Raw genomic sequence first — 288,358 nt, 5'->3', positions numbered from 1 at the left:
AAGGGGGATCTGAGAGATATGGGTAAGTAGAAAAAGACCTTACAATTTGACCTCCCCCCACCTCCTTTTTATTTTTTATTTTTTTCCTGAGACAGAGTTTTGCTCTTGTTGTCCAGGCTGGAAAGCAATGACACCACCTTGGCTCATGCAACCTCCACCTTCCAGGTTCAAGCAATTCTCCTGCCTCAGCCTCCCAAGTAGCTGGGATTACAGGCGTATGCCACCACGACCGGCTAATTTTTTCTTTTTTTTGTATTTTTAGTAGAGACAGGGTTTCACCATGTTGATCAGGCTCGTCTCGAACTCCTGACCTCAAGTAATCCACCCGCCTTGGCCTCCCAAAGTGCTGGGATTACAGGCATGAGCCATTGCACACAGCCCAATTTGACCCGTATTAATTCTAGCCCTGCACATTAATTGATTTATTTGACAAACATTTACTAAGCACCCACTTTGTGATAGGCACTCGACCTGATCTCTGTCCAAAATATATATGAAAAGGCTGTCTTAAACTTGACTTTTTCCTTATGTTTTGTTTTCCAATAATAGTGGATAATTTCCTTTATTTTAAAAAATTAAAAAACAGATGTTAAAATTAAGCCAGCATCAGCAGAGGCTTAGAGCAGAATTCTGTCAGGGGTTGAGTAAGTGCCACCTCAGTATTCCCTGTTCCTCACCTCTCTTCTTTCCCTTTCCTTCTCCCACACTCCCGGCAACAGAAAATGACAGGGCCCCACTTTATCGAAAGCGAGTAAATCAGATTATAGCAAAAGGTTCAGATGTTGAGTTTTTAAATAAGGTAATAGCCCAATTTATTTTAAAGGTGCTTTGATGGCTATTGACTTGGCTATATTAGGTATAGTCTGCGGAGAGGATGCTTGGCAAAAGGCCCTTAAAACATCCCAAAACATTAGTTAAACAGAGTAGATGAATTCAAACAACATATTACAGAAAGCTTTGTCAGAACTTGAAAACAGAGAAAAGTGAAAATTGAGGGTGGGCTAATAACGACATCATGAACGGAAAATGTGTTAAGAAGAACAACTCATTTAGGAATAATGAAATAGATATTGTTTGGATTGGAAGTAAGAAACACTACAAAGAAAAAAACATACTGTTAATGTAGAAAACAAATGATTCTCTATTCTGGCCCCTCTTTGCACTGTCACTCAGATGGTGAAGGAATAGAATGTATGTTTCTGTATGCTATTACCTTTTTTATCACGAAGGTGTCTAATGTAAAATCAGGTCAGCAGGAAATGATTTCAGAAATATCCTAAAATGAAATGTTTAAAATGTGTAGAGGGAAAATAAGTACATTTCAAAGCAAAGACTTTTAAAGGGCAATGGTTTAAAAAAATATATAACCAACTTGAGAAAGTAATGGGTTGGCACAAATCCCTAGGCAATCCTGGAGCTATAACCAAAATAGGACTTCTAAACTAACCCTTGCTTTATCTTCCCACCCATGCTGAGATTTTCCTAATAAACGCTGTAATACTCAGATCTCTTCTTTAGTCTTTTACATCTTCATTGTTAGTATTTTTACAAGTTGTATTCATGGTTTACACTAATTCTTCAGTGTAAACTCCCTGAGAGCATGGGTAATATATTCACTTCTGCATCGCAACACTAGCGCAATGTTTAATACACAAATGGTCTCATTTATTCGATACCACTTAAATTCAATTTGTATGTCCTACTTCTGGAATTATATAAATTCTTCAAAGATCAGAGCCTGGTGCCTGGTATGAACCTTTGAGCACAATGAAATAATAATAACAGTGGTTATTTGCTTATTTTATCCACTTTACAATTAGGGAAGGACATATACTACTGCATTTAATCTTCAAAGCAATCCAGTAAGCCATGGTTTTATTTGCATTTATTGATAAGGAAACAAGCTAACATTTTGAGGAACCAGCTCAAGACAACTCAGCTGGTTAGTGCAACCTAGCACTCAGCTTTCTCTTGATACAGTTTTGTCTACTGCTGATCTGGTCCTTGTCCTCAAGAAAAATCACCCAGTTAACTTGGCCATCTCTATTTCCTTGCCTCCATCTCCTTCCTGAGCCAGTTGTGTTTCTACTAATATGATGAGATACTTGCACAGCAAAAGCAAGTCAGGAAAATGGCTCAGATGGGTGAAATTAACAAATTGTTGGTTACTGTTTCTAGAGTTCCAGACACTTCTCCTAGATACCTCAACCCCTTTGGAGCTTTTGTAAGCTTTTTACTATTGTCCACATCAACTATGACTAGATATGTGAAACACAAACAGATTTAAAATTATTTAGCAAAAAAAAAAAAAACAGTAAAACTTGAAACCTCTGTCATGTCTTTAATCAAGATCCCAAGATCTCTCTTTCCTATTTGCCTCCATCTGATTTCTCCCCAGGGCATTGTTGGGGGCTGAGCATTGAACTTTGTGTATCTTCTTTCTTTATCAAACGTATGTATACAATTTTTTCTCTCTATTTTTCTGTTTCCCATCTTCATACTATGACGGATCCTCCTTCTATCTTTTCTAACTCCCTTTCTGCTAAATTGTTGTCCTATTTAAATACCTTTTATTCCGCTATGTAGTTCCAAAAATAAGAAATTAGAACAATTATTTATGTAACCCTTGACTTAAAATGTTTCCTACTCCCATTCCATAGATTTTCATTTTCATCTAAAGATATCGAAATGTAATTGATATGTATATGAGCTGAATGACAGTAAATTAGATAGTGTGGTTCACGTCAGAATGCACAGTGGGAGTCACATCTTACAACTCTGACCTCAACACATAATCACTTAGCATGTAGCCAAAGAAACTTCTCACCCAACTGTGATTTCCTTCCTGTTTTCTCTGACTCTAGCCCCTTGGAGACATTTAGGAATGCTGGTTGTAATAGTGAAAGGCCAAATTACAACACAGGCAAATAACTTCTCTACTAAGATTTCTTATATCTCATTTGAACTTATTATGAAGAAAGCGTTGCTAAAATAACTAGGATTCAGGAATGTCATTTAAGCATGAAGCACTTGAGAATTTTGCAAGAATGTCATATATTTAACACATAATATTGTCATCTTTAAAAAGTAGAGTAGATAACTGTAGCTTTCAGCAGCTCTGAAGGTATCTAGGCGTTCCAGGGAGAGTACTTGAAGCTACCTAAGATTTCTCCAGACACATAGTAATTTGTCATTTCCACTTTTCCACTACTCTCTATATTTATAAAGTGAGTTTAAAGGTATTATACAGGAGCATTAAATTTACTATTTTAAAAATCTTTAATCAAAAGTCTACTTTTGTGGATAAAACTTTAGGAGAAATCACAACATGCCTAAGTTGAATGAAAAGGATCTCATTTTCCGTCAATCAAGTCTCAAAATATTTTGAGAACTAGAAAGGAAATAACCATTCTAAAAGTGAAACTAAGTTTAGCCAATATAATAGAGTGATTATTCCATTCATAAACCAAAGTAATAGATAACAGACAAAGTTAGACATTTTCCATTGCTCTCTTTTTCTCTTTACATATCCATTAGCTAAATAACTAAACGCCATTAAAAAAAAATGCTAACCTTTAGATATACCAATAATACTAATCTTGTTATTTATTATGGCCAGCAGGGAATTAAGAACAACATTCATTTGTGAATCCAGGGTTGTTCACTCATTAATTGTGTGACTTTGCACCTTCATTTCTATATTATTTGATAAAGTGACAAATCTGGAGATGATTATTTCTTTTCTCATCCCCGTATTCCAAAATTTTATGAATTGTCATCGAATTTTAATTCATGTCCTATTTATTGAATATTTCCCCTCCTCACATATTAATTTCTCAATTTGGAGAATAAAGAGGAAGTATCAACAAGAATTAGCAGCAGTATTATTATTATGGCATGGCACACAGGAATGCCTGAGTTTTGCCAGTCACCTAAATGCCAAGGAATTCTGAGGGATCCACATACACAAAGACAAATCAAAGCAACATTTTGAGCAGCAGATTCTCCACTGAAAGACTGAGTAAAAGCCTGAATTAATCTGAGCCCTAAGTGTAGTCTTTACTTTATCCAGAAAACTAGAAGCAGCACATTTGGGTTGAAAGGAATATGGGGAAGAAAGGGAAGGAAAGCATGCAAGCTAGGTAGGCCCTTAGACAAAAGTCTCTGAATACACTGATTCAAATCTCTCCCTCTATCTCTTCACCTTGAAAATGTACACCCAACCAATATATCAGTTTCTAAATGATAGTACAGCATATCCACCTTATAGACTTGTAGAATTTACTTTTTTGTTACTGATATTGTTGTTAAAACCATCCAGGTTCAACTATGGAGCTTTAAGCTTGAATTTACTACAGTGGAAGTAGAAGATAAGTCAATTTCCACATATCTTTCTCTGAATTACCTTCTTTTCCTCCCTCTATCTCTATCTTCCTCTAGATATTTGGTTTCTACCCCCAACTAATCGTGAACTACAACAATTGTCTTTGAGCCAATATCTGATACCTGATATTTGTTTGAGGGTCCAATGTCACTAACAAGTTTTTGTATGATGTATGGAAAAGAGAGCTGTTTCTTCTCATCTAGAACAATGTGGCTTCAATTCCTAGTCAAATTATTTGGTGCTTATATGAAATGTTACTTTCTCAAGGAGGATCTTATTAGCCTTTTGACTTGAATTAAATGGTCTGTGTTTTTACCTCCCTTTTATAACACTAATCACATAGCTACTTGTTTAAAGACTGCCTTTTCTGTTAGAATGTAAGCCTCATAAAGCAGGCAGATGGCCATAAGGCCATAGAGCACATCAGTGCTGGTTAGATAAAGGCTACGCTTTCTCCAGACAGATGCAACCCTGTGCCATAGTGCTCAGCTTATCAAGTGGAATGCTGCCTGCATTTCAGTTCCCACTCAAGTCCTTGGCAGTAAACATGCACAACCACACACAATGTCCAAAATGCAGAGATCACCTCTTTGTTTTTACCACTATAACCCCAGTATCTAACACCAAGTCTGACACCTGGAAGATGCTTAATAATTATTTATCAAACTGAATTTTGATACTTGAAAGGGAAGTAAAGACCCAATTATAAACAAAACCTTTCCAATCATTTGCCCAATTAATTATCCTACATGTTTTTCTTTCTATTCCCCCTAAAATGTATACATACACACACATATAATGTCTCTACACAAAATACAGATTATATTTTTCTAAGCCTGTGATCCAAAATTATTTGCCTAATTTGACCTCTAGAAAGTCCAATTACTATAACTTAGCTTTCTGTTTAAAGTTTCAGGGGTAAAGTGGAAGAAAATATGCAAGTTAACACGGTGTATTATTACAGGTCAGATTTTCTTCTCCTGTTAAATACTATCAATACATTTGTTGAACCTTTAGTCTCTATTTTTGTCTCTCTGTCTCAAACAGTTTGTAAAGGTCTCTTGCATTTCTTCAATAAAACAGGAGCTCTGTTTAATGGCAGAAATGTCATACTGTATCTTGGAATTCTTAAAGCAAACCATTTTACTACATTCAGAAAAAAAAAATTAATCCAATGTTTAAAAACAAAATAAAATTAATTCCCAAGAATCAGTTATCTCAAATGGAAAAAACTGCCTTAAAAAAATTAGTGGACTTGCTATGACTGGACGTGATCTAGCAGAAATGGATTAGTATTTGTCATGGATGTTGCAAAGAGATTTCTGCAGGAGAAAAGTTTGAGAAGGTCTATATTCTCAGCATTTCTAAGAATGCAGCTTCTGCTACAACAAAAAGCAACTACTATTCCCCCTGAATGCAAATATGCAAGCATTTTATAAGTTTATTAACCCTTACAGACAAAAGAATGTAACAAAATTTCTAGCAAGATAGTTTGTTGTGAATTTACTGTAATAGTTAGGAAAATTCTGAGACAAGTTTGATTTATTTTTGTATCCTGGGGCAGTAGTCACACACAGTTGTAACTACTGAACTTACAAACCTTCCAAAGTTCAGATTGTGTAATTATAGTCCCAACCTCCCATCTATCCAGTGTAGCAGCCATATGGAATTGTTATGTGTTGTGTGTTAGAACCAGAGTTTTGTGGATAAATGCCATCTCTGGTGCCAACTAGCTGTGCATGTCTTTGGGCAAGTCATTTAATTTCTCACTGCTTTGTCTCCTGATCTGAAAAATTGGGATAGAAGTAATACCAAAGTCACCTGGGCTATTGTGAGGAGTAAATGAGTAAATACATATAAAATGCTTAGAACACGTCCGACAAAGGTAAACATTCAATTCAATAAATGTTAACCCTATGGTTTTAGGCAATTTTCTTTTCTTTACTGTGACTTACTTTTCTCATTTATAAAGCAAAAATAACCCTACTACCTTAGAACATTGTAAAAATCATGGTAGAGATGCAAAAAATGCTTTGGAATATTTTAACTTCTATGCAAATACCAAAAGTGAATTAAACTAATATTATGAACTACTAAGAAAATTCTTTTCTTTCTTCCTTCAATTAAAAATACTTTTTAAACCTTCTTCTTCACTCCATAAGAGAAATGTTTCACTAAAAAGTGCTAGGAATTGTACATCAATGTAGATAATAGCTCTGGAAACAAAGGCATTCTTGCTGGCAAGCTTCTAGAGATGGGTTTTAACATTTTTCTGCATATAGAAGATTGGGGCTTTTTCAGTATCACAGAGTGAACTAAAAACACACGACACGAAAATAGAAAAGCATTCTCTCAGAAGTAGAAGAGGTCTCTCACTCCTGGGTCTCCTACTGTTTACTTCTGCAAGTATTCCCTAGTGCATCAATTCATAGAGCAATCTATCACAGGTGCAGGGAGCAGAATGACCTCCAACAAAGGGAGAAAGCAACATCTTCCCAAAAATGAGGAAGGGAAGCTAAAAGAGATTAGCAAAAGCCTTTATGAATTGCTCCCAAAGGTCTGCTTGACCTTTCACGTTCAAGCTGCTGTACAGCGTGTCCTATTTCAGCTTTTCATGAAATCTTTCAATTCCTCAAACTTGGTCAACTTAGAGCCAAAACTGAAAGATGAAAAGGCAAAGCCATGCACTTAGGTCAAGAAAAAGACTACCTAGATGCATGATGGATGAGTTTTAGTTCAAATAATTCACGTAAACAAAGTTGATGGGTAGGAAAACATGACGTGTCCACAGTATGATGACTCTAACAAAATAATATAAGCAAATATTTTTAAAATTAAGATTTCATTTTAAAATTTAAAAGTGGCATATGGTTGTCATAGAGAAGTTTTAAAATATTAAAAAATATATAAATATGTAAAGTGCAACAACCATCTACGTGGTAATAACTCGCAGATAACCCACATCAAATTAGACCTTAGATTCTAAGCTTCATGAAAGCAGGAATTGCCACATAAGGGTAAGCAAAAGAGACATGATCTCTGCCCTCAAGGAGTTTAGCAGGCACTCCTCCTTCAGGTCTTTACTGAAATGTCACCTTCTCGGCAGTCCCTGATCACCTTATTATAAATTTCCTTCCAATATTCCCTATTTAATTTTTCTCCATGCTATTGATCACCTTTGAATATAGTATATATATTTTTAATAATCATATTTATTATTTGTTCCATGTTATATTTTTATTTTATTGTCTCTTTCCTCTCACTCAAATGTTGATTTACGATGATATTCCCAGAGTTTAAACAGTGCCTGAAACATATAAGGCAACTAATATTTGTTGACTACATTAATGAATGAACAGGGACTGAATGAAAACATACTTCAGTGTAGTTTTTTTCTGAATAACTAACTATGTGCCCAATAAGAGAGGACTAGGTAAATAGTTTATGATACTTCCATAAAATGTTTTGAAAATACATATTTCTACATTTACTAGCATGTAAAACTTCTACCATAAGTCTGTTAGATTTTTGAAAACCACATTATGAAAACATATATGATATAACCTCATTTTCAATATACATATACACATATTTGTATGCTTATATTGATAAATAATCCCTGCTGTGTGCCTGGGATCATGTTACACATTGGGGACACATAGAAGGAAAAAGTGTACTCAGGAAACAGACGTATAAAAAAGATAGTGATGAGGCCGGGTGCGGTGGCTCACGCCAGTAGTCCCAGCACTTTGGGAGGCCGAGACAGGCAGATCACGAGGTCAGGAGATCGAGACCATCCTGCTAACACAGTGAAACCCCGTCTCTACTAAAAATACAAAAAAATAGCCGGGCGTGGTGGCAGGCGCCTGTAGTCCCAGGTACTCGGGAGGCTGAGGCAGGAGAATGGCGTGAACCCGGGAGGCAGAGCTTATAGTGAGCCGAGATCATGCCACTGCACTCCAGCCTGGGTGACAGAGCGAGACTCTGTCTCAAAAAAAAAAAAAAAAAAAAAAAAAGCTAGTGATGAAACAATGTGATAAGCACTGTAACTAATATACTTATGTGAATTACTTCTGCTTTGGGAGAGGTCTGGCTCCTTGAGAAAATGGGTAGGAAAAGGTGGGAACACTTACCTCATTAGAGAAAAGATGCTTTATACAAGCACACTGACTTTAATGGGAAGCTGCCAGAGAAAATGTTATCTTGCACATGATAATGCAACGTTCTACTTTCCATTCAAAAGCAAAGCATGATTTCTATATTATTCATGATCACAATGAGATCTTGCAAGTGAAATATTGACTATTATTGCTTTGATATCTTTAATCTAGCCCTGAATATGGATAGGAACAGAGTGAAAATTCAGTGAATTGCAAAAATGTATGTTTCTGCTTTCAGTTCACATTCCATTACAGGCATTACAGGATGCTATATCCGGTACAGTACTGAATCTCAAGGAGACTCGTCATTTTTTTTTTTTTTTTTTTTGCCTTTTTTTCCCCACTGTCCTTAATACACAAAAGAAAGTAGAGACTCCGAAACTCAATCTGACACGATCCACCCTGTTTGTCATCAGTACAATGTGTCATTTGCAAGTTCATCCAGTGTCTTCCATCTATTACAGGGTGTGGAGCAGCTAAGAATAGCTGCAGAACTTGACTCTAAGCTGCTTGCCGGGAAGCACTAAACTTACTGCATGACTCAGTGTGGGATGTAAATTCTTGTGAGAGCGCTGATAAAAAAGGAGTCTTTCAGCAAGAGAGCCTTTTTAATGGGTTGCTAAGAACTTTCACCACTTTGGTGTTTTTGTGAAAAAAAAGCAAACTTGTACATAGGCCACATTCCTGAGCCCCAGTGAGTGGCACATAGGTACGTTTCTCCCTTGTGGCTCAGATAGCAAATTTGGATGGTTTCCATTAAAGAAAATCTAAACTCTGAATTATGCTTTGCTCATAAACAGCACCATAGGCTTAGACAGTAGAGCCAAGGTTTAAACAGCCTGAGAGTACTTGTCCATGCTTCATTTCAAGTCATTCCTGTATTATTTATTATATTAGCCACTAGTGCACTTGTATCAGTCAGACTTCTCAGAATCTCCCACCTGGATGCAATTCTCAAATAGACACTTAAAAATCTGGAAATAAAATAAAAATTGTAACAAGGAAATTTTATTCAGCCAGGCACTGTGCTAAGCTCTTTACATGCATTTTCTAATTTAATTTGCACAACTCTACAAGGTATATTAGATTAATATGACTAAATTAAGCTCAGTTACTTGCCCACAGTCACAAAGCTAGTAATCATGATAGCATTCTGCAATTTGGCATTACTTTCTTTCATTTTAATTTCACAACCACCTGCTATGGTAAATCAAGAAATTAATATCATGTCACTTGAACTTTATAATGAGATTTTGTACAAGTCCCTGCCTATGTAAGTAAGACTATTAATTTAAACTTTATATTGCATTTTCCCAGAATGAGAATTAGGAGAAAAAAAGATAATTTCTCTAAACCGTGAAAGAAAAGACATCATAAATGCTATTCATTCTCATATGAAGTTTAAAGGTAGAAAAATATAAATATCATCTCTTTAACACCCCAAAATTATGGTTCTGAGCATATTCTTTTACCTTATGAAATAGCTGACATTTGACTGTTTTGAACCACAAAATGGGAATTCCACATGTTTCAACCCAGTAGAAAACATAGTGGTGCTTAAGGTATGGGTGTCAGAGCCAGGAAGACCTAGGTTCAAGTCCTGCTATTGCCATTTTCTAGTTCTGTGTTCCCGGCACACTATCACTGCTCTTAGTCTTAGGTCCTTTCATTATAAAATGGGGCTAATGTAAGTGCTCACTTTTGTGAGAAGATGATGCACAAAGCACTTAGCAGTCAACAGTGCTCTGAAATGACTACCATACTCGTAATTCATTTACTTTCAAACTGAGCCAACAATTTCCCCAATCCACATACCTCCCTTTTACAATACCTCAAAGTAGACCAGCATATTAATATGAGACCTCATTCACCACTATTCCTTTATCCTGTGAAATAAACCTCAGATTCACTTTAGAAACCAATAGAGATTCAGCTCTGCACTCTAATTTATTCCCTCATTCTAGAATTTTATATTTATAATTTGTCACAATGTTTTCTCATATTTCTGTCTTGGACTATCACTATCCCCTTTTCAGTAAGTAGTATAATTTTTTCCTTATAATTTCTCTCCAAAAAAACAGTGAAAGAAGAGCATTCTTGAATGTGTGCTAAAACTGATTATTATAACGCAGGGATTGTTAGGACACTATATAAACAATTGTGACAATGTGTGTCCATTTTTATGTGGATAATTATGAACTATTTCAGTTATTCTGTGTAAGAGAAAAATAGATCTCTATCTGTGTCTTTTCAAACTTCAGCTAAAAACAAAAATGCTAATTTTCTAAAATCAGTGTTATTAAACATAATCTAAACCTTTCCTTTCCTTACCAGAATGCAGAAACAATTCAGGCTTTCTCAGTAGATGGTTGAACAATGGATAGATGAACTTAAAAGTTTCCTTCTGCTCTAGGAGTGCCATGAATTTCATAGGAGTTTAATGTGCTTTCCTGATGCCATTGGTCGTGGTCCAATTTGTCATAGTTGCCCTATAGCCATCCAGGTAGATGTTCATCTGAGCCTAAGAGGATCATATATTTCTTCTCTGGGACCCAGTAATTGAGCAAAGGGCTACGCCTATGATCTAAACTAGGCAAGTCAGAGTTCTCACCCATAATTTTTCTAGCTTAACGCTGTTACCATTATCTTTTCTATCATAATCCATGAGCCTGACTAAGAGTGAGGCCAACACAGAGAAGTCAGAAGAAGAGAGAAAGCAGAGCAGCAGTAAGATGGAGAAAATCAGACACTGACGACATCATTTTAGCTTCTGAATTCAGCTCTGCCTGAAGTCCATATACCCTTGGTCTTCCGGTTATACCAACCAATAAATTCCCATTTTTAAAAGGCAATTTGAATTGTATTTGTTACCAGCAAACAACAAAAGGAAACATGGAAAATGCTTGCCATAATGCAGTCCATACTAAGGGTTCTAAACTTTATTTATATAGCCCAAAAACTGTGTTTTTAAAAATTATAAACTTTATGGTTAGATAGGACCATCAAGATCTTCCATCCCTGTTCCCTCATTTTCTAGAGAAACTGAGACCCAGAGAGGTTAAAGTGTTCCTCACTAGCAAATTGCTCTTTATTTGCACATCTGGGATCAGAATCCCAGATTTTCTTTTTCCTATGTGTCATAGTCCCCTAAAATTGTCTACAATATAGACACTATCAGGATTAACTAAGGTCTGGGAGGGACATTAAAAGTCTCAAACACAGGTAAAGAGGAAAAAATAGTCTCCTTTAGGCTGAGTTTGGGAGTTTTGTATGTTTAGGTTTTGGTACATTTTTCAGACAACGTTAAAGTAATAATCAGTAAATTTGAGTTTTCCATTGATGTTACAACTACCCATTCCCTGCCTTTGTATTGAAAGGAAAAATAAAAGAAAAAATTAATATTTGAAGTGGCATATTTAAATTAAAATTATTAAACAATTTAATTCAAAGAATGCATTGATTTCAAGCACTCAAAAAGTGCTCTACAATGTATTATAAACAAAACAAAGATGACTAAAACATACTTGCTGCAGGATAGTTCTTCAAATATTATATTTATACTAATACTTATATATTTATAATATACAAATATTTATACTAGTAGACTGCTCGAGGTCCAACAAGAAGGTTGAGAGTGGGGAGAAGGGAAAGTGGAGCAAGAAACACAAAAGAGATGGAAACAAATTCCTCCTGAAGGACTTGGGGAGACCTTGAAAAAGTGCCTTGAGCTAGTTTTATTGATGGGTTGGATTTCAAAAGCCTGCATTGGAAACGTCTGTAGGACAAAGACATTCCAGATGCAGTAAACAGCATGAGGACAGAAAGTTCAGAGTATGTTTTGTAAACACAGATGGACCTGTGAGTTCATGTGAAAGATAAGCGTATAAAAATAGTTAGTGTTAGGTGAAGAATATCAGGAGAATAACTTCCCGTCTTTAATAGGCTTTCAGAATTCTCAAAACCTTAGAGTGTAGGGGAATAATACCATGATGCCCACACAGCTTGCCAGAATACAAAAACTGCACTCATTTCTCTGTTTTAACCAACTGGGGCAAAACAACCTTCTCTTCCACGATTTTATGTTTCATCATTAAAAACATTGAATTTAGCTATAAAGATATGCAATCAAGCAATGATTATATTAGGAAAAATGGAAATCCAAAACAAAAATAGTCAAATTATAAACAATCTAAATGTCTAACAGCCGACTGTCAAATAATGATAATATCCAAACCATAGAATACCATCCAGACAGATTAACATTGTGAAGAATATTTAATGAGAACAATAATGTTCAAATATGCTGTGACACAAAAAAGAGTACTAAACACTATATGCAGAATGAATTCATTGTGTGCAAATGTGTATATCTGTACATGTACATGTATGTGTTTGTGTAAAGCAAGAAGATAACATACCAAGGCATTAGTCATGGTTATTGCCAGATGGTAAGGTAAAAAATATTACATGTGTTTCCATTTTCTTTCCATTGATAACTTGTGCTTTAAGCCTTTATTATAGAAATATGTATTACTTTTGTAAAGTAAAAATAATATGTATGTGTATATACTTACGTATGTACAAGGCTTAATCCTTTACATGAGGGGAAGTGAATTTAAGTAGACACTAGGGCTTCAGATGTTTACTTTAAAAGAAAATGAATAAATCAATGAATGGATGTTCTTTTTTTCTGTAACAAGAGCTCCCGTGTGAAAAATCCTCTCTACCCACTATGCAATGCAATCAAATCATGTAATCAAACTTAAATTTGTTGTTTAATTCTGAGACAATTACTAAACTGTCACCAACATTTCAACCAGAGTACACACAATGTTGCACTTTAGTATAATAAAGTTTTACATAAGGTATTTTTAGATAACCCAAAGAAAGGGATTAAACTCTTTAATTTCCTTTGGATATTACTTCACAGTGACATTCCAAAACTATTTAATGAGTACTTCATTGAAAACACAATTTACACTAGATTATCAATTATATGCAAGACGTAAATTATGGAAGAGCTCAATTTATATATTGTGAATAATGCTTTAAAGATAAGACTTAGAATTGGAGATTGGGGGTAAGTAGTGATGTTTAGCTGAGCATACAGAACCCGTCTTGTAGGGTAAGAAAGCATCTCTACATAATAAAGCTGTATCTTAATCGTGCCTGACCCTCTCACTACAAGTAAATAGGGTGTTTCCCAATTTGCTTCCTTTCACCCAGCATTTATCTTTTTGGGTGATGAAGGAGTACTACTGATTGTAAAGCAAGTACCATCAGCACCAACCTAGCATGTGTGTCAGTATTTCTGCAGCTTAATAACGAACCAGCAATAAGTGACACCAAGACTTCCTCACGACACTAGACCACTGACCCAGCAGAAGTGTGAGCATGCAGGTAGGTTCACATTTACAAAAAGATCATGCAGCTATGCTTCTTTTCTGCTCTTTATATAAAGCAGATGCTTTCAGCCTTCACTGTATGTTGGAAGGCCTGAGGAGTATTGTTTAAATATTGATAACAGGGCCCCACCCACAGACGTTAGCTTTCCACTGATCTTTTGTGGGCTTTAGGTATTTGCTGAAAATCCTCAGAGGATTCTAGTTCATTAGCCGAGGTTGAGAGCCCTGGTTCAGTGTTAGGTTTATGTATATCCACATTTAAGACATTAATGTCTTATCCTTTTGTTAAAACAAATTGTTTGTAATATTACTGCATAGACTTTCAAGGAAAGTCTAAAAGTAGCCAGATGACCCAGGACAATATCAGCATTTTATCTCAGGTGTGCCACCAACTCTATCTCTGACTTCTCAAGACCAACCTTGAGTACTGAGTCCTAATTTTGAGGAGTAGGTTGCAAACACCAAAAATTCAACTCTACTTAGAAATTTCAGCAAGGGGGATATGATCCAAAACTCAGCCAAAACAATACTCCTTCCCATTCTACACTTTCCATCACTAACACCTGTCACCAGTCTATTCCCAACCTCATACCCACAGATACTTCGCACATAATAATGTCACCAGAGGCTCAGGCCAGAGCCTTCATCTGTGCCCTGTGGAACCACTCTGCTCTCGAGGGGAAACATATTTAATCTACGCCTTGAACATTCATTTTAGCTCCTCCCCAATAACTGATGGCTGCCCCTTCCCTCAATGGCTTCCTTTCCCATAAACATCTTTCGAATAGAGTAGATCGAAGCCAGTTGCAGTTATGCTCCTTCATAAGCACATGCCCACTGGAAACTGGGTGCATGCCCAAGCACCCCTCAACCCCCGATACCGTTTACAATCATTGTTCTCTGCCATCTCTGAATAACCTCTGCTCTCTCAAAATGCACATTCACCCCAAGCACTGAATCTTCCCAGCCCTGTATCTGTCATTGCCTGGCTACAGGACCATCACCCATTTTCCATAATGATTTCAGCATCTTACTTCTCATGAGACTCATTCCTTTCTCTATCCCTTTAGTATGAATGCTGATAACCTTTCCAGAACGCTGGCCTTAAAGTAGAACCTGACCTTTTCAGCAAAAATGGCTTTTATTTCCATTGTACTTCAGCCACCTACTGGCAGACATCACCATCCCACTGGGAACAGCTCTTCTCTCAATGCCTAAATCTAGAAATACCTCTCCTACAGTACCACCTCCCTTCTCAGGACACTCTCATGGTCTTCTTTACTACAGGGCTAAGCTTCCTCAAAGAGGGGTCCTATGCACCACTCCCCCTCTCTCATCAACCACTTACTATATAATTCCTTGGAACGTGTATAGCTAATTAAACCAGCAGAGAAGTTAAGAGCACAGTCCTGAGTTTGTACCCTATATATAGTACGTTGTATGATCTTGGAAAAAATATTTCGTCTCTGTAGACTACTGGAAAGGAGAACAATGAAAATCTCTGCTTCATGGCCATTGCTGTAACGATTAAATGATCTAATGCAATCTATGTGCATAGCACAGTAACTGTCACATAGTAAACTCCTAACACATTCTAGCATCTTCTTGTTGAACAAATGTGTTCATTATTATCTGACTTCTACACCCACAGTCATTTGGAACTGCTTAGTTGAAGTTCAACAGTGACATCAAGTCAATAGGTCAGCAGGTCTCAATCCTCTTCTGTCCCCAAAGTTCCATTCTTCCTGGGTTCCGCTTGACTCTGCATTCTCCAACTTCCCTGCCTGCTTACTCTCTGCCATCATAGTTTTTTGCTTCAACCTTCAAATGTAGCCATTCTTTTTTAAAGGGGTACTTATTCTCTTTATTAGTTAAAATTATTAATTTTATGCACTTACTGTTCTAGCTCCAATTTTGCATTTCCAGTTCCCTGCTGGGAATAAATTAAACTGGCAGAAGCTCAGCCTAAGTGCCTGCAACAGAGTTTGTCCCATATCCATACAACTTGCTCCTCCACAACAAATGGGAGAATCATCCTCTTACCTCCAGGTTTGTATCACTCATCCCTCTGTCTTCCTCTCTCTCTTAGCAGCCAATCAAATGTCGAAACACACAAATTTTGTTTCTGTAACACTCATCTTTTTTCCATTCACTGAATATGTCTTTTGTTCAATTTCCCAGCACCCAACTCAAGCAAAGTTTCTGATCCATCTACCATGTAACTTTGATGCTGACCAAGAATTACAGCTTCAAAGAAATCATTCGAGGATCATTAATATCTTGGACATGAATAACTTTCATGTGAAAGGCTCTGCGGCTAATCTCAAGTGCACTGAACTCTGTTTCATTACTATATTTCCACACATTAGAGTTATCTGGGTTGTATAAGGTCAGATAATTTACTTTTTTGTTTTCAACCTAATATAAAGCACTTCCAAACTTTCTGCCATTTGCTATTACTTTTCTTCCTCAGTGAGTGCCAAATTAGCTCAATTTTAGTTAATTTGCAAGTTCTGACAATCAAGGCTATCCTCAGCAGCGAGCAGAAAAATTTCTGAATGACTAGATACAATTTCAAGGGACAAGAAATTTCTCTGTCCCTGGCTCGTTGGCAATGAGGTATCACAGCCAGAGTTTATTCTTCTGTGATCATGATAGTATTTGAAGAAATCAACAAAAGAATGTTAATTCTGACAGTTTATAATAGTGAAATAATTAACACAATCTTAATGTCAAATAATAGTGTATTATTTATATGATGTAGGGAACAGTTGTGCAATACAAAACCATGGAGATATTAAATATGGCTTATTAGCATGTTCAATGATAGAAAATACCATCATACATTGAGAAAAGGTACAGTTTGCAACTTGCACACAGGATAGTTCCATTTCTTTATATGAAGAATGTATATCAAGAGTACTAGAAGAAGTCTTAGAGAGATGAAATTGTGGGAATATTTTTCTTTTGTTTAACTATTTTCTATATATTCTATAATGATAATGTATTAAATTATAAAAAGAAAAAATGAGTTTTCTTATCATTAGAAATAACAGTCCAAAAAAAAAAAGTAATGTCCATCCCTTTAAGGATAGCCTTTATTGGTCAAATTTAAAATTAATATAAGTTAGGTTATTCAACATATATGGAAAGGGTATTTTAATGGACTCGGGGGAAAAGACATACATGTTTCTGAAGACACTGGAACTCAGGGAAATATAGCCACCAGTGGCTGGGCTGATCAATGGAGGGGAGAATGAAAATATTATCTTCCCCACGAATAATCTTACCTAGAGAGAGGCTGGTACCAACAACTAACCTTAAAGAAATGCAAAACTAGAGGTCTGTATTAGTCCATTCTCACACTGCTGTAAAAACCTCCTGAAACTGAAATTTATAAAGAAGATAAGTTTAACTGGTTCACAGTTCTCGTTCTTGCACTACTATAAATAACTACCTGAGACTGGGTAATTTATAAAGAAAAGATGTTTAATTGGCTCACAGTTCCACAGGTTGTACAGGAAACAGCTGGGGAGGCCTCAGGAAACTTACAGTCATGGCAGAAGGTGAAGAGGAAGGAGTTACGTTTTACATGGCCAGAGAAGAAGGAAGAGCGTAAAGTGGGAGGTGCTACACACTTTTGAACAACTAGATCTCGTGAGAACTCACTATTATGAGAACAGCAAGGGGAAAATCCACGGCCATGATCCAATCACCTCCCACCAGGTCCCTCTTCCAACGCTGGGGATTAAAATTCAACATGAGATTCAGGGGGAGACACAAATCCAAATCATATCAAGGTCTCTGCTGAATATGCTGTTATTCTCTTAACATTCATGACAAGTCTACCAGCATTATAAAAGTCATGACGATTCACAAGAAAATCAAATTTACATTTTTGCCACTACCATGTTCATTGAGAAGTGTAAAACTTTCAAAATTTGATCATGCATGGTGCATCACCATTCCTCATGAATTTCTTTTTTTGAAAAGGAGTCTCACTCTGTCGCCCAGGCTGGAGGGCAATGGCGGATCTCGGCTCACTGCAACCTCCACCTCCCGGGTTCAAGCGATTATCCTGCCTCAGCCTCCTGAGTAGCTGGGATTACAGGTGCCCACAACCATGCCCGGCTAATTTTTGTATTTTTAGTAGAGATAGGTTTCGTCATGTTGGCCAGGCTGTTCTCAAACCCCTGACCTCAAGTGAACTGCCCACCTTGACCTCCCAAAGTGCTGGGATTTCAGGCATGAGCTACCATGCTGGGCCCATTCCTCATGAATTTCTACTGAGGGAAGAGGTATCATACAACAATTTGAAGCCAAGTTTTAAATTACTATGATTAAAGTAAATATAACATTTTAAAATAAAAATCTAGAATTTTCCACATATCAAATATTAAACTTCAATATGAAATTTTACTCTGGTTCTGCCTATTGCAAATTGAAAGCAAACTGATATGCTTCATCAGTGCTAGAGAAAAACCTTTAGATAAAATTTTCAAGCAAGAGCTCTTAGTTCCCCCTGTCCTTTCCATTGATCAACCCTTACTATTTCTTTCCAATACATGTGGCATTAATTTCACTGACCTAACACCCACCTAAAGTCTTCATAGTGGAAGTAAATTAAGTAATGGTTTTACAGTAAACCTTAAGGTCCTGTTTTGAAATAAGGTGATGTTGAAGAAAAAAAAAAAAAGTCTACCACTGCTGGAATAGATTGCTTTCAAATATCTAAAAATCGGCAAAAGCAGCCATGTGTTTGACCTACCTATGTGTTTGAACAATAAACAAGGGCCTATTTGCTTGAAATATTTCCTAAACATTGCATTATTTCAAAAACAAAAAGACATAAACCTCAAGAGTATGTTTTATGTAGTATTGAGAGATCTTGGGCACAGACTGCTCCATTTGGGCCAGAGCAATCAGATTTATATAGGAAAAGAATGTGGTGCCACATCACACAAATAGCATCCAATCCATCATGCTTAGAGATGGCAACTCAAGGCACATCAGTGGAGGACAGCTGCTTGACATTCTGTTTCCATTCACTCTTAAAGAACTGTGGCAGCTTTTAAAATTGATTGTGGCTTTTAATTCTTGAACCAGAAACCAGAGACCATGGTAATTGGCACATTTCTCAATTTAAGGACTAAATACTTAGATGACCAGACTGTTTACTGTGTTTGCTATGAATCACTGAGTCTGCACCAGCAACAAAATGATAAGTGTTCTTTTTAAAAAGTCTGAGAAATTTGGGTTGTATTCTATTTGCAAAGGAATAAAGAAGCACTAAAGTCATCATTTCTGGTACACTTTAAGATAGAGTAGCAAACCACAGCTTCCTATAGATCTGACTCGTCTTGGTCCCACAGCCAACACCCCACTCCAGTCAACCTTCACCTCACACTTTTGAGCTGAGAAAACCTCTGTCTCACTCCCTGCTTTCTCCTCATTCTCATCCATTCCACACACTGTCACCAGGACACATATTTTCTATAATGCCTTTTCAGCATTTTGGTCACTTGACATTCCCTTAAATTAGTTAAGACAGTGGGCTTCCACTACTGGATCAAGATTTGTTTCCCCCATGTCACTCCCAAGTTCTTTCACATGCTAACTCCCGTCACTAATTGGCATCCTATTCCCTAATTATAAGAGAAGCCCCAGCCCATCTCTGTACCAGACATAATTCAGTGTTAATTCTGCGCAGGCTGATTCCCCTGGCTCAGTTAGCTTTACACAGAAGTGGGTAGAGAACATACTTGGCACAAAACATGAAAGTCATCAGGCTGTGGGTGGAGCAGCTTTCTTTAGAGAGGGTTGAGAGTGGCAAGAATGAAAACATGTAGGATAAATCCAAACACCAAGAGAAATCACATAGATGACATGCTGTGTTAGCTCCTTCATTTCAGCTCAGCCTTTCAAGATGGATCATTTCAATTCATTACATCTTAACTAGCCACAAGGGGAATAGGTAAGCAGTGCTCTTATTCATTTAAAACATCATTTTTACTTTAAAACAAATACAAACATATCATGGAATAAAGCACAGTATTCACACTCATTTGTTGATATAAAATGAAGACATTATCTAAGAAGTCCCAGATGGGAGAAGATGGCCTCAGGCTATACCCAAGTTCTTTGGGAGAACTTGTTCCCACTCTTCTGACTTAACTGCTAAAAGGGAGCAGCACTGGGTCTAAAGAAGGTTTGAGGATGTTTGTAGGAGTGTCATGAGGTGCTGCGGTGGCAGAAATCTCAAAGTGAATGAATAGTAAATCTCTGAGAGTCTTGAGACTTTTGCCTACAGTTTATCCTAAACAGACACAACTGTGTCCAAATCTTCCCAGATGTCACCTATCTCCCTTAATATTTTATGTTTCCTTTACTACTCATGGTTCCTTCCCTACCTCCCAAGTCAGCAAAAATTTCATTACTAAGTGAAGATGATGATAATGACGGTGGTTGCAGTAGTAATGAATAGATTCCTACATTTCCAAATTTCAAGACATTGTGATATACGTTATTTGACTTATGTTAGCTTTATTAAGGAGGAACTTTATTCCTAACTTACACATGTGGGAACTGAGGGAGAGATTAGGTATATTGTCCCTGGTGATGATAGTTTTATGACTCCAGATCTGCTGCCCTTTCACTCTGAGACTGACTTCAACTCCTCTGTCCTTTGTTTCCTCAACATGCTTAGTTCATGTCACAGAATACTGGTTTACAGATGTTTTCTAAATGTTCTTACGTAATTTCACATTTTATCCTAACTAGACTGTGACTTTCTGGTGATATACCTTCTGTTGTGATAGAATCATGACTTAAAAAAATATGTTTGGTACCCTAAAATCAGTTGCTAGGGAAACAAGCTGAAAACTCAGTTATAAATCTGTAAATATATCTATTAAAATCAAAGAAGAAAAAGGTGGAGGGAGAGAGAAGGAAGAGGAGAATGAGGAGGAGGAGAATGTAGAGCAGGAGAAGAAGAAAGCCGATAGGAACTGCTACATCCCTCTTCTACCTGCCCTAGTGAAAATTCCAAGAGATGCTTTAGGTAACAGGAGAACTTAGTCCAGACAACATTTATTACATCTAGAGAGAGTCTTGTCAGTTTTATTCACAGAAAGGCTACGAGTAAAAGCCAAAAATTGCATAGGCTGTTGGTAAAGAAGTTGAGTAAAACTCTTGGGGAACTGCTGGTTTCTGGATTAAGATTTATTCCTTTCTTATGTAGAAGAACCTGATATTGTTAAGGGATCCACCCTACCCTCACAAACCCTATATGAATTAGGAAAAATTGACCTGATCCCAGCAACAGGGAAAAATCCTAACTTCTAAGCTAGTGGTTCTCACTAAGTGGTACCATCCTCCTAGTGGAATGTGAACATATGTGAGAACATTTTTGGTTGTCATAATGAGCATTTGGTGCCTGAGGTCCAGGGAAACTAAATTAGCTACAAGGTATAGAACAGCCTATATAATCAGGAATTGTACCAGCCAAAATGCCAATTGTGGGCTGATGAAAAAAAACACTGGCCTAAACTAATCAACAGCAAAATACTTTGCCAATGACAAAAATCCTTGAATAGGTACTTAAGCAATGATATACAAATGAGAAGTCTGCACATGAAAAGATGCTCAACGTTATTGGCCACGAGGGATGTAAGTTCAAGCCATGATGAGATGCCAGCACGTGCCTATTAGAATAACTAAAATAAAAAATATTGAAAATATCAAGTGTGGGTAGAGATGTAGACCAACTGGAACTCACACACACTTTGCTGGTGGAAATACAAAATATTTTGGCCACCCTGGAGAAACAGTTGGCAGTTTTCTGTAAAGTTAATCATATACTTATATGACTCAGAAAGTCCTCTCCTAGTTATTTACCCTGGAAATGGAAGGCTTATGTTCACACAGAATCTATACCTACTAAACTATATAACAGCTTCATTTATTAACTGCCAAAAATCATGAACAATTTAAATGTTCTTCAGTGGGTGAATGTTTAAACAAACTGTGGAACATCGATACAATGCAATACTACTCAATAATACAGAAACAAAGTATTAGTCTATTGAGGCATGGAACAATATTTTTATAACATTCCCCAAAAGATATAGCTATAGTGTTGGAGAACAAATCAGTGGTTGCCAGGAGTTGGGGGTAGGGAAAGATATAACTAAAAAAGGGCAGTTTGAAATTTCATATTTTGTCTCCATGACAGATTTTTTGTTTTTAATTTCAGCTTTCATCGTAGCTTCAGGTGGTACATGTGCAGGTTTGTCACATGGGTACATTGTGTGATGCTGAGGTTTGGGGTATGATTGATCCCCTCACCCAGGTAGTGACCTTATTACCCAACAGGTAGTTTTTCAGCCCTTGACCTTCTTCCTGTCTTCCACCTCTAGTAGTCCCCACTGCTTATTATTCCTGTCTTTATGTCCATGTGTACCTGTTCTTTATTTCCCACTTATGAGTGAGAATATGCAGTATTTGGTTTTCTGTTTCTTCATTAATTCTGTTAGGATAATGGCCTCCAGCTCCATCCATGTTGCTGCAAAGGACATGATTTCTCTCTTTTTTATGGCTGCATAGTATTCCATGGCATATATGTACTACATTTGCTTTCTCTAATCCACCACTGATAGGCACCTAGGTTGATTTTATGTATTTGTTATTATGAAATAGTGCTGTGATGAATGTTTGAGTGCATATGTCTTTTTGGTAGAGCAATCTATTTTCCTTTGCGTATAAACCCAGTAATGGGATTGCTGGGTCAAAAGGTAGTTCTGTTTTAAGTTTGGAGAAATCTCCAAGCTGCTTTCCACAGTGGTTGAACTAATTTACATTCCCATCAACACTGTGTAAGTGTTCCCTTTTCTCTGTAGCCTTGCCAACATCTGTTATTTTTGACTTTTAATAATAGCCATTCTGAAGACTCTTGAGCAGTCACCATTTACTCTTACCTCAAAAAATGTCTATTCTTTCATTGTTTTATTTTCTTTTTCTATTTATTGTTAACTGACATTACCTTGTTTATTAATTTGTTGAATGGGTTATCATCAGTCCTCTCACCATCCACCACCTTAATGCTGGTCCCATGAAGACTGTGATCTACTGTATCCTCAGTACCTAAAATAATATCTGACACATGGTATATGCTCAAAGGATATTTTAATAGATTAATGAATTACTAATGAAGAAGGTAAATAGTCTGATGCACATTAAGTGCTCAAAAATGATGAGAGACAATATCTCAACCTCTATAATTCTACAATATTCAACACAAAACTATGACCTGTTAACAAGTACTTGTGCTCTTAAATCCTTTTTCAGGCCAAATGTATTGGGTTTGCATAGCCATAGTCACTGTCTACTGAGAAGACACTTTCTGATTTTTAAATTCTCTAGCTCTCTGTAGGTGGAGAATTCTGCAGTCATTATTTGGTGTTGATCTAAAATGTTTAACATTTTAGCGTGGCTGAACATTTCAGCCTGCAACTCAGTACAACACAGAAAACATGCAAAGAAATCAACATAGATGATGCTTGGTTTATATGTTACATTACCTCTGTTCTTTTCAACTTCATTTTACGGATTAAAAAAATCAAAAGACACTAAGTGACTTTAGGGAAAACTTAAACTTCACTGCTCTTAGTTTTCATATCTTGCTTGTTTAGGTCAGAGAATAAACCAACATTGTGCAGTTTTACACATGAGGCTAGCTCTCATGTGCTCATTTGAAACCAGATTCACAGATGAGCACCATATCAAAAATTTCTGATCTGTGTATTCATTCCATCTTTAAATCTGAGAGACACAATTGCCCACATTTGCACTATGCCAAAGATGCATGGTGTGTTCCATTTTGAAAGACAGGAGAGTTCTGGCTTTGAGATCAGGCTTGACCATTAATGCATTTCAGTAACATTCACCCATTTTAATCCAACATACTTATTTCTCTTCAGTTATTTTATTTGTGTTTGTTTTTAAATGGCAGCTCCCAGCGTGATTTTCAGAGAAGAATGATTTAAAGTTCATAAAATGTCATCACACATTTCCATTTTCTCTAGCAAATTACCCAGGAAACCAAGATGAAAGTCAAACTTAAATCACTTAAACTTTTTGTAAAACATGACCTAAAATTACTAGAAATCCCAATTTCCAAAGATCTTATATAGTTTTCTCACACCTTTCATTAGTGTAACTTTTATTGTTCAAAAATCCAAAGGATGGCAATCTTAAAAAGTTACTTAAATTGGTTATATAGATTTCTGTGGAGATTATGTGTCTCCCAGTTCAACCAGAGAAAAATTTATAAATAGTAAACTCTATGTCTATTAAATTATATGATGTCTTTGGCAAGTATGTGCTCAAAATCTTTGCTAGTTTTCAATCTAATTTCCTTATATGAAAAGTAAATGTGGTCACTTACACATGTGATAAAATAGAAAACAATTTTAATTTGAGTTATTTTATATAATAAAAACCGATTTGTTTGCTGGATAAGAAAGATTTCAAAAAGAAACAAAAGAAAATGATATATAATACATGCTAAGAAATTAGAGATTGGTAATGAAAACAAAAGTTCAGGAGACTTTTTAAGGACATCTGAAAGCAGAGAGCAAAATGTCAGAAAGAATGGTTTTCTAGACATTTGGACTTCAAGATATTTGGACTTCAAGGATCAGTAATTGTTTTTTAAGGAATCATCATATCTTCATAAATATAAAGAAAAAAACTTTAAAACCAAAAAAATGAGGAATGATATAATCTCAAAAGAACAGAGCTTTTAATAAATTGAATAAACATAAATTATTCTATTAAAGAAATTACAATTGTTCTTATTTTCCTCATTTACTCGAGTGAGTAAAACCTCGTCACAGACAAGCACTAATCCAAACCATTTTTGACATCAACCTCCTAGAGAACCTCAGGAATGAACAAGGTGCTTCTGAAATTTGCTTTCCCTGTCTTAAAAATCTCTTTTCAAGAAGTTTCAGGCCTTCTGATCAAACATAAGCAGAAACCTCACTGTGAAACTAATAACCTTAATTTATGCCAAAGTCATATCAAAGAACAACTATCTACTGATGGATTAGTTATCAGAGGGCATACGGAATAGTCTAGTGTGTCCCCTTACTCAGTATCTTTTTATGGGTACTCATACCACATGTTAGGACACTGAGGGCATTAAGGAGTGAGGTGAGGTGTGAACAAATATTTTCTGAACTGCATATATATTGATCTAGATGATTTTGTTATTTAATCTCATATTAAATCACAAAAATATCATCAGTAGATATTATTAACAATACCGAGATTACAATACACTAACAGATTTCAGGTTCACTGAGGAGAAATTGCCAAAGACAACCCCACAACTAGAGGGCATCAGAACTGGAATTAATTGTTTGAATCCAATATGATGCCTTAAGCACTCAGCACTGGTAACTTTGTTTTTACCATTACTCACAATCCTCTCCTGTGAGGACTCATCTATCTCTTTTCTAGAATAATCATTCTCCCCTCAAAGTGTAACCCTAGGCTGCTGACCTTTGCCATCTCAACAAATCTGATAAACTTCTGCAAATTTACAAACACCTCCCAAAGACTAGCAGACTACTCCTCTCCTTAGACATCACTTCACAACAGCAATGCCTTTACTGAAAACCATGATGGAGAACAGTGTTACTGTTTGGAGACATCTATTAAGCCTCTTTCACAGGCTTTAGAACTCGTTCTCTCTCCCTCTCTCTCTCTCTCTCTCTTTCTCTCTCTATCACACACACACACTAACACACATACACACTGACACACAAGCATCTACTCAGTTTTGGTGTCTTGTAAACATCCTTTGAGAAGCAATCCTATATATAGACCTATTTAATTGTGCTGGATTACAGTTAGTCCAGGAAAGCCACAGAAGATTAGCAAGAGTTCAGATACCAAATATGGGAATTGATGCATGCAGAGCTGCAGCTGTACAATGTACCCCTGTCTTCTTAGGGTTGTAGAGACACTGTGAGCATTGTCACCAATCCTTCACAGAGTTTACACAGAAGTATCCATCAAAGAAGATAAAATCAGCCCATGACATGTAAAAAAGCAATACAAATGGTTAGAGACCCCTTCTGACTGCCCAAACTCTCACTAGTCATAGTCCCATGTGTGGGCCAAGGACAAGATTCATAAATATCACAAACATCTACTGTATTTCTCAAAGGATAATACCGCAAGAATATTTTTAAGTCCTGGCATTATCCACAAGTTCCCAAGAAGGTATATGTGTTTCTCCCCTAATCCCAACACCCCAGTTATGAAGTATTAACTTCTACTTGGTAGTTACCCAGTAAAACATATCAGAGACCCTACTTCTGTCATTCCCCGTGCCACAGCCAGCCTGGAACCTTCCATATCTTGGCTACTGTGAATAATGTCACAATGAACATGGAGTGCAGATATCTCTTTGACCTACTGATTTCATTTCCTTTGGATATATACCCAGAAGTGGGATTGCTGGGTCATATAGTAGTTCTATTTTTGATTTTTTGAGGAACCTCCATCTTGTTTTACATATTGATTGTACCAATTCATATTCCCACCAGAAATGTACAAAAGTTTCCTTTTGCCACATTATCTCCAACATTTATTGTTGGTCTTTTTTTGATTTTCATTAACAGTCATTATTGCTGGTCTTTTTGGGAATAGCCATTCCAGAGCTATTGTGTGAAAGAAAAATAGTTTTCTGCTAAGTTGTCAATATATTTGGGTAAACTTATAACAGCAGCTTAGACGACTCTACAAATATAAGTCAATTAGCCCAATATTTTTCCCATTAATACACTGGTGACTGGGAGTTCACTCATGATTTGGCTCTCTGTTTGTCTGTTATTGGTGTGTAGGAATGCCTGTGATTTTTGCACATTGATTTTGTATCCTGAGACTTTGCTGAAGTTGCTTATCAGCTTGAGGAGATTAAAAAAAAAAAAAAAAACACTGGTGACTAATTAGAATCACAGGAAAATAAACTGTCAAGACTTTTGCAAATGTTATTTCTAATAATAACCCTTTGACATAGGTAGTATTATTATCTTCATTTCATAGATGAGGATTCTGGATCATAGACTTAAATATACAATGACAAGCAATAAAGCTTTAAAAATTAGGAGAATATCTTTAAGACCTAGGACTAAGTGAAGAGTTCTTACACTTGATACCAAAACCATGATCCATAAAAGAAAAAAATGGTAAATTGGACCTCAGCAAAATTAAAATCTTTGCTCTGCAAAATATTCTGTTAAGAGGATGAAAGACACGCCACTCCGGGGACTGTTGTAGGGTGGGGGGAGGGGGGAGGGACAGCATTAGGAGATATACCTAATGCTAAATGACGAGTTAATGGGTGTGGCAAAACAACATGGCACATGGATACATATGTAACAAACCTGCACATTGTGCACATATACCCAAAACCTAAAGTATAATAATAAAAAAAAGAAAAAAAAAGAAAATATTTGCGAACCACATATCCAACAAAGAACACGCATCTAAATATATTTTTTAAAAAACTTTCAAAACTTAACAAGAAGAAAACAAAAACCCCAATTAAAAACTAGGCAAAAGATCTGAACAGACACTTCACCAAAAAAGATATACATATGGCAAATAAGTACAGAAAAGATGTTCAACACCCTAACAATCAAGGGAATACAAATTAAAACCATGATAAGATACCACCACACACCTATTAAAATAGCTAAAAGAAAAAATAATAATACCAAATGCTGGTGAGGACATAGAGAAACTGTGACACTCATACATTGCTGATAGGAATGTAAAATGGTAGAGCTACTCTGAAAAATAATTTGACAATTCCCTTTAAAACTAAAAAAATGGACTTACCATATATCTCAGCAGTTACACTTTTAGCATTTATCCCAGAGAAATGAAAATCTATTTTTACACAGAAATATATACACAAATATTTGTACAAGCTTTATTTATAACAGCTAAACATTGGAAACCACACAAATATTCCTCCCTGGACGAATCATTAAACAAACTGTGATATAGCTATAGCTATACCACGGAATAATACTCAGAAGCAAAACGAAACTGTGGATCCTCACAACTTGGACTCACTTTAAGGAAGTGATGCTGAGTCAAAAAAAAAAGCCAAAAATGCTTGTATACAGTCAGGCATCGCTTAATGACAGAGATTCATTCTAAGAAATGAGTCCTTAGGCAATTTTGTCATTGTGTAAACATCATGGAGTAAACTTACACAAACTGAGATGGTATAATCTGCCACACCTAGCAGTAGGTTATGCTATATGGCCATATCTGGGCTATATGGTATAGACTATTGCTCCTAGGCTACAAACCTGTACAACATGTGACTGTCCTGAATACTATAGGCAATTGTAACACAATGGTATATATTTGTGTATCTAAACATAGAAAAGGTACAGTAAAAATATAGTATAAAAGATAAAAAATGGCACACCTGTATAGGGCATTTACCACGAATAGAGCTTACTGGACTGCAAGTTGCTCTGGGTGGGTCAGTGAGTGAGTGGAGAATGAGGATGAAGGCCTAGGACATTACTGTACACTACTGTAGACTTTATAAACACTGTGCACTTAAGCTACACTAAATACATAAAAATATTTTTTCTTCAATAATAAATTCATCTTAGCTTACTTTAATTTTTTTACTTTATGAACTTTTTACTTTTTTTAACTTTTTGACTTTTGTAATAACACTCAGCTTAAAACACAGATACATTGTACAGCTATACAAAAAATATTTTCTTCTTATCCTTATCCTTGGTCTATAAGCTTTTTTCTATTTTTATTTTTTTTAACTTTTTAAGTGCTTTTATTATAAATTAAGTGAAAAACACACACATTAGCTTAGGCCTACACAGGAAGAGCAGGATCATTAAGATGTCACTAGGCAACAGGAATTTTTCAGCTCCATTTTAATCTTATAAGACCACCATCATATATGCAGTTCATCGTTGACCAAAACATCATCATACAGCACATGACTGTACTGCAAAATTTCATGTATTTAATGTTAGTGAAATAATATAATTATACTTGCTGATGACATTGTTGATGAATATAGATAAAGAGCAGATTAGTGATTATCAGGGGTTTCATGTACCCTAGGTTTACACACTAACATAGAAATCTGAAAGAATTATTTAACATTAATTGAAGAAAAATTATGTTAGATATTTTCTTTTTGGTTTGTTTTTCATTTGCAATCAAGACAAGACAATAATAGTTGACCAATAAAGTAGGTCCCCAAAAGGTAGTCGAAATTTTGGCAAGGCAGCTTTTTATATGTGATATAAAAGTTATCACCTATCTAATTACATTTCTAGTGACATTTTAACATACAATCCAAATATATTTCCCTATGTAAAGAGAAATTGTTTTAACAAGTTGTTAAGTAACATTATTAACAAGATGTTAGGTAAATTTAGAAGAATGTTAAAGTACTATTACTTACTTAAAGTCTATAGTAGTAAGATTTTATTCCATTCCATGATGCCTAAACATTAGTCCAATTTTTCAAGAATGAAGAATAATAACGGCCTCATGAGGTAAATGTCATCTTTGATTATTTGTTGATTACACATTGGGGTAAATACAAAGTATGTGTTTCCTCTGAGGAGAATAGGGAATCATCATAAAGGGGTGATGGGGAGCTGAGGTTCTGGGCCTGTCATGAGAGGGATATAGGTAAGAGTTAGGAGAGTAGACCTGGACTCAGGCTGTCCTGAGGCCAACTCTTCCACTGGTTGCTATGTGTCCTGGGCCACTGACTTAAGACTTAGTTCCAGCCGGGCGCGGTGGCTCACACCTGTAATCCCAGCACTTTAGGAGACCAAGGCAGGTGGATTATGAGGCCAGGAGTTCGAGACCAGCCTGTCCAACATGGTGAAATCCTGTCTCTACTAAAAATACAAAAATTAGCCGTGCAAGGTGGCACACGCCTGTATTCCCAGCTACCCTGGAGGCTGAGGCAAGAGAATCACTGGAACCTGGGAGGCAGAGGTTGCAGTGAGCTGAGACCACGCCATTGCACTCCAACCTGGGCGACAGAGTGAGACTCCATCTCAAAAAACAAAACAAAAAAAAAATTATTTCCTCCAACTGCAAAATGGGAAAACAGCATCTACCTCCAAGATTTGTGGTGATGATTGCAAACGAAGTGCTTTACCTGTTTCTTAGAACACGGAACATGTTCTGCCTATTATCTATATCATGATTATCATCAGGCAAGGTTACTCAGTTTATCTTAAACTATCAATCAACAGGGATTTGGTTTTCAATTCTGATGTTACATTAAAAAATTTAATTAAAGATGTTTTGTAAAAGTAATGTCCTGAAATGTTTAGACTACTGGATCAAAACATCAATAGTTGTCCTATTATTAATGGTAAGACATCAATACAATCTGAGTAATAAGAAAAATGGCAGCATGCTTCCTCTTTTCAGAATGACAGACAGCTTATTCCTTCTCACAATTATTGATAGATACCAATCTAAAATTGTACCTACAACTTTAAACACATGGGAAACCAAAAAATGATCCCTCTTTGGGAGGCCAAGGTGGGTAAACCACTTGAGGCCAGGAGTTGAAGACCAGCTTGGCCAATATGGCAAAACTCTGTCTCTACTAAAAATACAAAAATTGTCCAGCCATGATGGTGCACACCTCTAGTCCCAGATACTCAGGGGGCTGAGGCAGAAGGATCTCTTAAACCCAAGAGGCAGGTGTTGCAGTGAGCCAAAATTGCACCACTGCACTCCAGCCTGGGCAACACAGTAAGACTCTGTCTCAAAAAATAAAATAAAATCCCTTTTACTTCTTGAGTATTATAAAAACAAACCCAAACTAAATGCACAAAAGTTGCAGATATTCAGAAGTACTCTGCCCTACCTCATCCATATTGTGTACGGTTGTTATTGCAGGCTGTGATAGAGGAGAAGCTATCCCTCAGCAGAGGATTTTGGTAGAATAAGAATAAAAATCTAAGCAAAATATAAATTCCTTCAAAATAAACATGAAAATTTTCAAAGGATAACCCAATTTTTATTGATTTCATAAGCATCTCTGAATCATAACTGCCAGTGGTAAAGAATTTCACGATATCTGAAAATATCTAATAGATACTAAAAACCATTTTTATATTACTTAATTTTCACAAGGGAATAGTAAATATAACCTCTCACTGGGTTTTACTGGGTTATTCTTGAGGTAAAAAATGAGGCCAAATTAATCATCAAACATAGTATGAAAAAAATAGAACTCTTCAGTTCCACTTTCACCTACTCTCAGAAAGTTCCACAGCCTCCATAATTCTGTCATTGCTCTGTGAACTAGCACTTTGGCTAAGTGACAGGAGACTGCCATTCTCCTCCTGTCACACTCTGGTGATGCTTTTCCAATGCCAAAATCTGCAATTCTGCCACCAATGCCATAGCTGCCTACCGATGGCCACACTATAGGGGGGTAAGCCGCCAGCAACAAGCATGCCGGCATTTAGTAGTTTTACTCAGCATGGCTGATGAGGTTAAGTTGGAGGTCAGTCAGAAGGTGGAGGCAGTAGGCTATGCTCAGGGTCTCTCATTCTCCATGAACAAAAACCGTATCTCATCTTCCCTCAGGACAAGCCCCTTCCTGAAAAGCTCTTCATTGTCTCTTGAAAACGGTCTGTGAAAGTGCCAAATCACCAGCTCTCCAGATGTGGCTGAATCTCAATGTGAATTTAATTTAGACTTAGCTCGGGATCCCCGTCATAACAAATCGGATTAAGTGCATGCACACGCATGTGCACACACACACTCAGAAATGTAAAACCCATCCTAGACAGTTCAAACAAGGTTTGAGTACCACTTTCCACGTATCAGGCTTACAAGGTGCCAAGAACATAGAGTTCCCAACCTTGAGGAGCCTGCAGTCTGCTGGTAGCCAAGGTGGTACAGGCAGAAGGATGTAAGCACTCAAGGCTTCCATAAATCTGCTCTTGGATAAGGAATAAGGCACCAAAATCAGATGGCCTTGCATTCCTCTCTGACACAATCTCATCAAGTCAGCAAGATAATAAAAACGTGAGGTTAGAGTACAATTTTTTTTACCAAAAAAAAAAATTACTCTGAGCTATTAGAAATCTTAGTAAAACTGAAAAATACAGTTTAACCCATAATATTGTTGCCTTTATTTGGGTTGTTAAGATTCTAGAGTTTGGCTAATAGGGCTGCACAAATATATTCACTGATTTACATGTTAATGTTCTGTCAACATGCATGATCTATAAAAGAAGCATTCCACTTTGCATAACATCTGTACTTTTGTGGAAAAAAGGAAAATACTCTCCACTATACCAAGGCCTTTACATTTCCTTGTATCACGTTTTCATAGATTAGTAACTAATTCCCCTACTGTGTCCACTATTTTTACTTTTATAAACAATATTGCAAGAAACACGATTAAACTAAATATTTGTATATTTCTTTGCTTCATATAAATGTCTAGAGTAAAATTATCTGTCCAGTAGGTAGGTAACTAATTAAGGTCTCAATACATATTATACTCCAGAAAAATGGTAGCAATTTATAGTCCTATCTGCAGATGAGACTGCATATTTTTCAGAAAAATTCTTAAGTAAAAAAATTAATTAATTATTGGAAGTGTCGCTTTCCTAGGAAAATATCTTACGTGCAAGGAATAAAAATGCCAGATGAAGGTAAGAGGCATATAGTATGATACCCTGAACAGAAAAACAAAATAGTTGCTGGGTTTAAAATGTATTGAATCAGATCGTGCTGTCAATCGTGTACTTATGTTCTTCTTTTGAACATTCTGTGCACGCATGCTTGTACCAGGACTCCTTCCCTAACCCTCCTTCTTCTTACCTATATTCTTCACCTCCTACAAATATCCCACCTTGACAAATCTAGCAGCTTTGGGGATTTTTAAATTAACTCTATGAAGCATGTATTAGGTATGGTCCTAATTATTTGTACTTCACAATTTAGCGTTTATTTTTATCTCTATGTAATACTTGCATTCTTGTAATATAATTATTCTCCACTGAGATTAGGCCATAACATCTTTCAGAATAGGCAGGATCTTTTAAACATTCTTGTTTTTGAAACTTTGTCACTTCACAGAACAAAAATACAATTAAAAGTTAATAGAATTTTCATGGCACACTTCCTAGTGGGAAAGTAAGCATTGTCTCTGGTCTGACAGTTGCTTGAAATCATATGTGGTTTTTTTCTGACGAAAACAATCCCCAATCACAAGTCCAGGGTTTCTCCAGACACAAGAAGTAACTTGTATACTACTGTGATTCTCATTTCTCTAATGGCTACCATACCACTTACTGAGTGCTTACTATGTGTAGGTGCTTTTCGAATATTTCCATTTTTAGTTCATCTGACAGCTCTGTGAGGCAAGTCATAGCCCATTTTACACATGAGAAAATGGTGGCTCATTTAGGTTAAGCACATAGGAGCCCAGATTTGATTCTTACCACCAAGTCCCAGCATTTAACCACCAAAATCACTATGGCAAATGATTTTCTTATGCTAAGAAAAAGAGTAAAGATTATAACCGTTATACAAGCTGAAATTTTCAAGCTTTTAGAAATGGCATAATTTTGGTTATATGATCAGAATTTCTGGCATGCCAAATAACGTAACTTATGCAATGATTTCACATAGTATATAGTATGATACCCTGAACAGAAAAAAAATAGTTGCTGGGTTTAAAATGTATTTGAATCTTTAGTCTTGGTCCATTTTTGCTGCTATAACAAAATATCTGAGACTGGATAATTTATAAAGAACAGAAATATACTCCGGGAAGTCCAAGACCAGGGTGCCAGCAGGTTCTGTGTCTGATAAAGGGTCATTTCTCATTGATGGTGTCTTCTAGGCATCCTCATATGGTGGAAGGGACAGAAGACAAAAAAGGGAGGAACACTGTGTCCTCACATGGCAGAAGGGCAGAAGAGAATGAACTCATTCCCTCAAGCCCTGTTAGAATGGCACTACTCTCACCCACTAGGACTCCAACCTCATGGCTTCATCACCTCTTAAAAGCCCCACCTCTTAATACTATCAGTTGATTATTAAATTCCAACATCTGAATGTTGGAGGACACATCCAGACCATAGCATCTCTCAAAAAAAATAAAGATTTTCCACAGCACCCATCATTTATTGAAACGATTTTCCAACACAAATAGAGCACTGACAGCAAGCTTTTAATATAAATTGAGGGGCTTCTGGGTCAAGATCACTAATGGAACACACATGTTTATTTCATATTCTTCTCTGGACACTATTAAAATGAGAGTAAAGGAATTTTAAACCATAAACCCACGAAAATAAGAGATCTGGCAGAGAGAAAAATCAGTATGAAAAAGCACATTGTAAATTTCTGGAAGATGAAAAGGAGATAGAGGTAGACGGCCAGATGAAGATGAGCTGCCAAGAAGAGACCTTGGTATAAATGACTTTGCAAACCCTGGAGGGTGCCAGAGTCAAGGAAGACAAATTCCACAAAGGCATGAGTGTAAAGAAGGGCTGAAAAGAAGGAGATTCATTGAAAGCCTCTAAAACCAGCTCTTTCTTTTCCTTCCCCACCCCATGCAAAGATGGACCAGCAGGCAGGAGGTCTACAAGCTGCAGGCAAAGGATTGTTGGGCTGAATGAATGAGTAAGCAGAAGCAAGTGGCACAACAAAACATGCCAGAATTCCAAGACTGAAAGCTGAGTTCAAGTGGAAAAACAAAATACAGATGAAAAAAGGTTTTATTTCCCATATATTTCCTTCACATTCTAAATTAATGCCCCACTCTCTGTGATAAGCGTATTAATTCATGCTAACGTTTTCTTCCTTCAGCCTCCCACTATGACATGATATCCCCAGAGAAATTATAACAGGTTCAGGAAAGCAATCCTATGAGCTCTCTCAACTGCTCCTAAGACGAATGTCATCAAGTTAGTATTTAAAATCACGAGGTGGTCTCTAAATTGCTACTCTCTGACAGCTATGAGGGTACTAGGCCTATTTTGAATACCAAGCTGGGGGTGGAGGGGGGTGTCTTCCCAGAAGCTACCCATGCAAGAAAATACCCATTAACTGAGAAGAAAATTAATAAAAAGACCCTTGAGAAATTTTTAAGTTATAAATAATAACAAAAGACCAGCAATTGAACTACAAACATCCTCTAACCATTTTTTTAAAAACCATCTTATTTTCATGAAGGTCATGTAGCAAAATAAAGCGAATGATTCTCTAATGTAATTCCATCACTAATACCGCAGTCTATTTGTCATTCCCTTAGGGGAGCTGTACTTGGGACAGAACAACTAGATATATAATTGTAATTCTCACAATGAGAACCTAGAAAATATTTTGCCGCACGTACAGTATGCTATAAATGTCACTGTGAAAGCACAGCTCGGTTAAAGCCTGCAATCCATCTATCTCCTTTCTGTTATTCGCCATCACACAGAGCTATATCAAAAGATCCATTCAAACAGTGAGTCTCAGGCTTACATTATCAGCAGACACTGCTTTAATTAGCAGTGGTTTTCAAAGGGCTGGATGGCTTCGAGAACTTGATTTGAACCATACAGTAGAAATCTGGATCCTTATCAGTTTCACTTCTCAACTCTCAGCTCCCCTCCCTGGGTTCCAATAGATACAGCCCTCATTTTTCTTAATGTAATAAAGAAAATGAAAATGGTGGCTAGAGTTTGGCAATACTTGTGCGTCCACTTTTTCCTCAACCACCAGTGATGCGGAGGGGCTAAAATTAAGGTTGCAGAGGGACTAAGATATCTGTGTCAGGTACGTTGCAGGGAGTGGTAAGAATGACAGAAAGAGAATGAATAAGAGAAACCATTTTTAAAATAACATTTAACACACAGATTTTATGTATGTGTGTGTGTGTGTGTTGTGTGTGTGTGTGTGTGTGTTAATTTTTATTCCAAATGAAAACATAGCATCCACTTTATTTTAGGTTAAGTGTGAGAAAATATAATGCTTTATTTTGGGTATTTCAATACAAACATTAAGGCACTTATATGCTACTTTTTTCATCTATTTCACAATATTTACCCATGATCCAATTCCTGAATCTTTGTTATTTCTCAGTGAAAACATAAAAACTATGCAACTTAATTGATCAGTACTGAACCGTGAATTTTCTATTCTAAAAGGAAGGTTTCATCTAATAACAAGGACTTCTATTTTACATTTGATCAGTGATAATATAAAAATAGAAACTATTTCAAGATTCCTAATGTTTGAATAAATAGGCATCATTTGGTATGGAAAGAATTTAATAAATCCACAGCTAGAGAGCACTTTCGATAGATGTATAAAATGCTGACGAGCATAGCAATATTTTCAAATCCAATCCAATCTTTCACTTTGTAGATAAAGAAGCCAAAGATTAAGTGATTTGTCAAAGGCCATACAAGCACAACTTTAACTGTATTACCTACCAGTCTCCTGGAATCAGATCTAACATGCTCCTCACCATGCTAGTTGGCACTTAGGGAGAGATAGAAAACCTCTTTGGAATAAGAATCCTTGTCACCATCAACACACACACACACACACACACACACTGAAGACAAAGGTTCTTCATTTAGATTTTCGTAGGTATGTCAATTAAACACCTGTACACACTCGCTTTTTCATTTTTCCAGTCTCTCCTCATTTTGCCATTATGCACATTAGGACTTTAATTCTCACTGCTTAGCAATTTCTCAACGATCCTCATGGTCCACCACTATCGTAGCATATTTCCTTTCCTCTGTCTTTTTAAAATTTCATGCTATATATTCTTCTGCAATTTTTAAATTTTTGTTATTGGCTCAAAGGAGAAGAGGCCAGAAAGAAGTTAAGATGGAATTATTTCTTATTCAAAAGAGATTTAAGTTTTTCAACTACTTAGTTTTTCACTTTGGTCTGCCAAATGATCAGGATTCATGGTTACTATTTACTACTATACTTCACCTGGGGTAAGACCAGAACTTTTTAATTACTCATAATGCTTAAGGGTTGTCTCAGTTATTTGGAGAACATTATCTTAATCATCAAATCTCTCATATCTGGTGCAGAGAGATCAATCATATAATCTTCTTATTGACATCTCAGAAATGTCTTACCTCCCTAAGAAAGGGAAAAATTAATTAATTTTACGAAAAATTCAGGAGTGAAACAGTGTTCAGAAACTCAGAATCCTGGTTCTGAATTCCCTCCAATTGCCTTCCAGTTGAGGGATGCTTACTGAGAAACTTAACATGAAATTTTGGTCTCTACCGCCCGTCTGTTTTATGAAAATAATTATTTCCACAGGGTATTTTAGATGTCAACTCTGGATGCCATCTCTGGAGAAAAGTGGATGATAAATTTAAAATATACCAATGATGAATGGGCCATCGTGGGCGATGTGCCAAGTGGAGACGTAGAATGCACAGTAGGCAACACAAATACCTTAAGGAGGGCAGCTGCAGCCTTAAACATGCTGAAGTGCCTACCATGGCCCATGACAATGTCACCGATAAAATCAAACATGAGCCAGCAGCTTAGGGGAGTTAAGGTATGGGGGCAAAGCAACTCACATCCTCTACCGTGAAAATTGTCCCTCAGACGAAATGGACATCTAAGGCAACTTTATCAGTTGAATCCAAAACACAGCAAGAGTCACTGCTACTCTATGAGTAACAGAGACATGGAAGGAGGTTTCCAAAATAAATGATGTAATGCCAAAAAAATAAAATATCATTGTTTGCATGTTTTATCTTTCTTTCCTTCATTTAGGTCATCACCAAAATTAGTTTATTAAGAATGAATGCAACCAATTGCAGTATAAAGATATGTACATCCAGTACCTTACCGCCAGAGATTTCCTACTTATTAAATTTAATTTGCATTTATTACTTATTTTATTATGTGAAGTTGCCTTGTAAGGAATAACATATAGATCAGAAGCAACATTCAAGCCATACTGAAAGTAATATCTACATAACACATCAGAAACATTGGCAGAATAGATGACTTGTTTTTGGGCATGTCAGGGCCTTCTAAGTGAGTGCCTGTTACCAATGACTCTAGTTAGACACAATTAGAAAGAGAAATAAATATGTAAGTAGATATTATGGCAGAATAAAACATGTTACAGGCCAGGCGCGGTGGCTCACGCCTGTAATTCTAGCACTTTGGGAGGCTGAGGCGGGCAGAGTGCCTGAGCCCAGGAGTTCGAGACTAGCCTGGGCAACACAGTGAAACCCTGTCTCTACTAAAATACAAAAAAAAATTAGCTGGACGTGGCAGCATGTGCCTGTGGTCCCAGCTACTCAGGAGACTGAGGCAGGATAATTGCTTGAACCCGGGAGGCAGAGGTTGCAGTGAGCCAAGATCGCGCCACTACACTCCAGCCTGGGAGACAGCGTGAGACTCCGTCTCCAAAAATAATAATAATAACAATAATAATAATCATGTTACCATGTTACAGCATAAAATGCTTTACAATCATTCCCACTGTTAAGACATTCTGAAGAATAATTATGGACTTGCTACCACAGGCCCATGTGAGAAACTGAGGTGTCAATGGTTTGTACACTTAGAATGTTTCTGAGTGGCTAAAACCTATCATTATTATATCATAATGTACTTAAAAATAATCAAAGCATAATAATTGCCTTGAGGGCTAGGACTTTCTTTATCATGTATGTTCCCACTGCAGCCCTTAGTACTTTGTCTTACTCAAAATAGGTGTCTAGGGATGTACACTGATTTGAAAGTCTGTTTTGTTTTTTCTGAGTACATTGCCATCCAATAGGCACTAGGTTGCATCTCTGAAGACGCTCATCAACAACACTCAAACCTGTCATCAGGTAATGATATGAGGAATTAGAACCAAGCACGAATCTCATGTTTTTTGTTTGTTAACAGATTTCCTCTTAGAAAGTAATTAATTTTATTTGTATTAATGAAGCTATGAATTAATAAATAATTTAGTCTGGGCATGGTGGCTCACGCCTGTAATCCCAACACTTTGGGAGGCTAAAGTGGGCGAATTACCTGAGGTCAGGAGTTCGAAACTAGCCTGACCAATATGGTGAAACCCCATCTCTACTAAAAATACAAAATTAGCTGGGCGTGGTGGCGCATGCCTGTAATCCCAGCTGCTCGGAAGGCTGAAGCAGCAGAATCGCTTGAACCCAGGAGGCGCAGGTTGCAGTGAGCCGAGATCGCACCATTGCAGTCCAGCGTGGGCAACAAGAGTGAAACTCAAATTCAAAATAAATAAATTATTTAATTAACCTTATTTAAAGAGCTATCCTTCACTGAATTATCGCAGAATTCTAAAATTCTTTGTAGTTTTACATTGTAACAACAGTTTTGTTTTTTTTTTTCATTTCTTTTCTCGTTTGCCATATTTAAAAATAAGTGGTATGGGCCAGGCACAGTGGCTCTCGCCTGTAATCCTAGCACTTTGGGAGGCCAAGGCGGGTGGATCACCTGAGGTCAGGAATTTGAGACCAGCTTGGCTAACATGGAGAAACCCAGTCTCTACTAAAAATACAAAAATTAGCCAGGCGTGGTGGTGCACACCTGTAGTCCCAGCTGCTCAGGAGGCTGAGGCAGGAGAATCACCTGAACTCAGGAGGCAGAAGTTGCAGTGAGCCGAGATTGCGCCACTGCACTCCAGCCTGGGTGACAAGAGTGAAACTCAGTCTCAAAAAATAAATTAATTAATTAAATAAAAAATAAATAAGTGGTATGAACTCTTTTTTCTGAAATCAAGAATGTTATTATGAGATCATAAGTAAATTTACATATCATTGGATAAATCTTTAGCTCTCAAATTCAAAATAAATCAAATTTTTAAATATAAAAAGTAAAATTTAAATTATTTAAAATATAATTGTTCAGCTCCTTATATTAGATATATCCTGTTAAAGAAAACTAATGTCAGATGACCTGTTTTCTTTCTCAATCTCAAAGAGTTGCTTTTTTACTCAAGGTAGCAATATTTATGACATTTAGAAATTGACCACTGTGTTGATTTGATTGTACCAAGTCTCTACATAAAATAAGTTGAATCATATACCCTTCTTGTTATCATTATTATTAATTTTTTTTTTCTTTTTGAGACAGATTCTGGCTGTGTCGCCCAGGCTGGAGTGCAGTGGCGTGAGCTCACTGCAAGCTCTGCCTCCCGGGTTCACGCCATTCTCCTGCCTCAGCCTCCCGAGCAGCTGGGACTACAGGTGCCTTCCACCACGCCTGGCTAATTTTTTGTATTTTTAGTAGAGATGGGGTTTCACCGTGTTAGCCAGGATAGTCTCGATCTCCTGACCTCGTTATCTGCCCACCTCGGCCTCCCAAAGTGCTGGGATTACAGGCATGAGCCACTGCGCCCGGCCATTATCATTATTTTTGTAATATTATTGAACATTCATTATTTGAGAAGATAAACTTGTCTCGAGACATATTATGTTAATACAATAGAAATTATTAAATTTATGCATGAGATCTGTTTGTTCCTATAATCTCTTAAAGAAACCATTATTTATCAGAATGCCCTGAGGTACATGATCATTTTTACTACAGTAATATATGATTTTTTTCCTTCTCATTATGAAATTTCAGTAGAAGGTAAATATAAGTAAAATTCTTTATTGACGCATTTATAGTCTAAAAGACATTTGGAAAATAGTCAAGATTTGTTGTCTTATTTTTACTTATTTATTAAACATAATACATAGAAACTAGTACCTATTTCTGAAAACTATTCCAGAAGTAACTTCATGTTATAGATACAAATATACCCAGCTTGAATGTATCGCTTTGTCTATCATTATCCCAAAAATGCAACTCAAAAATAAAATCAGACTACAAATTCATATGCTAACACGTCATTTCCTAAGGTATGTTGCAGAGAACACTACTAGTTCCTCAGAATATTCACTGTTATTGCACACACATTAAAATGTATTACATTGGTAGGTGAGTTTAGGAAACACTGGATTAACCTCCAGAGTGCCTCACGGTCTTTAGTATGTTAAAATACAAATATGAGTCTCCAAGGGGAAATGTGTTGTATAGTGCATTTCCTGCTCAGTGTTTTCTGAATATTCTTGAACACAAACCAGAACCACATTTTGTGAAGCACTTTGGAAAATCAGAATTCCCAGGAACAGAGTTTAGAAAATACATGATAGGAAAAACAAAAGATCCATTCAGCCTCAACAGCAATTATGGTAGAACTAACCAAATTGAAACATATTGTTACAAAATACTTTCGTCCCTTCTTCCACCTCTCTACCACTTCCCACAAAAATTAGCTTTATTGTCATCTGATTTAGCAAAATCAATGACTAAGATATTCCACATGACTTAATAGATGGTTTTCAAAGGGTTGGAAATGTCCTTCTAAGTCCATGTTAATTGATTTTTCTTCTCATGTTTGAAATACTGGAATAACATCAACCAAATTATGAGAAATTTCACTTGGCATTGGTAGATTTAAGAAATTTTGAAGAATTTGATATCTTTATTTCTGATTATGTATTGATTAATAGATGTAAAAGAGGCACCTTGAATTGGTTAAGTACCTAGCAATCTTTTAATCAGCAAACAGCAATAAACTCAGGGCAAAAATCAGTACTTAAAAGTAGCAATTCACTCACCTAGGGTAAGATAAGATTTATATTGGATGTGTAGCAAAGAATCTTGTTTTACTTGTGTCTTGTCTTTGTCTTATTTTGTCTGTTTTATCTTTGTGTGGAATAAACTGATGAATTTTTAAATTCTGCAGACTGGTGACTTTCTTACTTATTTACTATAGATCTTACCTTAGAAATTTTTTCAAATAAACCCAATAATGCATATTGCTTAAGTGTGTGACACATACTATAACACTGTTCATAATAAAGATCCTTATGAGAGATACAGCTTTAATTTTAAACAAACGTATAACACAATATTATAATGTACACGTATTTAAATATTTTAATGGAAAAAAAATTTCTTCTTTTAAAAACCAGACTTTTATGAACTTTACTATTTATAATAAATTGAGTAAATTTCAGAAAATAGTGAACTCCACAAAAATACGTTTTTCAACTGTCTTCAGCAACCTAGCCAGTCATACTGTGTTATATTGGTATTAACATGAAACATAATGCTTGATGAACTGAAGTTTTTGGATATTCATTCACATAAACAGCCAAAATAACTTTTATTGGAAACCCTCAAAGATATAGATTTTCCAACTCTCTTAAATAGGAAATACTAAGCATAGGCGAAACTTTTCTTGATAACAGTGTCATCAGAACTCCTGTATCTGAAAGGTGCCAGGTTCCTTAGCTCTATTTGCTTGTACACTTAATTACTGCAGACACTGGGCTTTCATGTATTCCCACCACCCCCAGAACACCTCTCTTCTCAGTACAGGTGAATGTTCTTATGCCTCCGACGTGCCGCCATATTTCCTTGCAATCTTTGGAAGTCAGTCTGAGGCTAGCCCTAGGCCTCTGCTACAGAGTAATGTTCATGAGTTTTGTGACAGCTATGTCCTCTAAGGAAAGGTTTTTGCTCACTTCTAGATTTATAGCTGTATTCGAGATAGGGTCAGGCATGCACAATGTCTGACTTTCCAGAAAGTGAAATGCTAATACATCGAATCACTTCAAATAAGAAGAGTCCATCTTCACTTTGTGCACTTGCCCCATGTCCTCTATGTTTACCTGCAAAACTTCCTGTAAAAGACTGCCAGGAAGCTCAGGGTCAAATTTCACACTAATTCATAGCAATTCATTTATTCATGTATTTAGTTACTCCCTATCTGGTTCCATAAAGGTTTTATGATCACTAGGCCTTTATGCTTACCATATCTGGGTTCTCTTTTTACTTTTAAATGCATTTTAACTTTTTTCTTTCCATATTAGTAAACTTTAGGCATGTGCTTTTTAAGTGAATCAGGCCAAAAACAGTTTAAAAATGCTTAGGCTAGGGACTTCACATACATTATAGTTTTTATTCTTCACAAAAGCCTTCAGATTAGTTATTACTGTTCTTTATCTTACACATGAATTAACTGAGACTCAGAAAGATTAAACAAAACCCATGGTCTTATATTCGGTAGTTGTGGGCAAGAATTTTCACCAAGCACTTTCTGATTCAAAATCCCTGGTTAGCTCCACAAGGACAGATGGCCTTTCCAAATAGCCACAAACCAAAATACTCTGTGGCCATTACATGTCTGGACAATCACCTAGGGCAGAGGTCCAAAGTGGGTACTGAAAATGATGACCTGATTCCTTTAAGAAAAGGTTGTGTATTTTAGTCAATATATTACTTTAAGACCTTGAGATTCTAATACACTTCAGCAGTTTTCAACGCAGTATGGTTCTTTTTTCCATTTTTCTAGTTTTAATATCTTGAATAGTCCATAAACCTCAACTTCATACATCTAGAACAATGTATTCCCGTGAATTTGGTCTTATTATGGGCTATATTATCTTACTTTTTGTTATTTATGCTGATATTAAAATTAGTTATGACCTGTTTCAATGTTAACTCTGTAGCCACAGTAAATTTACAAACAAAATTAACGATCTATGCTCATCAGATGAGCCATGGACAGCACATTTAACTCAAGGTTATAGTCTATTTTGTATTTGAGCAAATATAAGTGACCATTATTAATCACTGACATTTAATTGCTTAGTATCGAGGCAAAATTACTTTTAAAACTTCTATGGCAAAAAACTTTATCCTTATACCAGAAGTTCATTAAACTTAATAAAACATTAATATATTCTATAATACTTATTTTTCTTGGCACATATTCCTGGTATCTCTGAGAGAAAATGGACTTTGAACACTTGCTAAGCTTCACATACATAAATAAAACAATCTTGCAGTGCTGAGGCAATCACAATGAGAGTTCAAAATAAATGGATTCCAGTTTTTAAAATGAAGGTAAACCACATCATTTAACTAAATCAAATTTGCCCTCATTTGTGTAATGGTATTTTATATATAACTTTATTACATTATTTTCAGGAAAGCCCATGGAACTCATTAATTTTAAAGTTATTGACCAGCAAAACATGGAAACAGAGGCCAGCTAGCACAACTTTTCCAATCTATGACAGTTGCTCTACTACCCTGTCAATTTCATTATAAATCTGTGTGTGCTAAATCTCATGTCTTACCGTCGGTTTCTCCTCTAAATTCTTGTTTAATAAGCTTCCTTTTTCATGCTTTTCAAGTTCCATATTGAAAGAGAATGAGAAGGAGAGAAAGACTGAGAGACACAGAGGTTCAGATTCTGTCTAGAAAATGATTCGACGTGCTTACATGTTAGGTATTGCAGGACATTCCAAGTTGTAAGAGCCTAGGACACTATCAGAGAGCCCTAGCGATAATTTCTGGTTAGCTAGTGTTTCCATTTATAGATGTTCAAACCCTATAAACAGAGCACTGAAGAGAAGTCAGGCAGCTGGCCTTAGATAATGATAAATGTCCCTAGATATAAAAGCAAACTCTTCAGCAGAATGTTCCAACAGGTTAGTCTCCCTGAACCAATACAGATGTTATGTGACAAAAATCCACGATCAAAGAATTCATTAATAGCTGTTGCAACAGAATAAAATATACTCTAGAATATAGACCTAATAAATCAGTTAAAAAGAACAAATGTGATAGTCAGATAGCAAATAAAATCAGCAGATCTAGCGCTTCCAAACTCCGATTTGCATCCTAGTAGTATAGATATGTATGTATTACTTTGTAGATTTTTTAAAATGTTGCTTAAAGAGGAAGAGCAAAAGTATAACAAATTAAAACTATAAAGACATGCAAACACATATTCAAGGGGTGTTGTCAACTTTCTTCCATGGAGAGTTGACAACATGATGTTTAAAAATACCATGAAATAAAAGTGTTTTCCTTCACAAAAACGGATTTTGTTCTTCATTATCCTGGCTTTTTCACTGGGAGCAAAGTCATGATATAGAAGATAAATCTCATTTTTTCAGTGGAACAAGTACTTTCAGATTTCTTTAGAAAATGTTACATGCCTTAAAGAAAATTAATTGGGCAACTTAATGGTAAATAGTTTTCCCTGTGTTTTGCAGCAAAACAAAATATGTGGATGGTAATAGAAGAATATAAACAGATTTCAGAGTAAACTAAGACTGCTCCCTACGGTGATTTAATACCTCAGCCTGTTTAAAACATCCTTTTAACACCTGTTTTTTGGTTTTGGTTTTGTTTTGTTTTGTTTACTTTAACTCAAATTCCCTATCAGCTTTTCCTTCATAAGAAAACATTTCAGAAAATGTGTTGTGAAGCTCTGTCCTTTCGAACGATTGCAGTCAATCCTCTGTTGTCAGGCAGGGTTGCTCCAGAATTTATTCTGCATCATGATGGAAGGGTTGAAGGCTTCAGAAGTGAAACACGGAGTAGGCAATAAACCTATCCTTCAGGATGATAAATTCAGAAACACCATATTAGATTCATGGGCAAAAGGGGCTTCCCCTTTTGACTCAAATGTAAATTCCAGAAAGGAAATTATTTATGCTGGTTATTGTCCTAACAAGTTGGAAAACAAAAATCTTAAAGATTGATTAACATGCAAGATTGGTATGTGTCAAAAGCAAGGCAATTGTTAAAATCTGAAGTGAACGAACTTCCTAAACTTCTCTAGAAAAAAAAAAAGAATCATGCTGTGGCTGCCAAAGGAAACTCAATTCATGCTCAGCATGTGAGTTTAATGCCTGAAGACTAAATCTAGGATCCGGTTAGGAGGAAAAGGAATGGTGTGTGTGATGCAGAGTTGGTTGGCAGATGAGAATATGGTAGTGATTTGGAAGAGACATGGGAGGCATGAAAAGTTTTAGTTACACAAACATGTGCTGAGTGCCTATAATAGATAGATTATCCTAGGGGCAGGTAGTTTTTTTTTAAATAAAATAATTGAAAATAACAATACAATTTACAAATACAATCCCTGGATTTTGGCCGTCAACAAACTCACAACCGAGGTGCGACTGGGTAGTAGTAGGATAATAACCCTCATATAGCACAGTTCCTTGGCATACTCACAGTGTGCTAGGTACCGCTTTAAGGCTTTCCAAATGTTATTTCAATTCCCTTTTAAAATCACTCTAGAGGGTAAATATTATTATCTTCCCCATTGTTATGGGCTAAATTTGTGCCTCCAAAATTCATATGTTGAAGTTCTCATCCTCCAATACCCTGGAATGTGACTGCATATAAAGAATGTTCTTGAAAGAGGTAATTAAGGTTAAATGAAGGCATTAAGATGGGCCTAATCCATTATGAGTGGTTCCTTCTAAGAAGAAATTAGAACACAGGCACTCACAGAGGGAAGGCCCTGTGAAGACTCACTGAGAAGATGGCCATCTATAAGTCAAAGAGAGCAGCCTTAGAAGAAACCAACCCTGGTGCTGCAGGGTAAGCTACCGTGAGAAGAGTTTGGTGGGAGATCTCACACCATCTTGCTGGCACAGCCTACCAAAAAGCAAGAAGACAGAACCTAAGCTGACTATGAATCTGTGAACAAATGCATGGATGGCACTTGTAAAATATCTGAAGAAAATGATCCCAACATCCCCTCTGTCACATTGATATCATCAATTGTTTGATTTTATGGACGATCTGGCAGACCTCAGCTGCCTGGTTTAGCGAGCTAATACCCAGACATGCCAGCCTTACAACAAAGATAGGATTAAAGAGAAGTTCTATATGCTCCTGAGTCGCAGGCCCAACAGACCAGGATGTAATTGAGTTGGGAGCACTAGGGGAATGAGGGCGGGCTACACAGGTGCGTACAAAGAACAAGCTGTAATGGAAGTTTAGGATCACAGTGTTCCTGTTTCCATTTTGTTACAGTCTAGCTAGGATTGAATGTATTAGATAAATGTGAGGGTCTTGTTCAACCTGAAGCTTCTGTTGTCCCCCTTTTTTACTTTTACTCTTTACTTAAACATTTTTTGTGATAATTTAGATGGAAGTTGTTCTTGGTCAGTTAACGTTGGCCCCAATCCTTCAAACTGTCCATAACATTTGCTGTACTAACTAGTCTTCACAACGAAGTTAGAGGCGGGAAATTTTTTTTAATAAAAAATAAATTTACAAATATTTATAAAAGGAAGGAACCAACTGTGCTGACACTTTGATTTCAGTCATCAATCCTCCAGAACTTTGAGGAAACAAACCTTTGTTGTTTAAACCACCCAGTCTGTGGTATTTGGTAGGACAGCCAAATCAAACTAATATACCCATTTCAGAGTTGAAAAAGCAAGACACAGTTACACAACTAATAAGCAGCCGTCGAGGACCCTCGCCTAAGCTCCTCTCCAGCCACTATGCACTTTAGCTTCTCCTCTGAACAAATCACTTCATTACAGGTGTAACGGGAGACTGGGTAAATAGCACCAGCACTGGGTGGTGAATGCTCTTCCTTCCATGCCTTTTCAGAGATATGTTTGAATATATTTTAGATACGATTGAGGTACGGAAGCTTTCTTTAGATGAAATTATGCCCAGGCAAAAGCTAGCTCTCATCTACTTGCTGGTCAAACGGAAAAGAGATTGAGCCACTCTGGTCTCCTTTCCATTTGTCAGTCACAACAAACATGTTCCTTCCTTGGGAGCTGTCTTCCTGGAGTGCTGTCCCCCCAGATAGTCACGTGGCTCCCTTCTCACTTCATCCAGGCCTTCCCTATCACAAACAGCAAACCCATCACTCTTTGTTCACTCACTTGCTGTTTTCTTCTTCATAGCTCTTATCATCTTTGGTATTAAATTATGTCACATTATATGTTAAGTTTATCCAGATGAACTTCTTTGTAGTTTGCCTCTCCTGCTAGAGTATAAGCATGAAACTGTGCTTTATTCATCATATTATTCAGGCACGTACAATGTAGTGTGGGCTAAATAAATACCTGTGAAAAAACGAGGGCAAGAGGAAAAGGAAGGAAAGAAAAAATCAAAGAAGGAAAAGAGAATGAGAGGGAGGGCAGGGAAGAAAATGGATCCAATGAATGAGACTTGAGACACTTCATACATAATCGTTTATATAGGAAACAGAGGAATAGAATTATATTAATCCAACACAAATCATACTACAATGAATACCATATTGATTGTTCAAGACACAGATCCTACTCACATAACTATTAAAGGAGAAAGAAATGGATTTAGGAAGCAGGGACAAATGAATTTGTTTGCAGATTCTGCTACTCTCTAGTTGGCTAATTTTGAGCAAACTACTTACTTAATAATCGGAGTCTCAGTTCCCTGTCCCCTAAATAGAGGGATGATACGAACCACATGTGTTGTTACAAAAATTAAATGTGGTAAATTTTGTGTGTAAGGAACCTAACAGAATATCTGGCAACAAGCGGGTTCTCAGTAAAAGCATGTGACATTATTTCCCTGGTCGACATGACATTTATGTAGGAAAAAGGTGACTTCAAAGATACTATTCAAACCATAATACATGTGGCAAAAAAAATAACTAGACCAGGGATCCCCAACCCCTGGGCCATGAACGAGTACTCTGTGGCCTGTTAGGAAGTGGGCTGCACAGCAGGAGGTGAGTGGCAGCTGAGCGAGCATTACCACCTGAGCTCCACCACCCGTCAGATCAGCGGCAGCATTAGCTTCTCATCAGAGCGTGGATCTTACTGTGAACTGTGCATGTAAGGAATCCAGGTTTCATGCTCCTTATGAGAATCGAATGAATGCCTGATGATCTGAGATGGCACAGTTTCATCCCGAAACCATCCCCCACCCGTAGCCCCATCTGTGGAAAAATTGTCTTCTGGGAAACCAAAAAGGTTGGAAACCACTGAAATAGAAAATAAGAGCAAATATTTGCAAGTTATTTGTCTGATAAAAGATTTGTATCCAGGATACATAAAGAGCTCTTGCAACTCAACAATAAAAAGACAAATAACCTAATGTAAAAAAAATGGACAAAGGATTTGAATAGACATTTCTCCAAAGAAAACAAACGGCCAACAAGCACGTGGAAAGACGTTCAACATCATAGTGATTACGAAGCACAGAACGAAACCAGGAGATAACACTTCACACCTATTAGGATGGCTAAAATAAAACACAAACAATAACAAGCATTGGCAACGATGTGAGGAAATTGAAACCCTCTTATATTACTCCTGAAATTATAAAGGGGCACAGCCACTTTAGACAACAGTGTGGCAATTCCTCAAAATGCTATACATAGAATTACAATGTTACACCGAAATTCCACTGTTAGGTATATACACAAGAGAAGTGACAACATGTGTACACACAAAACTTCTACATATTCATGACAGCATTATTTGTAATTGTCAAAAAGTGGAAAAAACACAAATATCTATCAGTATATGGATGGTAAAACAGATGTGGTATATCCATACAGGGAAAATTATTCAGCAATAAAAAGGAATTAAGTATTAATACATGCAAGAACATGGATGAACCTTGAAAATATAATAAGTGAAAGAAGCCAGTCGCGAAAGACCACCTATTACATGATTTATTTACATAAAATGTCCAGAATAGGCAAATTCATGGAATGAGAAAGATCATTTGTGGTTTCCAGTGGCAGGAGGGAAGGCAGAACAGGGAGTGACTGCTAACAGGAACAGAGTTACTCTTTTGGATGATGAAAACATTATGAAATTAGACATTGATTATGATTTTGTACAACTTTGAAAATATACTAAAAATCACCAAAGTGTATGTACAGTGTAAAAGGATAAATTTTATAGCACATAAATTATATATATTTATATAAATTATAGATATAATTTATATAAATTATACATTAAGAAGGCTATTTTTTTTTAAAAAAAATTGGCAAAGGAAGATTTTTAATTCCTTTTTAAGCTGGAAATTTATTATTTTTCCCAGGAATCTACTACACACATAGGGTCCCTCCAAACAGGAAATTAAAATGTAAACTGCAGTAACCAAGCAAGAATTCCATTCAAAATGGAAACAAATGACCGCTGGCACATAATATTTGGTTCAAGATATTGCCACTTCACTTCATTCCTTTGCATTCAATACAGCTGCTTCCCAAATAAGTGCCTGATGAATTTGTGCCTGTATTGAAAAACTGGGGGAAAGTGGAACTTGCAGCAATTAAAATTGTGTGTTCATCTACTGGATCAGAGATCCAAATATAAATTAACTTTAATTATGGTGATTTCCCCTCACCTGCCATTTAAAAAACTTCCTTCTCCACAAAAAAAGCACAGATAGATGCTCTACTGCTGAAACCTCACAAGGCAGACAAGGCATGAATGAAAACAAATGCTGTTTTCTTTTGAAAGAATGACAATCTGCCAAACATGGCATAGACGACCCAGAATCTTCCCCATTACAGGCTCCAAGGATAAATATCTTTTTACTAAGACAGGGGTCCTCTTCTGGGACAATTGATGCTTTTATACAGGTTTCTTATCATTCCGCATAGCCCATCCAGAACATGAGTCCGTTATTCCCCCCTTGATAAATTCAGAAGCCCATGTAACCTCCACACCCATTTAGTGACGGACCAGGATACTATACTCAGCACATGCTTCAGGTACCCAAGAGCCTAATCCAAATGTAGCTCAGACCCAGCATTGAGCACTGATCTCAAACAGTTAACTTCTGATCTGTTGGTGTTGCTCTTAGTTCAGAGCTTTGTCTTTAGAAAGCTGTGTTCCAATTGGTGGTCACAGCATTAGGGATGGAGGCGGGTGTAGGCAAGCGAGAGAATGGTTCCCAGCCCTTTCTGGTTGTCTCAGCATCGTTACCTGAATCTATTTATCAGCTTTGGCAGCTGCAAACTCTTAAGGAGCAGCTGTCAACTCTTCTACAGGAAGACTTTTAACCTCCCATCACCACCCTTTTTAAGGCATCCGTCATGGCTTCTGTAGGCAAGCGGTACTGAGTTCTAAAAGTTGTGGTGGGTACTCAGAGCTTGTGAAAAGGTAATGTCTATAGAGGAATTTCTTAAAGTTGAATTCGTCACTACATAACAAATATTGTTTGTAAGTTGAAGCTGCCAAGCAGATAAAAAACCCAACCCCAAAATATCAGTAGATGATAATTACGATAATGACAGCTTAACAAACTTGTACCTTTGTAATTATTATTCTTCAGTGAAACAGAAACTATTTCTACTGGAATGTAACTTTTTTAACCTTCTGATACTGGTTTTCCCCTTATTTTGGTTCTGGGCCATATTTTTTGAATGACTATAAAAAAGACATTTTAGTCCATCTAAGGGAGAAAACACGTTCTTTCTAAAATTACTTCTGAGGTAGAGCGTTTTTTGAAGCATTAGAAAATATTCAAATCAAGTGAGAACTGTAAGAACTTTGAAAAGTGTTTTTTTAATTTGTGCACCATCTTAAAAAAAATGCAATTCCTTTATTGGAAACTTACTGAAAAGTAAAATGTGAGGTTTTAAAAAACTACTGCTATTAACATTGATGACAATTTCTACATAACAATAGTAATTCGGATATAAAACTAAATTCATACCTTCAGAGTTTATAAAACAAACTGGCTAGAATCAGTTGAGAATCAAGTCCAGCATGTTCCATTTTCTCAGCTACTATGTAACAGCACGTTTTCAAGGGGCTTTCAATATGTTTTCTCTTGTGCATGGTTACATCCACAGAGGTACTTGGTTGAACAGGTTTTGCTCTTGCATTTGCAGTCAATATATTTCAAGGCCCTTTCAACGGTTGATACACTTCCTAGTAGTTCCTAGTAGCCACTTTCTGTCTGTCTGTCTCTGTCTCTCTCTCTCTCTCTCACACACACACACCGTTGCCATTTCAGGAGTAAAGACAACAAACCAAGGTGAACGACAAGATTTTAGGGAAAGGGATTCAGAAGCAGAATTACAATATGTGTTTCTAACTTTAGAAAGGAGTTCCGGATTTAAGTTTTTCTGCGTCTTTATGACTTAATCAATACAACCAGATTCAACACCTAGCTCACCCCTCCCCTAAACCCAGCAGCTTAACTGTCATGGTTGTGTTGACATGATAAATCATTTTGCCCCCAAAGTAACAGCTCGGTGCCCTTTGAGACAGTGTGCCCAAAATGTACTTTCAGTTTTATCAGTTGAAATTGTAACATGTTCCAAAGCAATCTGCACTTATACAGAAAGAATGCCTACCTTTCTACTGACTTGGAAGCAGTCTGCAGGACAGTAATCCGTCAGGGAGGTCAACGGCCACATTCCCAGAACAGCTGACCCTGTCAGTCTTCGGAAAATACTGTTTACTCTGTAACTAATACTGGATACCAGGCACAAGAGGCAGAAACCAAATTTTAAAAAAAGAGTTAGGCATAAACCTCATTCCCACTGGGACCACTTCACAAGAACCGTAGTTGCTAAGTTCCCCCCAAAATATTTCCTTATAAGAATGTCTTAGCAATAGTGCGAATTTTGAGTCAAGTGTTGAAAGTTTTGCAACATATCCGACCATCTAATTTTTAGTGTACTGATGAAAATTCTTTAAGCTTCCCTAAGGACATAAGTGGTAACAGAGTAAAATGTTACTGAAAATTGAATTTCTCTTCTATTTATGTTGACTGGATTTTTTAAATAAAATTGAAAGTCCTTCTGAAGTGAAATGTCTATTACACCAGAGAAGGAAAGTCGGAATTATGCAATAGATGTCCATGACAAGGCTGAACAAACTCCACAGTCAGGCAGGACAATTGCCCTGCTTCCCAGCCACCAAAAAATGTCCAGAGAGGGCAGATTTCTACTGAACCTTCCTCAGTTCCCACAAATTTTCTTCGCTAATTACTCTCAACAGAAGTGAGTCTGTGTTACCCCAAAGGCCACTACTTCGATGCCTAGCCTCTGTGCAAAGGAATCCAACTTTGGGCTATGGCCCTTGTGGAAGTCCCATTTAAAGCATGGCCAGGGAAGAGACTCAGAATTTGAAAAGCAAATTATTGCTCATTTACTTGATTATTTGTGGAAAATATATCATCTCAGATTAGCTTTGTCATCCCACCCGGTAAATTATCCCACCTGACTTCTATAGTGTATTTTTAAAAGAAGGAAGATATCACAATGATTTATTTGCCTTTTGGGATTATTCACATTGTAACTCAGGGTTCTAGTAACTTGTAACTGTGGCACACTGAGTTTCTGCTGTTTCAAAAGGTTCCAGGAAGAAGCCCAGCTATAGCAAAACAAAAACCAGGTAAAACCAGAGGTGCCTGAGTTGGAGATGAAGTTTGGTGAACTCTCCTTGTTACCATACTAAAAACCCCACCTATGGAGGAGCTTATTCACCATTTTCTACACCTGCAATGTATGAAGAAGCATGATCAAGACTGTGCCTGCACTGCCTTGACCCCGCCTTTCATACAATGACTCAGCCAACCAGCATAATGAAAGCCCTGCTCTCACCTTCCTTCAGAAAGACACACTGCTTTGGGAACTATCCCCAGCGTTCTCCTTACTTGTTGCAAGTAACAAAAATCCCCTTGTTAAATCCTCCCTGGTTGTGGTCATTGGGTTAACACCTGCCAAGTGACTGAAACCATCCATTGTGTGGGTCACACCACTAGTCTCTTTCATGATTTCCACTAGTTGAGTTGATTGATGTTGGTGATTTCTAAATGAATGCTTATGTAAAAAACAATGTATTTTAGGACATTATTTGATTATTTTCTATCCAGTTCAATAATTTGATAATCATGGGTCGAGTATGTGAACATCCCTGTGTGGACACTGACAGCTTTCAGGAGTTGAACACACAGTCTACTGTCAAGAGTTCAGTTAGAAATGAACAGAATCGTATACACCACAGCAGGCTGAATGTGCTAAGTGCTAAGTTAGGAATATAAATGATGTGCTTTAAGAGCCAAAGAAAGAAAAGACGATTCTGTCTGGGGACATTGTTCATGATTTCACAGAGATGATAGATTTGAGCTGGGCTATCCTAATCCTTGCTGCTAAAAGTGATCTTTGGACATCAACATTTACATCATGTGAGAGCATGTTAAAAATTAAAAATGTGAATCCCACCCCAGACATAGAGAGAAAGAATCTGCACTTTAATAAGGTCTACAGGCTAATCATATGGGCATTCAAGTTTCAGAAGCACTGATTTAACTACTTTTAGAATGGCTAGAGATACAGAAAGAAGGACATGTCAGGTGTACACAAAAATAATGAAAGCCAGTAGAAATAGAGGATTAATAGAGTACCTACGGAGGATTTATGTCTGTCACCTAATACTAATGGGAAAAAAACACCACAACCACTTATTATGACCCAGTGACTCTGCTAAATGATTGCTTATGCTATCTCATTTTGTGCTCTCAACAATCCCTTGAGCTAGCTGCATCATTTCACAGATGAGAAAGCCGACACTAACAAGGGTTAAGTAATTTTCCAAGTCTACATAGAGAGAAAAGAGTAGAGCCAGGATTCAAAACTAATATTTGCTTCCAAACTAGACCTCTCAGCCGCTACCTACTCTAAGCCTTGGATTTTCTCCCCCAGAAACAAATCCCAGTCCTTATCAACACTCCCCTAGAGAACAACAGGAGGGCCTGAAGCCCACAGGTAGAGCATCCCAGGCAGCCCACACTCTATTCCTCCTTCCATCCTTCTTTCTTTCTGAAACTCCTACACCTGATGGAATAAGAAGGGAAGACTGACAATACTGTTTTGGTGACTAAGGTAATTATTTTTTCATTAAAAATAGAACTTTTGGGAGACTCTCTCTTGGGCAACCCTCTTTCTCAGCATGAGGCAGCTTCCTCTCTCTCTTCTTTTTTTTTTTGTGTGTGTGTATTAAACTTTCTGCTCCTAAACCCACCCCCAATAAAATAAAATAAAATAAACATTTTATTTTATTGCCAACTAAATTTATATATACCACAGAAATTTTGGAAAACACAAAGAGGTACAAACAGAAAAATTTAAATTATCTGTAAAACCACAACTCAAATATACCACAGTTAACATTAAGATATATTTCCGGCCGGGCGTGGTGGCTCACGCCTGTAATGCCAGCACTTTGGGAGGCCGAGGCAGGCGGATCATGAGGTCAGGAGATCAAGACCCTCCTGGCCAACATGGTGAAACCCTATTTCTACTAAAAATACAAAAATTAGCTGGGCCTGGTGGTGTGCGCCTGTAGTCCCAGCTACTCAGAAGGCTGAGGCGGGAGAATCGCTTGAACCCGTGAGGCAGAGGTTGCAGTGAGCCAAGATCACGCCACTGCACTCCAGCCTGGTGACAGGGCAAGACTCCATTTCAAAAAAAAAAAAAAAGATATATTTCCTTCCAGGCTTTTTCATATATTTTAATATTTGATATAATTATAGTGTACTGTCCATCCTGTTCACATTATGAACAATTTCTTTAGTTATTAATGCTTTTATTCATGAGTATTCCTAATGGTTAGATGGTGGCAATATAATTTTTGTCTGGCCTCGCCAAGAGTCAGGGAACAGAGGCTAGACAATGGGACAAGTGCAGAGAACAGGCTGGACATAACCCACCTTAATGATTGGTTCTTCCCTTCATCATTTTAAAATTGATATTGGTCACATTAAGTTTGTTTACAATAACAAATAACTGCATATTATAGGCAAATAAAATTATCAAATTTCCCAAAAGTAAGAGAAATGAAATCAGTGAAGCACTGTAATTCTATGTCCATGAATAATCTATGCTTCTTACTTGCTATAAATGGTGTGTCAGCAGGAGCTCTTGATAAAATATCTATTGTTTTTTAAAGTACATCAATCATTATGTACACTATAATATTCTAGTAGTAATACATGCTCACTGGAGATATTTCCAAAAACACCCAAAAGTAAAGCCATCTTATATAGTAATACTTGATTGCAGGAACAGAAACTGACTTGAGAATAAATAATAATAATACTGTATATTATAAGGCACAAGAATATCTCATGGTACTCAGCCAGGCTTCATGAAGGCTACACCCAGAAACTGGAAAGTCATCATCAACCAGTTCCTCTGTTAGATCTCATGAACTCTTATCTTTTTCTTTCTTTGTATATCTGCTTTTGTCTTATTTTCCTGAAAATTTGCTTTCTTTGTGCAAGTAGGAGAAGATGCCTGCACCTCCAGTCCAAAATGCTCATGTCTCTCAATCCAAGGCATGCATACAAACTGACTTGTTTTCTCCGAATTTCCAAGTCTAAATTCCCAGAAGAAAAGATCCAATTTGCCCAGCATGAGTCAGGTGTCCATCATGATCCAATCTGCAATGGGTAGTGGGAGGTTAGAAGGGGCAGTGGGTGAGGAAGGGAGGATAAGACCGAGCAGAGTCACATATTCTCAACACAAAGGAGTTGAGGAGCCATCATTAAAAGGGTCTACTAAAAACTGGGAAAACAAAAACAAACCAAAAATTCAACTAACAAATGTTAATATTTTCCTGGATTTTATCCCAATCTGTTTTCTATTCTTACATTTAATAATAATTCCTTCTAGGCTTTTCTAGATATAGGATATTTTAGTTGTGATAATGATGTATAAACTTTATACCTTGATATAAGAATTCTTCATATTACTGTAAAGTCTTGAAAAATATTTTAAATCAGCAAACCACCAATTAGTCAATGTGCAATATTTTGCTAACCATTCCCATGTCATTGGAAACTCAAATTATTTCCCATGATTTCAAATAAATCTGAGATCACCAGCTTTGTGTGCAGAAAGCTATTTTTCTATTTTGAGTTACTTCATTAAAACTGACTTCCAGATGCTGAATTTTACCAGAATAAAGATAATGAAAATTGTCCAAGTTCTTGATAGATACTGCTAAATTTCTTTCCGAAAGCGTTGCATGAAGTGTCTTTCACATATCCTCATCAGCATAAGACACTATTGTATTTAAAAATTTGCCATAGTTAACAATAATTTATTGTTGAAATAACTGAAAGAGTAGAATTGGAATGTTCTTAACACAAAGAAATAATAAATGTTTAAGGTGCTGGATATTGCAATTACCCTGATTTGATCATTACACATTGTATGCTTGTATCAAAATATCACATGTACCCCATAAATAATAAATATGTGCAACTATTATGTATCCATAAAAATTAGAGATCATCTTTTAAATTGCTATACTGGAAATTCGAGATAGAAGTAACATTTACTGGCTTTTTTCTTTTGAGACAGAGTCTCACTCTGTCACCAGGCTGGAGTGCAATGGTGCAATCTTGGCTCACTGCAACCTCTGCCTCCTGGGCTTAAGCAATTCTCATTCCTCAGCCTCCTGAGTAGCTGGGATTACAAGTGTGTGCCCCCACACCTGGCTAATTTTTGTACTTTTAGTAGAGATGGGGTTTCGCCATATTTGCCAGGCTGGTCTCGAACTTCTGGCCTCAGTGATCCACCAGCCTCAGCCTCCTAAAGTGCTAGGATTACAGGCACGAGCCACGGTGCCAGACTTCAACGGCATTGTTAAAGCAACATGAGTATAAACACGGTTTCTTCTATGTAACTGTTGAGGCTTAATCACCACACATTGGCCAATTATCATTAAACCTCCTTTAGCAGCCAGGACTAAACACACCATTCTTCCTTGGTACCACCCTTCATTCATCCGACAAACATTAGTTGACCACCTGTTAGCTGCCAAGCACTGTTTGAAACTTAGAAATATATAGATATGTGGTCCCTCTTCCTAAAGGTACTGTTACATGAAGGATGGCAGCCCTCATGGGAGTGGACACAATAGAGAAGAATCACTGCATCCCACTCAGGCCTTCCCTGCATAGCCCTGGAACTCCCTCAGTGATACACACCCAACAGGTCCTCAGGTCAGCTCTGGTCCTTCAGAAAGTTCCAAGGAATGAGGGAGGGTAGCACTCTGAGCACATTTCAACCACAAATCCCAGGCTTACCTAGCACTTCGCTTTTCCTGCTTAAATGAAAAAAGAATGCCTAAAAATGCATTATAAGAATGGATGAGGCTGGGCGCAGTGGCTCATGCTTGTAATCCCAGCACTTTGGGAGACAGAGGCAGAGGTGGGCAGATCAGTTGAGGTCAGGAGTTCAAGACCACTGACCAACATGGTGAAACCCCGCCTCTACTAAAAATACAAAATAATAGCCCGGTGTTTGTGGCAGGCACCTGTGATCCCAGCTACTTGGGAGGCTGAGGCAGGAGACTCGCTTGAACTCGGGAGGCAGAGGTTGCAGTGAACCAAGATCATGCCACTGCACTCCAGCCCAGGCGACAGAGTGAGACTTTGTCTCAAAAAAAAAAAAAAAAAAAAAAAAATGGATGAGATGTTCCTTTGGAATTTATTCAAACATATCAAAGTTTTTTAAACCCAACTATAACATCTGGAGCAGACAAAATCTGCACTCAGTAGTAGATTCTCATGATGTCTCTCTCTCTCACCCTCCCTCCCTCTCACTGACTACAGTTTATTAATATAAATGTTGCTCCCAATTTGAGAAGTTCATTGAGGCATAATTTAGAATTAATAAGCTCAGGCAATAGTATACAATTAATGTACTTCCCAAGTTAGGCAGGAGTTTAATGTCACCTCATAAAACCAAGTCTTTGTGATTATCGAAGTACCAGCTGTGAACTGATCAGGAACACAAAAGGAATTTTGTTAATTATCATTACCCAGAGGAAAATAATTAGTTTCTTTGCAGGGAGAATAAAAACAAATGTTGCTATTTTCATTTTAATTTCAACCACCGAGGTTGATAAAACTCAGAATTGGTCTACCAGTTTTGGTTGTCCTATTTCTAAATATTACAAACTCATTAATGCATTAGCAGATTGCATGTTAATCTTCATGTCCATAAATTAATTGGAACACTAGTCACTGGATAATTGGCACATTGTTTTTAAGGGGCATAAAATAACCGCCAAACCCCAACGTAAAAAGGGCGACTGAAACACCTCTGGGGAGAATGATGTAATCTAGCTTTCTTAAGACTTCAAAGCTTCATCAAAGTCTTCTTTAACCCATTATCCTTTCCTTTAAGCATGGCAAAGTGACTTTCCTTCTCCCCCACACCTTGCAGATAAATCTTAAAATCATCAGATCAGAGTAACAGGGAGTATTTATTGGCCTAACTGAAGAACTTGGGTCCAATTGCAGCCTTCTCTTCTCTAGAGCCATCAGGCATGAGGACCCACTGTCCACTTGGGTTAGGAACCACACTGTTCACAGGGAATGCTACGTTTTGTTTGGAACAGAGTGTGGTATTTCTGAAATATTGAAGATAGCGCTAGGCCATTTGGGTAGCTCAAAAATGCAATAAGGGCTGGGTACAGTGGCTCACACCCTTAATCTCAGCACTTTGGGAGGCTGAGGCAGGAGGATCTCTTGAGCTCAGGAGTTCAAGATGAGCCTGGGCAACATAGCAAGACCCTGTCTCTACAAAAAAAAAAATAATAATTAAAAAATTAAAAAAAAAAAAAAACTAGCCAGGCATGATGGCGTGCATCTACAGTCCTGGCTACTTGGGAGGTGGAAGTAAGAAGATCCCCTGAGCCCAAGGTGTCAGGGCTGCAGTGAGCTATAGACTGCACCACTGCAATCCAGCCTATGTGACACAGTGAGACTCTGTCTCTAAAACAGAAAAACAAACAAGCTAGAAGATGTTGAATGATTTATTATTTTTAAATTTTTGGAGCTTTTAGGAAGCCTACAGATGACAAAGTGCAAGCAGACACAAGCATTAAAAAACAAGAATGTCAGGAATTCTGACCCCAGGGGCAGATAAGCAGTCACATCCTTTGCCCTAGGATGTAGAACTCAAGCCTAAACCTACAAATCTCGATTTTACAAATCCATCTCATGTCATTTTCATGCCATTAATTAAAGACATTTATGTGTCACTAAACGTCTTTCAACAGATCAACTTTGCCGCATAGGTCCAAGTAAGAGCTTGGAAGAGAAAAGAGTTTGAGTCCAACGTCTATATTTACGGCTTTTGGCATTTACTTACATTCTTTGGGCCTCAGTTTCCTATCAGAAAAATGCAGATAAGAATAGCAACTTTGCCACAGTACTGTTTGAGGGATGAAGTGCAAAAAATGATCACTATACATCAGTATTCTCTTTGTGGAAACTGCTATTCCTCTAATTACTCTATGTTATCAGCAGATGAACAAACCTGAACAACAAACCAATAGTCAAGTGTCCATGGAGAGAAATTATTGTTGCAATTGAGTGAAACAAGTTAGTGGTGTGATATATGCAATGACTTGCATCGTTGCCATTGTGCTGCATACTAATTAGTTATAAATAATAAGCCATAGATATAAATGTCTATAATTAGTATTGCTTTGACAGGAAAGTTCAATTTTTCATTTTTCTCTTCTCATTTTGTCCATTCTCCATATCTGTAATCAGCATCAATATCAGCAATTTTTCAAAGTACAGCTTCACTATTATCACTCACAGGAACAATCACCCACATTAAAAGATAGAGCCCCTTGCCCTTGAACCAAGATGTTCTTACTTCAATGCTAGGTGTTTCAATTCATGGTTCAACCAGGACCTTCTCCACTGGGGTTTGCAGTACTAGAGGTAGTAAAACATCTGGACCATGAGGTCACTTCTTCTCCTTGGAAGGCAATGGAGGACTGCTCACGGCATAAAGAAAAAGAGGAAGCAAGTCAATATCTGTGGAGGCACTCCCAGGTATTTGGCACTGCTAGATGCTTTTCAATTTTGTATCTATATCTCCTACCACCCTCATAAGGTAACTATGACATTATCTGCCTCTTACATGTGAGCAAGTTACACCTAACAAATGTCAAATAACTTATCTAAGCGCCCAGCTAGAAAGGGCAACACAAGAGTTTGAATTGAGATCTGCTCCACATAAAATCCTAGCCTGCTATATTAGCAAATGAGTCAGAGCAAAAGCTTTGAACTCAAAAGTATGTGGGGGTGTGGCCCAGGAGGGCAGAACCCAGGGAGACAGAGCTCTGAAACCTAGGAAGTGAGAGTTTTGAAAGAGATGAAGATGATCAAGGAAAGGGGAGAGGGGAATTAAGTCAGTTCATGATCACTTTCACTGTAAAAGTTTTGCTCTGGGAAAGGCAATGGGTGAGTTCAAGGGTGTATCAGCTGGGCTTTGGTAGTGGAAGCAGAGTTGCTATGAGCATTACGGTAAATCCATAAAGGGTTTACCATAGGAATTAGAGTTTACAGAATTGTGGGAAGATCAAGGAAAGGAAAGTTCTGGGACAGGGAGTTGGAGGATGGGACAGTCAGGAAGCACTGACTCAGGTTGGCAAGATAATGCTTTCAGAGAGACTTGAGAAGCCACGCACAGCCCATCTATGAAGCAGGGCTGTGAGTAGGAGCTCAGGGAGACCTCAGGAGAGCTTCTGCCTTTGGCAGCTACTGCCTCTGTGGGTCTGGAATCAAGCATCTGGTGGTGGGCCTGGGGCCACAGTGGTCAGCAGGTCCTGTACTCTGGATGATGAGAGGACCACCACGTGGAGAACAGTGAGGATAAACTGGGACCCACCATGTACCTCTGCATCTATTCATCTTTGTATCTGGTGTGCTTCCAATAGTGTATTTCCACTAAAGTTCCTCTCCTGACTAATGGTACAGGAAACTCCACAGGAAGGGGATTCTCCTAGTGTACTTCCAAGCTTAATCAAGCTCTCAATAGGCACAATTTAAGACAAAGAGTGATGCAGGAAAATCCCTTAGGAAGCTATGTTATAGAAGTCCATGCACGATGTGACTAGTAGAGAGAGAAAAAATGATTTAAGAAACAGGAAAAAAAATGCAAGTGGACTTGGCAATGCACTAAACAAGTATAAAGGATTTATTTTTAGGGTTAACACTAGCTAAAATTAGAAACATCACAATTGATAGATAAATTATAATTGGCAACAATGATTTACACAAGCATACTAATAGTCCAATTCTAGCATTATCAAGGGATTTTAAACCTACATTGGGGAAACTTTTGCCTCTTGCAGCACATTGAACAGAAAAATCCATTATTAAACTCTTTTAAAATTTCATATATGAAAATATTTTTACATATGAAATGCTATCAAAACTTTATAAAAATAAGAAAATTTATTAGAGGTGATACATGATTTTACTCACCTACGACAGGTTTTCTTGTGTGTGTACAAAAATTATGCCAGATTTTTAGCAGTGAAGATTCTTCTTGTGTTTGAAAGATTGAAGACCTTTGACTCCAACAGCCAAAAGAGTAAGACGTGCTTGGAATGCTTGCCTTCCAGAATATTTGAAGCAATTAAGCAATCTTGCTCCTATTTCCTCTAACTACTGAAAAATCAAATATCATAAGAATCCCTGTTGACCCCCAAATCCACCGAACCCAACTTATTGAGGCTCCCTAGCTGACCCACAAAGTAAATAAGCCTTAAAGGATACAAAAGGAAAGGGTCTTCTCTAGCTTTCTTAGGAAACAGAAAAACCAACAGCTTTTCAGGTAAACCCCATGTGAGCATCAAAATCTCTCTCTTCTAAGTGACACCACAGGCATAATGTAAGGATCATTGGATTGAGAGTTTAGATATCCAATGTTTCTTGTTTTGTCTCTGATACTAATTAGTTACTTTGTCTCACTGAGAATCTACTTTTTGTCATTGAAATGAGTGAACTAGGCCATATAATCTTTATCTTTTTTCTTTTTGTTATGTAAATCTTTTTTTTTTTGAGACAGAGTCTCGCTTCATCGCCAGGCTGGAGTGCAGTGGCGTGCTCTCAGCTCACTGCAACCTCCGCCTCCCGGGTTCAAGCAATTCTCCTACCTCAACCTCCCTAGTAGCTGGGATTACAGGCACCCGCTACCACACCCAGCTAATTATTTTTGTATTTTTAGTAGAAACGGGGTTTTGCCACTAAATCTAATAGTGACCATACAGTAATAGGCTCAATAAATCCCATTCACTCTCTGAGCAAAACATAATGCAGAAAGTTCTTGAAATCTTTGTCTACTGCTAGTCTGTCTACCAGCCACATCCCTTGAAGTCTCCATATGGAATCATATTTTGGTTTAAAGTTGGACAGTTTCCTTTAGCCAGTATTAATTTCTGGTCAGACATTTTATCAAGATCCCAAGACGCCTAACCATAAGCAACATTTCCTTTCATCCGTGGGTCCTCAGTAGTTACCTACTTTTCTTTCGGAAACACACCCTGTTTCACTTGAGTGCCAGTAATAACCTTCTCAGATAGATACTGGGGGTGACATTATAGACATTTTCTAATGGAATTTTCTGAGGGCCAAGGAAATTAAACGGTCAACCAATGCCATTTAGATGTTTGTTAGTATCAAGTCATCACGCCTCCAGACTCATAATCTTATGTTCCTTTTCTTATAATTTGCTGAAGGGATTTTTAGATTATAATGTCTGTCAGGGGCAACCATTTTGGGAGTTACAAACATTGTATAAGATAATTAGAAACAAGATTCATAATACAGAGGTGTTTCATTTGTTTCATTTCTGTTCTCTGAAGCAAGCTATTGGCCAGTGTGAACCCACTGACCACATGGTCAGCTTGCATAAACGAAAACAGAATTATGTCACTACACCTTGTCCAGAACTGCTATTGTGCAAGTTAACTAAATTTATGTAGTTCTATGTCCTACACAGATGCAGGACTTCTCTTCTCGGTCACTTTGCAAGCCGGGGACCCCCAGCTGGCAACTCCTGCCCAGGCCTCACTCTGCCACACTGGCATACCCCAGCTTGCCTGTGTCATAGCTTGTACCCCTGTTTGGTGATTCCTGAGCTCTTCTACTGCACCCAAGAAGAATGAGGATACACTGGACATTGAAGGGTGAGGAGGGCAGAGAATATTTTTATTGAGCAATGGAACAGCTCTCAGTGGAACGGGGAAGCAGTGGGTGATTACCTAATCCAAAGGCGGGAAAGTCTCCCATGTGGCTGGGTCTCAGGCTTTAAACCTTCCGCTTGAAGGTGGGGTTTCACCTGGTACCCGCTCCTATCTGCTTAGGCATTTGGCTGCCTCCTGTCTCTATCAGCACTAGAGACAGCAAATATAAGTGTCTTCACCAGCCAACCAAGCACTTTTAATTAGTTAGGTGAACACGTTGTAAAACAACAGGAAATGAAGACTGTAGTGAACCAGGTACTATCTACACTTACTCAGCTCCAGCTGACAGTTGCCATATGGGAATGCAGGCCCAGGACTTCCAGATCTTCTCATTTTCCCAGAAAAACTAGTTGCATCTGTGAAATCTCTTGATTGTGAAATGTTGGAAATTGATTCGATTTTTTATTCTGTACAGGTTAAAAAAAGAAAAAAAAAAAAAAAATATCCCACTATCCATGCCCGTAGGTCAGAGTAGGCCAGCAGATCACCAATCTACAGCTTCTACTAAATACTACTGTTAATACAAGAAAAATATTTGACTTATTGCTTTACAAGTTGCATAACAGTGGAACCAAAACTAAGTTCTAAGGAATTAGCATCAGGTAAAAGTAGAAGGCTATAGCGCAATTATCATGGATAGGATGAAGACCAAAGTCCTGGGTAAAGTATTTGCCTAAATTTCCACCCTTCATGCCTATGATCCAGCCATATGCAATCACTTGTTCTTGAGTAAACCATACACTCTGTCACTTCCAGGCCTTTGCACATGCAGGTCCTCGTGTCTAGATGACCTCCATAGCTTCTTCTTGCTTTTATCAATCACCTTGTCTTCATGCTCCAGATCACAGGTAAAATCTCATCTGTTCCAGCTAACAGAGAGCAGCTCCACACCCTATCTGATGCTTCTGCAGTGCTAAGCTCCATGCTTTGTGATTCACACAGTACTATTCTTGTCTGTTTTCTTGTATTTCTTCCTGATGAATCCAGAAGCGACTTAAAGGCAAAATCCCTGTTTTATTAGCATTTGTAGTCTCAACTTCTAAAACACTGTATGGAACATAGTTAGTGAACAATATTTCTTAAATGAATATATGTGAAATAATGTAATAAAGATATATTTTCATAACCTTTCAGATAATCAATTTGAAAGGTAAAAATATTATTTCAAGTAGAAAATGAGTAGCATTTCTATTTTCAGGTTACAGAACTTCCTGAGAATCCTTTATATTTAAAATTATAAGCAAAAGGCAGGTCCTTTCCATTTCTTCCTGACTTAAAAGTAGATATGACGGCTGGATTGATGGCAGCCATGTTCTAATCACAAGAAAAAGGCTTAAAGAATTAACAGAGATGTCAGATCTGACATAGTTAAGTCATTGAGCCAACTCCACCACCCAATAATGTCTGGGATTCGTTTTCGAGAAAAATTAACTTTTTTTTTTTTAATTCTAAGCTAAGATACTTTAAAGAGAGGCAGTATCCACTCAAGGAAAAAGCATCATTCTAGGAGGAAAGATTCATTCTGGTAAAGGGAAATAAAAAATAATTATACCATATGTGAACTAATGAAGCTTCTTAGAAGAAAAGGCTGCCTTACATGAATTAAATTATTATTACTTACTATCTCTTCCAAACAAATGCACATACATACAAAGTTACTCACTAAATTGAAAGCATACTTTATTTCTGCAGAAAATAAGTAGCATTTTGAAACCAGGGTATTTGTACCTAAAGCAAAGAATGGGTTATACAGCACACAAAACAAGAAGGGAAAAATCTATACAATTACATTAACCATTTTTTTCCAGTGGAACATAATGAATGTAAACACGTCCTTGGTTTCTTTCACACCATTCCCTGTGAAGTTTTTAAAAATACACTTAAAGTGAACATTAGGACATTTTTAATATGCCAATGACTTCATTTTATTAATACTGTTTCCAAGTTATACAATCCCTAACTCAAGTTTCAGTTAGTATTTGCAAACGAAAGACAACCTAAATGGAGTTGCATTTTCTTTCTTCTTTTGAAAACAACTTTGTTGAACTGTTAAACCGACTAAGGCACTGGTTTCTATTATTTTTCAATAATAGAAAAATATAAATGGCAAAAATATTAAAGTGTCTTCCTAGCAGAGTCCACAGGGTGAGTAAAAAACATTATCCAAAGAGTCTGAATAAGGGAGGACGTCGCCACTGGCTCCATCTTCTGTCTCAGAGTCACCTCAGTCTTGAGATACTGGGTCAGTATCCTCAGAAGTCGAAGGACGTGTCAGGATAATCCGAGGTACCTTTGAGATGATCAGAGGTTGTTGACAAATGAGATGGAGGGGTTTTTAAAAGTAAGGAGGCGAGTGGAAAAATAAGCCAAATGTCAGGAATTGCCATAGAATATGAGTAATCAAGTCAATGTACTTACAGACAAAGCTGTGATAAAAGCATGAATAAAACAACGTGGGAAATGTTTTAAGCAGCAGAATGAAAAAAACGGATGCAATGAATCCAATTAGGGCTAGTAAGCCAATAAAACAGTGTTAAACACTTTAAGAGTGTCAGTCTAACTTTGATATTTTGTTACCAATATATGACATGTGCATAATCTGTGCATCAGATGATAATAAGTGCTGGGGTTCACCTGCAATTAAAAGGCCTCGTAACAATTTGCATCGATTTTGGTACACTCTACAGGGGTCTCAAAGTACTCAATTCCAAAACACTTTTTTCTTTCAAACTATAATCTTTAACAGCTACTAAAGCAAAATGATTTAATCAGAATCCCAAATGCTAACAAATGAGTGCATTATTTGCAAGCATCATTTAGTAAGGCAGATTTCACCAAAGTGAAATCCTCATTAGTTTTGTATTATGAAATACAGACAAGAACCAGAAAAGGCCAAAGGACAGATATTCAAATCTTTGCTAAAAAGCCTCTTCAAGTTTAGCTATTCTATGGCTGCTATATACTGCTGGGACTCACTGTAAAGAAGAAAAAATCCCCATCCAGAACGCCAGATTAACGTAACATTTTAAAACTGCAAAGAGTGGGAAAATAAGGTCACATTGGGAATGCAGTCCCAGCACATTGAGCTTTTACTATCTCGTAGTAAAATGTGCATATGTATGCTCTGTGTGCCTGGCATTTTATTCATAAAAAAACATGCATAACAGAGATGGGAACCACAATGGACTCTAATCTATGCTATAAAGGAATAAACAGATGAAAACCAATCTGGACGAGAAAATTCAGTGAGTCAGGCTCAGAAAATGAAAGCAAGTGTGTCTTATATTTTCTAACACACAATATGGCCAAATATTTATAGTCAAAGCTTGGTAGAGAGCTCTAGCAATTATTGCTTCCATCCATTTAGGTCTCTGGTTTTGAAAGAACACTTTAGGATTACTAATTTTCCAGATAGTAGGAGGCAGCGTAGGAGACAATGTTTTCATCAGAAAATGTGTACTATTAAACTATAAGAAATGTACTTATTTAATCTCTCATTTCTAACTTCAGAAAATCAGAGCAGCCTTCCTAATACTGTGGGTTAAATGAGGCTTTATCACAAACGTAAGTCATTTGGAGTCCATAGTTCCTTTGAGTGATATGTATAACTAAAAAGACCTGAGAATCACAGACCTAAATCTCATGTCCAGATAATTGAGAATAAAATCTAAAAAATTGAGTTGCTAAATGTAGATTTACTTCCAAAAGCCTTAGTGATAAACTTCTAGCTTTTTAAATATGTTTTGTGTATACTAGAAAGCCTACATTTCCTTTCGTCATCATCAAAACAATTTGACTATTCTCTTTCCCGCGTGTTGCTACACTGTGAATGAGTGTGGGCCGTCCCTTTTCTCTAAGACCATGCTTTTCAAAAAGTGATCCAAAGACCCCTTATACCGTCTTCGCTGTGCTACTAGTTAAGCAGCTAAAATACGAAGGCCACACTCCACACTTCTAAATAAAAATGTTTAATGATAGAGCTCAGGAATCTGCATTTTTAACAAAGTTTGAGAACTGGTGCTAGGGAATGTGACCACTCTACTATTTTAGTTGTGACACTTAATTCAGATACTCCCATTAGGAGAATATCAAAATCTTTAGATAATATTAATTTCAAAATTTCTCCTTTCTGAGGGTCCACTGACTTAATTCCGAGGGCTTACTTAATTCATCTTTTTATTGTTATATATATTGCCTTAAAAAGGATAGGTCCTAATTATATACAGAATTCAATATATGAAGCTGGGTGTGATGGCTCACACCTGTAATCCTAGCACTTTGGGAGGTTAAGGCGGGCAGATCTCTTGAGGTCAGGAGTTTGAAACCAGCCTGGCCAACATGATGAAACCCCATATCTACTAAAAATACAAAAAAAAAAAAAAATTAGCCAGGCGTGGTGGCGGGCACCTGTAATCCCAGCTACTTGGGAGGGTAAGGCATGAGAACTGCTTGAACCTGGGAGGTGGAGGTGGCAGTGAGCCAAGATCACACTATTGCACTCCAGCCTGGGCAACAAGAGCGAGACTCCATCTAAAAAAAAAAAAAAAATTCAATATATGATAAAGTTCATATCACAAATCACTAAAGCAAAGATTGTCTTTTTATAAGTCATGCTGGACAACTGATTAGCCATTTGGAAGAAGATAAAATTAGATCAATTCTTCACACTATATACAAGAATAAATTCAAAATCAATCAAAGTGTAAAAAATAAAACTATACAAGTACTAGGGGAAAAAGATGGGTGAATTCCTCTATAAGAAAAGCCTTTCTGTGACTAAAAATTCAGGTATAATTGAAGAAACGAGTAATAAACTTAACTAAATGAAAATTAAAATTCTACAAAGAAAAGAATATAAGCAAAGTCAAATAACAAAGTACAAGCCAGGATAAAATATTTGCAATATAAGCAATATTGAATATCTCATAGATAATGGATGAATACTCCTAATATAAAAACAAACTTTTACAAATTAAAGGAGAAAAACATCCTATAGACATATGGGCAAAAAATATAAGTAGACAACGCACAAAAAGGTATTTTAAATGGTCCTTAAGCATTTGAAAAGATGTTCAACTTCACTAATAATAGTAGACACAAATTAAACTACAATGAGATACCACTTCTCACCCACCCCATTGGGAAAAATTCAAAAGCGTCACAACACAGTTCATTGCTGAGGCTGTGAGGAAACAGGCACTTTCATACATTGCTGTTGGGGATCCAAAATGATACAAACTCCATAGAAGAGGATTGGACAATAGCAACCAAATTTACATATGCATTTGTCCATAAACCCAACAATCTCACTTCTAGGAATTTATTCTAAAGATAGTCTTACAACTACAAAAATACATATCCAGAAGTTTATTCATTGGGCAGTAGTTTGTAACTGCAAATATTAGAAACTGCCTATAAATTTAATCATAGGACATTGTTGAATAAACTCTTGTACAAACATACAATGGATACTATGTTATGGTAAACAAGAATGAGAAGGCTCTCTATGGACTGAGGGGGAATGATGGTCAAAAGATCTTGTAAACTGAAAAATCAAAGCACCAGAGACTGTATGTAATACCACTATCTTTGTTTAGGAAAGATGGAAAAATAAGAAAACATACATATATCTTATATTTACCAAAAATTCACCAGAATGAAAAGCCAGAAACAATTATTAATATGCTGGTTACCTACAAAGAGTGAAGGTGACGAGAGTGCCAGGGCTGTAGAAGGGAGGCACACTTTTCTGAGTATATCTTTCTGTAAGTTTTGACTTTTGCAAGCATGTTAATGCTCGACATATTCAAAACAATTAAATCAACAAGGATAGGAAAGGGAGAAACTGAAACAGTGAACCCAATTGTATTTCAAATGAATACTATAATTACAATGGAGGGCAAAAAATAACTAATTTGAGAAACTTATAACAGTTTTGACTGTACATCCTACAGCCCTCAGCCTTGGGCAGGGTAGGGAGATGGAAAAACTGGAAACTAGAGATGCTGAACTCTTTTGAGTAGCTTTGCATTTTTGTAGATATGGGTGAAGTCATTCTGAAACTACTTTAGGTGTATTATGAGATTGAGCAAATGAGTAAATCTATTGATTTTAGAAGCCAAGACCCTCACTGTGAAAGAAGGTACATGCAAATATGGAATGGGGGAAGGCAAAAAAGATGAATTGAAATTGGAGGTATTGGTGTGCATTTATGATATCTAAAATATGCACAGGTATGTGTATAAACATGTATATGTGCATATAATGTGCATGTATGTGCATTTATATGTATGTATGTAAGAGTGTGTATATGCATGCATATATCTCCTAGCTCTGTTCACTTAAAAAGGTGCAGAAGCAGAGATATTCCAGGAGCAAATAGCACAGCTAGTGCATGGATTTTTATCTCTAACACAATTCCCCACCAAAAGGAAAAAGGGGTTCTTAGAGAAGTGGCTGAAAGCAGGGCTGGGGAAGTGTGATGAGCCTGAAACATTTTGTTATACGAGAGATAAGGACGTGCTCCAAAGAATAATGGACATATGGCACAGGCATACCTAGCCAGCTTGAAAGGACCCCAAGTGGCCAAATCTGGGATAATCCAAGCACCAAGCTAAATAAGGATAATATATACCACTTGGGGGAACGTGGGGTGGGGAAACAGAAATCCATGAGTTCATACAGATAATACACACTGCCACGGTGTGAATATATGTATTCCCCCAAAATTTATGTGTTGAAACCTAACCTCTAGAGTAATGGTATTAAGAGGTGAGATCTTTGGGAGGTGCTTAGGAATTAATGTCCTTACAAACAGGGCCTGAGGGAGTTTGTTCACTCTTTCCACCATGTGAGGACAGAGAGAAAGCACCATGTATAAAGAAAGGGCCCTTACAAGACACCAAATCTGCTGGTGCCTTGAACTTGAACTTCCCAGTCTCCAGAACCATGAGTAATAAATTTCTACTATATATAGACTACCCAGTATAAGCTATTTTCTTATAAGTTATTTTGTTATAGACAAACTTAGACACATTCATCCATACATGATGAAAAGGCAGGGTCCTTGGTTACAGTAGAATGTCATATGCTGACTGGTTAATATGGAGGGAGTGCTGAAGTGATCCTCATCATTTTGTTACCATCACAGCAAAGACTGGTTCAGGTAAGAATCCCAATAGATGCTAAATCTGAAGGGAAATTGCAGTGAGGAGCAGGATATTTGTGTGGTGTTCAAGTGTCTCTCCTCAAACTCATTATTTTGCAAGGGAGAAAATAGTAACTATTTACGGCTGGAGAAATAGGACAACACTCCTGCCGTGTGAGGAAAACTGGTGTCACCAGGGAGGGGCAGATCGACATCGTGTGCCTCCAGATGGGGCTGCCTGAGAAGCACACAATATCACATATGCAATATCCTGGCCAGGAATGCAGAACTTAAATCTAATCATGAGGAAACATCAGACAAATTCAAAATACAGACTCCTGTTTATAAAAAGCAGGGGGACTCTGTCTTCAAATCTGTCACTGTCACAAAAGGCAAAAAAAAAATATTAAAAAGCCTGTGGCAATGTTTCAGAGATTAAAGAAACATGACAACTAAGTGCAGTATCTGTCCCTAGACCGGATCCAGTACTGGTGGAAAAAGAAGCTATAACAAACATTGGGCCAATGAGACAATTGAAATACAAATTAAAGTATTAATGTCATATTTACTGAAATTGAGGGCTTCTCTGTGGTTATTTATGAGAATATAACTATATACAAAAAATACTAAACTATTTAGGGATAAAAGACCATGCTATGTAAAACTTATTCTCAAATTCTTTAGTAAAAACGAAATATTTTATGGTATATACACATTATTTTACATGTATGTATATATCTGTGTGCAGACATACATTATGCACATATACATGCATATGTGGAGACAGAAAGAAACAGAACAGAGAGTGCACAAATGATTAGGCAAATTGACTAAAATGTTGACAATAGAAGCTGGGTAAAGGGTTAACCGATGTTCTTTCTACTATTCCTATTCAAGTAACTTCTATACGTTTGCAATTATTTCCAAATAAAAGTCAAAAATATACATAGGCCTTTGTATTAGTTCGTTTTCACACTGCTATAAAGAATACCTGAGACTGTGTAATTTATAAACTGACTCACAGTTCTGCATGGCTGGGGAGGCCTCAGGAAACTTACAGTCATGGCAGAAGGCAAAGGGGAAGCAAGCAACTTCTTCACAAGATGACAGGAAAGAGATAAGAGCAGGGGCAACCACCACTTATAAAACCATCAGATCTCATGAGAACTCACTATCATGAGAACAGCATAGGGGAAACCGCCCCCATGATCCAATCACCCCCCACCTGGTCCCTCCCTTGACACATGGGGATTACAATTTGAGATGAGATTTGGGGTGGGGACACAGAGCCAGACCATATCAGCCTTCAAGAAATGTTTGATGTCTTACCAGTAAATTTCACGATGTATAAAGCATAAAGAAAATAAAAAACAGTGTATGGCAAAATACGTATTTATGCATTTTAAATGTTCATCTCTCAGTTGGCTCATCTAAAGGTAGATAGAATAAACAGAAGGAAGAGATTTGAATATGTAATTGGATTAGAAGATAAAGGTCAGACTATCAGGAGTAGTAAAATCAAAGTTAATGGAAAGCATTGTCCTACCAACCTATAGGGAGGAAAAGAAACAGTACTTATGTCTCAGAAGCATTCATTCAACTCCAGAGGACCAAGTGCACCAGTAAGAGTCACCTTTTCAAAGCATTACATTCATACATTCAGTTTTTTTTCTTACATTTCAAATTGTTGACAAGTAAAACCCAAGATAATGTTGCACCTTTGAGCCCTCGGATAATCTCTTTTTTAATGTCAGTATTTTACTTCTATGAAGAGAGTCACAAATATCTGATAAACACATTCTAAAGTAGATCATAAATATAGATAGCACTGGGGTCTCTACAATTTCTTAATGACTCCTCTGGACATCAGTGTGATACATCAAGAGAAAAATTCAGAGACTAAATTCAAGTTTTATGACAAAATGAGAACATTCTCAATGGGAATTTAAAACTGAACATTGATACTCAAAGCATAAATAAATGAAAAACGATCAGAAGAAAATCTCCAAACTGCCTTCGTTATCCCCAGGTGACCTGGTAAGAACACTTTTTCTGAGATTTGGTAATTGCTAAAAAATTGTATCTTTTTCTCCCTACCCTACCATCTTTTAGAAAGGATAAGTCTGAACAATAACATGTATCTTATATAAAATGCTAGGAGTTAAATATTGATTAAGTCCAATTAAGACCTCTTAAAAAACCACCAATACTTTGAAGTGACCACGACTATAAGAAGTCTTTCTTTTTCTGGTACATATTAAAAAACAAAAACAAACAAAAAAGGAACTAAAAAGGAACATTCACACAAACAGGTAAATGAAACCCAGAAGAAACAGGATGAAAGAATGACCAGCAGAGATGAAAGCTAACAGCAGCATAAAAAAGAAAACCCTTTAAAAGGTCAGAGAGTGAAATGAAAAAAGGAAAAAAAAGTGTTAGTTCAAGACAGGCCAGCTGGAAGCAAATGTTTTTGGATTTTTATACTACAGACTTACAATACAGCCCAGCCAATGCATGATGGAAGCCACTAATTTTAAAGCCAATGTATTTTGTTTAGGAGATGCTGTGAGAACCCAATGTCCAACAAAGGAAATATTTGCATTGCCAATTTGAGTATACCTAAAGTGACATCACCTAGTTTAAACCTCCCATTGTGAGGTTAAAGAAATTGACTAGGCCGGGCGCAGTGGCTCAAGCCTGTAATCCCAGCACTTTGGGAGGCCGAGGCGGGCGGATCACGAGGTCAGGAGATCGAGACCATCCTGGCTAACACGGTGAAACCCTGTCTCTACTAAAAATACAAAAAATTAGCCGGGCGTGTTGGCGGGCGCCTGTAGTCCCAGCTACTCGGGAGGCTGAGGCAGGAGAATGGCGTGAACCCGGGAGGCGGAGCTTGCAGTGAGCCGAGATCGCGCCACTGCACTCCAGCCTGGGGGACAAAGAAAGACTCCGTCTCAAAAAAAAAAAAAAAAAAAAAAAAAAAAAAAGAAATTGACTAGAAATGTATCTGAATTAAAAATGGAGAGTTCTGAGAATACCCCATCAGTGGCATTGTGAGAAAATATTATTGACTGTTTTGAATCATCACCGAGGGAAAGGATATTTTCATTTTGTAAGAAGTTTGTAATTTTTTTTACTATGAGATGAAATCTAAGAACTGTATTAGGAGCACGCAAAATAGCTTTCACAACTTACTGAGTAAAACCTAAACAATATTTTTATGACAAAAGTATATCTATATATTACTAATAGGATTGGTTAAACCTAAAAATGAAGACCAACTCTTTTTCATAATGTTTTCTTATTTTTTTAAGGTGTCTACTTTTGCAAAATTTTCAGAATTCATATATTTGGTTTTTCACCATTCTCCAATACTGAAAACTGACTCACATTTCAATCTTTTTAAATGTAACTTTCTTTCTGCTAGAAGATGGTCCTAACAAGAATGCTTCTTGAAATACAGACAAGAACAAGATGTTATCTTAGCTCTAACACTCACGCAAAATCCAGCCCCTGTGAGATCCAGGATATCATCCCTTGGTCTCATATTAAAAAACAGTTCTAAATCTGACTTGGCCTGAATCGTTGCTTTGTGTGTCTGTATCTTTTAAATTACAAACTTTCCAGATTTTATGTAACCCAATGTGTTGCATATGAATATCACTTTCTATTACATCTAGCATGTGTTCAACCTCAGTACTCAAACTAAATTTACCACCACCATAGATCAGTCACTCATTAACTCTGCTCAATACCTCTGCAGCACCTTCAAGGAGAGATCACTTATTCCTTCAGATTTTTTTTTCCCTGATCCAATTCATTAGATTCCATACTACCTACAACCTATCCAATTAGGTAATTAAAAGGTGAAGTCCAGGTACAGGTCTGGAAACATTTCTGAGGCAACAGAGTAGAGGCTGATACCTTAGGGATGAGTACCCTACACTCTCTTCTCCACTCTATCCATCCCTCTCCTGCTCCCCCACAACACCACCCCTCATACCCCATGCAAGAAGTCCCAAGAGAGGAAGCCTTGACCACACCCACAACAAGGGCAAGGCAACGTTTTGGTATTTTGAGACTAGCTAGGAAGGTTGATGGAACCGCAAAACATAATTAGACACATGGGAAAACATTCAGGGCAATTATTAATTAATCAGGAACTGAGTGTGAAAACCTTCAAAACATGAGTTTTTGGAGCCTCATAAATCAAGAAATCAGGAACCTTTTCTGCCCATTGTAAAAAGTGGTTAAGTGGGCTATGTTATGAGTCAACTTACTATATAACTAACTACTTTTATAGTATTAATACTAGATTTTTCTTTCCTGAGACTAAAAAAACTTGTAAATGTAATCTTTTCCTCTCTTATATAAAAATTATTGAAAAGGTAAGTTATCTGAAAAGGCTTTTAGGCATTTACTTTATGGGGCCAATTATTTCTTTTTTTCTACTCTTTTCCAAGCAGAAAAGATTGATTGTTGCAGTTTCCTAAAAGCAGATACTAAGATAGATTTTGGATCAACACCTGTGAATGGTAGGAAACAAAGATGGATTCGGCAAAGGAAAAAGAAGGATTGCCATGCAGGCCCAACAAGCCTGAACCAACCCAACTGGGAGCTCAGAAGTGTAGGATGCAACAGAGATGGCCCCTTTAGGCAGAAGTGGCTGGGCCGCTATCCCTCTCTCCATCTCAGTCAATGGAGGTGGGCTGCTCGGGCTGAGGGCGAAAGGACAGGCGTCTCTCTGCAGCTGAGGCAGACACAGAAGGCTATGAAGACTATTGGCTGCCTGATGCCTGCACCCCCTCTGCCCCCCAACAGCTGGCCAGCAAGCCCATCCTTGAAGCAGAATCCAGCAACACACCTTCGTGTCTACAGCAGTGGTATTAACCGACTAGACTAGGGTGCTACTTAGTTGCCTCTCTTAAAACCACTTGCAGGCTCTGATTTATAGAGACATGTCTTTTAAAAAAAACATTTAACATTTGTAAACCAATTTTTAAAACCCAGGGAAAGTAATTCGTGGGGAGGCCTGCCTTGAGCTTGTCCGCATGTTTGTTAAGCCTAGTTTCGTCAGCCGAGGTTGGCAAGCATTTACTCTGGAAAAACTACCATCACATCTGTTCCTTACCCTGAAGCTCTGCAGCTTGCTCGGGTGTGGTGATCCCCATAGCAAATGGCAAAAATCATCTGGAGGAGTGTCCATCTTTAAACATCTTCAAGAACTACAGAAACACAAACCAGAGTGATTTCTGGCTTGCTTGTCAGCCCCTGCGCACAGACCAACGTGGACAAGTGCTTTCCGGTTGATTATGTAAACAAGCTCCATAGGCCCCTCTCAAACACCGCTGCCACTGCTGCCTAAGGAGAAACAACACTGCGAGGCAACGTGCATAACAACCCCTCCTCAATCAAGCTGTCCCTAGGAGTTTCTTTCTCTGGCATAATCATCGTTCTCATCCAGCTACGGCAGGCACTTTGCTACGTTGCCATGGGGATTACACTGAAGATAATCACTTGTGAACATTTGCAGATCCTGACAGCCCACTGGGCCTGATGTTGCTTTGCCCCCTCAATCTGAACATGCTCATTGAAGACTCAGCCACTTGGCTCTTGATTTTAGTCCTAATGCTGACCCTCTTCCTCACAGCTGTGAGTCTTTGAACAAATCTTTTCTGAACCTGTTTCCTCAGCTGAAAACGGGGTGGGAGAATGTGTGGTTGGTACAGATGATGACTAACTCCAAAATTAATTCCAGGTGCTACAATACTGCTGCACTCATCCAAAGGGACACTTCTCTATCAGGACTCAATTACCATGCAATTAAAAAAATTTCAAAGTACCTATTAAATGATGCCCAGATGCCCAGCAATAATAAAATTATATCCCAATCCACTAGCTGGGTTTTTAACAAGAGAATAATCAGTATACAACTCAGGTTGTGGGGTGATATGAGGTTGAGATAGCCTACTTACTTTTTAAATCAACCCAGAGTTTGCTTAAAACAAACAAGAACTTAGGTTATTTGAAAGTTCATTCAAAACAGCAAACTCTGATGAAGAAAAACCACAATGAAACTGTTCTCAGCTCTTCTACTGAGGTGAGACTGACACCTGCTGGCCTCCTTCTCCTGTGCAGACACCCTTTGGAAAGAATATACTTTTGCAAGATTCTAATCCTATTTATGCAAATGTATCTAGAATTACAGTTATTAGAAAAGAAATGCATGAGCGCATTTATACGGGAGAGGTACTAAGAGCAAGATACAATAATATTTCAGTTATATGTTTGGAGACTAGGAGGAAGGCAATGTGATGTGGTGCTACAGAGCAGATGCTCTGGTCTCTAGCTGGCTGCAGGTTCAAATCCCAGTTCTACAACTCTCATTTGGGGATTAGGATTGAGGAAATCACAGGTCAACAATAAATACCTTTCTCTTTCTCTCTGTCTCTTAATCTCTTTCTCTCTCTCACACACACACACAATGATTCAAAGATTCCTTAAGAAATTTGTTTCAAATTTTCACCATCATTTATAAAGCTCTTTAATCTGTTAGTGATAATTATGTGTTTATAGAAATCAAGGTGACAGACAATATAAGAGAAAATGAAAGAGAGAAACCAAAAATAAAGAAAATAAAGGGAGAGAGAAAAAGATGAAGATAGAGTCAGAGGTAGACAAGGAAAAAGAGGCAAAATGTGAAGTGGCAGATCCAGGCATAAAGAAACAAATGCCTCAGAAGACAGAGACAGAGACAGACAAATCTTGAGTAAGGAAGCAACATAGAAGATCGTTCACTTCCCCCAAACTAAAACTACTTGATAAAGTAGAGGAAAAATGATCCAAGAGCATTTGTTTGTCGGCTGACATATTTCACTTAGCTGGCTGGTCTCCTAAGCTGCCAGTTTTCTCCTTGTGACTCTGTGGTAATAAAGATCATGCACAGTTCCTATGGTTCCTCCACGAGGCAGCAGAACATTCTCTGTAATATTCTCTGTAATGAAGAGCACATTTCTGAGGCAACACTAAGAAGTCAAGAGTTTCATTTAAAAGGGGGCTTCTTAAAGTAAGAAGTCCCTTTGGACATGTGCAGCAGTATCATAGCACCTGGAATTTTGGAGTTAGCACTGAACACTCATTTTCTTCTCATCTGTTTCATAGCACTGGGGTGATTATACTTGGGGAAGCAGGAGGGGTGCGATGTAAATGCAGCCAAGGCATGTATATGGCATCTAGGTGGCTCCACCTTAAATGAACCCCAGGATGGCAATAGAGGAAGCGTGGCATATTCAGCAGAAATTAAAAATGAACCAGAATTAATCTAGATATGCTGAAAACTAGAATGATATATGCTTCCTCTGCTATAATTTTTCTGCTTCTTGTTTGGAGTAGAAGTCAGATTTATCCTCTCTGAATCTCTGATTCATTATCCATAATATGCGGACACCAACAACCTACCCTATTTACCCTGAAGGATTATGAACATCAAATGAAATAATGTCTGTGAAAATACTGTAAAATTTTCCAGGACCGGAAAATTGTGGGTTCATAAAAAAAAATTCTTTCTGGATAGGTGGCAGAGTAAACAGCCTTGGAGAACAGAAAGATGTTAAGCAAAAGCCATCTCCAGGCAGAAAAACCATTCCCAACAGGACCATGCCCTCCCACTAGGCATTTGGCCAAAAACTCTCAGAAGCCATGGTACGGAGGCTTAGGCACAGGGTTAGCCAATGGGAATATTAGGCACACAAAAGTTCCGTCTCTGCCTCTCAGAGTTGATTTAAACAGATGTTCTGTCCATTCTTCATTTGAACAAGCTGTTATCAAGTTGGTTTCAAATTACCAGGGAAGAAAATCTGAATATACCCTTCCATCCCTCGAATTGCAGATTAGAAGTGGCTATACAGGCGCTGCTGGAGAAGGACCAAATGAAACTTCCCCTATGAGTAGGTTCCAACCTTGGTCTTAGTTGTCACTCACCAACCCTTGGTTTTGTGTGTGTGACTCACAGAATGAGGATCCTGGGCAGGGTGCATTTTTCCCAGGTCCCAGGCACCCCTGGCTCTCAAGTGAACATTTGATTCCACAGAGTCAGACAACGATCACACAGAGGAAATGAATCACAGTGATGTCATCACTTACATGCTTTTCCAGTTATTTGGGATAATTATACTCTGACACATGATTGAGTGAGTTCTTTAAAATTTAGAACTTTGAAAACAACATAGAATTAACTATTAATATTATCTAGAAACAACCTCCTAATTGTGCCTAAAAAGCAAGTAGTTGGACAAAAAGACTCAGAAAAGTTCCTTCCAGAATGGTAATATTGGTTTGTTTTTATTTCTCTAATTACATGAAAGGTGGATCTAATTATGATTTTGTGACCTTGATAGAGAAGTTCAAATAGCACATACCCCCAGAGTAGGCAAAAAGAAACGATCATAACTGCAATTTATATTTTTTTACCTAATATTTTTGACAATTATAATGTTGTGTGTATTTATGAAGTGCATAATGCCAAAATGCACTTAAACAATTTAAATATTTACATGATACATAAATGAAAATTTTCATTAATATCAGTGCCCTATCCCCAAAAAACTTTGCAGAACATGGAAATACAATGACGTGTAATATTCTGCCATGTAAAAAAAAGTCACATGTTGCCTGGTAGTTTGGTTGATACTAAAGGCTCGGTTCTGTCCCAAGCTAACATGTGTCATAGGCTAATATTAAAATCCTTGAACTTTTATCCTAAGTGCAACCAGTAAAATAGTGAAAATCCATTAATGTAATCAGTTACAACTGATACAGTCTGGATGTTAGTCCCTCCAAATTTCATTGAAATGTGGCCCCCAATGTTGGAGGTGGGCCTGGTGGGAAGTGTTTGGGTCATGAGGGTGGAGCCCTCAGGAATTCCCTGTGAAACTGAGTGACTTCTTGATCTATTAGTTCATGTGAGAGCTGGTTGTTTAAAGAGTCTGGTGCTTCCCTCCCCTCTCTCTTGCTTCCTTTTTCAACATGTGACATACCTGCCTTCGCTTCACCTTCCACCATGACTGGAAGCTTCCAGGGGCCTCCGCAGAAGCCAAGCAGTTGCTGGTGCCGTGCTTACATAGCCTGCAGAACTGTGAGCCAAACAAGCCTCTTTTCTTTTTAAATTACCCAGCCTCAGGTATTCATGTATAGCAAGGCAAAACAGACTAATACAACAACTAAAAGCAGAACTAACAGAGACTGGTCTAGTAGCATTACAGATATCATTGTATAACACACTTATAACCTACACACAAAGCCATGAAAATACTGATGTCAATCATAGGTATTATCTTTATATTTCTCAATAGAAGTGTGTCATAACATTGTAGCCAAGTAAAGCTAACTGGGAATTGAGTTTTTCTTCAATCCAAAGACTGGGAAATTAAACTTGATCTTCAAAATGGCAGTTAAGGGCATAAGAAGCTAACATGGCAACCACGTCCTTGTCAAAAAAGTGCATACCTTTATATTGACCTCATCTGACAAATGTCAGGAATTGCAGGCAGAAAAGATGGTACAACACTGGCTTAAATATAGCATCAAGGAGCCATCTATGCCTGTTATATGTGTAACTTACTGTGATTACGTGATTCACTTTCCAGAATGAGGCACACTTCGAAGCTGACTCATCGGCAAAATCAGGTGAGCCAGGTTCTAAGATAGTGCTTTCCTAGGAGGCAAAAATTAATTTATCAAGTTCCTCTTATTTTATTATGTCTGGCCTTGAACTTTAAATAAATAGAAATGATCTACATGGTCTTCCATTCACCTCATTCTGACAGAATCCAACCCCCTAAGCTGTGGAGATGTTGACTTCCTCCTGATTCAATGAATAAAATTGGGATGACAGAATCCCTTGGGCCTGATTTTCTCTGTAAGTGCTGCTAAAGAGGGCCGTAAATTCCACTCCTCAGCTACTGCCAAGGACCAAAGCAAACAGAAAACGCACTCCAGAGGTCAATTGCAAGAGGTTTTCAAAATTGTTCCTTTATTAATACACAACTGATTGATACAAGGACATGGACAATAAGTTATTGCTACTTATCAACCTAATGGCCTAACACTCTTACTTACCCTGGTTTGTGATTGGCAGAAAAGTAGATCCTTTATTGGCCTCAGTGAGTCCTCAGCTTGCTTTCTTCCCTACATTCTGCCCCTCGCTTTGATAAACCATGTCTACTCATTACTTTGGTAATCATTACGATACTCATGTAACCAGTTTTTGTTTATCTGGCTTTCCTTAATGTTCTCTTTTTATGGATGAATTGATTGATGTGTTGATTTTAATGGGGAGACTTAGTGTTATGCTTGTATCCAGATGAATTCAGACTAATGAGTAAGCTAGTTACATGAGTATCATAATGATTACCAAGGTCAATAGCTCCCAATCCAGCATCCTTATCGATACCACACTGTACATGTCTTACGAAAAGGATTTAAAATATCATACAGATGTAATTGCCAGGAATTACTGTAGATCAGTGGTCCCCAACCTTTTTGCCACCAGGAACCAGTTTCATGGAAGACCATTTTTCCATTGACCAGGGGTGGCGGTTGGGAGTTGGTTTCAGGAATAAACTGTTCCACCTCAGACCACCAGGCATTAAGACATTAGATTCTCATAAGGCCCATGCAAACTAGATCCCTCGCATGCACATTTCACAATAGGGTTTGGGCTCCTGTGAGAATCTAATACCACAGCTGATTTGACAGAAGGCAGAGCTCGGGTGGTAATGCTTGCTCACCCACCGCTCACCTCCTGCTGCGCAGCGTGGTTCCTAACAGGCCACAGACCACTACCAGTCCGAGGCCCAGGGGCTGGGGACCCCTGCTCTAGATGATGCCTGCTGGAGTCTCTACCTATCCCATAATCCTTATTCTCTGAAATCTGGGTTTCATGTTTATACTTTTGTCATCCAGACTCTGCCTCCGCCACAGCTGACTGGACAAGCAGGGATCACCTGACCAGGGGATGGCCTGACCAGGGGGAATCATCTGGCCAGTGAAGATCACCTAACTAACAAGGATCACCTGTTCTCTGAAATCCAAAAGTTACAAGCATATGAAAAATGCCTAACAACCCTAATCATCAGATAAATGCAAGTTAAAACCACAATGACATATTATCTTATACCAGTCAGAATAGCCATTATTAAAAAGTAAAAAATAATGGATGTTGATGAGGATAGGGATAAAAAAGAATGTTTATACACTGTTGGCGGGAATGTAAATTAGTACAACCTCTATGGAAAACAGTATGGAGCTTTCTCAAAGAGCTAAAAATAGAACTACCATTCAACCCAGCAATCCCACTACTGGGATTTACTGATATCTACCCAAAATAAAGAAATCATATAAAAAAAAAGACACCTGCACTCATAGTTTAATCACAGCACTATTCACAATAGCAAAGTTATGGAATCAACCTAAGTATCCATCAATGGATAAACGGATAAAGAAAACATGGTATATATACAGCATGGAATACTAGGCAGCCATAAAAAAGAATGAAATCATGTCTTTTGCAACAACACGGAGAAACTGGAGGCCGTTATCTTAAGTAAAACAACTCAGAAACAGAAAGTAAAATACAGCGTGTTCTCACTTATAAGTGGAAGCTAAACAATGTGTACACAGGAACATAGAGTGTGGAGTAATAGACGTTAAAGACTCAAAAGGGTTGGTTGGTGGGAGGGGGTAAGGAATGAGAAATTACTTAGTGGATATAATGCATGTTATTCAGGTGATATTTATACTAAACGCCCAAACTTCACCACTATGCAATATATCCATGTAATCAAACTGCACTTGTACTTCTTAAAATTTATGCAAATAAAAAACCAAAAAAAAATCAAGAAAAAAACTTTATACAGAGATAGTTCTGTAAAATCAGAGAAAACTGCAATTGTATTCCTCTGATAAAGTCAGAACGTTTTCCTCATTGTTTTGAGATTTTTAGGGTTTCAAAAAATTCAATTCCAAATAAATACATAAATACATTAATAAAACAAAAGGAAAATTAGCAGTCAAAGAAAAATTCAGTTCTACGTATTTATTTGATATGGGCACCATTGGCATTCATACCCATTCTTTTGTTTGTTTGCTTTGGTTGTTAATGCTTTTTAAAGTTAACATTTTTGATTTTTAAACAACAAAATATATAACAGAAAAGAAATTTAGACTTGGTCTGCTATTTTCTTCCATTTATAATTCTGATATATTACACCAAATCTGGTTTAAAACTGAAAAATATACAGATCTCCAAGCAAAAAAAGTCTTAACTTTTTCTGGTTTCAGTGCTTTAAATGGTTTGACATGTAACTGTGATCCATATTTGAATAGGCATGTGTAGTAAAAAAAAGGTTTTGTTTTATATTTTTTGTTGTTACTTTTATCTTTATAAAGATGAAAAAATATATTAAATTATATAACAATTGTAAAATAAACCAGTGTTCTCCAAGGGCAGATGCACACACCTCAGGGATATGCAGCCCCCAAAAAAGATTCATTGTAGTGCAGGAAAGAAATATTAGAACTTCAGTCTATCACAGCCTTTTATATTTCAATTTTTCTATAGGTGTGTCTTATAATTGCCAGAATATATTAGTGCAATATTAGGTATATAATTTATTTTTTAATTAGACATACACATATTGGGTTTGCAAGCCCAAAAATGATCAGAGTGCCCTTTTGAAAAGTTTAGGAACCACTGATGGTCAAGAGAGTGCCACTTTTTCGTGCCAGCCTTTTTCAATCCTAGAACACAGCACCATCTGGTGGTACCCTGAGATAATGCATGCAGGATATTTGAGTAGTTTTTATAAGAAAAATATTGTTGTCATTCAGATAACAAGACAAACCAATAATAACCATTCTAAATCAGTAATACACCATTTTAACTAAATCATGGGCAACTGTGAAAATAGTATTTCTGTTGTTTCCTACTACTGCTTTCTAGGCTCTTAGGCCGACTTCTCTCTCTTCTTGCCTTGCCTTCCTATACAATTTATCTAGGAAAATCCTATTCTGTCTTTAAAACTTATCTCACAGTCCACCACTTTGCCCCTTTTCCTGAGCACACCAGCTCATTAGCTGCACCCTTCTCCATACTTCATAGGTACCCCCCTTAAACCACTTGTCCCATTGACTTACAATGATGTGCTTACATGACATTCTTTCTATTAAATTCTAACGAAGCACTGTCTAGTAAAAAGATAATATGACCCACAAATGCAAGTCACCACATAACTTTCAATTTTCTAGTAGCCACACCTAAAAAAAAAGAAACAGATAAGATTTATCTTAATATATTGTATATAATCTTAATTTTATATTGTGTATTATCTTAATAGATTGTATATAATATACACACATACATATATAAGACTTATCTTAATATATTGTATATAATCTAATATATCTAAAACATCATTTTAATATATAATGTATAAAATATTAATAATGAAACCGTTTACTTTTTTGTATGAGGTCTTCACAATTCAAAGTGGGTTTTATATCTATAGCACATCTTAACTGGGACTTGCCACATTTCCAGTGCACAATGGCTATGTGTGTCTAGTGGTCGCTGAATTGGACAGTGCAGTTCTAAAGGCAAGGTCTAGTATCTTCTTGCACTTAGTGAATGTTCAATAAATGCTTAAAAAATAACTTTAAGTTCACAATTCCACCAGCTGTTCCCGGGAAAATCTATCCTCTCTCTATCATGCATTAAGTCTCTACAAATAAATACCATATAAGAAGCTACAAGCAGCCAGGCATGGTGGCTCACACCTGTAATCCCAGATACTCAGGAGGCTGAGGCATGAGAATCGCTCGAACCTGGAGGCAGAGGTTGCAGTGAACCGAGATGGCCCACTGCTCTCCAGCCTGGGTGACAGAGCAAGACTCTGAATAAAAAAAAAAAAAAAAAAAAAAAAAACAGAAAAGAAAAGAAGAATCTACAATCAAGTCAAGTCTCTCCTTAAGAGGAAAATAAGAATCTATGGTAAATCATATCAATTACCTAGTTTTGTTTCAACAATTCCTTTTAGAGATAAATTTTACACTCATGTATTTCAATGTATTTAAATAATAGTCTTAAAATTAGCAATTGTCAGACTCTTAATTATGCAACTGGATGTCTCCTTATAATACTTGACACCTTTTGAATCACTTTTTAAACATCCCGCCCTACCAGCACAGTGAGCAAAGACTATTCTGTTTTGCTCATTGTTCACATTTAGCGCCTATCTCCATGGCTGGCATTTCGTAAGTAATGCATAGTAAGGATTCTAAGAACGTATTTGTTCATTTGAACAATTTGAGGGCTCAGATTAATATATGCTCAATTTTATGTATTTTTTCAACTCATTCCAAAAACATGGAGTTCAGAACTACATGATGAGTATTTGAGGCAGAGAGGGTTATGAAATATGGCTCCTGCGTTCAAACAGCCCCAGTCTAATACACAAGACTCAAAGTTTAATACTAGCTCAAGACTCTCCTTCCCCAAGAAGCTCTTCCCAGAGCACCCCTACATCCTGTGTCCATGATGAAGACTGGGCCTTACATATGCTGCTAGCATTTCTGTCTACCACACCCAGGGAAGCAGGTAGGCCAGGTGTTTTTCCCCTTCTTATAGATTTCAACAGGTTAACCAACTCAGGGTCAGCATCTTAATAAATAACTAAACCAGTAGGAGAAGAAAAAACTTCTGATTCTTAGAGCATATTTTCACTATTGTGGTTTTATGCCCAAAGTTTGAGGATACATTTTCCAAGTCAGTTAATCTTTAGTATATTATTGCCTATTTATAATTAACTTCTGCTTTTTTTTTTTTTTAATTGAGACGGAGTCTCACCCTGTTGCCCAGGCTGGAGTGTAATGGCACAATCTCAGCTCAGTGCAACCTCCACCTCCCAGGTTCAAGTGATCCTCCTGCCTCAGCCCCGCTAGTAGCTGGGATTACAGGCACGCACCACCATGCCCAGCTAATTTTTGTATTTTTAGTAGAGACAGGGTTTCGCCATGTTGGCCAGGCTGGTGACCTGACCTCGTGATCTGCCCGCCTCGGCCTCCCAAGGTGCTGGGATTACAGGCGTGAGCCACCGTGCCTGGTGTTTACTTTGTATCTTTTATGGTTAGTACATGGGGATAGAAGTAAGGCCATCCTCCTTTAGAACTCTAAGTATTAAATCTATGACCTCAACACAGAATAAGTAAGATTGGCAATCGGCAGAAATCATCTAGACACAGTGGTCAGGGCCAACATGTGTCGATGTGCAGGCTGGGCAGTGTGCAGCCTTACACAGCCCCAGTCAGGTACACAACCTACAGACCACAACTGGCAGCCTTGGGAGTGATTTTCTCTCAGGTCAGGGAAGGAAGACAAAACCCAGAAATCAAATCTAGGCTCTACCGAGTATAAACAAAGGCTGAATATTATCAAGACTGCTGAGATGTCTGAAAGAAGAATGTGTGCCTGAAGGAGATGGGCCTCAGCTCCAATCCTGCCTTCACAACTAGAAGGTAAATGCCTTTTTTACCAAGACCAGGCTCACATTCTTTTGATCCCCTGTATTTTGCCCAATAGGCTCTGCAGTTCATGACCTGCAATCAATGTTCAATGATTTATTTTCTCTACTGCTGCTTTGCAAGAGGCAAATTTTATTTGGGCTAATAATAATCACAAAATAAATACAAGAATCCCCTTTCACTTATAAAGTACTGGAAAAACACCAGAAAACTGCTATTAAAACACCAAGTTGGCATGGGGTCGGAGCTCCATGTCCACATTTTAAACGTGAATGACTCTTAAGAAAGACAGTTTTACCCAGTTTGCATGGCCTGATAAGTAATTTAAAGTAATCTGAAACGCTTCTGAGGAAATTTCCTTCTAAAGAGAGAAAAAAAAACAAAAGTTACAAGTTATGACACAGCTTTAAGTAACCGTGTAATACAATTCAGAGTGTTAAAAGACATATCTTCTCCACCATACCTCTGGCTGTTTGCCTCTTCCTGGTATGGCAGGCATTTTTGTTGAATTTTCCTTGAACAGCCTGTCAGTGAGAACCCAACGAGAATACAGGAAAATTTTATCAAACCTTTCCTCCAACTCATACTTGGCTTCAGAAGGAAAAAAAAAAAACCACAGTGGGAAAGAGTAATTGCATTTTCAATCATGGTTATTCAGCTGCAACTTCTAGAGTCAAGGCTAGTTAATTCTTATTTGCTGACATACAGGTCTTAACCAAGTTCACATTTCACCCACTCCAAAAAAAAAAAAAAAAGGCAAGAACTGTGTGGGCTTATTAAGCCCTCATTACTTTTCAGACATGACACAGTGTAATTTGTGAAATGATCTAACTTCACTGAACCCAAGAGGTGAGGCCAGGACATTGGCTCACCACTTGATTTTTACCTTTCTTTTCATCATGACTTAGTCAAATCTGATTCTGAGACTATCTTTTCAAATCATAAAAATTAGCTGTATTGGCCAGGCGCGGTGGCTCATGCCTGTAATCCCAGAACTTCGGGAAGCCAAGGCGGGCGGACCACGAGGTCAGGAGATCAAGACCATGCTGGCTAACTCAGTGAAACCCCATCTCTACTAAAAATACAAAAAAATAGCCAGGCGTGGTGGCGGGCACCTGCAGTCCCAGCTACTCAGGAGGCTGAGGCAGGAGAATGGTGTGAACCCGGAAGGTGGAGCTTGCAGTGAGCCGAGATCGCGCCACTGCACTCCAGCCTGGGTGACAAAGCGAGACTCCATCTCAAAAAAAAAAAAAAAGTTAGCTATATCATCTCAGGAAAGAAAAAAAAGGTTCCATAATCCATTCAAATCAAACACACATTCAGTGCTTATTTAAGCATATAGCTCTCTGCTCAGCCTTTTAGAGAATGCATATAAGATATAGTTCCTGCCTTCAAGGGGCATTCATTTTCTTTAGGAAGGCAACACACATAAAAATGGGCACGCACAAACAGAGTGAAATAACAATCGAAGGCAGTGTAGACTGAGAGGCAGTATGGGTGGAAAAGAGGGCAGATTCTGGACCAGATTGTTTTGATTCAAATCCTAGTTCTACCATCCTATGACCTTCAGTCAGTTACTTAACCTGTCTGTACCTCTGTTCTCAACTGCAAAATGGATGTAATAATTATACTTACTTCATCTGATTGACTGAGATTAAATGAACTAAGAGAGACTTAGAACAATGCCTGGCACATAGTAGTTACTCAGAGAATAGTGTTATTATTCTATGACTAAGAGCCAATTCATGGAACAAGTGCTTTATAAGCTCAAATGAGAAACAAATAGCTGTGGGTTAGTTGATCAGAAAAGGTTATTCAGAGGAAATACAATCTTAGCATCTAGAATAGGAATTGAAGAAGAGAGCCTTATTCAATATAATCTCCCATGAAGGAGAGAATAAGCCAGGAGAATTCAAAAACCAGAAGCAGGCCATCCTAGTTACAGAGATTTTTTTCATTGAAAAATAGAAGAAGATGAGGTTGAAGGATGGATGGCCAATCCATTGCAGAAGAGCTGGTCACTGGGTCAAAGATTGTGGATTTTACCCTTTGGGCAATAGGAAGCCCCCAAGGGTTCCTGGACAGGTTAATTACAGAGTAAGAGTAGTATTTTTACAAGGTTAATTCTGCGGCACTTGGAAGTGCGGTGTGGAGGGGAAGAGAGACTCAAGGTAGGGAGGCCATTCATGAAACAATCACAATGATCCAGGTGTGAGGGGATCAATAAAAAACACAAAAGAATCAGCACAGATGCTATTATGAAAGAACAATCAAGGGGCCTCAGTAGATCAGATCAGAGATGAGAGACAGAGCTGGAAGACCACATGAGTGATGAGAATAAATCTCATCAGAGATTTTGGTCTCTTTTCCTACCACAATGGCAGTGACATAAACACAAATAGTTAAGTCAGGAGACCTGAACTCGTTTGGAGCATGCTGGAGGAAACCAGAATTCCATTCTTGAAATAAAGACTTTGGGGAAACAGAAAAACATCCAAAAAGAAATCTCAAAAGGACAGATGGAAATAAATTATTGCAGAAGAGAAATTTGGGCTTCAAAAATATGTTGAGGATCCTCAGCTCATGGAAGCCAGAAGAGTAGATGAACTCACAGAGTGGGATCCATAGATACAGATGTTCCTCAACTTACAGTGCGGCTATGTCCTGATAAGTCTATCCTAAGTGGAAAATATCATAAGTCAAAAATGCACTGAATGCACCTAACCTACCTAACATCATAGCTTAGCCTGACCTACCTTAAGCATGCTCAGAGTGCTTACATTAGCCTACAGTTGGGCAAAATCATCTAACACAAATCCTATTTTATAATAAAGTGTTGAATATCTCATGTAATTTTTTGAATACTGAAAGTGGAAAATGGAATTACGGTTTACCCTCATCATCAGCTGGTTGACTGGGAATGGCAGCTCCCTTCTGCTGCCCAGCATTGTGTAAAAGTATCCTTCCACCTATCACAAGCCCAGGAAGAAATCAAAAATCAAAATTTTAAGTGTCATTTCTATTGAATGTATATCACTTTCACACCATCATGAAGTTGAAAAATCATGAGTCAAACCACCAAATGTTGGGGACCATCTGTACCAAGAAAGACATAGTAAAAAAAAAAAAGTCACAAGTTCAAGGAAGGGGTTTGGGCCTTTTTTCCTACCACAATGGTAATGATGGAGAACTATGCAAAGTGATCGATATGGTTAGGTTCTGTCTCCCCACCCAAATCTCATCTTCAATTGTAATCCCCATAATTCCCACGTGTCAAGGGCAGGATCTGGGGGGAGGTGATTGGATCATGGGGGCAGTTTCCCCCATACTGTTCATGTGATAGTGAGCTCTCACAAGATCTGATGGTTTTATAAGTGTTTCACAGTTTCTCCTACGTGCGCATTCTCTCTCACCAGTCATCATGTAAGACGTGACTCTTCCCCGTCCGCCACGATTGTAAGTTTCCTGAGGCCTTCCCAGCCGTGCAGAACTGTGAGTCAATTAAACCTTTTTCCTTTATTAATTACCCAGTCTCAAGTATTTCCTTATAGCAATGTGAGAATAGACTAATACAGTGATGAGGGATAACAATTAATGCTGATGTTTTGGTCTAAATCAATAAACAAATGTGTGGAAGGAAAGACTCTGAACTGGAAGTCAGGAGGGCAAGGAGTTCTGTAAAATAACAGGTATGTAATGAACACAGAGGGGCCCTTCCAACTATAAAATTCTACATGATTCCTGTCATTTCTAGGTATATTATTATGAATAACTTTAATTATTCCTTTTGGATTATTTTTCTTTTCTAATAATCCCTAATAAGAATGTTTAACTTTTTAAAATAATGAGAAAAAGCATTCTAAAAGCTTATAAGACATCTGTTTATAGGAATAAGAGTTTAACAACTTTCAAAGAAAATGTAGACACTATAGTTTATATAAATATTTATAGAAATAGGTACACTCTATAAGGAATTTACATACATAATTTATACAGCTAGTCTACCTAGACTATAGACTATAGTCTATATAGCATTTAAAAAAATAAAATACATAACAATCATTTTTTTCTATTTTTAATACATGATATGCTTAAGGCAACAAATTACTTCTTTTTTTTTTTTTTTTTTTAAAAGGCCTAGGTCCTTTCCATAAATCTAAAAGTAGTCAGACATTTCATTTATTTAGTCAGTTAGTCAGTGAATACTGAACGCATTGATAAGAAAAAATTAAAAAGATTTCCTCTCTCTGCACAGAGTAATGGTAATGTTTTTTCCTCCTTGACCTCTTCTCCTTCGTTCCCCCCTGTCTAATATAGCTTGGTTGTGTATAATTGACTTCTTTTTTTTTTTTTTGAAAGAGTCTCACTCTGTTGCCTAGGCTGGAGTGCAGTGGCATGATCTCAGCTCTCTGCAACCCCCACCTCCTGGGTTCAAGCAATTCTCATGCCTCAGCCTCTCGAGTAGCTGGGACTACAGACATGTGCCACCATGCCTGGGTAATTTTTGTATTTTTAGTAGAGAAGGGGTTTTGCCATGTTGGCCAAGCTGGTCTTGAACTCCTGGCCTCAAGTGACCTGCCCACCTCAGCCTCCCAAAGTGCTGAGATTACAGGTGTAAGCCACCACGCCTGGCCAGTATAATTGACTTCCACTAACCACTCATGACTGAGGGAGGAATATTACAACATAGAAAGCATAAAGCAGAGTGTCACACATCACCATCTTAAGACCTCTTTAACCATCCCTACCTCTAGGAAATTCTCACCAGCTCTCTTCCTCCTCAGACCCTAGCCTCCTGCTATGTTGCAGAGCTCCTCTCCTCTCTTCCAGAATCTTCCCCTGTACCTGCTTTTCCCAGGGACATGATCTGTCTTTCTGTCTCTTCCACCTGCCAATAAAACAATTCAGAAGTCCTTTTCTTTCATTATGCCCACGATACTGTGCCGTTTAGTTCTCCAGCTCCTTCCCAGACATGGATTAACTTGCATACTCTACATCTAAAGTCCTCACATTTGAGCACGTATTAGCATCATGGGAAGGGTTGTTAAAACCAATACTGTAAGGCCTCATCCCCAGAGAATTTGCATTTGTAATGGATTCTCTGGAGCTGCTGATGCTGCTGGTGATCTCTCACACTCTGAGAGCCACTGCATATGAAAGGTCATTTAACAAGTTTTCCTAGCAGTAGAATCACCTACATACTCCTGGCCTCATCATTAGCCATACAAAAGGAAAATTGGAGCTTTCAAATGAAAGTCTTTCTCTATCTCAGACCTGGGTAAGACAATCCCCCCTTGTAACATTTTCTGAAAGTGGAAGCCATTCTTAAACGTTCTGCCCTCTGCCCAGAGCATTCCTGTAATGAGGATTAATTTCATTAACCTTCACCTTCCTTCTTCCTCTTGTGTTCCACATCTACGCAAGCTGATAAGAAAGCTTGGCGGCTCCTTGCTTTGGCATTGGTGGGAGATTCGAACCATGCAATCCTCTTTGCAAGTGAACCCTCATCTGGGCTAGCATCCCCTAACAGCAATAAACACCCATTCCAGTCTCCTTTCCTAGCTCTTTCAAGCCATTTAGGATCTGCTTGAGAGGCCTGCCCTACTCTTCCTAGAGACCTCAACTCTGTAAGTAATAAACCTTTCCATAGCTTTTTCTTGCGTGTGTGGCATCATCAGTCTCAACATCTGAACCAAACTTTGGATTGGAATCCCTCCTGCTTTTACAGGGTGATCATAACAATTCTCCCAGAGCTCAGAGGTCCCCCCTCCCTTCTCTTTACATTGAAAGAACCTAAGAAAACTCATCCTATGCAATTACATGGGTAGAATTAAGTAAAAGTTTACATATCAAATTTGAGGACACTTCCCCTCCCCATTACTGAAAATTGAGTACAAACATACCAGGAAGAAGATTAGAGAGTCTAGAATTCTATACCTATGCTATTGAATAAATGTCAGAGTAAAAATATTTTCTAATAATGTAAGGTGATCTGAATCTGGAAATTTATACTAGCCCAAGAAGAAAGTCCTAAGTATACTGATATAAAAAGATGGCCTTATACTGATATAAAAATATGGTCATGACAGCCAGTCCCATTCACAGGCATGAACCTTCCCCAATCAGCTTTTTTAATGTCCCATTTAAAAATGACTAAACAGGTAATGATCACCAGGCATGTAAGGAAAGCACCTCATATGAAATACAGAAATCAAAGCAACTAACAGAAAAAAAAAAAAAATAAAGCAACTTACAGGAGATAGATGCAATACAGAAAGAAAAAAAGTCTTCCAAAAAGTCCCTAATATTCTGAAAGAAATAAGAGAATGTATTACATCCATGAAGTAAGAATAAGACACAAAAATATATGCAGAGGCTAAAAAAGAGTTCTGAGAAATCAAAACTATGATAGCACAAATGTAAAACTCAGTAGAAGGAAGAAGAAACATTCCAGAAAGTAATATCTTCCAGAAAGTAAAAGACAAAAGGATAGAAAATGGAATTTAATAAAAAATAGAAAATTAGGAAAGTCCAGTAGGTCAAAGATCCAAATAACAGAAAATCCAGAAACAGAGCACAGAGAAAAAAGAGAGTAAATAGTTAAGAAAGTAATACAAAATAAGTTTCCCATAACTGAAGGAAATTAGTTTTCACATTGAAAGGGATACAAAGTTCTAATATAATGAACGAATAGAGATCTCAATGAAGGCATGTCATTGTGAAATTTCCGAACAACAATAAAGCAGAGAAGAGCCTAAAAACACTAATGTTTTGTTCTTTTTGATGAAGAGTCAGAACAGTATTGCATCATTCAACAACACTAGAAGCTAGAACCCAAAATTATAAGGGGAAAAGATTTACCATCTAGAATTCTGTATCTAAACTATTGAAAAAATGTCCAAATAAAATAAATATATATATTTTTTTCTTTTTCTTTTTTTTTTTTTTTTTGAGACGGGGTCTCGCCCTGTCACCCAGGCTGGAGTGCAGTGGCGCGATCTCGGCTCACTGCAAGCTCCACCTCCTGGGTTCACGCCATTCTCCTGCCTCAGCCTCCCAGGTAGCTGGGACTACAGGCGCCTGCCACCACGCCCGGTTAATTTTTTGTATATTTAGTAGAGACGGGGTTTCACCGTGTTAGCCAGGATGGTCTTGATCTCCTGACTTCATGATCTGCCCGCCTTGGCCTCCCAAAGTGCTGGGATTACAGGCATGAGCCACCATGCCCAGCCAAAAATATTTTCTGATAATGTAAGATCTGAAAAAAATCTTTTTTTGAATACATCTTTCTCAGAAAACTACCAAAGAACATGTTCAACCAAAACAAAGGAGTAAACTAAGAAACAGGAAAACAAGGAAACCAAAAACAGGCAATCCAACATAATAGAGAAGTTTAAAAAATCTGTAGGGAGATGGGGGGAATTCTCAAGAACATAACTCTGGACCAAGTCTTGAGAGTAACTAGGAGAGTTTAGAACAAGTTGGAAGGCCCCAGGAGGAATTTTTTCAAGAAGATGACTAGACAAAATTTAATGTGGCTGATTAAATTTGGACAACTGACAGAATTTAGGATTGAATTAGGGGTAAGCATAGGAAACAACTAAGTAAACAATGAGTATTAACTCCAAGGAAAATAAAGTATTTTACAAGAAAGAAAGAGTAATCATAGCATACCAGTTGGCTTATCTGTAAATAGCATTTTTATAGTCAAAATAACATTGAATATTGATCTAACCAAAATTGTGCTCTGCTTCATTGGGAGAGCAGGAGAGGAATGGAAGTAAACGTGTATGATAGGTCCAAAGAGAAGCTATGATGCAAAGGATATCAAGCAATACATTATGACTAAAACTACAAAAGTGTAGTAATAATAAAGTTGTAACAAAAGAAGTAACAATATAAATCTGCTATATAGAGATGTGGAGAACATGTATTTTTAAGAACAGCTCTATTAGTTGAAAATGCTGTAGAGGAGTAGAAATTTGGGAGAATGGATAGGGATATCAGTGAGTTGCTGTTTTTTGTTAAAATCCCTGTAGAGGGATTTCTCATTTCTTAACCTATGTGCATGTGTAGTTTTAAATAGTTTAAATATAAAGTACTTATTCTCTTTAAAAATAATTTATCCAATAAAAAGATTACTGAATTAATTTTCTTACTCCTACCACAAATAATTTAAAGTGACATATCAAAAATATAGTATATAAACAAAAAAGTAAGCACAAATATAGAAGGAAATCAAGAGAAAGGAGGAAGAATACAAGTTTCTTAAAGAATTCCAAATTGGCCGGGCGCGGTGGCTCACGCTTGTAATCCCAGCACTTCGGGAGGCTGAGGCGGGTGGATCACAAGGTCAGGAGATTGAGACCACGGTAAAACCCCGTCTCTACTAAAAATACAAAAAATTAGCCGGGTGTGGAGGCGGGCGCCTGTAGTCCCAGCTACTCGGAGAGGCTGAGGCAGGAGAATGGCGTGAACCCGGGAGGAGGAGCTTGCAGTGAGCCGAGATTGCACCACTGCACTCCAGCCTGGGCGACAGAGTGAGACTCCATCTCAAAAAAAAAAAAAAAAGAAAAAAAAAATTCCAAATTAATAGTAACACTTTTGTCTCTTTATCTCCTCAGCTGAAAGAAATGAACACATAAAAGCTACTGTGATTTTGTGTGAGGTGTTTGTTTAGTGTTGCTTTGTTTTTATGGGAAGGAGATCTCTATAATTTTTTTTAATGTTGAAAAGCTGTTCTCGTATTTCCAAAGGCTGAGAACCTACCGAGCTAGAAAATTGTTTGTGACTCACAATTTTGAGCTGATCTAGTTTTCAAAAGTGAATGCATCTTGTTAATGTTCACGTATCAACTCTACTTCTCCCAAAGGACAACCACATGAAATAGAGGCAGTTATTTTTCCTGTAGGCCTCAGGATGTTTTTAAAGTATATATACATAAGTGGAATGTCTGTACTAATGCTACTAATCCCAGGTGCATTTCTGCAAATGAGGATTTCTGTGAATCTATTCCTCTGAGAAATAAGCATTTTTATATCTGCTGTGTGTTCTGTTTGTCTAAATTATAGATGCAAAAGCCTAGGAAACCAGCAAAGATTTGTGTTGTGGTTTTTTAAAAAATAATAGTCAAATCACATTAGGCACACTATGAGCTCCTAATAGTATTCCATGTTTTGTATTTTCTAACATTTGCATTTATTAAACCAGAAGCTTAAACAGCAAACACCCAAGTCATGAATTTGGATAAGAAAGTTCTCAAGATTTTGGTTCTAAGTTGGTTCATTTTATTTTCTAATATTTGTATTTCTCTTCACAAATAGCTATGATTTACCTAATAGGAAATTCACCAAAATATTAAGGGACATTGTTAATTTCTTTATGTGGAATCTGCATTTTCTAAAGGAAGAGCAGACCTGGAGGGAATGGCAAGAGCCGGCGATGACAGTGGAGGTCCAAGTGGCTCTGACAAACAGGTATTTGGATGTTGGAGTCTGAGACGTGGAAAAAGGGCTGGGCTGAAGAGATACATTTGGGACATCTGTGTTATAGAGGTTGCATTTAAAGCCAAGGGGATTCCTACGGTCACTGAAAGCAAAAGAACACAGTGAAGAAAGAAAAGCTCAAAGCCTGAGGTTTAAAGAAATGCAAAACTAAAAGGACAGGTAAAAGATAAGAGAGACTCCAGAAATGCAGGAAGGAAACAAGGAAACCATGATGCTACAGAAGCCAAAGGAAGGCTTCAGGGTGTTTAATGAAAAAGGGACTGTTGGTGCTTAGATTCACTGAGAGAAGGAGTAGAAATTGTCACTGAATTTGGCATATATATCAAGCACATAAATAGTGGTTGAGGTTGATAATCATGAATTGATAGTGCTATTATTCCACTGGATTGTGGTTCTCTCCGCCAAGATTAGGAACTGACAGAGAGTAAAGAGCTGGGCTTATTCAGTGTTAGGGTTAGCCAGGCGAGAGACACAAAAGAAAGGTAGACAGAGGAATGAAAGTATTTACGGCCAGGCGCGGTGGCTCACGCTTGTAATCCCAGCACTTTGGGAGGCCGAGGCGGGCGGATCACGAGGTCAGGAGATCGAGACCACAGTGAAACCCCGTCTCTACTAAAAATACAAAAAATTAGCCGGGCGTGGTGGCGGGCGCCTGTAGTCCCAGCTACTCGGAGAGGCTGAGGCAGGAGAATGGCGTGAACCCGGGAGGCGGAGCTTGCAGTGAGCCGAGATTGCGCCACTGCACTCCAGCCTGGGCGACAGAGCGAGACTCTGTCTCAACAACAAAAAAAAGTATTTACAAGAGAATAATTATAATAATAGATTATGGAATCTGGCCTGGAAAGGAACAAAGTAAAAACATTTTTACTTTGGACAGATTGATATTAAAAATAGCCTAGCAAGAAACATCTTTTGTTTATTATTTTTTCTTCATTTTTTATATTTTTTCCCTTAGGATAGATTTCTAAAAGTAGAGTTATTAGATCAAATGGTATAATTTTTTTTAAATTATTGATGCATGTTGCCAAATTGCTTTCAAAAAAGTTCATGGCATCTTAAACTGATCAGCAAAGTATAACATTGCCTGTCTCCAAAAACTAGTCAACTTCAAGAAAGCTAAATATACATAATATAAGAAGAATAATATACAAGGTTTGATTGACATTAAAATTTTATCATCTCTAAAACCAAGTAAATTAGCTCCTACATTTCCTTTACTCTCCTCCTACCTATGCATCCCTCTTTCTTGATCTTTTTCAGTTTCCATTATAAATTAACCTTTTCCACATTGAGTAACTCTGCTTCAACTCAAAATCCTTAAAGCAGCTGTAAGTACTTTATTCAAGAGAAAAGTTAAGCAAAAAGTTTTAAAAAATTATTATATGAACAAAAAAACTGGTTTTATTGCAGCAGCAAATATTCTCCCTTTTCTCCCACACTCCCTTCTCTCTCTCTCTTTCTTTCTCCCTCTCTCTGTCTCTCACCTCTCCATCTCTCTCATATTTTTGGTCACTAAGAATTTAAGAAAGAAACAACTACAAGTGACTCTCACTCTTCTCTCCCTTGTAGCTAATTTGAGGCAGCATTTTCCTAACAGACGTAAAAGCTTTTACAGAGATCCTTATGTCCACAGCTTATTCCTAAGTGAAAGGAGAAAACAATCAGGATAGTGGCAAGGCAAACACGTCAGTCGGCCCCATGCATAGATTGCTGAAGAGTTTTTATAAAACTCAATACGATGATATCTTCTATATTCATATGTTTTTCCAATAAATGATTACCATTTTTGGGCTTTGCATAACTTAAGAGAAAGACCCTTATTCCCTGGAGACTCTATCATGACCTATGGAACCTAAGGATGATAAGAGGAATAAGACATCATATGGCTCTAAATTTCTTTTGTGGCAGTGGGGGGACAAAGTCTCACTCTGTTACCCTGGCTGGAGTGCTGTGGCGCGATCTCGGTTCACTGCAACCTCTGCCTCCCTTGTTCAAGCAATTCTCCTGCCTCAGCCTCCCAAGTAGCTGGGATTACAGGAACACGCCACTGCACCTGGCTTATTTTTTGTATTTTTAGTAGAGACAAGGTTTCACCATGTTGGCCAGGCTGGTCTTGAACTCCTGACCTCAGGTAATCCGTCTGCCTCAGCCTCCCAAAGTGCTGGAATTACAGGTGTGAGCCACTGCGCCTGGCCTCTAAATCTCTTAAAGAATTAGAAACTAAAATCCAGAGCAGTTAAGTACCTGGTTCAGGAAACACAGCCAATCAGTAACTAATTTCAGACAAAGACTGAGTCACTGTCTCCTGAGCCAGTTCTGCTCTTGCCATCCTCATGTTAGGCAGATGTATGCAAACTGGTAGACAATGAAGATGTTTCTGGGTGTAAGTGGTGAAAACATCAATAACCTCACATCAGATGTTACGGTACAAGATAAATTTTCTATATTATACTATCATACTAAGAAAATTTCATTTTTGAACACTGAAAATAACTAGTTATATTAGTCTGTTCTCATGTTGCTAATAAAGACATACTTGAGATTGGATAGTTGATAAAGGAAAGAGGTTTAATTGACTCACAGTTCCACATGGTTGGGAAGGCCTCACAATCATGGCAGAAGGTGAACGAAGAGCAAAGTCACATCTTACGTGGTGGCAGGCAAGAGAGCTTGTGCAGGGAAACTCCCATTTATAAAACTATCAGATCTCATGAGACTTTTTCACTACCACGAGGACAGTGTGGGGGGAAACACCCACATGATTCAATTACCTCTGTCTGGTGCTGCTCTTGACACATGGGGATTTTTACAATTCAAGGTGAGATCTGGGTGAGGACATAACCAAACCATATCACTAGTAGTTTCTAAATATGTGGTTCCAGAGAAAACAACTGTAATATTAGTTAAATTGTATTTTTGTTTGTTTGTTTGTTTTAGAGATGGAGTCTCGCTCTGTCACCCAGGCTGGAGTGCAGTGGTGCAATCTCGGCTTATTGCAACCTCCGACTCCCCAGTTCAAGCGATTCTCCTGCCTCAGCCTCCTGAGTAGCTGGGATTACAGGCATGTGCCACCATGCCTGGCTAATTTTTGTATTTTTAGTAGAGACGAGGTTTCACCATGTTGGTCAGGCTGATCTCAAACTCCTGACCTCGTGATCCGCTCCCTTGGCCTCCTAATGTGCTGGGATTATAGGCGTGAGCCACCACACCCGGTTTAAACTCTGAATTTAAACACACAATTAATACTTAATACCCATAAGTACCCTAATGCTTATGGGTATTAAGTATATGTGCATGTATGTGTGCATACACACACACATCATAGCACACATACTTAATACCCATATACATACACCAGTGGGGCCACTTGCCATCTACATGGATGCTTCTCAGTGACAAGATGGCCACATATTTCTGAATGAATTGCTTTACCTCTAAGGATGCCTACATTTGTTTTGTCACTTGTGGGATCCAAGTAACCTTAAGTGTCTCCAGAGATGTCGCTAGACCCTAATGGAATATTGGTAGAAACAGAAACCAGAGAAACTGTCCTTTTCTTGTTGGTCACAGACAAAATATTTTCTTCAGATGTAGCTTCTTAGATTTCCCATGAAAAACTTTCCAGAGATTTGTTTGGTCTCTGGTGTTGATTCCAGCCGCCAGGTACCGGCTCCTGCTTTGGATTTTAAGAGGAAAGATGAGTGACATGCCACTTCTAAACCTATGCAGAGTGATGACATTCATTGAACAATATTTGCCCACCATATTGGTAAACACTATTCTAAGGCATAGAGATTATCTTTAATCTGATATTTTCACTCTCTGCCATATTTCATTCCTCCCCTTCAAGCATTCTGAAGTTGCCAGCACTCTGCCCCTTATGAATGGTCCTCCTTTCCACAGCTTCATCCTGTCTGGAAGAGAGATGCTTAGGTGCAGCTATTTTTTTATATATATACATTCAAGTTTAAAGTTTGTACTGAGTATTTTAAAAATTTAGAATACAGGGTCCCAAAAAGAAGAGTACTGCTTAGAAATAGAATTAATTATTCCATTAAACTATTTGAAGACGTAATTATTTGGGGGAATTTTGCTGCCTTTATCTGCAGAATTTTAAAACCTAGAGTTACCAAAATGGCATGCAATCTATTATAATAATCAATAAACAGTTTTAAAAGCTAGGTAATGCTAAGAATAATGAATAATGATAACAATAAACTTCTTTGGGATACATAGAGAAAGCACCTTTCTTTCGAAAAGGACTTGGTTCATCTTAAAAGTGAGGTCCTGTAAAAACACAATACTACACCAACTGACTATATGCAATCTAAGAAGAAGATAAATGTCTAAGCCCTCTAAGATAAACTTCAGTATTAGATCAGGTGTTGGAAAGTTCAAACCACACTTAAAATATAAATTTAAAATATTTTGAAAGCACAACGGTGAGTACAATGTGCATGAATAGTGTTTTATCAGGGGATTATTTTTAATTCCTCTGCATACAAATAGCCAGTATTTTCACCATTACTTCACTGACATTCATGAATCTTATTACATGAATTAGAGTAGCTAAATTATATTCTTCCCCCTCTCCACTCCCTTGCTGATACTGAGCCTATTTACAGGTCCATCTGCAGGAAAGCAGGTCTTGATGATACCATGGCAACATGCTGTCAAACCCAAAGGGGACCAGTCCTGAGAGAATGGAGAGAATCAATGCAACCCACCACTAACTAGAGGAAAAAGACTCAAAATGCTAGCTAGGCAATACTGCCATCTCCACACCACACTTTTTTGGACCAGAACTGGAAGTACATTTCTTTCGTTATTATTTAATTGTATAGCTGCAAACAGAAAGGTCTAGAACTATTTTTTTAAACCTAGTATATTCTATGTTAAAGGAAATATTCTCTTCTGTTCTCACTGGGTGCTCTCTCTCCTCGGCTACTTCCTCTTGACTGACTCTTCTGTTTTTCATTAGCTGATCTGAGTTTGTCCAAAAAAAAGCATCATGAAAATTTTTCTTTCCCTGTAATGAGTTCCAGCAGGAACCTTGCAGGTTAGCTCTAAGGAGATTTCAGAAGCCTCTTAGGCACGTCCTGAGAGGACAGACAGGACCAGGTGATTGGCCTCCTCACTAATATCATCCTCCACGGAGTGCTGCTGACACCAGACCCAGCTGAGGGTGAGGCTGAGCAGAGTTTAGAACACTTACAGAGAAGGGCCTATTAAAATAGAAGTACAGATGTTCAGTTCCCTTACTCTGAGAAGGGGAGAAAAAGAAAAGAATTCATTGATTTAAAAAAAGTTCATCTTGTCATTTTTTCTTCAATGCCATTAAATCTTTGGATCATATTTATAAAATACCTGAAACTATATTGTGCCTCAGAGGCACTGAAAAACATCTCTCTGGACATTAGAAGAGTGCACGGTATTTCTTCACTCAACATGGACTCCTTGAACACTAACTGTGTGTAGATCCCCACCAGGTATTGGTGACCCAGCAGTGGCAAGGAAGCCAGGAAATTTGTATGGGCCAGTATCTTCCAACAATCCCACACTGGGGCACTCTTGTCAGTAGATACTCTTCTTTTTATGTGAAACATGTAAGTTGGGGCTCAAATAGTAAAAGTTCAGGCTGAGTCCCACCTACAAATTTATTAAAGTAATAAAAATTAAGCCTGGCCTTCAGCAGCAACACCCACGATCTGTGACAACACAACAAGCACGATCCCAAATAAACAGAGCCAAGATCATAATTACTGTAACAGATTGTGGATGGCACTCAAAGCACTGAGTCTTTCACGCTTGAGAATTCCACAGCCAAGCCCTGCAGTGGCGCCTGCTCTATTCATCCACATTCCTTTCAGCATCAGATTAAATTCCAATCTCTAAGACATTCCTCCAGCCCAGTGGTTTTTCAGCTGAAGACCATAGACTCCTATGAAGATATTTTTGAGAAAACATAACTTTTAAAAAATTTTAAGGTTGCGCTTTCATCTCAAAGATTGCCATGCTGAAATTGCTGAAATGTGCTTAAATTCCAAAGAATCTGCATAACAATCTCCTCGCAAAATGTCCCAGGCTGTCCCCCCTTTGCTCTTATGTTTATGATCATGTTGACATCCAGGGAAGGCAAACGCCACCACAAATGGAGGTTTTCCTTCCAGTTAAATGAGGGGAAAAAAATGATAAGAAAATTGAGCAACAAGTTATTTTAAGCCTCATCAAAAGAACCCACAGCATTTGGCCTACAATATATAAATGTATTCCTCTAATCACATCTTTTTCATACCAATTTATTTTGTTTATTTTACAGAATAAAAATGTGTTTTGTAGTGCACTGCTAAATTGGCTCATTCAAATAACAGATGTGTGATTAAAACATTCATTGTGAAAAAGAGAAAATAATGACAGGAGTCATAGTAATGACTCAGATGATGGGCCATCATTTTCTAAATCAAAAGATTCAGGTTGATACACAAATATATTTCAACCCAGTTAAACGAACTACCTGCAAATAAATGTTAACTGAGTCACACTATCTGTCACTTTAATGCAATTCACTAGCTTTTAGAGAGGCAGCTTAACATAATTATGAAGTGCACACTTTCTGAAGCCAGATTTCCTGGGTTCAAAGCAAAGCTCTAATACTTAACTGTTGTGCGGACTGTATGCCTCAGTTTCTCAACGGTAAATCAGATGACCTGCCTCTGTGATAATTAAATTAGCAAAATATATGTAAAGCACTTAGACTATACTGTGAACACAGGGAAAACTTTACAAGTATGACTATTATTCATTTCACACAGTATTGTCTGTCTAATTTGTACATTTGGTTTAGTTTCATAGTCATATTACACTTGTGAGTATATAACTCAAACAAGGAGTATATAATGAGTTTTATGTTTGTATATATTAATTATATTTAAATCAAAACATTGTGTAGTCAACATAGGTGAATACGAATTGTTTTTCTTGCTCTGTTGCCCAGGCTGGAGTGCAGTGGCGTGATCTCGGCTCACTGCAAGCTCTCCCTCCTGGTTCACACCATTCTCCTGCCTCCGCCTCCCAAGTAGCTGGGACTACAGGCGCCTGTCACCACGCCCAGCTAATTTTTTTGTATTTTTTATTAGAGACGGGGTTTCACCGTGTTAGCCAGGATGGTCTTGATTTCCTGACCTCGTCATCCGCCCACCTCGGCCTCCCAAAGTGCTGGGATTACAGGCGTGAGCCACCGCGCCCGGCCAAGAATTGTTTTAAATAATTGCATACACTACTCAAGTTTAAAAAAAATATTTTCCTAGCTATTGCTTAGCCCAGAAGCCTCACATGCTGCATGATGAGGATAGTATATTCTAGTTTCTGGGGGAAGTGTGATTTTCCTATCAAAGGCAACCTTGATAGATGATAACCAGGGATTCCTCATGCAGCTGCATTCCCGCGGATACCTCCCAAATTAAACCAATTATAGGCAACCTATCATCCTACTGTGGTTTTGAAATATGAGTCACTGAAGGGATCCACATAAGCTTCTAACAGAAAAGTTTTTAGTGGAAATGGAAACTCCATCCCAGCCATCTGGGAGGAAAGCAGCTATGACCAACACCCTGAATTGATGTCTTGGTCATTTGAAAAAACAGGTCAACTGATCCGTGCATCTTTTGGTTCCATTTCTGACTGGCCTATCTTAGTTTCAACTAGACGCCTGGAACTATGTAAGAATGTGACTCCTCTGCTGGATTAAGAGGTGGGAGGCAGTTCCAAGGAAAGGAGAGGGATGAGGAGAAGGCAGACCCCTTACACTGAACCTCATCTATCCCAAAATCACATTTAGTAAGCAATATTTATTAATCAATATTGTAACAACATGCTGATAAAGTAGAAATACTAAAAATTAATAAGAAAAGTAAAATGCCCAAAGTAAATGTTTTTAAGAATATGGCTAACAGCTTGATGCAGCAGCAAAACCGGATATAAGGCAGAGAAAGAAATCAGAGAGGCCCTTCTGTCTCTATACAAACTGTATTATGGAAAGATTTGCTTCTTCTCCTGGAAAATAACCAGACAGTTGAGGTTTTGCAAAAGGAATTTTAGTAAGCAACCAAGGTAAACATGACAAGGTAATAAAAGTACCAGTTACTAAAAGAATTGAACATACACAAGGTAGCCAGTATTTCAAGCAAAGATGGGTTTTAATGAGAATATAATGCCGAATTTATCTAGATAGTGATAAAAGAAGAGTTTAGCTTGTCATGAAATTAGGTGGATATCACCTGCAGGCATGGACAAGCTTCAGTCCCTTATAAAGCTACTTTTTCAGGCCTGGCGTGGTGGCTCACGCCTGTAATCCCAGCACTTTGGGAGGCCAAGGTGGGCGGATTACGAGGTCAGGAGATTGAGACCATCCTGGCTAACATGGTGAAACCCCGTCTCTACTAAAAATACAAAAAAAAAAAATTAGCCGGGCGTGGTGGCGGGCGCCTGTAGTCCCAGCTACTCGGGAGGCTGAGACAGGAGAATGGCATGAACCTGGGTGGCGGAGCTTGCAGTGAGCCGAGATCACGCCGCCGCACTCCAGCCTGGGCGACAGAGCGAGATTCCCTCTCAAAAATAAATAAATAAATAATTTTAAAAAAACAAACTACTTTTTCCGTAATGAACAAATGCAAGAGCCTACCAGTGCTAGACTGCCCAAGTTGCATAGTAAGTCCATGCTTACAGAACCAACAAAGTAAGAACACATACAGAAAATATGTTGGTCAGGCTGCACTGGAGGATTTTCTATTTTATAGAAATGTTATCACATTTCTAAAATGGGAAAAATCTAAACTTGGATAGACTTTTTCATGCATATTTTTTCAGGTTTGTATTATTTTATTTTGAATCATACGTGGCAGATGGGGATGGGGAACACCATATACTTTTAGATGACAATTTAGGTATTAGTTTTCTGTGTTTCGTGAGCAGCTGTGTGTACAGAGTACTATATTAAGTATATTTGCTGACAAAAATGAGAAGACACTTGAAAGGAACCTACAATGAGGTAGGGATCCACCCCAGGCTACTTTTTTCCCCTTCTTGTCTATATTTAATTGTGAAAATGTTCAAACATATTAAAATGTTGAAAGACTTATACAATAGACACCATATACTCATGCTACAGACCAAATGTGCCCTCCAAAATTCCTATGTTGAAATCGGAGTCACTAATGTGATGGTATTAGGAGGTAGGATTTTGGGTTGCTGATTAGGTCATAAAAGTGGAGCCTTCATGAATGGAACCATTGCCTTTAAAAAATAGGCCTCAGAGAGCTCTCTTGTTTTTTAATCTGATCTTGATCTCATGCCTTGATCTTGGACTTCCCACCCTACAGAACTATGAGCATCTAGCCCCAAGAGTTGTTCACCAGGAGCGAGCATTTAAGCCCCAAGAGTTGTTAGAGAGAGAGGTGGCCTGTATAAAGCATCAGGGACTGTCCCTCTGTTTCCATTGGGATTCCCATTAACTATCTACATTCATTCAGAAAACTTCTCAAGGTGCTTGGAGAGGCTGTTTCCTGGTCACCTTCTCACAGTATTAATGTCTTATCAAATGAATCAACAGAACTCCACTTCCCACCTTCCCAGCTTTACTCCTTTCCCATTTCTTATGAGGTACCTTAAACCAGGGTAATACGTCCAGAGTGTTTGCAGAATAGTGAGCTTTCTGGAGTTACTTCCAAAAACATGTAATACCTAGGAAAAAAAATGTTTAGAAAGCCCAACAGAACAAGCACTTTGGGAGGCCAAGGCGGGAGGATCACGAGGCCAGGAAATCGAGACCATCCTGGCAAACATGGTGAAACCCTGTCTCTACCAAAATACAAAAAATTAACCAGGTGTGGCCGGGCGCTATGGCTCACGCCTGTAATCCCAGCACTTTGAGAGGCCGAGGCAGACGGATCATAAGGTCAGGAGATCGAGACCATCCTGGCTAACATGGTGAAACCCCGTCTCTACTAAAAATACAAAAAATTAGCCGGGCGTGGTGGCGGGCGCCTGTAGTCCCAGCTACTTGGGAGGCTGAGGCAGGAGAATGGCGTGAACCCCGGGGGGCGGAGCCTGCAGTGAGCCGAGATCGTGCCACTGCACTCCAGCCTGGGCGACAGTGAGACTCTGTCTCAAAAAAAAAAAAAAAAAAAAAAAAAAATTAACCAGGTGTGTGCCTGTAGTCCCAGCTATTCAGGAGGCTGAGGGAGAGGAATTGCTTGAACCCGGGAGGCAGATGTTGCAGTGAGCTGAGATCGTGCCACTGCACTCCAGCCTGGTGACAGGGCGAGACTTCGTCAAAAAAAAAAAAAAAAAAAAAAAGCCCAACACAACAATTGTGGAGGCAGATTAAAAAGAATGAAGAATTACCATAGGGCGGCCTGTATTGAGTTTAAGTACTTGGTCAGCAGAGTCAGCTGCCTAGATCTCAGTCCCAACTTGACCACTTACTAGTTCTATGATCCTGGGCAAGTTACTTAATCTCTCTGTGCCTCAGTTTCTTAATTGTAAAATGGGTTCTTTTTTCAAGTACAGTGTACACTCACTCCCAGCAATATGACTGCTAGACATGAAGTGAAACCTTACCTTGCAGAGCTTACAGAAAAACCTGGAGAAAATTAACTGGCCAAGCACCAGGGCCTGGAGAATGTCTGGGACCAAGTCAGGAAGGACACATAGGAGACTGGGTAAGAGAACCATGACTTTCAATGCTGAGATTCTCAAGGCTGACATCTACAGTGAGTAAAATAGAGCCTCTCTAACCTCCATCCCTCAAAGAGAAAGCAAGTAGTAATATTCACTTGGTTATTTTTGCCTTGTCTCTGGTAAACTGGTAGGAGTGGGGCTATCTTTTCTGCAAAATTATTACCTACAATCTCACAACAAACTGGGCTTGGGTCTGGAATTCACACTACTTGCATGGTTACTGCAAACCCCCAATATGAAAATTTAGCTTAAAGAGATCCCTGACCCAAGTACTTCAAATTCAAAACCTCGAAGATTTCTCACAGATAAAGGTTTAAAGAAAAAAAAAAATTCAGACTTTACAATTAAAAACCAGAAAACACAAACGAAATAAGTCACTTGAGTGAGAATCAGCAAAGCGATAAATCCCAAGAGTAGACTCACAAACACTTCAAATGCTGGAATTATCATAGAAAATCAGAAAAGTGAGAGTTAGATCTGAAGAATTTATCTAGAAGTCATCAGAGAGAAATGAAGCGATGAAAAGATATGAGGAAAAAGTGAGAAGGCACAATAGGCATTTAAGAAGGAGGTAACTGAGAGAATGAGGAGGGCAGCACTCAAAAGAGAGCACCTGATAACTTCCTAATACTGATGCAAGATTCCAGTCCTCCCATCAGGAAGCCAAGCAGGCTGAATACAGACAAATGACACTTACATACGTTATCATGAAGCTGTAAGACACTAGAAGAGGACAAAGACACCAAAAGCTGTTAGACAGAAAAGATAAATTATCTGCAAAGAATTTACAGTTTGAGTAATAGCTAAGTTCTCACAGAATAATGAAGCCAGATGCCTGTGAAATAATATCTTCAAAGAGCTGAAAGAAAATAATGGTCAATCCAGAAATCTAAATCCAGTGTTCAGAGATGGTGCACGGTAGAACAGCTACAACAGACATTAAAATGTTGAGATCTCTGTCCTTACTGGCTGGTAAGGAGCTGCCAAACTGAGCCCGCCCTCTGACCAGGCACCCACCACATGGCTGCCACCACTGCCCCCTCCCTGGGCTATCCCCTACCTAGCAACTAAATGTCAGTGAGCCGTACAATGGGGAGCCTACAGAACCATTATACTCTCACTAGCCCTCGTTCCTTGGTTCCCACTTGTCCCTCTCGGTCCTTATTTCCTCCTGACTCAAGCAAGCCTACTGCCCTGTGGAGAAGATGGCAGCCTTTGGACGGTGCAGGCAAGTGCCCAGAGCCCATGTGGTTCCCCAGGCTGCAGCTGCCCACTGCTAACAAGCTCTCCTTCAGAGCTGCCCTTCTGTAGCCACTGGGAGGAGCTGCAGCCCCTGTGGATTTTGCCTCCAGGAAAAGTTGGAAAGGGACAGGAGGACAGCAAGGTAATAGGGACCTGCCATCTGTCACACAGCCTGGGCTCTGCTGGTACAGCAGGCACTCCCATGGTGAGAATCTTTAATGATGGCAGATCCAGCCCATAAATTAAAACAGTAGTTTAGGTACAGTAGTAGTTTCCCATAGAGAACACACAGGACCCAGAGGGCTTACAAGTGAGCTCTCCTGAGTATTCAAGGAACACATAATTCCAAGCTTATACTAGTTCTGTCAAAGAAAGAACTGGAGACACTCCCCAACTCATTTAATGAGGCTTGTGTAAACATGCTGTCAAATCAGACATGAATATTATACAAAAGTTAAATACCAGGTCATTTAAGAACGTAGATGCAAAAGCTCTAAATAAACCAAATCAATAAATGTATAAAAGTGATAATGCACATAATCAGGTTGAATTTATTCAAGGTGCAAAATTGGTTCAACATTAGAAAAACCTAAGAATGTGACTCACCACAATAACAGATTCAAAGAGAGAAACCGTCTGATCATCTTAATAGATTCAGAATAAGCTCTAATAAAACTCAATAACCATTTATGATGTTTTTTAAAAATCTCTTAGCAAACTAGGAATAAAAGGGAATTTGCTTGATCTGATAGAGCATACCAATTTTAAAAAACATGCAAATATTTTGCTTAGTGCAAAACATTAAATGGATTCCCTTTAAAATCAGAAACCAAAGCCTAATTGCTATTTTATATTTATTGTATTGGAGATACTTGCCAGTGCAAGACAAGGAAAAGAAATAAGGTGTAAGGATCAAAAAGAATGAAATCTCTCATTATTTGCTAATAATATGATTATCTACATGGAAATTTGAAAGAATTTATATATACAAAGCTAAAAATTGGCCAGGCACGGTGGCTCACGCTTGTAATCCCAGCACTTTGGGAGGCCGAGGCGGGCGGATCACGAGGTCAGGAGATTGAGACCACGGTGAAACCCCGTCTCTACTAAAAATACAAAAAAATTAGCCGGGCGTGGTGGCGGGCGCCTGTAGTCCCAGCTACTCGGAGAGGCTGAGGCAGGAGAATGGCGTGAACCCGGGAGGCGGAGCTTGCAGTGAGCCGAGATTGCGCCACTGCACTCCAGCCTGGGCGACAGAGCGAGACTCCGTCTCAAAAAAAAAAAAAAAAAGCTAAAAATTAACAAGTTTACCAAGTCTGCAGGGTGTAGGATCAATGCACAAAAACTTATTTTATAAAGCCATCCACAAATAAAAAGCAATTTAAAAGAAGATACAACTGCGGACTCTGCTTCTAATAAAAGCAAATCAGATGAATTTAATTTGCACTCACCATCCTCTTAAAATAACTAGAAAATCTGTACCAAATATATAATGTCTTGTAGCTCAGAGGGCAATAAAATAGTAAAGGGTTCTCTGCAAAAATATTTTTAAGATCTGGCAAACCATAGTGGTCACCAGGAATAGGGATTCAGAAAGGCAAAACATAAAAGGATGGGAAAAATCTTAGTGTGCTCTATTAATATCACACTAAGTAGACATTAAAGTAAAAAAAAGACTTTAAGAGGCAATGAAGGACATTTCATAATGATAAACATGTATTTAATGAGAAAGAGTAAACTTTATATGAGTAAACTTTATATAAGAGTAAACTTTATATATGGACTCACACTGCTGCCTGATTCCATTTCTATAAAGTGCTAAATCATATTATTTAGAAATTCTTACAGAAGTGACAAAACTGTGGAAGGACACGAGGGAGAAAAGGAAGTGAGGCAGTTTTCTAAGGTCCAAATAATGATTGTGTTTCAGGTAGAGGAAGTGGGTTGTGAACAGGCAGAGGCACTCAGCAAGCTTCAGGCAATGTTCTGTTTCTAAACCTGAGCAGTGATTATATGCGTGTTTATAATAATTCATTAAGCCATGCAATTTTTATGTATGTCTTTTATAAGAAAAAGGCTTAGAAATTGACACTTGTAACAGCTACAAAAATAAAGCTTTTGCAGAAAATTCTAACTCTATGGAAAGATATTAAAAATACCTAAGTGGAAAAACATGGATAGAAAGATTCAATTCTGTGAAGATATCAATTCCATCTAAATTATCATATAGATTTAATGTAATATACATTGAAACCCAAACATGTATAAATTATAAAATCAACCTGACAAGTTGATTTTGTAATATATAAGAAAGAGAGAAGAATGATTAAGTCAAGGTTCAAACAGAGAAGCAGAAGAAGAATATACATATATATATATATGAATATATATGTGTGTGTATGTATACACACATACATACAGAGAGAAATACAGCAACAGAGAGGCAGACAGGGACAAAGAGAAACAGGGAGAGACACAGAAATTTATTGCAAGGAATTGGCATACATGATTGCAGGGGCTGGTTAAACAAATCCCAAATGCATACAGAAAGTCGTCATGAGCACAATGAGACTTCACAGGAACAAGCCACAGCTCTTATCTACAGGTGGAATTTCTTCTCTCTCCTGGGGAAACCTCAGTTCTGTATTTAAGGCCTTCTAACAATTCAATCAGGCCTACCCAGATAATCCAGAATAATCTTCCTTACTTAAAGTCAGCTGACTAAGGGCTGTAATTCCATAGGCCAAATTCTTTCACAGCAGCACCTAGATTATGTTTGCATAACTGGCCTGTAGCCTGGCCAGGTTGACAGATCAAAAGCGCCACCACAAACAGACAAGGCCTATCTACCAAAATAGGTAGACTTGACTCCCCAGGTATCCAGGCTTATAACACTATATTAATTAGGACCATAGAATGCTGGGTGGACTCCCACTAAAGAGATACAGAGATGTACTCTGCTGGCATGCCATGCTTCCTGTCCCAAATCCTGGTGCCAGGACAGCCTCTTCAGATATGAAATGCCTACCTGATCAAGCATTTTGGGTATTATACACACAAACATGCACACACAGACATTCCACATGGATTAAGAAATTAAAATATTAAATGTAGTTTTTTAAATATTTAGTAGAGCATCTAGGAGAATTGATTTATGACTTCAGAGAAGGGAAGGATTTTTTAATGCAAACCATAAAGGAATGCATTGATATATATGACTACATTAAATTTTTAACAACTTCTGTATATCCTACTCATCAAAGACATCACCAAGTTAAAAGACAGGCCACAAACCAGGAGACAACATTTGCAATACACTTGACAAAATATTTCAAATAAGAAATGCCTATTACATAACGAGAACAATAAACTCTATAAAAGCAGGCAAGACAGGAATAGGAATTTCACAAAAGAGAAGAGTGCCTATAATTCCTAAAAAGAGACTCAACCTTATGAAATCAGGAATTGGATTAGTCAGGAAATGCAAATTAAATATCAGGTATAATTTCATATATTTCTTGTGAGAGATCAGACATCATTTCACAAATATATTGTGAAATATGCATATATGCATGACCACCAGATTGAAAAAAAGTAAAAGATAGTACTGACAGTAAGAAAGGATATGTAGCGACAGGAATTCTTAAACACTGCTGAAGTGATTATTAATAGGAAAATACATTGAAAAATATTTTGGTGTCCCTTAGTAAATTGGGCATGCATTTATTCTTCCACTCAGTAATCCTATTTGAAGGATTGTAACCAAAGAGAAACTCTTGCAGAAGCACTGCAGAAGCCATGTTTAAGAATGATCACAGCCGGGCACGGTGGCTCACGCCTGTAATCCCAGCAGTCTGGAAGACCAAGGTGGGCGGATCACCTGAGGTCGGGAGTTTGAGGTCAGCCTGGCTAACATGGTGAAACCCCATCTCTACTAAATATACAAAATTAGCTGGGCATGGTGGCACATGCCTGTAATCCCAGCTACTTGGTAGGCTGAGGCAGAAGAATCACTTGAACCTAGGAGGCAGAAGTTGAAGTGAGCCGGGATCACAGAGCACTGCACTCCAGCCTGGGTAACGGAGTGAGACTCCATCTCAAAAAAAAAAAGAATAATGATCATAGGCTGTCTGTGGTGGTTCACAACTGTAATCCCAGCACTTTGAGAGGCTGAGGTGGGAGGACTGCTTGAAGCCAGGAGTTTGAAACCAGCCTGAGCAACAAAGTGAGACTTCCATCTCTACAAAAAAATAAAAAATAAGAAAAAGAATCATAGAAGCAGCATTCATAATAGAAAAAATGATATCTTGATGTCAATTATGAGTAGAACTAATATTAGTTTTGATACATTCATGCTACAGAACATTATACAGCGGTGAAGAAAAGGCCAACTACCAATATTAACATGATGAATCTCAAAAATATATGTGTAAGCACAAGATACAAAAGAGCACAGACTATATATTATATAAACATCAAAAACAGGCCGAACTAATGTGTCAATTTGTGGAATATGTATGTGAGTTAAAACTAAAAAAAGAAGCAAGAGACGGACAAAAATTCTGGAGACTAGTCCCGTCTGGAGTATGGGCAGAGGAGGGTACATGATCAGTTAAGGCAGACAGAGGAATTCGGAAACATTGGCAATGTTCTGTTTCTTGAGATGGATGGGATGTATGTGGGTGCTTATTACATTGCTATTATTATTCTTTTAAATAAAGAATTAGCTTTGTGTGCATTACATTTTTTAATAACTTTTAAGTTCGGGACTACATGTGCAGGATTGTTATAAAGGTAAACTTGTGTCATGGGGGTTTGTTGTACAGATTATTTCATCACCGAGGTATTAAGCCTAGTACCCATTAGTTGTTTTTCCTGATCCTCTTCTTCCTCAAACCCTCCACCCTCCAATAGGTCCCAATGTCTGTTGTTGCCCTCTATGTGTCCATGTGTTCTCATCATTTAGCTCCCCCTTACAAGTGAGAATATGTGGTATTTGAATTTCTGTTCTTATATTAGTTTGCTAAGGATAATGGCCTCCAGTTCCATCCATGTCCCTGGATTCTTTTTTATGGCTGCATAGTATTCCATGGTGTGTATGTACCACATTCTCTTTATCCAGTCTACCACTGAAGGGCATTTAGGTTGATTCCATGTTTTTGCTATCATGAATAGTGTTGCAAGAACACACACATGCACTTGTCTTTATGATTAAACAATGTATATTCCTTTGCTTATATATCCAGTATTGGGATTGCTGGGTCGAATGGTAGTTCTGTTTATAAGTCTTTGAAGAATTACCACACCACTTTCCGTGATGATTGAACTAATTTACACTCCCACCAACAGTGTATAGTGTCTCCTTTTCTTTGCAACCTCACTAGCATCTATTTTTTTTCACTTTTTAATAATAGCCATTCTGACTGGTGTGAGGTGGTATCTCATTGTGGTTTTGATTTGCATTTTTCTAATGATCAGTCATGTTGAGCTTTTTTTCATATGCTTGTTGGCTGCATGTGTGTCTACTTTGGCAAAGTGTCTGTTCATGTCCTTTGCCCAGTTTTAATGAGGTTATTTGTTTTTTTCTTGTAAATTTGTTCAAGTTCCTTATAGATGCTGGATATTAGACCTTTGTCAGATGCATATTTGCAAAAATTTTCTCCCATTCTGTAGGTTGTCTATTCACTCTGTTGATAGTTCCTTTTGCTGTGTAGAAGCTTTTTTGTTTAATTAGATCCTATTTGTTAATTTTTGCCTTTGTTTCAGTTGCTTTTGGCATCTTCGTCATGAAATTTTTACCTGTTCCTATGTCCAGAATGGTATTGCCTGGGTTGTCATCCAGGGTTTTTATAGTTTTGGGTTTTACATTTAAATCTTTAATCCATTTTGAGTTGATTTTTGCATATGGTGTAAGGAAGGGGGTCCAGTTTTAATCTTCTTCATATGGCTAGCCAGTTATCCCAGTACCATTTATTGAATAGACAGTCCTTTCTCCATTGCTTGTTTTTATCAGGTTTGTCAAAGATCAGATAGTTGTATGTGTGAGGCATTATTTTTTGGGCTTTCTATTCTGTTCCACTGATTTATGTGTCTGTTTTTGTACCAGCATCATGCTGTTTTGGTTACTGTAGCTCTGTAGTATAGTTTGAAGTTGTGTAGCATGATGCCTCCAGCTTTGTTCTTTTTGTTTAAGATTGCCTTGGCTATTTGGGCTCTCTTTTGATTTCATATAAATTTTAAAATTGTTTTTTATAATTCTGTGAAGAATGTCATTCATAGTTTTATAGGAATAGCTTTGAATCTATAAATTGCTTTTGGCAATATGGCCATTTTAATGATGTTGATTCTTTTCATCCATAAGCATGGAATGTTTTTCCATTTCTTTGTGTCATCTCTGATTTCTCTCAGCAGTGTTTTATGGTTCTTATACAGATCTGTCATCTCCCTGTTAGCTGTTTTCCTAGGTATTTTATTCTTTCTGTGGTAATTGTGAATGGAATTGCATTCCTGATTTGGCTCTTGACTTGATGGTTGTTGGTGTATAGGAATGCTAATTTTTGTACCTGATTTGGTATCTTGAGATTTTGCTGAAGTTGTTGGTCAGATCGAGGAGCTTTGGGGCACAGACTATGGGGTTTTCTAGGTATAGAATCATATTGTCTGCAAACAGAGATAGTTTGACTTCTTTTATTTCTATTTGGATGTTTTTTCTTTCTTTCTCTTGTCTGATTGCTCAGGCTAAGATTTCCAGTACTATGTTGAATATGAGTGGTGAGAGAGGGAATCTCAGTCTATTTCTGGTTTTCTGTCTAGCTTTTTCCCATTCAGTGTGATTTTGGCTGTGGGTTTTTCCATAGGTGGCTCCTATTATTTTGAAGTATGTTCCTTCAGTGCCTAGTTTGTTCAGAGTTTTTAACATGAAGGGGTGTTGAATTTTATCAAAAGCCTTTTCTGTATCTATTAACATGTGGTTTTTGTCCTTAGTTCTGTCCATGTGATGAATCACATTTATTGATTTACATGTGTTGAACCAACCTTGCATCCCAGGGATAAAACCTACTTGATGGTGGTGGATAAGCTTTTTGATGTGCTGCTGGATTCATTTGCTAATATTTTGTTGAGGATTTTTGCATCAATGTTCATCACAGATATTGGCCAAAGTTTCCTTTTTTTGTTGTGTCTCTGCCAGGTTTTGGTATCAGAATGATGCTGGCCTCATAGAATGAGTTAGGGAGGAGTCTCTTCTCCTCAATTTTTTGTAATAGTTTCAATAGTAATAGTACCAGCTCTTATTTGTACAGCTGGTAGGATTTGGCTGTGAATCCATCTGGTCCTGGGCTTCTTTTTTGGTTGGTAGGTTATTTATTACTGATTCAATTTCAGAGCTCATTATTGGTCTGTTCAGAGATTCAATTTTTTTCCTGGTTCAGTTTTGGGAGGGTGTATGTGTCTAGAAATTTATCCATTTCTTCTAGATTTTTCTAATTTGTGTGAATAGAGGTGTTCATAATATTCTCTGATGGTTATTTGTATTTCTGTGGAGTCAGTGGTAATATCCCCTTAGTCATTTCTAATTGTGTTTATTTGGTCCTCTCTTTTTTCTTATTAGTCTAGCTAGTGATCTATTTTATTAATTTTTTTTAAAAAGCAACTATTGGATTTGTGAACTTTTGAATAGTTTTTCTTGTCTCAATCTCCTTATGTTCAGCTCTGATTTTGGTTATTTCTTGTCTTCCGCTAGCTTTGGGGTTGGTTTGCTCTTCGTTTCCTAGTTGTTTTAGTTTTGATGTTAGTTTGTTAAATTGAGATTTTTCTGTTTGACATGGGCATTTAGCACCATAAATTTCCCTCTTAGCACTGCCTTAGCCATGTCCCAGAGATTCTGGTATGTTGTATCTTTATTCTCATTAGTTTCAAAAAACTTCTTGATTTCTATCTTAATTTCATTATTTACCTAAAAGTCATTCAGGAGTAGATTATTTGATTTTCATGTAATTGTATGGTTTTGAGCTATTTTCTTTGTTTTAATCTCAAATTTTATTCTGCTGTGGTCCTAGACAGTGGTTTGTTATAATTTCAGTTCTTTTGCATTTGCTGAGGATTTTTTTGTGTCCAATTATTTGGTCAATTTTAGAATATGTGCCATGTACAGATGAGAAGAATGTACATTCTGTTGTTTTTGGGTGGAGAGTTCTGTAGATGTCTATCAGGTCCATTTGATCCAGGGCTGAATTCAGTTCCTGAATATCTTTGTCAATTTTCTGCCTTGATGATCTGTCTAACACTGTCAGTGGGGTGTTGAAGTCTCCCACTATTATTTTATGGGAGTCTGTCTCTTTGAAGGTCTCTAAGAACTTGCTTTATGAATCTGGGTGCTCCTGTGTTAGGTGTGTACATATTAAGGATAGTTAGCTCTTCTTGCTGAATGGAGCCTTTAACATTATGTAATGCCTTTCTTTGTCTTTTCTGAACTTGGTTGATTTAAAGTCTGTTTCGTCTGAAATTAGGGTTGTAACCCCTGCTTTTTTCTATTTTCCATTTGTTTGGTAGATTTTTGTCCATCCCTTTATTTTGAGCCTATGTTATGTCATTCCATGTGAGATGGGTCTCTTGAAGGCAGCCTACCAATGGGTCTTGGTTCTTCATCTAGCTTGCCACTCTGTGCCTCTCAGTTGGGGCATTTAGCCCATTTACATTCAAGGTTAGTATTTATATGTGTGGATTTGAGCCTATCATCATGATATTAGCTGCTTATTGTGCAGACTTGTTTCTGTGGTTGCTCTAGAGAGTCACTGGTCTATGTATTTAAATGTGTTTTTGTAGTGGCTGGTAATGGTTTTTTCTTTCCATATAAGGCTTCCTTCAGGAGCTCTTGCAAGGCAGGCCTGGTGTTGACAAATTCTTTCAGTATTTGCTTGTCTAAAAGGATCTTATTTCTTCTTTGCTTATGAAGCTTAGTTGGGCTGGATATGACATTCTGGGTTGGAAATTCTTTTCTTTAAGAATGTTGAATATTGGCCTCCAATCTCTTCTGGCTTGTAGGGTTTCTGCTGAGAAGTCTGCTGTTAGTCTGATGGGCTTCCCTTTCTAGGTGATCTGACCTTTCTCTCCAGCCACCTTTAACATTTTTAATTTTATTTTGACCTTGGAGAATCTGATGATTACATATCTTGGGGATAATCTTCTTGTGAAGTATCTTACTGGGGTTCTCGGCATTTCCTGAATTTGAATATTGGCCTGTCTAGCTAGGTTGGGGAAGTTCTCATGTATGATATCCTGAAATTTGTTTTCCAAGTTACTTATACTCTCCCCATCTCTTTCAGGGACACCAATTAGTCATAGATTTGATCTCTTTACATAATCCTGTATTTTCTCTGAGGTTTTGTTTGTTCCTTTTTATTCTTTTTTCCCTATGCCTGTCTGACTTTCTTATTTCAGAAAGCCAGTCTTCAAGTTTGAGATTCTTTCCTCAGCTTGGTCTATTCTTCTATTAATAATTGTGATTGCATTATGAAGTTCTTGTAATGTGTTTTTCAACTCTATCAGGCCAGTTACATTCTTTTCTATAGTAGTTCTTTTGTTTGTCAGCTCCCGTATTGTTTTATTGTGATTCTTAACTTCCTTGGACTGGTTTTCAATGTACTCCTAAAAACAATGATCTTTGTTTCTGTCCATATTCTGAATTATATTTCTGTCATTTCAGCCATCTCAGCCTTGTTCAGAATCCTTGCTACCCTTGAGATAGCATGGTTGTTTGGAGGAAAGAAGGCACTCTGGCTTTTTGAGTTGTCAGAATTCTTGTGCTGGTTCTTTCTCATCTTTGTGGGCTGATGTTTCTTCAATCTTTGCAGTTGATGACCTTTAGATGTTTTTTTCTTTTATCTTTATTTGATGACCTTGAGGGTTTGATTGTGCCATAAGTTAGTCAGTCAACTGGCTTCATTTCTGGAAGATTTTAGGGTGCCAACACTCACTTCCCAACTCCTGGACTGTGTGTTCTAACTCTGGGGGACTTGTATCAAGCCTGACTTTGTTCTCTGGCTCCTTAAGGTTAGGAATTATCTGCACTATGGAAGCCAAGGTGCTCCTAGACCACTGGTCACTATACCTTGATGTGTGGTGTCAGCTAAAGGGTTTTGTGATGTGGTGGCAGTGAGATCCATCCTTGTTTGCATGTGCCAGCAGCAGTGGGAGTGACAACACAGCAGGGTACACACTCGCTGTCTGCAGCAGGGTACTAGTGGATGCCAGCATGCCTGCCTCCACGTGGGCATTCACAACACTGGTGGAGGCAACATGGCTCAGGCGGCAGGGGGCCCCTGCTGGTGGCTGCCCACAGATGCACTGGGAGTGATGGCATGGGGTCAGGGTTTTGGTGGGCACAGGTATGTGTGCACTCTCTGTGAATCACATTCAGGGGTGGTCACTCAGAGGTGAGGGATGGGGTGCTGGTGGGGGTGGGGCTGGCTAGCTGTGTGCCCATCCAGTCTCCAACTGCAATGGCAGTTCCTCTGTGGGGGTGGTGGTGTGGAGTGCACTCCCACCACAATGGTGGCAGGACAGGGTACATGCACACATACACACTGGCAGGGCAGTGAGCCCCTCGCACCCCTGCATACACACCCCAGCAAAGCAATGTTGGGGGATGTCCATGGGCCTGGGGGAAGCTGCAGTGGAGAGAGGGAGTGGGCGGGCCAGTGCATGGCCATGGGGGCCACCCTGCTGGAGCTCTCTGCTTCTCAGGCACTGTCTGCCAGCACAGGAGTTATGATACAGGCCCCCAGGACACCTGAAGCTGCCTGGCAAGCAGGCATGGCCAGCCTGGGGCCCAGGGAGAGGCCAGCAGACCACGGGTGTTCAGGTTGGACTGACCCCATCTGATGGGCAAGACTGCCCTGCAGAGTTCAGGTTTGACAGTTCCTCCAGGGCCAGAGTCTCTTCTGGGAGCAAGTCAAGTCTAGGGGGATGAGTGTCGCTGGCCGTGCTCTGCTACAGACGCTGCTGCACTAAACCTTTGGGCTCCACATCAGCTGGTGTGCTGCCCCTACCACTTCTCTAAGCAGTCTGTTTGCCAACTCTGTGTGGCAAGTGTCTGTAGTGGTCAAGAGGATTCCTCCTGCCACGATTCCAGAGGCCTATGGCGAGAGTGGGTTGCTCCTTACCAGTTCAACTCAGTCACTCCTGTGGAGTCATTGCAGGCCAGGAATGAGTCCTGGTACATGGTAACCCCATGCAGGGTTCCCAGCTTCCTCCACTTTCAGCCCAGTTTCTGAGTCTTCCCTCCGTTAACTCTCAGTGCCATCCCTCTGAAGATCTGTTAGGAGTGTGCCAGTCATCTGGGTCCCTCAGTGGCAGCTGTTCCACCTGTCTGCATACTCAGCCATCTTGCCCAGTACCCTCACATATTTCTTTTCTTTTTTTTTTTTTTTTCTTTTCTGAGGTGGAGTCTCGCTCTGTCATCCAGGCTGGAGGGCAGTGGCACAATCTCGGCTCACTGCAACCTCCGTCTCCTGGGTTCAAGCAATTCCCCTGCCTCAGCCTCTGGGGTAGCTGGGATTACAGGTGCACACCACCATGCCTGGCTAATTTTTTGTATTTGTAGTAGAGGCAGGGTTTCACCATATTGGCCAGACTGGTCTCGAACTCCTGACCTCAGGCAATCCACCCGCCTCCACCTCCCAAAGTGTTGGGATTACAGGCGTGAGCCACCGTGCCCAGCCACCCTCACATATTTCTTGATATAAACATAAGTTTAGAGGTAAGGCATATGCCTTAGAAAGGTTGGTTGTTGGCAGGCTCCAGAAGCAACATGCTAGAGAGAGCAGAGGCCTCCTATCGCATTCCCAGAGGATGGTGGGGGTGGTGGCCCCACTCCCACTTCAAATAAGTAGCCCTTTCACAAAGCTGTTTCTTTCTGACTCACTCCTACTGAGCCTGCCCTCTAAAATCAAGACCTCAGTCTCTGAAGCCAAGCTTGCCCATATTTAATTTCATAGCAACAGGAGTATTTATTCCACACATACCTTGTGGTGAAAGGAAGCCATTTTGCAATTGATTTATGGCAAAATGAAGGTGATGTTCTAGCCGCTGACATCACTATCACTCCCACACCTGTGCAGCCACCAGCAAACCTCAGCTGTAATATTCCAGGATGCCAGTTTTCTTCCACTTGGCTCCTTTTAGCAGCCCAGCTAAAGCTAGGTCTGAAGATATTTTATCCTCTTGGCATTTTAGCTTAACATGGATTTCAGATCAAGACACTTTGCCAGGGAGAACATGGGATTTAAAGCCAAACTCCTCAGGAGGTTTTGGTCTTAATCAGAGTGTCTTCTGTACTTCATGAGATTCTCACCACCTGAATAGATTCCCTGTGATTCTGTTTGCTTTCCTCTCCAAAAAGCTGCAGAGAAGGAGCGAAAAATAACACATATTCCTAATCTTGAGATGTCTGAAGCGTGAAAGATACTTTTATGAAATACTATTAAAGTGCATGAGAAAGTAGCTAACAAGAAAATAGGCTCAGTTCTTAATTTCCTTGCATCGTATTTTTTTCACTGCAAGCTCCTCTTAGCAAATAATGCCTTTGTTCCCAGCACAACCTCAGTTCCAAAAGCACATCATCTTGCCTTCCAATTTGCTTGCCTTTAATTTTGGCAAAAATTACTGGGAATAATAAACATGCCACTGTCTTCACAAGTTAAAAATATAGGTGAAAAAATTTAATTGACTTATTGAACAAGCCTGATGTGGGGAAATGTAATCATAAAACAGTTTTATGTTTATATTCTGTGCTTCCCCCAGGCCCTTGTCGAGAATGCAGGCTGTCCTTATGATTTTTCTGGTCACTCATACCTAACGCAAACATCCTCAATGCAGAAATCTGAAACTACGGGACTTTATCGGAATCCAAGCAGGCACAGGATGTACAATTGTGCCTTCTCTCCTTCCTCCAGTGATGCCTGGCCCTGGGCAGGACTCCAGTCCTGCAGAAAGGGCAGTGTCAGCATCTCTTCCCCTTTCACCAGCCAGCATTTCTCCTCTGCTTCTGCCAGATTTCTTGCCTGGTGTTGTACTGCCCCTCTGTTGTTGAAGAGAGAGGGAGGGGAGGTAAGGGGGGAAGGAAAGTTCTCCCAAATTGGCACTATTGTAAGCTGGCTTCATGCATTCTGAGCCTGGCAGTGATGTAGAGCTGTTTCTCTTGCTGGCGCTTCTGTGGAAGTTTTTGGCATCAATGTGGATCTTTCCCTGCAGTTCTCTTGACCCAAGCCTGTGCATCTCTATCCCAGCTGGTTGTTTGAGGTTCCTAGGTATCTAGTTCCATCTTCAGCTTCTCTCTGCTGAACTGTATTAGCCTCTCCAAGTAGCTCCCTTAGGACTTGAAGTGACCCCATGCTGCATCTTTCATTTGTACCTGGATGTCATCCGGGGGAAAACTCCTGTCAACCTCTGGAAGGTCTGGTTCATCCCAACCCTGAAGCCGCTCTGCTTCACAGCTCTGCCCACCCACTCTCTGGACCTTTACTCAGGACAGCGTCAGTCTTTAGGCCATGCTGACTCTATAACTCTAAGAGGCACATATCTAGCTCTCTGGGGGTGGTCTGTTGAAGCTTCTGCAGGGCTTGAAGATGGGACAGGCACCCCTCACTCCTCCTCCCTGGTGGGGGTTGATGAGGCAAGGGCTGACTCACAGCACACTTGCAGCTCTTTGTACACAGCCTCCCCAACTCTCTTATCGCCCAACATCTCACACCCTTGGTGTGTGAACAAGGTTTAGAAGTTAACAGTCCAGCTCTGACCCACTCACTTTTGACAAATCTTACAAAAGGGGATGGTCTCTCACACAACTAACTTCAAAAAGGATCTCATACAAACATTTCATTTAACATCCTATTCCACCCAGTAAAGAGCAAGGTGACTGCATCTTTGTGCAGAGCAACTGGACATACAACATAAGAAAAGAAATGACAGAGTGAGATTTCCTCTAAGCAGGAGGTGGTTTGGGCAACAGTGTTTCAAAGAAGAGCATTGCAGACATGAAGGCCAAAGTGAGTAAATACATAGGAGAGGATTTTTGTTGTAGAGATGGGAGAAGGAACAGATGCTTGAAAGGAGGAGGGTAGGCTTTCACAAGTGAAATATGAAAATGAACAAATCTTAGATAAATAAACTTTGTGCAGTATACTCAGTCTGTGGGCCTCCTTTTATCCTTTCCAAATAGAATGGCCTATTCTGCTGATTTTATACATATTATATATTTCCTAAGTAAAGAGATCATTTTAATTACTAGTAGTGACAGAAGAGGAAAGAGGTGCTCACTCATTTAGGCATGAACAGAGGTTGTTCTGTGCCAGATCCTAGAGGAATAAAAACCAGTAAGATACAGCCTCTATTTGCAGGTAGTTCATTTCTTAGCAGGGGGAAATCTAGAAGGGCCTGTTAGAGAAGGAAACCCTGGAAGTGAGTTGTGATAGATAATTGAAGTGCAATGAAAGGCTCTTATTAGGAAAGCCATTCCAGCCAGAAGGGGTGGCACAAGCAAAAATCTCTCTGAAGATTAACGTTGCCTGTAGCATAAACTGAAAAGGTAAGCAGGCGGTAGTTGGATCAGGGTGTCTTCTGCCTCTCTAGGAGATTATATTTTACTCTTTGCAATGAGTAAACTCAGAGCATTTTAAGGAGGAGAAAATGAGAATATTTCTTGAAAGACCCATCTTGGTTGCAGGTTGAAGAGTGATACACAGGATTTCGAGACCAGAAGCAGGGACAACAAGTGAAGACCACTGCCAGCTCAGGTGAGAGTAGAAGCAGATGAAGAGTTGGGCCAGATAAAAAACTTCTCGGGGAATTAATCCATAATGAAGGCTGCATTAATTAGGATGTAGGCTAAGATGCTATAACAAGGAAACCCAAAATATAGTAGCTTAAATGTCTCATAGTACTCCAAACACGTGTGGATGGGCTAGGGCAGGGGATACCAACGACAGCCTGGGGGCCAAATCCAAAATAAAGTTTCATAGAAACCCAACCATGCCCAACCCATTTCCCTGTTGGCTATACCTGCTTTCCTTCTACATAGATACTTGAGTAGTATGACCGTGACCTTATGGCGAGAATGGCCTAAAATATTTGCTGTCTGACCCTCAGCTATCCAGTAAATCCCTGGTCTGGGACAAATAGTTGTCTCTGAGTTTCACACGATCCAGGAATCCAGGTTGGGGTGGTGAGCTCAATTATCTCCAACGCCGACCTTCCACCCTAGGTCCAGGGAGGTTACTGCAATGGTCACCAGTTCCCAGCCAGGGAACCCCAGGCTGCTCTCAGCCTAGTAAGTCACCCAGCCCTAGGCAGCTGCACAGAAGACTGGGAAATGCAGACTCTAGCGACTTGGCCATAGGTCCAGCAGAAACATCACTGCCACTATCTACTCTAAGACAGACATACTCACATTTTGACATCTCTGAAACCAGCATTCATTTTACAATCACTCTCAGCCTGGACTGAAGTTGTGTTTTTCCAGAGTTGATTTGCATCTGTTTCTTCCTGTAATCTAGGCACATTCTCAACATGGGACTACTTTAAATTAAATTCTCTGCCTGACAAAAAAACTAAAGGAACAGGGGAAAAACTAGCCCTTTTATAATGGCATTCAACCCACCCATGAGGACAGAGCTCTCATTGTCCTGTCACTTCCCAAAGCTCTCCCCTCCTAACATTGCCACAAGAGCAACCAAGTAAATTTCAGCTGAGTTTTGAAGGGGACAAACATTCAAATCATAGCAATACCTAAAGGACATGGAATTACTATCTTCAGGAGATGTCTGCACTCCCATTTCATCACAGCATTATTCACAATAGACAAGATATGGAAACAACCTAGCTATCAATTAAGAGATGAATGAATTTAAAAAGTGAGGTGTGTATATCTATATCTATCTACCTATCTCTCTAGCTAATGAAATATTACTCAGCCTTAAAAAAGAAAAAAATCCTGCCATTTGCAAACATGGATAAATCTTGAGGAAATTACACTAAGTAAAATAAGGTAGTCATAGAAATACAAAATTGCATGAACTCACTTTTATGTGGAATCTGAAAAAGAGTAGGTAGAACTCATAGTTACAGAAAGTAGAATGGTGACACCCCCATGGGCTGGGGAAATTGGGATTACTGATCAAATGGTACAAACCTGTTGTTAAAAGATGTGTAAGAACTGAAGGCTCAATGTATAGCATAATGACTCTAGTTAATTATGTCATGTATACTTAAACTTTGTTAATAAAATAGATCTCAAATAAACCCACCTGTCCATTTTCACACTGCTAATAAAGACATACCTGAGACTGGGCAATTTACAAAGGAAAGAGGTTTAATTGAGAACTCACAGTTCCACCTGGCTGGGAAAACCTCACAATCATGGCAGAAGGCAAGGAGGAGCAAGTCACATCAGCAGACAAAGAGAGAGTTTGTGCAGAGAAACTCCCATTTTCAAAACCATCAGATCTCGTGAGACTCATTCACTATCATGAGAATAGCCCAGGAAAGATCTGCCCCTGTAATTCAACCCCCAGCCACCAGGTTCCTCCCATGACATGTGAGAATTGTAGGAGTTACAATTCAAGATGGGATTTGGGTGGGGACACAGCCACATCATATCACCACCACACCAAAAGTAAAAGAGTAACTCAATGAGGTAATTGATGAGCAGCAGGTGGTTTGGGCAACAGTTTAATTAGCTTCATTGTGGTAATAATTTCACAGTGTATAAATACATCAAAACATATATGCAAGCTTATGTACCTTAAATATATATAATTTTTATTTGTCAATCTTACCTCAATAAAGGTGGTAAAGATTACGTGTAACCAAACTAATATCTAACTGTGTGTACATTTTATTTAAAACCATTTAAAGGCCGGGTGCGGTGGCTCACACTTGTAATCCCAGCACTTTGGGAGGCCGAGGCGGGCGGATCACGAGGACAGGAGATCGAGACCATGGTGAAACCCCGTCTCTACTAAAAATACAAAAAAAAAAAAAAATGAGCCGGGCGTGGTGGCGGGCACCTGTAGTCCCAGCTACTCAGAGAGGCTGAGGCAGGAGAGTGGCGTGAACCCGGGAGGCGGAGCTTGCAGTGAGCCGAGATTGCGCCACTGCACTCCAGCCTGGGCGACAGAGTGAGACTCCGTCTCAAAAAAATAAATAAATAAAAAAATAAAAAAATAACATTTAAAATAACTTGTAGATTAAATGTAAATCTAAATTGACACAATTGTTAGTCAAAAAAGTTCTATTGAGGGAGCATGGTGTTAAATCTAGAATTAGATATTTAGTGCTAAAATACTTTTAACAAATGAAAGTAAATTAAAATATTTTCAAAAGTTAAAAGAAAGAAGAATTGGATCAGGGTTCTTGGTAGTACATTCTGTTTTGTGTTATCTGTGTATGATGATTTGGAAAACAGGGGTGAAATTGCCAAGAGAATTTATTTATATAGCCTATGCATTCATAATCAAGACTTAAAATCAAATGGTATAAATCAAGTCTTAAAATTCAGTCTTAAAATCAAGACTGAATCAAATGGTATAAATTTTATCTTTCAACATCTCTAAGAAATGGAAACAATTACCCTCATTTTTTTAACCAGTACTTTTTCTTACAATCAACCATGAATGATGTATAAAAGTGTCCTGCATGTTGAAATGAATATAGTAACTCAAGATATCTTGCTCTTGATGGTGATTTTAAAATGAATACCTTTGTGGATAGGTAAGTGAATTCATTGGTAAATAATAAAAGTACTCAAATAAATTAGCAAAAAAATTCTCTGGGGTTTTTTTAAAACCACAGTTAGTATGAATTCAGACCACAAATCTAAATGACTAACAGCTCTTGGTTTAAGTTCTCAAGGGAAATTTTCCTTTTTCCTATCTCCACCCGTGTAAGACATGTTATTTTCTTGCCTTTTTTTTTTCTTTTGGTGGATGGCAGGCATACTTCCTGTTTCCCCTTCACTGAGGTGCAGCCTTTGATGTACCACCTTTGTTTGGGTTTTTTTTTTCTTTCTTACTGGTAAAGTAAAGCATGATGCATCTCACAGTAATGGTGTCTCTGATTTTTAAAAACATGGCAGAAGAATAAAAAAGGAGAATGTACAGTAGTGGGGAGGTTAGTAGTTTGCTCCATGTGTTAACACATCCACTGTAAGTTTTATAAAATGGAAAAAACAAAATATTTACTCAAGCTCTTCCCAGTGAAAGAATTAAGTGAAGTTGGAAGAAGCATCTTGAGAGCGGCTGTGTAGTGAGATCCCTGAAGGCCATGCTTGAACCATGAACTGCCTTCTAAGGTATGTATGGGGGTGGTCTGAGTTTTTGGATTTTGCTGGATTTTGTTGTGCTAAGTGGGGTATGGAAAGGTGGAACAGCACGCAATGGCTCCAGATCTTACAGAAAGCATGCATGCCAACAGCTCTTCTTCCCCACTCCTCTCCCACACAACCCCATCGTCTAAAACAAGTGAAAATAAATGTAGAATAACAGTTAGTAGGTCCCCAAACATCTCATCTGCCTGTGGTGGCCACATATCTGAGTATGGTCTTGAGTGAGAGGTGATGAGAGCAGGAACCAGGATGTGGTGATGGATATGTAGAGGCAGGGATGAGAGTGGAGGAGGTAAATGTAGTAGGATGGATAGGCAGGGATGGTGGTGACCCTGGTTTCAGGCTGGGGTAACTCTGTCTGTGGCAGTGCTATTAACTGCACAGAAAACACACTCAGAAAAAGAAGTAGATCTGGGACACTGGTTGTAGAGAAAATTTGGCTTTTAGGGGGCAGATTATATTTGAGGTATCTGCTCATTCAACAGGAAAAGGAAGCAGTAGGGCCAGGAAATGCACACTCTAAACACACTGGAAGTAAAAAAAAGCAGTTTTTCTTTACATGTTAAAGACCATTCAATAATCAACTGGGAATGGATAGAGGAAAGGTGAGATCCCTGAACTTAAGATACAAATAGCATGCCAAAGTTAGTCAACTAAAAACCTTAATAAAATTAGAAATGCCATTAATAATTAAGTGTGTTATATAACATACATTTGTCATTCCTACCCTTCTAAGAATCTATCATATCCATGGTGGAAAAGAAGTTCCAAGCTTTCAAGTAACTTGTCAAGGACACTCGAGGTCTCACCATTATCACCACAATGCCAGCACATAACAGGAACTCAGTAAATATCAGCTAACTGACAAACTTCAGCTGCATAATGAGAAACCAAGCCCCAGTTTGAACCGAGGTCAGAACTCTTTCCACCAGCCAGACTGCCTCACCTGGTAGACGGTTCCTCTTTTCTTAACACCATTTATCGTCTTGGTCTCCAGGATGTCTCCTGCTGTTTATTATTCTCCAAGTTTCTCTGTCCTTTCCTTCACTTCTCCTCCTGTTCTCCCCATCCTTCTTCCTTGGTTCTATAGCCATTTCTTGATCTACTAACGCTTCTTCTCTTAGAAATGACCTAAAATGATTCATACATCTTGGAATTAGCACAGTAAAACATTAAAAACAACAACAACAACAAAAACTTAGAGCATCAAAACACAAAAGTGAGATCTTAAAATAAAAATTCATATGCTTCAAAGCTCATATAAGACAAGTTTAATTTTTCAAATAGAGGCAAATTTAAATTCAGGGAAATGCTTTCCCAGAGGACAATATAGAAACATTGTGAACTTGGAGCATCATTAGGATGGGGTTGATATCACAATGTGGTTACAATCTTCTCTGGCTATACAAATTTTTCGTTAATTTAGGGTGTCCCTGTTCTATTGTTGCCTTTTGTTTTCTAAGTATTAGCTCTAATATTTTGCAGAGAATTTTCTCTTCGATTATAGTGGCCACTATTGGCCTTCTTCACAACATCTTATCTCATCTTCCACTTCAAATTTTGATTTGAGGAAACGTTTTCTAGCATAAGCACCAAAATGCAGTCAATGTTTGTATAATGTATTGTTACAGGACATAAAACAGATTTTAATCTGGTTAATAGGGACAGTGGTCAGCAGAATTCCCTGCAGAAGTACTGATGCCTGTGAACAACACTGTGGTTCACATGATTGTGCTTAGGAGAGCAGCTATTTCTGTTTACAAGATAACTTTTGCCATGAAATGAAAGTAGCATAAATGTATTCAATCAACTAGCTAGCTTTTTTGATGGGGAGAAAGCTAAGGGGTGATTAGAATTATTTCCTTTTTTGTACATAAAGCAAAACTTAATTTCATATGACATTATTTGACATACACTGTAACTACATACATTTGATAAAAATCAAGGAGGTCTTGATTTCAAGACTTTTCAGCAGGATGAAAAGGATTATTTCTCCATTCTCCTGGCATATCTCAAGCAAAATGTTGAATGCACACACTACATATTTTTTAATTCAATGATGATGGGAAAGCAGAGAATGTAGGAAATTAAGGAAATATGGGGTCAGTCAACTGTATGCCATCTTGTAAGATTAATTTCTAAAAATGTTCTCTGAAAAAAAGTAAAATAATCCTCCTTTTCCAGCCCTGTGATTTTAACACTATTAATAACAAAATGTATCATCAAGGGTTTGGTCCTGCAAAGGCAAAGGCCTTCACTGGATTAGAAATGAAACAATGTAACAAGAAAAATGGGGAAAATATAAACTATGTACTTCAGGCTCACAGGATAATTTAGGGCATCTGGAGACAGTTTAGTTTCATAAATTAATGATTTCTAATCTCTTGTCATGAACAATACATACTAATAGAAAGTGAGGTTTTTACAATTGTTGAACTAATTTACACGCCCACCAACAGTGTGTGTTTGTTTTTCTCCACAACCTCGCCAGCACCAATTACTTTTTGACTTTTAATAACAGCCATTCTGACTGGTGTGAAATGGTATCCCATTGTGGTTTTTATTTGCATATTTCTAATGATCAGTGATGTTGAGCTTTTTTTCTATATGCTTGTCGGCTGCATATATGTCTTCTTTTAAATAGTGTCTTGTTCATGTCCTTTGCCCACTTTTTAATGGGGTTGTTTGTTTTTATCTTATAAATGTGTTTAAGTTTCTTATAGATGCTGGATATTAGACCTTTGTCAGATGCATACTGGCAAAAATTTTCTCCCATTCTCTAGGTTGTCTGTTTACAATGTTGATAGTTCCTTTTGCTGTGCAGAAGCTCTTTAATTAGATCCCCTTTGTCAATTTTTGCTTTTGTTTCCATGGTTTTTGGTGTCTTCATCACAAAATCTTAACAAAATCCCTTGACACAAGTTTATCTATTCACAAACCTGCACAGGTACCTGCACAACTTGAACTTAAAAGTTTAAAAAGTGAGTTTTTGTTTTGTTTTTTGTTTTTTTGAGACGGAGTCTTGCCCTATGGCCATGCTAAAGTGCAGTGGTGCGATCTTGGCTCACCGCAACCTCCACCTCCAGGGTTCAGGTGATTCTCCTGCCTCACCCTCCTGAGTAGCTGGGATTACAGGTACTTATTACCCGCCACCATGCCCAGCTAATTTTTGTACTTTTAGTAGAGATGGGGTTTCACCACGTTGGCCAGGATGGTCTTGATCTCTTGACCTCGTGATCTGCCCACCTCGGCCTCCCAAAGTGCTGGGATTACAGGTGTGAGCCACCACTCCAGGCCCAAAAAGTGAGTTTTTTAAAAAAACCAAGTCTTAGAAGAGAAATTGTTTGAAATGTACTACATGCTCAGGAAATAACCAGATTGAAGATGACTGGTGTGACTCACACATCTGTAGTGCACATTGCAGTGTGCAGCTGAGATCCCCCTTTCAGAACTAAGGTGCTCATTGTCCCAGCTGTTGAGTGAGTTGGCTGCTCATTGCTCACCCACAAATCCCTCCACAGGAACTGCCCTCTACCAAAGGAAACTGCCTTGCCCAAGTTTGCACCTCCTTTCCAGTGGCAGCCTACATCTAATTACTGGTTGTGGGGTACAAAGGCCTGCTTTCTTGCCTCAGCCGGGACCCCCAGCTCCCTATTGACCATTCAAAGCCCCAGTTGCAATTGCATCGCATTTCCACTTTTCCCACTGCCCAGTTTTGCTTTCCTCACTCCTTACCAGTGTTGTCAAGAGCACTCCTCAGTAAACCTCCTGCATCCAAATGGGCATCTCAGAGTCTACTTCCCAGGGACTCAAGTTACAAAATCAGTAAAGCAAAAAGTAAATTGGTTTTAGAATAAGTCTTCATGTAGTGATCAAAAAACAGTTTCCCTGTTTTTCATATGAAGATTATAAAGAAAATACTTGAGACAATCAAAGTCAAGTAATAAGTAGCCACAAGGATTTAGAAACAGTGCCTGTCAGGGCCAGGTGCAGTGGCTCTAGCCTACAACTGCAGCTACTCAGGAGACTGAAGCAGGAGGATCACTTCAGGCCTGGAGTTCAAGACCAGACTGGGCAACATAGTGAGACTTCATCTCTAATTTTTTTTTTTTTTTTAATTAGCTAAGCAAGGTGGCTCGCTGCAGTGAACTATGATCGCAGCATTGCACTACAATCTGGGTGACAGAGACCCCGTCTCGAAAAAAAAAAAAAAAAAAAAAAACAATGCCTTACATGTGTTCAATCCTCAGAAGAGGGATCTGTGCTGAGTCTAAGAAGTTAACAGGCAAGTTTATCTCAGTCATAGTACTGGAAAATCCAGTTTCTTAGGCTGATTCTGTTCTGCTTGAAATTCTGTCAGCCTAAGAAGCACGCAGAGGTCTCCGGTGATTAACGAGATGTGATGCATAAGTGCAGTGGAGAAATCTAGTCTGAATACATTGTCAAGTGGCAAAGAAAATGGAGATCTCTACTGAAAATGCTCCAGTTTGGGTGAGTTTTTTCCACCAATCTTTAATTGGGCAGAGAAAAAGCATATGTGATTATTTCATAATAATATGAAAATTATACTTTTCTTCCAAAAGTACAATAGACACTATGAAATAATATTTCCACTTTGAAAGTTAATTTTCACAATAGGTCTGTCAAGTAGGCAAATTTCTTTCCCCTGCTTTTGTAATCATCCTCTTTACCTCCCTACGTGTCCTATTTACAAACTCAGTCTTCCTCTTGTCATTGCCTTTTTTCACCCCATCAACACCCACAAACACCTATTACATCTAATTTTTCTTTTCCTTCCTCCCACTCTCATCCAAGCTAATGGGTTTCCTCCAACACAGCTTCTTACAGGTTAAACTATACATTTGATGCTAATCAACTGGCAAGAAACTTCCTAGAAACTTCCTTACTCGTTACAGAGGAAGGCGTGTCAAAAGCATAAGGGTTCAAGCTGCAAGACATGACCTGTTAATGAGTTGTGAAATCAATTTATTTGGTTTTGATTAGCACTAAAAATAATGAAATTGGAAATATCAGAGTTCCTTATATACAGTTAAGGATAAAGTAATATGTTGGGAAACTTTAGTTTCAGCTATGTACATGTATGTGTTTACTGGGTTGCTACGTAAAAGGTTCCTTCAAGAAAGTTGAGTTGCAGTCAGAAAAGTTAGAAAAGCACTGAGGTAGAAATTTCGAAGAAGAGGGAGCATTCCACAGAGTCAAATGCAGCAGACAGGTCTAGAAAGGTAAGAGCTGAATCAGTGTCCATCGGATGTGGACCCACAGAGGTCTGCTGACCCGGCTAGAGCAGTTCCACCATGCTGTGTATGGGAGCCAGAGTTCTCACGGTAGTGAGTGGAAACTTAGAAGCAGGAAGAACAAGAATAGACCTGTTTTAAGAACCTTGGCGGAGGACAGTAAGGAAGACTACGACGGAGGGGACTTAAGAGTCTATTTCTCAGGGACTCAAAAGTTAAAAGTAAAGCAAAAAGTAAATTGGTCTTCAGAATAAGTCTTCACATAGTAATCAAAAAACAATTTTTCTATTTGCCAATTCAATTTTCTATTCCTAATTCCAAGATTGTAATGAAAACACTTGAGACAATTAAACTTGAGTAAAAGTAGCCACAAGGATTTAGAAACAGTGCCTGTCAGGGCTGGGTGCAGTGGCTCTAGGTTCTTGACCTAGGTGATCAAGGTTTTTTGCTCATTTTGAACGGTATCTAAACATGTTTATAGAAGCTGCTAAGATATGGGATAAAATGGATCATCAGTGGAGCAAATCCTAAGAGAAAAAGGATCAGAGAGTGGCTGGAAGAGCTAGCTGTGATGAGGAAGGGAGGTCTGGGAGAGGACAGAGTCCAGCAAAGGCATTCTGTGGGTGCGGGTAGCAGGGAATAAAAACTGGCAGTTCACTCATGAAAGCCTTTACTTCCTCCATAAAATAAGGCTGACATTCAGTATCTAAATGTGCTGCCTTGGCCATTTTTAAAATATTGCATCTCTTCCTACAGGATGCTAGTTTCAGTCATGGAGTCTACACATAATGCAATGATGTTGCTTAGCCAGGCATACAGCCCATCCTTTAAGAAAATTGAATAGAAATGTAAGATAACAGTAGGGTCCCCAAACATAATAGCATTGTAGCATTGGGACTTAAGTGTTGAGGGTGTGCTACAGCTCCTGAGCAGCCTGAGAAGGGGGTGACCCCAGGCACTTGTTGCAAAGCATCCCAGTGTTGGCAGAGCAAGTGGCAGGGCAGGTCATGCTGTTGGTAGGGAACAAGGAACAGGCTGAGTTCTGCCCATTTGGAAAACCAGGGTGTCCAGACTGGTGTCTGGCTGTGATAACCAGGCGACACATCCAACATCCAACGCCCTCTGGTGGCAAAAGATAGCAGGTTGCACCTATTGACTAGAGGCAGAAACCCCTGCAAACTGTTTATAAAGGGTCAAATAATCAATATTTTTGGCTTTGAGTGCCATTTGGTCTCTGCACATTTAAAAAGGGACATAGTCATGTTCCAAGAAAACTTTATTTATAAAAACAGGCAATGGGTTATAGTTTAAGAGCCCCTGGACTTGAGTATTTTCATAGGAATGCTATCAAAAAAGTTTGATGTTCCCAAAGCAAATGATGGCCCAGGGAAGGGCATCATTTAGATAGCAGCCACCTATCTTAAATAAGCCCTAAAGATGCAAAAATTTTGCTTATGTGTAGGCATAATTATGCAATATGATAAAGATTAGAACTACTACTCAGATCTCTAGAGAAGTAGTTTTATGATACATATAATATTGCTTTATATGACAAAAAAAGGAACACTTTCTAAAATGTGTGTATTGGTCTATATATTACCATATATTTCCATACCAGTTACCTATTTTGAGGATCATCCTTAGTGTGACAAGGGGATAATGCATTTGGAGAGAGTCATGAAGCCTTGGAACAGTTGAATAAGGCAGCTTCTTTCCTAAGGACTCTAAAATGATTGTCATGCTACATGAAGAATACAGATGAGGTTGGAGATCCTGAGCTGGGGTGTTTCCCAATCTGAAATACCAAGATTGGAAGATGTCTTCCAAAAGCCCAGGTATAAGGATAGATTGTGAGTTGGAAGATTTGTGACCTGAATGTCAGGCACAGATCTTGTTCCTGCTCACTGAAAGTCCAGGGTGTGTGGGCTGATATGCCACCAGGCAAGTCAGGAAGTGTTAATATCTTCTAACCACATCTGGCCATCCACATTTTCAGTCTTCCCTTTAGGCACTCACCCAGAGGCAAGCATGCTTTCTACTTCTGTTACCACTTCCTCTACTCCTATTAGCTTGTATAGATTGGCAAGAAGAGCCTAAAGGTCAGCACGTGGCTAAGGAGACCAGATGCTCTTATGCCTCCCCATATGGAGCAAATACGATGCGTTTCAGGATAGCAAAAGGAGTGGTAATTGCTGAAAACCTTCTACGTGCTCTGTCATCTAATTCTCTAGAAAGTTTTGAAGTATTATTCCCATTTTACAGATGAGTTCACTAAGACTTGGGGAAATTAAGAAAAACCTCTCAAGGTCACAACATGAAGTAAGTGCCATAGCTGGATTTAAATCTGCTTAACTCCAAAGCTCCTGCTCCTTCCAGCACACTAGAGCAGTGGTTCTCTAAGTATGTTCCCTGGACCAGTAGCAGCAGCAGCACCTAAGAACATGTTAGAGGTGCAAATTCTTAGGCCCCACCCCAGACCTCTGGAATCAGACTCTGAGACTGGGATCCAGCAATCTGCTTTAACACTGCCACCAGGGGGTTCTGATGCATGCTCAAGTTTGGAAACTACTGTGCAACACAGCCTTCAAGAAGAAGAGGATACTACAGTAGGTTCCAGGTTACATGAGAGTGAGCAAGACAGGGTCAGCCACACGGAGCAGCCCTGGACAAACCTAAGGAGCTAAGGGTAGAGACAGCTCTTCTCTACCTGTATGCCTGACTGAGCAACATCACTGCATGATGTGGTTTTTCTGCCCCCAACATTATACCAGTTCTTTAAAGAGCAAGTAGCTATGATAGCGGAAAAGAACCATATCAGAGCTTCACATTTGGTTGTCAACATCATTTCTTCTAACAACCTAACTGCTACATAGATTTGCTGTCCTTGAGATGTGGAATAAAAAGGTTAGGTAATTTACCAAGGGTCAAGGGACCATAGGTGACAAACCCTGGGTTTCCCAAGGACTGCTGCTACCCAGGTCCCAGGGGCACACCCCCTTTACCTGCTGGCAGGCATCAAGACGAAGACAGGCAGCCACTGTTGGGGAGGGAGTCGACATCAAGCTGGTATCTCATCTAGCTCGTGACTTTTCTATACTGAACACCTTCCAGGTGTCCAGGTGAGAACACAACATGGATAAGGCTTACTTTACATCTGTCAGAGCCCTGGCAGATGCCTTCCCGAGTGCCTCTGGCATTCTCTGTGAGAAAGAGAGCCACAGCCTGACAACTCCCACAGCCATCAATGGCAATGCTCCTGACCCTCAAGACATTCCAAAAGGATTAAAACCAAGAGCAACCCCAACCTAACAGACCCAGCCCATAGCTTCTTCTCGAAACTTCCCAAACTAACACCGAAACTCACCCCACCCATTCCGCCTCTGGGCCAATGGGCAGGACCAAAATTCAGGAAGAACATTCAATGCCCAGACAAGTAACCATGTTGTTTTGTTTTTCCAAGCAGTGCTGAGCGAGGTTTAAACAAACAAGCACTCACACCTACAGCCAAGGAAGGGCAAGAAGCAGCAGCCAGGTGTGGGAACATGAACGCCAGACACTCGGGATCCAGACAGTCTCCCAGGAGAGCCCATTTCCAATGAGTACTTTCTTCAGGTGCTCAGTGAAGTGCAGTCCCATGGGGAGCCTGGGCAACTGTTGGCAAGCTACTTTTTTAAAGCAATAAGACTTCATTTATGATTTACCTTGAGAAAGCATCAAGAGAGAGGCATCTGCAGACTCTGCATTTACAGGGCATCAGGTGTGGGGTGTCACTCTATTACACCCTGTTACAAGCCCGGTTTCTTGCTATGGGAAGACTCCATACGACCTTCTCTTCCTATCACCAGGGTGGTGGAGCCAGTTTCAAATAAAATTAAACATTGCTTAGTCACACAAGTTTTCTATTCTTCCTGTTTTCTGCTTCTTTGATTAAATTAGTTCCTAAAGGAGCAATCATTATTTGTCAAATCTTTCACAACAACACATTATAAAAGGAGGACTTTAAATAATAAATTATGAGTCATCTTCCTCATTTCCCCCAAATGGCATGAAGGTCAAGTTGCAGCACCATAGATTTCCCAGTGTTCATTATCTGTCTTTTCTCCAAGGGTAGGCTATTAAAGGTAGTGAGCATTAAAAGTCATTCCTAACTAATTAGCTCACTCTGGAGCTAACTGCCAATTTTCAGAATATGCTGAAGCTTTCTCAGAGCCGATTACCAAACTGTCACTCCAGTTAATGTTGAAAACGTTACCAATTTTTTTTCCCACTAGCCAAATACTTTATCTCCCAAGTTTCTTAGGATTTGCACATAGTTTGAGATGGTAGAACAAAGACCCCATGAACATTTCCACAGCTCTTAGCCCAGGACAACATACAAGAAGTGGATGAAGGTGGCAGGAGGGTTAGAGCAGCGGTTCCAAATCTTTTTGACACCAGGGACCAGTTTCATGGAAAATGATTTTTCCATGGACCAGTGAGGGAGGATGTCTTCAGGATGATTTAAGTGCATTATACTTATCACGCACTTTATTTCTATTGTTATTACATTACAATATATAATAAAACAATTATACAAGTCATCATAATGTAGAATCAGTGGGAACCCTGAGCTTGTTTTCCTGCAACTCAATGGCCTCATCTGGGGGTGATGGGAGACAGTGACAGATCATCAGGCATTAGATTCTCATAACAAGCATGCAACCTCGATCCCTCACATGTGCAGTTCACAATAGGGTTTGCACTCCTATGAAAATCTAATGCTGTCGCTGATCTGCCAGGAGGAGGAGCTCAGGCGGTAATGCTTGCTTGCCCACTGCTCATCTCCTGCTGTGCGGCCTGGCTCCTAACAGGCCAAGAACCGGTACCTGGCCCTGGGGTACAGGTTGGGGACCCCTGGGTTAGAGAATGCAGAATCACAGTGTTTACAACCACTAGGCTTAAATGAAGGCCCAATTCTGCATCAATTTCATTAAATTTCACTCAGTTCCATGCCAGTCTTAGTCTACAACTTATAGCCTATGTAATTTTGACAAAAACGGAACCATCACCATTATGATAAATACAACTCTAAATGTAATTACAGGTTACAGTGCTTTGGCTAGGGGAGGGGAGCAAAGTAAAATAAAGGGGTGATTGAAATGTCAACGGAGATGCGAATTTGAATTCTGACTTTGTCCCTTACTGTTTGATCTTGGGCACATTCCTAAAACTATTTGAGTCTTAATTATCTGCTTTGCACAAAGGAAATCGTACCACCTACCTCATGGTGGTGTTCTGGAAAGCTGAGGCTGTGTTCAGCTAGGTCAGTGTAGGGCACATAGTAAGTACTCAGTGAACGGCTGCTGTAGTTCACAGTACTATCTTACTGTAAAAAAGGGCAGCTCGTTTTTTGTTTAGAAGTTAAATGTTGATGCTGCAAAAGAAACTTGGGGCCAGGCACAGTGGCTGACACTTGTAATCCCAGCACTTTAGGAGGCTGAGGTGGGTTGATCACTTGAGGCCAGGTGTTCGAGACCAGCCTGGGCAACATGGTGAAACCCTGTCTCTACTAAAAATACAAAAAATAGCCAGGCATGGTGGCGTGCACCTGTAATTCCAGCTACTTGGGAGGCTGAGGCAGGAGAATCGTTTGAACCTGGGAGGGGGAGGTGGCAGTGAGCTGAGATTGCACCACTGCACTCCAGCCTGGGCGACAGAGCAAGACTGTCTCAAAAGAAAAAAAAAAAAGAAACTTGGAGGATTGACCCAGTCAGTTTCTCGTCCAGTCAGAACTCAAGAGCCCTTGGCTAAAATCCATGCTTGTCACAATGACTGCCCACTCTCAGAGTTAAAAGTTACACTATCCTTCTGGCCAACTGCCAGACACAAAACCCCATCTCCAATCTTCCACACAGCCCACTGAACTCAAGGAACAGATCAGGTTTTTCTGGTTTCCCTTTCCCGCCAGCTGTCTGCTTTTTAAAAAAGAAACCACTCCAACAAAATGGGAGTGTTCTCTACATGCTCCACGTCAGGCTGCACTAATTTATTTGTTCCAGCAGGTTTCTCTCCCTGGATGATCCATGTAAATTGACTCATCGCTTCTGATACATGAAAGCCTCCTTTGAGAGAAAGGAGACAGAACAAAGCAACAGGTAAAAAAGGAGATGTTATGAAAATCCAGGGTGAAATAGACACAAGGCAAAATAAGCACCAGAGACCTGAACATAGAAAACCAAAGATATGACAAAGAGGGGGACATTTTCTGGAAAAGGAGACCCCTTTCTCAACTAGCTCTCTCATGGTTTCTTGGTAGGATCTAGTTTTACCTTAAGGATGGCTAGTTAGTAAGTCTGGTTAAAATGAGGTGGTTACCATGAGACCATTGCTAGACCTACCACAGGACAAATTAAAATCTCCACCATCCATTACATAATGCAGGAGTCTGCATATAAAACCACAGGTGAGACAGTTTTCAAATAAAGTTTTCTCCATCAGAACTAGTGTGTGTCCTCATTCCTGAGAACATACTCATCTGATGACACACTGTTGGCTTGGTGGCAGGAATTGCAGGGCTGCTAATAACACTACTATAACAACAAAAACAGCAAGACCTGTAATAATAGCGGCCACCCACTTCCTGAGAGCGGATGTTTTATGTTTCCCACTTAATCCTCACTCTAAGCCTGAAAGGAGTATTACTGCCCCATTTTAAAGATGAAGGACCTGAGGCCCAGAGAGGTTAGTTTGTCCATACCTACGTGGCAGGCTGGGATTCAAACCTATATCCATATGCATGATTCCACTGGCATGTTGACTCAAAAATTGTAACTCCAAAGCAGTTTTAAAAAGCACATTTGCTTGCTTTTCCAGAGCTTAAAAAAAAAAAATGCTTCATTGTGCACTTTCTTATAGACATATTTTAAAACGTAATACATGTTTTAAAACATGCATAACACATTTGGTTCCTTATAAATGCCTTAGACTTGTGTTGCTAATTATTGAAGGTGAGTGATAGCTATAGGAAGGTCAATGATGATTCTACTTTTGTGTGTTTTGAATTTTCCATAATAAAGTTATCTTTTTTTTTTTTTTAAATTGGCTCTTTGGAAAATTGGATGAGGTAAGACAACAACAATGAAGTGAGATTTCAACTCTCCATGGATGTCACTGAGTGGCAATGTCCCTAATCGCCTTCTATTAATAAGCAGCTGCAATGCAGTCCCTTGTTTGAGAGTGCTGCTGCAGCCTTGCCACACACCAGCAGCATGCCCAGGGCAGAGCATCACTCATTTTCTTTTTTTCTCTAAGACAGTTTTGCTCTGTTGCCCACGCTAGAGTGCAGTGGCACAATCTCGGCTCACTGCAACTTCTGCCTCCCAGGTTCAAGCAATTCTCCTGCCTCAGCCTCCTGCATAGCTGGGATTATAGGTGCCCGCCACCATGCCTGGCTAATTTTATGTATTTTTAATAGAGACAGGTTTTCACCATGTTGGCCAGGTTGGTCTCGAACTCTGACCTTGTGATCCCCCTGCCTCAGCCTCCCAAAGTGCTGGCATTACAGCTGTGAGCCACTGTGGCCGACCAAGCATCAGTCATTTTTACCAGGGAAGGGCTGGCTGTTCAGAGTAACTCTCAGACACAGAATTTTCCCAGCCTCCACCCCATTCACTAAGCATGTCTTGCTGGGTGTGGTAGATTTCATAGGAGATGGCAGAAGTGCTGCTCTGAGAGGCTGGTGCAAGTGATCCCACCTTGCCTGTTCACCTCATTGACAGCCAGCTAGTATGTTTTTAAACAGAAAGATTGAGTCAGTCAGGACAATTCCTCCAAACTTACCAGAAAAAAAAAAACAGTATCTAGGCAAATATTTTATGATTTCTAGCCAATCCCTCTTTTCATTATCAATGACTTTGATTATTTCACTTCCTCTCATTTTTTCTTTGGCTATTTTACCCACTGAGGCATTATTTTCTTGCAAAAAAGAAGAAATAACTGGATAGCGGGGGAAAAAAAGTGGGTGAACAGGTCATACTAACCTCCTTTCCTGCTTTCACCTGTCACTGTCACTCCCACAAGACAAACAGCCAGCCATATACTGTACTCCTCCCTTTCCTAAAGGAAGGGCTGGATGGGGACGGGGGTCGGGGGTCGGGGGCACTGACAGAGAAAGGTATTCTTTCACATAATCAAGTTTTTCTTATAACTACGAGAGGGTCCTTCCTGGAAATGGCTTGGCATGTTCTCAAGGCAGAACTGTCTGGTCGGTGCTGTTTCCACTGTGAAGCTTGAGTTTGGTTCCAGCACCCTGAAGTTCAAGAGCACTGCAGTGTCACCAGCGTAAAAGATTCAGATGAAAGCGACATTTCCCTCTCAAAGGAAGAGAGGAAACAAACAAAATCCCCCAAACTGAAAACAAAAAGCAAGTGAACATGAACTAAAGGAGACAGGCCAAAGGAAACAAACTAGATGCGTGACATTTCCTAGGAAAATTTAAGCATACACACACCATTCTGTCCACCTCCAGTCCAGAAAAGCCATGATGAACTGAGTAGTAAAGGATGGGCTTTATATAAAAACAAACAAAACACGCCATGCAAGTTCTACTTGTTCTTCCACGTCAGACAATTCTCATCAAATAAAACCAATTTGCTTATATATAATCAGCCCATGAGATAGTGGCATCATCTTTATAAGCTTAAAACAAAATAGAGGATGTCAAAAATCTTAGAGAAAAGAAAATTGGTATGCACAGATTAGGGAGCAAGGTATAAAATTGACCAGCCGAAACTCACTTACGTGTTACGTACTTTCAGCTCCATAAATAGTTTTTAAAATACACACATATTTACATACACACAGACTAAAAAGCTAAGTGAACCCAATAAGTAAATGTATAGAAGTAAAAGAAAGTATTGTATTTAGTTGTTTGAAGACAGGTTTATAAGGAGTCCAATTGGCCAGATAGCCACAACCCAAAATTACTAGCCAGAGTCAAAGGCAATTCTGGGCTCTGCCCCATGTGAATGCAAGTCCCACAGGAGGTCACTCACGACTGACAGGTAATTTAGATATTTAACAGACCAGAGCACACTGTCAAAGAGTTTGGCTACTTGCTATCACTTGAACATACAAAGTAATAATTTTAAAAAGCTGTATGGCCAATGTCCAGGATGAATTTATTTCTTGGAGAAAAAAAATATATATGATTTTCCTAGACACCACACAGTGACTGGCACTTTTCATTTCTCTTTTATCACAGCATACAAAAAAGAAATCAACAGAAACACACCAAAACTTTTCCCAATATCCCTTAAATTAGCAGATTTAAAATTAAATCTTGAAGCAGTATTTTGTGATACTTTGATTCAAACTCTACTTACAAATTAAATTGCACTTATAAAGATAGCAACATTTCTATTTTGATAGTAGGTTATTTTGCTTTATTATGGTTGTATATCTGGATATAAAACTTTTAAAGCTTTCTTGAATAAAAATCATTATTTTGCAGTCCGTAATTTATTTGCCCACTGAATGTCTGAACCAGTTTTCTCTTTTTGTGCTTTTCTGCTCTATTTTATTTTACAAATGGCACATACCATCAGAGTAGGCACAGTCTGACACTGCACTCATTATGAGAGACTTATTCAGAAACAGTTAAAAGTGTAAGGAATAAAATATTTGCAGTCAAATCCTTTGGTTCATCTTTTCAAAAAAAATCAACAGATATAATTACAAATCATTGATAATTCATCTTTTTGGTTAAAAACAAATCCACCAGGTAGATTACTGATTAAAATGCAACACTGCTTTAAAATACCACATTCCTATTCTCATCTCACTGTTCAAAGATGCCATTGTTTACAACGGATTGGACATGACACAGGATACAGTAAGGCACGAGTGGATGGTACAAATAAAAACAAATACTTTAGGACTTGTTTTTCTGCACAAATACTAAAATATGTACCGTTTTCAAGATAAAATAACAAAAAAGAAATACATATTTTTGTTATGAAATACCTATACAAAATTTAAAAATTTACACCATCTGAGCTGCCAAAAAAGGTTTAAAAAGTATCCATTTTTCCCCATACATAAAACTATCTCTCATCAGTAGGTCCAGGAGAACTTGGGAGATTCAAAATGTCCCAGCACTTTATGGAAGGGAGGAGGATAAAACTTCCCCTTCCTGCTTTCCCTTACCCCAACATAAGACAAAAACAAAGGTCATATGTTTACAGTAGTGTATTCTACTTATTACAAACAACTGAAATTAAAAAAAAAAAAAAATCACACCGGGAGACCACTGGCGCGCTGACTGGTTGCGGGATGAGTAAGGCACTTCCTGGGAGACAGCAGCTTCCCCACACTCCACTGGAAGATGGCGCGCGGGGGCTGGTTAGGACAAGGAGCACATGAGGCTCCCCGGAAGCAAACAGGAACATCTCGACAGCAGAGGAAGACACAGGAGGTAAAACTTGGAGGTGAAACTCTACACAGAAGTGGTCACTCGGTCAATGGCATGATTGACCTCGTTTTTGTTTGAGTCCAGTCCTTTAGCAGCATTCATGTCATTCCGTAAATTCTCCACTGTCTTTTTCATGTGCTTTAACTCCCCTGGGTGTGGAGTGGCTCGCCTTAGAAGTGTTCTCTAAAAACAAACAGTGGAGTGAGTGTTTTGGTTTTATTCCACTACTTTTTTCAAAACATGCAGCTTCAAGGCATTAGCATTCCAATACAAATGTTACCTTCTTAGAAATTCTGAGTTAAAATGGGTGGAAAAGCTTTCTTTGGAGGTATATGCATTTATCAACTGCTCACTGGTAGTTAAGGGAAAGGGAAAGTGTTCCATATAACTTACCTAGTTACTATAGAAGGATTACTTTTAGAATAAAAGAATACTTATAAAATGTGAAATTACTAGAAAATAAAAATAAGGCTCCATAAACAGCAAGAACATTTATTTTAAAATTTAGGATATAATTATAGGGTGTGGGGAAAGAAAAAGATAAAAGAATAAATAAAAAATCCTAAATTAAAGTCACTATAATGTTCTACTATTACCCAAAGCGATTCTGGCTTCTTTCAACCCAGAATGAGGCACGGGAGGCAGGGGAGAAAAAGGAAATCAAGAGGGAAGTATACCTTTTCTTATTTTGCTGCTGTGTGTACTATTTCTATGACCTACTGATGAAAGTTCACACTCTTCTAATAAAGACTGGAAGTTAAGTAACAGGGTATGAGTAATTTTTAAAATATTATTTAATATGTTACATGATCTTTAGCTCATAAAATAGCATGTACATCTTTTAAATGGCCTATCCAAGAGCTTTAGGGGGAACCAAACTAGATTAACAAAATACTGGAAGAGGCAATGAAGTAACTGGCGATAATCACACTCTAACAAGTCTTGAGGTAAGCATTAAAGAGTCATTGACGGTGAGTTACTTTGTCATCCCTAATTTGCGTTTTGCCCTTTACGATTGTAAATGCCTAAAATCCCATTTGGTGACAGCTGGAATAACAAAGACTATAGGCAATAATTTAAAAACTGCCTTTGTTTTGGGGGCTGCAAGTACTCCCTCTAAGCTCTGCTTAAGAAAACTCTCAATTAGTTCAAGGAATTTAAGAAGCCAAAGTCAACTGCTAGGACGATGTCAAGCCTTGTCACCAACACCTAGAGATGATGGATGTCTGAGAGACATTTTCAAGTACAGATGAAAGTAAGGGTGACTAGTATTTTCCAATTTCTGAACAAAAACTTGTTAACTGATCCAACTAAGATCATAAGCCCTCTACAAGAAGGCTAAGGTGAGCTGGTTACATGAAGAAGGCACAGAGGTCTGGCACTAAGTCAAATCACGGCAAGTGAATGGATTAAACATGGGAAGAGACAGCATTCACTGGGAACAATTAAAAAAAAAAGTTTCTCCATGTTAAGAAAACAGTGGCAGTGGGAGGGGAAACTCACAAATAAAGAAAAAGAACCACCATAAAAGCAGCACAACACAACAATAACAGGCCAGGCACAGTGGCTCACGCCTGTAGTCCCAGCACTTTGGGAGGCTGAGGTAGGTACGTCACTTGAGTCCAGGAACTGTAGACCAGCCTGGACAACATGGTGAAACGTCATCTCTACAAAAAATACAAAAATTAGCCGGGCATGGTGGCAGGTGCCTGCAGTCCCAGCTACTTGAGAGGCTGAGGTCGGGGGATGGCTTGAATCCAGAAGGTCGAGGTAGCAGTGAGCTGAGATCACTCCACTGCACTCCAGCCTGGGTGACAGAGGGAGACTCTGTCTCAAAAAAGAAAGAAAAGAAAAAAAAACCATGAGTTCCATTTGCCTCATTTACCTTTTGTGAGTGTGTACCTAGAATTACCTAGTTTTGTCTTCTAAAAAAATTCCTAAATGCTGAAGGCAAAGCAGAGAACATACTAATTGAAAATAAAGAATATCCTTATTAGGTGCCATTCTCAATCTTTTAATTTTGAACTTCCACAGAGGCAAAGAATCTGCATTTCCATACCGTCTCATTGTCTTCTTCATCTTTCTCATCCTCCACAAATCGGATTGCACTGACTCTGTTGACAGCACGCTCGTTCCAGGCTTCATCAGAGACATCATTTACCAAGCTCTCCAGCGCACCACAGCGAGGCAGATTCTCTGCAGTGACAAAGACCACATCAGCTGGGAATTGCGTTTCATGTGACCGGTAAATGCTATGAACTTTGCAGCTGACAAGGTAGAATCTATACGGAGGACCAGAGGTAGAACACCAGAAATAAGGGGGGTGTTCTGTTGCAAGTTTGGCTTTAAAACACAAACATACACAAAATTCAAAAACAAAAAGAAAAAGGCCTGGGACAAGGTTGCCCCTTCTTTTTTAATGATGTATAATTCTATTTGAGATCATATACAATATCTGCTAAATTAATATGTTTACTATTTCATCACAGAATGTCATAATTTAGAGTCCCTTTTAAAATGCTTGTTTTATACAACTTCAAAACTGTTCTGACAGTGATGTGGCCGCACATGTTGGACACTAGTACTTTCGTCAGTAACATACTCTACCACGTTTTTCTCTAGGGTCTTAAAGTCCTCCCACTTGGGCTCCTATTCCCCCAGGGCACTCCCGTTCTCCTCCACCAAACCCAGCTCTCAGCAAAGGGTTTATAATAGCATTTTGATGTTAATGTGATTTTTTTGTTTAACCACACAATTTACAAAGCAAAGATACAATGACTCAAAATAATTCAACGGCTTAAAAACAGTGGTGTTAACACTAATTCTGTGAACTATCAGTTTGGATTTTAAGAGACTCTGTTACCACTTCTAGAAGTATTGTATTTTCAGCTTTAGCTATAATTCAAAACCAAAAAACTGCTTATGAAATTTCAAACATGATAAATAGATATGAGCGGCCCTTCTTCTGCAAGGATGTAGGGTAACCTTCCCGGAAGAGTCCCACAGTGGCCTCACCTGAGCCGGCTCTAGGCGCAGACTGGATAGAACACAATCACATGAGGGAGTAAGAGGCCTTATGGACAGACATTAGGTCCTACTCAATCTCGTGGCCCTGTGAATACTGTCCTTAAATTAAATTCACCTTGACAAGTAGGTTCAGAAGGCAGCTGAGGAAGTAAGACACAGGTTAAAATCTTCTCTCCTGTGGTGTAGTCTGTGTCTGTCTGGAATGTAAGCAGGGGCTGGGACTGGTTGTCAGATAGCCACAGAGCCTTCAACTTCAAGGCAGTCAGGGATAAAGGTAGATGCAGCAACCTATTTTTTTTTTTTAAAAAAAGAGACATCACAACCTCAAATTCTGTAATCAAATCAATCCCTATCAACAAAATGAGGAAAAATTAAAAGGAACTTCCTGAGATTGGTTTCAAAATGTAAAACGGTGTTATGCTTTTAAGACACGACATACTCTTTGCAAGTGGATTCTTCAGTAGGTTCCTGTGCTTCCCTTTTCTGCTCTCACTTCTCCCATTAGAACCTCCAGATTACAGGGCAAAAAAAAAAAAAAAAAAAGATAATTACAGGACACATTTTTACGGTCTTGTACTACGTTTCAACGTAAAAAGAGAAAAAAAGTCAAGGTGATTTTGGAAGGACCCAGAAGGAGGAGTTCTTTACCTCTGATGGCCACAGCTTCACTGACAGGGCTGGTGTGAAGCTGCAGGATTACCTGTTTCCAGGAGCACCTGATGAATCAGGCCAAGAGGAAGGAGGTGCCTGGGGTGTCAAAGCATTTAAGTTGCAGCCAAAATAAAGATTAAACACCATTTTGCATGGACTCCATTTGCTTTCTCTAGGGAGATTATTTCAGTTATTCCCTTCTAAACCTTTATCTCTCAGTTTCTAGAAGCTCTTACTTCTCAGAGTCCTAGGTGACAATTAATATCTATATCAGATTATTTCAGTTTCAAATGACGTAGTATAAATGAAAGTACTTTAAATGTTATAATGTGACACCTAAATATTAGTTTTATATTTATGTTTGCACAAAGATTTCACAGATTGGCTGCAACCAGTAGAATCTATCTAGTAAAGACCACTGCCAGAAATCATATGTACACCTATCTCCAGTTAACGTTAGCAGGAAATCTACCTATACATCCTACCAAAAGATTAATAGTGAATTATCAGACACACATACCATTTCAATTGACAGAACTTACAGGAAATAAACTAGAACTCTCTAAAGAGATGAAAAGCAGCTGTATTCCAATAACACAAAACTAATCAGAGTAAAAGGCATAAACTGGTTAAATTACTTTAATACAAGAAGTAAAAAAATAATCAAAGAGTGCATGGACAGTATTAACAACAAATGCATTATTAACAAACTTTTCACAGTAACAATACATTTTGCAAAAGATTTCTGTGTTAGTTTCAAAGATGAGAAAATATTTTCTTTTCCTTAACAATTAGTCCAGTAAAGTCTGAGTCCATCTCATGCATATGTATTGGGTGCAGTACTGAGGAAGTATTGTGAAACTGTAACTTAAGTGGGAGTGAGGTTCTTAAGCCAGTGCATCCACGAGAACTGCTTATGTTAAAGTACCCTTGAAAAGACTATGAATTGTACATTATAAGATTTCACTAATGAGAGCAATATTAGGTGAGAAATACATATTTTTAAATCCTAGAATCTACCCGGTGCCACCATGTGCTGATAGCTAGAGAAGGACACCTGAGGGAACCTCAGGGAACAACAGATTCACAATTCCATTTCTTCTTACTCTGGGATATTTGTTCTTTAAGGGACAGAACTGAAATATCTTGTGCTTATAAAAAAATTCTTTCTCTTTCTATCCAAAGAATGTTGCATACATGTAAACTCAAATGCAAGGAAGTTAAAAACATGTATTTGCCAGGTACTGTGACAAGGATTTTCTTAAATAGGCATTATACACTGTTAAAGCTTCAAGTACATCAAACTCTTTCATTTTATTGAACAAAAATATAATTTCTTTTAAATTTTTCTCCTACATCTTTTAAAAGAGGAAGCAAGCTAACATCCACTAGAATGTTTAAAGTTTCAAGTCTTGGGCAAGACACTTACAGTCAGCATCTCTACCTGTCTTACTCATGAGAACAGAAAGAAAAAAATCAAGTCTTGAAAACTGGCACAAAACACAGATACTCAAACGTGGTCATTGTAACTTCTCAGACTAGAGCTGAATGTTAAAGCGAAAGTATAAATAAGAGGCTAAAAAGAGCATCAATAATATTAATAACAGCTTCTACGGATGACAAACCATATGACAAAAGCTAAATAAATTATTAGACTCTACAACAACAAATCTTATCAATATATTTCAACTCAGATTAATGAGTTGCCTGAAACACCAGTTTTGCTTCAAAGAATCAAGGTACCAGCTTGAATGTGGCTGCTGCTGACTGAGTCCACACCACAGGAGCTGCCCACTGTCTTGCGGAGAGAAGTGTTGCCAGTGGTGTCCAAGAGAAAAAAACGCCCTGTTCCCTGAACAGTCTGCCCACAGAGATTCTGCAGGCTGGCTGATCCTCTAACTCACTACGGCCTGGGGAAAAAAAGACATACACATGCTTTTCTGTCTCTCTTGGGTAAACCATCCCAGCTACAAGTCAGAAAATAGATGAGAAATACATTCCTGCTTTCCAAAGGAGCTAATAATACATTTTTGGTTTATTCTGGTACCTTCTGTACACTACAGAATAAACAGAATCAACACACAAGAAACCACAGCCCGCAGGCATCCCTGTGTTCTATTTAGGACCACATGCCCCCAGAAATAAAAAACTTGTGGTTACTATTCACACCAATGGTACAAGAACTAAAGCAAATGAATAACCAAACTGTAAGCCTCTTGTCTCCAGTTATGTCCATGACCAACCCAGCCCCAAGTGACCTTCCATGCCTGTGAACTACTATAGCAACTGCTCTCACAAATTTAATATCTAAGCATGGCCTACTGATTAATATTAACTTCCCCAGTGACTGAATATGCCTTACAATGTAGTTTCATCTTTCTGTTACTTTCTACTAGAATTTTTAGTTTTAAGCAAAGTTTTCAAAAATATTTAAAAATATATGTAAATTGAGAACATAACTGGCAAAAAAATAAACAATACTAAAATATCTAAAGTGAAAATTCCCTGTACCCTCAAGTCTCATCTAGGGGAACTACTATTAGTATTTGGGTATAATGCACAAATAAGTGATTTTTTTTTTCCTTTTTAAGGAAAAAACCCCACCAAAATGAGAGCTCTATATACTGTTCAACGCTTTCCCTTTTCACTCAGTATCTTGGGTCTCTTTCTGTGTCACTGCACAGAGAAATATCTCATTCTTTGACTGCTTAGAATTCCACAACAGTATGCTGTTGTCTTTTAAGATTTTTAATTATTTGGATTGGGTAATACATACATACATAGTACAAAATTCAAAAGTATAAGCTATTTCCTATTTCCCAATTGACAACCCTTGATTCTAATATTCAGTACTACTAATACTGCAAGTAAGGAAGACCCTCAAATGACCAGTTTTGCACACTTGGTGGATATTCCTATGGGAGAGAGTCTAAGTATTAAGGAATTTTGTGTTCTGTGCCCGAGTAACTGGTGATATAAGACATTTTCTTTACCGTCACAGAAGGTTTAATGCTTAGTTTCCAAGTGACAGGTTACAGTCATCCTTGCTATAATTTATCCTGCCAAACTGCAAAAGAAAGTTTCTAGAAACTCACAGTGTAGGTTTCCTGCCGCCATGTGTTATTTTCATATACTTGAAAGAAGAGGCAGAAGCTTCTGTTGTATTTAATGATTTAGTATGATTTCCCATGGTATGACATTTCTGCAAACTAAAAGGCTGACAAGGTAGCCCTTTTTAAAAGATTAATTTCTATACTGATACTTTTAATAAGTAGTGATTAAATATTTTAATAGGCTTAAAATTTGGTTATGAATCTATATATGTATGCATGGACTAAATGACACACTTAACTGACTCAAATGACAGCTATGTAACTCAACTTTTTAACTGGGTTTTCTCCATCCCAGCCCAAGCATAATAAAAATTTAACTTTCTCTTTTTCTGAGAACTGGAGAAATCGGGCCTTCATTCATGTAAAAACAGTTTTTCGGCATCACAGCCATCTTCTGGCTCAAGAATTGAGGCAAATTCATGCTCAGCAGTGTGGCAAGAACCAGCGAATGTTGACTCATCGAGTTTCTACTGCTAGAGGATAAAGATCAGGAAAGAAGTACCCTTCTCAAGCTGTAAAGGCTAATGCCTTCGTTCTGCTTAGTTCAGCAGAAATCCGAGGTTCAACTCAATTTAATCCTGGGTTTCCGGCAACCAGTTAGTGGTCTTAAGAATCTATCAAGATGTCCTGGAAGCATTAACTTTAAAAAGGTGAGCATTCCCTGAGGCTATAACTCACCTCTAGATTCCAGCTGAGAACTGCTGTTTATTTAGCCCTGCTGTCTATAATCCATTAGCAAGAATAAAAAATGGTGACCTGTGCCTGACCAAAATGACCAGCTAATCAGCACTCAGGAGACAGCCTCCCAAACACTCTTTAGACTGCTGGCCTTTATCATTAAAGATCATTGATCATCTTCCCTCAAGCAGTTGAACCTTTTTCTCCTCTCTAACCATATCACACTCAAAAGCAATTTTTAATTCCTTTTGGCAAGGAAGCCTATGATATAAGCCATTCTGCAGTGGCCTGCTATTCATCCTGTAAAACTATTAACATTTTTGTTCCACTGGAAATATTTACCAGGCATCTGTTATGTGCCAGGCACTCTGATGGGACAAGTGACACAATGACACATAAATCAGAATAATATCTAACTTTAGATAACTTCAGGCTTAGTAGGGTTACCCATATGAAAACAGGCAATTCTCATATGGTACTGAGACTGCCATGGCAGGGGAAATTCCCTAAATGCGGATTCAGAAAGGAGGCTCCCTGGAGAAAATAAAGCTTGAGTGATGAAAGAAGAGAGCCAAGGAGCCAGAGAAGAGGGTCCCCAAAAGAAAGAATAGCCTGTTTCTGTTCACAGAGAAGGCGCATATGACATTTAGGGTGCTGAAATTAGCTCAGAATGATGGAAACAAATGTGTTCCACAAAGATGATGAACAGCCATATTCTAGAAAATGGCGCTCAGTCCAACATGATGTCTGCTCCGGAACTTGAGAAATGGTGATGCTGTGACCTTCGGGATACTAGTCTGGCGGCTCTGAACTTTTTTTGTATTATGAATCATTTGGAGATTCTGACATTAGCTGTAAACACTTCCCTAAATACACAATTCTGTCTGTATTTTCAGGAGGTTCAGAGTCACCAGCAGAGTATATCAAGGTCCCCTGGTTAAAACTGAGTTCAAACTCATTTGCGCTCACTTTGCAGGTGAGGAAACTCTGAAGCCCATGATGACTTACAAAAGCTACTTAGAAGAGCTAAGCTACAACCCAAGTCTCCCCATTCTCAGGTCAGTGCTCTTTCCCTAGCATCATTGTACTGTCATTCTGGGAAGCTTTTCTACGAAAGTGTCCACTGACACTTTAACCCATGCTCAGGTTTTCCCTGACCTTCTCTGCTCCACTGGGCTCAAGCACTCTAGCCCCTATATGAAGAACTCCCTGAGGCCTAGGTCATTTGAAAAATCGGGATTATATTCTGTAAGATAAAGCAAAGACAAAAACTTGAAGATGCACGGCCAAGACTGGGATGCATACATACTTGTTTCCCTCAAGCAAAGCAAACTACAACAGGCTTACCTGTTCCCTGCCACATCCAGGACATGAAGTTCTGTTGCCTGTGACACCTCTGAGGGTATCCGAGTTAGTCTGTTGTCACGCACACAGAACACGGTAAGGCTGCAGCACCCGCCGATCTATGGTGAGAAAGAAAATACACCTTTTTTCCAGTTTTCTAGGGGAGATAGAGTAGGATCAGAGTACCTTGTTTACCAAACAGTATAAAAAGGATGCATAAACTTATACCACATAACTCACTGTTCTCACTGATGACCAATAATCATTAATTTAAGTCTTACAAAACACAGCCCCATATGTTCATAAAAATCTCTGCAAAATGTTAGATGTACATGTTCTAAATTAAATCAAGAAAATCAATGATACAGTTTAAAAATTTTACTCTAAAGAAGAAATCATTTTCCACTGCTGATATCTAACACAACTGCATCTGTTAAATGTTAACCAAACTATACAATCCAGAAAAATACTATGTGGTAGTATGCGAGTTTAACAAGCCTATTTTTAAAAGTTAGGCCAAAGGTGATACTGATACACACATAATTCAAGAATTGCCCATTCTATTAACTTCAGCATTCTCGGTGTTCCAGTTTTGTTTTTGTTTTTTTTTTTCAAAAAGAGGGGTATCTTACAGATGATACAGTCCATTAATTTCCACCATACATCTTTTAATAGCTTTTGGTCATTCACAAATTAATGTGGTAAATTCACTTTTTTGATGAATGTAAAATCAACAGTATCTTTACAAAAAGTGAACTGAGTAAATCTATACATCCATTTCTTCAGCTGTGGCCTGCTCATAAAAGCACACAAATCAACACCTCCATCCACACCAAATTTGATTACCGTTTTTTTAAAGTAAGCAATTTAAAGGTAACTGAGTTTTGTATGAGTCTGGTCTTCAAAAAGGAACATAAACACACAAAAAAAATCCAATGATTCTCTTGAACAAATTGGTGGTGGTTTTTACAGTCAGGAAAACTGAATCAAGAGGGCGGAAAAACAGCTCGATCCCAGACACAACATTCTGCAGGACTCCATAGAGTGCTACATTCTTCTTGTACTCACTCTCCCGACTAAGGGCAACTGCTAGAAAAGGCTCATGAAGGAACCTATTGATGTCTCTCCAACACATGGAAAAATACTACTCCAGAGCCTCCCACTTGAGAAAGAGCACAAGACTTGAATGGTCAATGATATCTGAATAGATCTTCTGCCCTTTTCTATTTATACATGTGTTTAATATATGTATACAATATCTTCAAAAGCAGAATGCATATTTGTGAATGGCTACATAATTACTTTCATACATCATCTTTTTATTTCTTCCCTTAAAAATATAAAGATTTCAAAATAATGTATTGAACCACAATATTCAACCATAATGTATATAAAAGAAAAATAAATATATAAGTAAATGTAGACTAACATTTGTCTCTGGTCATGTGGAAAGCACCCAGATATGTAGAAAGGCTTTTAGATTGCTCCCTTTAGTCACCGCATTCACATATTTCTCATCCCAGCAAAAATGGTCTAGTCATTATACCCTAAATACATTTTTATATTTTTGATCCCACTGTTTTTTATAGAAATGCCTTTTTAAATCTTACCAATGATCCAAAATTAGCTAAACATCGTCTATTCCTCCACTGAGTCTTCACAGAACCCTTTGGTCCATATAATAAAATGCATTTCATAATTATGGTCTAACCCTCCGACAGCACAAAATACCACATGAAGAATCCTAAGATCATTTACCTGAGTTACTGCTTAATTTGCACATGTTTATGTATACTCAAGGTACTTGGCAAGTATAGTATTCATGCTATCTACCCATCATGCATAGCCTCTCCGCCCACTAAATTTCTCATTTACATATGTTTATACACTTTATTTACTTACTTGTGAAAGACCTCTACTTAAAAGTTATCTGCCTCTATGTGTAGCACTGGAGACAACAAAACTCTTTTTTGTTCCAGTAAGAATCACCAGAGTAGCCTCTCTTAGGTTTTATAAACATATAGCCCCAATAGAGTGTCCTACAAGAAATGTGCAACTGGATTTCCTATATGGCTGAGCACATTCTCCCTCCCTTGAGGAAGGGAATCAACAATTCTACCTAGGTGCCCAGAAATATCATGGAAGGAAAGCAATCAAAACCCTGATCCTTTTGATGATCAATATTATTAGCATCTCTGATAAATTTAGACAATCCTGACAAAGATCTACTCATGAGAAAGAATGACTAGGTTCCCATGGGGCACCCTTCCCGCATCCCTGCTCCAGGTGGAGGAGCTTCGGTGTGAGGCTGGGGTTCAGAGGTACAGCTGCATGCCCTGAAGGAGGGCTTCCAAGTCAGCAGTTGGCTGAGGCTGAAGACCCCCGCTAGCATCCTCAGCTTTGAAGAGACAGGATTTATGTGTGACCCAAGGGGGGCAAAGCAGATATTATCATTCATATGATCGTCTGGATGGGATAATCAGCTCCTGGAAGACATACAGAGCTGGGACTGCATTTTAATTCTGGGCATCTTGTCATGAAGCTGTCCACTGCCCTCCCACCACACCAACCTGTAAGATATCTGTTTTGGGGCCCTACTGCTATACCACGTGAACATTTTCAATTTGTATCATGTGAATATATTATGTAGTCAAAAAATTAATTAATTAAAGTGGGTCAGAGAAGGTTCTAAATAAATGTTCTGGACAAGATCCATTAATCATTTGGGAACATCTAGTGTAAACTTCAATGAAGTGTGTGAGCTGTCTACTGTGTGTTATTGTTTCATTTTTCTTTTTCCTTTCCCACTCTAATCTCACACCCATTTGAGACGTCAAGGGGTGGAAAGCAATTGCGTACAAGAGCCTCTTAGGCCCTCTGGGTTGTCAAAGCAGGCAGTATGACCTCCTGATCTCTATTGTCTATGGTTTTTGAAAAACAATGCCAACAAAGAGCACATGTTGTTGCAGAGTGTGCTCGGGATGCCTTAATCACCCCACAAAGGCACATGCTGTCCCAGCAAACATTCACATAAACACAGCCCTCCTTCCAAATCAGCCAGGAAGGGACGGCACAACCTTTGGTTTTTAGAAAAGATTATTAAGCATTCAAACCCACAACTGAAAAGATATAGTTCATTATAGACGTCAGAGGGAGATGCGGTATGATGGAGGGAGCAGATGCTTTGACACTATACAAACCTGGGCTAGAATTTAGGCTCAGTCATATGTTTTGCGGGTTTGGATATGTTACTTTAACCAAAAGTAACAATAATGATTAAATTAAATGAAACCACATATATAATTTGGCGCCTATCATAGAAACTGGCCTTTTGCTGTTGCCAAATAAATGTGGTAGCTATTTTTTTTCCACAAAGTAAAAACCTCAGATCCAAATGATGAGTACAATCAACACCTGAATACCTACTATGTTCTTAGAACTCTACTGATGCTGGCAGTCTCTTTCCTGAACTTACCCGAATGTCTTAACCCATCTCCCTAACGATGTATCGCAGTGACATTTTATATTGATAATAGTGAAGACTGACATTATACACATCATTCATATATATTTTGGCTTTCTCTTTTGGGTTCAGGAGGCAGAGTTTACAGGTTTCTCAGTGGTCATCAGGATAAAATGTATCACTTAGAAGTTCTGGGAAGCAGAGTCACTGTTTAAATAACTTATTACCAGTTATGTAGGAAGCTGATATTTTTAAGCCTCCCTTAAACCACATAATAGCACCTTCCCAGAATACAAGGGGTTGGACTTGGATTCTCTGAGAATTATGGAATATAGCTGAGAATCTTTGTCCAGCCATTTTGTGTCTCTTTTAATTCAAAATGATACTCTCCTTAGCTGTTAGGCACTGATCTCACCCATCTCAAGAAAATAGGATCTGCAGATTATTGAGCAAACCTCTGCTCAGGTTAACTTTCACTAAGTATGAATTGCCTGCAGGTTAGCTCACCCAAGGAGGAGATCATGAGACAGATTCAGTGATTCAAAAAGGGAGCCTATGTTAGTCACGTTTGTTTATATTCCATTTTTTAAATGCTTGCCTTAAGTATAAGGGAACTTTCACTTTCCTTCAGTATATTCCTTTTAATATTATTTGTAACATAATTGAACACACATCCCATTGGCAAAAAAAGAAAAGTGTACAACAAGTAAAATCTGGCCAAAATGCAATTTGAACAAAAATAATATGAAGCATAATTTTAGAATCCCATCATCTATGGCATATTATTCAAATGTTCCCTACTTCATAAATATTTTTGGAAATCGTGTGGCTTTGGGATTCCCTGAATTCTGGGGCCACTGACATCAAAATATCCACTAATAGCTACGGAATTCTTTTTTTTTTTTTTCTGATTATAAAAAAGTACCTTACATTGATTAGAAAAATAAAAACCAAACATACACGCACAGGAAAACACAATGAAAAAAAAATCAAATCTTACCACAATGGGATAATCAGTATTAACATTATGAGGTACAATCCTCCAGTACCACTGCCATGCATTTGTGATTATACATACACACTTTAACAATGCTTCTAAGAGGACTTTTATGGACCACATATTTATTTCCTTCTATGGATGTATCACAGATTATTTAAGAAACTGCCCAGGTTAGACAATGCTACTTAGGTCTGCCACTTCTTTGCTGTGTGATTTCTGGACAAGTTACTTAACCTCTCTCAGTCTTAGTTTCACAATCTGTTGGACATTGAAAATGATTTACCTATACCTCATAGAACTGTTGTGATAATTAGATAAGAATAAGTGCAAAAGCCCTTGGCACCACGCCTGGCACATGTTAGCTGCCTCTATGGACACTTGGTATGGTGCCTGGAATATGTAAGCTGCTCCTATGTATAATGTGAGAAATGTTCTTGTACATCATTCTTAGTGTATATCCATAAATGTTTTCCTAGACATGGAATTGCAGAATCAAAGGGTATGCACATTTCTAAAGTTTTTACTATTATCATATTCCCTTCCAGAAAGTCATAATAATTTATATTTACATGATAATATACATTTCCCTCCACCCTTGCCAAAATTTGGTATTATTAAATTTTTTTGTGAATACTGATGAGGTTGAAATTGTTTCACGTTAGTTGCCATTTCTATTTGTTCTTCTGTGAATCACTTGCTGGTTTTCGTGGAAGTTTCTTCGTGTTTGTCTAGTTCTCTATAGTAAATACATCTTTTCCTTATTGGTGTAAAAGAACTTCTAAAAGAGTAAAGACAGATCTCTCATTTAAGATGCCTTAAATGTCTCCCTGCCCCCTTTCAAGAAAGTAAAGGCTGCCTTTACCTTCTTGAAGATCAGAAATCGAATTTTCCTGTAGACAAATCCATCAACTATTTTTTTATGACTTATTTCAAGTTTAGGAATTATTTCTCCATCTTGAAATCTGATGGTCAACTATATTTTATCTAATTTTTATATTCTATATTATGTCTTTAATCAATAATTCATTTTAGAATATAACGGAAACTTATACTGAAAGAATTTTGAATTGTAATAATAAGAAGGCAGAAAAACTATCCACAAAATGAATATTCTATCACCACAGGCATTTCTGAGTATCATAGTAATATTTATGGATAATTAATATTTACAGGTTGCCTGATTGAAAAAAAGCTTTGATGAATGATCTGCAAATGCTATCTTGCCTCATCTGACTGGGTAAGTGTGGCTTAGTTGGCGTCACTTTCATTTGGACTTAATGGAGACAAAAAGAAAACAGGACCCAAACTTGGATATAAGCTCAATTTCTTCTAGCTAAAAACTCTTTCTGGTCTGGCTCTCATTCATCATACTCATGCTCACACATATACCACCAACTCCATCTATCCATGAATCAATCACACTACTGCACAGTATGTTCCTTAACTCTCCTCTCCACCAACACTATGAGTTTTTAAGAAATCGCCTTTTCCTAGAAGTATATATACTTAAGCAACAGGATGAAAAATAAAAGACACAAATAAGTGACTTGAAAAATCAGAGGCATGCCAGGTGTAGCAAATAAAGCAAATCTAGCCTTTCCATTAGAGACAGATTTGTGCCGACAAACTTACAATTTAGTGAAAACAGATGAGCTGCCAAATGATGCCTTTCAGGATTTCTGAATAACTTAAAATGTAATTCACAGAAAAGCATTTTTTTGAGAGTGAATAATCTGAACAAACATGAAAAACACATAACAAAATAAGGTTCCAGGCCATGCAGTCATTAAAAAAAAAAAAACTGAATTTAGAGGAAAATGTCCAATACTTTACAAGGAAGAGCACACAAAGCAGTCAGCCAATTTGAATCTTCATGCATTTAAGAAGCAGAATGGAAGTTAGAGATGCAACTGTGGTCTGAACAATACTTACAAGATAACAAGTTTACCTGACTTTTCTAAATTTCCAAGCAGCTAACAATTAAGAAAACAAAAGACATTCATTGATTTGCAAATGTTTACTACAAATAACACCACAAAACACAAACAGAATCCATATTGTGACCCACATGGTACAAACATCTTCCCCTCAACCATTTGGGGAAAAAATGCAAATAAATGCTGCTACAGACTAAGGAGCTGTGCCCTAAAACTGGCAACATACAATACTATAAACGTTGTTTTTTTAAAGGAAAAAATATAGGAAGAACTACACAGCATACCAGACCAATGGCAATTAATACTACTATGGATTTTTGGCATATGAATTGAATCAGTCAGCATTTCAGTTTAGATATGCATGCAACTTCACTGTTCAAGAGAAAGCAATAAATTTTTGGAAGAATCCAATCAGGAAAATGCAAGATTTGATCAAATGGCATCAAGCTTGGAGGCAGAGCTAACCATACACACAGTCACAGGGCCTACCACACTCACTGCACAGAGACTCATGACATGACAGTGCTGCCTGGGCCAACGTGATGCAATGAGAGGTCAGGAGGCTCTTGGTGGTTTGGCTGCTCAGCCCTGATGGTCAGAGGCAGGCACTCAACCATTTCTGCTAGGCAGCAAACTGTGATCCGTGGGAGAATTGGAGACATGTGCTCAGCACATTTTCCTACTCTGGGAGCTGAGTATATGTGAGTAGGAGGTGATCTAGAAAAGATCCAATTCCTAAAAACCTAAACATTCTCTGCTTTATCAGACAGCTGAAAGGAAAGGCACAGACTATTTCTTTCTAAAATGCCAGATGCCAGAAAACCAATCATGATTTCTCAGAAAATGGACAAAATACGACTAAAACGCTTTGAAGTTAGAAATATTTTCATAATATTTTCGCTTTTCACATCATGAAAAACTGTTCTAGTAAATTTAGTGAACACATAGCATGGACTAGACATAACCCTCTAGTCAGCAACTCTTGAGTGTGTTTCATTCTTTTAAAGTGAAAAAGAGGACCAATGCTGAAATGATGGTGAAAGTTTTATGAAAGTAAATTTCCAACGTATCTTGTGAAAGACAGTCAGGGGATCAGGGAAGCTGGGGATGGGTGGTGAAACTTGCTGGGAATTAACATTACACCTAAAGGTGCTCTCCTCATGATCTGCCTTGAAAGTATACCTAAAATGTATTAATTTTCTGTAGTGTCCAAACTAAAGATACTTTGGCTTTTCCTTAACAAATCAGGGGCTTGCCCTACCTCAAGGTCACACAGATGGAAAGGTTGGGCTGAGCCTGCATTACCTAAGTGGTCATGTGTTTACTGGGAGACTCATCTTTGGAGTCAGGTTCTACCAACTCCCAGCTGTGTGAGTCCTAGTAAGAAAAACTACTTACTGGCCTCAGTTTCCTCACTCATAAAATGAGGAAATTATCATGACTGCAAAAGCTGTTGTAAGGATTCAACAAGTACAACAAATACTTGAAAGCATCTAGTATAGTGCCTGGCATTAAAAAAGAAAGAAAGAAATCTTTTCTACATCTCTATGTGTGTTTATGTGTCCAATCTACTATCCATCTGCAAGCACTACTCAGCAAGAGTAAATTTAACTGTTCAGAATATCAGTTCTGTATTTTGGTTTATTGCTTAGAAACTAGAAACCAACTTTTCTAATTAGTAGAATCTGTTAGTTGAGTCCCAGTTTTGCTGGGAAACAGACTGAAGTCTTACAGCCGGAAACAGTTTACTTAGATGCCAGTGTTCATATTAAGGATGTTTCAGAATATGATCATGTTTATAGTAAATATTCTCATGTCTCCATTTAGAAATGCTGGCCACTTTACCCAGGGAGAAGACTGGGACACTGTGGGCCGAACACCAAGATGAGGAAAGCAAAGAGGAAGTTCAGATACCCTGAGATGTGGCCCTAGGAAAATAAGAACGCCACATGTTCTGACTGGCTGGAAGGCAGCTTTGAAATTACTCCAAAATAGATGTTAGAAAAAGTCAAAACAGAAATATGAAGCAAACTACACCCAGCCAGTGATCATATCATACAAGGAAATACCATACCTTTCTAGACGAGGACCCAGCAAAGGAGAAGGCTCATCAACAGCTAGTTTTAGGCTTTATTGCTGATAAAAAAATCAAGCTCAGTATTATCCTTCTCCAACCAAGCTCTTCTAGTACCCAATAGAAAGTAAGCCTTCTTCTTTTTCTCTTTTCTTTTTTTTTTTGAGATAGAGTCTCGCTCTGTCACCCGGGCTGGAGTGCAGTGGCATGATCTCGGCTCACTGCAGCCTCAGCCTCCTGGGTTCAGGCAATTCTCTTGCCTCAGCCTCCTGAGTAGCTGGGACTACAGGCGCCCGCCACTGCGCCTGGCTAATTGTAAGCCTTCTTTTTAAACAACACACTAGACACCTCCTTGTTTGACCCACTATAAGCTTCCTCCTCATTGTCAGTATTTCTGCCTCCCTTGCCAGAATTTAAATGCCTCTCAGTCCACACAGCTACACTCCACAACAGATCGTGATGTCTCATTTTCTCATGCTTAGACTAGTAACCAAAAAAAAAAGTCCTAGGAAGCTGGCTTTAGCTTCCCATTCACCTTCCTCTATGTGAATGCCTTTGGGAAGAGTTTGTTCAACCTCATCTAAGTCATGAGCATGGCCCGATGTAAATCTCTGCCCAGAAACATGGTTGCATCAAGATCAATTTTTATAATTCCAATTGCTTATGGGATAGAGCTTAATTTCACATTAAATTCAAAAACCAAACCCAAAGTCATCCACTTCCTCTGCCAAACTCCCAAATTATCCATTTCTGCCAATGGTGTCACCATTCTCTGTATGTCAAACCCAAAATGTCAATCTCTTTCTTTCTCCCATTTAAAATCCTATAAATTCACCTTTCCCAACTCTCCTTAATGTTACTGATGACCACTCTTTGACATAATTATGATCATGTGATTTCTCTAAAAGCACATACCTCTTTTGGTAAGGACACTAATTTATTTCTGTCTGCATTCAAGTTGCTCAACTTCTTTAGTTTTCCAATGCTTTTAGGCAGGGTCTGTTAAAATAACAATTTCACTATTAATTTAACACATATTTTTAACATGGCTCACAGTAAATAAGATCTTTGCAAGGACCTAAAGAATACAATCTCATCCAGCAACAGAAGCAATAGTTCTTGCTGAATATCAGATATTTGCAATGTTCACTTAGGGGGTGCAACATTAAGTATTTTGAATTTTTGTTGAAATGATAAGTCTGTTTTAAAGGAATTAAGTCAAAAGTAGAGACCTGGGAACAGGGAAACATCTTGTAAAGGGAAAAAGATGCTGTTCAACCCAAGTAAGTGAGAATTTGCACCCTCAAGATTCATTCCTACCCTGCCTGCACCTTCAAGGACCACACTGGGACAGTGGCTTAGATGTCCGTGGAAGCCAGAGCACTGGGGCAGAGAATCAGCACCTGAAGCAGGGTGCTGCATGGGCAGGGGAAGGCGAGGGCTGTGGGGATGGCAGAAAGGTGAGCATCCTGGAGTGGGGAGCAGAGCTCCACCAGAACCAGGCTGGCACCCACATGGGGGTCTTCAACACTCCAGTGCAATCCAGGTGAGAATATTATTTTAATATTATTTTTACAGTTGTTATGATTACTATTTGTAAGCCTAAAATCACAAAGCAGGACTGGAAGATTTGGTAACTCCCACCACACCTGCCAGAGGCTGGCTGCTTGAGCTGTCTGAGGAGAGGGGTGGCTGGGCTCCCCACCCATGTCTGTGCACTCCATCCTTTCTTGCTGTCCCTTCTGCTCTTTCCACCTAAAGAGCATTACTTACTCTATTTATAGAGAAAGGAGAAAAGGGAAAAGGAAAAGGGGAAAAAGAGTAAAAAAAATAAGATGACAAAATGAAGATGGAGAAAAGAAAAGAGAAAAGCAGGAGAGTAAACTGAAGAAAAGAGAGTGCTATACGACAACTAGAAGAGGGGGAGAAGGAGAAGTGACAACTGAAGGACTGACAAAAGCAGAGGGGGCAACAGGACAGGAAAAGACAACTGAGATCTGCTGCCACCCTGCCCACCCACCCTTTGCCAGGGGGTGCACGCATTGCCCCTGCCCTTGTCTGGTGGGAGCCTGGTCCAGGTGGAGGACCCCTCCAGCCCCCTCCACTCCCAAGTTCTAATAAGAAGCAGCCTTAACCAGAGCCCATCAGATGCCATCATCTGGCTCCTTGATCAAGAGCGTTTCCCAGCTCCCATCCTGCCAAGGCTTTTCCTGGCCAACGTCCATCTCGTTCCTCTTCTCTCCTGTTCTTCCCATTTGCTCAAAGAACCCAGGGAGAGGCCAGAGGAATCCTGACAAATATTCCCAGTGGTGGTCTCTGGGCACCACAGCTAGGGCATCAACACATCCAACGAGAGTAGCTTATCCCCACACCTCACTGGAGATATCTGTGAGGCATTTGTTCAGTCCCTATATTCAAAGCACCACAACTGGGACACAGGCTCAACAGGGAAACCTAAGCACCACTTTCTTTGCTTAAGCAGGTTAAAAACTGATCTTTAGGTCATGCATTTGCTTTTAAGACTGTTTTGGGATGTAATATGAAGAAACTTCCATTTAGTCTACTCAAATTACAAATAAGTAGAATCTACCCTCGTAAGTCTTTATGATATATGTGCAAACCACACTTACCAGGAGCTGATTTTCTGTAAGAACTAACTCAGTGAGACTTTCACAATCCCCAACTGCTTCAGGCAACTGTGTGAGTCTATTCTGATCCACCTTCAAGATTGACAGTTTCTTTAGTTTTCCTGTAAAAGCATTATTATTATCAAATTCATTAGTTACAATCATTTTCGTAATCACTGCTTGGAATTTCCTATCTGCTGTTCTTTTTGTTTGAAACAGTTATTTATTTTTTCCTCATCTAGCTTTTCACATTATGAAACTCTATCATTTAGATTACTAAAGGTTAGGAGTTAAAATAATTTGTTTAGAACATCAAAAACGGTCAGCAATTAAGAAACAAAACATTTTAAAAAGCATAAAAACATCGCATCAAAGCCAAGAAATTTACAGAAAAACAAAACAGCTTTCTCTCCATGGAGGTGTTTCATGCACAGAGGAGACTTTCATTTTACTCCAAGAATTACCCTCACAATAAACAAAAAAAATAGTTTATTAAATCACCTATGAATGAAAATGACTCAACGAAGATCCCTACAGTGCGGTATTTCTACAGGAGCAGAATAAAGCGGTAACCTCTGGAAAGCCATATTAAGGACGGAGTCTATTTCACTCAGGCTAGGAAGACTTGACGTCCTAGTGATACCCACTGTTCATGGGAAAGAAGAACAAGTCTTACTGCAGCCTCCTCAGAGTCCCCACTAGCCACTAGTAAAGTCATTCAGATTCTCACTTCAACAAGTCATGAGATTAAGCCTACAGAGCAGGCGCCCTTCATTCTCTACTGAGTGGCTAACACATTGACACTTTCCCCACTACATCAGAAAACAGCCTCTATTCTAACACAGTCATAAAGCTGGAGAAAGAAAAATACCGAAAGGTGTATCTTGCCTCAGGTACAGCCACAGGGCAAGACAGGAGAAGGAACCAATTTTTAAGCTCTTTATTTAGCATAATCAATAGCCTAACACTGTCATTGGAAGGTTTCCACCTGCCCTCATGGTCAGGAGATCCACTAGCATTTTCTGCAGGGTATACTGAATAGCACAGCCAAGCACCGAAACATCTCACCCCAACAGAGAAGTCTCCTGGCAACTAGTCTTCTAGCCTCTCCTTGAATACTTCTAGTGACAAGGTACTCATTTCTTCACTAAGCAGCCCAAACGAATTTGTAACATATCTTTGCCTTTTATTTTTTTATTTTTTTAAGAGACAGGGCCTCACTCTATTGCCCAGGCTGGAGTACTCTGGTACAATCATGGCTCACTGCAGCCTCAAACTCCTACTCCTGGACTCAAGCAATCCTTCCCCTTCAGGCTTCTGAGTAGCCAGGACTACAAGCATGTGCCACCCCACTTGGCTAATATTTTTATTTTTTGTAGCTAGGAAGTCTCACTATGATGCCCAAGCTGGTCTTAAACTCCTGACCTCCCAAGGTGCTAGGATTACAGGTGTGAGCCATGCCCAGCCATCTTTGCTTTTTAAAGCTCTTTCTTAAATGAAATTCACAATCCTTTCATTTTGCCCATTTGATCAGAAAGCTGTAATACATCTCTTTCTTTGGAAGACAGTCCTTTAAACGTTTGAAGTCAGCCTCTCATGCTTGCTGCTGCTTCCCATTCCAAGCAACAAAACATGCCCAGTCTCTACAACCCTTTTCAGATGCCATAAACGATTCTCAGTGAACATCTCTGCACAGAGCCAAAATCCCTATTGATTTTCCAGCCTGGTTTAACCAAAACACAATGTCTGAATTTCTGCTGAAATTTTCATCTTGACCACATACCACAGAGGGAGTGGTCCTCTGCCATACAAGTTCTCCAGCTATTGAAAACCTTTCAAAAACTTCCTTTGATGTGATGTTCTGAATAAAATTAAAGACAGCAATCCTATGATAACTCCATGGTTAAATACAGTCTCTTTCAACTTCAAAGTGGCTTTGCTACGATGGAGCTCCCAAGTCCGTATCTGTTTATACCTTCTCTGAGTTTAATTTCTCACACTGGACTAAGTTCCTTCATAGTAAAGAAAATGTCTGAATTGATTTTTTTTTTAAAGAAAATAGCACAGAATGATTAAAGGATTATCGATGTACTAAAAAAGGCTCAATTCAATTACGCCACTCTTCCAGCACCTCCCTGAGGTCATGGAATAAGTCAGTTATTTTCTCATAAACTATTAGGATGCCAAATTAGAAATTTCTTAGTGACTGCTCATATGCCTTAAATACATTTTATTATTTGGGGTAATCCCTCATGAAATCATTGAGAGAAGATACAGATGAAGTAGAGATGAATCGATGCTTAAAAGTAATGACAGCAGTAAGAGATACCAAGCCAGGATGACAGAAACATCTGCATATAGAGAAACTTCTGCTGTAATAAATACTCTTTGCTTTCCTTCTTTAAAAACAAACAGCAAGGCCGGGCACGGTGGCTCACACCTGTAATCCCAGCACTTTGGGAGGCCGAGGCAGGCGGATCACGAGGTCAGGAGATCGAGACCATCCTGGCTAACATGGTGAAACCCCGTCTGTACTAAAAATACAAAAAATTAGCCGGGCGTGGTGGTGGGTGCCTGTGGTCCCAGCTTTTCGGGAGGCTGAGGCAGGAGAATGGCGTGAACCCAGGAGGCGGAGCTGGCAGTGAGCTGAGACTGCACCACTGCACTCCAGCCTGGGCGACAGAGCGAGAGTCCATCTCAAAAAAAAAAAACAAAAACAAAAAACAAACAAACAAAAAATAGTAAGGAGACTTGAAGGAGCCACATCCTCAGCATCTGAAAGTGGTGACCAAAGGATCAAAGTGCGCTCCAAACCCTCAAGACGACAGCAGAAAGTATGTTTAGCAGTTAGTGATTTCCAATGCCTACCAATGCCATCCGGAATCGTTTCTAATAAGTTCTGGGAAATGACTAAATCCGTTAATGAAGTCAGGCCACTGATTTCTTCAGGAAGTCTTTCCAACCTGTTTTCAGAGACATCTAAGCACAGCAGGTTCTTCAGATTTCCTATTTCCTATAACAATGACATGGAAAAATAAACGCACACTTAAACCTGCCACAGTGCAGAGGCATTTGTTCCAGTGATTTTTCACAATTAAATCCCAGGGTGGTCCTAAGGATGTTATCTTTAGCATGAATCCAAATGTGAAGGCAGAGGCAAATTCCTAGATCCCCTTCCAATGAAAGTGGGAAGTTGTATGAATCACAGACACAGAGCTGGGAGGGACACAAAGCCCTCCACCTTTCAGGCAGGCAAGGAATCATTCCCACTTAATAGGTGAAGATACAGGAGAACAAACGACTGCAAGGTCACACAATTAGAAAAGAAAAAGGAGGCTAGAATTTAGCTTTTCAAGTTCGGAACTGATCTCTAGTAAGCAGCTTACACTGCAGGGTGACCCTGGGATTTCCTCTGGTAAGAACCTGCCTACTTTCTATTTTCCTTCCATGACAGGTAGCACTTGTTAGCACAAACATCAATGCAATTGCTCCCCAGCAAAACTGGAACATACATATCTATCTGTGTCTTTAACATTAAAAGCAGCATACTGCCTTTAGTGAAAACAGTCTACCAGGATAAGGTAAAGTACCTCCATGAGTCTAACATTCTATTCAAGACCTACCTTTCCTTCTATTCCCAAAGTGCAAGCTTTCTCTCTTATCACTGACTCCACTTTTCCATTCCACTTCCCAATATTAAATCTTAACCCTCATTACTCCTTTACCTTGACTGTCAGCTCTGCCTCTTGGGCTCTAGTCTTAACTTCCCCTTTCCTGAGACCATTCCATAAACTGTGCTTCCTCATTTCCTTCCTGAAACACAGCCAGTTCTCGTCCTATAATTGGACCACCTTCTATTCAGAAAACATCTTGTGGCTCCCTGATGTCTACATAAGTACAAATTCCTCCATCTATATTTAATTTGGTCTGATCTATTCTTTCCAGCTTATCATCCACCTGATATTGCCTTATGATCCTGTCCCTGTATTTCCTGTCTAAAGGAAACTAGACTAGATTTCCACTAATTTCAGGCCAGATCCCTGAAGTTGTTTTATTTTTCATTAATTCCTTTTAACAATGCCTTTGTATCTTTCTCTTTCCATCATCATTGAAGATAAGAAAAATCATCCTAATTATTTGAGACTTTTTGGTGTGTTTATGCTGATTTAACACACATTTATACTATAGGAGCAAGTGAGATTTTTAAATAATCATTTAAAGCACAATCATTGGAATTTTAATTTTTGTATTTAGAATATCACACTTTGCACAAAGTCATTTACACACATCTGAACATACACAACTCTTTCCTTTCCCTTTCATGTCCCACAGATATTTTATTACTTTCCTGATAATGTCATGATAGTTTTCTCCCATCCTTTGACTTCTAAAGTAACTAGCATTCTTTCAACCAGGATTTCCCACATATTTCCTAGAGAAATCTAAGTACTAATCGAACTCTACCCACAAGAGTTGCTAATCTGTCTCCTTTTCCCAACTGTAGCCAAGATCTCATAAACAGACTTAAATTAGTACCTTAGTTCCATTAGTCATTAGGTGACATCATGGAAACTTCAGTGCTATAACAACTAAAAATTTACTAAAGTGCTTTCTTCTAGTATTAGGGTTCCCTGCATTGATATGGCATTCCTCACTGAAAGTACAGAGCCCTTTACAACTGGTCACATGAAAAACTGGCTGGGAGAGACATCAAATAATAAAATTCAGTAATAGTTGGAGAAAAAAACACAAGAGGAAAATGCCTGTTGGTTTTGTTTGTTTTAGACTTCTCAGTTTCTGTCTCAGAATGTAGGCCTGTCTGCTAAGACTCCACAAGATGACCATGTGCTCAGAAGTCTATACAAGACTCCACTTCATTTGGGACATGGTTCTTCCACTTGGGAACAGTAGGAAAGGCCTGAACACTATGACATGCCAGCTAAACCATAAGCAACATTTGGAAAAATCTGAAATAAAAGCATTTAACATTGCTTTTACATGCACTACTACGGGGCAAAACATGGTCAAATTATCCTAAAGCACTTGTCACATCATGGAGTAGAGAAGGGTATACCATCAGAATCACGGGTCCTGGCAACTTACTCATCTGCTGGGCTTGAAGTAAGCTATATGGGTAGCAAGGACACAGTAAAATACAGATTTCACAAACTAAAGGAAATATTTACTATATTTACAAATGGTGGGTTGAGGTTTTCAGTTTTTATATGGCAATGGAGAATGATGCATGCTCAATATGTTTTTTCAAATGTGCTTTTTCAATCAATGTTTTTGGTTTTCAAGATCCTTTTATAGCAAACCTTATGTGGCAGCAAGAAATACACAAAGCTTTTTGTTGCTGTTTTATGTTTTGGGGAGACATTGTGAAATTACCACTTACCTGAGGTAATTCTGACAGTTGATTTCCATCCAACCAGAGATCTTTTAGATGTAAGAGGGCTCCGATTGATTCTGGCTAAAACAAAAGAAAAAAAAGTTATGGTAACAAAGATTCAATTTTCAGTCTTCCCTGAAGAAAGAAAGAATCTGAATTCATCTGTTAACAACTGGGTACCTTAGCGGATGTTCACTGGTACTTCTCTTAAGATCCAGTCCCTTTCCTCAAAGTGCCCAAACTTTCCCCAAGAATGCCAGTTGTTTCCACCTATGTCCATCGTCTCTAGTCCTGACCTCCCCCACCCATGAATCATAATTCCTAACTTGTGTGAAATGAAGCTGGTTCTCTAGTGTTCCCAAGCTACCCACTTCTGTGGAAATACTGGCTTCGTAAAGATCCCTATAGAACTCCCCCAAATACTGTGTGACCACAACTAAAAACAAAGTTAAATTCAAATCTCTAATACGGACTTACCAAATTATATATTTCATTGTTTCCTAAATCAAGTTCTTCGAGTCTCCGCAGCTGGGTAAGAGAGCTATTTTAAAAAATAAATAAAGAGCACTTAGAGAATACTTAGAAATGCTGAGCAATATAGTGTCCCTCGCTTGGACTAGCTTCAAAAATAAGGTCCATTTTGATTTTTATGGTAGAAAATATTGCACAGGAAGGACTGTTAAGAAAAGGCTGGCTGGCATCCCCCAAACTTCCCAAAACACACAAATGTTTTAACATAATACTGTAGTCCTGTTTTTTTAAATACTTAAATTCATTCTGCACTAAATCTCCTCTTATTTTCCCCAAAGACTCACTCAGGAAGATATGTAAGAAGATTCTCTCTCAGTTCCAGTGAAGCCAGGTTATAAAGACTAAAAATGAACAGAAGGAAAAAAAAGTATAAGAGAAATTCCTGAGATTCTTCCTACCTCCCCTCCCCCATACACACACTGGACAAGTTGCAACACTTAATAAAACCTAGTAGGCCACTTCCCAGGGCAAAAATACCTATCATCACCACCCCCCACACCCACTAAAAACAATACCATCTCTACCTCTCAAATTGTAATCTTAAGATATTAATAATTAATAAAAGAGTAGTGTGTCATGACTACAAAGCACCTTCATTCAAATACCTTGTACATGTGATATGTGGAAATAACTTATCAGCCAATAAAACACAACCACTCTCAGGACTGAGACAGAAGCCGAATGTGTGCGTCTAGACTTTCAAATGCCAAAAATGCACTGTTAGCATAAAACAGTAGCACCTTTCATCTTGCAGAGCTCAGAGCTCTTCTTCCCAGTATCAGTGAGAGATCACCCCTGTTTTAAAGTAGGGGACACCTCAGTCCAGAGAGTCCAAGTTGATCTACTTAAGATCATAAATTCATGGAGCAAGCAGCAGCTGCGCTAAGGAAGTAACTTCTATTTAAATGCATTCAGGATAATGTCATAATGTATCTTGCACAGTGCCTGGAACACAGACTGATTTAATAAATGGTAGCTACAATAATGTTGCTTTTATTCTTATTAAACCCTAGAATGAGGCTCTCTTCATCTGATTCTCCAGGCTCTCGGGTGTAATCCAGTCTGTTAGGACCACAGTGGAATGGGACAGATGTTTGACAGATGGGGCAAATCTTGACAGGCAGTGGCAATTCTGCATCACCAGAAACCCTCATGAAGTTATGTCAACACTGGCAAAACATATTGATTCAGAAAACAAGTGACTCAGTCTATTGCCCCACAAGCACTGTACTAAACTATACCAACCAAAAAGTCACATTTTGCTAATATCACCATAGCAACATCCAGATTTGGAGGAATTTCATTTCTGAGCACACAGAACACAAAAAGACATTATCCCAACACTCTAATCTGCCTTAATCCTCCATTCTCCCTCCTTCCAACAAAAAAGCCAGAATCACGTGTACTAACAAGGCTGGTTTTATAACATCCAGAAATGCAAATTTAAATGAACAGTGTATATACATGCTTAAAACCTGTTTGCCGGAAAATATATTTTAACTGTACTATGAAATGTACAAATCCTGCATCTCCTTCTCCAATTTTACAAAACCAAATAATTTTCATACTTAAAGCAAGAACAAAACTTTCAACTTCTTTTTAAAAAAACAAACTCCCTGCTAATATGTCACCATGAAATTAACATCAACGTTCTTCAAATCAAATGTAACTTGGTGCGGAGTTGCAGTTCTCTAGTTCTACTTTCTCTTGACCAAGTGTTTACGTAGAAGAAACAACAAAAGGAAGGGGAGGAGGATGAGATGTACACCACCCAGTATCTCCTTCCAAAAGCAATCTGTAAATAATCTGTAAATCGTAAGTTTACTTGAAAAGTAAAAATTTAAAAACAAAGGGCTTTGTTTTCAGTTTTAAATTTCCATGTAATGCCTAACCAGTTTTATTAAGAAGACAGTAATCCCTCAGCTATTTTCCCATTTAAATTTTTAAAATCAATGTTAGGATTGTCATTTTATCTATTCGGTATCCATTACTTTCATACCTATTTTAACAAACCAAGGACACCCACTAATGAAAGAAGGAAAATGTCCTTCTTTGCATCAAAAACTTGACTCACTGGGCATCACTGAAAGCATCTTGCAAAGCAGTTTCACACAGCCTCATGCTGAGTGTTACACCAAGTTTCCAGAGCCATGCTCTCAGCATCTCCTGCCTGAAACATAGACCAGAGCCGAGGGGGAGAAACCCGCCTTCTAAGGCAGAAGGAGCTGTGCAGGGCGCCTTCCGTGAGCCATCTCATCTGGTTAGTAATGACCCAGCAAGTTGATGATGCTACCATGACATGATTAGGACTGTGAGGTATTGTGTGAGGCCCACTTGATAGAAATAGGCAAAACCACAATTCGACCCTGGCCAAATGCCAAAGCTCCTGCCCTCACCCTCACTGACTGAGGCATCTCCAGGTGTCTCTGTTCTTCAGAACTCTCTCATTTAAATTTTAAAAACACCTCTCAGTTTTAGATATATACATAAGTCTTACCTTCTTAAACATACAAAGAGACACTGGAATTTTTGCTGTTTGATTTTATTTTAAGAATGTGATACACGTTTTAAAATTATCTTTAAATTTTGTCTTCAGAGCAAATGGCATAGGCCACAGTTACTATAAGCAAACAACACTTGAGCAAAAATACTGCTGAAATGCCCTAGTTCCCACCCCCATCATGCTAACACCCAGATACAATATCCTGCTAAGTAAAAAAGTTCTGGCTACAAAACCTCTTAGTCTCTACTGTTTGGGGGAAGTAAAGAAAATGTGGATGTATGGGTGATACGTCAACAACAAAAAATATCATATTTTTATAATATTTCAAAAGTAAAAATTAACAAAGTACAGGCTAAGTATCCCTTATCTGAAATGCTTGGAACTGTTAGTGTTTCAAATTTTGGATTTTGGAGTATTTGCAGTATACCTAATCTGAAATCCAAAATGCTCCAATGAGCATTTTCTTTGAGCAAATGCTTGGCACTCATAAAGTTTCAGATTTGGGGGCATTTCAGATTTCTGGATTTGGAGTGCTCAACCTGTATATAAGAGAATATCCTCATATTCTGAGATAATACTTCCCCAATTATTTTAAACTATTTAAAATAAAGAAACTTGGATATTATAATCAGACTCTACAGACCCACTGATGAAAGCCACTCTAAAAAGAGCACATGGAATCTGAGAGGCCTGGGGCCCAGGCTTGAATCCTGTTTCTCCCTCACTAATTAGCTAGGCTTGCTTGCCTGAGGTGTTTACTGCTGAATCTCGATTTTTCCCTAAAATAAATATAATCATATCTATTATGGCAATTAGAGCATAATACATTTTCCCTTCAAGTTAACAGAGCCAGTTTCTTGCCTTATTTCCTCAAGACACCCTTTGTCCCTAAGTGCAGCTGTGTACCTTACAAATGTGTGTGCCTTGAGTCAGGGTCTTCAGAAAGATTGCTACAAGATGCTACTAACTAATCACAGAAGTCATCTCCACTACTAAAAAACTCCTTGAAGGACACGCCCTACATCTGGCATTGGCCAATTTTTAACTCATCAAACATTGTCCGTAACCGGACTGGAAGAAATAGAAAGCAAACAAAGGCTCTGACTATAGACTCCTACCTCCTGTATGAGCCCAAACCTCACAGCATAATCTGGACAGTCATTCTCAGTTCCAAGTATCATTATGTGATTCTGGAATGAAACTACGGGTTAGGTTCACAACAGTGGCTTGCCTTGGACAGTCCTTCAACAAAATGCAGAACCCAACCAGCCCACTCCAGAACATGGTTCTCCAAATTGTTGTGGTAACAGAGCTGACATAAAACAGAATCAGCTTAAATGCAGAATTGGAACAGAGACATTAACACAAAAGTGAATGAATGAATAATCTCCTTTTATGGTCTTTCAGAATACAGTATCTTCAGTCAAGTCCCTGTCCCATCAAAGCAACCCACTGAATTCAAATATCTTCACATCTCTTACAGCACCCCATTAGGAACATGCTCCTGTGAGGCTTCGGGAGTGAGATCTGAACCTAATCCTGTGTGCTGAAGAGCCCAAGCTCCTAATCAGAAGGTCAGGAGAGACAGAGGGAGACCCCAACTCCACAGGCCTTTACCCACTATTTCAGTTAAACGTGGTATTACAGAGACACAAGAAAGAATCAGGCATTTCTAAAACTTTTACAAATGCGATTTAAAAAATTAAATACTTTCATAGTTCTACTACTACTAATAATACTGGCAACTTACTATATGACAGATTTTGTTATAACTTCTTTATGAGAATTAACTTATCGGATGAGAAAACTAAGGCACAGAGAGGAAGCTTGAACAAGGTCTCACAAAATTACCAAGTAGAAAAGCCAGGATTCACCAGGAAACCTGCATTCTTAAGCACTATGTTGTGCTGCCTCTCACTCTTGAGTGGGTAAGTCAATTTTGCAAATAGGTAATAATATATTTATGTATATACATATTTATTTTTATGTGTGTGTGTGTATATATATATATATTTTTTTTTATACAGAATCTTACTCTGTCACCCAGGCTGGAGTGCAGTGGTGTGATCTTGGCTCACTGCAACCTCCGCCTCCTGGGTTCAAGCAATTCTCCTGCCTCTGCCTTCCGAGTAGCTGGGACTACAGGCATGCGCCACCACACCCGGCTAATTTTTATATTTGTAGTAGAGATGGGGTTTCACCAGACCAGATAGTTGGCCCAGCTGGTCTCGAACTCCTGACCCCAGGTGATCCGCCTACCTAGGCCTGCCCAAAGTGCTAGGATTACAGGCATGACCCATCACGCCCAGCCAATTTATATATATTTACAACAATATATTCAGTAGAGTTCCTTCTTTTCCCCCATCAATCCAGCTTCCCACCACCAAACCGTTTTCACAGGAAATTACCTTAAAAATTTCATATGGATTCATGCAGGGCCTTCTTTAGGTATGAATGTATATAGTCTCTCTCCCTCTTTTTTTTTTTTTTTTTTTACAAGAAAGGTAGCGTTCCATATATATATATGGCACTTTGCTTTCCTCACTTACCAGATTTTTTTGTCTCCTTTTTTACTTGTACATACCAGTAGTTTTTCAACAATTGCACAGTATCTTACTGTCTATGGATACCTTAATTTTTTTAACTAGAACCTTATTAACAAACATTTCATCCTTCAATTTTAATTTCTGACAAATTAATTTCTACACAATACTGCTGGAATGACCTCTTCTTCCTCCTCCTACGAAAAAAAAAAAACATGACTTTCTATCCTCCCTGTCAATTCTTACCATTTTTACCAACAAAGGAAGTTGGGGGGCAGGAGAGCACACCTAACAAGCTCCTGCAGGAAAAGAATACATGAAGTATTTCTTCTCAGCACACTAATTCTTAATGTTTTACACTGTTCATAAGAGCAGGGACAAAAGTTGCACTCTTTTGTAAGTCAGAATGTAGGCCAACTGTATTTTTAGGATTCTATTTCGGTGACTGGATGAATGGTTACTTTAAGGAATTTACATCTGTTCTCCACTATGTTTTCAAAACTCTTTTAAACCCACTTGAGTTAATTTTTTTTCCATTTTAGCGGCCAAAATCATTAAGAAAATAAAGAGTAAAACACATTAAGGTAGACCAAACAAACAAATGGCAGTTCACTGTAAACCCATTAATATATAAAACAACTACTACTTATGGCAACATTATTTGATTGGGAAAAACTATTAATGGGGGAATGGGGAGTTGCTTATACATTCATAATACTTCTACTCTTTCAACATCAAATTAGAATTCAAGAAACCTCTGGTTACAAATTTTCTTATGGTGGCTTTGCTCTAGAAAAGTTTTTTAAAAAAATCCTTATTTTTGTTTTTGAAATAATAAATATTTTATAGTAAATCCCAGGCCTCAAAAAAGAACATTAAATATGGTAATAGTTTTCAAAAAAAGGATTTACTCCTTTTAGGCAGCATGCACTTATAATATAGGTAAGCTGCCTAGCACTAGGCCTTGCGAGTGTGGGCCACATGGATCACTTAGTTCAAGCTCACTCAAATTAAGGTCACCATTCCCAAGGGCAGCAGACTCAGCAGACATAAAATCAGACCCACACGCTCTAGTTCAATCTGCCAGAGAACCTAGGGCCTACTCATTCTACTTCTATCAGTGACTTATAATAATTAAATGTTTATTGATAATGACCTTTTAGTGACTGAATAACTGTTCCGGGTACTGGACTATTTCATTACATATATTCCTTCTCCTCTAAGAATGCTATTTTTGGAGAAGACAACTCAGTTAAACAGGGAGTAGAGATATTTAGGCTAATATATTTGAGGGTATTCGTTTAACAGTAAGGGATATGGAATCTCATGGAAGGGAATATCAAGTAAAGACAAAGCAGCATGCTCCCAGACACAATCATAGGCTTCCCAGAACCTCAGAATTTTCCATCAGTTGCCACTGGAGTTTTTGTGTGCTCTTGACCTCCACTCTCACTCTACATCACTTGAGCATTTTGGAGACTCTGGCTTTGTGTACCTGTCTGATCACCAGGTGCAAGTAACTAAACAAAATGATCTTAGCACACTACTTGTAAGGTTACATTATAGAGTATTTCCTGTAAGAATAAACTGGGTCGGTTTCCCAGGTATAACATTATCCTTCAGCAGTACCCAGCTTCAAATTTGCCTAAGGTCCATTCTTTTTACTGAGATGCAATTCACAAACTATGAAATTCACCTTTGAAAGTGTACAGTTCAGTGGTCTTTAATATATTTATTCAGAAGGTATAGAAACATCACCACTAGCTAATCCAGAAAATTTTCATCATACCAAAAAGAAAATTCATACTCATCAAAAGTCATTCCTCCACCCCACAACCCCCAACAACCAATAATTTAATTTCTTTCTGTATGGATTTGACTATAGCATGCATTTTATAAAAAGTGAGTCATAAACTATGTGATTGTTTGTGTCTGGCTTCTTTTACTTAACATGTTTTCAAAGCTCATCCAGGAATACTATTTCACTGTATACATATGCCACATTTTGTTTATCCACTTACCCACTGATGAAAATTTCAGTTGTTTCTACCTTTTTATTATAAATAATGCCAGTAACAACTCTCCTAGGTTTTCAACTCTTTTGAGTATACATAGCTAGGAATGGAATTGCTGGGTCACATGGTAACTATGTTCAATTTTAAGGAGGACCTACCCAAACTGTTTTACAAAGGGGCTAAACCATTTTACACTCCCACCAACTACATATGAGGGTTTCAATTTCTCTACATCCTCAACAACACGTTAGCATTTATCTTTTTAATTATAATCATCCTAGAGGGTATAAAGTAGCATCGCATTGTGGTTTTGACTTGCATTTTCCTGGTGACTAATGCTGTTAAACATCTTTTCATATGCTTATTGGTTACTTGTATATCTTCTCTGAAGAAATGCCTATTCGAATCCTTTGCCCATTTTTAATTGGGTTGGTTCTTTTATTACGGAGTTGTAAAAGTTCTAAATATATTCTGGTAACTAGACTCTGATAAGATATATGATTTGCAAATATTTTCTCCCATTCTGTGGGTTGTCTTTTCACTTTCTTGAAAGTATTCTTTGATGCACACAAGTTTTAAATTTTGATGCAGTCCAATTTATCCATTTTTTCTTTTGTTACACAGACTTTGTTGTCATAGCTAGGAAACCACTGCTTAATCCAATGTCACAAAGATTTACCCCTGTTTTCTTACAGGGCTTTTACAGTTTTAGCTCTTATATTCAGATCTCTGATTTTGATTTAGTTTTTGTGTCTGGCGTGAGGTAGGAATATAACTTCATTCTTTTGTATGTTCATAGCCAGTTTTCTCAACAGCATTTGTTAAAAAGACTATTCTTTCTCCACTGAATTGTTTTGATATCTTTGTCAAAATCAATTAACGATATATGTAAGGATTCTGATGCGGCTTAAGATGAGTCTGTAGATCGACTTGTCGAGTACTGCTATCTTAACAATATTAAGTATCAACCTATGAACACACATTATCTTACCACTTATTTAGTCTTCTTTAAATCTTTCTATGATGTTTTATACTTTGCATGTACATGTCCTACATTTCTTCTGTTAAATTTATCCTAAGTATTTTATACTTTTTCTTGTTTTGTAAATAGAATTGTTTAATGCTGATATATAAAAATATAACTGATTTTTGTCTTGTAATCTTGTATCCTGCCATCTTCCTGAATTAATTTATTAGCTCTAATAATTTTTGCAGATTCCTTAGGATTCTTTCTATATAAGATCACGTCATCTGAAGAGTAACTCATTTTTAAAAAGTAAAACACAAAGTGTGTGGCTTGAGTAGAAACTGATATAACTGATCCCAAGAAAAATATTTTCAATATTAAAATGTTCTTTTGAAAGACAAATTCATTCACACATTGTACCAACATTTCAAAACTCCTTAAAGCAAAAATTATCCTTCCTGGCCTTACCAGTGGAATCTTCTAAGTGTTTTTAATGATAGTAAAGCAAAAAGCCATTGTTCACTAGGCACTGTTTTTAAGGGCATATCTAAAATATCAATTTTTTTTTATTCAGATAGTTTTCTGAAATCCCGTCCAAGACTTGGAACTCGACTCAGTAAGACCCCACTGCATGCTCTCCCATGCCAACCGGCATCTGCAGTGACATACAAAGTCATTCACTTAATTATACCCCAACTTTTTTCTAAAGGGGATTTAAATAAATCTTTAAAAATTGCAAATATGCAAAAAGGTTCATGAAACAACGTTAGGGCCATGAAAGAGGGGAGATAGTAATGTGTTCATTATGAGAAGCACGCAGTAAAGAAAATGCAGTATCTTCAAGGAAGAAACTAAGTTCAAATGCCAGCTCTACCACCCACCAGCAATGCATACCTGGGCAGATCACTTATCTCCATTTCACAGAGGAAGCTAATAAAGCTCAGGATGGGTAAAGCTAGCCTCAGGAGGAAGGGTGTCATGAGACAGTGTATGCACCTCAAAGAGTCCCTACCCCACCGAGACTGTCAGCATCACCTCTCCCTTCATCGCACAGAAAAGAACACAGTTGCTCTCACTAGTTATCAGAATTAGCTTTAAGCTTACTGGCAACAAAGGCAGGAAAATAAATGTTAGAAATGTTATTAAAAAGGAAGAGGCTTACCAGTTCTTTTGGTAAAGCATTTGTTTCTTTAAAAATAATTTATTGTCTCCCTAATATTACATCAGAGATAGTAAGCAATATTAATAGACAATAATTATGTTTTCTTGGAAGGTTTTAGAGCAACAGAAGCTGTTTTTTTTAATAGTTGCTTCTTTTAAACAACTTTTTCTAGAAATTGAGTACAACCGCATTAGGCCAAAAAAGTGACAATGCAGGAACAGGCTAAAGTGGTCCCAGCACAAATCTTCCAGAACCTGAACTTGACTGCCTGTGATGTGATGTTGGAAGCAAGTGGAATAAAGGAGGCACTACTCTGTACCTTGTCACATGTATTTGTTTAGTATGTGAGAACAATGCCAGGGTAGGTACAGACACAAAGAGAACTGGACAACCAAGGTCCCTGTAGTATCAGAGTACAAGCTGATCCCAGTACATACACCAGTTATATACATAAAATTAAACAATGAGCAACTACACTTCTGTGTAAAGACAAAGGACTAAAGTATTTATTGTGTGGGGAGTATGACCTGCAAGTCTGGGATCTATTTCACCTGTCAATCATTGGGGAAGGCATGATGAAAGATGTAAAATTTCAATCATTAAATGAAACACCCTAGCCAGTTAGGAAAGAGACAAGGCAGGTAAAAAAATTTTAACATTCACCTGAACTGGAATAAGCAGGGTGGAAAATGAATGAATGAATACAAATTACCGTAAAATAAAAATTAACAAAGTGTATGAAAGTCATACAAATGCACAAAAATAAATGACGCAGTACAAAAATAATCAGCGAGCCTACCCTATTCATGATTGCCTTTGAACTGCACCATAGGAAGTGCTCCTTAAAATTTTTGCTTTGCAAACATTTATTCCTTGATTTAACCCACCACCATTATAACTGCCATCCCTCACTGGTTCTCCAAAAATTAGGTAAATAATTATATCTGTATTTATTAACCTTTCTTAAATGTATGTATAGCTCATATTTATGTCAATGTTTAATATTAGAACTGTTTTGGGTTTTTGCTTGGAAGTTTCATGATGTTTTTCTGATCAGAAATATGCCACAGTAACTTAACTCTTGTTTATATCAATTAACCTATGGTAAACTCGGCTTCATTATACTTTGTTTCACTTGATGTCGCAGTTTTCAAGAACCTATGGATGTTTATGTGAGGACTCACTGTAAATAACTGGGAATATTTAAGAATGAAATAAAAATATGCATTCTTTCCACTTATATGTATAATTTTTTTCAAACAGCTACTAGGTTATTAGGACTTAAACACTTATTAAGATGTTTGGACCTACTTAATGAACTGTTAGATATTTCCAGGAGTATTAAAAGAAAGTTACTGAGCCCATAAGGGCCCCAGGAACCAACTGTCCTATGGCAATGGCAGAGTAGAGTAGTAAAAAAACACAGGACTGGGACCTGGAGAGCCGTAGTCCAGTTTTAGCTCGTCATCAACTCCTAAAAACTTCTTCAAATTAACTGACCATAGGCAAACCAAACACATGATGGGAGAGATGTGTCCAGGTGCCCCCAGGTTCAAGGCATTGCAAGTCTGCTCACTCTATATAAAGACTTTTGCCCTCCGCTCTTAGTCTGAGTACCCCTGACCATCCTGAAGAGGCCCAAGTCCTTGAGACATCCGTAGCTTTCCCAGTTAATGCCAACTACTGTGCTAGGTGCCAAGAGGAGAAATGAAGTCCTGTCTTCACTGAAGCTTGCAAGGCCAATGCTAATGTGGTTTACCCATCTGATCACATAAGCAGAGGTAATTTATGTAAAGATTCCACATCAGACTCCACAAAGATAACAGTAAGAATCAAGCATTCAAATGGCCATTCCATGTTCTTTCAAATTTTGTGGAATATTAAACAGGTATGTCTTCTATGCAAAACAATTCCATCTCCAAGAAGTTGTACTGGTTTCTAAATATTGGTTAACTAAATGTGTTAAATGCTCTAAAGAAACTATTTGGGAATCCTTTCAGAAACGAATGAAGCCTTCCCACGAGGAAAGCTTGCAAGTTTCAAATAATTTGCTTTAAATGTAGTGCACTTATGCATATATGAGGTTTCCTCAACAATTCACTGTTTCAAGTGCCTTTTCCACAAGGTCTTGGACACCAGGTATGCCCAATCTTCTCCAAGGAAGAATTTGTTCTTTGATTGTTTCTTTCTGATATGTGAGAACAGGCCATTACTTGAGCATGCATGAGGAGGAAATCATAGTTTCTTGCTATGGTAACAAAATTACTAACAACCAAGAATAGAAAACTCTCTCTTTTTCATTTAATTTCACAAAGTGACATAATAAGAATCAGTTAATTTCAAGATCAAAGTGGCATTTTATTCAGTAAACAATCAGTATCCACAATGCTATAATAGTAACAGAAGCTGATTAAGTCTACAAACAAAACAAAAAAATCTTGAACATTGACAAAAACAGGTAGATATTAACAGAAAATATATAATAATGAACATTGTAAAAAATGTATTCTAAAATAATACTTGCCATTAAAATAGTACAGTAGAGGGTGAGAGGGACACTCTGGTTTAATAACATATTTTATCTTAAAGCATTAAGACTTTTTAAAAAGACACAAAATGGGAAAAAGGAGAGGGGTAGGAATCAGAGGCTAGAAAGGAGAACCATCTAGGCAGCTGCAGACTAAGAATGAATGGAAGGGAGGGTAACAAGGTGATTAAACTCCAGACATCCTGAGGAGCAAGAGGAGGACAGTGTCAGTCTGGGTGTTTAAACGGCTACTATATTTAAGAATTTTTTGTGTCGGGGGGCAAAGCGGGGATGGGGTCTTGCTCTGTCACCCAGGCTGGAATTCAGTGGCACAATCACGGCTCACTGCAGCCTCAACCTTCTGGGCTCAAGTGATCCTTCCTCCTCAACCTTCCAAGTAACTGGGACTACAGGCTTGGGCCACCAGGCCCAGCTAACTTTTTTTTGTTTTTGTAGAGATGGGTTATCATCATGTTGCCCAGGCTGGTCTTGAACTCCTGGGCTCAAGGATTCCTCCCACCTCAGCCTCCCAAAAGGCTGGGATTACAGGTGTGAGCCACTATGCCCAGCACAAGAATTGTTACATTATAAATATCTGACACTTGATACAGCAAAAGTGAATTGTACATGCATGAAATTCACAATAGAATACCACTGTTTTCTCTGCAACTGATACCATAAACCTAGAGTGTATTGAGGGCTTCCTGTCTTCTTCTCCTCCTGAGAGTTTAAGGGCAGAATTTTTAATTAGCAAGTCTAATGGCATAAAGATAAAACATCAGTGTGCATTTCAGAAAAACACCAACTTGCTGGCTGAACAGGTGTCAGCTAGTTGTCTTCTGCCTGAAGAGGATGGAAAGGAGAGGGAAAAGCTGTCTGCAAATATTCTTATAAACCTCTGGAAAGAGAACTTTTGCAAAACAGACATGTCAGACTGTGCTCAACTGCTTACTGCGGTTCTCAAAGAGCAAGTCTCTGTTTTGTCTTAGAACTTACACAGGACAGGTACAAACAAGGAAAATCACTTATGATGCTAGGGAACACTGATCTACCAGGTTAGGGCAGACAAGTCAGACTTTTTTTTTTAAGTGGTTAAGCATGAGCTACTGCATCAACCTGATTTAACCTACTGTATGTCCTGGAAAAGTGAAACAAGTCTGCAAAGATAATTCAACTAGTTCGTCTGTGGGAATGTATAACAGAACATTTATTCACCAGCATACATTGTCTTCAACGGATTCTATTTCTTGCCATGACTAGGTTCTCCACAACCTCTAAGCCAGCAACATGGAATGTGCCCATATCATTCCTTTCCTCTCCCAGCTCCACTCCCACTCTCCAAATACACCATTCTCATTCCCTATTCTTGGATCCACAGTTCACAAACACTGTCAGACATAGCTGTTCTTTAGGGGCACATACTTCTCGTTTTTAATGGCGTTGTTGTTGGCTCTCCAGCGTGGTTTAAAATTACTGAGTGGTTGTTTCTACCAGTATTTACTGACCACCTACATGACACATAGTACTTGGCTTAAATTAACTACTTTGCCATATATCAGTTTAAAGAGCACTTCCAAACAATTTAGGGTTTTTACTAGTAACAAGTAGCAGCACCCTTTTTAACCAATAAAATTTAGGGACAATTAGATGCAAAAACATAGGAGGCTGGCTATAATCTTTCTTGAAGGTCATATTAAAGAAGGAGTAAATGGCTTTCTGAGTAGACAAATAGGAGCTTTAAAAGGGAAGGAGGCTAGAGCTGATGATATAAACCCCCTTTCACCCTGATCCACCCAAACTTCACAAAAAAACTTACTTGCCAATATTTTCAGGTAGAGACTGCAGTGAGATGTCATTTACAGAAAGACAGGTTAAATTCTGTAATTCAGGAAAGCTTTCTGGCAACCTAAAATGAAACAAAGAAAAAACAAAATGCTGTAAATTAAAAAAGAAAAGTTCATGTATAGTGCATACCAAGCATAAATATAATGATTTATTCTATGTGCTAACTGAAATAACCTCCTAAAAATGACATTATATATGGCATGTTTGCCTTGTCTTCCTATATATAAGATGCTTGAAAGGAAAAAACAAAGACTTCATATACATAAAAGATGCACAGGGGCATGATAAACACATTGTTATGGTGATCTAGAAATAATTAAAGTAGAAAGATATGCAAGCTCTAAGAATAAAGGCAAAAAAATGTTGAGACTACTGAATACTCTATGAAAGAAAATGATGAATTATTGCTGCAGCTAAAAGTGCCTAAGAGTAAAAATACTTTATTGATTAGCAGAAACTAAAGAGAAAATTTCATCAGCCCATGAGATTATAATAAAACACAGGACAGCTAATGCATATTTTTTCTTCCTGTAGTTTATAATACCCAGGGGAAAGCTATGGAATACTTATTGATCCGCTGACAGACAATTGCTACTTTCCTTTTTTTTTTGAGACGGAGTCTCACTCTGTCACCCAGGCTGGAGGGCAGTGGCACAATCTCGGCTCACTGCAACCTCTGCCTCCCGGGTTCAAGCGAGTCTCCTGCCTTAGCTTCCTGAGTAGCTGGGACTACAGGCACGAGCCACCACGCCCGCCTAATTTTTGTATTTTTAAGTAGAGACAGAGTTTCACCATGTTGGTCAGGCTGGTCTCGAACTCCTGACCTAGTAGTGATCCACCCACCTTGGCCTTCCAAAGTGCTGGGATTACAGGTGTGAACCACCGTGACAACTGCTACTTTCTTAACATTTTTCTTTTAGTTCTATTTAAGTTGCCATCCACCTGAAATAATTTTATGTTTTACTATGTTCTACACAAAGGGATATTTTTTATATGTCCCTTAAACTCTACAGAATAACAAGGCTTTAAAATAAAATCATTATTTAAAATTTACAAAGAAAGTTTAGTTTCAATATTTCTATGGTTTCCATATTTAGGGAGGGAAGGAAAACCTAACTAAAGGCAAAGGATCTCATTGCATCTAAAATGCTGAAGGTTATTAAACATAAATCTGCTAATAAAGACAACAGAACATTTAAGTATCACTTTTTTTCAGTGAGGGAGAGATTTCTGGCTTTAGTGATGGTCTCTAGATTAGAATCTTCCATTTTTATCTTTCTAGGTTCCTTTAAAAAAAGGCCTACATAACATTATGTTTGATATTTAATATAGGTTAATTCCAAACTTCAAAACCAAATCCAGACCCACAAGATTAGGGTATTAACTGGAATATTTATAATCACTGGAATTTGTTCTGAGGAACAGGTAACAGAGGTAAGATTTTTACTTATAATTCAAAAGATGCAACTTATCTGTTCTGCCTGAGTTTTTAACCAGAAAGTATATATCATTTTATAATTTAAAAACTAGCTAAGATGTTCTTAAACATAAGAAAAATATAGTTTTAAATAACTGATTTAAATAGGTGCTTTTTTACTGGCTGTTAACCTAAGAGCTAAACTAGATGTGATGAGGAAGTACAGACCCAAGGTTAGGAGAAATGAACTGCAGTCCGAGCTTCCCACTCATTAGCTGTATGATCTTGAAAGGTAATTTAACCTACATGTGCCTCAGTTTCTTTAGCCATAAAATAAGCAAGCCAAACTAAATCATTTTTAAGGTCCCTTCAACTTACAGATATCAACTTAATTCTTAAAAAACAGCACACCTGCCAAATTAAAATGGCTTTAAGAACCTGCCAAATAGAAAGCCAGAATTAAAACAAACAAAACAGTAAAGCCTCACACAAGCTAGGTGTGTTCCAGTTGAGAGAGCACTGAAATAATAGTAAAGTCAAATGTCAGCAGACATTCGAAAAGGAAAATCAAAGAAATAGAAAAAAGGAGTACGCAACTGAATGGTTAAAAAAAACCCAACAGCAACATAATGAGTATTTCCCAGCTTGCCAAATCCTGTAGGCTGCCTTAAGCTTAGCCCAGTTCAACAAACATTTATTGAGCACTTACTCCATTCCAGGAATGACAGTAGCATTGAAGACACAATAATAAATAATAGAGGAATTCAAGTAACTTCCTTAGGTTAGTCAAGAAGTCTTGGTCAGAGAAATAACTTAAGGGTAAATTTCAAGTGTTATGAAAAAAGTACCCAGAGAGCATTACGGGAGCCCAGAGGAGGGGCCTGTAGGTAGTAATTGGGAAAGCCTTTGGGAAAACATGTGATGCTCAAACTGCATCTTAAGGAAGGTGAAAAGGTTGGAACTGTCAAGAAGACAGAGGCATGAAATGAGCTAACTAGAAGCACTTAATATTACAGCAGAGACTGACGTCCAGCACAGGCAACTGAGGTCAATGAAGATGGAGAGACACACCAAGGTCAGATGGAGGAGCAAGAAGAGGCTCACATAGCACATGGAGGAGCTCTGACTTTATCTTATAGAGATGGGAGCTATAGAAAGGTTTTAAGAAAAGAGACAGTTGAATGGAAGATGGTGGGGAAAGAGGATAAGGTTGGAGGGACAGTGATAAGTAAGAAAGCTAATAGGGTATAGCTTACTAGATTACTATTTTTCAGTAATAAATGTTACATGTAACTTAATCACTACAATTCAAAGAAGGACAAGCAGAAATAGTTTTAAAAAGAAAACATTTATTTATTGGCAATAAGAAGGTATTGGAAAAAAAAAAAAAACTAGTGCATTCTCCAGCACTCCATACCCAAGAAGTCCCAAGCAATTTTGAAGTGGGTGAGATGACTCAGAAATTTTAGTTTAATCTTACTTTTCCTAGATCAAAAGAAAAAAGACAGAAAAGAAGGGAAGAGTGCATTTCTTCTCAGATTACTCTCAGATTCTTGAGAAATCTTATAAATGGACCCACCTGGCCCAAAGAGACATCTAAAACAGACGCCCAAGGGCTATCTCTGCATTGCACATGGGCACAATTTAGTTATCCTAGTAACAAGATGCCTGGAAGCCCATGGTGAGTGGACTCATGACTAAGCCAGAAGCCATAAGGAACAGCTCACAGCAATGCCACTCAGCCATGCCTCAGCAACAGACTGTGTCATACCAGGAAGGGTAAAGCTGGAATAAGTAGTAAAACTGACAGGGTGGCTTTATCTGCAGGGGGGAAAAAAAAAAAAGAAATCCTCACAGCTATTGCTAAGGAAACAGTGATGTTGATAGGAGTTTTTTGTTTTTTTGTTTTTTTGTTTGTTTGTTTTTTAATGCACAGTTAGAGGAAAGTTGAGACAAAAAGATAGCATGGCCGGGCAAGGTGGCTCCGGCCTGTAATCCCAGCACTTTGGAAGGCTGAGGTGGGTGGATCATGAGGTCAGGAGATCGAGATCATCCTGGCCAATATGGTGAAACCCTGTCTCTACTAAAAATACAAAAATTAGCCAGGCATGGTGGCGGGTGCCTGTAGTCCCAGCTGCTCAGGAGGCTGAGGCAGGAGAATCACTTGAACCTGGGAGGTGGCGGTTGCACTACAACTCTTCACATTGCTTCAGAAATGCACTCCTCATCCTGTTTTGTACACTTTGCTGTGCTGCACCTTATCCCTACAACATCCTTTGAGGTTTCTATCAAAAGAATAGTATGCCTTTCATTGTACAGGGCTATTTATAAAGAAATATCTGTGAAAGTCAACCATTCTTGATAAAGACAGTGATCCATCTAGGTACCTCCAAGATGGTTAACCTGACTGTGTTCTTCACTTGGCTCTCAAAAAAGATATCCTTACTACTATAGATAGAAAAGTAAGCAGAAAGCTTACCTAGTCAGAGGGTTTCCGCTGAAGTCAGCTACCTGCAGTGCTTTACAGAATGAAATGCTTTCTGGAATTTCAGGAATCTCTGTAGGAGTAGAGAAAATGTCTATAATTTGCCATCATTATTAACAGTTTTCATCATTCTCAAGATGGATCACACTCACAAGAGAATATCTGGAAATTCCTACCTCCATTCAAACATGACCTAGACTTATAAAGTATTTTAATGCATTTATATTTGCTTTCCTAATACAAGATATATTCTCAACAGAAGCACATTAAAGAAAAATATTAAAAACATCAAATCTCTGACAAAATTATAGCTATAGAAGGAATAAGTTCTAGTGTTCTATGGCAGGGGTCCCCAATCCCTGAGCTACGAACCAGTACCTGTGAGGAACCGGGATGCACAGCAGGAGGTGAGCAGCAGGCAGGTGAGTGAAGCTTCATCCGTATTTATAGCCACTCCCCATCACTTGCATAACTGCCTGAGCTCCACCTCCTGTCAGATCAGCGCCCACATTAGATTCTCATAAGATCATGAGCCGTATCGTCAACTGCCCATGCGAGGTATCTAGGTTGTGTGCTCCTTATGAGAACTTAATGCCTGATGATCTGTTTCCCATCACCCCCAGATGGGACTGTCCAGTTGCAGGAAAACAAGCTCAGGGCTCCCATTGAATCTACCATATGGTGAGTTGTATAATTATTTCACTATATATTACAATGTAATAATAATAGAAATAAAGTGCACAGTAAATGTAATGAGCTTGATTTGTCCCAGAACCATTCCCAACACTGGTCTGTGGAAAAACTGCTCATATGATTTGGTTGTGTCCCCACCCAAATCTCATCTTGAATTCCCATGTGTTGTGGGAGGGAGCTGGTAGGAGGTAATTGAATCATGGGGGCAGGTCTTTCTCATGCTGTTCTCATGATAGTAAGTTTCACGAGATCTGATGGTTATTATAAGGGGTAGTTTTCCTGCACAAGCTCTCTTTGCCTGCCGTCATCCACATAAGATGTGACTTGCTCCTCCTTGCCTTCCACCGTGATTGTGAGGCCTCCCTAGCCACCTGGAACTGGAAGTCCATTAAACCTCTTTCTTTTGTAAATTGCCCAGTCTCGGGTATGTCTTTATCAGCAGCATGAAAACAGACTAATAGAGTAAACTGGCACCAGTAGAGTGGGGTGCTGCTGAAAAGATACCCAAAAATGTGGAAGCAACTTTGGAACCGGTTCACAGATGGAGGCTGGAGCAGTCTGGAGGGCTCAGAAGACAGGAAAACGTGGGAAAGTTTGGAACTTCCTAGAGATTTGTTGAATGGCTTTGACCAAAAGCCTGATAGTGATATGGACAATAAAGTCCAGGCTGAGGAGGGAGATGAGGAACTTGTTGGGAACTGGAGCAAAGGTGACTTGTTATGTTTTAGCAAAGAGACTGGCAGCATTTTGCCCCTGCCCTAGAGATTTGTGGAACTTTGAACTTGAGAGAGATGATTTAGGTATCTGGTGGAAGAAATTTCTAAGCAGCAAAACATTCAAGAGGTGACTTGGGTGTTGTTAAAGGCATTCAGTTTATAAGAGAAGCAGAGCATAAAATTTGGGAAATTTACAGGCTGACAATGTGATAGAAAAAAAAACATTTTCTGAGGAGAAATTCAAGCTGGCTGAAGAAACCTGCATAAGTAACGAGACGCTTAACGTTAATCCCCAAGACAATGACAAAAATGTCTCCAGTGCATGTCAAAGGTCTTCATGGCAGCCCCTCCTATCACAGACCCAGAGGCCTAGAAGAAAATTGTTTCCTGGGCCCAGTCCAGGGTCCTCATGCTGTGTGCAGTCTAGGGACCTGGTGCCCTGCATCCCAGCCACTCCAGCTCTGACTAAAAGGGGCCAAAGTATAGCTTAGGCTGTTGCTTCAGAGGGTGGAAGCCTCAAACCTTGGCAGCTTCCACATAGTGTTGAGCCTGCGGGTGCACAGAAGTCAAGAATTGAGGTTTGGGAACCTCTGCCTAGATTTCAGAAGATGTATGGAAATGCCTGGATGCCCAGGCAGAAGTTTGCTGCAGGGGCGGGGCCCTCATGGGAAACCTCTGCTAGGGCAGTGCAGAAGGGAAATGTGGGGTTGGAGCCCCCACACAGAGTCCCTACTGGGGCAGTGCCTAGTGGAGCTGCAAGAAGAGGGCCATCATTCTCCAGACCCCAGAATGGTAGATCCACCAACAGCTTGCACCGTGCACCTGGAAAAGCCACCAGACAGTCAAGGCCAGCCCGTAAAAGCAGCAAGGTAAGGGGCTATACCCTGCAAAGCCACAGGGGCAGAGCTGTCCAAGACCGTGGGAACATACCTCTTGCATCAGCATGACCTGGATGTGAGACATGGAGTCAAAGGAGATCATTTTGGAGCTTTAAGATTTGACTGCCCTGCTGGATTTCGGACTTGTATGGGGCCTGTAGCTCCTTTGTTTTGGCCAATGTCTCCCATTTGGAATGGCTGTATTTATTCAATGCCTGTACTCCCATTGTATCTAGGAAGTAACTAACTTGCTTTTGATTTTACAGGCTCATAGATGGAAGGCACTTGCCTTGTCTTGGATGAGATTTGGACTGTGGACTTTTGAGTTAATGCTGAAATGAGTTAAGAGTTTGGGGGACTGTTGGGAAGGCATGATTGGTTTTGAAATGTGAGGACATAAGATTTGGGAGGGGCCAGGGGCAGAATGATATGGTTTGGCTGTGTCCCCACCCAAATCTCATCTTGAATTCCCATGTGTTGTGGGAGGGACCCAGTAGGAGGTAACTGAATCATGGAGGCAGGTCTTTCTGAGCTGTTCTCATGATAGTGAGTAAGTCTCACAAGATCTGATAGTTATTATAAGGGAGAGTTTCCCTGCACAAGCTCTCTTTGCCTGCCACCATCCACATAACATGTGACTTGCTCCCCCTTGTCTTCCACCATGATTGTGAGGCCTCCCTAGTCAGACGGAACTGTGAGTCAAATTAAACCTCTTTCTGTCTTAAATTACCCAGTCTCGGATATGTCTTTATCAGCAGTGTGAAAATGGACTAATACAACTGTCTTCCACAAAACTGGTCCGTGGTGCCAAAAAAGTTGAGAACTGCTGTTGTATAGCACTGCAAGATGACTACAGTTAACAATAATATATAGTTTCAAATGGGTGAAAGGAGGATATCGAAAGTTCCTAACACAAAGAAATGATAAATGCTTTAGGGAAGCATGCTAATTACCTTGGTCTGATCACAATACATTATATGTATCAAAGCATCACTATGTACCCATACATATGTACAATTATTTAACAAATCATTTAAATAATAAAATAACAAAAACCACCACTACCACCATCAAGTCCCATCACTCTATCAAAAGCACTGATGGCATTCTGTTGTAATTACCATTAGACTTTCTTTTCCGTATATTTTCATGTGGTGGTATCAGTACCAGGTATTCTAAAGTAGTGTACTTTTAAATTATGATTTTTTTTTCTGATTACAAACATAAATATTTGGAAAATATACAAAGAAAAAATAAACACCACCAACACTCTCATCACCTAGAGGTAATCTTTTATTGTGATTTATTTTTTTACTTGTCACACACACGCATGTGTGCACACACATATACACACACAGAATATGTGTATAGATTATATTTCACAATACTAAGTTCATGATAATTTGTTTTTTGCACTTTACATTACTTTACAAGCTTTTTTCTCCTATCATTATTTTTCCAAGTAGTTTGCTGTTCTTAATGGCAGAAAAGCACATTGTATATATTTTCATACCTCATTTAATCAATCCTCCATTGTTGGGTATTTAGGTTGTTTCAGAGTTCCTGATGTTATATTTATGTGCATTCCTGATTATTTCTTTAGGCTATGTTCCCAGAAGTAGAATTACTGTGTCAAAAGCATTAACATCTCTACAGAGCTTGAAAAATATTGTTAAATTGCTCTTGCGAGCAGCAACTTATGCCTACTTATACTTTCATCAGCCTGTACAAGATGCCGTATTCAACATCTCTCCTCTTTTCTTTCTTTTACATTTTAAAAAATGCCAATTGTATTGCTAAAATAGCATGGCAACATTTTATTTTATATTCTTTTTATGACTAATGCAGCTGAATATTGTCCCCCATATTTACTGGCCTTTAAATACTGTGATTTTTAAATGACCAAAGTTGCTATTTTAAATTCCTTTCTTGATACAAAACTTGAGATTATAGCTTTTAGGTCTTTAAAAGGTTAGTCTGTAGCACTTAACTTCAAAAATTCATTTATTTTGGATGTATTAACATTGAGAAGGGCTAAAATAGAAAGATTTCTCCTGGTTCTTGCTGTTTCTTCCACCAGTCTGACTCATGCAATCTGAGCCAAAACATACTTAATATTTCTAAATTGTGGGTGGTAGGGAAAAGGGAGAATTAAAGAAAAAAATGGATATCTTGCTCCAACAACCTCACAATAATCAGATGCTACGTGAAAGATTTTAGTTCAAATTTAAAAGTGTAAAACATTTGGATCTATGCTAACATTTTCCTCACACTATTTTCTGTCTTGCATGGTCAAATGAGGTAGTGAAAAACAAACATTATGATCCTAGTTTATATAAATATAATCGCTTATTTATGAAGGTAATAGCATAAATATAATAGCTTATTTGTGAAAGTAGGACCATAGTGTTTGTTTTTCACTAATATAATATATATATATATATATATATATATATATGTATATAGCTGTCGAATCTATAGTTGAATCTGGAATAGATTTTTAAAACTCACAAACATTTGTGGACCCTTAGTACAAATTCAGCTGTAGCCCTTTTATAAACATTATTTAATCTCCTCAAAATAAATTATTTTAACTTTCATTATACAAAATGGACACTAAGGCTCAGAGAGATGAAGTGACTCACCCATCACTACAGGTCTATTTCACTGAGTACTGGCCCTCCCACGTTCAAGTCATCGCACTGCCATGCTTAAGAATAAACAAGCAAATTCATTACAGGATGAGCATCACTGTTCAGGCAAGCAAGGCCGCACCATGCCATTGGCTTGCCATGGTCTGAAAAGTGCTGGTCAGCCTGAATATTCCATGATAGTCTCTCTTCTTGTCGCTATTTCTGGTTCTGAGGAGCAGTCTATAAGGCTGAGAAAAGAGATGCCTCTTTATCTCAGCACAATAAAGGCCATTTATGACAAACCCACAATGAACATCATATGGGATGAAGAAAAGTTGAAAGCTTTTTTCCTAAGATCTAGACAAGACAAGAATATCTACTCTCATCACTTTTATTCAACATAGTACTGAGTGTCCTGCCCAGAGAGATTAGGCAAGAGAAAGGAATAAAGGGCATCCAAACTGGAAAAGCAGAAGCTAAATCGTCCTTGTTTGCAGATGACATAATTTTACATATAGAAAACTCTAAAGACTCCATAAAAAACCCGTGAGAACTAGCAAATAAACTCAATAAACTTACAGGATACAAAATCAACATAGAAAAATCAGTAGCATTTCCCAGCTGGGTGTGGTGGCTCGCGCCTGTGGTCCCAGCACTTTGGGAGGCCGAGGCGGGCAGATCATGGGGTCAGGAGATCAAGACCATCCTGGCTAGTGCAGTCAAACCCTGTCTCCACTAAAAAAAAAAAAAAAATTAGCCAGGTGTGGTGGTGGATACCTGTGGTCCCAGCTACTCGGGAGGCTGAGGCAGGAGAATGGCGTGAACCCAGGAGGCAGAGCTTGTAGTGAGCGCAGATCGCACCACTGCACTCCAGCCTGGGCGACAGAGTGAGACTCTGTCTCAATTTAAAAAAAAAAAGAAAAAAGAAAAATCAGTAGCATTTCTATACACCAATAGTGAACTACCTAAAAGAGAAATTTTTAAAAATCAATCCCATTTATAATAGCTACAAAAAAAATGCCTAAGAATAAATTTAACCAAATAGGTAAAAAATCTCTACATCGAGAACTATAAAACACTGATGAAAAAAATTGAAGAGGACACAAATAAATGCAAAGATATACTGTGTTTATGGGTTAGAAGAATTAACATTGTGGCCAGGCATGGTGGCTTACACCTGCAATCCCAGCACTTTGGGAAGTCGAAGCAGGCAGATCACTTGAGGTCAGGATTTTGAGACCAGATTGGCCAACATGGTGACACTCCATTTCTACTAAAAATACAAAAATTAGCCAGGCACAGTGGCGCATGCCTGTAATCCTACCTACTCTGGAGGCTGGGACAAGAGAATTGCTTGAACGTGGGAGGCTGAGGTTGCAGTGATCCAAGAACGCACCACTGAACTCCAACTCCAGCTTGAATGACACAGCAAGCCTCTGTCTCCAAAAAAAAAAAAAAGAAAATTCTTAAAAGTGTCCATACTACCCAAAGCAATCTACAGATTCAATGCAATTGCTGTCAAAATACCACTGATATTCTTCATAGAAACAGAAAAAACAATCCTCTAATTCTTACAGAACCACAAAAGACCCCAAAAAGCCAAAGTAATGCTAAAGAAAAAGAACAAAACTGGAAGCAACATATTACCTGATTTAAAAAGGATACAAAGAAAAGGAAATTCTTATACACTGTTGGTGAGAATGTAAATTACTATACTACAAAGCAATAGTAACCAAAACAGTACGGTACTAGCATAGAAACTGATACATAGACCAGTGAAATAGAATAGAGAACCCAGAAATAAATCCACTCACTACAAATTAGGTTCAGTGTATACTGCTTGGTTGATAGTTGAACCAAAATCTCACAAATCACCACTGAAGAATTTATGTAACCAAATACCACCTGCTCCCCAAAAACCTATGGAAAAAAAAAATTTTTTTTAAAAAAGAAATAAATCCACTCATTTACAGCCAACTGATTTTCAACAAAGGTGCCAAAAACACACATTGGGTGTGCTGGAAAAACCGGATATCCACATGCAGAAGAATGAAACGAGATCCCTATCTCTCACCATATACAAAAATTGACTCAAAATGGGTTAAAGCCTTAAATGTAAGACCTGAAACTATACAACTACCAAAGGAAAACAGGAGAAATGCTTCATGGCATTGGTCTGGGCAAGGATTTCTTTGGACAAGACCTCAAAAGCACAGGCAACAAAAGCAAAAAACAGGCCAGGTGCGGTAGCTCATACCTGTAATCCCAGCACTTTGGGAAGCCAAGGCGGGCAGATCACCTGAGGTCAGGAGTTCGAGACCAGCCTGGCTAACATGGCGAAACCCCGTCTCCACTAAAAATACAAAAATTAGCTGGGCATGGTGGCACTTGCCTATAATCCCAGCTACTCAGGAGGTTGAGGCAGGAAAACCACTTGAACCTGGGAGGCAGAGGTTGCAGTGAGCCAAGATCACGACACTGCACCCAAGCCTGGGCAACAAGAGCAAAACTCCATCTCAAAAAACAAAACAAAACAAAACAAAACAAACAGACAGATGGGATTTTATCAAACTAAAAAGCTTCTTCACAGCAAAGGAAAGACTCAACAGAATAAAGAGACAACCTACAAAATGACAGAAAATATTTGCAAACTACGCATCTGACAAGGGATTGTTAATATCCAGAATACAGAAAAAACTCAACAGCAAAAAAGAAAAATTTGATTTTTAAAAATGAACATAAGGTCTGATCTGAATGACATTTCTCAAAAGAAGACATACAAATGGCTAACAAGTACATGAAAAAAATGCCCAGCATTACCAATCACAAGGGAAATGCAAATCAAAACCACAATGAGATATCATCTCACCCCAGTTATTATAGCTATTATCAAAAAGACAAAAAATAACAAATACTGGCAAGGATGCAGAGAAAAGGGACCTCTTACACACCATGGATGGGAATGTAAATGAGTACAGCCGTTATGAAAAACTATGGCGGTTCCTCAAAAAATTCAAAATGGAACAAGCATATGGTCCAGCAATCCCACTACCAGATACATATCTAAAGGATATGAAATCAGCATATCAAAGATATATCTGCACTCCCATGTTTATCACAGCATTATTCACAAGAGTCAAGATATGGCATCAACCTAAGTGTCCCTCAACAGATGAATGGATAAAGAAAATGTGTATATTTTACACAATGTACTATTCAGCCATAAAAAAGAATGAAATCATGTCATTTGAGACAACATAGATGAGCCTGGAGGACATTATTTAAGTGAAATAAGTCAGACTCAGAAAGACAAATATCACATAATCTCACTCATATGTGTAATCTAAAGAAGTTGATCTCATAGAAGTAGCAAGTTGAATAGTGATTAAGAGAGCCTAGGAAGGGTAGTGGGGTGGAGGGGATGGGAAAAAGGTTAATAGGTATAAAGTTACAGTAAGATAAGAGGAATAAGTTCTAGTGTTCCATTCCACAGTATGCATGGTAACTAGAATAAACAATAATCTATTAAATTCAAAATAACTAAAAGAGAATATTTTGAACAATCTCACCACAAAGAAATTATAAATGTTGAGGTCACAAATATGCTAACTACCCTGATTTGATCACTATGCACTGTATAAATGTATCAAAACACCACACTGCACTTCATAAATACATACAATTATGTGTCCATTAAAGATAAAACTAAAAAAGATACCTCCTAATAAATTACAGCACTGAGATAGAAAAATTTGAAAAGAGGTGTCTCACAAGTACTGAGGAAGAGGATGAAGCCACACATTGAAATATAAATTTTACAGTGGCTTACTACTCTACCAACGAAAAACAAAACTCAAAGAAGCACAGGGTAAAGAAGAAAGGTATGTCTGTTAGGTAGAAGGCTTTAATATTACTCGGAGTAACAGAAGCATCACTGAGACCTGAGAAGATGGGCCAACTGAGAAATCACATGAATGGTGGCAGTAAGAAATTCAGGTCGAGCTGGTCTGGAATTCAGCGATCAGAGGATAACAAAAACAATTGCCAGAGAACACGGCTGGACTAAGTCCAGACATAGCTGACCTAGAGGTCTGGTTTACAGGAAGGTGCATTCTCTCTCCAGGCTAAATTGCTTGTATGCACAAAGCAGCAGACAGTAAACAGAACGCAAGTCTCCTGACTCCCAACACCACTTCTTTCCATCCCATGCACGTTCCTAGCTTGACCCTTTGAATGTATTTGCCTGTAAAATAAAAACTTTAGATAAGAAAGGCAATAGTGTGGATTAAACAGTCTTGATTGCTGGTTTGCTTTAAGCAAGTTGCTTACCCTGAAATACTCAGCTAACATGTCAAATCCTCAGGGGCACTTTCCTTGAACTCCAAGATTAGATTGAGTTCTCCAGCTCTCAAGTTCCTTGGGCTTCACCTTCGTAAGATGTTACAGTTTTAATTAACTAATTGTTTGATGATGGTAAATCTCCCTTACTAAACTCCAAGGTCCCTGGGAAGAGAGACCATAGTGGCCTTGTCAATTGCAGTTTCTCCAGAGCCCACACAGTATTAAGCATACTGTACACAGTCCATAGGTCCTGAAGGAATGGATGAGAAACTATATGCAACAAAGACTGTATGAGAACATTGTTCTTTCATGTGGTATATAGTATCTCTATTCTACCACTAAAAAAACCGCTTACTGCCAGACCTCTTACAAGAGACACTATACAGCTTGCAGGTTATTTCCAGCTGAAATCACTTTTAACTGATTCCCAAATGTTCTGCTGGGGACAAATGTGAGGTTTAAAACTAAATGTATGAAGAAAAAAAAATCTTCTTCTCAATGAGGTCTATCTAGCCTGACCACAATACCCCATTAAAAATTGTAATTTGAATATTTCCCCCAGACCCCACCATCCCCCTCTTTGACACTCACATCCAATTTCCAAATCCTTTTGGTATTCTCTAATTATTTTTCCTGTCCATCTTTTTCTGTCCACTCCTATTATTATCAACGTAGTTCAGGCCCCAATCTACTAGATGATGACAATAGCCTCTTAAATGGTCTCTCTCTGTATTCAATTTGTCCTCCATCAAATCCAAACAGCCATAAGAGCAATATCTGCACCAGTTTTCTGCACTTAGTAGGTTTGCGCCCCTGGGTAAACTACTTATCTGTGCCTCAATTTCCTTACCTGTGAAATAGATCATTGACAAGTATTTTTAAATAATGCTAGTATATCATAATGTAAGTGTTGCAGGAGTTGAGAAGGGAGGAAGCTAGACAAAGAAGGACCCTGTTATGCTTTGAATCAAATAAATAAGAGCAAAGGAGAAGCACAGGCATGAATGTGATATTTGATGCACAGTGATGAGAGGGTGATCCCTAGGGAATGATGGTACAGTCTGCCTGAACAACAGAGTATCAAAATGAGAGTATCTGGAGAGAAGGCTGGAAAGATCTCTTGATAGCAGATTACCATATGCCAGCTTGATCTGTTTATAATTAATCTGCTAGACAAGGAGTTCCCTCTCCTATAAAAAAGATGATACACCTCCAACTTACAATCTAAGCAGGATAAAGGGGAGTAAAATAAATGGCACACTAGAACACTGCGTGAGGGGATCAAGAGAGATGACCTGTTTTCCATTCAAGGCCAAATAATTTGAAGAGTAGCATCTTATTGGCTGGGCACGGTGGCTCACGTCTGTAATACCTGCACTTTGGGATGCCAAGGCAGGCAGACCACTTGAGGTTAGGAGTTCGAGACCAGCCTGGGCCAACATGGTGAAACCCCATCTCTACTAAAAATACAAAAATTAGCTGGGCGTCGTGGTGCATGCCTGTAATCCCAGCTACTTCTCAGGAAGCTGAGGCAGGAGAATCGCTTAAACGCGGGAGGCAGAGGTTGCCATGAGCCAAGATCAGGCCACTGTACTCCAGCCTAAGGGACAGAGTGAAACTCCGCCTCAAAAAAAAAAAAGAGCAGCATTACCAATAGAAATAACATTTAGAGGGTTTTTGCTAGTTTTAACTATTTGAGAAGCAATAATGATTAAAGCCTAAATAAGCATCTATGTACCTTAAAGTACTAGAAATACTTATTATCATATAGTTAGCATACTAATAATACTTAGTACTATTAATGAGATTTTCATCTACTCATTAAGGAATGTAACCCAAAATTACTATGTGCCAACACTCAGTTCAAGCTTTTACACAAGGTGAAACAAAAAAAAAAAATTTTTTTTTTTTTTGGTAAGACAGGGTCTCGTTTTGTTGCCCAGGCTAGAATACAGTGGTGCAATCTTGTCTCATCGCAGCCTTGATCTTGAGGCTCCAATAATCCTCCCACCTCGGCCCCCAAGTAGCTGGGACTAACAGGTGCACGCCACCATGCCCAGCTAATTTTAAAATGTTTTGTAGAGACAGGGTCTCACTATCTTGCCCCGGCTGGTCTCAAACTCCTGGGCTCAAGCAATCCTCCCGCCTAAGCCTCCTAAAGTGTTTGGGATTACAGGCATGTGCCACCACTCCTGGTTAAAAAAATAATAATAATGAAAATTAAAAAAATTAATCATACTTTTCATTAATTCAAATTGGGCTTGTTCTACATACATCAAGAATAAAAGCATAAAATTTGATATTTATAAAATGTCTAAGAATGATTGTAAAATTAATCTTTTTCCTACAACTTTCTTAAGCTAACCTTTAACTCTGACCCCACTCTAAGCTATCATTATTTCTGAATTAGAATTGCTTTGAATTAGTGACATTTACAGTCGTACTTTAGAAATAAAAACATGAAATCTGTAGTTTAGCAATATAAACATTACTACAGTCCTGGATTCGGCCCAGGCGTAGACCAATTTCTTTCTCCTGGTTCCAGCCTCACTGCACTCAGAGGGCCCTTTACCACCCTGATCATAAAACTGCAGCGGCAGAACTTTACTGAGCACCTACTAAGTGTGAGGCACAATTCTAAACACTTTGCACAAATGAACTCATTTAAACCTTCACAAAAACGTTAATGAGGTACTATTACTATCATCTCCATTCTCCAAATCAGCAAACTGAGGCACCAAATGGGTAAGGGCCTTGCCCAAGTTCACACAGCTGGTAAGTGGGAAGGCCAGGATTTGGCCCTATGCCATCTCAGTCCTGACCCACGATCTTGACCACGAAGACATCTTGCCTCTGAAAATAACAAGTGAGGGTGAAGAGACGCGTGCCACCTGCCAAAGCCAAGGATAACGCTGTCTCTGAATCTTCAGCAGCTCAGTCTAAGGGAACCAGAGAGGAAGTGCATCATCTGATCTGACTTAGGGTAGATTTAAATTTTTTCTTTACCTAATTCTTCAGATTAAACTGGCCAAACTAAGATTCATTTTTAAGATACATAATTTAAAAAATCAAAGTAACAAAAACTTTAAAAATCTAACCCTATTTAATTCTTTAGTATGAATAATCTTTATCAATTTTGGATTACAACTTAGTATTTCAGTACACAATATTAAAATGTTTCATAATTATTTCTTATTTAATGTAGCACTAACAAAAAGGCAACATAGTATCTTACGTTTTCAGTTAAATCTTCCATGAATCCCCCAAAATAATGAGGCCTTCCACGATGCCCAATACTCCTTGTTTGAAGCATTTTTATCAGCAGTGATTATCTATAAAATCTATTCAATAACTTTCCCACTAGCTGTATCCTCCACTAGGTCAGGAACCAGACCTATATTGTTCTCTACTGTACCCCACCATCGCCACAGTGTGGGGCCTTGGCAGGCATTCGACAACACGTACTGACTAACCCCACAGGGTCTGGAATCAAGACTGGCTCCACAGACAGCATCTTCATTTAATACAGGCAAACTTCAACCAATTTGGGCTTCTGTTTCCTTGTGAAAGGGATCTGGAATCTCTGTCTCATCCACCTCACAAGTCTACTGAGAGGTAAAGTGAGAATGTACTTTATAACTTGGTAAAGTATGCAAATGTACAGGATTATATGAAGGGAGAGGAAGTCAACCTTCCCCAAGTGGCCCAGGATGGTTTTTACATGTGGGTCACTTTTCATACCAACTGGTAAGGCCTGGGGCATATGCTTTCTTGGTCTCCTCTCAACCTGGACACACTCAAACCAGAGGAAGGAAATATCAAGATCTCTGTCAATATAAAAGAACTGAGTCTTAGCCAGGCGCAGTGGCTCATGCCTGTAATCCCAGCACTTTGGGAGGCCGAAGCAGACGAATCACAAGGTCAGGAGATTGAGAACATCCTGGCCAATGTGGTGAAACCCCATCTCTACTAAAAATACAAAAATTAGCTGGGCATGGTGGTGCATGCCGTAGTCCCAGCTACTCAGGAGGCTGAGGCAAAAGAATCACGTGATCCTGGGAGGTAGAGGTTGCAGTGAGCTGAGATCATGCCACTGTACTCCAGCCTGGCAACAAAGCAAGACTCTGCCTCAAAAAAAAAAAAAAAAAAAGAAAGACTGAGTCATTAAGTAAGTTCTCTGTCATTAGTATCCAATATTAGATTTAAAAAACATGTAACTGCATAAGCAATCAAGAATTTGAAGACAGTACCCTCACTGCCACATCACTGACGTTAAAACAAATCAGAGACAAACAAAAAATAATATGGCATAAACAAATAGTACCCTCACAAATAAAACTACTCCACGAACTGTCCCATCAAGAGGTCCAGAGGCAGAAGCAACCCTAACAGGAACCAGCAATTGCATGTAGATATCAAAGACTAACAACCTGCTGCACAGACATTCTTTACGTCACACCTTGGGACTTGCTCAAGATAAACAATTTCCCCATTTGAATCTAATTACATTTGTGTTTTGAGTGTTTAAGGAGAAAATGTGTAAGACGTGACCTACAGGTAAGCCCACTTAGGGTCTCCTTCTCATGCTTCTCATGTAAACTATTAACATCTGTATTGATCACCTTCTATATTTACCAATATTAAAGTGCTATGGATAATGCAAAAGCAAGATTACATAGAACTTGATCTTCTTCCCATACAACACTGTCCTCTACTATGAGAGGAGAGGAATTATTACAGCAGATTAATATTCTTGTTAGCACACTGAATTCTCAAAATGCTACAGCAACTTCTGCTAAGAAAATGTGCACTATGGCTCATCCTGGCCAATGCTGAGCTGGCGCCTGTGCTCCAGCCGGCTGCCATGGTATCAAGAGTGCACACACAATCGCTATTCAGCCATATGGACACTTCATATTTTTTAAGCACAATATTTCTATTTCCAATGAAAATTTGGAATTGCTTTCCAACTATCGATCGCTCAAAGACGGCTTTGTTAAAATTAGTCACCTGACAGCTGGTGACACTGCCACTTTAGACATAAGTGGTAAGTCCTAGGCACTGGGAGAAACAGCAGAGGACAGGCTCAGATCAGGAAAAGTGCAAAGGGGAATGAATTACTTCCCTCCAAGCCCTCTTTGACTATATAACTCTACACAAGAAGAGCTGCCATTTTTGAGGGCCTGTTACGTACCGGGTATCATGACTGGCATTTTGCATGCATTCTCTCTAACCTTTGCCACAAGTATTGAGATAGATAGCAGGAGTCCCATTAACAGATGCAGAAGCAGGCTTGGAAACATTAAATAAGTTGTCCAAGGTCATTCTGCTGACATGTGAAAGAACAGGGCTCTGAAATTCCAGCCATCTGCCTCGTGGCCGAGGAAGACTGCAAAGTAGCAGTTGAGGGTCTGAAGTCAGATCTGATCAGCTCCAGACACACTGCAGGAGTCAAAAATGCTGGAGGAATGCGTACGGAGAGACAAAATGAGGAGTCAGAAACAAAGCCTGAGGTTCCAAGATACCATTTGGTACTCATTTTACACAGAGATGGGGGTGGATGAGCAGTGTGGGGAGAGAGGAAGCAAGTTTGCAGGGAAGTGAACCTGCTGTTATGAGGAGGGGAACAAGACACAGGCTTCTGTGGAGACCCAGGAGGCAGAGGGCAAAAGAACTGCGGAGTAGTCAAGAAGTCAAAAGAGCAGAGAGTCACCCAGAGGGTGGATCATTGTGGCAACACAACAGGTAAGACAGACGTGGCCCTGGCTGTCAGGAATCTGTGGTCATCTTTGAGAGAACAAGGGCAGAGTGGTTTGAGGGAACGCCAAACTATTAATACAAAGATTGAGAAGGCAGTGGATAAAGAGGAGGCAGACAGAGTGAGTATGCACAGTAGTTGTCAAATTCTAGTCGGAGACACAGTATTCACAGTTGGCAAAATGAAAGAAGTGGAGAGAAAGGTTTTCTGATAATAAAGCTGAATTTATTTACTTAAAACGACTGTTGTTTAATCTGAGATTATATCCTGACTAATGGGTCGAAATCTTTGTCTTTTACTAAATGACAGTGATATGTTTTTATTATCAAAATAAAGAGTTAGCAATCCTGTGTCATATCCCATTAAAAAAATTACACTGTTCTGTTAAATCTCCACATCTGAGAACATGGGGTAGAGTATGCCTTCAAAGAGCCTGGCAATCAGAAGAGAAAAAGGGTGAATAGCTTGAGGAGAAGACCAAGGTCAAGGGAAAGTTCATTCTGATGTTTTCGGGTTTAACTCATCTGGAAAATCTGAGGAGCTAGCAAAGAGGTAGACAAGACAAACAAAGTCCTTCTTCAGAAGGCAGCAAGGACAGCCACAGAGCTGAAGGGAGGGCTTGAACATGAAGACTTCAGAGACCTATCTACGTGCAGAGATGAAGAAGAGCCTGGGAGCGGAAGATCTGGAACACGATAAGAAACCCCATACATCGAGAGCAGGCTCTTGGGATGAGATTCACTCATCCACAGAAGAGGCAAACGACAAAATCCCATGATCTTAAGAAGGAAATGAGGTGCCACAATAGGAAACCCTTCTGGGCAAAAATGAACACTGCATCTACTTGGCAATGCTATGTAAAGGGAGGAGGGCAGGGAGGAAGGGCCACAGTGGCAGAAAACATAGGATCCTATTATGTATGAAAACCATGAATCCAGACCTGGCCAAGGATGGAATCCAAAAGCTATACTGAATAAAACAACTAGCAGTGAACAGAACAAGCATGTAAAAAGAGATGCTGACAGGCTGTAGTAAAATACTGAATGCTGTGACTTTGGGTACATTCAGTACATCATATTGCTTGATTTAGAATTATTTACTACTAGGATAAAACAAAGTCCTTGTGTGCCAAACAGGCTGGCTGATTAAGACAGTTTGAATGCCGTGCTGTGGGCTGCCTGACTCAATCCTGCTTAAAAATATCTGGAATTGTCAAACAAGACTAAATATGAATCCATGAGCCAAGTCTGCATTTGCTACCACAGCTGTTGTTCCGGGTGTGCAGAGGAAAAAAAATGTTAAATGGAGAATTTTTTTCAAATGCATCCATTTATCATATTATTCCAACCACCACAGACTCACAGAGGAGGCAGCCAGCCTTGTAGACAAAGCCATAATTCCAAGCAGCCTTTCCAGAGCATAGGCAGGCTGAGCGGCATGGGTCTCTTGATGGTACAAAAGGGGAGGCAGGAAAGAGAGTTGCCCTTTGTAAAATTTTATTTTGCACAATTCTTGGTACTTGCGCTGGTAAAAATTTTTCCTAATCAAAAAGGTTTTCACCTAAAGCCACAATTACCAAAATAACCCTTATACCTCAGCTTTTCCTCCCACACGGAGTTGGCTTAAATAAACACAAACATGTCTTGGGGTACAAGATGCTGATTCACACACACACAAAGTAAAGGTGAATTCCAGAATATTAAATGTTAGGTTTCATACGGGATAATGTGCAGAAAAAAATGTGGACAGTTTGGCACTTTTTACTTACTCTTCTTCCAAAACTATACACATAAACACACACACACACACGTGCGCACGCACACACACACACACACACACACGATTCAGGTTAATGGCTACTTCAAGACAGCAATCAAATATCAAAAATGAGGGGGAAAAAGTTGCATTCATCTGATACATATCTTTCACTCAACATTACAGCTCATTTTAATCATTGCCATTTAATATGGCCAAAATTACAACTACTGGTATGTTTATACCAAAATTCTCTAGAGAAATGGAGTCCTCCAATGGATGAATGCTTTGATCCAGAAATGAAGTCTTTAACTTTCTCCGAAGTCTCTCCACCTTCCTTAGGCCATGGGAATCTTTTCCTTCCCTGAACGGCAAATAAGCCTCTATGGTCAGGCTCACTCTTTCAGCATGAATTCAATGGTACCAGCTTCCATCCCTCTGTGCTCCCTTTCTAAGCAACACTTATCTTTCCAAATAGGATCTGTGATTCTTGTCAGCTGGGATAGACATCCTACTATGTGTTCTCCTCTCACACACCCAAACCATAGTGTTTGTCAATTAGAGACTCAGCCACAGGCTGAATGAGTTGTTCAGACCCAAAAAACCTTCTCTGGGTAACACACAGAGTAGGTGAGAGGAGGGTGCAGGGCCAGGAGTGAACACACTTTTCCAGAAGGGCAGGAGAAGCCCTTTGGCCCAGATAAACTAGCTAGAACACTGATTCTCAATAGTCTCACCACTGTTTTCCAAAGCACATCCCTAATCCAGGTTTAATATAACCACTGGGTATCGCAGAGGCTGGGGATTCTCAAACTTCAGAGCACAAAAGAATCATCTGACCCGCTTAAAGAATGGTCTGGTCCCACTCCCAGCGACTGATTCAGCAGATCTAGGATGACGACAAGGAATTTACACTTTAACCCAGCATTCCTGGAGATTCGGATAAAGGAGGTCTAATGGCAACCTCTAAAAAACACTGAGGGATTTAACTTTAGTGGTTCTCAGCTCCGGCTGAGATCAAAATCACCTGGGACCACCGTCACCTGAGAATTGGAAAAGTCAGCCTGGGGTAGGACTCGGGCATTGTTCAAGGACAATAACAACAAAACCTACATGCAGGTAGGTGAATCTAACATGCAGTTCAGAACCACTGCCAATGAGGACCCGGCCATTTTATTTTTAACTTCTATTTTAGGTTCAAAAGGTACATGTGCAAATTTGTTACATGGGTAAGTTGTGTGTCACAGGAATTTGATGTACCAGGTAATCAGCATAATACCCAATAGGTAGTTTTTCAATCCTCAACCCTTCTCTCACCTGCCACTCTAAAAGTGGCCCCAGTGTCTATCGTTCCCTTCTTTGTGTCCATGTGGTCTCAGTGTTTAGCTCCTACTTATAAGTGAGAACATGCATTATCTGGGTTTCTGTTCCTGCGTTAATTCCCATAGGATAGTAGCCTCCAGCTCTGTCCATGTTGCCCCGCCCATTTTAGTGTGGTATCTGACAATTACTCATGGCTCCCATCCACACTTCACCCCCATAATAAAGCTATTTCTGCTCTTACATTGAAGCAGATCCAACCTTTAGAGCCTGCACTGAAGGCTTTGTTAAACTGCCTCCAATGGGAAGTAACAATAGCAACGTGACAAGAGAAAGCTGTTTTGTTTAGTTGCGGATGGGGAAAGGAGGTGGTGGGAAATGGATGAAAAGAGGGACTGTTTGTATCTAATTTAACTGCCTTCTCATTTTGAAATAAAATTGACTTAAAAAAAATCCTTCTACTATAATACAAGTACATCTATTCAAAAGTAACCCTTTAAAAAAGAGATTAAACCAGAAAATGGAGTACAAAAAGCATTCTAAAAAGAACTCAAAAACATGTTCACATTTTTCAAAGAAATACTGTAAAGAGCTTAAGAGCTTAAAAATTATAAGTTGTCAACTGACAGATGAAAAGGTAAAGTATTTCTAACACATTTAAACTTCATAAAAGGAAACATATCAGAACTCACACATTGAAATTGGTATTATCCCCTTCAAAGTATTCATCAATGAAACATGCACATATATTCTTCTGGCTCTGCCATTGAATGAATGTTTTAGAGTCCTTTTTTAGAATTATAATGAGTGGTGCTTATGACGTACTGTTATGAGAAAATTTTGCAGAACCAGTATTGTCTTACAAATTATAGAAAATTCAAAACTGAGAATCAGAATTAAATATATAGTGTGTTTCAGCTGAATCTCACTCTGAAAATGATATACTGTGGCATACTGGATCAATTTCTATGTCCTAAAGCAATTCTCATAGACACTGTCATCCAAATTTAGGGTGAAAGGGAGACAGAAGGTGGAATGTTAGCTTTTGCTGAGGTGAGAGTAACCAGTCACCAGTTTTCTCTTGGTCATTGGCTATGGTTGTGACCAGCATGGGCTCTGGCCACTTCAAGCCTGTTATTCCACGTTAAGTGTTGAGGACCACAGACAGACAGTGTTCCCTCCCTCTAAGATTGTAATATTGCATTTATCCCATTGTGTTTCCAAGTCTATTTCACTCTGGGATTTTTTTTTAAATTATAAAGCAATATATAGTCATTATAAAAAGTCAATAGAAACAAGTAAAGGAAAAGTCAACAACCTGCCCCTCCTATTTCCAGACTCTCCCTGCCCTGGTGGAAGGATACCAATGTTGGTGTCGCAATGGCCTGGTAATCCAGGTCATTATAATAGATGCTTGAATTTTGAACTGGGCAAAAATAATTTTCTGGACTTAGTAAAGCCATTGTTCCATGGACTTATCTGAAAAAGATCATAATGTAAAGACATCCTTTCGGTCTAAATGCTGTTTAGGGTCTTGACCCAGTCAGGAAATGTTTAGGTTCTGTCATGTTCTTTTATGAATGGCTCCTAGCTGCAATTTAGAGTTGCATGAATTTTCTCAAAGATTAAAATGCAAATTCCTGGGCTCCTGCTCTGGAAATTTGAATTGCATATTCCTTAGGAGGTAGAAAAATGCAATTTTAGTAAGAATTCTACATAGGTGGTTCCAGAGCCCACTTGGAGAAACAACTGCTCCAAGCGAAGGAAAACTGGCCATAATCCAAAATCTAAGTAAAAATAATTCTTGCTTCCATCATTCCTGAATGTCCCCTTTCTCTGTGCTGACCTTCAAGATATTTTTCTCTATCTTCCCTTTCAAACCTACAGAGGCAGCTTTGTCCACATGGTTTGAATGTCTCTGGGGATATGACGGTGTTTTGTCCTCTCTTAGCCAAGAATCTTCCTTCTGCTATACTTGTGATAATATCCCAGTGCCTGACATGCAGAGAGTGCACAGTAAGTTTCTAGACTATATAGAAGTAATATAAGAACTAATTAAAAGATGTGATATAATACATCTTAAGTTCTTTAAAAGAAGCATTTTAAAAACTTAAAATATATTACAAATATCACATCTTATAATTCCATGGAAGTGCTAAGCCCATCATCTCTGATTTATTCTCTGCCAGTCATCTACCAGTTTCTAAATAAGATTAACTTTATCTATATAATTCAATAAATCTGTGCCTGTAGCAGGATAAAGGGGCTGTAAACCTCATACCTTGTCACACAGCACCATCCATATAATAAGCATTCCTACAAATCAAAAAGTGACAAAAATGGTGCTCTCCTCTTGTATCCAGTTTATCTCTAAAATTACAATGAAAGGGATGGAAACAATGGTCCCAAGGGCAAAGCCTAAAAAATCACTCCATTCACTCATTCGTTCATTTATCTGATTATTTAAGCAACTGATATATGATGGGCCCTGATTATTTATGTCAGGCCATGTGGCAGAAGGTAAAGAGGCAAAGGTGAATACAAGAGGGACAGTCTCTGCCCACTATGATCTCATAACACAGTGGGGGAGAGGGTTATCATAAAAATAAGCCCAATACAGTGTGACACCAACATTGGCAACCCTCCACCAGGGCAGGGAGAGTCTGGAAGTGGGAAGGGCAGTCTGTTGACTTTTCTTTTACTTGCCTCCACTGACTTTTTCTAATGACCATATATTGCTTTTATAATTAAAAAAAAAAATCCCAAAGTGAAATAAACTTGGAAACACAATGAGATAAACGCAATTATTAGAGTCTTAGAAGGAGGGACTACTAACTGCCTGTGGTTCTCAACACTTTACATGGAATAACACACCTGAAATGGCCAGGGCCCACCCTGGTCCTAACCATGGCCAATGACCAGACTCCAGAAGGAGATAATTGGTGACTAGCTACTCCCACTTTTTGCCTACTGGTCTGCCTTGCAGTGGCAACAGTAATGCCTGGATGGCTTACACCCATGCCAGACGCTGATCAAACACGTACACATTATGAGCAGAGTGTTATGAAATTCCTCCATTAATTATATCACTGTTAGCTGTCCAAGACACATACCACCAGCATAATTGCTCACATCCCTTAGAACTGGCAGATCCAGCAGGAAACAGTGATTGCTGCTGTTTCCTCAAGGTAATTGTGGATATGTTTCAAGCCTTCCTCTGATCTTTCAAAAAGAGTCAAGGGAAAAAGCATAAAACAACAAGCAATGTGTGCTGTGAATCACTTTTGACACTGTCTTTGGTGTCGCAGATGATCTCCCAAATGCCAGATCAAATGGAAACTTTTCAGTGCACGTTTATTGACTGCTCTGCCCCATTTTGCACCACAGCCCTTCTGAATGTGCTGCCCTGCCTTAAGTTCCATTATAAAAGCTCTCGAGAATTTCTTTGTTTCCCTGCCTGTTGCTTCCCAGTCTCTTACTCAAGTTTCTTTTCACCAGTCCTTCAACAATGGTGCTTCCCAAGGTTCTGCCTTTCTATAGGTTATGCCTGGGCAGTTTCATCCATGACAACACTTCATCCATTAATCTGCACACTAGCTCCGGCCCATTCAGTCAGTCACCTCCATAAGGTTTAATGTGATGAACTCTGCTCTGTCGTTCTGTTGCTTGGCTCCCACACTACCAGTCCCCATTGCTGACCAGTCTTCCTGCTGTTCCTTCTCAGAATCTTTTAAGGGCCCCTCTTCCTCTGCTTTCCCTTGAGCAGGGATATTCTGCAAGCTCATCTGCCTTTCCAATTCCATATCCTCTTCCTGACTGACTTCATTCATACCTGTGGCTTGAACCATCACTGACAGATGGATGACTCTCAAACCTGTATCTCCTACTAAAGTTTCTCCCCTGAGCCTCAGAACTTTATATTCATCTGCCTACTGAGCAGCTCCATCTAGATACCCCAACGGCATCTCACCCTCCACATGTCCACAGATAAACTCATCTTTTCCCCTCAGACCTGATCATTTCTTCAGCCTCTCCCATCTTACCTGTGGTGGGAAGTGGGAACTTATCCAGACCCAAAACCTCTCCCTTCCGCTCCAGCAAGCTACCGGCTAGTTGTCCTCATGCCTGGTCCAAGATCTTCTCTTCTACTGATACCCTCTCAAGGCCCTCCACTCCTGACATAGATGCCTGGCCTCCCACATCCAGGCTGCCCTTAATCGACTTCATGCTCCCTGCTAGGGCCAGGGTGATACGTGAGCCACTCTCCTGCCTGAAACCCTTTCATGACTCCCCACAGCTTTCAAGAAAATATTCCTTAGCAAACACGCAGGCCTTTTGTGATCTTGCTGTTGTCTCCCTCTCTAGCTTCATCTCTTTCCATTGGCTCCAGTAATTTCTTGCATTTCCCCAAATTCATCATGCTGTTTCAAACCTTCAGACACACATTCATGCTATTTCATCTGCCCAGAAATGACCTTCTCATACTTATTTGTCTCTATCTGCATCTTGCCGCTCAGAGCCTAAGTGTCATGTTTCCGAGGAAGTCTTTTTTTTTTTTTTTTTTTTTTTTTGAGACGGAGTCTCGCTCTGTCGCCCAGGCTGGAGTGCAGTGGTGCAATCTCGGCTCACTGCAAGCTCCGCCTCCCGGGTTCATGCCATTCTCCTGCCTCAGCCTCTCCGAGTAGCTGGGACTACAGGCGCCTGCCACCAGGCCCGGCTAATTTTTTGTATTTTTAGTAGAGACGGGGTTTCACCGTGGTCTCGATCTCCTGACCTCGTGATCCGCCCGCCTCGGCCTCCCAAAGTGCTGGGATTACAAGCGTGAGCCACCGCACCCGGCCCCGGGGAGTCTTTTTGATACTGCTTACTTCCCCCAAAATGATGGAGCATGCCCCACAACCTCCCAGCTCCTTCAGGCATACCTCTGAGACAGGACTTTCCACACTGTCCTGTGTCATCAAGGATGGACTTGGTCCTTCCACCCTTCTGGCCTAAATCCCTCAAGAGGCACGGCTAAACTGATTTATCTCTAGCTTCTAGCACAGAACCCAAATTCATGGCACTGGTTAAATGTTCATGAAAGAATAAAACTCATTCTAAAAGTTTGTTCCTGCCCCTACGTCCCTTATCACAATGAAGCATACACTGTTGCCAAGACTTTCACTACTGCTTGCTGTGCTATTCATAATGAAACATGTGGCCTTTATTTAGAACGTTTCTTTGAGTTTATCTCTTTCAATTTGGATCCGTAAGGAAGGACAGAACAGTTGCCAGCACAGCAAAGAAGGGTTTTGGAGATAAGAATAAACTCAACTGGCAGTGAAAAAGGGCTCTAGAAGACCAAAGCATCTGCTCAGAAGATGCCAATGAGCTGCAAAAAGGAGACCTCTTTACCATGCTCCAGTTGGTCAAAACTGAAGGCTGACTAGTTTGAGACAAGACCCAAAGGCAGGGCCCTGATCAGGAGGTAGAGCAGAAGGAATTTATCTTCTCCAACGACATAATGCATGGCTCCTGAATAGAGCAAGGACCTAAAAGGGGGCTGGGGTGGGGTGAGGAAGGACTTCTTAAAGCAGAGGTGCTCCCTGTGATTGTGATAAAGCACGTTTCCATGGCATTTGACTCCACTTATGGCTAATGTCAAATGGGCACAGGTCCTTGCCATGCTGTGGCCCATCAGTTCCTACCCAGGTAAACAGGCACACCACAATACGGGCAGCATATTCAATGTAAGATGAGGAAGCAGGAAATTCCAAAGACTCCATCAGGTCCCCGAGGTGCTTGCTGCCGTGCCAACTTCATTTCAGCCTCTGCAGAGAGACCTCAGTCCTCCTCAGCCTCTCTGGTGTTACTTAGGTTTCCCCACTGGCTCTGGGCTGCCTTTTGTGTTGGGCCTGTGTTGAGTTACTGGCACTCAACCTCCCAGTTTTGCCTCATTTGCTCAGACCCACTTGTTCATCTTAACCCAGCACTCATTCATTCACTCGCTGAATGGAAGGCTTGTTCTTTAACATTTAGTAAAACAAAGATTAAATACTTCAAGACATCAACTGTTAATGTTCATGGTATAATACTTTCACTAAGCACCTCTACAAGCAGAGTGTTTTGTTACATAAATACAGGCCTGATTGCTTCAGAGTATCTTTTAAAAGCTGCACATTTGTTTGGCCTGCCTCTGCCCACATTCTTTCTCTCTGTACCTACATGGCCCTGGGGGTACCTGCCTCCCTTACTTATTTCAACACAGGAAGCCCAAATCAAGTAAAGACTTCGAAACTGCTTACTCACCTCTTTCTTCACTCTGTCTGACTTTTAACTTATCACAACCTTCTGGAAATCCCCGTCTTGTCGATTATCTACTATACACCAACCTTACCTTTGAAACCTAATAGCTTCCTGTTGATGTTCATGTTATAGAAAAGGCAAAAGTTATTGATTAATCTGCCTTTTTAAAAAACTTGTGCTTAAGTGCAAACAATGGCATGACAAATGCTTACAACCTATGTTAAGTGAATAAAAAGCAAGATAGGAATATCTATTTGTTAAATGATCCCAATTTTATAAAACAGAAAAGAGAAAAAGATAAATAAAATGCACAAAAATGTTAATGATTATTTCTGGGTAGTGGGATATAAATGTTTTTATACTGGGGAGACAGAATTATGATTTTAGAGTTCAACAAACTTGAGACCAAATACCAATTCTACTACTCATGAGTCACACGATCAACATTTCTAACCTGAGACTCAGTTTCGTCACCTGTAGAAAGGAGATGGCAAGCTTATTTGTTGGAGACAGTTTGAAGATTAAATGAGATAATATAATACATATGAAGTACTTAGCCTCATACCTGGTACACAGTAAGCACTCAATAAATACGTTGATGAGAAGGATTCACACAGCTCTCTTTGCTGTTCAACAATGTTTCTTTATATTTCACTATTAATTCTCAACAAGAAACATGTACTTTAAAGAACATAAACCAGAAAATAAATGATCCTAATAACTGATTTCTCTACCCTTCTTGGAGTGCTCTTCTTAGTCTTCTCAGGGATAGGTCAAATTTAACTCACTTCATTGATACGAAGTTAAAACAAGGAAACTTGCTGAATTAACGCTACGCTGTATTGCAAAGAAGAACTTCAAAGAGGGAAGCTTATTGGCTGCTTGAAGCAGAGCCTCGTGCAGTACACCACCAGTGACACAAAACTTGGTGGCTAACCAGGTCAGAGTTAGCCAGTTGCCAGGTCAGTCAGTTTGCCCAGAGAAGATATGACTATGGAAAGGTGCCACACTAAGAAAATTTCCTTGTGACTGAGTGACCAATGTGAAAGCTAATGGAACTAGGTACTGATGTCATCACGTTAGCGTATCACCTCTCCTCAGCACGCATATCAGAAAATCAGATGCCCCATCACAGTGCTTAGTAAATATCCACACCCTGAGAAAGGATCGCGGGATGATTTTCATCATCAGTAATCAGAGATGGACAAAGTCATCTCCATAGAAGAGAGCTACACCTGCTTCCAAGGGACCTGGGACACTCATGTTATTAAATCTCTTTACTTTTCCTTCAAAGGTAAAACCCATACATTCCTAGTATTTGTCTTTCCTGATTATCACTACACTTCTGGCAACGCTTCAACCTTTTGCCAAGACAGCACAACAGTTACCTCAGAAATGTTATGTCAGATCTTTCTGAGAAAGTTCTTCTACTTTTTCTGGGATGATACCCCATTTCTAGCCATAAAAGATTTACACACTGGGCACGGTGGCTCATGCCTGTAATCCCAGCACTTTGGGAGGCCGAAGCAGGTGGATAACCTGAGGTCAGGAGTACAAGACCAGCCTGGTCAACATGGTGAAACCCCATCTCTACTAAATATACAAAACTTAGCTGGGTGTGGTGGTGAGCGCCTGTAATCCCAGTTATTTGGGAGGCTGAGGCAGGAGAATCACTTGAACCTGGGAGGCAGAGGTTGCAGTGAGCCAAGATCACACCATTGCGCTCCAGCCTGGGCAACAGAGCGAAACTTCGTCTCCAAAAAAAAAAAAAAAAAAAATTATGAACCAGCTGTTATTTATGTAACACCACCTGAATGTTGGTATTCTCCAAATTCACCTGTTCAAAACTAATGCCCAATGTGATACTACTAAAAGGTACAGCCTTTGGGAAGTAAGTCAGGAGGACTCTGCCCTCATGAATGGGATTAGTGCCTTTATAAAAGACACTCAACTAGAGGAAGATGGAACAATAAAAAGAAAATAGAGGGGGGTAATACGAGCTCCCCTGCCCTTTCCACAATGTGAGGACATGGCAACAAGGCACCATCTTTGATGCAGAGAACAAGCATTCATGAGATGCTGAATCTGCCAGCACCTGGATCTTGGACTTCCCAGCCTCCAGAACTGTGAGCAATACATTTCTCTTGTTTATAAATTATCCATCTAAGGCATTTTGTAATAGCAGCCCAAACAGACAAAGATACCACCTCTTAGGGTGGGCCATTTCTACAGGTGGTTGAACTTATTCACTAGTAGTTTTATGGGTTTTTTTGCAGTTTAAATGTCTTAGGATCACTTTTTCCAGTTTTTATCTCCAAATTCAGAGGGTAACTAGTCTATACACTGTCCATCCTTTCTCTCAAAATAGAATAAAACTATCAGCTCTGCCTTTATTATCTTCAATAAACTCCAAAAACAATGAAAAGCACCTCTCCTCCTGGGTTCCTTATTTCAGGTCCATCACCAACTAGGAGTATGATTTGGGGCACATGACAACTTCTTTAAGCCTCAGTTTCTTCATCAGCCATCCCTGAGATGCTAATAGCCACACCTCACAGAATTAGTGTGTGGATTAAATGACACATGCGGTGAAGCAGGACAATGGCTGGCATATGGTGCACAGTATCTAGAAGTCATCTTGAGCCAAAACCTCACCTGTATCACTCTATCCCTCATGCCTGCTTGTGTCCTCACACCCACCCTGTATTCTTACTTGGACAGTCCTCTCACAGTCTTAGTTCAGATTTTCATGATCCAAAATGAAAGATGATAGAATTACAGCACCTATACGAAGTGTTCATTCTATGCAAGGCACTATTCTAAGTTGTTTATGTTAATTTTTCTAACAAAAAGCATACTTCTAATTTAGTGGAGGTATTTACATGCACAGCCTCTTTTAAGAGTCAAAAACACCTCTATACAGTAGGTGCTATTAAAATCATTTTACAGATGAATAAACTGAGGCAGAGAGAGATTAAGCAATTTGTCCAAGGTAGTGATCCCTGGACTCACACACTTAAAACGACGACATATTGCCTAAAGCAAAGTACTTCAAGGATTCCTCAAACATAAACCTCTAGTTTCTAAAACATATTTTTTAAGAATGTAGTTTTTAAAACTTCAAATAAAACAGCCACAAACACTTGCATAGGTTTTATGCTCATTATTAACTTATCAGTGGCCATCAATCATGTTAACTTATGTTTAGGTTTATGCATTTATGTGCAGTTTTGGGAAGGCAGGCTACCCTGTCCTCTTTGGACAGGCATCTCAGGTATCTGAGTTTCCTATAAACATGTTACTCACTAGGAAGTTGTGAAAGTGCAATGAGATTGTGTGTGTGTGCGTGTGTGTGTGTGTCTGTGGTGTCTATGTTTACTAGGTGTGATGGTTACTTTTACGTGTTAATTTCACTGCACCACAGGATGACAAATTAAAACAGTATTTATTTCTAGGCGTATCTGTGAGGGTGTTCCTGGATGAGATAAGCATTTGAATTGGTAGACTCAATAAAGTAGACTGCCCTCCCCAATGTAGTGGGCATCATCCAATCTGCTCAGGACCTGAATGGAACAGATGATGGAGGGAGAAGGAATTTGCCCCCTTTTGCTTCATGCTTGCCTGTTTGAGCTAGAACATCATCATCTCCTGCCTTTCTATTAGAATTTGCACCCCTGGCTTCCCTGGTTCTCAGGCCTTCAGACTCAAGACTGGAATTACACCACTGGCTTTCCTGCAGAGGAGAAATCCTGGAATTTCTCAGTCCCCATAACTATATGAATTAATCCCTAATAAATCTGTCTCAGAGAGAGATTTATTAGGAATAGATTCATATATACATATTATACATATATATTTTTTTTCACATATGTGTGTGTGTCCTATTAGTTCTGTTTCCCTAGAGACATCTAATAAACTAGGCTTGAGTGTGATCAGTGGCATAAAACCACACAATTCCAGCATTGATTAAGTGCCAGGTGTAGCAGATGATCCACATCAATGGTCATATTTCTTCTCCTCTTCTAGCTAACTGAATTTCCCAGCTCCATTCAATTAAGTCAGGGGCATAAAATTGGCCATAGAATGTTGATAGAAACGATGTACACTACCTTGTTGGCATAGTTCGTAAAAATTTCCTAGATGCAATTCTCCGTTTTCTTCCCCTCCCATAAAGACTTTGTGGCCACTAGTTGAATAAAGATGTGACATCACAAGAAGAAAGAAGCCTGGATCCCCGAAAGACTGTATGGAGCACAGCCTCTTACCACTTACTTCCCCAAGGTAATAAGCACACACACTCTAAATTGTAAACTGAACAGCAATAAAATTCCTCACCGTGTTAAGCCACTGAGATTTTTAAATCAATAGTCTATGCTAATGCACAGAGCTTAACATTTCACCTAGCAAAGCAAACCCTTTGCAACACAGTATCAGCTATATAATAAAAAGAGAAAGAATCCCATGACAATTAATATAGCTTTGTTATTATTATGCACTGAGTTTTAGTTACTGTGTTCTTTGATTTTTTGATGAACCTTAAAATTTTCAGTGAATAGTTCACAGAGAAGCACTAAGATATTTGCATTTTTAATGATATTGTTGACTCCATAAAGCTACAACAAACATTTGAAATAAAGTTCTAACAAACAACAATGACAAACCAACTGAGAAATCTACTCATTGACTCCCTCTAAATTTGCTACCAAAGTATAAGAACTGTTACACTGCTTGCTACCAACATCTAATCAAAAAATGTCTTTTTCTTCTTTCATGTCTTTTTCACACCAGTTGCTACTGATCCTAGTTACTGACACTTTTCCGAACATAATGAGCACTTCATTTATACCACAATATAAGTCATTATATTTGTCTGTTGTGCCTGTCGAGTTATTTATTTCCTTAAGGGTTAGAACAATTTAGCATAGAGCCTTACATTTAGTAAGTACTCAACAAATACTGCTTGAAGTAAAAAAAAAATCTTATTATGAGCTACAGTTGTTAACTGTAAGCATTTTTTAAAGTGCCAGAGTTTTAGGCTTTTTCAAACTGAAAAGAATACAGAATCGTTTTTCTTTTTTTTAAACAGGGACTTGCTCTATCACCCAGTCTGGAGTACAGTGGCATAATCATAGCTCATTGTAAACTCAAGCTCCTGGACTCAAGTGATCCTCTCAAATTGGCCTCCCAAGTAGCTGAGACAACAGTCAACACACCACTATGTTTTTAAGAATCATTTTCATTATTCACTTTGAGCCGACACCTTAGTTAGATTAAGGGCTTATTCAACACTTATAAAGCTAATTTAAAAATCATACCATTTCTATATTTAATCCTCAAATTGCAGTTCTTAGTACTGCTTTTTATTCCCTCTTTCCCTCTTGGCTCAAGTCCCTTTCCAAGATTTGTCTTTTCTAGTTCAGTAAGAGGAGAGCACTGTTTGCAGTGATGCGAGCACGTTGGTGTCACCATCCTGACAAAAAGATGCCATCCAACCTTCAGCTGCCTGGAGCCTCAGCACCATTTGGCTCAGCCAGATTCACATGACAAGATGGGTGGCCTCAAAATCAAAATGATGCAAGCACTGTGGCTGGAAACCATCAATTTGATACCTACAGAAACTGCCTAATTAAAAAGTGAGCAGAAACTGTCATCCCATATGTTAGGGCTTTGTTTTATTTCAGGAGAAACCACTGCAATTATTTTTCCTTCCATAACTTAGCCTGTTCGGTTAAATCCACCATTGTTTTAGAAAAGTCAAGATCTAACACAGAGCGTAGCATGTACGGATAAAGCCAATGAATGAGCTAGGGAGGGATGGAGTAGGAAGATAAGAAGCTATTTAAAATAGACAAAACATTTAGAGAACCTGTAACTGAATAAAGAACTTGTTGACTTAAAAAACATATTCAAAGGCGTTGTTCTCAAACTCAGATCTATCATAAACCTGCTAATTAAAAAAAAAAAGCGTAGGCCAGGTGCAGTGGCTCACGCCTGTAATCTCAGCACTTTGGGAGGCCGAGGTGGGCGGATCACCTGAGGTGGGGAGTTCGAGACCAACCTGACCAACATGAAGAAACCCCCATCTCTACTAAAAACACAAAATTAGCCGGGCTTGGTGGCGTACGCCTGTAATCTCAGCTACTCGGGAGACTGAGGCAGGAGAATCACTTGAACACAGGAGGCAGAGGTTGCCGTGAGCCAAGATGGCGCCACTGCACTCCAGCCTGAGCAACAAGAGCGAAACTCTGTCTTGGGAAAAAAAAAAAAAAAAAGAGTAAAAGAAAAAAGTTACGTAAGCCTACAACTTATGCATCAGTCACAGCTTTTCTGATTACAGAATATTAACAATATTAACAGAATAAAGAGGAACAGTACTTTACTCTTCCATGTATACGTTCTGACAAAGCAAGTGGAAGGAAGACCACTTGACACTCTGAAAGCAGACCGAAAGACCCTTCCAGATGGGAGCAGAAAAGGACTATGGAATGGCTAGAAGAAAACGGGTAAAAAGGGTAAAATATACTCATCAGAAGAGACATATGTGTAAAGTTTATCCCAACTTTTTCAACGTTTGAAATGGAAACCATATCTTCATGTTTAAACAATGCTTGCTGAAATTTGCAGAATGGAAAGGTGATTAGAAAACATCACAGAAGCCTGATTCCTTTTCACCCCCACTTTAAAGGTAATTATAATCTGAAATTAAAATGTGTGTAGAAGGCAATTTATTTTTCTACATTAACTCTTCTTCCTAACAAAAGAGAAGGTAAAAGTTAAGGCAGAGAGGAGGCTCACAATGGGAAAGCGGATGTACTTGCAAAGCAAGAATGCAAGCTTTGGGCTCAACACTGTCCAGCCAGCACAACCTAAGGTACAGTGAGCATAGGGGCGTGCTCCCTTTGCTGGATGTCTCCTGTGACATTTTAACAATGACAGTGACAACAAAACTCTCCTACTGCAATGTATGAAGTCCAGCCATTGGGGCTGTTTGCTAAAGAAAGTGCTAAATTTGGGCCCAAATTAGGCTGCAAGAAAGGAGAGAACGATGGTTTAATTGTGGCAAGTCTGAAGTCCACATGGGTAAAAACTTGTTTCTACCACACTTCTGGTGTGTGTGTATACAGTTATTACAAGCAAACAAAAAAGGTTAACTGTTCATAACTAAGTAGGAGGACTTGTAGGCACGCTAGAGTTACCACTTGCCAGCACGAGCTCTTTTCAGGGCATAAACAGAAGCACCACGATTTGATGCTATCATTTCAGCAGGCTTCGAGATTGGTTTTAGATTTTATGAAACAAATCCATAGCTATAGACCAAACATTGATCAGCATCTCGTGGTTGGACAGAGGACAACTAACCCAATCACACACTCAAAGTCCAGCCTCTAGAAGAGGCTTTAGATGAGACAATGGCCCTGCTGGTAGGCGGTCCACTGAGTCTGCACTGCTGTCCTGATGCTAGTGATGATTGTACTAAAACTATCTTACCTTTAAGTTCTTGTTAACTCAAGTGGACGAAATAATTAGTGAAGCTATGCAGTCTCTGGACATGTTTTTTTCTATCTGCAGTTCTATTTGCCCCATAAGAGAAATAGATTCATGGCCTCTTCGGCACATTATGCTAATACTGACAAGTGTTTCCTTAACTTCAGCCACCTCTATTTCACCTTCACAATTTTTGCCATCCTGGTGTAGTCCCTGCATTCTTTATCATTTGCCTCATTCTTTTAAACTGACTTTTAAAATTTGGATGAGATTTTTAAAGGAAGAAAATTGTTTTAAATCACTAACATGAATTCAAAGCTATTATCACCACTAGATACAAAAGATAAATGTAACAAATACAATATAGTGTTATCAAATTTTACAGATGCAATCCAAAAGGAATAAAATTGAAAATAAAAGGATAACTTTCTCACCATGACTCAAAATTTAAAATTGCTGTTTTGCAGTACCAGTTAAAATCATCTCTAGCAGTGCTGGTAGTATATGCCTTACACTTTGGGGAAAACTGAACTAAATGGATAATGATGTAGTACTGTGATGTAAGTCAAATTACAGCATAGACTATAAAATTCAAATTACTAACCCTTGAGGCAGGAATCATGAAGCATTAAGAAAGTCTGCCCTAGATTCTTGAATAGCAAGATCCTACTATGCGATAATGCCACTTCTCACACAATCAGAGGTCATTTTCCTCAAGCAGCTAATAAACAGTGAGCAGAGAGAGCAGATACAAGGTCCAAGCATTGAAGCATATGCATTTCACCACAGAAAACTGCTGCAGAACTTAATTCTAAGTCTGTACACTTTTTGTAGACAAAATGTTACCAGCAAATTCAGATATCTAGTTCATATACTCCAATCATCCTTTAATCTATGTTCAGGGGAAACACCTAGTTTTTTTTCTCATATATATTGTAGACATTTGCCTGTTAAAAAAAAAATCCACCAAGTTAAGACATGAGAAGTGTGTCACTTTCCTCGACTCTCACTGGGCTCATACGGGGAGCAGGGTCTTGTCCCACTCCGCAAAACAAGGCCCAGCAGCATCGCAAGGGGCCTGCCCAAAGTCGACCGCGTGCTGACAGCAGAGCCAGGACTCCGAGCCAGGGTCCTCTCTGCTGAGCACATCTAGTCATTCTGGGGAAGAGACCATATGCACTGTGCTCATCCCAAGGCTCTCTACTTGTCCCTCAGGAAAAAAAAAAAAAATCCTTGCAGCTTAGATAATCCATAAGCACTGCCCTCTTTTTCCCTAAACTCATGCTTCTCTTTTCCAACATAGCACACAATTCCCTTGACTCTGCGCCTGAAATGTCAGAAAACAAAGCCACAAAAGTCAGTGTTTGAAGATCTTGGCAGTTCTTGGCCCAGAAAGTGAGGCTGTAAAAACTTCTCTCTTCGTTTACGAATGTCTTTAAAGAGAAATGCAAAACCTGGCTTTCTCTTCACTTGAGCAAGGAAACATCCGGAAAGGTCTAGTTTTGCTTTTAGAATCAAAGCAAACTTGAGCTAAAGTCAGCTCTAGCATCTTACCCTTTAACCAGGAATGGCTGGAAGATCTCCTACCTTCCACATGGGAAGGTGCAGGGGTGCCTGAGGGGAGTGAATGTGGGCTCCTAACCTCAGGAAGCTGCTGAAGGAAAGTTAGCAGCAAGCCTGCAGGTGGTGATGTCTAAGATCCTTCTCCTTGGTGTGGCTGGGGACCAGCAGGGTTGGCATCCCCTGGGAGCTTCTTAGCAATGCAGAATCTCCAGACCCACTCGGGACCTACTGCATCAGAATCTTCATTTTAACAAAAGTCTCAGGTAATTCCTTGCACATTCAAGTATGATCAGCATTAATCCAATGGACTTTCTCCTCCATGGTCAAAGCAATGCAAAATCAAGAACTAAGGAAGGTCCTATCATGACTGGCCAGCCCTGGTTATAACACTGCTACAAACCACTGACGCTGGGCAGGGACCCAAAGGAACAGCCTCTGATCAGAAAGTGGGCACCGCCAGCTGGGGCAACAGAAGACCAGAGGCCCACACAGGCCTCCAGGCACCAGCCGAAAACTCTCACAAATGCCTGCACCTGTACAAAATCAGGTCCTCACATTGCCTCTCCAACTGCAGGATTTGTGACTTTTATTTGCCTACTCGGTTGCCTAGGGTATTCAGATTAACATAATTTTATCTGTCCAAAAAATGAGAGGAAGCATACTGAGATCTGCTTGACCAAGAAATGGCCTAAGACCCCTATACCTGTTGGTTACAGTAAATAGTGACCTTGTTCTTCTGCTCTGTCATCTGCACAGATTCATTCTTTCTTTTGTTTGTTTGAGACGGAGTCTTGCTCTGTCGCCTAGGCTGGAGTGCAATAGCGCGATCTTGCCTCACTGCAACCTCCACCTCCCGGGTTCAAGCGATTCTCCTGCTCCAGCCTCCTGAGTAGCTGGGATTACAGGCGCATGCCACCAAGCCTGGTTAATTTTTGTATTTTTAGTAGAGTCGGGGTTTCACCATGTTGGTCAGGCTGGTCTCGAACTCCTGACCTTGTGATCCCCCCGCCTTGGCCTCCCAAAGTGCTGGGATTACAGGCGTGAGCCACCGCACCCAGCCCAGGTTCATTCTTTCTTTTAATAACCTCCAGGAAAGCCCCGAACCCTCCATGCTGTCTTCCCCTCTACCCCCACATCCACCATACACATAATGCTACTGAGCCAGAGCCAGGCCCTGCCACGAAGGGAAGGGAATGCTTAACTCCCTCTCGGCATTTCTGAGAGAGCTGGATAAGAAGGTGAACGTTCTGCAGGATCCCTCACAAAACTCCAACACTTGCAGAAGGAAAGGTTGAAACTGAGAGGGGTTGGGGGGGAAGCAGGGGAGGTGTCCCAAGGGGCAGAAACATTTTTGTGTCCTGATACTGTCTTAAGTGAAAGCCTAGTTTCTTTTATCAACATGCTGGAAGGTAAAAGCGGACACACGGGAAGATGCATGGAGCCCTTCTTTCTAGCTACAAATGTTTGAAAAGAGCTGATGTGGGAACTGGTAAAACTGCAGCTGACTAGTGCTGACTTCCCACGGAGCATCCCATTAGAGTTAATTACAGGACTGGGAACTTTTGAACTGTATGGTTTCCTTCCTCCCAAATAGAGCCAAAACTTTTCGTCTTTCTTAAGTATTTCTGTTTATTTCTAATCCCCATTTCAAAATTGCTATGTATTTCTTCAGATTTTGTGACTTCCGTGACCATTTTACAAAGTCACTGCTTCGTTGCAGAGTTAATAGCTAGTCATTCTTTATAACTTAGATAACTGCTAAGACAAGAGAATCATTTCAATCACATATGGGAAAGTATTATACAGGCTAGTTTCTGAGGCAGTTCTGGCCTGGCCAGACCCCAGATGCCCACCCCATCCCATACTCCAGTGTAAGCAAAGCTGCTCATCAACAACTTCTGTGCTGAGTGGCAGGGCCATGCTTTGTACTGGTGGCCATCCACCTCCCAGGGCAGCCAACCTTTAGGGTGGCTGGTAACCTGACCTCTACCCTATGTCTTATGATTGGCATAAAAAGATAAGTTGGGTCAACCACTCTTCACTGAGAAATCCTTCACTGGCAAACAAATGCTGCAGCAGGGGCAAAAGCCAAACTGTACGTAAAGACAAGTCACAATAAGAGGCCACCACTAGCCAGTTCCAACAGAGCAGTTCAGTGAGGAGCGAAGAACAGAGAATCCACAAACAGAAGTGGACACACTGGAAAAGAGAGGCCATGAAACCCCCAAGATAGTGTCAAATGCAAGCTTGGTGCCACTGCTTTTGGTGTATGTTAATTCCACCCCGCCTTCCTTACAATCAAATCCACTTTACCTAAGTAGATCTGGGTTCCCTGCAACCAAATAAGCCACTCTAGAACAAGACACCCTCCCCAAAAAAAGTTTTGTTTTACTTTTTCTAGTACCTTCAAAGTAAGAAATAATTTCCACACAAAATAAAAGTATGTCATGATCACATGGCTAAGCCAGAAGACAGTTTCTAATTTATGGAATGTAATAGATAACAACAATTTAAAACCTATGAGAAGTTGGCGGAAAGGAAGAATCATTTTCTCTTCACCATATTTCCAACCAAGTACTGATTACCATTGCTGTATTATAACAATGATCCACAGAAGAATTATACGTCTGGGACCTGGGGTTTTTGTCAAAAATATCAGACTGAAATATACAGACCAAAAGATAATCCATTCAGAAGAAACCTATAGATTTTTGTAGGAAAACAGAAGCAAAACACAAAACAAATCAGGTATGTAATAGGAGAGAAATAAAGGAATTATCTTTTTAATAAATAATTCACACCTTGTTCGAGACTATCCTGAGGAAATTATACGAGGGTCCTTACAAGAACTGAATTCCATCACTAGATAGGACCACTGGGAGTTGCTACTTTAATTTAATAAATCAAATATGCTATAACAAGAAGCAGTATCAGCCCATTTGGGAAGCACTCTAAGGGGTATAAAACTGAAGGTTAAACCAAGGTACCCATTTAAAAATGAAAGGCATTTGAGTATCCCATTGGGGTATCTATTAGGATGCCCTATTCAAATGTTCAATAAAAATGAATCAATAGTGGGATTTGAAAATCAAAATAAACTCACAAATATACCACACAAATTGAAGTGGGCAAAACCACCAGCAGCCTAATTAGAAACAAATTAAGACAGAAGATGCCTGAACGCAAGCAGGTCTGTTCACTACAGGGAGAGCATACCAAGCAACTGAGACACAGCCAAGAGAAACCAACCCTTCCCCAGGGCAGGTTTCCCTGGCCACAGCAGCACCCAAGCACTGGACAAAAACCATGCCACCAGTCCTCAATATCATGTTCAGCAAAATAAGTGGACAAGGTTAAATGATTGCCCAGCCCACTCTCTAACTCTAGGAATCAGATTGAACTTATTTGGAGAAAGCTGTCTCCTAAAACTGTGTTATGAAATTTTTTTTGGAAAATGCCTATAAGTTAACTGACCTATTCAAAAATGGCATTAATTTCACCTCAAGAATCATATAGTTTTCCCATAACTATCAGGGAAAGCACCTCCAGTAATATTTATCTAGTTATATTTGGGACATGGATGAAGCTGGAAACCACCATTCTCAGCGAACTATCACAAGGACAAAAAACAAAACACCGCATGTTCTCGCTCATAGTTATATTTACTAAAAACACCCCCAGCATCTGAAGAGACAAATACGCAACCCAAGTGGAATCTTTCTTACCATTTCGAGACACATCTAGTTCCACCAGCTGCATGAAGTTTGCTATTTCGGGAGGGAGCCGCTGAATTTCATTATCACTAAGTCCAAGCTTTCGTAATTTGACTAGCTGGAAAAATTGCTGAAAGACAAAAGAGTTTAACATAGATTTCACATATGTTTGTATCATAAACTTTTGGGCTACTATGAAATGTAAAACAATGTCTTTTAAAAACTAATGAAGATTGTAGCAACATCAATTTCCTAATTTTGATGGCAGTACTGTAGTTGTGAAGATGTTACCATTGGGAAAAACTGGGTATAAGGAACCTCTCAGTACTATTTTTGAACTTCCTATCAATCTACAATTATTTCAAAATAAAAGGTTTTTAAAAATTAATGAGCAACTTAATAAGAACAGTCACTCCTTTAAGCTATCCAGTAGACAGAAATATCGACTTATGAAAATTGACATTAAATCTGCAATGCTAAATAGACATGTAAAAATAGACATGTAAAAATCTTTTAAAAATATTATTTAAATTTTAAAATATTTTTAAAAGACATTTTTTAGAGAAATTATTGTATATAAGAAAGTACAATAAATATCCCACAAATGTGTGCAAGCAAAAAATATATTTTTGACCAGTCTAAAAAGTCTGCACTGGATACTTCCATCAACCATGGCAGACTGAGTATGTGCTTTTTCCCCATACTTTTTAAAAACTGTATTAAAATGACATTAAGGAATTTATATACACATGAACATAAATATAATGTGAAATAAACCCATGAAGACAAAAAATGAAAGAGTACAAAAAGCGAACTAGATATGCAACAAAATCCTTTAAGCTAGAAAACAGGGATGAATGGTAACTAACAAACAAATTGAAACAAAGCTGAAATTTAAGCCTGTGGGGTGAGTAGCCAATAAGAAACTAGGTCCAGGTACCTCTGAGGAAAGGAGAACTGATTGAAAATTTATATAAAGAACAGTTAAACTGCTATATTCTCTTCTCTACCCTGCAGAGCCAGGCAGGAGCCTGGAAATTTCCTCTCCAGAAGAGGTAAGTCCTACCACAGCTAAGCACAGCTGAGGGCAGGGGGTAACACGACCATGCTAAAAACAGGGGACTGAGACAAAGCCTGGTCAGTAAGATCCCACCCTCTCTTCTCCCTGCATCCCGGCTCCTGGGAATGAGCACAGACTTGCAGACATTCATCTTCCTATAGAGAAGCTTCAGGTTATAAGCCTCACCAACACACGGAGCTTCCAAACAGGCCCACCTCACCTGATCTCCACTGCCACATGCAAGAAAGAGGAATGTGCACGCGCGCGTGCACACACACACACACACACATCCCCAGAGGAAACAAACGTGATGCAGGGAGCAGAAAAAATAATTCCCCAACCAAAAAATAATTAATATCCTCAGAGAAATCACAAATGAAGCAACACAACACCATAAAAAGCATAATTAGAAGAATTAGAAATAAGCTTTCAGAAAGTGAAAAATATTGTAGCATTGATAAAAGAATCCCATAAAAGAGGTGAAAAATAAAGTTAGTAGAGTCCTCAGAAGGTGGAATAAAAAGATGAAAAGATGGGAAAATGGGAGAAAAAAAGAGAGGAAAACTAATGGACCAGTTCACAAGGTACTACAAAGTAATTCGTAGTTCAAAGAGAGAGATACAGGGAACTGCAGGACATGCTTTTTCTGGTTTGAGAGGGCCCACCATGCAACCAATAAAATAATGAAAAAAAAAAGTACATACCAAGGCATACTATAAGATGTTAGAACTCCAGAAATTACATTCTAAAAGTTTCCAGACACAGGAAATAAAGGAAAAAGGTCTTAACAAAGAATTGGGTATCAGAATGGCACTGGACTCAAAAGCAACCTTGAAAGTAAGAGGGCAATAAAGCAATGCCTTCAAAATTCCAAAAAAAAAATCATTATTCCCAACCTAAAATTACATACCCAGCCAAACCATCAATTAAGTATGATTACAGAATAAAAACATTTCAGTCACGCATGGTCTCAAAAAGTTAAGTTTCCTCGCACCTTTCTCAGGACTCCATCAAAATATGTAAGTAAACTTAAAAGAAAAACAACCTGAGATCCAGGAAACAGAGAATCAACAAAACAGAGAAAGGCAAAGGAAATTCCCAGGATAAAATCATGAAGGGAATTCCAAGATGTTGCTTGAATATCAGGCCCCAAGAGCAACCCATCTACACTGCAGCAATATGACAGCTCCCAGAGGGAAGTTTTGAAAAAATAATAAAAACACACCCGAGGAATTATCTGACATGCTTGGAAGTATCAAAGGAGATTTACAACTCTTTCAGAATGTTTGGTGATAAATTAGAAATAGGCATAAAGAAAACAAAGCAAGCAAAAGGAAAGAGGGTTACTAATTCTGGGGAAAATATAAAGTGAAAGAATATATAATCATAATATAAAATTTGATTATGAACAATACTTACAGTCATAACATTATAATATCTATATTGGTAAAACCAAAATTTATGTTTTGTCAATATTGAGAGAATGGGAAAGAAACTGTAAGAACTAAAGCCTCATCTTCCATAAAAAGAAATCCATAAATAAAGAGGAAAAAAAATCAAGCTGCAAAAGTAAGTCACTTAGCAATATGGAGGCAAATATTCGCAGAAATAGTCAAAAGCCAGAAACTGAAGTGAGGAAGGAGGCAAGAGGCTGCTGTTTTTCATTGTCACATTAAACAGCTTATTAGATTTTTAAACTATTTGCATACATTACTCTGCTAAAAATAGAAACTGAATTTACAAATGAAGAAGTCTCTAGTAAGATTACAGGATGCTCCAAATGTTAATTTTGTAGGATGCTAACATTTAATAGACTTCATCTTTCTTTTTTTCGTTGGTAAAAAAGATTGTATATTTATATAATCATACAATTGCCTCTTGGAAAGCAATTGAGCAATACGTAAAAGAAAAAATCTTTTTTCAAGTCCACTGAAATACTTCTGGGTATCTGTCCTCATAACTGAAAATAATGCACAAATACATCTTTGCACTATTATGTGCAAAAATAAAAAACTAGAAAACATACATTTCAAATAAGAAAAATGACTGCATATTATTAAATAATTCAATATTATGCAACAATAAAAATAAATATTATAAAGACCACAGAACTTGAAAAAGATTTACCATGCAAATATAACTAAAAAAGAAAACAAAATTGCTGATACACTACATTAAAAAAGCATGTGTGCATGTGGACTGACAGGAAGAGAACAAAGAAGAAAAAAGCAGTTATGTTAGGTGACAAAGATAATGCATGAATGACTTTTTAATTTAAAAACCATATTTTTTAAAAAAAATAAAATGAACTATAAATTTCAGCAAATGAATGCTACCAATTAGCTATACAAGATAATGAGGAAAGTGCTCAACTAAAGGACTAATCCTTTGCATTTCTTTACTCATGCAGTTGAGATTTAATTTCTTAAGGAAAGATATTGAAATGTCTTTATACTGGCTGTACTAAAGCATCAGCCAGCACAAAAGCTATTCAATAGAGTCACATATTTGAATAATTGAGCTTATGCCAATTGTTCGGAGTCTGACAGTTTCATAATACATCAATGTGTTTACTCAAGCATGAAAAGCTCACTTTGTTTTCTAGGAAAGGCATAATAGCAAAACTACAAAACCCATCACCATTTCCATACATTCTGGGATCATTCAGAAATAAGACAAGAAATCAGGTCAATAAGGTACTTAGATGTACAGTGAATAATAAGTTCGCTTTACATCTGTGGAAATGATAACCTACAAATCCTCACATCCAATAGAAGTCATAACAGCATGCAAATTTAAGGTTTGGTTCTGCATGTTACCAGCATCCTCCACTAGAGCCTGTCACAAATACTACTTTATTCAACTTGGGAAGTACATGCCAGATGTAAAAACAACCCCATCTGACATGATCCCAAATGAAACCAGTAATTCCTTAATCCTTCCCTCATTATCCTGATGTGATCTTAATATGGTATCCAAAGATCAACACAATGCCAAGGAAACTGTATTAAATTCTCAAATATTCAACTTCCTCAGAGAGTCAGGAAAAATAACTCACTAAGCTATAAACCCTTCTGCCTTGCCTTTGAGATCAGCCAGAGCCCATGAAAAACAATTCCTGTAGCTGTCTTGGCAGGACGCCTCAGCACAGTGCAACCATGTGACAGAACACACAGACACCATTCTTCAACTCTACCATGTTTGACTATAGCTCCCTAACCCACTTAGAGCACATTCTGTACAATTATATGCAAAGGAACCCAAATTGCCTCGGGTTGTTATGCTACACCCATCTTCTTAGAGCCACCATTGCTTTTAGTAGATACAGCCTTTAATTTGGCTAAATGTTCTCCCATTCTCCATTTCTGACAAGATTCTTTTCCTTCTTTTTTGGTAGAGTGTTAGTATCTCCCTTCTGCTTTTTAGAAAGGGACAATGAAAATCTCAGTCCTAGGAGAGCTGTGTCCCCTTTTATTATCATATAGCCAAGGATCAGTCAATTGTCCCCCAGTTGCCCAAACTTCTCCTCTGTAATATAGAGAAAGCATAAACCATGGCTACAGATTCACATAGAGAACAACTAGTGTAAAGAATGCTATTAATTCCTGAACAACTATGGGACTCCTAACTATAATGACACCAAATTTACTCACAGATTTCCTTCCCAGAGACATTCTAACCTATCACATAAATCTTGACCCCTTTTCATCCTACATAATTCTCATACCATCCCTACTCCTGTCCCCATCAACCTAGACTGCCTTTTTGGTCAACCACCTGTATGTGGTTGTATGGTAAACCAACGGTTCCAAACTCAAGGTAAGATGCACAGTATACATCATTTGTCATCTGGCATTGTTCTTTTCTGTGAGACTTGCAAAAAGTGACTGTGACTTTGTTACCCAGAAATTATACTACTAGGTATAGATCTTTAAAAAAAAACTCTCACATATATTTTTCCAGAATATATATATAAAAGTGTGCTTGAAAGAATTATTTATAATACCCCCAAACTGTAAAAACCCAAACACCCATAAATAGTGGATCTGATAGAGGTATTATACATTATTACAATGAAAATCTACACAGCAATGAAAATGAAAGCTTACCATTAGTCATGACATGGATGAATCTTAGAGATAATGTTCAGTGAATAAAGCCAGGCACACAAAAATGCATACTGTATTATTTCACTTACATGTTGAATAAATCACCTGAATTAATTTGTTTACAGATGCATACAGAGGCAATAAAACCCAAAAGGATAAGCAAAGAGTGATTCCTATAAAATCAGGTTAGTGGCTACCTCTAGATATAAGAGGGAGGATTATGATCAGGAAAAGCATTCAATGGAAGCAGAATAGATAATTTGATACAAGTTTTTGGAGTCATGGTAATGTTCAATTTCTGAACCTGAATGGCAGTGACAGATGTTCACTTTATAATTTGCTCTAAGCTGCAAATTTATGCTTTAAGTTCTTTTCTATACATGTGTTTTATTTCACAATAAAAAAAAACTTTTTAAACTTTTAGACTACTTACTAATCAGGAAGGAAAATACCAATTACCACCAAGGACATCCAATTATTTAATTTATCAAAGTTAATAATATTAAAGAGTAATGGCATTAGATCTAGAGGAGGAGGGAGAAGTGACCATTATAACCAAAACAACAATGATAATGATAATAATACAGCAGTTAACCTCTACTGAGGGACACTCTATGTTTGGCAGTAAGCTAAACACTTTACATGGATTACACTCTTTAATCATCTCAAGGTTGCCACAATGCTGATACCTACACATATAAGTTAGCTTTCACTGAATAACAAACCACCCCAAATTTGGTGGCTCAAAACTACATGGATTTTTATTCCTCACGTTTCTGTGAGTTGGTTAGACAGTTCCGCTGCTGCTCTCATCTGGACTCATGCATCTACATTTGGCTAGCATCAAAAGCGCTGGAAGATCCACACTGGCCTCACTATGTCTAGCTGCCAGCTGTCAGCTAGAGCGCCTCTGTGCTCCACAACGCCTCTGTCCTCCTCCCTTAAGCTAGAGTGGCTTTCTTATATGAAGCTCCCGGAGAGCATTCAAAAAGGGCAACGGCAGAAGCTGCAAGGACTCTTGGGGCCTAAGCTTGAAATCTGCCTGATGTTGTCCTTTCTGCCACATTCCACTGGTCAAAGCAAGTCACGAAGTCAGCCCATATTTAAGGGAGTAGAGAAATCATCTTCATTTATAGATGGAAGGAATGGCAAAAATCACGTTAAAAAGAGGGAGAGGGTGGGAAAAAATTGGTAGATTAAATGAGGTAGAAACCTCAGATATGCCACAGAACACACATGAAAACTGGGTAGATTATGTACAAAATTCTATGGTTGATTACAGAGTAATGACTTTTCTAAAGCAAATTAGAAGAGAAAATAATACACTGAATAAACGTTGGCTAAGATTCTTTATATATGAAAAGGATATAGACAAAAAGAAAAGGCCAAGAAATATTCACAGAATAGTGAAAGAACTAGTTTGGTTAAAGCAGAGAATTCAAACAATCATATCTCACATCCAGAATTTGAGTTTGAAAGGGTTTTAGCAAACACTCATAAATAAGTATTAGTTAAATAAGCGTGAATGAGACACTTTTAGTCAGTATGTTTTGTAGAGGTGTGGAATAGGAATATCTCTGGGTGAATCACTTAACTTCTCTGGTCCTCTTGTTTTCTTGTGAAAAAATAAGCATTAAATGATAAAGGGCTCTTTGTAGCTCTAAAAATTATAGAATTGCATTTCAAAATACCTTCCATGTGCCAAAAGAAAAATGAAAATCCTGTTAGCACGCAATATAACATTAAGCATGAAGTTAAAATGCATAAAATTACAGAAAGTAGATTAGCAGTTGCGTAGGAAATGGAAAATGACTGCTAATGGATATGGGGTTTCTTTTGGGTGATGAAAATATTCTAAAATTGATTGCGGTAATGGTTGCACAACTGCGACTTTATTAAAAACCAGAGAATTGCGCACTTTGGGTAAATTGTATGGTATGTGAATTATATCTTAATAAATATGTCAAAAATGCACAGAATTGGTAGACATTAATGAAGAAGGAATTCCTATTAGTAAGAAAAGACTGGGCTGGGGATACACAGATACTTTTATTTATTTATTTATTTTTATTATTATTATTTTTTGAGATGGAGTCTTGCTCTGTCGCCCAGGCTGGAGTGCAGTGGCACGATCCTGGCTCACTGCAACCTCCACCTCCCGGGTTCACACCACTCTCCTGCCTCAGCCTTCCAAGTAGCTGAGACTACAGGTGTCTGCCACCATTTTTTGTATGTTTAGTAGAGATGGGGTTTCACCATTTTAGCCAGGATGGTCTCAATCTCCTGAGCTGATGATCTGCCTGCCTCGGCCTCCCAAAGTGCTGGTATTATAGGCACAGATACGTTTATTTAACTGAATCCCTATAACCAAGTGAGGTAGAGTTTTTTTTATCTCTAGTTAACAGATAAGGAAACTGAAGACCAGCAACTTTACTGGCTTCCCTGATACTGCACACCAGTTAATAATATTCTTTAGGAAAAATTCCCAAACAGAGCCATGCTGGAGGATCACACAGTAGAAATCCTCAGATAACTACCTGGTAAACAAAAAACACCGGTGTGGAACTACATTCTAATCAGTTAACCAAAACTAAGTCATGCTGGAGGTGGAGGCGGGAGGGTAAGCTAGGAAAGAAATAACTACTAAAATTACCAATGCTGTCAGATTCCATCTTGATTGACAAGTTGCGAGCGGAAGAAAAGAGCATGCTAATGAAACCTACATGTGAGAGCACATAAGTGGGGCTGCTGCCAATCCAATCCAGACAGAGAGAGTAGACATGCAAGAAATCTAGACAGATAAGAATGAATCAACTTCTAGAGGATCAGGGGCGCAGAGATATAACAAACATCCAGATAAAGTCTTGGGCAAGGGAAGGCTGAAAGAAACAGGGAAAGCGGAAGACAAAATTTGATACAAGTTTATAATATGATACAGCAAAAGGGCATACAAAGAAAAAAGGCTCAGCTAGGTCTAGTTTCTTAAGGCAAAGGGAGAGGTATCACAGAACAGCAGGACAGTCCTGCAGAAACTCAAAAGGATGACACTGTTCAACTGGGAATTAGAATTTCACTAATGCTGAACAATTTTCATAGACACAGAATGGAATTCTAGAGAATCACAAATGCTTAAGAATTTGAAACACTGATTCACAAAATAGTTTATATTCATGTACTAATAGGCCAGGTGATAGACAATAAATATGAAATAAGATAAAGAGTTCAATCTCTAAATAAAACTAACCATTTCTTCTATAATCTGAAGAGATATTTTTCCCTGCCCATCTATTTGTCCAGAAGACAAATACATGAAAGAGATCACGGGGGGAAAAAAAGCCTCTCCTGCTCTAAAATATAATTTTTAATAGGTTCCTGTTTCAGAGACACAAGTACCCTTTTCTTTATGCAACAAAGGAAAGAGTGCTGACTCCTTTCCTTGCATGACCAAATTTCAGAGAAGCAAATTAGTTTCCAATGAGTGTTAGCATGTGTGTGCTTGAGCGTTTATAATAAAGATGCTTACATTTACTTTGTTCAAAATATTTATCTTTCTAATTTTTCTGGCCTCCCCTAATAACTTTATCCTCTCATTTGCTGGTATATTTTAATGTTTCCAAGGTGCTTTCACTAAGCTGTCACCATTAATGATCCTAAACAAAGATATAAATGCCCCAAGGTTGCCCCCCATAATTAAAATAGCTCAAGGGTGAATCACTTTGAAAACCAAGAAACCAGGCATGTTTTCTGTATTGTGCTATGATCAGAAGGGTGGATCAGACTGGTAGTGGCAACTGCAATCACTTGGAGAAAAGAAGCTTCTACTAAAGCAAAATGGATCAGGACAGCATTACTTTACTGGTAACTTGACTGAAGGGATGAGCTGTTGACATGGGAGGACCAGACTGATGGTGCAGATGGAGAACTGATGAGAGCTGGACCAAGCAGGGTTGGTACCGCAGAGGGAAAGCTCAACTATGAGGAGAGAAAAAAGATATCGAACTGAAACAGTAGGGGAATGATTAAACACAGGATGGCAAATGCATACAATGAATACAATGAACCATTAATGGCCATTAAAAATGTTTCTGGAGAATATTTAATAATATAATAAACACTGTGTTTTAGGTTTAAGGGAAAAAAGAAACATAAAATTGTATATATGTACAGTATAAGTCCTATTTTATTAAAAAATGTAATCGAAATTTTAGGGAGAAAAACTGTTTTAAAAAGGTAAATCTGAGAAAAAAATACTTAGGCCAGATGACAGAGGATCATTCAACTTCTTGGTATTGATGTTTTGTATGACAGAAAATCAAAGATTCTACTCATCTAGAAAGGGTTGTTTTTCCTGCACATTTTAACCAAATGTATCATCAAGTAAAACTCGAAAAGAGGGGGATATAATCTGTTTACATACAGAAAATAAAAAGGTTCTTTCAAAAAGCAGTCAAACAGATATCCAATAAAGTTTATTAAAGTGTTTTTTTATATTTTGATGTGAGATTTTCAATAAGGTTGCATTTTTCACACATTGTACTCAGGAAAGCATTACATGACTCAAATGGAATAAAATTTTGTTTAGTGGGCATTGTGCCATGGATTCAATAAAATTTATCCAAACTAATAGCAACAACAAGCACCACATACATACTATGACTACTATGTGCAAGGTTTGAAAATGGAAGAGATTTCAAGTAAGAAGTGGTCTTTATTCCTGAAGGACATCCAGGAAATGACACAGGACAGGTGGATCAATAATTAAAATACAAGGTAGAGAATGAAAATCATAATGAGGCACAAACTGCCATAAAAGGATAACAAATGGCTCTTGTCATCATAAACTGTATCTGTTATGCTTCTTCCGAGAAAAAATACAAAAGTCAATTAGGCGATTTTATGGTAAGTCACATCATACCAATAGGATCATAGATTCCTATGAGGCATCAAATGAGAATGGATTGTTCAGAGGAACTGCGTTAGGAAGATTCTTTCTGAATTTTCTCAGTAGATACACCAACATTAAAATCAGCACTCAGAGTACCTTCTGAAGTGACAGGCCGAGCAAAGAAAAAACTCACATAAGCAACACTGATAAGTCCTGATCATGGACGACAGAATACTTTAGGATTACCTATTATCCATGACAGAATACCTTAGTTAATGTTTTTAATCTCCTTAAGCAATACGTCGATACCGCCCCTAGCCAAGGTTTGATGTTTCTGGACAGCAAGCAAGAAATGGAAGACTCAGGCATTGACATAGTACTTCAAAAATTAATCTGAGTTGACAGATTACAATCACTCAAGAATGGCCCATAACTTTCTAAGGCAACATTTAATGGCACTTTGAGTGCATACAAATTGTATGTAATGGAGGAAAGAAAAGGACTTTATCTCTTACTCTAAGTAATGCTGAAGATGGCCTAACTGTTTTAAACCAGTATCAGGAGATCTTGAAGGGTCAGGGAGGGACCTGACTAACCAGTTAATACAACTTATTGCAGCCAAGAATTCATCCCTTAACAAACTGCAAGATGGATTAAGCCCAGCAATGGTAACCATGATATTGCTATATTTATTCTGGAAAGTTTGTTTCAAGAAATGCCAAAGCACTTTTCCAAAAGGGGCAGGAGGGTATGGTCAAGCAATAGAATATCGCGAACACTAAGAGAACAAATAACCCAAACATCAGATGCATACATACTGAAATCCCACAGGATTCCAAACAATTTAAATATGCAACTTGGCTTTTTGCATTTACAAAGAAGTCATGTGAACTGGATTGACTATGTAATGCCGTTTGTTCAGACTGTTAGGCCCTAACCAGATTTTAGGTATTCAGAAATACAATGATCTAATCATAACCACTGTAGAATTTAATAGTGGAGAAGGGCTTAACTTGCCTCAAAACATCTTCTAACATATTCTAAATATACATAAGCTACAACATATATTGTGGTATTTCCATAATCAAAATTTAAGATTAAAATTGTGTGATTTTATTATGTTGGTGCAAAAGTAATTACGGTTTTTGCCACTATCTTCAATGGCATTATTCAATAATAACTATATATTGCATATATATATATAATAACTATATAATAACTATTAGTCAATAATAATGCCATTGAAGACAATGGCAAAAACCATAATTACTTTTGCACCAACATAATAAAATCACACAATTTTAATTGCAATAATGGCATTATTGAATAATGCCATTGAAGATAATGGCAAAAACCGTAATTACTTTTGCACCAACCTAACCAACCTAATTGTATGAGGGTTCCTCTCCATCCAGATAGGTTTACATTCCGAAGTGTTTACAGCTCCTGTAAGAGGCAGTCTTGTACCTTGAAAATAAATCCTCTCTAACATTTAAACTTCTCACACATACTACATTCACACAGTTTCCTACTGGTTTACCAAAACAGTTAAGTAAAAAGGCAAGATGGAAAAAACTGAGAGTATATTCCCTAGCAACTCACAAACAGTTATGCAAACACAAAACAGATCTCATGCTGATCACCACACTTTGGCTCCACAAACAGAACTTAAATATTAAATTCTAATATTAATCCAGATGAAGAACCACAAAGACAAGGCCTAATTGCAAAGTTTTTGAATTCCCCTACTGTTTAAGGAACAAGGCAGACCATTAGTATCCAACAAATTCTACTCAACTCCCATATCCTGAAGTTACATCTGATTAGATGTTAACATCTAACGAGTCTGCTTTCTTTGTGACAAGAAAAGGCAAAGCTCCTTCAGAGCCACTTCTTTAAAAACTGCTCCTTTTGACAGACAGTCTTTACATTTTATTTTTACTGTTTACCAACAGCCTACGTAAGATGTGGAACTAACACTCCTGGCCTTCGTATAATATAAGAATGTGCAGAAATGTTGGGTAGTGGCCCACAGGCCACCCAGTGAACCATCTCACTACCACAGCATCTAAGGACACAGTTCTTTCATTGCAACTCAGCTCTTAAAATACGGTGTGCTTGTATTTGCTGACCAGCTGGTTCCTCTGCAGAAATACTATCCAGTGAGTACCTTGTTCAGCACATCACCTCAAGAGTTCTCTGAGTCAGAAACCTCTCTTTGTGACATGCAATCAAAAAGAATATTCAAGAAAAGAGGAATGCAGGAATTCTATAGGAAACTCCCAATCATAATCTCAAAGTAAAGTGTAAGAGCAACAGCATTCCTGCACCAGGAAGCAAGGAACAGCTCCCGGGTGTTCAGACCAAAGGGCACAATCCATTCTCGGTAAGCTCCCAGGACAATTTTCTGAGGTAGCTCAGTGGTCTCAATAGCTTCTTTGCTACCACTTCCCCAAGTTCCTACTCCCAGCTGAGAGTCCAATTTTTTTACCCAGATTTGTATAGTAAAAGGAAACAAGATCACCCGTGTCACAACTCACTATGTCATATCATTAGCACCAACCAGGGAGAGACCTTGTTCTGGTACCATGGGCCCATTTTCTCTCTGGAAAGCACTTTCCACAGCCTGGTATTCCAGGCCCACAACTCATCAAAGATTTCCTTTAATGAAGAACATCTCATATGCGTGAGTGACAGCAACTTAACATTAAAATGATTTATTACTAGACAGATTTTGAAAGTCTAATTTCAAAAACTTTACGACACTATTTTTTTTTATTTTTTTATTATTATAATGCTTTAAGTTTCAGGGTACATGTGCACAATGTGCAGGTTTGTTACATGTGTATCCATGTGCCATACAACACTACTTTTTATAGGAACATCTCTAAAATAATGAGAAATGCCTCTCAAGTGCCAGACATTAGGCCAGGCGCTCTACATACATAATCTCATTTAATCCTAAAAACAACCCTGAGCCAGGCAGTTACTTTGATTTCACAGATGATCCAGCTGAAGCACAGAGAGATTACATGCCTGGGTCCAGATTACATAGATGTGTCTGCGCCAGGATTCATGTTCAAAGTCCCAGCATGTCTACGATAAAGAGCAAGGCAAAGAAGGTGCACTGTGGAGCCCAAGCTCTATAATCCAAACTCCCCAGCAGTTTACTGGCTGTTTGTGTGACCTCATACAAGTTACTTAATACAGTGAATACAGGTTTTCAGAATAGTGTGTGGCATATGAGAAATGCTTAACATATGTTAGCCTTAATTATTACTATTAAACCACCACATACCACATCTTCCTATATATCCAAGTTACTAAAACTTTTCAAGAGCAAAAATATTAGATCTAATGATAACACCTTGTTGCCCTTGGAGTGTACTGGTAGGATGAGGCTAAGTGCTAAAGAAGAATCATGCCAACTTTTAAGACTTCTTTCATTTTCAAAAACAGAGAAGGACCACAAACAAAAAGATATTATAGCAGAAATCAACAGACTGCAGGGACCAAATGTCTAAAGGGTCTCAGGACTAATTAACAAGTCCAGCAACCCAATCTACCAAGTATTCAAGCTACTATCCAAACATAGCATGTAAATTTAAAAAAAATGTTTCTCATACTAATCATCAAAAACAAAGCAACAAGTGAGCTAAAACATACATGAAAGGAATGGAAGGAGTTCAGGGAGGCTCAGCATCTTAGACAGTGCAAAGTCAGTCAACACTGAATGAAGGGTGGACCTAAACTGTGCACAAAAGGAACACAGGGTAAGAGAGGAGGCCTAGATCCTGCCCAGGAGAAACAGCTGTACACATTGGAAAATGGAGACAAGCCTGGCTAGGCCAGCCCCTCCGGTATCAGCCTGCCTAGCTCAGAACCAGATGGGTGCTGCCCAGTGACAGGGCTCCCAGGTCCTAGCCCTGTGAATAACTAACAGCAAAGCTTTGAGCACCTAAGATGGCAAATGAACTCAACTAGACCTCTGTGCTCCTTTCCAACATCAACAGCCTGTGATTCTCCAATTATGAAAATAAAGGAAAGCAGATAAGACAAATTACCCATGTTTCTTTTTTTTTTTTTTTTGAACTAAGGGCCTCCAACTCTTCAGTGGGTTCTATTCCAAACATTCATTTCTAGGTCAGAGCTAGAAGCTCAGAATGCACTTCCACGTGCATAGGACCATTACAGATTGTGATTAAGTCTTTAAGTAAGCCTATAAAAGTCTGCTCAGCCCCTAATGCAGCATAAACAGGTCTTCTCAAAGCTTTCCAATAGCTATCCACTAGTTACAGAACAAAGCACAAGCTCCTCAGTTTCACATTCAGGGCCCTCATGACCTGGCACATAATAATAACACCATCGACATTTTTGTAGGTTTTGAGAGCTTATAAAATGCTTGCTCATATCTTACACTAGCAACACAACTGCCCAGTGAGCAATCATTATCACAAATTGAACTTTGAAAGACAAGGCATGGAAGGTATCAGAGCCACACCTTCAACAAACCTCTCTGGCTTCCAGTCCAGTGTCCTTTCTAACTTCTGCCCCACAAATATCCGTGACCTTTCTGACTCCATTTCCCACACCCACAGGCCCATGCGCCCCATGTTCTGGCACCAGTGAATCATTCACTATTCATTATCTCTTTCCTGTTCCTAACAACCTTTCCCCAGCTAGCAACATTTTATTCATCCTCAAATGCCATGACCTTTCTGAGGCCTTTACCCAATTACCTGGGAAAAATTAAGGTGATTCTCCAACGCATTTTGCCTCTGCTCCTTCAAGAGATTAATGAGCCCCCTGCAGTAATAAACCATATTATACACACTAAGGCATCCCTCAGAATACCCGCCACAGTTCTACTCGATAGATAGTCAATGCTACTTGTCCAGTGAAGTAACATGACACTATTTCAACTGTTTTTTTTTTGGTTTTCTTTTTTGTGTGTGAAAGTGTTTATTCGATTTCATTTTAAGTTCCAACTCAGGATATTTAGAGTATATCTATGCTTTGTAAGCAACTTCATTCCCCACCCTCACAACCTCTAGGCTGGAAAATGGGCAGAGAGAGCAGCTTTTGGGTCAGAAGAGAAAGAACCAAATCTGCCATATTTTAAGAATTACTGAGGCAATTGTTAAGCATAAGAATTCTTAGTGCATAATCTCCAGGCACAAGGGTTTGGGAATATGATTGCTTAACAAATGTTCCCAGTTAATTCTTATGATCAAGCCAGGTTTTGGAAACAGTGGGTAAGATCACTGGGTCCTAAGCCTGGATGCACATTAGAATCACTTGGTTTAAATATACCTTATGCAAGTTGGGCCAGGGTTGGGCAGGTGGGTTAAAACATGCATTTACAATAGAGGCATTATAGTCACCCAGGAAAGGGAAACTAATGGGGGGAGGAAGAGTGTTAAAAAAAAAAAAGTCTCAGCTATTACAATGGTTTGTGTTTGTTCAAAGGGCCACAGTATATGTGCAGATATATAGTACATCAGTGGTGTTAAGATTTCATAATCGAAGGGGAGATTACAAAATGTATGTCTAAAGAGGCATGGAGGAGGACCTAATGAAAATAATGTTGAGGAACTCTGGGTTAAGATGATGAAAAAAGTCAATCACTCTTGACATTTGCATAAAAGAAGATGTCCCCCTTATCCCAAATACTTGTCCTACAGTTGCTCTGAGTTGAGTAAAGATTTGCTAACTGAGAAACAGTTCAAAGATAATATGTACATGAATGCTGGAGGCTAACTGTACATGGGCACCTTCAGAACAGGGCACCTTATCAAATACAAGCTTTTAATATGTTATCTATGGAGAGTAATGGGGGCTCTTTGTTCTCCTCTTGTGGTCTCTCTTGGAGGATGCAGTGGGACATCCTTTATTATTTCAAGCTGGCTTGGAAAGACTGGGGAGGTTCCTCTATTAACATAAACCAAAATTAGGCTCTAGGTTGTAAGAAGGCATGGCCTCTTTAGGGTTAAAATTAAAAATTCAGATCCTTTCAAAAGCAACACCTGGACAGCTGTGATCAGGAGTCCAAAAAAAAAAAAAAAGGCAGATATGTGGAGGAGACATGAAGATCATGCCTCAGCAAGCCCATGTGTAGGCAGGGTGCTGGCAGGAGTAGGTGGCAGCCCTAGCAAAAGGATGCTCTGATCTAGTGTGTTCTTTCTAGACACACTAGAAAGATGGGAAAAATGGTCATCACAGGCCAGCAAGGACAGGAATGAAAACCGTGACCATGCCATTCCTCTGCTTGAAAAATCTTTGAGGACACTCAGCCAGTAAGTTACTCAAATGGGTAAAACAAGCCAACAATAACCACAGAAGGAAAGTGAAAGAACACAGCAACAGAAAAAGAAGGCAATAAAAAGCACACACCATAAAAAGACAGCATAAAGAACAATCAAAAGGATATTTCTGAAAATTGTAATTTCAGAACCAGAGAGTAGCTTAAAGATTATCTAGTCTGTGGTTCTAAAAGCTGGACCATCACCTGTTCCCCACTTAACGCCTGCAAACCAGTTCTTAGTCTGCTGCATTATCATCAGACTCCTGGGCCTCACCCTCACAGTTTACTCAATAGGTCTGCAGTGAGGCGATGCATTTCAGTTTACAAAGTTCTCCGGGTGACTCTCATGAACAGCCAAGTCTGGGAGGCACTACCAACTTTGGAGACAGCCCCCTTCTCTGATTCTACAACCCCAGGAACCCAAAGCACGCTTATAATGTTTATAAAATCCCTTATTTCCCATACCAATGACTTATCTGCCAATTCCCAGTGTTAACTTTCAAAACAGTGGCAGTATAACATGAGAGGGAGAGGCTGATGTGGTGCCCAGTCTCCTTGGTCTAGCAGGACTGACCACTGCCCACATTAGCAGGCTCTTACACAATTACATCTTTAAGGTAAGGCAAGCAAATTTTATAACTTAGTCAATACTTGGAACCTATTGCCATTATGAAGTACACCTAAAAAGCACATGAACAAAATTTCAAAGAAAAATTCAATTATCTCTCCCCATGCATGGTTTACCGGCAACACTAAGTAGTGCAGAGGACACTGAAACACACACTGGAACACACCCAGACAGCAAGGCTAGTGATGGATTTGGAAGAGAAGATTTGCAGGGAACATCAAATGTCCTTTGAATATGTAAAGTCTGTCATATGGTGAAAGAATTAGACTGGCTTGGCATGGCCAAATACCAGAAAACTAAAGAAAGAAAAATGTTCCCCTACATAGTGAGCTAAAATGTGTCAGGGTCCTCTGGGGATACAGTGAATTCCCCATTCAAGCACGGGCCAGGTGACCCCTTAGTATGGTTTTATCAAAGAAACTGAAAAACTGGATGACTGGTCTACAAAGTACCTTCTTGACCCTAGGATTCTACAAGCTCAGTTTCCATGCACATTCCCCTCTTCCTACTCAAAATTTACGAAGGTTCTTAGATAACAGCACCTGATATGCATTTTGGCCTATAATTAACTAGCACCAAGTACAGCATTTGCATGAAGCAGAAAAGCAAATCTCAGGTTTTCTGGGGTTATAAAACAGCATCCAAAATTCAAGTTAACTGGAAGACAACCTTGGCAATACCATTGTGGACATAGGAACAGGCAAAGATTTCATGACCAAGGCACCAAAAGTAATTGTGACAAAAGCAAAAATTGACAAATGGGATCTCATTAAACCAAATAGCTTCTGCACAACAAAAGAAACTATCAACATAGTAAACAGAGACAACCTGCAGAATGGAGAAAATTGTTGCAATCTATGCATCTGACAAAGGTCTAATATGCAGCATCTACAAGGAGTGTAAACAAATCAACAAACAAAAAAAAAACTCCATTAAAAAGTGGGCAAAGGGCATGAACAGACACTTTTCAAAAGAAGACATAAATGCAGCCAACAAGCAGATGAAAAAAAAGCTCAGCATCACTGATCATTAGAGAAATGCAAATTAAAACAATAATTAGAGACCATCTCACGCCAATCAGAATGGCTATGATTGAAAGGTCAAAAAATAACGTGCTGGCGAGGTTGTTAAAAAAAAAAAAAAAAAAAAAGGAACACTTAAACACTGTTGGTGGGAGTATAAATAGGTTTAGCCATGTGGAAATGAGTGTGGCGATTCCTCAAAGACCTAAAAACAGAACTCCCATTCAAAGCAGCAATACCATTACTGGGTATATAACCAATAGAATATAAATTGTTCCATCATAAAGACACATGCAAATGTATGTTCATGACAGCACCACTCACAATAGCAAAGACATGGAATCAACCTAAATGCCCCACAATGGTAGACTGGATAAAGAAAATGTGGTATATATACAGCACGGAATACTCTGCAGCCATGAAAGAGAATGAGATCATGTCCTTTGCAGGAATATGGATGGAGATGGCGGCCATTATCCTTAGCAAACTAATGCAGGAGGAGAAAATCAAATATTGCATGTTCTCACTTATAAGTGGGAGGGGAACACATGGACACACAAAGGGTAACAATAGATACTGGCGCCTACCTGAGCTGGAGGGTGGAAGGAGGAAGAGGATCAAGAAAAATAACTAATGGGTGCTAGGCTTAATACCTAGGTGACAAAATAATCTGTACAACAAACCCCCGTGACATGAGTTTACTTGTATAACAAACCTGCACGTGTACCCTTGAACTTAAAAGTTTAAAACAAAATTAAGGTTAAAACATGATGTTACAGTCCCTGGTTAATTAGAAGAAAAATAAAGGAAGCATTGACCAAATCAGGTAGAAAAACCCTAGCACTACTTTTCATGAGTATTAGAAAGGAGGAGAAAAGAAAGCTTTTGCAAAGCAATTATCAACTTGTCTTTTTCATAAGGATCCATGCTGCAATATATTAAGTTCTTTAATAAGGGAGTTCATGTAATCCCCTCATGAGTTACAAAGAACTTTTAAATATGAAATTTTGACTCCTATCAATATGGTCCATACTAATAGGAGCTTATTTTCTTTTTAAATTTAAAAAACAAGCCTCACAGACAAGAATAGCATCGTGACTGGTAATGACATGTCTGAGTGAAAGGCTCAGACCAATAGCAGCCTATCCAAAACTTACACTCCAGAGTCACAGTGAGGATCAAGGGACCTGGAGAATTTTGAAAACCTTAATAGCTTAAAGTTAGGAGATGTGTCCAAGTATCCAAGCTATTTTTGTGTATTTGTGATGGCTCAGCTGGAAGAACCGCAAGGACGGTATCATATGACAGCGTTTGCTCTGACAACCCTTTCCAGGACGCGGGAGGGCTTACACCTTAACTGGACTCAGCCTTCCTCACTCATGGGAATATGCCTACATCTCCCAAGAATATACATTGGGGTTAAATGTCTGTAAACAGTCACAATGAATTCTTTATGTAGCTGTTCTTCCCCCACATTATGAAGGAGCATATTCCACCAGGACCAAGAGTAGGAAAAAATTGAGTGAGAGAGAATTTAGTTACAGTCAGTGAGATTTCAATTCTTTGCCAGTGACAGATGAGGTGGCCATTTGTCTGGTAATCCTGCGTGAACCACAGTCAAAACGTGAACCAACCACTTCACCGTCCACGCATTTACCAGGGCCTGGCCTAAAGCCCAGCAACTACATGAGCACTGGAAAACTGACCCTCCCCAGCAACCTTTAGTAAGACATGCTTTCACTGCTCCAAGTCACTTATTTATGAAGATAATGGAAATGCCAACAACTTTCCTGGCTCTCAAAATGCTAAAGCTATCCTCCTGGGCTAGGCTATAGCAACACAGATGGAATAAACCTCATATTACTTCTCCCTGACCTCCTCCCTTCCAAGGGTGTACTTCATTAAAATGTACTTTCTCTGGCTTCATGTGGAGCTTTATTTTAGAGTTGTCCATCTGTTTAAACACTAAAGAAGCAAGTATAAACCATGTTCCTTGGTCTCTCTCTGGCATCTGAGCCTTCACTATTGCTGTATCCTCCCCAAGTCCTCTACAATTTTCCTCCCTCGATTGCTATGTTCTTCTTGTCAAGGATCTGTACTCCTTTCTAGCCACCTGACACTTTAAAACTGGAGGAGCTATTCTTACAGAACCTAGACACAGCTAGGGTAACAACAAAGAGAAACTCTCAGCACGTGACAAGTACAGTAATTATATTTTCTTTAATAAGTTTTATTTCAAAATCACCACTGACAATGCCTAAATGCTTTTGACTGATTCCATTCAAAAATCAGAAGAACATAACAACCTCACCACACCAAAAAAAAAAAGAGAAACAGAAAAGGAAAAAAAAAAAAAAACTAGCATTACTAGCATTAGAAGGCAAAGCATTAACCTTCAGGTCCTTTCCAAAGTCAGTCTCACAATGTTGCATCTGTAAATGGTCCAAAGTGTTGCTGAAAAAAAATTCCCTTAAAGTCATCTTTCATAGTGCAGGAGTTCTAAGAATCTGAGAAAGGCTACCAGAGAACAATAATCTGGGAAGGGGACAAGAGAAAATGTATTAAGAGGAGAAACTCAAGTGATTACTTCTCAGATAATAATCATGATCATCCAATATTCTAAGAGCAAATGAGGATAAAAACAGAGAAGCACCGCCATCATAAATCACCCACGCCTCAGTGTGCAGAGGAGGCCCTCCGTGACAGGCACTCCTGAGTCCCTGAGCCAGGCGACTTAGCCATTCGGCATAGAAGGCACAGTGCTGAGGGCCCATGATACTTTTCAGGGCCTTCAAAAAATGTTTTCATTTATTTTAAAATCAAAAGAAAAATAAATATAATAATATGTAAAAAGAATATTTGTCTAGCACAGTAATAAAATATAACCTATAAATTTTTTAATGGAGAAAGCAGCCCATGAAGGCAAAGTGCCTATGCTAGGGCCCAGAAAACTCATATGCAGCTCTGTCCTTAGAGAGAAAGCAGATGCTAGCAAGGCAAGTTGCTCAAGATCCAAGGTGGACACATGAGAACCCACAAAGCATTCAAATGATGTACAGCATTAGTGCAAATGCTTTTCTGCAGTGAGAGCTGAACAGTGAACCCTGCATATTACAATAGGCATAAACGAAAGGTAAAAAATAATTTTTTGCTTTCAATTTTTCAAAGAAAGCGTGGTGTAAGTGACATATTCATAAGTGCTCTCTGGAATAATAAAGAGAACAAGCTGTGGTACCTGAATAAAGAAGAAATAAGTCAACAAGTTCTTAAGATCCTCCTATGTGGTTGGCACTGTGCAATACTACAGTTGTAGCCCATAGTGTTCCCTAGTAAGTGTTGACATTCTAGTGTGTGGCCCTGTTCTTTCTTCCCCCTAGTCATATCGGCTTCACTTTTTAAAAATATTTACTAAGTTTTAATTTTACTACATGTACACTTCAAATACCAGAAAACTAAAGAAAGAAAAATGTTCCCACTTTTCTAAGAGACTTCAATATCTTATTACATATATTACATCACAAATAATTTCCTATGTCCTTAAATACAACATCTGGAATTCACTAAGGTAGGTGATAACCTGATAACCCTCTTACAGTATCCTGAACACAATGGAGAAACATGGGCTGAAGAATAAAATGGGGGCGGGGAGGTTAAAACGTGTTGAACAATCAAAGACGATTCACAGAATGCTGATTAGTGGGCTCATGACCTGATGATCTGCTTGTTGGAGAGTATGATGCAGGGCTTCACACTGTTCAATATTTTAACTTTACTGATGTTGACCAGCACTGTGCCTACCATGTGCAAAGCTCCATACCAGATGCTGTACACACACTGACTTACCTTACCCTTTTAACAAGCCTGTGAAATAGAGACTTTCTTCCACTTCATATCTAGGAAAGCATATGGGGATGGAAGCTCAAAGAAGTTAACTTGCCAAAGAGTATACAGATAGTAAATGGCAGAAGTCTGAATTCAGTCTCCAGCTCTTACTTTCTTTCCATTGGATGAACATGTTTATTTCATTTTCAGGGTTCCTGAAACTAGCCAGTAAGTTGTATGAAAATCAAGTGGAAAAAGATCTCTTTAAAGGCAGCTGCAATGAAGCTAATGTGCTAATCTAATGAGATTAAATTTAGACCTGAAAAATGTGAAATCTTGCATTTAAATCCAAAAACCCTAACATTCTGTACAGAATCATGGAGACCTGGCCCAAAGGCAGCATGCATGAACATGCTGGGATGGATTTAACTAAAAACTCAAAGTGAATCCAAGAGTTATACATACTAACTGAACTATAAACTCAATATGAATCCAATAGGTACACACATATATTCACATGCTCTAGAACTGCATTCATAGAAGTATTAAGCCCAGGATGAGGGGAGTGACAGTTATCTGCCCTGGCTAATAAATCTCATTTTGGGTAGCACATTTTAAGGACTTTGGTGAAATGTGGTATCTCTGTAGTAGCATAACCAGACAAAATAAATGAACTAGAAAAAATATTTAACTGAAGATGATTTATATAGAATACGGTAGGGTGAGTTCATGGGTGGACAGGATGGCGGCATACATCCTTCAAATACATATGGAGTCTCCAACGTGCTCTCTTCCTTCCCAATTGACTTTACAATCCTGTGGTCCACAAAGTGGAGGTTTTCTACTCCTTTACAGATGTCCAAGCAGACAAAGTACCTCCTCAATCCAAGACTAAATAATTTAAGTTTCTGCTAACAGAAATTTAGGTGTTTCCCCAGGGCTTACTATGTATTCACTTAGTAAGTACTTAGGCACTTCTGTGGAAAGAGGGTAGGAACATAATGTCTTCTTTAAGTACTTTTCAAGGCCCTTAAATGACATTTACCTCCTCCTCCTCCTAGTTCTACCTGTCAGAAGCATACATCATAAGCATCATAAGATAAATGTGATGGGCAACAAAAGGCTGTGTTAGGATGTAAACCCAGAAAAGATATCCTCCGAACTTCCTTTCTCCAAAATGCCTATTTTTAACTTTCATCATTGCATCATTCTGCCACTTAATTCACCTTTCTGACAAGACACTCAAGTTATCATCTGACCCTTAATTGCCTCTCTCTCTTCCACAGCTCTTGGCATTTATAGTTTCCGATCCCATAGAGCTTTAACCCAGGCTCCGATCATCCCCCACATGGGTCAGTGCTACTGCCTCTTCAGTCTCTCAGCCTGCAGTGTAGTTAACTGTGCTGTGACCCCCACAGTCCTGTCCTCTTATGAGGGTCAGTGCCCCCCTCACAACTTGAAACCCAAGGTGCATTCATTGTATCAAAGCATTTAGCTGCTCTACATGAGTTCCTATGCTCTGCCTTGAGTAATTCACACCCCAAAAGATAAAAGCATTTATGAAATGAAATTAAATGAGGTTAAGTATCCACCACCATTTCCTAGAAGTAAAAGGAAGTAGATTTGGCAAATGACCTCAATTACCTTGATGCCTATTCTGGAAAAGATTCAAGGACACATTTTTTAGAATTTTAATTTAGAAAGCATTTTTTACTTAACTCCTTTCCCCTGTTATCTTTCTCCACGCTCATACCATTATACATAAACATCCAGTCACACACAGAGTTTAGCACTGTTTTGTAAAAACAGAATCTCATGCAAGTTTATCTGCCTTTCTTTTCTTACATAAAAATGTATCAAGAAAGTTCCTCTGTGACAAATAATAAAACTTTATTTAATTCTGTAAGGACTGCACCATAGCCATAGTATGCATGTACCATAATTTATTCAACAATTTCATTGACAGGCATTCACTGTATTTCCTTTTTCTTTTTCCTTTCTTTTTTGCCACCACAAAAAAATGCGCTATTGACACAAAAATCCTTCCATTTCTATCTTGATACACTGGTATTTCTATTTATAAAACAGAATGCCAGAACTGGAATTATTAGGCTAGATTTTTAATTGTAATAGATAAGACCAGAATGACTTCCAAAAGAGCTGTATCATTCACATGTCTACCATTGCCCTATATCCCAAAGGCAGATTTTTTAAAAGATAGCCTGCGTGCATACAAGCATTAATATAGATTATCTCTGGAAAGATGCAAAGGTAATAAAAGAGTGGCCTTCTCCTTAGAAAGGAAGCACAGACCTGGAAAAGGGATGTATAGAACACCCACTTTTCATTGTACGTGCACCTTTTGTGCTGTATTCATGTCTTACCATGTTCATATATTACACATTACACATGCAAAATATAAAATGCTCTTTAAAATATTTGTAGACATTTCAAAAAAAGTGCTGATCATACAGCACACATAGCACTGGCTTTACGCAATTAAATGATATGAACTTAAAATGCATAGGATGCAGCTTGATCATTTTTTTAGTACCTACATTACCCTAGATTCTAGGGATACAAAAACTGAGGCAATCTGCAGCAAGGAGAACACTATGTATGGTAAGTAAAATAAACAAAACACAGAAAGACAAGTACATGTCTTAACCCATTATGCCTATAGTATGTGGAACCTAAAACAACTCAGTTCTGGCCGGGCGCAGTGGCTCACGCTTGTAATCCCAGCACTTTGGGAGGCCGAGGCGGGCGGATCACGAGGTCAGGAGATCGAGACCACGGTGAAACCCCGTCTCTACTAAAAATACAAAAAATGAGCCGGGCGTGGTGGCGGGTGCCTGTAGTCCCAGCTACTCGGAGAGGCTGAGGCAGGAGAATGGCGTGAACCTGGGAGGCGGAGCTTGCAGTGAGCCGAGATAGTGCCACTGCACTCCAGCCTGGGCAACAGAGCGAGACTCCGTCTCAAAAAAAAAAAAAAATAAAATAAAATAAAATAATAAAATAAAACAATTCAGTTCATAGAAGCAGAGGGCAAAATGGTGGTTACTAGAGGCTGGAGGTGAGGAGAATGGGTAGACGATAATCTCCATTCTTAAGGGGGTATAAAGATAATCCCCATTCATTCTTAAGGGTACAAAGTTTACGTTAGGAGAAGTAAGTTTGATATTTTTAGGTCAGTTGCACAGCATGGTGAATAGAGCTAATAACTGAGTTCTGTACATTTTAATATCACTAAGATAGAACATTTCAAATGTTCTCATCACAAAAATGTTAAATATTTGAGGTGATATGTTAATTAGCTTGATTTAATCATTTCACATTATATTAAAAAATCATAACATCACTCTGTACCCCACAAATATATACAACTATAATCTATCAATATATAATTTTTGTAAATAAGAAAAAAATGAAGACAGTCCCTTCCCTCAAGGAGCTCAGAATCCCACAGAGAAAAAGACCTGTGTGCCAGATACGCACAGTGCCAGATGGCAGCTATGACGCTTGGGTGAAGGATGCCCCAGGGCTCATGAGGGAGCCAGCTAGGTGGTATGCAAGTGGGTCATCAGACAACCAGTATCTCGGATTGAAATTAGGGGCTGTAATCTTAGGTGGGGATTATGGGTGCCTTTTTCCTCTATGTCTTTAAACATTTCTGTATTTGTCAAAGTTTCTTAAAAGGGCATCAATATCATGTCCATAACTGGGGGTCAAAAATCTCTTTCAAAAATATCAGCTGAAATGAATGTTTTTAGCTCATAAATTGAGCCACTAATTAAAATTCTGGCTATCTTCTTTGTCCTAAGTGAAGCTAATGTGTTGAAATGTTTTAAAGGGCGAAGAGAGCTGGATTTTTAGTGGAGGTTCTGACTTTCAGATTGTTCGGCATATATGAACGTATTCACAACAAGTTGCAGAGGAATCAGAAATACAAGGAAAGAAAAGGTGTTATGCACATTTTTTTTATCCTTCCCTCTAGCCCTCCATGGGGTTATTTTGAAAGAAATATTCAGTTTACAAAGTATCCTAGAAAATATATAACATCTTGAATAAGAAACTTTAACCTGTGATTTATATATTCTGATTGTAAGGAAGCTACATTTAAAGGCAACAACTAAAAATATTGCCCTGTTTTGATTTGGGTAACTCTAAACAAACATAAAAAGGCTTTTTACTGATTTCTATAGTCACTTGGCACTTAGCATTTCCATCTCAGTGACTTCTCTTTCCCATATGTTTCTTTCATACGAGATTCAAGAAGCTTTTGACAGAGATACCAAGGGCTTCAATTCTAATCCTAAAATATACCTATATATTCTGTCACGTAATGAACTCGGAATTTTTAACGTATAGTAGGTAGAGAATATAGACCTAACATCTATTTTATACTCCAAGACTAAATTATCCTGAATATAATTACCAAGCCAAGAATCAGGAAATACACCAAACAGAAAAAAAAATGTGCATTTTGGTACCATGCTCACTGTAATTTATAAACTAAAAATACCTAATAGCCCAGTGTCAAAAGTATTGAAGAGTAAAGCCTCTTTTACTTTTTTAAAAAGTGCCTCTGAAACTGGAATTACATTAGACACACCTTCATGCATTTGCCAAAAGAGCTCATGTTATAAAAGCAAAACTTTATATTAAAATTTTAAGTGATTAGCAAGAAAAGAATGCAGAGTTATTCCACTTCAAAAGTTACAAAGGGGAGATGAAAACTAAAAGCAGCAACATGCTTGGGTACTCGTTAAACCTACTTATATCCTGATACAGGAAGCATTTTGTTTTGACAGCAGTATGCGCCAAGACCAAAGTATTATTTTTCAGTGCTAGCATTAAAAACAAACAAAAATAAAACATTTTTTAAAACTGGCCTGACTATCTTCCAGGAAGATCAAGATCATATTGGCCAAAACAAAAAGTTTCACAGGAACGACTATCTGTGTACAGTGAACTCTTCACAAGTGAACGCAGGAGGAGAGAGAACTTGCTTAAGTTTGTCCACTGAAAACAAATGCCCTAAATTCCCTACAGACTCAACATGAACAGACCCAATCTTACAGTCTGGAAAGTCTCTGGGCCTTGGCAGGACAACATTATAAACAACTGTCACCACGTTTCAATAAGCTACGAGGAGAGGACTGGACCTGAGGCAGGCTTTTGGTACTAGTTCCTCAGGACACGCTCCCTGTGTGTGCATATGCAAGTATGTGGAGAAAAAGGCCCTAAAGTGGAGGAGAAAAGAGAACAAGAGAAAAGAAAATCTCAAATAATGGCCCGGGGGAGGCCCAAGGAAAACTCATGACCTGGAGCTATATGCCGTGTCTGATGGAACCATCGTCCTCACTTAAAGGTGAGAAAAATGAGGCTCGGAGATGACGAGTAGCTTTGCTAGATCATATAACCATTAGAGGGTAGAGACAAGGCATGAACCTAGGTCCATTCAACCCCAAAGCCCACTGCCCCACTGTTTCTCATAGTGTGGCCCCAGGACCATCAGCATCAGTCACCTGGGGCACTAGCTAAAACTACAGATTCCTGGTCCCACTCACGACCCCCACCCCCACCCCCACCCCAACGTAATGGGTGAAATTACTGGAAATGAGGCTCTAGAATCCGTATTTTTTAAAAGAACTCCCCAGGTGCTTCTCGTAAAGAATCAAGTCCAAACCACTGTTGTGCTCCCCGCAACAAGTGACCAGCCAGAGAAAGACAGTCTGGTTCCTTATACACAAGAGGCTCGGCGGTAAGCCTGGTTTACATGCATGTTATTCAACAATTATGCTGCCACCACACAGCCACATTCACATCATTCTTTAAAATCATCACTTAGGGAAGCCCATACCCTAATATTTCCTCATCTACAATATCCAGAGCTCAAAGGACCCAGAAAGACAGTAATGCAGGTTTCAAAGTCTATCTTAGTATTGCAAAGGCCAGCAGAAATTGCACATTTATCCCCTAAAGACCGACCAAAGGTCGAACTAAAATGTCTGAAAATAAGAAAATTTAACGTTAGCTTAATAAATACAGCATGTCTGGAAGCAAGGTTTTCAAAGCTATGCTGGTAGCACATACTCCGACCAGGCTGCACCATGCAAACATCTGTGCACCTTCTTGCTTGGACCAACCTTGGGGACTCACTGCTAAGTAGAACAATAGACACTGTGTCAGTACTTCAGTCACTTCTCTTATTGTTTAGACTTAGTTCTTAGTCTGCCTCAACCATCAAATGTAAATACCTTCAAAGAAACAAAGATTTGCAAACACCAATAATGGACAGATATGTGTAGGTGGCATGAGGGTAATTCCCAAAGAGGTTCAACGGTGTTTTGAAATTTGAGTAAAACCCACAGAGTGATTAATTTAAGGGCAAAATATGCATTTGTATGTGTAAGCACCTTTTTATCTGCTAATTTTTTTAAAAAAAGTTTCACTATCATCTAACAACAATTCAGTTAATTCACTGAGTTTAAAAACTAAGAAATAGAAGATTTTACTAAATAAATCAATACAATGAATATTTGACCTGCACATTACTTTAGCCAACTAAATTGAGCTGAATCCTATAAAAGATAAGTTGGAGTTAGAGAAGTAAATGAGCAATGAAGAGAAAAGGGAGTAGAGAAGAAAATGCTGTAAATAAGCAAAAGAGGAAGTACGAATCAAGAAACAAACCATGAGAGCCAAAGGACACTGTGTATAGAGGAAAGGAGCAAGGATGCAAGGGTTTCAGAAGGAGCTAGCAAAATTTCCAACACAATCTGCAGTTCCTTTGAGCCACAGGTTTCAGATTATCATCATTACCTATTAGCTGCTACTGAAAAACTAATTTAGCTACTTAGTTCCTTATCTTTAAAACCTCCAAGCCAGATGAGATGACCAAAGAAGGCAAGGTGTTTCAAGACTATAGAATCCAATTCAAAATCACCTCCCCACTTCACCCCCTGCCACCGTCCTAGGACCTGTCGAGGTGTCCAAAGATCAGAGGGTGCAAACAGGCAGCCCACAAAGTCACACCCAACCTGTATACCTGATTCCTATAGCTCACAGTGCATTTTCCAAATTGTTGAATAATTGTCCATTTCTAATTACTGAACACTTAAAAATCAGGCAACTGCACGTAAAAATTGATTTCCAGAAAAAAAAAAAAAAAAAAAACCACTGAACCAAGCAGTAACAGCAGGCCCACCTCCCAGCTGGTGGAGTTGGGCAGGGGCAGCTGTCCTCTGTAGAGGGGCCATGCACTCTCTGGTTTGCAGTTTTGTCTATAACTAGCCCACCCTATTCTACAATTCGCCCACTTGGCCCTTACCACAGGTATTTGATTTTTTGGTCCCTCATGGAGCTGATCTACCCAGCAAGCAAGCATAGCAACGCCTGGGCTTCCTTAAGGGCAATGACCACCACACCTCTCTAATCCACAGGGTCCACTCCTGAGTCACACCCCATAATATGGCCTCACCCACAGCTGCTTCCTCTTATGAATTTTCAACTCCAGTATCCTGGATCTGGCCATGACCTCTCCCATGGCCCCAATCCACTATGCTGCTGTTCCATTTTTCTCTCTGCCCACCATTCCTTCTGGAACTCCCTTCTCTCTCTCTGTCTAGCATCCCAAGTACCTTTTCATCAGCATCCTCAGTGGCCCCATCCCACCCTCTCATCCAGCCACTCCCTATTCCATAGGTAGAACCAGCACCCACAATCCACCTTTCTCTATCCTAAGCCTGTATAGTTTAGCACTCTAGAGGAAAAAAAAAATGAGAAGCCTGGCACCACCAAAACTTCATGCCAACCTTAGCAATGCCCATTAGCTCCCCCTCCCATTCCTTCCTCTCCACTACCCCCAAGGCACCCCATGCTCCACCTCCACCTCCCTCACCTAGCAGACTGCCCTATCTCATCCTGAATTGAGAAAACTAAAGCCACCAGGTTTGATCTTTTATTTATTCACAAACACCCTTCCCCTCTTTCTTCAAATTCTGAAGGTGGTACCCAGTCACTCAAACCAATAATTCAACTGTTATCCTTCACTCCCCCAACCACCAAACTCTCGGCTTCAAATCCAGTCAGTCACTAAATTCTGCCCGGGTTTGCTTTCTAAATATTAACTCTATCTCCTCCAGTCTTGCTCCCTTCAAATCCATCCAAAAGCTGCATTAGGGTGAGCTCTCTAAATCAGTGTCTAACAAGACACTCCTCTACCTACAAAATAGAAGCCAAACTCCTTAACCTGGCATTCAAGGCTGCCCATGATGGGGCCTTCTCTCTTGACACCTTCTTCTTAAACCCCATGCTTCCAACAACACTTGGCTCTGGGGTGCCCCTGCCTGTGCATTCAATGCCCTCTACCTCCAGGAAGACTTTGCTATTAGCTTCACAACACAGGCTCACCACGATCTGATCTGCTCAGGTGTCAAGGCAGGGACTGTGCACTCACTTTTGCATCCCCAGTGCCTAAGGCACACAGCAGGCCATCAATATGTATTCACTGCATGAGGATTTCAAGGGTGCCGCCCAATTGACAGGGCCTGTCAGATTAGTACCTCGCATGCAAAAGCCTGCACCTTTGTAGTCTAGCAGACCTGGACTTAACCCCAGCCCAGGCTTTTCCTAGCTGAGTGTCCCCAGGCAAAGTGCTCAGCCTCAGTTTTCCCATCTGTAAAGTGTGACTTAAAAAAAAACCTCACACATAAGGCTGATGTGAGGGCAGGACAAAATCTGTTTAAGTGCCTAGTTGTACATCTGGAATACTGTATGCAGCTAATAAAGAGCTGCTATTGGTATTTTAAAAGTTACAACTGAAGTTTTAGTCAATGCTTCCTATCCTGCGTGTGAGCAGCTCAGGCCTTCTCTTTTGAGAGAAAGCTCCCTGCCTTTTGGCCATTTTACTCCTCCATTAACACCTCAACTAATAGACAAGTGGAAGAGGAAACGTCCTTCTGTCAACATGACTAATGACATACTATCTTTCTGTGCTACTGTTGACCCTCTGCCAGCAGGACGTGCTGACTCAGCCAGCATCGTCACCTGCCTCTCAGGTGGATAGCAAACAAATGTGAACACGCCTAACTGGGGCCAGAGCTGTGGTCTGTGGCCTACAGAGTTCCTCCTGCGACAGACGCCTGTCTCAAACAGAAACTAAAGCTGCGCTCCTGTCATCACTGGGCCCTCAGAATAACTCACTATGCCAAGGCACTAAAACAGAGTGGTTAGACACGATGAGAATGTAGACATATCTGAGGAGTTACGTATCTAAACTACTCCATACAAAATATATTTTTTAATGAAAAAACTACGCTTTTTGAGCATACCTGTGATTAACGCACTGAATTTCCCAATGCCTGGGGTAGAAACGCCTAAGTAAGTCCCTGATGATAAGCTGATAAAAAACAAACAGATACACAGCTAAGTCCTGTCCTGATGAATCTCATTAGAAAAGTAAACCTCGAAGGCTGGGGGAGCAGAGAGACATTGACAGATTGGAGACCTGCGACGGTTTCACAGAGAAGGCGGCACTGACATTGGAGAATAGCGTTCTGAGCAGAATGGACAGCACCGGGAAAGGCACAGAGGCTGGGAGAGCTAGTCCTATTGCTGACTGACAGAAAATTAACAAGTTAGAAACTAAGTGTATTGATCACTTTAATTTTTATTACACCCTATTTATGTATGTTTTTGTTCTCTCAAAATTTCTCACACAAGAAGTGAGAATAAAATCTAGGGAAAATGTCTACGTGTGAAAGCTTTTTTTTTTTTTTTTTTTGAGACAGAGTCTCGTTCTGTCGCCCAGGCTGGAGTGCAGCGGCCGGATCTCGGCTCACTGCAAGCTCCGCCTCCCGGGTTTAAGCCATTCTCCTACCTCAGCCTCTCAAGTAGCTGGGACTACAGGCGCCACCACCACGCCCGGCTAATTTTTTGTATTTTTAGTAGAGACGCAGTTTCACCATGTTAGCCAGGATGGTCTCTATCTCCTGACCTCATGATCCGCCTGCCTCAGCCTCCCAAAGTGTTGGGATTACAGGCGTGAGCCACCATGCCCAGCTGTAAAAGCTTTTTTAAGAATACTTTGAAACAGAAATCATTTCTCCTAGAGATTATTCCTGAGCAGATGGCCCTTATGCTTTTGGCAGAAGACATAGGGTTAAACGAGAGACATAACATTTATCTACTACTCCCTGATGGGAAAGAAGAAGGGTGTCTGCAAGAATCAGGCAGGTTCTCACCGTCTGCCTGCCTTCCTTCCTGCCTTCCTTCTTGTAGCAGACACTGCAGAGTGCCCACCCCACACTCATTCCCAACTCCTTTTTCCAACTATTCTTTGCCTACCTGCTTCCCGCTACAGAGTCAAAATTTAAAATAAAATCAAAAAGCCAGACACTGTCTTTGTCAGCCTTGCTGGTGGCCAGGGCTGGCCTGTGACTCTATCCCTTTCCTCTCTGCTAAGGGTACCACCACAGGACCAAGTCACGGGGAAGTCATACAAGTGCCCAGCACTGCCCCTACCTTCAGGCTTCCTGATGTGTGAGATAACTAAATACCTGTTTCATTAAAGGCATTTTAGGTTGAGATTTTTGTTATTTGCAGGTCAGAGTATTCCAGATACATTCCTCTGTCTCTCTAGGGCCGAACCCTCCACTAAGGGGAAACTACCAGTGAATTGAAACCACAGAAGTTACCTGATGCTTCTCTTGGACCAGATTTACCTTGTACCTGTATCTGAAAATTGAAATAAACATTTTAGAATATATAAACTTTTTAAAAACTAAATAAAGTACACATCACATGTAAATATCTTCTGCTGTATTTACCTTACCAAAACCACCTTCATACGAAATTTCCTTTTAAACAGTAAGTTACCAAAGAGGGACGGTGACTGGGTTGAAGAACAGAGATCTGATTCGCTTTGCTCCTGTCCCCATGCAATTTCAGTGAATCACTATAGTTACCAGTGTTGTGGGGCATAAATAACACTGCCCCCTTCCTCCTCCTGCCATTTTGCAATGAAGTTATCAAAAATCAGGGTATGAGAATAAGTGTAATATGTTATTAGATAAGATGGAGCTATTGTAAAATGCTTGTTTTCCCTTAACTTTTATCAGCATCCATTTGTAACAGCACTGAAATATGTACAGTTCCAGAAAGCACATTAGAGCCTCTTTATAATACTGACTTTTACAGTCAAGACTAATGATTTCCTCATAAGCTAATCACTTGATATGCTTTGAGAACAGGAAAAAATAGTATATAACAGCTGAATAATTACGAGCAGACTTATAATGGGAGTGCTGCTATGAGAAAACAAATGCTCATTGCTGTTCAGTGAGCTTCCTACTGTTTTCCCAGACAGATGTGCTTTGACTTTAAGTATGTATATAAGGATTCAGCTGTAAGTTACGTCCTGAAAGTAGGAAATCCAGCACCAAAGAATGGGTGTCACTAATCTTTGAAAGATTATGTTTGAATGAGCTCATTAATATTTAGTGACCTCTTTCTTTAAATGATATTTCAGCTCAGTGCTCTTTTTCTTTTCGTTTATTTGTGTTTGAAACAGGGTCTCACTCTGTCACTCAGGCTTGAGTGCAGGGGTCATGGATGTCTCTCTGTTCCCCTTCACAGAACAGATGCAACTTATGGCTCATCAGGTGGCTTTTGGTGCAGACAACACTGTCTCCCCATGTCTGACCTTGAGGCAGGAAGGTCCAGTGATAAGGAACACTGGCTCTGGAGCTAGACTGCATCACTTCAAATCACAGCTCTGCTACTCTGCTACTTAGTAGCTGCATGGCCTTGGCAAGTTATTTACCCTCTCCATGTCCCAGTATCCTCTTCTGTAAAATAAACTGGTTTATGTGAAATATAGCTATGGTTGTAAGGATTAAATGAGTTAATCACGGGAAGTGCTCAAAGCAGACGGAGGCACATTGCTCATAAAATGCTATCATTACTATAATTATCAATTACCCAGGTTTCCTCTCCTAAATTCTAGGTCTCATAAAAACTTCTGCCATGACTCAACTCAAGTACTTTACAGTTCCTATACTGCAGTTCCCTTTTCCAGTCCTCCCTAAATCAATAAATAATTCTGCTACCCCCTCCCCATCAATACAACCAAAAATCTACATCCTGCAGGTATTGTCCACTTTACCCCCAAGCTATCTTACTATTTACTGCTACCACCATAGTCAACGTCACCAGCAGCACTTCACTAGAACCTCTCAATAAAAGCCCCCTCTCCCGGTCTCCCTGCTTCTTCTCTTCCTATCATCTAATTTCTAATCAGCAGGCAGAGTGAACTCTCTAATAAAAATCATCTTATAGGCTTATGATCTGCCACACTTCAACTGATGAAAACCCATCCAATCTCCTTGCCAGGCCCTCCAGTCCCCGCCAATATCCTCACCTGGATTTCCTACTGCCCATGCCAAGGGCTCCAGCTGCACTAGCCTTCTTTCTGCCCATAAACTCACCAAGCTCATCCCCAAGCCTTTGCAGGAAGCTCTGCCATATTTATATGGCTGCCCCACTCCATTGGTGCAAATGTCACTTCCTTGGAGAGATCTTAAATAGAAATCTCCATTTGCATCGCTCTCTACAGTACTTCCTTCTTTGTTGTTGTTTTTGTTTTTGACACGGAGTTTCGCTCTTGTTGCCCAGGCTGGAGTGCAATGGCGTGATCTTGGCTCACTGCAGCCTCCATCTCCCGGGTTCAAGCAATTCTCCTGCCTCAGCCTCCCAAGTAGCTGGGATTACAGGCATGCGCCACCACGCCTGGCTAATTTTGTATTTTTACTAGAGATAGGGTTTCTCCATGTTGGTCAGGCTGGTCTTGAACTCCCGACCTCAGGTGATTTGCCCGCCTCAGCCTCCCAAAGTGCTGGGATTACAGGCGTAAGCTGCGCCTGGCTTCTCTGTTTTGTTTTCTTTATAGCTTTTGTAACTACCTGAAATTCATATTTTCTTATCTGTTTTCCATCCTTACCTAGAATGGAAGCTCCATACGGACAGAGATCTATTTGCCTTTCTAGATAGAACAATGCCTGAAGCACAGCCAGCACTCAACAATAAGTATGTGGAGTGAATGAGGGAAGGAGGAGGGAAGGTCTGTCAGGATCCAACAGAGACCCATCCCTAGTCCCCATTCCTGAACCAAGATGCCTCTGAAGCCTGACACCAACATCCCATCAGAGAAGCCAGCTATTCACGAGGAGACTGGAGAGCTGTAGCCTTTGATCCTAACTTACTCCTTGCAAAGCCACCTCAATCTGATACTGACCCATAGATATTTCTAATGGTCAGTCCCCAAACTAAGTTTCCCAAAATACAATCTCTCAGGTACTCAAATCAACACAAAGGGAAGTTTCAAACAACACCCTCTGAATTGCTTGAGTTCATTTAACAAGGACACAAAAAAGATCCCAGCCAAATTCACCCATTTTGCCTCATTTTGAAAAGCTGGGAAAATGCAACTGACAAAAGAGAAAAACTTCAGTGTTCAAAGGTTGTTGGGGGTGAGGCAGTGTGAATGTTTTAACCAACGAAAATCTGCTGATCTTTTTTCCTTAATTGGTTCTGGGAATCAACAACTGACCACAGGAGGGTAAGTGTTTGGAACAGCTTTTCCTTATTATCAAATCCTTGATTATAATGATTAAGCCTAGATTTGTGGTTCTACTAAACCTCATGAAGCAATCTCACGGAGTATGTGCACAACTGTAGCACCACTCATCAAAGGTTCACTCTGGGACATCAAGTCATAAAATTAGCATCAGAGAGGGTCAACACACAGAGGGACTTTGCTGACAACACTCAGGTAAGGAAACTGAGGCTCAAGAGAGTATGTGATCCGCCCAGGGTCACAATGCTAGTGTTGGACAGGACCAGGACAAGAACCCAGCGCTGACACCCAGGCCAGTGCTGTTTCCACTCCATCATGGTGCCACCCATACACACAAGGACTATAGACTGCCCGGTTCTTCTTGGTGTCATGTTCAAGCTCTCCCTCACAGGTCTGGTTCAAAGCCATTACTAAATCCACTCCCCAAAAGGGCTGAAAACTTCCCCCAAGATGCCCTTCAAACATGCATTCAATGTCTGCTCTGCACCAACCACCCTATTAAGCAGCAGGAATGCAAAGAAAAGATGTGTAGCTTTAAGAAACTTGCTTTGATGAGGGACAGAGACAATTACAAAAACACAACAATGAAGTCAGAAGTGTCTCCAGAGACCACAGAGAAGATGGGAGGGCTTCCGGGAGGAATGCTAGCTCCGGAGCTCTGTCCAGTTGGATGAGGAGCAGTGAGACAGGCAAAGAAGTGGGAAGAGTACTTCACCATAGGCGGAACTACAAAAACGAAGACTAGGAAGCATGAAACAATACGTCAGCAACTAAGGGCAGCTAATGGGCTGAAACACAAGGCTGAGGGAAGGTGAGGTGGCAAGGGTAGGCGGAGCACGGAATGCTGCCAGACTGTATCCTGCAGGTGCGGGGAAGCCACCACAGCAGGCAATCCCTGTCGCATTTGTGTCTTAGAAAGATCACTCTGACCAAGTATTGAGAAAGGATTTGAAGGAAGCACAAATGAAGGAGTGTGGGCCTCTACCACAAAAGTCAGTATTGATAACAATGATCAAACTGTAGCGGGTACTTTCTATCTCCCAGATACTGTTCTCAGCACTGTCTACAGAGTAACACATTTAACTTTCACACAACTTCATGAGGTAGGGACTATTATTACCTTCTTTTTACAGATGAGTAAACTGAAGTACAATGAAAGACTAGTTGCCTATCCAAGGTGTCACCATGAAGAGGACAATCTCCTAACAACTACGCATACTTCATCTTCAAGTAAGAGGATCTGGTCTGAATGGAGACTTCAGCAGAAGAGACTGAGGTGGGGGTGCTGATCCATGCAGTCATCACAAGTTAATGACCAAGCTTTGTGTCCCCAAACATCCTGCACACCACCCTGCCCTCTCGCTCCAGAAAGAGAACCAAGGCAACCCAGAGTAAGAATCTATGCTCCAAACACAGCATATGTCACCTCACAAAAGCTCCCTGTCTGCAATGCCCTCCTCCCTCCCCAGCCTGTCTAAGCCTGGCAGCAGTGAAAGCCGGAGTCCTGCTTTTCTACACCTCAAATGCAACAAGCCTCTGACAAGGGCCCACAGCACAGCAACTCTTGGCATGCACGTTCATGTGGCAAGTATTAGATATTAGTCGTCCAAAGATCTGGCACAAATACCTGCTCAACTGACTAAAGCCTACCCGAGGCCTTTTCCAGACCTACGGAAAAGAATTGCACTCAAGAATAATGCGCACAGAGATAAAAAGAAAAAAAAAAAAAAGACAGCCTCTAGGCCTATTTTTCAAGATCTCACAAGGATCACAGGACTTGGGTGTCAAGAATCGGAAATGTGCAGCCCATGTCTTTATTTTCCTTTAATACATCACTTTACCTCTCTAGACTTTAGCTTTTTAGGTGCAAAACGACAGATTAGATTTGTATAATCTCTAGGCCTCCATCCAACTCTGACTAAAAAACTGAAAATCTAGCAATATTTTGTAAAGTACATATCCATTGATCCAGCAAATATGCTTCTTGAAATGTATCTTAAAGAAACATTTGCACAGGTATACAAAGTAATAAATACAAGAACTTTTAATCCAGCATGGCTCATCATTGCAAAGAATTAGAAACTATTTAAATATCCAATAATAGGAGAAGAGTTAAAAAATAAATAACAGTGCTATATCCAATACAATGAAATACTACAGCACTCGCAGTAATGCTATAATACTTCTATATACATCGACACGAAAAACGTCCAAGATATGGTGTTAAGTAAAAAGAACAAGCAGCAAAACAATTTATATAGTGGGAGTCCTATTTTTGTTTTAATAACAACAAATACATGCTGATATATGAAGAAGAAAAAAATCTATAAGAATACATCCTAAAAACAAAGGGAATTTTAAATATCTTCACCACAAATAATATGTGAGGTGATGGGTATTTTATGTAGACTGATTTGATCATCCCACAACGTATACATGTATCAAAACATTATGTTATACCATATACATGTATACAATTATTTGTCAATTAAAAATAAAATTAAAAATTTTAATAAAATCAAATTGTTAATGGATGATATCATTTCAAGGAAATCAAGTGACTCTTCTTTCTTTTTTGTTCTTTGGATTATTTTAAGCATCCAACACACACTACTCTCATAATAAGATAAACACAAGACAACCATAGCCAAGGTCATTTGCACTAATAACATGAGCCTCGAAGGCATTTATTCAGCATCTTCCAGATCAAGTCAAGCAGTCAGAACCCATATCACATCCTGAGAGGTTTGAAGCCCCTTTCTGGCCCTCACAACTGCTCATTTGACTCAGGCACCTGGTTCTCACCACAAGCCAGTGGACGGCCCTCCTGATTATCTCTTCCCAAGAAGTGGGGGTGGACTGCGGAAAGAAAGGTGACTATGGTGGCCAGATGGACAGAGTCCTCTCCGTTCAGCCACACAATCAAGGAGTCAGTCTGGAACATGCTGTAATTAGGTGTAACACCACCTTCCACTCACCACATGACAAATCCATTCCGTGGGGTTTTTAGAGACAAAAACACCAAATTTCTTCCAACTGAGTCAACTTCCCTGAAATCTAAACATTATAGTCTAGATCAAAATAACGAGGAGGGAAAAATTTTAAGTATTACATCTTATTTTAGGAGTCCAAGGTATTTTACACTATACACACACACACACACACACACCCCCTATTAGATCTTCTAAAATACCACATGCAATAGTAAATTACCATTCCATTCCCGTCCACTAAATCATACCCAAGAGAAAGTTAATGGATAGAAGAAGTTTCTCCTATGCATTTAGGAAGATCTGGCCCATGGTCTCATCACCCCTCAGAACTATCTTATGAAGCAGAGGGCAAACATTTCTAGCCCTGCATTCCGGGTAGAGTCCTAAAATAGGTGAACTTGCCCTAGACTTCAGTAAGCACAGTGAGAAGCCTGCAGCACTCACTGGATCCTCACCCAAAAAGAACGCGACACCTCATTCCACGGCATAGCAAGACCATGTCTGGGATCTGTCATCATCGCAAAGAAATGTTTACACTGCTATTTCTGATACTCTTGTGTAAATCTCAAGAGTGGCTTACCCCTAAAATCTCAAGTCTGTGGTAAAGGGTCCGTTTTAAGGAAATCTCAAGTACCTGTTTGTTACAGTACAGAAGATGCAAAATTCTGGCAACGGGGGAAATTCACTGGAAGCCTGTGAGGTGGAGTCAAAGTGCTCCCTTTCCGCTGGGAGCCCCAGGAAAAGGGAACTGGGGGTTGTGGAAGCAGGCTCACTTTGCTGTTTTACCATACTAAAAGCATGACTCTATCTTTGTCAACTCTCACAAAGTTTCATTAAGCAAATGGTTTGTTTTTCTCAAGGACTTGAGCTACTTTTTAAAAAGATATACAAGCAATGAGTTTCAAGTTACTCTAGAATCATAAATATTCTCCAAGTATGTGTCTTTGAAAGCATCCTCTACTCCAGCACAGGACGATGAAACTAAAATTCATAGTATAGAACCAGCATAAATATACATTCATATTACTCAGAAAACTAGAACCCACAGGGTTACCAGGGTCACTGCTGGTACATTTTTATAAATTTAATGATCACGTTCATCTAAACAAAACGAAAAATAAGCAAACTCTTCCTACCCATAACACATCTGGCTGTCCATCTTCCTCCCAAGCCAATGCCTACTACAAAACTTGCCAGGTTTTGGTGAGCATCTTACAAGGGCACCCCACAATCAAGGAAAATATGTCTACAGAAGGGAGGACAATGCTTTGTATTTGACATCCCACAAATTCATGAAGCACTTTGGATGGGTCAGCACAACACAAGGTGGCATAGTGGAAAGAGCAGCAGATAGGAAGGGAGAGGCTCACAGTGGTAAAAACTTTAATGACACCATCTCCCAGAGCATCCCACTGGTACTCTGTCTTTTCCTCTGACCTAAACCACTGCAACGAGCCCCTGCCTGGTCTCCTGGACTCTATTCTCTCCTCTACCCCAGAATGATCTTTCTAGAAACAAAGATCTTTCCATACTTCACCTCTGCATAGACACCTTCCCTGAGGTTCCTCTGCCTACAGGGCAGAGTTCATCTCCTTAGCTGTCACGGCATTCTGCAGAAGCTCTTCACACCGCCATGCCTCCTTGCTCCCAGGCGGGCAGTACAGCATACCAGTAAATGCACACATGTTGCAGGAGTTTCATGCTTGCTCCAGAACTAACCTTGACCAAGGCTTTTAAGCTTTTTAAGTAAGTTTTTTATGACTCAGTTTCTGCATTTGCCAAGCTGAAATCATAATGGCTACAGTGGGCTGTTATTCCATTTTAAGAGAAATTATTTATGTAGAGCACTTAATACAATGCTTAAAACTCAGTTAAACCTCAATAAGCAGTGACAATTATAATTATTATTAGTACATCACAGAAACTCACTAAATGTTTCTTAATTGAAGAGACTCTAATCTCCACTAACCCATTATAATTATTATTAATATGTCACAGATACTCACTAAATGTTTCTTAATCAGAGACTCTAATCTCCACTAACCCCAGACAAATGACAACTTCTCTGGGTCTCAGTTTTCTCACTTTTAAGTATGAGAGGTGAAGAGAGGCATGGGGTGAGGGGTGGGGGACTAACACAGAAAACAATTAAATGCTAAATTGTGTGATAGTAACAGGGTATCTGAGAAATGACAACTGTTTCCCTCGCTTGAGAAATGGATAGATCGGCACTATAAAGCAGAAATATTCCTTTGGACCCCCTTTCCCCTAAGCATTGACTTAAATTACATTTATTATAATGTTATTGAAGTATGTCCAAACATAAAACTAGGTTATGTCTTCTCTGCACTTTAGCTCTTATAAAACTATAAGGTAAACACTTTTTAAATCTGGTAAAAACACATAAAAGAAAGCTCAATATTAATTTAACATGGCAGATAACAATGATACAATTCTGCAGACACTGTATGGCTGCTTGTGATGTATTAAATACAACAGTAGCATGGAGGAGGTAGCCTGCATTCACATTCTGCTTGCTGACACCAATGTGCGCTGTGACCCCTTCAACTACCCAACACTTTTGTCTAACAAACTGCCATGAAACCTTTGTCCATACAACTTCCAGCCATCTTCTGACACCAACAAACCATTTCTGTAATAAGTTCACATCTGTTCCTCCCCCATTAGCTAGAGACAATTAAAGGAATGCTCAAACACAGTCAATAAAGTCTGTTGGCACTGCTCATTTATAAGGTCATCAAGATGTCACAGAATCTGTGATTTAAAAAAAAATGTATTATTGGCCAAGCACAGTGGCTCACGCCTGTAATCCCAGCATTTTGGGAGGCTGAGGCGGACAGATCACTTGAGGTCAGGAGTTTGAGACCAGCCTAGCCAACATAGTGAAACCCCGTCTCTACTAAAAATACAAAAATTAGCTGGGCGTGGTGGCACACGCCTGTAATCCCAGCTACTCAGGGGGCTGAGACAGGAGAATCGCTTGAACCCAGGAGGTAGAGGTTGCAATGAGCCAAGACTGCATCACTACACTCCAGCCTGGGCGACAGAGTGAGATTCCATCTAAAAAAAAAAGTATTATTGAAAAGAATATTAAAAATGTAATTCTGGTTTTAAAAAATAACTCCCAGGAAAATGTCTTCAAACTCCAGTTTAAGAAACATTATTTTGGCCAGGCATGGTGACTCACGCCTGTGATCCCAGAACTTTAGGAGACGGAGGCGGGCAGATCCCTTGAGGTCAGGAGTTCAAGACCAGCTTGCCCAACATGGTGAAACCCCGTCTCTACTAAAAATACAAAAATTAGCTGGGTGTGGTGGCGTGTGCCTGTAATCCCAGCTTACTCGAGAGGCTGAGGCAGGAGAATCACTTGAACCAGGAGATGGAGGTTGCAGTGAGCTGAGATCGCACCACTGCACTCAAGCCTGGGTAGAGAGACTTCGTCTCAAAAAAAAGAAAAAAAGAAACATTATTTTAAAATAAATGGATCTTGCCACAGTATCCAGAAAGATGTTAGACATCTGAGATCTAACTCTGTGCTGACATTTTTAGTGCTTTACACACAGTCTTTAATAACTCTATAACCCTATAGAGTAGGTAGCACCCAAGGAAACAGAGGCTTGAACAGAGTCTTCAAGTGTTGGGGCAGCATTTTGAACTATCTGAATCCAGCACCTCTGCTCTCTGCCCTTTCAAGACAAGCCCTAAAGAGCCTCAGCAGAAGACAAACAACCAGCAACGGACAACATAAATCCAGATGAAGCCAACCAGATGGGAGTGAGCGACTGAGAGAGAATAGGTGGCATTGTGAAAACAGAAATGGCAGGACTTTAGGAGATGGAGGCGGGCAGATCACTTGAGGTCAGGAGTGCAACAAAATGGAGAGAAGAAGGAAGGATCAGAGGTAAGTCCTTGGACCTTTGAGATGGAAAGAATGGCTGCCCTGCCCCCTAGAAATGGAACTTCTGGGAAAAGCAGTCAGTTTGCAATATGAAACCTAAATTAAAACATGGTTGGTTTAAGGCAAAAGGGACTTACCACAAGTGGAGATGGATATTCCCTTAACAGATCACAGCTGGATATATTAAACTTTAAGTCATGTTCATAGAAAATATGTTTACAATGCATGAAGATTCTTTCAAAGATAAGGCAATCAAAGGTGTCCAGCACAGAAGAGATGGAAAACAAAAAATGGCAAGACAAGGACACTGGATTCTGAAAGAAGACTTTGTGTCAACAATAGCTTCACTAGATTGGTGTACAAAAGTCTGACCACAGGAAGGGGAATTATGACGGCTAAGAAACAGGGCCCATCTACCCATGTTAGGACTTACTGACGCATCTTTGTGCCCACTATGTACTAAATACTGTCCTAGGTCCAGCCGTGAAGACCTCTGCACTCACAGAGCTTATGTCTTAGTTAGGGAGAGAGACAAAGAACAAGAAAGCAAGTATATGGTCTGGAGTTAGGTAATGATATGTGCTCTAAAGGACAGGAAAAAATAAAGCAGAATATGAGAAAGAATGATGTAGGGGGCAGGTATCTGAGATAATGCCATCTGGCAATCAACAAAAGATCAACTGAACTCTTAGGAGGTGGCAAGGTGAAATTCAATTTTTTAAAGCTATGAAGGCTTTAGTATATTCATTTAAAATATGTGCTGCCTATTACTACATGAAGCGCTATATTGGTGCTGGAGATTACAGGAAAACACATGCATTTGAAGGTATCTGAGAACTGGTGCACACTGAGGAGAAAACCGATGGCATGTGAAAGGCTGAGGAAGTACAGAGGGGAAGCCAAGGTTCCTGCAGGGCAAGTAAGACAAAAGTGTCACTCTATGAATGACCTTTTCTTCTGAAGTTGCTTCCAACTTGAATATCCTGACTATATTAGAAAAGGAGAGATGCTGGAGCAGTGATGTGCTTAAGGGAAGTGAAAGAAGCAGAGGGAGGAAGATTTTTATAAGATTCGGCAACATTCATTCAACAGATAAATAACTGTTTATTGAGCAAGACCTATCGGGTGCCACAAGGGTGAAATTCTGTGATGAACAAAGGTAAGGCCAGGAGCGGTGGCTCACGCCTGTAATCCCAGCACTTTGGGAGGCCGAGGTGGGTGGGTCACGAGGTCAGGAGATTGAGACCATCCTGGCTAACATGGTGAAACCCTGTCTCTACTAAAAATACTAAAAAATTAGCCGGGTGTGGTGGTGGGCACCTGTAGTCCCAGCTACTCGGGAGGCTGAGGCAGGAGAATGGTGTGAACCCAGAAGGCGGAGCTTGCAGTGAGCCGAGATGGTGCCACTGCACTCCAGCCTGGGCGACAAGAGTGAGACTCCATCTCAAAAAATAAATAAATAAAAAATAAACGAAGGTAAGCAAAAACACACAGTCATCTCAAGAAGGTTACAGTGAGGCTGCCTTTGTTAGCACAGAGCCAAAAAGGATCAAACTGCGGGTAGTGGGGGAGAAGTAGGTGGATGCAAAAAGGATGGTGAGGCTGTCACCCAACTGGAACCAAACTGAAGATGAGGGATCTGATGCAAAAGGTTAAAAGATTAGGGAAGTAACCATCAAGTCCATAGCTTAGGAGTAGTTTAACTGTGGTGTCCTTTCCACCCCACACTAACTACATCTGGATTAAAATCATCTGCTTCCTCCCAAAGATGTGAATCATGCCTCCTTTAATCTCCATATTCCCAATAACTTGCAAATAATGGAGTCTCAATAAATGCTTGGCTAAGGCCAAGTTATAATGACATGAGTAAAACAGGAGAGACTAAATAAACATTTGATGGGTGTGAGAAGCAGGATAGAAGATTCCTGCTATGTGTCCAAAGCAATTGTATTTGGCTGACATCTGAATGAACCAGACCCACCAGCAACTGCATCTAACTCACTGGATAGCCCTGAGAAAGCCACCTCAATTCTGAATCTGAACTTGTAAAAGGAAGATATTGGCGCAAACCAGAGGTTGCAGGCCTTTCAGTGGAAAGAAGGTGGCTGTTATTACACTGAAGCCTGGAGAGAGTGCATCTTTGCTGCCCTGGTAAGGGGTACCGGCTTCCCCTTAAGCTGTGCTTCCAAACAAATTATAGAGAGGAGAACATACAGCTGGTATGGGCACCAAAATAAGGACCTTTGAGGCTTGTGAACAAAAGATACCCGCTTGTGATGTGGCAGGTAAGGAGACAGGGGTTTGGAGCAGGAGCAGCAGAGACCAGTGGTAATAAGTTATACAGATCTCAGAGGTGAGACAACAGATAGCCCAAGGAAAGAATGGAAGGCATGGAACAGGTATCTGTTTTCAAGGTGGTTCTTATGTCTAGCATGTAAACACCCAGGCACCAAGACACACAATAAGTCAGGGAGAAGTAGATTTTACACAACCTAAAACCTTTAATACTAATTTAAGAGCTGTTAGAGCAATAATAATCCATTAGCAACATCACCTGTAACCATTGAAAAGCTTGTTTATTTACCGTATTTACAGAGTGTCATCAGACTATATTTTGAGCTTCTGACAAGTTTCCATTTAGGATCACAGACCTGACATTTCGGCTTGGCATGGGAAATTATGTAATTTCCCATGCCAAGCTGAATTCCCCAACATTACAGGAAAACCCACAAACCCTGCAGAAGGGAGTGAAAAGCCAATCCAGTCAAAGGAAATCTTCCAGTTCTACAAAACAAAACAAACAAACAAATACCACAAAGAGCAATGAATCATTTCTAGTGAATAACTTTTCACTCTATCTTCAATAATGTCATCCTGAAACCCCTGAAAACTATTAAATTACATATTCTGTATTCCTGGTGATATCACTGCCTAACATTACACAACTTAAAGCAGTGAGTGAGCTGACGACTGGTAAGTGAAATATTCAAGGACGTGAAAGGCCAGAAAAAAATCATGTGTTTGAAAATGACTGCAAAATAATAAACGCCTGAGGGAACTTGATGGCTTTGCTGCTTCTAAGCTAAATAAAGCCTGGGGGGCTTCGCAAGGGTCCTAGTGAGGATAATCTCTATGATTACACAGAGCAAACATCCAATCAATTCCACATGAACCCAGGAAAGTTAATCCAAGAACACCACCACTTAAAATACTGAGAAAAACACACAGTTCTGATTGTTTAAATGCTCCATCAGCGCTGGAGAACGTATCAGGTCATTTTAATAAGTCAGAACATTTGACCAGTGTTTCTGTGACAATGATTTGGCTTGTGTTAACTAAAGGGCAAGCAAGAAGTTTGCGTTCCAACGCTCAGGCCTTAAACAGGTCCGATACCCGACTCCCAGCAGTCTCCCTACTTCCTGCACACCTTTGGATTATTGCACACTGACTTCCTGCACACACCTGGGTTTGAGACACCTTCCCTCTGAGGGGTTACTCTAGCTAAGTTCCCGAGGCAAGCTTGAAGGAAGTTCGCTGTACCCCTACTCTCGGTCAAGGCACCATCAGCACATGTCGCTTGACAAGTTCGGCGGCAATGGAGTGATCAATTGACATAAACAACTCTGAAGAGATAACGCATCACTGCAAGGAGAGAAAGTCAGCAGGACGAACTGTGCCCGCTCCGGGAAAGGCGGCTGCAAGGCTGGCCCGCGGGCAGAGCCTCTGCTGACGTTCACCGCAGCTCCCACCACGCAACAGGTCCACGCAGGCAGGGCCCGGGCGGCCGGCATCTGGGCACCTGCCCCCAGCGCTCCAGGCAGGCCCAGCTCTCCCTTGCCCCCATCCCGCGTCCACCCCCGCAGCCACCGCAGGCCAGCCGGCCAAGCCCACCCGCGATAAAGCACGGGGCACATTCCTCCCAAGATGCCGAGATAGTGCGGCCCGCTTGAGCGCTGCCCAGGTCACAAGGTCCTCCGGGACATGCCTCGACCAAAGGAGAGGCGCGCCCGGCCCTTGGTGGGGGAACGACCCCGGGGAGTGGAGGGGGGCGGGATGCGGTGCTCTGTAGCTTCCAGATGGAAACAGCCCGAATCACTCGGCTTCTCACCTGCCCGGGCACAAGTGCCAGGTGTCAGTACCTAGCATGGATCTAAGTTACTTAACAGTCCAGAACGTTTCTCCAACAGCACGAGCCCCAGTGATTACGAGGAAAATATCCGGTCACTTTGAATAAAATGAAAAGGAACTTTTACTGGGAAAGGATGGAAGTAAAGAGACAGGGGGAGAAAGAAGCAGGTGAATGCATAAAAGAGGGAAGGTTCCTTCACGCCGGACCCGGAGGTGGAAGAGGGGACGAGAGAGGAGGGGAGCGGAAGGGACAGCAGACGAGCCGGCAGAGCGCGCAGGTGAGGCCGGACCCTTACCTCGGGCAGCTCGCGGAGCTGGTTGGCGTCCAGCAGCAGCTCCTCCAGGCTCCGGGCATAGCGGTAGATCTCCTCGGGGACGTAGACCAGCGAGCAGTGGCGCTTGTCGATGCTCTCCACATGACGGTTGCACCGCCACAGGGGGATGCAGTGGAACATCGCCGCCCCCGCCGCTGCCTAGCCAGGTCCCGAGCGGCGGAGACCCGGGTTCCGAGCCCGCTCTGCCCGGCGGCTCCGCTCAGCCCGCTGCCCTCTCTGCGCTCGTTGTTGGCTCTTGGGTTCGCTCGCTTCTCGCGCCGAGCTTCGCGGTCGGAAGCGCTTCAAGGAACCTCGAGCGGGAGCCCCTGAACCGTCCCTGCACCCCCGCCCGCCAGCCGGTGCCTCCCCTCCCACCCTCCAGTCGCCGTCGCCGCCCCCGCCGCCGCGCGGAGCTTCCTACTCGCAGCCGCCGCGCGGACTGAGCATGCGCGCCAGTGGGTGCGCGCCGAGGGCGTTTCCCGGCCGGAGGGATGCTCCGCTCCGGGTTTTCCCGGCGACCTGGATGCGGAGAGGGTCTACTGACCTGTGGACCCGCTGCTGGCCGTCTGCTTACTCCAGCAGGGACGGGGGCGCATCGAGTCGTTCGAGGAAGGCAGACTGTGAAAGGACTTGGGGCAAAGATGAGGCGGAGTAGAGGCGGCCTGAGCAGAGCAGAACAACTTTGATATTTAGTTTTATTTAACTCGCAGTCCTCTCCTTGCTCCCCTTCCCCAAAACAACTTTCTCTTCCGGGGTCAGACAGGACCGCCCCGAAGCGTACCTTACGCGCCGGGGGCGCCAGGCGCTACGGGATTCGGTGTAGTTTTGAGGCGTTTGCACCGCCCTCGCTGCTGCTTTCGTGGCTGCCCGTGTGCCCGCTGCTCACGGCTGCCCCAGAAGTGTGAGCGAGCCGCGCCCGGCCCCTGCCCTGCCCTCTGGTCCTCGGGCACCGCCTGCAGGCTTTGTAACTTCGGAGCACATCCCCGGTGATCATGGTTTATGCAGTGAGTGACAGTAAATCCTCCTCCCTGTGCCACCAAAGGCATAGGAGTCTGAGAGTCTGCAAGATTCTCATAGATGTGGTTGCACCCGGCCAGGAGCCCAACTGCAGAAATAAGCAGGCAAAAGCGAGTTTCTGAGCCAGTTCCAGCCCGGCCCAGATGTTGGCCCCTGACAACTAGCTGGGGCTCGTGCGGAGGGAGGAGCGAGGGAAGACGGACAGATCGAGGCTGCCAGGTGAGCATCCTCCATACAGCTCCTGCTTTTCTGCTACAACCCCGGTCCCGTCCAACCCGGATGACTGGGGAGGCTCACTGTTGGGTTATAACCACCATTCCCTCGCCCCGACTCATTCCTGCGGACCACGGCCGGAATCCTGAACTGCCCCTCTTTGCCTGTAACTGTTTGCAACACAGTCCCCATCTCCGAATAACCAAATTTTCTCCTTTAATGGAGGGTTGCTCAAGTCAAGGTCAATCACAATGATGAATCATTTCCTTGGGGGCTCCTCTGATTCCCCACCCGGCCGCCCCTTCGTTCCACACTTTCCCTTTCAAGCATACTCAAACTCCAGGTTCCACCTGCGGCCGCTGCCACGCTGGCTCTCCCACACTCACTCCCGCCCTCCAGCTGCTATAGCTAAAATCTGGAGCCACGGAGTTCACTTTTCTATAGAAGACAAAGCTGAGCATGCTCAGTGGCCAAGGCAAAGTTTGGTCGGAAACTAGTTTTTGCATTAGACTCTCCATGGGCTCCGTAGACTCTCCTGTACCTTACAACTGGGCACAGGAGGGTGTCCCCGGTGAAATGGAGAAGAGGACACTTGGTCTTTTCAACTTTACTAGGAGGGCTCCTTTCTTCCCAGTCCGTAAGGAGGGGTCTGACTTTCATTTCTTTTTTTTTTTTTTTTTTTTTGAGACGGAGTCTTGCTCTATCACCCAGGCTGGAGTGCAGTGGCCCGATCTCGGCTCACTGCAAGCTCCGCCTCCCGGGTTCACGCCATTCTCCTGCCTCAGCCTCTCCGAGTAGCTGGGACTACAGGCGCCCGCCACCACGCCCGGCTAATTTTTTTTGTATTTTTAGTAGAGACGGGGTTTCACTGTGGTCTCGATCTCCTGACCTCGTGATCCACCCGCCTCGGCCTCCCAAAGTGCTGGGATTACAAGCGTGAGCCACCGCTGACTTTCATTTCTATCCCAGCATTATCACCTTAACTCTCATTCCAGTCAATCCCTAAACTCCGTTGCCCTACCCACTTCACCCTTCTTTTGTTTGTCCTGATTTGATTCCTGCATTCTCACAGAGGGCTACCTGGACTTTGAACCTCCACCCCCCTTTCTACATTCTTGCATTCCAGAAACACATATGAAGCTCATTTCTGCCACCCTTCCTAGAAAACTGGTTCCTGACAGAGACATGTTGAAAGGTAAGTAAGTCCCTGTCTTCAAGTTTTCCAACTGTTTTAAAAAAAAAAATTAAAGAAGGCTTGTTCCCTCCATTTAAAATAATGTGATTTCCAGAGGTTATCACACTAGATTATTTTAACAAACACCAAATGTATTTTAAAGACGTGTCCAGTCTTTTAAAAATTCAAACCTCAATAAGCATTCCTTGTGTGCTTCTCCATGATGCTTCAGCTTCTCTGTGTTATTATTCTTGTATCACCTTAATCCGAAAGAGATTGTGACCTCTTGAACAACAGATACTGTCTCACTTGCTTTGTAGATCTGGGAAGCTGCCACAATGCCACATGCACAGTCAGTGATCAACAGTTTTTTTTTTTTATTTAATTCTATGGGTAGTCACTGGGAGAATTCTTGACTTTCCTTGTTTCCAATAATCTGCCAAGAATTTGAAATAGCATAGTAAGAGAGAAAAAATGAAACAACACCTTGTCAACTACAGAATAGGGAAGCAATTAACTTTTTACTCACCTGAAGAATTGTAGGGTTTCCCGCCTGATAAAACATCTAGTTTCTTCCGCCACATACAAATGAATTTGACTCAATTTAAACAAAGTTTAAAAAGACCACCTAAATCACTTTATGCTTAGAACAATGTAATTCTTTTATTCATTTATACTGTGAACCATGTTTTCACAGCCTTTGAGCTAAAGAGATCTGTGTTTGAACTCTTGTTATGCCACTAGCTTTGTAGAAATTGACAGTTTACTTGTATAAGCCTCAGTTTTATCATATCTCAAATGAGGATAATGATTCACGGGATTGTTATCTGGATTAAATGAAATGATATATGTAAAATGCTTAGTAGAGTATCGGACAGACATGACTTTAATCAATAAATATTCATTATGCACTTTGTTAGCCAGCCTCCAGGAAGTTAGGGGCAACATCCACCATCTCCTGGTTGGTCTATGTAACCAACTTTTTCTTTCTCGAATCACTCACTTTGGGGAAGCCAGCTGCCATGTTGAGCAAATCTAGAGCTCCACGTGCCAAAGAATTGCAGACTGCTGACAACAACTAGCAAGGGACTGACGATTCTTGGCAGTAGTCATGTGAGTGAGCCATCTTGGAAGCCAGTTCTCCAGCCCTTGTCAAGCCTTCAAGTGACTGCAGCACCAGCTGATAGCTTGACTAAAACCTCATGATAGCCTCTGACTCAGGACCACTTAGCTAAGCTGCTCCCTACTCTTGCCCCTCAGAAATTATGTGAGACAGTAAATGTTTGTTGATTTAAGCTGCTAAGATTTGGAGTAATTACACAGCAACAAATAACTAATAAAGGTACACACTATGCACCAGGCATTGTGCTAGATACTAGAAATGTAAGAAAAAACAAGATAGGTCTTAGCCTCATGAAGCTTACTCTCTAAAGTTAGGAGAATGATAAATACTTAGTGGTCTGTTGTTGCTTTATCATTAATTTTTTGAGCACGATATCATTAATTTTTTTAAGTGAAAGTCCAAAGTGTTAGTGTGTAAGATATGGATTCTTGTAAATGGGGATTCGGAGGTTTGGGCATGTGAATTTTAATGTGAGATACCACCACCTAACCACTAGAATGACTTAAAATTTAAAAAAAAAAAACAACAAAAAAGACAATCCCAAATGTCACTGAAGATAAAGAGCAACTTGGCCCGGCAGAGTGGCTGACACCTATGATTCCAACACTTTGGGAGGCCCAGGCAGAATGGGGTGGAGGGATCGCTTGAGGCCAGGAGTTCAAGACCAGCCTGGGCAACATAGGGAGACACCCATCTCTACAAAAAATAAAAAATTAGCCTGGCATAGTGGCATATGCCTGTAGTCCCAGCTACTCAGAAGGCTGAGGTGGAAGGATCACTTGAGCCTTCTAGTTAGTTCGAGGCTGCAGTGAGCCGGGCACTGCACTCAGCCTGGACAACAGCGTAGGACACTGTCTCAAACAAATAAAAAAATGGAGCAACTGGAATTCATACATTGCTGGTGGAAGTGTAAAATGGTAAAACCACTTTGTAAAACAGTTGGGCAGTTTATTGTATTCATATGCCTACCTTAATGATCTACCCATTCTACTCCTAGGTATCTGCACGAGAAAAAGTGAAAACATATGTCCAAGCAAGGATTGTTTACAAATGTGCATAGCAGTTTTGTTAATAATAGCCCCAAACTGGAAACAATCCAAATATTCATCAACAGATGGATACAGTGTAGTATAGTGAAACAATGGACTAGCGTTCAACTAAAAGGAGCAAGCTACTAATACATGTAACAATGTGCATAAATTGCAAAAACTATGTTGTGTAAAAGGCAGACACAAAAGAGTACATACTATATGATCCCATGTATATAAAATTCCGGAAGATGCAAACTAATATAAAGTGACACAACCTAAATCAGTGGCCTAGAACCTGTTAGTTGGGTTGTAGGAGGGATCGTGGTGATAAAGATTGATAACGAAAAACAGAGAATTTGTAGGGGAAGTGGGCGATGGAAATATTATATATCTTGATTGTGGTGTAGTTATGTGGGTGTATACTTTTTTCATCAGACTGTATACTTAAAATAGGAAACTATTACATAAAATGTATATATCAGTAAAATTAATTTTAAAAATTAAAAAGCATACAGGTGAATGTATCCAACAAGTTGTAAATTACATCTAGGGTTAGGGGTCATGTTGTATTAGTTGCTCAATAAATATTTACTTGTTCACTACATGCCAGGCACTGGATTAATTTGCTGGAGAGACAAAAAAGAACAAGACAGGGCTTTCAGTCTTACTGAAAGAAAGGCAGCTATCAAGGAACTTATAAATCATAATACTATTGTAGTGTAATACAGCTTTTTTTTTTTTAATCTAGAGAGGATGACCTTTTGTCCTGTAAAAGATTATTTGAGGTATTTAGATAACAGGTCAAATAGCAAATTAAATCTTAATGATATACAAATCTGGATAATAGAAAGACAGGTCAATTTGTATATGAATCCCAAAGGCCTCTCTCAGAGAAGAAGCACCCAGATCCCAACTCATGATTCTCCAAGGTTGAGTTTATGGATATTTTCTGAAGATTATGTATCTGTGCTATAAGGGAAGGCTATACTCAAACCATTTGAGAAACCTGAGAGCCTGCAGAATTACATGGATACGTTAGTTTAGAAGTCAGCAATGTTTATGATCAGAACCAAAGTAATTACCCTAAAATCTCTTTGATTCATGTTACTATTTAAGTTGAAATTCTGTCCCCATCCCTTGCTTTTTAGTTGAAATGTTTAGTCCATTTACATTTCATATAATTATCAGATGTTTTAGACTTAAATCTATTATTTTATTATTTGTTTTCCATGTGTACCATCTGATTTTTGTTCCTCTGTTCCTCCTTTTTTGACATCCTTTAAGTAAATAAATATATTTTATAATCTCACTTTATCTATTGGCTTTCTAGCTATCGTGATTGCTCTAGGGAATATAATATGCATCCTTAAATTTTCACAGTCCAGTTAGAGTAAATATACCAATTCATATAAACCCTTGCATATGATTCCTGCAATTATCTAGGTCTGTTTGTCAACTATCTGCTGCTTTATGTTATAATTTTTATGCAGATTACATTTATATGTTGTAAACCCCACACAAAATTTTTTGTATTTTCTTTGAAAATTCTTTTGTATTTTAAAGAAATAAGAGAAAAAAATTATCTTTTATATTTACTCACATGTTTATTTCCAGTGCTCTTCATTCCTATCTCATGTCATGTCTCTTGACCTGGAAGTTTGTTAAAGATTTATCTGTAGATGTCTTTATTGTACCTTAATTCTTTATAGATATTTTCAGTAGGTATCCAGTTCCGGGTTGACAAGTTTCCTGGTTTTTTTTTTTCTTCTCAGCACTCTAAAAATAATCAATTTTCTAATGATTTCTTATGAGAAGTCAGCAATAACTCAAATTGGACCTAATTTGTATGCAATATATCATTTTCTCTGGCTGCTTTTAAGATTTTCTCTCTGTTCTTGGTTTTTAGTAGTTTAATTATTATATGTCTATATTTATCTTGATTATGGTTTACTGAGCTTCCTGAATCTGTAAATTTATAACTTTCACCAAATTTAGAACATTTCAGCCATTATTTCTTCACATATTTTTTTGCCCATTCTCTTCTTTCCTTTTAATACTTTAATTTTTAAAATGTTAGACCTCTTGATATTGTCTCACATATTTTTGAGGTTCTGCCTCTTTTTTCCCTAATATTTTTCTGTCTGTTTTCCAGATTGGATAATATATACTGTTCCAGCTTCCAAGTTTACTGGTTCTTCTGTCATCTTCAAATTGCTGCTAAGCCCATCAGAAATGCAATTTCAGGTGGTGTATCTTTTAGTTCTGAAATTTCCATTTGGTTCTTTTTTTATATAGTTTCATTTCTCTGCTGAGATTTCCTATGTGTTCATTTATTAAGAGTTTATGTTCCTTTACATATTTGATTAAGGTTATAATAGCTGCTTTAAACTCTTTGTAGGCAAATTCTGAAACCTGGGTCATCTTAGAGTCATTCTGCCTTGATTGCATTTTCTTTTAAGTATAGGTCACATTTTTCTGTCTCCTCATATACCTAGTAATTTTGGATTATGTCCTGGATATTGTAAATAATAGAATCTCTGGATTCTGTTATATTCCTCCAAAGAGTGTTTTTGTTTTGTTTTGTTTTAGCAGCCTGTTAGCTTGGATGAAATAAAACAAAAAACTCTTATTTTCTCTGTGGTACATGGCAGCTGAAATTTGTGTTCAGTTATTTTATTCTTAATTAGGTTGCTTAAAAGCTGAACTACACATGCATAATTTAGAGGTCAGTCAAATATTTGGACGATTTATATGCAGAATCTGGAGCTTCTATTCTCACTCAATCCTGTCTGAGGTTTCCCGCTTCTCACTTTCAAGCTGCCTTTGTCACCCCAACTCTGATGTATGATACATTGAGCCAGATTGCTCTACACGTGAGTTTTAGCTGATCTATGTGATAGACTCTAGTGTATGCTTGTCAAAGTCATGAAAGCAGAAAATTCACTCTTCTTCCTAGTATAGATTTTCCTTCAGTTGCTGCTTGGTTTTGGCCATTCTCCAGTACCTTCAGATAGTTGATTTTTGCATTTTGTTCGGCACTATAATTGTTATCTGTGGGAACGTTGGTCATGTAGTAACCATTCAGTTGTTTTTTATAAATTGTAATCATTTGTTTATATAGCTTCACAGATTGTAAGAGTATGTGGACAATCCGAATTTTCTTATTACCAAGATTTTAATCTACCCCTCCATTCATAGGAGTTACAAATGAGCAATTTGAGTTTTCTGATTTTCTGTTTTTCTCAATCTCCTTATAAAGGCGCTCATGATGAGTCAAATATTGAACAGCATTTTGCCTTGGTGGAAATGAGCCAAAACTACCTGTAGTGTGGGGTGGTGTAAAGAACTCATGATTTTGCATTGAATTTTTGGATCTGCCACTACTAGGGAGGAGATCTTGGGTGAATCATATTTAACTCCAATATTCTTTATTTCTACAAAGTCATGAAAAATGCCACCCTCAAATGGCTATTGAGAGGATTATGGGTTAATGTAGTGGAAAAAGTTTTCTATACTGCAGAACACAACACATTAGGCATTATTCATTGTCAATACTCTTTGCTCAGTTACCAGCCAAAAGAAAGCCTATCATGTGAGTACATTGTTTAGGTAAACAATATATAAATTATCATATCAGTTGATATGAGACTGTAAAGTATTTCAACAGGAAAGAGACTATATCAAAGAAGCCAAATCAAAACCAGGTATCTGCCACTGAATCCATCTTTTTCCAGGCCTCTGCCTCAGCCTTATGGTCTTCTTTGATAAAACAGGAAGGTGAAGCTTAGAGGTGGCTCAGGTTGCGGCAATGCTTTATATTTGTGTAATGCTTTATCGTTTAAAAAGAGCACATTAGCATACGTTGCCTCATCTGATCAAAATATACTTTTTAATCATTTAAGTAAACATAGATGCCTCATTTATTTTTCACCTTCATCCACAAAAGATTTAAGAAAATCATATAGCCGTGTCTCTTCTTATATTACTCTTATTTTATTGTTACAGTTCCTACAATATAAACTAAATCAATATACACATTGTTTTCACTGAAGGCCAAGGTCTACTTTGTAATTAGTAAAAATTATACCTATGTGTGAAACCACTCTACTGAGTACTGTCATTCAAACAGTTCAAAGACCATTAGTGATCAAAGTGTGTTAATTAGTTAACTAACATAAGCCTGAAAGATCTCCTATTTCTCCACTCAAGTTAGCACTATCCATAAAGTTCATGCAAACTTGACTGGAGAATAAGATACCTTTTAGGGCTAGTCAACTTGAAATAATATGTTATTAATAATGCTCTCTTAAAAGAAATAAAGAAAACTATTAACTTTCAGGCTGACAAAAACATTTAACTGTTTAAGCATACCACGATAGTTTATTTATGTTACTAATAAAACAATGAAGATCAGATCAATGTATATTTTTAAAAGTATAATATTTAGGTTTCATTCAATCATTTATTTCAGAAACCATCAGAGATCTCTGCAATTCTAATTTATTCATACTATTTTCTGTTACTGGGTCAACTGACAAATCTACTTTATTTGCTGTTCTCTTCCCACAAAATACAAGGGAGAAATGTTTTCAAAGAGCATCAATTTGTTGTAAAGTTTTTATTAATATGTGAGAAGCTTATAAACAAATACATTTCATTAATTATAGCACCTTAAAGAAGTAAAAATTAGAGAGTTTGGGTGGAAATATCAGTATCTGATATTGTTATAAATCCATCATTGAGACAAGTCAAATTAATTTATAGGAAGGCAGTTCTACAGATATGTCCTGCTTTAAGCAAAATCAAGCATGAAGATACCTAATCTCATAGCAAATTTCAATGCAGAGATGATTCTTATCTTAGGATTTGTTGCTTTACCAAAAAGATTTACTGAAAGGTTTAAATGGATCATTATTTTAATGCAACTGAAACAATTTTATTTACCCAAAAATTAAGTTGCATACAATTTTGTGGGTACATTTCTAATGCACAAAGCTAAGTTTAACTGTATTCACCTTTTAAAAATTAAACTTAATTTTTTAATTGATACAATAATTGTACATATTTATGGAGTATAAAGTGGTGTTTCCATACACGTGTAGTGATCAACTCAGGGTAATTAGCATATGCATCATCTCAAATATTTAGCATTTCTTTGTGTTGGGAACATTCAATATCCTCCTTCTAGCTATTTGAAACTATATATTATTGCTCACACCTGTAATCCCAGCAGTTTGAGAGGCTGAGATGAGTGGATCACTTGAGGTCAGGTGTTTGAGACCAGCCTGGCCAACATGGTGAAACCCCATCTCTACTAAAAATACATGGTGGTATGTGCCTGTAATCCCAGCTGCTCGGGAGGCTGAGGCAAGAGAATTGCTTGAACCCGAGGGGCAGGGGTTGCAGTGAGCTGAGATCGCATCACTGCACTCCACTCTGGGCGACAAGAAAGGAAGGAAGGAAAGAAGGAAGGGAGGGAGGGAGGGAGGGAGGGAGTTGCTGTGACAGGATTTTATTCTTTTTATGGCCTAATAGTATTCCATTGTGTATATATACCACATTTTCTCCATCCATTCATCTGTTGTTGGACATCTAGGATGATTCCATATGTTAGCTATTGTGAATACTACTGCAATAAACATGCAGATGTATTTTCAATATACTGATTTCCTTTCCTTTGGATAAAGGCCCAGTAGTGGGATTGCTGGATCATGTGGTAGTCCAATTTGTAGTTTTCTGAGGAATCACCATACTGTTCTCCATAGTGGCTGCACTAATTTACATTGCCACCAACAGTGTATAAGAGTTCCCTTTTCTCCACATCCTTGCCAGCATTTGTTATTTTTTGTCTTTTTGATAATAGCCATCCTAACTGGGGTGAGATGATACCTCATTGTGGTTTTGATTTGCATATTCCTGATGACTAGTGATGCTGAACATTTTTTAACATCATATTTGTTAGTTTTAACCATGATTTGTTAGTCATTTCTAGGTCTTTTGAGAAATGTCTGTTCAGATCGTTTGTCCATTTTAAACTTTGTTTTTTGCTGCTGAGATGTTTGAGTTCCTTGTATATTCTGGATATTATCCCCTTGTCAAATGAATGGTTTGCAAATATTTTCTCCCATTATGTAGGTTGTCTTTTCATTCTGTCGATGTTGTTTTTGCCTGTGCAGGCACTTTGTGCTTTAGTATAATCCCATTTGTTTGTTTTTGCTTTTGGTGCCTGCACTATTAAGGTCTTATTTATAAAATCTTTTCCCAAACTAATGTCCTGAAGCATTTCTTTTATGTTTTCTTCTAGAAGTTTTATTGTTTCGGGTCTTACTTTTAGGTCTTTTATCTATTTTGAGTTGATTTTTTATAGGTTGAGAGGTAGGAGTCTAGTTTTATTCTTCTGCATATGGATATTCAGTTTTTCCAGCACCATTTATTGAAGAGACTGTCCTTTTCCCAATGTGCCTTATTGGCACCTTCATCAATAATGAGTTGGCTATAGATACATTAATTAATTTCTGAGTTATCTATTCTGTTTCATTGGTCTGCGTGTCTGTTTTTATGCTAGTATCATGCTGTTTTGGTTACTACCGCTTTGTAAGATATTTTGAAGGCTGGTAGTGTGATTCCTCTAACTTGGCTGGCTGGCTTGCTTGTTTATTTATTTCGTTGTTTTGCTCAGCATTTGTTTGGCTACTTGGAGTCTTTTGTGGTTTCATACAAATTTTAGGATTTCTTTTTGTATTTCTGTGAAGAATATCATGGGCATTTGGGTAAGGATAGCATTGAATCTGTAGTTTACTTTGGGTAGTATTGTCATTGTAACAATATTAATTCTTATAATCCATGAGCTTGAGATGTCTTTCCATTTGTTTGTATCTTCATTAATTTCATTCTTCAGTGTTTTGTAGTTTCCTTATAAAAGTCTTTCACCTCCTTGATTACATTTATTCCTAGGTATTTTATTTTTTGTAGCTATTACAAATGGGATTGCCTTCTTGATTTTATTTTCAGCTAGTTCATGGTTCATGTATGGAAATGCTGCTTTTTTATATTGATTTCATATCCTGCAACTTTACTGAATTTGTTTTATTCTGTTTTTTGATAGAGTCTTTAGGTTTTTCTATACATAAGATCATGGAATTTGCAAACAAGAACAAATTGATTTCCTGCTTTCCAATTTATATGCCTTTTATTTCTTTCTCTTGACTAATTGTTCTGGCTAATACTTCTAATACTATGTAGAATAAACGTGGTGAAAGTGGACATACTTGTCTTCTTCCAGTTCTTAGAAAAAAATCTTTTAGCTTTTCCCTATTCAGTATGATGTTAGCTGTGAGTTTGTCATATATGGCCTTTATTATTTTGAGGTATGTTCCTTCTGTGCCTAGTTGATTGAAAGTTTTTATTATAAACAGATGTAGAATTTTATCAAGTGCTTTCTCTGCATCTATTGAGATGATCATAAGGTTTTTAGTAGTCCTTCATTCTATTCATGAGATGTATGACATTTAATGATTTGCATATATTGAATCATCCTTGTATTCGTGAGATAAATCACACTTGACCACGGTGTATTATCTTTTTGATGTGTTCTTGCATTGGATTTGCTAGTATTTTGTTGAGGATTTTTGTGTCTATGTTTATCAGGAATACTGGCCTATAGTTTCCTTTTTTTGTTGTGTCCTTGTCTGCTTTTGGTACCAGGGTTATGCTGCCCTCATAAAATGAGTTAGGAAAAATTTTCTCTGCTGCATTCTGTGAAATAGTTTAACAAGAATTGATACTAATTCTTTAAAGATTCAGGAGAATTCAGCAGTGAAGCCATCCAGTCCTTGACATTTCTTTATTGGGAGATTTTATGTTACTGACTCAATCTCGTTACTTGTTATTAGCCTGTTTGAGTTTTCTGTTTTTTCTTGGTTGAATTTTGGTGTTGTTTATGTCCAGGAAATTATTTTCTTTTGGTTTTTTTTAATTTATTGTCATGTATTTGTTCATAGTAGTCTCTAATAACTCTTTGTATTTCTATGGTATCTGTTGTGACATCTCCTTTTTATTTATTTTATTTATTTGGATCATCTCTCTTTTTTCTTAATCTAGCGAATAGTTTGTTGCTTTTGGTTATCGTCTCCAAAAAAAACGCAATTTTTGTTTCAGTGATTTTTGTACTGTTTTTCTTAGTCTTAATTTTATTAATTTCTGCTCTGATATTTCCTTCTCTGATTTCTTCTACTAATTTGGGGTTTAGTTTCTTCTTTCTTTTCTAGTTCTTTGAGATGTACCTTTAGGTTGTTTATCTGAGATCTTTGTAGTTTTTTTAATGTAGCCATTTATTGCTATAAACTTGCCTCTTACTACTGCTTTTGCTATGTCTTCTAGTTTTGGTATATTGTGTTTTTATTTTTATTTACTTCAAGGAATAGTTAAATTTCTCTATCCATTGGTCACTCAGGAGCCTGTTATTTAATTTCCATGTATTTGTATAGTTTTGAATATTTATCTTGTTATTGATTTCTAGTTTTATTCCATTGTGGTCTGAGAAGATAGTAGGTATGTTTTCAATTTTTAAAAATTTGTTGAGATTTGTTTTGTGTTCTAATACATAGTCAGTCCTGAAGAATGTTCCACGTGCTCATGAAAAAGATTTGTATTTACCAGCTGTTGAGTAAAATGTTCTATGTTGAGTAAAATATCTATTAGGTCCATTTGGTCTGTGGTGCAGTTTATATCTAATATTTCTTTGTTAATTTTCTGTCTAGATGATCAATCCAATGTTGAGAGTGGGGTGAAGTTCTCAACTGTTATTGTATTGGAGTCTATCTCTCCTTTTAGATCAAATAATATTTACTCAATATATCTGAGTGCTCCAGTTTGGGGCACATATACATTTACAATTATTATATTCTCTTGCTGAATCGATCCCTTTATTATTATGTAATGTCTCTCTTTGTCTCTTTGTACAGCTTTTGACTTGAAGTCTATTTCGTCCAAGTATAGCTACTCCTGCTTGCTTTTAGTTTCTGTTTTTATGGAATACTTTTTATTTGAGCCCTTCAGTTTCAGTGCGATTGTCCTTAAAGATGAGGTGAGTTTCTTTTAGGCAGAATATAGTTGGGTCTTATTTTATTATTATTATTCAGCCAGTCTATATCTTTTAAACGAGGAATTTAATCCATTTATATTCAAGGTTATTACTGATAGGTGACGACTTAATGTTGTCATTTTGTTGATTGTTTTTTAGGGCTTTTTTGTATATCCTTTGTTCCTTACTTCCTTTCCTACTGTTTATTTTTACTATTGGGTAGTTTTCTGTAGTGATGAGTTTTTATTCCTTCCCTTTCTCCTTTGTGTGTCTGCTCTACCATTGAGTTTTATAGTTTCTCATGTTTTCATGGTGGTGGTTATTGTTTTTTTCATTTCCAGATGTAAGACTCCTTTGGGTATTTCTTTAAAAATTGGTCTAATGGTGATGATTTCCATTAGTTTTTGCTTGTTTATGAAAGATTTTATTTTCTTCTTTTATAATGAATGGCTTTGCTGGATATAACGTTTGTGGCTGCCAAGTATTTTTCTTTCACTACTTTGAATATATCATCTCATTCTCTCTTGGCCTCTAAAATTTCTGCTGAAAAATGTAATGGAGATTTTCATATATTTGACTTAAAACTTTTATCTTGTTGCCTTTAAAATTCTTTATTTGTCTTTCACTCTTGACAATTTTAGTATAATCTGCCTCAGAGAGGATATGTTAGGTTTAATCCATTTGGGGTTTATCAAGATTCCTGGGCCTGAATATCTGTCTTTCTCCCAAGACTTGGGAAATTTTCAGTTATTATCTCATGAAATATGTTTTCCTCATCTTTTTCCATGTTTTCTCCTTCTGGAACACCCATAATACCAACAACAGTTGTTCACTTACTGGTATCCTATAAGTTCTGTAGGCTTTCTTCACTTTTTTTTTTTTTTTACCTTCCTTTATTATTTCAGAAGACCCATTTTCAAGTCCAGAAATTCTTTCTTCTGGTCTAATCTGTTATTGAACCTCTTAGTTGTATTTTTTTATTTCCTTCACTGAATTCTTCAGCTCTAGGATTTTTGTTTTGTTCTTTTTTATGATATGGATCTCTGTTGAATATCTCATTCAAATCATGAATTATTTTCCTCATTTCATTAAATTGTCTTTATATTTTCTTGTATCTCACTGAAATTCCTAAAGATTTTTTAAAAATTATTTTTCTGGCATTTCATGTATTTGTTTATTATTGTTAGTGTAAAATTACTGTTTTTCTTTGGAGGAGTAATGTGTCCTTGATTTTTCAATTTTGATGTGTTCCTATGTTGATTTCTAAGCATCTGGTGAAAAAGTCACTTCTTCTAATTTTACAGAGTAGGTTTCATAGGGAAAGACTTACTTGTATGAGTGGATCTTAGGATGTAGATTTGGTGGGATACATTGGCCTTGGTTCTAGGTGAATTCAGTAGTGTAGACTTCATATAGTTTCTTCAGTTATCATCTGCACTAATGACCTGTTACACATGAATATGACATTATATTGTCTGAGAATAGTTCAACCAGGCTGGGAGCAGTGGCTCACATCTGTAATCCCAGCACTTTGGGAGAGCAAGGCAGGCAGATCACTTGAGGTCATGAGTTCGAGACTAGCATGGTCAACATGGAGAAACCCCATCTCTACTAAAAACACAAAAATTAGCTGGGCGTGGTGGTGCACGCATGTAGTCCCAGCTACTGGGGAGGCTGAAGCAGGAAAATTGCTTGAACCCAGCAGATGGAGGTTATAGTGACCCAAAGTCATGCCAATGTACTCCAGCCTGGGCAAGGGAGCAAGACTCTGTCTCAAAAAAAGAGAATAGTCAACCAATACCCGTGAAGACACTACTCTTTGCAAGTCCTAAGCCAATCACTATATGAACTGATACCAGTTTTTTGTTTTTTTTTTTAATTATACTTTAAGTTTCAGGGTACATGTGCACAACATGCAGGTTAGTTACATATGTATACATGTGCCATGTTGGTGTGCTGCACCCAGCAACTCGTCATTTAACATTAGGTATATCTCCAAATGCTATCCCTCCTCCCTCCCCCCACCCCACAACAGGCCCCGGTGTGTGATGTTCCCCTTCCTGTGTCCATGTGTTCTCATTGTTCCCACCTATGAGTGAGAACATACAGTGTTTAGTTTTCTGTCCTTGCGATAGCTTGCTGAGAATGATGGTTTCCAGCTTCATCCATCTCCCTACAAAGGACACAAACTCATCATTTTTATGGCTGCATAGTATTCCATGGTGTATATATGCCACATTTTCTTAATCCAGTCTATCATTGTTGGACATTTGGGTTGGTTCCAAGTCTTTGCTGTTGTGAATAGTGCCGCAGTAAACATACGTGTGCATGTGTCTTTATAGCAGCATGATTTATGGTCCTTTGGGTATATACCCAGTAATGGGATTGCTGGGTCACATGGTATTTCTAGTTCTAGATCCTTGAGGAATCACCACACTGACTTCCACAATGGTTGAACTAGTTTACAGTCCCACCAACAGTGTAAAAGTGTTCCTATTTCTCCACATCCTCTCTAGCACCTGTTGTTTCCTGACTTTTTAATGATTGCCATTCTAACTGGTGTGAGATGGTATCTCATTGTGGTTTTGATTTGCATTTCTCTGATGACCAGTGATGATGAGCATTTTTTCATGTGTCTGTTGGCTGCATAAATGTCTTCTTTTGAGAAGTGTCTGTTCATATCCTTCGCCCACTTTTTGATGGGGTTGTTTTTTTTTTCTTGTAAATTTGTTTGAGTTCATTGTAGATTCTGGATATTAGCCCTTTGTCAGATGAGTAGATTGCAAAAATTTTCTCCCATTCTGTAGGTTGCCTGTTCACTCTGATGGTAGTTTCTTTTGCTGTTCAAGAGCTCTTGAGTTTAATTAGATCCCATTTGTCAATTTTGGCTTTTGTTGCCATTGTTTTTGGTGTTTTAGACATGAAGTCCTTGCCCATGCCTATGTCCTGAATGGTATTGCCTAGGTTTTCTTCTAGGGTTTTTATGGTTTTAGGTCTAACATTTAAGTCTTTAATCCATATTGAATTAATTTTTATATAAGGTGTAAGGAAGGGATCCAGTTTCAGCTTTCTACATATGGCTAGCCAGTTTTCCCAGCACCATTTATTAAATAAGGAATTGTTTCCCCAGTTCTTCTTTTTGTCAGCTTTGTCAAAGATCAGATAGTTATAGATATGTGGCATTATTTCTGAGGGCTCTGTTCTGATCCATTGGTCTATATGTCTGTTTTGGTACCAGTACCATGCTGTTTTGGTTACTGTAGCCTTGTAGTATAGTTTGAAGTCAGGTAGTGTGATGCTTCCAGCTTTGATCTTTTGGCTTAGGATTGACTTGGCGATGCGGGCTCTTTTTTGGTTCCATATGAACTTTAAAGTAGTTTTTTCCAATTCTGTGAAGAAAGTCATTGGTAGCTTGATGGGGATGGCATTGAATCTATAAATTACCTTGGGCAGTATGGCCATTTTCACAATATTGATTCTTCCTACCCATGAGCATGGAATGTTCTTCCATTTGTTTGTATCCTCTTTTATTTCACTGAGCAGTGGTTTGTAGTTCTCCTTGAAGAGGTCCTTCACATCCTTTGTAAGTTGGATTCCGAGGTATTTTATTCTCTTTGAAGCAATTGTGAATGGGATTTCACTCATGATTTGGCTCTCTGTTTGTCTGTTATTGATGTATAAGAATGCCTGTGATTTTTGCACATCGATTTTGTATCCTGAGACTTTGCTGAAGTTGCTAATCAGCTTAAGGAGATTTTGGGCTGAGACAGTGGGGTTTTCTAAATATACAATCATGTCATCTGCAAACAGGGACAATTTGACTTGCTCTTTGCCTAATTGAATACCCTTTATTTCCTTCTCCTGCCTGATTGCCCTGGCCAGAACTTCCAGCACTATGTTGAATAAGAGTGGTGAGAGAGGGCATCCCTGTCTTGTGCCAGTTTTCAAAGGGAATGCTTCCAGTTTTTGCCCATTCAGTATGATATTGGCTGTGGGTTTCTCATAGATAGCTCTTATTATTTTGAGATACGTCCCATAAGTGCATAATTTATTGAGAGTTTTTAGCATGAAGGGTTGTTGAATTTTGTCAAAGGCCTTTTCTGCATCTATTGAGATAATCATGTGGTTTTTGTCATTGCTTCTGTTTATATGCTGGATTATGTTTATTGATTTGCATATGTTGAACCAGCCTTGCATCCCAGGGATGAAGCCCACTTGATCGTGGTGTATAAGCTTTTGAATGTGCTGCTGGATTCGGTTTGCCAGTATTTTATTGAGGATTTTTGCATCAATGTTCATCAGGGATATTGGTCTGAAATTCTCTTTTTTTGTTGTGTCTCTGCCAGGCTTTGGAATCAGGATGATGCTGGCCTCATAAAATGATTTAGGGAGGATTCCCTCTTTTTCTATTGATTGGAATAGTTTCAGAAGGAATGGTACCAGCTCCTCCTTTTACCTCTGGTAGAATTTGGCTGTGAATCCATTGGGTCCTGGACTTTTTTTGGTTGGTAAGCTATTAATTATTGCCCCAATTTCAGAGCCTGTTATTGGTCTATTCAGAGATTCAATTTCATCCTGGTTTAGTCTTGGGAGGGTGTATATGTCGAGGAATTTATCCATTTCTTCTAGATTTTCTAGTTTATTTGCATAGAGGTGTTTATAGTATTCTCTGAAGGTAGTTTGTATTTCCGTGGGATTGTGGTGATATCCCCTTTATCATTATTTATTGCGTCTATTTGATTCTTCTCTCTTTTCTTCTTTATTACTCTTGCTAGAGGTCTCTCAGTTTTGTTGATCTTTTCAAAAAACCAGCTCCTGGATTCATTGATTTTTTGAAGGGTTTTCTGTGTCTCTATTTCCTTCAGTTCTGCTCTGATCTTAGTTATTTCTTGCCTTCTGCTAGCTTGTGAATGTGTTTGCTCTTGTTTCTCTAGTTCTTTTAATTGTGATGTTACGGTGTTAATTTTAGATCTTTCCTGCTTTCTCTTGTGGGCATTTAGTGCTATAAATTTCCCTCCACACACTGCTTTGAATGTGTCCCAGAGTTTCTTGTATGGTGTATCTTTGTTCTCGTTGGTTTCAAAGAACATCTTTATTTCTGCCTTCATTTTGTTATGTACCCAGTAGTCATTCAGGTTGTTCAGTTTCCATGTAGTTGAGCAGTTTTGAGTGAGTTTCTTAATCCT

At 39.0% G+C, this 288,358-nt stretch overlaps 1 protein-coding gene and 3 long non-coding RNA genes across 5 annotated transcripts; 1 reads left to right on the top strand and 3 right to left on the bottom strand.

Moving 5' to 3' along the window:
• Positions 1-56,165: 56,165 nt before the first annotated feature.
• Positions 56,166-64,407, bottom strand: LOC129473311 (uncharacterized). The gene is made up of 4 exons (XR_008654240.2): positions 64,240-64,407; positions 62,211-62,396; positions 60,592-60,696; positions 56,166-56,348 (listed from the first exon to the last, which is right to left on the bottom strand). It is a non-coding gene; the product is annotated as an uncharacterized lncRNA (long non-coding RNA).
• A 1,221-nt stretch (positions 64,408-65,628) lies between these two features.
• On the bottom strand, positions 65,629-135,113 carry LOC129473413 (uncharacterized). The gene is made up of 4 exons (XR_008654250.2): positions 134,818-135,113; positions 80,740-80,832; positions 68,429-68,503; positions 65,629-68,331 (listed from the first exon to the last, which is right to left on the bottom strand). It is a non-coding gene; the product is annotated as an uncharacterized lncRNA (long non-coding RNA).
• Positions 135,114-140,950: 5,837 nt separating this feature from the next.
• On the bottom strand, positions 140,951-270,792 carry LRRC1 (leucine rich repeat containing 1). Of its 2 annotated transcripts, XM_063632655.1 has the most exons (15): positions 270,314-270,792; positions 269,515-270,194; positions 222,719-222,836; positions 185,561-185,639; positions 181,636-181,725; positions 168,387-168,443; positions 168,049-168,112; positions 167,578-167,652; positions 165,048-165,192; positions 162,183-162,301; positions 160,468-160,551; positions 151,082-151,197; positions 145,408-145,580; positions 144,325-144,461; positions 140,951-142,448 (listed from the first exon to the last, which is right to left on the bottom strand). In XM_063632655.1, the coding sequence occupies exons 2-15, from the start codon at positions 269,671-269,673 to the stop codon at positions 142,290-142,292; spliced, it is 1,575 nt and encodes a 524-aa protein (XP_063488725.1). In that variant the 5' UTR covers positions 269,674-270,194; positions 270,314-270,792; the 3' UTR covers positions 140,951-142,289. The 2 variants fall into 2 exon arrangements, with proteins under 2 accessions (XP_063488725.1, XP_055119558.1); XM_055263583.2 differs by lacking the exon at positions 270,314-270,792 and having other exon boundaries at positions 269,515-270,281.
• On the top strand, positions 235,057-256,422 carry LOC129473257 (uncharacterized). Its single transcript, XR_008654222.2, has 3 exons — positions 235,057-235,146; positions 255,413-255,584; positions 256,115-256,422. It is a non-coding gene; the product is annotated as an uncharacterized lncRNA (long non-coding RNA).
• Positions 270,793-288,358: the final 17,566 nt, after the last annotated feature.

The sequence above is a fragment of the Symphalangus syndactylus genome, chromosome 23, assembly GCF_028878055.3.
Source record: "Symphalangus syndactylus isolate Jambi chromosome 23, NHGRI_mSymSyn1-v2.1_pri, whole genome shotgun sequence".
Classification (NCBI taxonomy): domain Eukaryota; kingdom Metazoa; phylum Chordata; class Mammalia; order Primates; family Hylobatidae; genus Symphalangus; species Symphalangus syndactylus.
This window is presented reverse-complemented; position numbering and strand designations above follow the sequence as displayed.

Bases quoted from the DNA above. Each gene is read 5' to 3' on its own strand.
- LRRC1 (XM_063632655.1), bottom strand. From the start codon at position 269,673: ATGTTCCACTGCATCCCCCTGTGGCGGTGCAACCGTCATGTGGAGAGC. The intron at 181,726-185,560 runs GTAAGCTTTCTG...GTTTCATTTTAG, and splicing joins AGCGGAAACCCTCTGACTAG to GTTGCCAGAAAGCTTTCCTG. The intron at 144,462-145,407 runs GTGAATTTAATT...TTGTCACTGCAG, and splicing joins TTCTGAACCTACTTGTCAAG to AGAATCTGCCTCGCTGTGGT.